At 45.3% G+C, this 288,358-nt stretch overlaps 1 protein-coding gene across 1 annotated transcript; it reads right to left on the bottom strand.

The window, feature by feature from the left end:
- Positions 1 to 69,961: 69,961 nt before the first annotated feature.
- Positions 69,962 to 164,125, bottom strand: LOC146817232 (uncharacterized). Its single transcript, XM_085609601.1, has 3 exons — positions 163,808 to 164,125; positions 156,699 to 156,761; positions 69,962 to 70,071 (listed from the first exon to the last, which is right to left on the bottom strand). The coding sequence occupies exons 1-3, from the start codon at positions 164,031 to 164,033 to the stop codon at positions 69,962 to 69,964; spliced, it is 399 nt and encodes a 132-aa protein (XP_085465727.1). The 5' UTR covers positions 164,034 to 164,125.
- Positions 164,126 to 288,358: the final 124,233 nt, after the last annotated feature.

Raw genomic sequence — 288,358 nt, 5'->3', positions numbered from 1 at the left:
CTTCTATTTCATTAAAACATTCTGACATGCAGACTGAAAAATGCACTTTCAATACCAGCAGCAGACTTCCCTGGTGAGCAGTAGCTTTACTACAGTGATCTAATGAGCAACTAGAGTGCTAACTTTCAGAATTTATGGCAAATGTGTGACACATCTGTATCCCTTCTTGATGGAAACAAAGTAAACAAGCATTGAAAATGCAATAGTTCTCGCCCTCGTTTAAGTTAAAGCAATTCTGTTTGCAATTAGGTGGCTTTTTAGCTTTGCTTTTATTAGTGTTTTTCAAACTTTCATCTACATAACATGCATTTGCATGCATATATGTATATGTATATGTATGCATGCATTTATATTTGTATTTATATAGATATGCAGATTATATATATGTTTATATATGTATGTATATATATATATATACACATACATATATAAAAATACATATGCATATATATGCATATATATATGTGCATATGTGTGCGTGTAGAGAGAGGTAGAGAGGTAGAGGTGTGGAGGTAGAGAGGTAGAGGTAGAGAGGTAGAGAGGTAGAGAGTAGTAGAGAGAGAGGTAGAGAGGTAGAGTGTAGAGGATGAGTAACAGAGAGTAGAGAGTGAGTAGTAGAGAGTTGTAGAGAACGTTCATCCACCAATCCTCAAAGACAATACCATCCTTGCTGCGCTCATTAATGCCCGCTCTATTCCCAAACATAAGTATGAAATACTCTCCTTCCTTGAAAATAACAAACTTGATCTCCTATTTTTAACTGAGACTTGTGGTGACCCCTCCTCAGGGCCTGACTTTACCACAGCAACCCCGGATGATTTTTGTGTCAAGAGATTAGATAGAACCAACAAAAAAGGCGGTGGTCTAGCACTTATCCACCGAAACAACTACACAGTTAGAATAGTAATAATCCCCACCAAAAATTGCAAAGCCTTTATCTTTTCTATATCACTCACCAAATCATACACCTTGAAAGGTATCTTACTATATCACCCTCCTGGCACTCAAACAGAATTTCTTTCTTCATTAGACCTTCTTGCAGAACCATCAGCAGGAGAGGCCAACTTTAGCATCTTGGGCGATTTTAATTTTCACCTTGAAGCCAACAACGATGATAATACCTCAGCTTTACTCTCAGAATTCGATTCCATAGGACTCTCCCAACTGGTAACCAAAGCCACCCACCTAGCTGGCCACGCACTCGACGGATTATTCACCAACAACAAACATATCTCACTAAAAAACGTTCTCCCTTTAACATGGACAGACCATTCCGCGGTCCTCTTCAACATCAATACTGAACGCAAAACACACATCCACGTCAACCCCCCTCCCATTTTAAAGCCTGGAACAGCATCTACCCTGTAGATATAAAATGACAACTAATATCCACCCATCGAAACCTTCCAGATAATCCTGACCGGGCAGCCATGCACTACACACAATGGCTCCACTCAGCATTTGACATCTTGAAACCGATAAAAAACGCCTCAAAAAGACACCATCAACCCCTTGGTTCTCAGAAGAACTAAGACTAGAAAAGCAGAAATGCAGAAACTCAGAACGTCATTGGTGCCGAAATTATGACAACACTATGAAAACACGTTATAAAGAAGCACTATCCAAATATAAAAACCTCATAATCACAGAAAAAAGTAAATTTTACCTGAATCAAATTGAAACATCTCAGGCCTCTATGAAACAACTATTTAAAGTCGTCACTAGACTCTCAGGACCCGATACCAGCCCTTCGATAACCCCTATACAAGCTTTCTGTGATGATCTCGCTAGATTCTTTCAAGATAAAGTCATCCACATTTACTCCAATTTCTCAGCCCTCACCACAACAAATAAACAATTTATTACAACCAACATAGATTCTTCTTCAAGCGACCTTTTAACATCACACGCCACTAACCACAACCCCTTCCCTTCCTTCTCAGAATTTAATAAGATCACAACAGAATACATTATTGACCTCATATCCACTTCCAAATCTGGATCCCCGAATGACCCCTGCCCACCTAGCATAATAAAACTTATATCGGAAATCATAGGTCCCGAATTAGCTAACATCTGCAACTCAATGTTCTCAACAGAAATATATCCTTCCATCTGGAAAGAAACCGTTATCAAACCTTTGCTCAAAAACACAACCTCGAATCCCACAGATACTGAGAACTACAGACCAATTGCTGATCTTCCTCTCCCTGCAAAGATTATCGAATAAGTGATGAACACTCAGCTAGCCAACTATATAGAGAACAACAATTTCCTGGACGACACCCAATTTGGTTTTAGGAAAGGCCATGGGACAAAAGCAGCTCTCATCTCATCATATATATACATAAATTCACTGAAAAAACCATAGGTTTCAGGCATGTTATAGTTAGGAATTAGCATTTACGAAACCTTAGAAATTCACTGAAAAAACCATAGGTTTCAGGGGCGTTATAGTTAGCTGGACTTTTCACTCGTAAAAAACCATTGAAATTCCCCCGTTATAGTTAGTTCAGCTAACTATAACTCGCGTGCCCACAATGCACTGCTGATGACGTCACATATTACATCACTCATGACATGGTCAGTGACATCACTGATGACATCACTGATGACATCTTAAATGACATCACTGATGACATCATCCAGTGAATGTGTGTTTTTCTGAAAATTACATATATTTATATATGTATATCTCAAGGTCGATGGAAGAATAAATGGGTATATAAGTGTCTAAATGGATGATTTGTTTTTTAAAAATTGATTGTATAACTGACTGATTAAGTGTATCTTAGTGAATACATGGCTTAGTGAGTAATGTTTAAATATGTAAATATCTGTATCAGTCTCTCACTTTGTGTATAAGTGGCTGCATGGGTTGGTGAGTAGCTACATGAGTGTCTATATAGGTTATTAGTTGGTTTTTTGAGTATCAGTATGAGTGTCTGAGTGTTTGTATGGTTCAGTGGTGGGTATTACGTAGTGCATAGGTGCATGAATGAGTGACTCACTGCTTGTATGTGTTGAAGACAGCATGTGTCTAGGACTGTATGGGTGGATGAGTGTGTGCATGGGTGTGTTAGTGAGTGAATGACTGTCTCAATAGTGTCTTTATGAGTAACTACATATGTTTTAAACTAGTACATGTGACTATTGGTGTATATAAGTGAGTATATGTGAGAGTGAGAGATTGAAAGAGTTCCTGTATGAATAAGTATGTGTTTCTATAAGTGATTGTTTAAAAGACTAAGTATGTGTAAGTTTCTGTAGAAGTAAGTGTGGTGGTGTGTGCATAACTGTATATGCAAGAAAATGGATGTTTGATTCTTTATTAGCATGAGTGACTATGTGTGTGAGTAACTCTATGGATGAGTGGCGTTGTGTAACAGGATGTATAGGTGTATGAGTACATATGACGAGTGAGCACATGTATGAGTGACTGTATAGGACTGTTGGTGAATGAGTGGATGTGTATGTGGATCTTAGAATTACTGAATAGGTTGTTGTAACTGATATTGGTATGTCCATTGTTTTGAAAATTTTAGTTTCTATTTTTGAATGTGTGTATCAAAGGTTATATTAGGGGGAGAGGAGGTCTGCCACTCTATCACAAGGATGATGTCATCAGTGATGTCATTTGAGGTGTCATCAGTGATGTCATGAGTGATGTCACTGATCATGTCATGAGTGATCTAATATGTGACGTCATCAGTAGTGCGTTGCGGGCGCGCGAGTTATAGTTAGCTGAACTAACTATAACGGGGGAATTTCAATGGTTTTTTACGAGTGAAAAGTCCAGCTAACTATAACGCCCCTGAAACCTATGGTTTTTCAGTGAATTTCTAAGGTTTTTTAAATGCTAATTCCTAACTATAACATGCCTGAAACCTATGGTTTGTCAGTGAATTCAAAGGTTTTTTTAAATGCTAATTTCTAACTATACTATGTCCCCCACTATGTCCACCCATAGCATCTGCAATGATTCAGAGACAAGGTTTACATACATTGATGCCTTCATCAGACGCCACACTCCACTACAGATGACTGTCAAGAAGGGTGACTATCATGTCATGGGAGTGATGCTACATGCTATATGCTCCATGGTGAGAAGACATGTATGCATGGTACCACAACATGCACAGAAGAAGTACCCACACATTCCAAACCCATACTACCACAAAAATTCCTTGCTGCAAACCTTACCAAGACTCACCTTTCCACATGTCCGTGCATGGAACGCTGATTCAGCACACGTTGCAATCCTCATGAGGAATAGCAGGAGGACAACGATGACACGAGCAGACAACAGGCTCAAAATACCTGGGAATGACAGACACACAAGAAGTCACCTAAAACAATTATCACCGCACACATGGACATTTACCAAACATGAACTATGTTTGACACATGTAAATTGCAAATAAAATCTCTCCGCAAAACTGTGTGGCATGACATCATCACTTGAGTGACACATCAGAACACACATCCAAGTCACTTTGCATTCAGTCAGCTGGACACACGCATTGCAACACATGCCGCTCAATGCTACAAGCTTGCATACTCATACCCAGTGACTCACCATTATGAGAAGAAGTTGCGTATGAGCTGACTCCGGATATCATCCTCCTCCTCCTCCTCCTCCTCCTCATCACTAGCCTCGTGGTCAAGCCCTTGATCCTCCATGGGTGGATGTTCCTGCTCATCTGGATCCAGGATGAGTGGCACTGCCTTCTCAACTGCCATGTTGTGCAGCATGCAGCACACGAGGAAGATTCGGCAGACCTTATCCGGGGCATAAGGGAGGGGCCCGCCTGTCTTGTCCAGGCACCGGAATCGGCTCTTCAGGAGGCCAAACGTCCTCTCAATCACTCGCCTGGTCTTCCCGTGTGCATTGTTGTACCTGTGATCTGCAGCTGTTCTTGGGTTGCAGAGAGGTGTCATTAACCATGGCATGTTGGGATATCCAGAGTCCCCAACATGGAAACATCATGTAAAAAAGTGGGTCAGGAGATGCCGTAAGAGCCATAGATACACACAGGACAAACAGAGTATACCCACCAACAAGACATGCTCGTTCGTTGTGCAGCCGCAGCATAATTTGTGGCACCCTGCTACGCCTCATGATGTAGGCATCGTGTTCTGATCCTGGAAAACGTGCACAGACATGGGAAATCAGCATGTTAGCAAGACACACCACAAGGGCATTTATTGAGTGCTAATGTTTTCTATTGCGATAGACTTGTTCCTGTGCCTGTGGTGGTACCAAAGCCATATGTGTACCATCAATGGACCCAATGACATGGGGCATCCCTCCCAGGGCATAGAAATCAACCTTGACATCTGTCAACTCCTCAGGAGTAGGAAATGTGATGAATTCATCAAGGTGCTCTAACATGGCTGCTAAAACATCACGCAGGACACGGCTGAACATTGTCTGTGACATGCCACCAACATCAGCTATGGTGAATTGAAACATACCTGTGGCAAAAAAATGTAGGGCTGCCATCACCTTCATCTTTGGGGCCAGCGCAGTAGGATACCTGTGTCGTGGTTGGAGGTGTGGTGCCAGCCTGTCGGTCAAGTCCTCAATCAACTGTTGAGTGAATCTGTAATGTCGGATGCAGGCATGTTCCCTCATGGCACCCAAGACTGGCATTGGTCTTGGGACAGGCGGTGCCCTGCAAGACATTGTTTGTAAGAATGAAGATTGAGAGTCTGCCAATATCAATGTCAATGAACATAGCACATGCTACACTGCTAATACACATCAGGTAACTATGGAGTCGGTGTGTGCAATACATAAAGGACACATATGCCAGCTTGCTGGCACTCCTACAAAAAGCCATATACACCTGTTGATTGTCAAGTCAACATGACATGCCCTGAAATGATTTGGGGGCCAGTCTGAGTGAAGAGCCACAGATATCACCAGAGTGACACACAACCACATAGCTGCATTGGAAGGATGTCATCTCATCCAGACAGCTGACTGAAAGGCACACGCACAGGTCACATGGAATGTCAAATGTACATATCAAACACAGTGCGATGAAGGGGTACACGTGACAACACAAAGACACAGCCATTGAGACAACGCAGACATGTATGACTGGGAAAATATGATGTCCGATGCACACAGACCCTACAGCCATGTGAATCCACATGTGGCATGGTGTGCGTCGATGTGTTCCATGCCCATCTCCACACAGACCCCTGTTGGATGCACCAACAGCAGATGCAGTTAACGGGACACTGACATCAAGCTCATGGGAACATATGACACACACCTGACATAGCCCCAAAGGGGCACGCTGACCGTGACAGGTCAGTTGATAGAGTGTCCCTGTCCCTGGCATCAGGAGACAGGTGCGGGTGTTGATGACTGTGCCATCCCACTGCTGCTGTGCATGTCACAGTTGGACTACAGACACACATGTGGCAAGTGTCAAGGTGATGTGTGCCACATAGTGCCCCATCACACATGACATGTGTCCACAGGTCATCACACATCAATTGTGCTACTAGATGAGATGACCTGGGCAATATCACTGGCTAACACACCTAGGGCCTGCATATGAAAGTATGCAATGACAAGTACTTGATGGACATCCTTGTGTGACTGGTAGCTCTCCATTCCTGGGATGTGTACGCCTGTATTACCATTGTAAGCGTGTGAAATGCATACCCGATCCCCTTCTGGGTACGCACTAGTAGTACACGTACGTGTACTACTACTGCTTACCCATAAGGGGATCGCAATAGTAGTACACGTACAGGTACGTGTACTACTATTGCGATCCCCTTACAGGTATGCACTAGTAGTACACGTACGTGTGCTACTAGTGCGTACCCGTAAGGGGATCGGAATAGTAGTACACGTACCTGTACGCACTAGTAGTACACGTACGTGTACTACTATTGCGTTCCCGTAAGGGGATCGCAATAGTAGTACACGTACCTGTATGCACTAGTAGTACACGTACGTGTACTACTAGTGCGTCCCTGTAAGGGGATGCAATAGTAGTACACGTACCTGTACGCACTAGTAGTAGTGTGTACCCGTAAGGGGATTGCAATAGTAGTACACATACCTGTACGCACTAGTAGTACACATACGTGTACTACTATTGTGATCCCCTTACGGGTACGCACTAGTAGTACACGTACGTGTACTACTACTGCGTACCCGTAACTATTATATAATTCAGCACCAACCGGAAAATCAATAACATCAAAACAATAAACATTGTTACACTTACTTACAGTTGGGAATTAAATCATGATAACTGAACAGTGGTGGAAGGCAGCACCACCATCCCCTAGGAATTTAGTTTATATAAATTTATAAATGAAGATCTCTGAGTGAAGGGACCCCTCACCTTAGACGAACCTAGTACTGGTAGTTGTTGCATCATTCATAAGCTCTGCAAAGCTCTGGTTCTTCGAAGGGAATCTTCCGTCTGTAATGCGAAAAATGAAATGGTGCGTGTTAGCATATTGCAACTTGCAAGCATTTCTCATCTGGGCCAAAAAATGTAGCATTTATGGATAAGCAATATGGACTAACAGTACTTCATAAAAAAAGAGGCTTGTTAATGTTTTTGTTGACCGCATGTACGCAGCGTGTAGACAGTAGCAATGTGAGGCAGGTCATGTGGGCTCAAAGGTGTCTTATACAAAAAGCTGCAAGGTAACGTCACATGTGCAAAAATAAAAGACACAAAGGTAAAATGGTTGCATGGCTCGGGCTAACTAAGCAAAGGCTAGAATGACCCTCGGGGGGACCATATATAACTATTATTGTCTACTCTACTACTACCTGATTTGTACTAGTGATGTATGTTAGTTTAACTCATTTTTCAACCTTGCTACTGATCAATAGGGGGAGGTGTATATGACGCCGAATAAATGTGTAATGTTTTCTAGGCGTACTACCGATCACCGTTGCCGGGCCAGTGAAGGCGATGCGGAGGGAGAGGATGCGGCAGTTGCTGCAGATACCGATGATGGAGCAGTAGGGGGAGTGGCAGCACCAGTGGCGGGCGGTGGTAAGTTAGATTCATAATCCTTAACTATTGTTGAACTTGACAGTACACTCACTGCAAGGGTGTACTGTATGTATACTGTACTGTTGAGACTTAGGGCCCCATTAGGATGGCGGGCGTATTGCCCCCGCCAGGCCGGTGGTATTCACCGCCGACACCGCAGGGGCAAACCTCCCGCCATCCCTGTAGAAAAGAGTCAGACCACCCACATGTCGACCAGGCGGAAAAGGGTTCAATATGGTGGTGGTGTCTCTCTGAACTAGGCCTGGGCGGTAAATTCCGTTTCGCTCGCGGAATTTGCGGAATTTGCGTAATTTCGCGTTCCGCGGAGAACACGAAATTGCTCGAAAGTCTGCTTTCCGCGATTTCGCGAAATTTTTTGCTTGTTCGCGTTCTCAAAATGCGTGTTCGCGAGATATTTCTCCCCGAGCACGCAAACAGCAATTGTGAACAGGAAAAAACCATCGCGAACAAGCAATTCCGCGTGTTCGCGGAATTTCTGCGTGTTCGCGGAGATTTTTACCGTTTCGCGGAGATTTGCGTAACGCAATTCCGCAAATTCCGCCCACCCCTACTCTGAACACACCGCCAGCCATATAATCTGCATTTTGGAATGCCTTTGCGTGGCGGCATTGCCGGCCGCCACGGAAAGGCATGCAGACATTGCAAAGTATGCTTGGGGGCCCCCATGGAGGGTACCTATGCTATTGTACCCCCTCCTGCCTTTCAAAGCAAAACGTGACAGGCTCCACACGGGGCCTGTCATGTTGTGCTTGGAAAAGCAGCACAACATGTATTTTAGCATTGCTTTCGGCACCGCCAACCAGAATGTAAAAAAAACAGGATGTGCCCGCCACTGTGCCGGGCGCATCCTCCTAATTGTCCCAACGGGACCCCCACCCTTTTTTGCGTGAGGATGGCGGGCGGACAAAGTGCGCCCGCCATCCGATGTCCTAAGTAAGTATGAGTTGTTGTGAACGTTTGAAGAGTGAACTACAAGACTAGAATCCCTTTAATTGGCTTAGGAGCGGGAGTATTGAGTAACCAATGGCCTCATCTATCTGATTTCAACTCCGCTTTGAAAGTTTTATGGAGATGAGCACCTGGTGCACTGTTCAACTAAAAAGGGAAAGACGGGTGGAAGGAAGAAGGACAGGCGAGATTTAAAATGTTATGTACTACTGTGCTTTATAGTGCTACTCTACCATGCCACTATGTGTATAAATAATTAACTTGTCTTACTGTTTTTCTAAGAGTATATTTTACAATTGTCTTGTTTTTTTCTTTTTGATACACAGCTACTCCTAAACTCAATCGTGAGGAGTTGGCCACCAAGGCACGGCGCCGGCAGCTGGAGGCAATCCAGCGTGAATACCGGCGGCTGGTGGTCTTGGCAGAGGAGGAGGAGGAGACTGCAGCAGCACTTGAACATGCCATGATTGGGGTGGTGGTGGTAGTATAGTAGTAGTAGTAGACACAGGCAGGGCAGCAGCATTTGCAAAAAAAGGAAAGGAGACAGTCAATCGCCTTTGAGAGACTGTTAGAGGAGTAGTAGAATAAAGTACAGTACAGAACTTACCGAGCAACAATAATATGCTAAAATATTTTACAACAAAACATATTGGTGGTTGGGATAGCCTACTAGACAGAGATACAAACTATAGTTCTGTCGAGTCACTTGACTAGGCCTACAGCCTAACAGTTAGTGCTGTGTATAAGGAATTATTTTCTGAATCCTCAGCACACGTTAATAATAAATCTTTGGGTCTGTGGTGTGTGAAAGAACATGAGTACACGGAGAACAACACCATGAATCAAATACACAATCTTCTTCTTGTCTTCTTTATTTTAAGAAGTGTTCAAGCGAAACATCAGAGTCACAGCCAACACGTGTTTCGTCGTATCGGGAATGTAGTCCCACGACTTCCTCAAGGCTATCTTCTTAATGGAGAATGTTTTCAAATGTGGTTATAATTCCGGCCCACATGGGGGTCTGAAGTCAGGACGGGGAACGAGGAGTATCACATTTCTGTCAAAGCGGTGCACGTGTGTGACACAGCTCTAAGATATCACTCAGTGTTCCGTGCCCTCGTCCTCGTGTAAAAAGAAAGGTGTGGGTTCGCCGAGTGCAGCAGCCCGTAGTTCGAGTGTTGTTTTTTTCTTTTTGATACACAGCTACTCCTAAACTCAATCGTGAGGAGTTGGCCACCAAGGCATGGTGCCGGAAACTGGAGGCAATCCAGCGTGAATACCAGTGGCTGGTGGTCTTGGCAGAGGAGGAGGAGGAGACTGCAGCAGCACTTGAACATGCCATGATTGGGGTGGTGGTGGTAGTATAGTAGTAGTAGTAGACACTGGCAGGGCAGCAGAATTTGCAAAAAAAGGAAAGGAGACAGTCAATCGCCTTTGAGAGACTGTTAGAGGAGTAGTAGAATAAAGTACAGTACAGAACTTACCGAGCAACAATAATATGCTAAAATATTTTACAACAAAACATATTGGTGGTTGGGATAGCCTACTAGACAGAGTTACAAACTATAGTTCTGTCGAGTCACTTGACTAGGCCTACAGCCTAACAGTTAGTGCTGTGTATGAGGAATGACAACAAACAAATCCAATCAATGCCGGCAATTAATGCTGAGGTATATGTTCCTTTGTTAAATAAAATAACCTCTAAAATATCCTACTCATGGGTGGGCAAGCAGAAGAAGATCATCGCTCTGCCTTGAAATTGAAGTACTGTTGCTTTCGCCACATCCGCCCCAGCAAGCGTGTGATTAAGTATTGGTGTACATTTAATTTAGTCACACCTCGACAATAAGTCACACAGCCCGGGGGAAGAGGGTTAGGATTTGTTAAATGGATGGGAAGGGTGTTTTGGGAAAGGTTTGACATTGAAAAACAGTATGCATGAACAAACAAACGACAATCTTTGAAGACTACAATATCCATATGTTAAGGGAGAAAAAGGAAATGCATGCATGATGATGAGAGACCTGGATTACATACACTTCTTGTTCTGTTGTTCCGGCCTTAATTCTTTTACAGATAGCAAATAGAATTTTGGTAGGGAAGAATCGTAAATAGAGAGTAAACCTAATGATGATAATAACAACAACAAGAACACACTGTTGTAAAGATTGTATACAAAAAAATGATTCAAATTATTTAAAAGAAGATAAAAGTTGATACTGTTACTGTGTTATCCTGGTAAAAAAATGTGGACTGGATTTGCATCTCAGCATTCCTCTTGGTCCTCTCGTCCATCAATCTTGGGTGTGTCGCCACTCGCCACTGCCCGGCTGGAAAAAAAAGTCGATTTATTGGTAAGGTAAGTGTGCATTGTAATGTTTTCCCAAGTATAGGGCAAGGCCCGGCCTGTAATTGTAGATGGAAATACAAAGGGGATATTGAGAAACAAAGTTGAAACAAATGCACAAGTTATGGTGTAGTGCAAAAAGGACACTTTCCGAGGTGGCATGTATGCATCACCTATACTCTAGTCTGTTTCCAGCATTGACCTTCAAAAATAGCAGGAGAGAGCAGGCCCACAGTCACAGGCCTGACGGCACGTTGCTTAACAGTAGCACATCCTACGTTTAGACTTTAGAGTACTTTTTTTTTTTTTAAAGAGTTGGACAAAGGCAAAGCACATTATCCATTCCAAACATAGCATTTTACAGTTTAAGTTAGTAAATCAATGCACCGCAGTCATCTCACCGCTACACTCTATTCCACTTCTACACAGACATTTGGGTCTCCTGTGGTTGTTGTTGACGTGTTTACCTTTAGGCTTTTAAGTTTTATGCCACTCATGAAACGTCCTCCTGACTTGTTATTATTCCATTAATCATCATCTCCGATACTTGAACTGACTGACTGTGAAGACCGGCGTGCAGTAGAAGTAAAATTGTTATTACACAACAAGAGTAGAAATATTATTGACTTGAGTCAGTCTTTAGTCTGTACAGAAAGATAGATTACTAGTACACTTTGACTTCACTTTGTGCACAACAAACAAACAACGAAAACACAAACACCAATTGCTCAGAGTCAGGTGTCCAATGCATGCCATTAATTGTCATTACCTGTTCCTTCTCATCTTAAGTTAACGGGCCGTCTATTTCGCCATCATCATCATGGACGGTGCTGTTGTGTCAATCATACTCATTGCGCAGATTGAGTGAGTCCCCTTCCTGTAATGAATTAAAAGCAATGTATCACCAAGCTACAGGAGAAGTACAAATTGCTTATTTGCAAGAAGGGGAAAATTCACCTTCAGTTAAGTTTAGTGTGTACTGTAGAAAGATGATTAGTGCACAATTACATAACTTCATGCACAACAAACACAACAAAATCATTCAGTCTGCGACTCTGCGTCCAATGCATGGCATCAATCATTACCTGTTCCATCTTATTTTCAGTTAATGGGCAGTCTCTCTCGGCTCTGAAAGGAGGATAGCTATAGTAGTAATCTGATTCATGCTCCACTTCTTTTGGCGGGACAGTTTGAATTTGTTCTTCTATTTCATCCAATCATCATTCATGAGGGCAATGGATTTGGGCGGGAGATTCAGTATGATGGAGAGGAGGAGCTGGATTCGGAGGACTTTACTGTCAAATTGCAGACACCTGAAAGCCTGCTGAGCGGCGGCCATTCAGACCTTTTCCTATACCAATACTGCAATGGGTTTTGATCAATGTACACCTCTGTTGGGTCGTCCAGATAGGCCTGGACCATCTGCTCAATGTTCAGGGGTGCTGCTGGTAAGCTTTCGAGCTCTTTTCTCTGTGCATCAGCACTGTGCTTATTAATGCCTAACTGTACATACCAATCATCTAACGATTGTACTGGGCCTAATGATCCAGTTATTGTTGCTGTTGTCGATAGTGATGGTGAGTGTTGTGATCCAAACGCACTGCCCTCAGCCGACGAAGTTGCACTTGATCCTGCATGCCCTGCTGCAGTACTTCTTGTGGATTGATCTTGCGGGCTTTTAATTAGCAGCCGTTCGATTTCCAACTTACTGGCTGCTTCAGCTATACAAGTTTTGTAGCGGGCAACATCAATCTCTGAAAAAGCAAAGAATGTCTTCAGTCCAAATTTTGCACGTGGATCCAGAATTGTGGCACAAATGTAATGTTCTTGTGACAAAATGTTATTTTGAATCCTTGCATTTTCAGCTAAGTGACGGGCTAAGCTCTCCACCAAGTCATAGGCTTCCCTTTTGTCCTCTACACATTTGTATGATTCAGACACCTTCTTCAGCTGATGCTCTAGCATTTGCAATAATGGGATAGCTTAGCCCATTGTACAGTCCTCCTTGCTGACTTCACGTGTGAAGACCTCAAAAGGACAAAGCATCTAAGTCAGGCATTTAATTAGGCTCCATTGCTCCATCTCAAGGTTCACGCCTTTAACAGTAGCATCCCCTCTTCTTTTCCAGACATATTCATGGAGTGACCTGTATTGCTCATACAGACGATCAAGCATGTAATACGTTGAGTTCCAACGTGTTGCCACCTCCTGGATGAGTGCCTTGACTGGCACCTATTTTCACGTTGGATGATCCACAGCTGCTTCCGAGCTTTAAAAGAATGGCTGAAATGAGTGCATATTCTTCGGCAGATGGCCAGTAAGTTGCTGACTGTGAGTTCTTTTTTCAGAAAGTCTTGAACTATTATGTTAATGCAGTGCACCAAACACGGAATCCTGAAATAGGAACCAACTTCCATTGCCTTAAGTACATTACTGCCATTGTCTGTGGCAACAAAACCAATACTAAGCCCTCTTGGCTGCAGCCATTCCAAAACCTTGCTGCGAAACTCATCAAAAATGTTTTTAGCCGTATGAGATCTCTCCATGGCGAACATGGCTACAGTTGCATGTTTCCGAGTACTGTTAAAAATCGCAGCTGTGTCAACAGCACCTTGAGCAGATAGCTTATCTCTAACCCCCACAAAAGAGACCCAGTGTGCAGTGATGCACATGTAATCTGTGGCTTGGCAACTGGTCCACATGTCTGTTGTCAGGTGGATATTATGAACAGCACTCTGCTGCAAAGCTTGTCCAACCAATTCCAGAACATCATGATGTAGTGCCGGAACAGCAATTCTTGCGAAATAGGACCGGCTGGGAACCTTCCATTTAGGGCAGATGGCTGACACAAATTCAAGGAAACCTACCCCTTCCACAAATGAAAAAGGAAGAAGGTCCAGCACTAACATTTTAGCCAGCTTCGCATTGTACAAGCGTGCCGTTGGGTGGTTACGTTGTAACTGCCCGTCCAACCTAAGCATGCTCTCAATGGTAGGCTGAATTACTTTTCTTTGTGGTGCTGTTTTCATTAACCCACTTAGGCTCAACGACACAGTTTGTCTCATTGCGGTACTCGGTCGCCTTGGTGTCTCAGCCTGAGTATGGCTCTTACTGCGGTGCAACTCAGATGTTACTGAGGAGGATGTGGGCGGTACCACTGCACGACTGGGGACAGGGCTAGAAATGCCTCCCTCTTCTTCACCTTCCACCGCAATAATATCACTCTCAGACTGAGCTGGTGGGTGCCAAGTGGCATCACGATCAACAGAAGCGGGGCTTGAAGAAGAAGATGATGGACTAAGCCTCCTTTTCCTCGCTGGTGGTCTGGAAGACAATAGATCTTCTGAAACAGTGGTTTGATTTTGCTCCACTTTGTCTGCAGGAAGCCCGATTTCCTGAAATGCCCCAACGTCAGGATCAACAACTACTATGGTGGGCTGTTGCGGCTGCTGCTGTTCTTGTTGCGGCTGCTGCTGTTCTTGTTGCGGCCGCTGCTGTTCTTGTTGCGGCCGCTGCTGTCCTTGTTGCGGCTGCTGCTGTTCTTGTTGCGGCTGCACACTTATCTGCTGAGTTTGCGCCTGCGTTGATTGTGTACTACTTTGCGATAATTACATTTCTTCAACATCGCTGCTCGTTAGTAGACTGGCTACCTCTGCGACACTAAAGCCCTTGGGCCTAGGTTGGTGGGGTTGGACCGCTGGTGCTGAGGTGCTGCTACCAGCTTGGTTCCCGGACAACGCTGCTGCAGGCGTAACTTTTTTGGTGCCAAAAAAAACATTGGTCGTCACACCACCAGTCGTGGTTAATGGCACTTCCTTTTTCTGTTCCTTCTTCTCACCGGCAACTTTCTTGGTACAGGACCTGGTACCTTTCTTTGGGGCCATCTTCTTCAGATGTCAGGCAGGATGCAGATGCACAACAAGTTCTGGTCACACGTGGACGTGATGCGCAGCAGGACTTCGGTCTGGCTGCCAGTACAACGGGTAGCCGGGTGATGCTGATGACACCTCCTCCTCTGGCTTTTTGTGCACCTAAAAGCAAAAAAGCCAGGAGAAGAACATCAGTGAAATGTTGCATTTGTTGTTGTGGTTCAGTTACTTACTACTGTACTAGTGCAAACAAAAGATATAGTCTAGCCATTTATGACTTTTTTGAACAAGGGCTATGTTATACTACTGTGTACAGTCACACACTACACTCTCAGGAAGGATAGGAAAGTTAATAAGAACCACCAAAATACAAATGTAATGGAAGTGGGGTGGACCCTATTTGCCATTAAATTATTTGAGCATCTCAGCATCCATGGAGCTACTGCTGGCAAAGGGGGTGGATGGATGGAAGCAGCAAGCCAATAGGAAAACCATGCAGGCCTATATGGCAAAAGCAGGACACTAATAACTCCCAACACAAAAAAAGGCCACCAGCCACATGGACACTCACAAATCACAAACAAGCAGGGGGCCTGGGAAACACAAGGAGCTGACAAAAGGCCTATAAAAGCCAGGTAAAGGATGCATGCTAAAGCACACTGCTCCGCCTTTTTAATGCAACAAAATGCAAATACGAACATTCACAGGCCTCGAAAAGGTCTGCAGGGTGAATGCACTGCACATCAACACATATCAGACACACACAACAAAAGCATGTCTTTAAGACAACAAACATCAGAAAGCCCACCCCAACTCAATCCAATGTCATCCATGCCCTTAATGATGTCTAAATTCAACAGACCACACAGAAAACACTTGATTAATAAAGCTGTGGCTACCTGCTCTGATCCTACTGGATGAAAGCAGGCCTGTTGGCAGACAAGGCCAGGCAAGCTTGCAGGCCTAGGCTTCAAAAGGGCCACCAGCCACTAGGGGTGGGCTGAATTTGCGAAAGTGACTTTCGCAAATTATCGCGAAAATGTTGAAAATCTCCGCAAACACACGGAAATATCGCGAAGATGCGGAAGTTTTTTTCCCGCCCGTTCGCGGTATTTTCTGCGTGGTCGCGGCTCGCCAACGTACCCATGCGGTTCCTCGCAGGCACGGCCATCTTGTTTTCACTCGCGGTGCATGATCGCGAGAAGAAAGACGTGATCGTGCGACCAATCACATTACTGCGGGCGCGAACTGTCGCGAGACAGCGCAAATGGCTACCAACAATCCAACATCTTGTGAAGAACGCGACCGGATCGGGAAAACTTGTCGGCGAATGCGGGGATTCAGGTAAAGTGATTGCGCGCACGCGAGAATGTATTACTTTACAGCGCGAGCAAGAAACAAATTATCGCTAAGCTGCGGAATGCAGAACTTTTGACATTTTCACGCTCTCCGCGGGACGCGAAAATGTCAAATTATCGCAATTTCCGCAAGCGGAACAGAAATTTAGCCCAGGCCTACCAGCCACATGGCCAGGCCCAACAACATCAGAAAGCCCACCCCAAAAAAATCACACTTCCCTTACTCAATCCAATGCCATCCATGCCCTAAATGATGTCTAAATTCAACATTCCACACAGAAAACACTTGATTAATAAAGCTGTGGCTACATGCTCTGATCCTACTGGATAAAAGCAGGCCTGTTAGCAGACAAGGCCAGGCAAGCTTGCAGGCCTAGGCTTCAAAATGGCCACCAGCCACATGGCCAAGCCCAACAACATCAGAAAGCCCACCCCAAAAAAAACACCCTTCCCCAACTCAATCCAATGCCATCCATGCCCTAAATGATGTCTAAATTCAACAGACCACACAAAAAACACTTGAATAATAAATCTGTGGCTACCTGCTCTGATCCTACTGGATGAAAGCAGGCCTGTTGGCAGACAAGGCCAGGCAAGCTTGCAGGCCTAGGTTTCAAAATGGCCCCCAGCCATATGGCCAGGCCCAACAACATCAAAAATCCCACCCCAAAAAGACACACTTCCCTAACTCAATCCAATGCCATCCATGCCCTAAATGATGTCTAAATTCAACAGACCACACATAAAACACTTGATTAATAAACCTGTGGCTACCTGGTCTGATCATACTGGATGAAAGCAGGCCTGTTGGCAGACAAGGCCAGGCAAGCTTGCAGGCCTAGGCTTCAAAATGGCCACCAGACACATGGCCAGGCCCAACAACATCAGAAAGCCCACCCCAAAAAACACACTTCCCCAACTCAATCCAATGCCATCCATGCCCTAAATGATATCTAAATTCAACAGACCACACAGAAAACACTTGATTAATAAAGCTGTGGCTACCTGCTCTGATCCTACTGGATGAAAGCAGGCCTGTTGGCAGACAAGGCCAGGCAAGCTTGCAGGCCTAGGCTTCAAAATGGCCACCAGACACATGGCCAGGCCCAACAACATCAGAAAGCCCACCCCAAAAAAACACACTTCCCCAACTCAATCCAATGCCATCCATGCCCTAAATGATGTCTAAATTCAACAGACCACACAGAAAACACTTGATTAATAAAGCTGTGGCTACCTGGTCTGATCCTACTGGATGAAAGCAGGCCTGTTGGCAGACAAGGCCAGGCAAACTTGCAGGCATAGGCTTCAAAATGGCCACCAGCCACATGGCCAGGCCCAACAACATCAGAAAGTCCACCCCAAAAAAACACACTTCTCCAACTTAATCCAATGCCATCCATGCCCTAAATGATGTCTAAATTCAACAGACCACACAGAAACCACTTGATTAATAAAGCTGTGGCTACCTGCTCTGATCCTACTGGATGAAAGTAGGCCTGTTGGCTGACAAGGCCAGGCAAGCTTGCAGGCCTAGGCTTCAAAATGGCCACCAGCCATATGGCCAGGCCCAACAATATCAGAAAGCCCACCCCAAAAAGACACACTTCCCCAACTCAATCCAATGCCATCCATGCCCTAAATGATGTCTAAATTCAACAGACCACACAGAAAACACTTGATTAATAAACCTGTGGCTACCTGCTCTGATCCTACTGGATGAAAGCAGGCCTGTTGGCAGACAAGGTCAGGCAAGCTTGGAGGCCTAGGATTCAAAATGGCCACCAGCCACATGGCCAGGCCTAACAACATCAGAAAGCCCACCCCAAAAAATCACTCTCCCCCAACTCAATCCAATGCCATCCATGCCCTAAATGATATCTAAATTCAACAGACCACACAGAAAACACTTGATTAATAACGCTGTGGCTACATGCTCTGATCCTACTGGATAAAAGCAGGCCTGTTGGCTGACAAGGCCAGGCAAGCTTTCAGGCCTAGGCTTCAAATTGGCCACCAGCCACATGGCCAGGCCCAACAACATCAGAAAGCCCACCCCAAAAAAACACACTTCCCCAACTCAATCCAATGCCATCCATGCCCTAAATGATGTCTAAATTAAACAGACCACACAGAAAACACTTGATTAATACAGCTGTGGTTACCTGCTCTGATCCTACTGGATGAAAGCAGGCCTGTTGGCAGACAAGGCCAGGCAAGCTTTCAGGCCTAGGCTTCAAATTGGCCACCAGCCACATGGCCAGGCCCAACAACATCAGAAAGCCCACCCCAAAAAAACACACTTCCCCAACTCAATCCAATGCCATCCATGCCCTAAATGATGTCTAAATTCAACAGACCACACAGAAAACACTTGATTAATAAAGCTGTGGCTACCTGGTCTGATCCTACTGGATGAAAGCAGGCCTGTTGGCAGACAAGGCCAGGCAAGCTTGCAGGCCTAGGTTTCAAAAGGGCCACTAGCCACTAGGGGTGGGCGGAATTTGCGAAAGTGACTTTCGCAAATTATCGCAAAAATGTTGAAAATCTCCGCAAACACACGGAAATATCGCGAAGATGCGGAAGTTTTTTTTCCGCCCGTTCGCGGTATTTTCTGGGTGGTTGCGGCTCGCCAACTTACCCATGTGGTTGCTCACAGGCACGGCCATCTTGTTTTCACTCTACTCGCGGTGCATGATCGCGAGAAGAAAGACGTGATCGTGCGACCAATTACATTACTGCGGGCGCGAACTGTCACGAGACAGCGCAAATGGCTACCAACAATCCAACATCTTGTGGAGAACGCGACCGGATCGGGAAAACTTGTCGGCGAATGCGGGGATTCAGGCAAGGTGATCACACGCGCGCGAGAATGTATTAATTTACAGCGCGAGCAAGAAACAAATTATCGCTAAGCTGCGGAATGCAGAACTTTTGACATTTTCGCGCTCTCCGCGGAACGCGAAAATGTAAAACTATCGCAATTTCTGCGAGCGGAACGGAAATTTAGCCCAGGCCTACCAGACACATGGCCAGGCCCAACAACATCAGAAAGACCACCCCAAAAAATCACACTTCCCTTACTCAATCCAATGCCATTCATGCCCTAAATGATGTCTAAATTCAACAGACCACACAGAAAACACTTGATTAATAAAGCTGTGGCTACATGCTCTGATCCTACTGGATAAAAGCAGGCCTGTTAGCAGACAAGGCCAGGCAAGCTTGCAGGCCTAGGCATCAAAATGGCCACCAGCCAAATGGCCAGGCCCAACAACATCAGAAAGCCCACCCCAAAAAAAACACCCTTCCCCAACTCAATCCAATGCCATCCATGCCCTAAATGATGTCTAAATTCAACAGACCACACAAAAAACACTTGAATAATAAATCTGTGGCTACCTGCTCTGATCCTACTGGATGAAAGCAGGCCTGTTGGCAGACAAGGCCAGGCAAGCTTGCAGGCCTAGGTTTCAAAATGGCCCCCAGCCATATGGCCAGGCCCAACAACATCAGAAAGCCCACCCCAAAAAAACACACTTCCCCAACTCAATCCAATGTCATCCATACACTAAATGATGTCTAAATTCAACAGACCACACAGAAACCACTTGATTAATAAAGCTGTGGCTACCTGGTCTGATCCTACTGGATAAAAGCAGGCCTGTTGGCAGACAAGGCCAGGCAAACTTGCAGGCATAGGCTTCAAAATGGCCACCAGCCACATGGCCAGGCCCAACAACATCAGAAAGCCCACCCCAAAAAATCACACTTCTCCAACTTAATCCAATGCCATCCATGCCCTAAATGATGTCTAAATTCAACAGACCACACAGAAAACACTAGATTAATAAAGCTGTGGCTACCTGCTCTGATCCTACTGGATAAAAGCAGGCCTGTTGGCAGACAAGGCCAGGCAAGCTTGCAGGCCTAGGCTTCAAAATGGCCACCAGCCACATGGCCAGGCCCAACAACATCAGAAAGCCCACCCCAAAAAACACACTTCCCCAACTCAATCCAATGCCATCCATGCCCTAAATGATGTCTAAATTCAACAGACCACACAGAAAACACTTGATTAATAAAGCTGTGGCTACCTGCTCTGATCCTACTGGATGAAAGCAGGCCTGTTGGCAGACAAGGCCAGGCAAGATTGCAGGCCTAGGCTTCAAAATGGCCACCAGCCATATGGCCAGGCCCAACAACATCAGAAAGCCCACCCCAAAAAGACACACTTCCCCAACTCAATCCAATGCCATCCATGCCCTAAATGATGTCTAAATTCAACAGACCACACAGAAAACACTTGATTAATAAACCTGTGGCTACCTGCTCTGATCCTACTGGATGAAAGCAGGCCTGTTGGCAGACAAGGTCAGGCAAGCTTGGAGGCCTAGGCTTCAAAATGGCCACCAGCCACATGGCCAGGCCTAACAACATCAGAAAGCCCACCCCAAAAAATCACTCTTCCCCAACTCAATCCAATGCCATCCATGCCCTAAATGATATCTAAATTCAACAGACCACACAGAAAACACTTGATTAATAACGCTGTGGCTACATGCTCTGATCCTACTGGATAAAAGCAGGCCTGTTGGCTGACAAGGCCAGGCAAGCTTTCAGGCCTAGGCTTCAAATTGGCCACCAGCCACATGGCCAGGCCCAAGAACATCAGAAAGCCCACCCCCAAAAAACACACTTCCCCAACTCAATCCAATGCCACCCATGCCCTAAATGATGTCTAAATTAAACAGACCACACAGAAAACACTTGATTAATACAGCTGTGGCTACCTGCTCTGATCCTACTGGATGAAAGCAGGCCTGTTGGCAGACAAGGCCAGGCAAGCTTGCAGGCCTAGGCTTCAAAATGGCCACCAGCCACATGGCCAGGCCCAACAACATCAGAAAGCCCACCCCAAAAAAACACACTTCCCCAACTGAATCCAATGTCATCCATGCCCTTAGTGATGTCTAAATTCAACAGACCACACAGAAAACACTTGATTAATAAAGCTGTGGCTACCTGCTCTGATCCTACTGGATGAAAGCAGGCCTGTTGGCAGACAAGGCCAGGCAAGCTTGCAGGCCTAGGCTTCAAAAGGGCCACCAGCCACTAGGGGTGGGCTGAATTTGCGAAAGTGACTTTCGCAAATTATCGCGAAAATGTTGAAAATCTCCGCAAACACACGGAAATATCGCGAAGATGCGGAACTTTTTTTCCCGCTCGTTCGCGGTATTTTCTGCGTGGTCGCGGCTCGCCAACGTACCCATGCGGTTGCTCGCAGGCACGGCCATCTTGTTTTCACTCTTCTCACGGTGCATGATCGCGAGAAGAAAGACGTGATCGTGCGACCAATGACATTACTGCGGGCGCGAACTGTCGCGAGACAGCGCAAATGGCTACCAACAATCCAACATCTTGTGGAGAACGCGACCGGATCGGGAAAACTTGTCGGCGAATGCGGGGATTCAGGTAAAGTGATTGCGCGCACGAGAGAATGTATTACTTTACAGCGCGAGCAAGAAACAAATTATCGCTAAGCTGCGGAATGCAGAACTTTTGACATTTTCACGCTCTCCGCGGGACGCGAAAATGTCAAATTATCGCAATTTCCGCGAGCGGAACGGAAATTTAGCCCAGGCCTACCAGCCACATGGCCAGGCCCAACAACATCAGAAAGACCACCCCAAAAAATCACACTTCCCTTACTCAATCCAATGCCATCCATGCCCTAAATGATATCTAAATTCAACAGACCACACAGAAAACACTTGATTAATAAAGCTGTGGCTACATGCTCTGATCCTACTGGATAAAAGCAGGCCTGTTGGCAGACAAGGCCAGGCAAGCTTGCAGGCCTAGGCATCAAAATGGCCACCAGCCACATGGCCAGGTCCAACAACATCAGAAAGCCCACCCCAAAAAAACACACTTCCCCAACTCAATCCAATGCCATCCATGCCCTAAATGATATCTAAATTCAACAGACCACACAGAACACACTTGATTAATAAAGCCGTGGCTACCTGCTCTGATCCTACTGGATGAAAGCAGGCCTGTTGGCAGACAAGGCCAGGCAAGCTTGCAGGCCTAGGTTTCAAAATAGCCACCAGCCATATGGCCAGGCCCAACAACATCAAAAAGCTCACCCCAAAAAGACACACTTCCCTAACTCAATCCAATGCCATCCATGCCCTAAATGATGTCTAAATTCAACAGACCACTCAGAAAACACTTGATTAATAAAGCTGTGGCTACCTGCTCTGATCCTACTGGATGAAAGCAGGCCTGTTGGCAGACAAGGCCAGGCAAGCTTGCAGGCTTAGGCTTCAAAATGGCCACCAGCCATATGGCCAGGCCCAACAACATCAGAAAGCCCACCCCAAAAAGACACACTTCCCCAACTCAATCCAATGCCATCCATGCCCTAAATGATGTCTAAATTCAACAGACCACACAGAAAACACTTGATTAATAAACCTGTGGCTACCTGCTCTGATCCTACTGGATGAAAGCAGGCCTGTTGGCAGACAAGGTCAGGCAAGCTTGGAGGCCTAGGCTTCAAAATGGCCACCAGCCACATGGCCAGGCCTAACAACATCAGAAAGCCCACCCCAAAAAATCACTCTTCCCCAACTCAATCCAATGCCATCCATGCCCTAAATGATATCTAAATTCAACAGACCACACAGAAAACAATTGATTAATAACGCTGTGGCTACATGCTCTGATCCTACTGGATAAAAGCAGGCCTGTTGGCTGACAAGGCCAGGCAAGCTTTCAGGCCTAGGCTTCAAATTGGCCACCAGCCACATGGCCAGGCCCAACAACATCAGAAAGCCCACCCCAAAAAAACACACTTCCCCAACTCAATCCAATGCCATCCATGCCCTAAATGATGTCTAAATTAAACAGACCACACAGAAAACACTTGATTAATAAAGCTGTGGCTACCTGGTCTGATCCTACTGGATGAAAGCAGGCCTGTTGGCAGACAAGGCCAGGCAAGCTTGCAGGCCTAGGTTTCAAAAGGGCCACTAGCCACTAGGGGTGGGCGGAATTTGCGAAAGTGACTTTCGCAAATTATCGCGAAAATGTTGAAAATCTCCGCAAACACACGGAAATATCGCGAAGATGCGGAAGTTTTTTTCCCGCCCGTTCGCGGTATTTTCTGGGTGGTTGCGGCTCGCCAACTTACCCATGTGGTTGCTCACAGGCACGGCCATCTTGTTTTCACTCTTCTCGCGGTGCATGATCGCGAGAAGAAAGACGTGATCGCGCGACCAATTACATTACTGCGGGCGCGAACTGTCGCGAGACAGCTCAAATGGCTTCCAACAATCCAACATCTTGTGGAGAACGCGACCGGATCGGGAAAACTTGTCGGCGAATGCGGGGATTCAGGCAAGGTGATCGCACGCGCGCGAGAATGTATTAATTTACAGCGCGAGCAAGAAACAAATTATCGCTAAGCTGCGGAATGCAGAACTTTTGACATTTTCGCGCTCTCCGCGGAACGCGAAAATGTAAAATTATCGCAATTTCCGCGAGCGGAATGGAAATTTAGCCCAGGCCTACCAGCCACATGGCCAGGCCCAACAACATCAGAAAGACCACCCCAAAAAATCACACTTCCCTTACTCAATCCAATGCCATCCATGCCCTAAATGATGTCTAAATTCAACAGACCACACAGAAAACACTTGATTAATAAAGCTGTGGCTACATGCTCTGATCCTACTGGATAAAAGCAGGCCTGTTAGCAGACAAGGCCAGGCAAGCTTGCAGGCCTAGGCATCAAAATGGCCACCAGCCACATGGCCAGGCCCAACAACATCAGAAAGCCCACCCCAAAAAAACACACTTCCCCAACTCAATCCAATGCCATCCATGCCGTAAATGATATCTAAATTCAACAGACCACACAGAAAACACTTGATTAATAAAGCTGTGGCTACCTGCTCTGATCCTACTGGATGAAAGCAGGCCTGTTGGTAGACAAGGCCAGGCAAACTTGCAGGCCTAGGCTTCAAAATGGCCACCAGCCACATGGCCAAGCCCAACAACATCAAAAATCCCACCCCAAAAAGACACACTTCCCTAACTCAATCCAATGCCATCCATGCCCTAAATGATGTCTAAATTTAACAGACCACACATAAAACACTTGATTAATAAACCTGTGGCTACCTGCTCTGATCCTACTGGATGAAAGCAGGTCTGTTGGCAGACAAGGCCAGGCAAGCTTGGAGGCCTAGGCTTCAAAATGGCCACCAGCCACATGTCCAGGCCCAACAACATCAGAAAGCCCACCCCCAAAAATCACACTTACCCAACTCAATCCAATGCCATCCATGCCCTAAATGATGTCTAAATTTAACAGACCACACAGAAAACACTTGATTAATAAAGCTGTGGCTACCTGCTCTGATCCTACTGGGTGAAAGCAGGCCTGTTGGCAGACAAGGCCAGGCAAGCTTGCAGGCCTAGGCTTCAAAATGGCCACCAGCCACATGGCCAGGCCCAACAACATCAGAAAGCCCACCCCAAAAAAACACACTTCCCCAACTAAATCCAATGTCATCCATACCCTAAATGATGTCTAAATTCAACAGACCACACAGAAAACACTTGATTAATAAAGCTGTGGCTACCTGGTCTGATCCTACTGGATGAAAGCAGGCCTGTTGGCAGACAAGGCCAGGCAAACTTGCAGGCATAGGCTTCAAAATGGCCACCAGCCACATGGCCAGGCCCAACAACATCAGAAAGCCCACCCCAAAAAAACACACTTCTCCAACTTAATCCAATGCCATCCATGCCCTAAATGATGTCTAAATTCAACAGACCACACAGAAAACACTAGATTAATAAAGCTGTGGCTACCTGCTCTGATCCTACTGGATAAAAGCAGGCCTGTTGGCAGACAAGGCCAGGCAAGCTTGCAGGCCTAGGTTTCAAAATGGCCACCAGCCATATGGCCAGGCCTAACAACATCAAAAAGCTCACCCCAAAAAGACACACTTCCCTAACTCAATCCAATGCCATCCATGCCCTAAATGATGTCTAAATTCAACAGACCACTCAGAAAACACTTGATTAATAAAGCTGTGGCTACCTGCTCTGATCCTACTGGATGAAAGCAGGCCTGTTGGCAGACAAGGCCAGGCAAGCTTGCAGGCTTAGGCTTCAAAATGGCCACCAGCCATATGGCCAGGCCCAACAACATCAGAAAGCCCACCCCAAAAAGACACACTTCCCCAACTCAATCCAATGCCATCCATGCCCTAAATGATGTCTAAATTCAACAGACCACACAGAAAACACTTGATTAATAAACCTGTGGCTACCTGCTCTGATCCTACTGGATGAAAGCAGGCCTGTTGGCAGACAAGGTCAGGCAAGCTTGGAGGCCTAGGATTCAAAATGGCCACCAGCCACATGGCCAGGCCTAACAACATCAGAAAGCCCACCCCAAAAAATCACTCTTCCCCAACTCAATCCCATGCCATCCATGCCCTAAATGATGTCTAAATTCAACAGACCACTCAGAAAACACGTGATTAATAAAGCTGTGGCTACATGCTCTGATCCTACTGGATGAAAGCAGGCCTGTTGGCAGACAAGGCCAGGCAAGCTTGCAGGCTTAGGCTTCAAAATGGCCACCAGCCATATGGCCAGGCCCAACAACATCAGAAAGCCCACCCCAAAAAAACACACTTCCCCAACTCAATCCAATGCCATCCATGCCCTAAATGATGTCTAAATTAAACAGACCACACAGAAAACACTTGATTAATACAGCTGTGGCTACCTGCTCTGATCCTACTGGATGAAAGCAGGCCTGTTGGCAGACAAGGCCAGGCAAGCTTGCAGGCCTAGGCTTCAAAATGGCCACCAGCCACATGGCCAGGCCCAACAACATCAGAAAGCCCACCCCAAAAAAACACACTTCCCCAACTCAATCCAATGCCATCCATGCCCTAAATGATATCTAAATTCAACAGACCACACAGAAAACACTTGATTAATAAAGCTGTGGCTACCTGCTCTGATCCTACTGGATGAAAGCAGGCCTGTTGGTAGACAAGGCCAGGCAAACTTGCAGGCCTAGGCTTCAAAATGGCCACCAGCCACATGGCCAAGCCCAACAACATCAGAAAGCCCACCCCAAAAAAAACACCCTTCCCCAACTCAATCCAATGCCATCCATGCCCTAAATGATGTCTAAATTCAACAGACCACACAAAAAACACTTGAATAATAAATCTGTGGCTACCTGCTCTGATCCTACTGGATGAAAGCAGGCCTGTTGGCAGACAAGGCCAGGCAAGCTTACAGGCCTAAGTTTCAAAATGGCCCCCAGCCATATGGCCAGGTCCAACAACATCAAAAATCCCACCCCAAAAAGACACACTTCCCTAACTCAATCCAATGCCATCCATGCCCTAAATGATGTCTAAATTCAACAGACCACACATAAAACACTTGATTAATAAACCTGTGGCTACCTGCTCTGATCCTACTGGATGAAAGGAGGCCTGTTGGCAGACAAGGCCAGGCAAGCTTGGAGGCCCAGGCTTCAAAATGGCCACCAGCCACATGGCCAGGCCCAACAACATCAGAAAGCCCACCCCCAAAAATCACACTTCCCCAACTCAATCCAATGCCATCCATGCCCTAAATGATGTCTAAATTTAACAGACCACACAGAAAACACTTGATTAATAAAGCTTTGGCTACCTGCTCTGATCCTACTGGGTGAAAGCAGGCCTGTTGGCAGACAAGGCCAGGCAAGCTTGCAGGCCTAGGCTTCAAAATGGCCACCAGCCACATGGCCAGGCCCAACAACATCAGAAAGCCCACCCCAAAAAAACACACTTCCCCAACTAAATCCAATGTCATCCATACCCTAATGATGTCTAAATTCAACAGACCACACAGAAAACACTTGATTAATAAAGCTGTGGCTACCTGGTCTGATCCTACTGGATGAAAGCAGGCCTGTTGGCAGACAAGGCCAGGCAAGCTTGCAGGCCTAGGTTTCAAAAGGGCCACTAGCCACTAGGGGTGGGCGTAATTTGCGAAAGTGACTTTCGCAAATTATCGCGAAAATGTTGAAAATCTCCGCAAACACACGGAAATATCGCGAAGATGCGGAAGTTTTTTTCCCGCCCGTTCGTGGTATTTTCTGGGTGGTTGCGGCTCTCCAACTTACCCATGCGGTTGCTCACAGGCACGGCCATCTTGTTATCACTCTTCTCGCGGTGCATGATCGCGAGAAGAAAGACGTGATCGCGCGACCAATTACTTTACTGCGGGCGCGAACTGTCGCGAGACAGCGCAAATGGCTACCAACAATCCAACATCTTGTGGAGAACGCGACCGGATCGGGAAAACTTGTCGGTGAATGCGGGGATTCAGGCAAGGTGATCGCGCGCGCGCGCGCGAGAATGTATTAATTTACAGCGCGAGCAAGAAACAAATTATCGCTAAGCTGCGGAATGCAGAACTTTTGACATTTTCGCGCTCTCCCCGGAACGCGAAAATGTCAAATTATCGCAATTTCCGCGAGCGGAACGGAAATTTAGCCCAGGCCTACCAGCCACATGGCCAGGCCCAACAACATCAGAAAGACCACCCCAAAAAATCACACTTCCCTTACTCAATCCAATGCCATCCATGCCCTAAATGATGTCTAAATTCAACAGACCACACAGAAAACACTTGATTAATAAAGCTGTGGCTACATGCTCTGATCCTGCTGGATAAAAGCAGTCCTGTTAGCAGACAAGGCCAGGCAAGCTTGCAGGCCTAGGCATCAAAATGGCCACCAGCCACATGGCCAGGCCCAACAACATCAGAAAGCCCACCCCAAAAAAACACTCTTCCCCAACTCAATCCAATGCCATCCATGCCCTAAATGATATCTAAATTCAACAGACCACACAGAAAACACTTGATTAATAACGCTGTGGCTACATGCTCTGATCCTACTGGATAAAAGCAGGCCTGTTGGCTGACAAGGCCAGGCAAGCTTTCAGGCCTAGGCTTTAAATTGGCCACCAGCCACATGGCCAGGCCCAACAACATCAGAAAGCCCACCCCAAAAAAACACACTTCCCCAACTCAATCCAATGCCATCCATGCCCTAAATGATGTCTAAATTAAACAGACCACACAGAAAACACTTGATTAATACAGCTGTGGCTACCTGCTCTGATCCTACTGGATGAAAGCAGGCCTGTTGGCAGACAAGGCCAGGCAAGCTTGCAGGCCTAGGCTTCAAAATGGCCACCAGCCACATGGCTAGGCCCAACAACATCAGAAAGCCCACCCCAAAAAAACACACTTCCCCAACTAAATCCAATGTCATCCATACCCTAAATGATGTCTAAATTCAACAGACCACACAGAAAACACTTGATTAATAAAGCTGTGGCTACCTGGTCTGATCCTACTGGATGAAAGCAGGCCTGTTGGCAGACAAGGCCAGGCAAGCTTGCAGGCCTAGGTTTCAAAAGGGCCACTAGCCACTAGGGGTGGGCGGAATTTGCGAAAGTGACTTTCGCAAATTATCGCGAAAATGTTGAAAATCTCCGCAAACACACGGAAATATCACGAAGATGCGGAAGTTTTTTTCCCGCCCGTTTGCGGTATTTTCTGGGTGGTTGCGGCTCGCCAACTTACCCATGTGGTTGCTCACAGGCACGGCCATCTTGTTTTCACTCTTCTCGCGGTGCATGATCGCGAGAAGAAAGACGTGATCGCGCGACCAATTACATTACTGCGGGCGCGAACTGTCGCGAGACAGCGCAAATGGCTTCCAACAATCCAACATCTTGTGGAGAACGCGACCGGATCGGGAAAACTTGTCGGCGAATGCGGGGATTCAGGCAAGGTGATCGCACGCGCACGAGAATGTATTAATTTACAGCACGAGCAAGAAACAAATTATCGCTAAGCTGCGGAATGCAGAACTTTTGACATTTTCGCGCTCTCCGCGGAACGCGAAAATGTAAAATTATCGCAATTTCCGCGAGCGGAACGGAAATTTAGCCCAGGCCTACCAGCCACATGGCCAGGCCCAACAACATCAGAAAGACCACCCCAAAAAAATCACACTTCCCTTACTCAATCCAATGCCATCCATGCCCTAAATGATGTCTAAATTCAACAGACCACACAGAAAACACTTGATTAATAAAGCTGTGGCTACATGCTCTGATCCTACTGGATAAAAGCAGGCCTGTTAGCAGACAAGGCCAGGCAAGCTTGCAGGCCTAGGCATCAAAATGGCCACCAGCCACATGGCCAGGCCCAACAACATCAGAAAGCCCACCCCAAAAAAACACACTTCCCCAACTCAATCCAATGCCATCCATGCCCTAAATGATATCTAAATTCAACAGACCACACAGAAAACACTTGATTAATAAAGCTGTGGCTACCTGCTCTGATCCTACTGGATGAAAGCAGGCCTGTTGGTAGACAAGGCCAGGCAAACTTGCAGGCCTAGATTTCAAAATGGCCACCAGCCACATGGCCAAGCCCAACAACATCAGAAAGCCCACCCCAAAAAAAACACCCTTCCCCAACTCAATCTAATGCCATCCATGCCCTAAATGATGTCTAAATTCAACAGACCACACAAAAAACACTTGAATAATAAATCTGTGGCTACCTGCTCTGATCCTACTGGATGAAAGCAGGCCTGTTGGCAGACAAGGCCAGGCAAGCTTGCAGGCCTAGGTTTCAAAATGGCCCCCAGCCATATGGCCAGGCCCAACAACATCAAAAATCCCACCCCAAAAAGACACACTTCCCTAACTCAATCCAATGCCATCCATGCCCTAAATGATGTCTAAATTCAACAGACCACACATAAAACACTTGATTAATAAACCTGTGGCTACCTGCTCTGATCCTACTGGATGAAAGCAGGCCTGTTGGCAGACAAGGCCAGGCAAGCGTGGAGGCCTAGGCTTCAAAATGGCCACCAGCCACATGGCCAGGCCCAACAACATCAGAAAGCCCACCCCAAAAAAACACAGTTCCCAACTAATTCCAAAGCCATCCAGGCCCTAAATGATGCTTGAAAATGAAATACATAAAAAAAACACCAAAGGAACAGTTGCTTCATCGTGCACACACCCATGAGGCCATGACTAGCTCGGGCCTACTACTGACTACTACTACCCACAATATTCTTAAAAAAAGGAATGATGATAGTTACCAAAAATAAATTGTAGTTACAACAACCGCAATGCACCACTCAAACAGACACAACGACCACTTACTTGTAAAATATCCAAATAAAAAATCCTTAAAACCAATTGCAATGATGCAGCAGACAAAAAGAGTGATCTTTCCAGCTCCAAATCCAAAGGCATAGTGAGCAGGAGATGGACAAAGCACTGGGAAGAGCCTGCTGGACAGGAACAGGAAGTTGGAGATTCTGTTGCACTTCCTCCCTCTCCCCACCTTTTTAAAAAAGGACTCCTTGAACAAAAAAGGACAGCCAAATGTCTGAGGAGTTGTTTTCATCCAAAATCATCATTTGCAGAAGGTTTCATGCTGCTAGAGCTGATATTCTTCTCCAAATTGCAAATTTTACATCTTCGAGTTCTCGAGCTTCACATTACTTCCGCCGGATGTCGATGGCATGTCCAAAATGACTTGATCGCGTTCTCTCGCTCCCTGTCGCGTTGGATATGACGTGTTCGGGGTCTCTTTCTCCTTTTCGCATTCGATTAGACGTGCCCGCGTCCTCACGCTCTCGCTCGCGCTGGAGAATGATGTGTTTGAGATCTCAATCTTCTCATACTCTCGCGGTGCATGATCGCGAGAAGAAAGACGTGATCATGCAACAAATGACGTGATTGCGAGACAAATGACGTTAATGCGGGCGCGAACTGTCGCAAGACAGCGCAAAATGGCTACCAACAATCCAACATCTCGTGGAGAACGCGACCGGTTCAGGACAACTCGTCGGCGAACGCGAGAATTCAGGTAAGGGGATCGCGTGCACGCGAGAATGTATTTTTTTACAGCGCGAGCAAGAAACAAATTACCGCTAAGATGCGGATTGCGGAAATTTTGACATTTTCGCGCTTTCCGCAGAACGCGAAAATGCCAATTTATCGCAATTTCTGCGAGCGGAACTGAATTTTGGCCCAGGCCTAATATGCACCCACCCCTCATATCTCTGTCCACTGCTGGTAGTGATATGCACCCACCCCCATATGTCTGGACACTGCTGGTAGTGATATGCACCCACCCCTCATATCTCTGTCCACTGCTGGGAGTCATATGCACCCACCCCCATATGTCTGGACACTGCTGGTAGTGATATGCACCCACCCCCATATGTCTGGACACTGCTGGTAGTGATATGCACCCACCCCCATATGTCTGGACACTGCTGGTAGTGATATGCACCCACCCCCATATGTCTGGACACTGCTGTTAGTGATATGCACCCACCCCCATATGTCTGGACACTGCTGGGAGTCATATTCACCCACCCACGCACCCCCTTGGAGCTGTACACTGCTGGCCTGGACCTACACACACACCAATATGATGTTAACATGCTGGGCCAGTCCTCTAAGCCCACATTCATGGCATGTGTACGCCTTGTATCCAAAATTTACTGATGCCGTAGGGGTTTGTGTGGTATGCACCGTACCCATGCATGAATGCATAGGTACGGTCCGTACCACTGTTGTCATGGTGCCGTAGGGGTACGTGTGATACGCACCGTACCCACACATTCATGCGTGGTTCCGGTCCGTACCACTGTTGTAATGGTGCCATAGGGGTACGTGTGGTATGCACCGTACCCACACATTCATGCGTGGGTACCGTCCATACCACTGTTGTAATGGTGCTGTAGGGGTATGTGTGGTACGCACCATACCCACGCATTCATGCGTGGGTACGGTCCATATCTGAGTTGTAATGGTGCCGTAGGGGTACGTGTGGTATGCACCTTACCCACGCATTCATGCGTGGGTACGGTCCATACCACTGTTGTGATGGTGCCGCAGGGGTACGTATGGTACGCACCACACCCATGCATTCATGCGTGGGTACGGTCCTTACCACTGTTGTGATGGTGTCGTAGGGGTATGTGTGGTACGCACCGTACCCTCGCATTCATGCGTGGGTACGGTCCGTACCACTGTTGTAATGGTGCCATAGGGGTACATGTGGTACGCACCGTACATGTCCACTTCCGTTGTTGCGGTACGTAGGGGTTGCTGGACAAGCCCTCCAAGTGACCAGAGCCTGGTGGTAATGTATGGCCTACATATTATAAGTTTTGGTTTGTGTATGGGGTATGTTTCCTGCCCCTCACCCCCCCTGGCCCCTGGGTGTTGTTCTCACCTTCTGTGGCGTGTGCGTCGGGTGCGGTGCACCAGGTTGTAGGCCAAGAGGACCGGGATGACACGTACGATGGGGTTCATGGCGTGTAAATCGCGTACCGGGCTCCGTTGCGTAGCGGTTCGCGTCGAATTCTGCTTTTCCGACTGTGTTTGACTCCCGTAAAAAAAAGGGCCGTACGGAGTGACGTAGGGACGATTCGTACTTGCTGGGCTGGAAACCACTGCCTGAATACGTCCAGACGTCGCGTACAAGCTGTTCCGGATCAGAATCGTAGGTATTTTTTCTACGTATGGTCTTTTGTACGATTCGTACGAAAATAGGCTTTCTGTACGAATCATACTTCCTAGGTTGTAGGGACAGTTTACCGGGTGCGAGTCGTATGGAGAAAACGCTCCGTATGACGATTCGTAGGGCCTTTTTACAGGATCGGAATGGACCCCCATATGTATGTTTTCAAAGTAGGAATGGAAGGCCAGACCAAACTATCTTCAAGCGGATGTGGAGGAGGACAAAAAAGATTGGTGGAACATGTTACACGTTGTGAAAAAGTTGCTCTGTACGAGACGCCAGCTTGTAAGTTACAGCATTTGCGGTTATTTGGAATAAGAGAATTATTTTTGAAAAGCACACTGAGCGTGGGATTAACAGCAGATACTGAAATTTGCTTAAAAAAACAGTTTAAATTAGGGGTGGAAAGTTAGAATTTCCATTCAATTTAACTTGCGTACAAACTAATGAATTTTGAATGGAACAAAGTGTGGCTCTCTGTTACAAAAACGTACTTATCTTCATTATGACAGCAAAAGGCAAAACCAAGGAATCAAATTCATGAATAAAAGTAGTTTCAAGGTAGTTAAATGTATAAACGGGGTAATGTTTTATGCAATCAATCAATCAATCAATGCATTTGTAGAGTGCGCTACTCACCCACGAGGGTCTCAAGGTGCTAAGCATGGGGGGAAGGACGGGGGGAGAGGGACAGCAGCTACTGGTCAAACAGCCATGTCTTGAGGCATCTCCTGAAGGTCAGCAGGTCCTGGGTCTTGCGTAGCTGGTCAGGGAGGGTATTCCACGTCTTTGCGGCGAGGTAGGAGAAGGATCTGCCGCCGGTGGTCGTTCGACGGATGCGTGGGACGCTGGCAAAGGTGAGGCCGGCGGAGCGCAGTTGGTGGTTCGGAGTGTAGAAGGACAGTCGTTTGTTGAGGTATGCTGGTCTGGCATTGTGGAGAGCTTTGCGCGCATGGGTGTGGAGCCTAAAGGTGATCCTCTTGTTGACCGGGAGCCAATGCAGGTCTCAAAGGTGGGTGGTGATGTGGCTGTGGCGGGGGAGTCTGAGGACGAGGTGTGCGGAGGCGTTCTGTAAGCGCTGGAGTCTCTTCTGGAGTGTAGCTGTGGTTCCTGCATAGAGTGCATTTCTGTAGTCTAGCCTGCTGCTGACGAGCGCTTGGGTGACCGTTCTCCTGGTTTCGGTGGGGATCCATCTGTAGATTTTCCGGAGCATTCTGAGGGTCTTGAAGCAGGATGAGGAGATGGCGTTGACTTACTGGGTCATGGTGAGCGTCGAGTCCAGGATGAACCCCAGATTACGTGCGTGGTTTGTGGGTGTCGGGGGAGCCCCCAGCACGGTAGGTCACCAGGAGTCATCCCATGCGGAGGGAGTTGATCTGAGAATGAGGACCTCCATCTTATCCAAGTTCAGTTTCAGGTGACTGGTCTTCATCCATTCTGCGATGGCCTTCATTTTCACTTGGAGGTTGGATTTGGTGATGGCCGGGTCTTTGGTGAGGAAGAGGATCAGCTACGAGTCGTCTGCATATGAGACGATGTTGAGGTGGTGTTGTCTGACGATGTTGGCGAGCGGAGCCATGTAGATGTTATAGAAGGTTGGGCTTAGGGATGATCCTTGGGGTACACCACGAGGCGGACTCTCTGGGTTCTGCCCTTGAGGAAGGAGATGATCCAGTCCAGGGTTTTTCCCCAGATCCCTGCGTCATGAAGGCATGTACGAAGGGTGTGGTGGAAGACGGTGTCGAAGGTGGCCGCAGTCTCACCCTTGTCTAGTATGGTTCTGATGTCGTCAGTAGCGACGATGAGGGCGGTCTCGGTGCTGTGGTCGCTGCGGAAGCCGGATTGGGGGGAATCCAGTTTGTTGTTCTTCTCCAGGAAGAGGGTCAGTTGTCTGTTGGCAATCTTTTCAATGACTTCAGCCTCGAACGGGAACAGGGAGATTGGTCGGAAGTTTTTGAGGTCCTTAGGGTCCGCCTTGGGTTTCTTGAGGAGGGCGTTGATTTTGGTGTTTTTCCAGCTCTCTGGGAAGGTGGAGGTCTCAAAGGAGCTGTTGATGATCTTTCGAAGGTGGGGTGCGATGATGGTGCTTGCCTTGTTGAAGATGTGGTGGGTGCAGGGGTCGGAAGGTGAGCTGAAGTGGATGGTGTTCATGATTTTGGCGGCTTCTTCGTCATTGACATTGTTCCAGGAGAGCAGAAGGTCGGTGCGTTTGGTGGGTGTAGATTCTGGGGTGTAGGTGTTTGCTGTTTGCGTCTGGGTGTCGAAGCTGTTGTAGATGTCTGCGATATTGAGGGAGAAGAAGGTATCCAGGGAGTCGCAGAGTTTTTGTGATGGTGGGATGTCGTTGGAGCTGGGGGTGTTGAGTTCTTTCACGATGTTGAAGAGCTCTTTACTGTTGTGTGCATTGTTGTGTATGCGTTCCTTGAAGGAGGTATTTTTGGCGGATCTGATGAGCTGGTGGTGTCTGCGTCTGGCATTCATGAGGGCTGCGTGGTTGTATGGTGTCTGGTCCTTGTGCCATTGCTTCTCGAGTTTTTTGCAGGTATGTTTGGAGTTCTGGAGGTCATCGTTGAACCAGATGGCTCTGGTGTTGGTGTGTCTGTTGGAGGGTTTCCTGATTGGGGCGAGGGTGTTGGCGCAGTCGTCTATCCATATTCTGAATTTGTTGGCTGCTGCGTTGATGTCAGAGGACTCGGGGGAGGGTCTCGGGCAAGAGCTGTGGTGAGCTGGTCTTGCAATCATGGAGGCTGTGCTATACAGAGATCAATCAATCAGACATTATCAACAGAATTATACAACCCCCCCGTTTGTATTTTTGCACTTATTTAATGAGTGAGGCAGTACGAAATCACTCATTGATTCCCTCAGGTACTTCCTATGCACTCCCACAATGGCCCAGAAATTATTCTTGAAGTCATCTTTTTACTCAGGTAGTTTCCATGCAGTGTTGTAAACAGGTAGGTATTATCTTTTTACTGATATAGTTACTTAGGCAGTAGCGATGCAGTCATAGAATCAAGTAGGCACTACTACCACACAAATTAAATCAATCATGGATTACTTATGCAGTTATGCAATGAGCGAGGGAGTACTATTGTACTGAAGCATTCACTTTGGCACTATGGGGCATATTAACAAGCCCCTATCACCACCACAACATCAGTTTTAGTGACATTGTGGTGGCGATAGGGAGCTCTCCAAATTAAGAAGGCAGCGTTGAGCCACTTAATGTGGCTTAACACGGCATTGTTAATAAGGCCCCCTTTCACGCTGTGTTTAGTGTGAAAGGGGCGTGTAGTGGGTGTTCCACCACAACACCCATTGATTGCCATGCTGCCCCCTATTAACAAGGGCAGTGTTAATAGGAAGCAGCGCCAAAATTAAGACCAGGATAACCCTGGTCTTAATTTGGCGTAACAAGGAGAATGCTTTTTCTCCTCGTTTTTGCTTTTTCCATGTGTACTGCACACATGTAAAAAGCAAAATGCCATGGTTTGTTTATGTACAGGAAGGATTCCCTTCCTGTACATAAACAAACCTTTTTCAAAATTCTGTTTTGTTACTTAAATGTGTGCTGCATGAAGCAGCACACTCATAAGTTACAAACTTGCATTTTAGGTTTGTTTATGTGCAGGAAGGGACACCTTCCTGTACATAAGAAAACCTACCTGGTAGCAGACACCCTTGCACTCTGGTGCAAGGGTGCCAGCGTTGGTGCTAAGTTGTGAAACTTAGCACCATTGCAGGGGGAAATGCAAGGCTGCACCATATCGTTGTTACTAAGGTGCAGCCTCGCGTTTCCAAAGTGGTGGAGAGAGGCTTTAAGCCAAGAAGGCTAACGCCTCTCTCCGCCATTTCCTTGATAATATGCCCCTATGTATGCAGAGATTAATTTTTTTAAGTACTATCTATGAACTTTTCCATTCAGTGATGTCCAATGGAAGCATTTCTCCAATTATTCTGCAATACACTGTGACTCATAGAAACTGTGAGGCAGTATGTTATGATGGCCACTAACCTGTATTCCAGATCGTTCAGTCCTGGCGCCGACAGGCCACCAAACCCTCCGAGGTGAAACAGAATGACAGCAGTAGAATGTACACTGCCACACTATATCATGTAAGGGTAGAAGGAGAATAGGGACCAGAAGAGAGAAAAAGAGAAATTATGAAATGTCATCAAGCGTCTTACTGCGTCAATGTTTATCTTCTCGGGCACTTGGGAATGTAGGCTTTTTCAAGGCATTCACTGAGGTACTATGTATGCAGAGATGAATTTTTTAAAGTACTATCTATGAACGTATCCATTTAGTGATTTACAATGAAAGCATTTCTCCAATTATTCTGGCAATACACTGTGAGTCGTAGAAACTGTGAGGCAGAATGTTATGATGGCCACTAACATGTATTCCAAATTGTTCAGTCCTGGTGCCGACAGGCCCTCAACCCCTCTGAGGTGAAACAGGGCTACAGTAGTACAATATACACAGCCACACTATATCACCACAGGGGAGAAGGAGAATAAGGACGAGAAGAGAGAAAAAGAGAAATGACAAAATGTCATCAAGCCTCTTACTGCGTCAATGTTTCTCTTCTCAGGGACTCGGGAATGTAAAGCTTCTCAAGGCATTCACTGAGACACTATGTATGCACAGATTAATTTTTTTAAGTACTATCTATGAACTTATTCTTTCAGTGATTTACAATGGAAGTATTTTTCCAATTATTCTGGCAATACACTGTGACTCATAAAAACTGTGAGGCAGTATGTTATGACGGCCAATGACCTGTATTCCAGATTGTTGAGTCCTGGACCCCAACCCATCTGAAGAGCAATACAATGAAAGTAGTGGAATATACACATTCAGACTATATCTCCCCAGGTGGGAAGGGAATGGGGACGAGAAGAGAGAAAAAAAGAAATGAGGAAATGTTATCAAGCGTCTTATTGCATCAACGTTTCTTTTCTCAGGGACTGTAGGGTTTCGCAAGGGAACTGTCTCTTCTGAATTCTGTCTCATATTGAACAGAAGTTGGTGACGTTAGATGTAAATGCAAATAAACAAATGTAACAACTGAATATGAAACACACATTGAACTTTTTAGCATCTTTTATTCAAATACCTAAAGTTTTAATATCTTGATAAGTCTCGATATCTAGATATAATAAAACTATTTTCTACATATTATTCTTTTAAGAAATACTTTTAGTTACTTGTTTCCTGGAGCACAAGAAGCAATTACAATGGATAATTCCACCATTCGGATAAATAGACACGTATTATACATATCTACTATTCCTTAATCCAACAATTTACAAGTGCGTAATCTCTTGTGTTGTCATAAAAAAAGTATCAGACGCTTGAGAAGGGAAGCTGGATCGCAGACTGGAGACAGGTAAATGACTCTCAAAAACGAAACTAAGTGATTCTCAAAGTGTTGGGTGTGGTTTATATAGTCTTTGGTTACCAAATAGTCTATTGAAGCAACTTGCTGCCCCACGCATCTAGATATCACGTTTTTAGGGTTAACATGAGCTCACGTTTTGACTGTTTGACAGGTGCACATGTTGGGAAAGGTTGAAAACTGTTAACCGCTAAAGCTTATTATTTGCATCCTCACACATGTTAACTGTTTGACATGTGCATACGTTGGCAGAGGTTGAAAACTGTTAACCGCCAAAGCGTCTCATTTGCATGCTCGTTACTGAAAACTCCTAACACTGGCTATGATTCTGAATAAAAGTCATATGAATAAACTATGGCTCAGAATACAAGAAATAGAAGTAAACATAGGAAACATTTACACCACCATGCTTCAATATCTTGATCAGTGCGAACTAAGTTTTAATCATGGCTAAATTAAGAGTCATGACACATTACTGTTACAGTCATTTTTTCAGTATAGATGTATGCATGTATTTATGTAATTCACTGAAAAAAATATAGGTTTCAGGGACATTATAGTTAGAAATTAGCTTTTAAAAAACCTTAGAAATTCACTGTAAAAACCATAGGATTAAGGGACGTTATAGTTAGTTCGACATTTCAGAAGTACAAAACCAGAGAAATATGTCCGTTATAGTTAGTTGAGCTAACTATAACTCGCGCCCCCACAATGCACTGCTGATGATGTCACATATTATATCATTCATGACATGGTCAGTGACATCACTGATGACATCACTGATGACATCTCAAATTACATCACTGATAACATCATCCACGGTATTCTGATGTACCTCCTCACACCCTAATATAAACTTTGATACACCCACTCTAAAATACAGACTATCATTTTCGAAACCATAGACACACCAATACCAGTTACTACATACCCACTCACTGATTCCTAGGTCTATACTGTGAGAATATGCATTTCTCAAATTAATTTTCCCCCCTATTGTCAGTTTCTGGCATCCTGATTTATCGTCCCCCAGGAGCTGAAGGTTTCTTTTGTAAAGTTTTAGTGGAGACAGCGATTAAGTTAGTCAGCATGTCTGCCAATTTTATTCTCCTAGGCGATGTCAACCTACATTTCAATGACCCAAAAGCGGTAACGGCTGTTGAGTTGGTTGCAGACCTTGCCACCCTGCAGCTTCCGCAAATGATCCCATCCCTGTCCCTTGGTCCGACCACTTCCTTATTCCTCTTTCTTGGTGTCCCAGGAACCTTATTTCGCAAGTCCAACCTTTAATGATTTTGAATAGACCCTGGTCTAAGCTCAATCCAGATAATTGGATTCAGGTACTGGAGAAGACCAGACCTATACCTGATCCCTGTCCTATTGCAGCGGATAAAGATTTCTGCAGCTGGATTGAAGACTCGCTGGATCGGGTTTTATCCAAAACCTTGATGAAGAAAAAAAATAGTTCCCATAAATCCCCTTGGTAGTTTGCGGAATTACAAGCTCTTAAACAATGCTGTAAAGTACTTTAAAGGAGGTGGATGAAGGATTTCTCCGATAGTAAGAAGATTGAATATAGAAGTGTCATCTGCAAATATAGAGCAGGAATAAAGAAGGCACCAGCATCGTTCTATGAGGATAGAATTCTTCAGGCCTCTAACTCCTCGAGAGAAACCTTCATGATCATTAAAAAAACTTATCAAAATTCCAGGCCCCCATATCGCCCCCGATTTGTCAGGGAAACAATGTAATAAATTGGCAGAATTCTTTAGCTCTAAAATTTATAACATAGTGCAATCAATGCCCTATGCTGAGGTCACATGTGATGATCAAGATGTCCATCTAACTGGTCAGACGCTGGACTCCTTCCCCCTCTGCCTCCATAAATGCTTCTGACACTTTTCTCTCAGGTGAAAAGTGGCTTTCCCAGGGACCCGACCCCCAGTGAACATCTTGGTTAAGGCGGTATCCACAGTCACCCCTGTTGTTGCAGAGGTGATTAGTTCTTCACTTCACACGGGTATAGTGCCCCCGAAATGGAAAAGAGCTATGGTGAAGTCGTTGCTGAAAAAACCCCAAAGATCCGAAAGAGTTGGGTAACTACCGCCCTATTTCCCTTCTCCCTGGGATCGCCAAAATTTCAGAGAAATACGTGAACTCTATGCTTTCCAATTTTCTGGAATTACATGGGGTTCTGCATCCCTCTCAGACTGGATGCCGCCCACGACAGAGCACGGAGACTGCCCTGGTGGCTGTAGTGGAGGAAGGTAGAAAGATTGTGGATGCTGGAGGGTCGGCAGCTATCATTCTTCTCGACCTAAGCGCTGCATTTGATACGGTAAACCATCCTACTCTGACCCACCGCCTCAAAAAAATAGGAATAGGTGGCATGGCCCTGAAATGGCTCTGTTCTTTTTTAGAGGATTCATGTGTTCCAGGTCTTTGAGGGAGATGTGAGCTCGTTAACTCAACCTCTGCTATGTGGTGTCCCCCAAGGAACTTCATTAAGCCCGACTCTATTCAATATATATATGGCCCCCTTGGCAGCAATTATAGCACCATCTGGAATTCAAATGGTAACTTACGCTGACTACACCCAATTAGTTGTGGCCCTTAACCAAACTACACACCAGACCAAGGCCCTTTTCTTTTGTTTGACTGAGGTTTTTAAGTGGATGACTGCCTCTCAGTTGAAGCTGAATGGCGATAAGACAGAGATTATGATTTTGGGCAATCCCCCCAGCTATACTGGAGTCCTCCTGGCCAGCGTGCAAGGGCCCCCTTCCTGTCTTTAAAACTGAAATAAAGAGCTTGGGCATCTGGCTTGACCAGGATTTGTCGTTTAAAGTGCAGGCAAGGAAAACAGTGGCCACCTGTTTCGGCCTGCTTAGAATGGCTAGGAAAGCGTTGCCTCACCTTCCTCCTTTGGCTAAAAAAATCCTGGTCCAGTCCTTGATACTTTCTAGGATTGATTATGGCAATGCCCTTCTTCTGGGTGCCCCAACGTTAGTTATGACTAAACTTCAAAAGATCCAAAACTGTGCAGCCAGACTGCTTTCAGGTGTATCCAATCGTACCTCGGGTAAACCATCGATTCGCTCACTGCACTGGCTGCCGGTGAAGGAGAGGGTAAACTTTAAAGCCTTTTGTATTGTGCACAAATCCCTTCAAGGGTATGGTCCCCCTCTTTTAGCACCCTTGAGTCGTCCTCATAAAGCTAATAGGAATCTCCGCTCCAATGATCTTCATTTGGTATCGATCCCGAAAGTTAAGAGGGCCAGAAGCTGAGGCTGCCTCTTTTCTTTTAATACAGCCAAACTTTGGAATGCCTGTCCCCTCCAGCTATGGAGTGAACCTAACCACCTGGTTTTCCGAAGACAATTGAAAACTCTCCTGTTCCTATAATCTTCCTCAGCTCGTTTCCGTGCAGTCACACTCAGCGCTGGGAGGCCTCCGGGTAGCCATGCGCTTTATAAATGTTCTTTTCATTTAATTTCATTATACACACATCCACTCATTCACCCATGAAATCCCTGATATATGCAGTCACAAATCAACACAGTACTATTATATGCACTCAGACATCTATGCAAACACATACACACTGCCACTCATCTATAGAGTTACTAACACACCTAGTCAGTCATGCAAAGAATCAATCACACTCCCATTTACTCACCTATACAGTTATACACACACCACCTCACTTATTCATACAGACACTAACACAAATGTATGCTCTTCTACAATCACTAACACAGGCACACACTCATCTATATAGCCACTCTCACAATCACTCACTCTCACATATAGTCATGTATATACTCCAACACTCACATATACTGCTTTTCACATATGTAGTTACTCACACATGTTTTTTTCACTGAGACATCCACCAGCACACTCATACACATACTCACCTACCCATACAGCCCTTCACAGATGCACTCTTGAAACCATGCACCCAGTGAATCACCCACTCACACATCTATGCACAGTCACACACTCCCCACCCAACCACACAGATACTCAGGCACCCATACAGATACTCAGAAAACCAATCAATAACCCATATAGACAATCATGTAGCTACTCACCAACCCATGCAGCCACTTACACACCAACAGACAGACTGATACAGACATTTACACAGTTTAGTCACTAACGCATGCATTCAGGACTGCCACCTCCATTCCTGGGATTCCAGCTGCAATAGGAGGTATCCAAACCTCCTAGTCCCTTTCTTCCAAAAAGGAGGCAAGCCAATTTAAAACTGAGCCTCCGATACCGAGAGTCTGGATCATGTTAGCGTGTAAGCAGCTCCCTTTGCCCAAAAGCAATGCTGGCTCCCGCAGGAGGTGGGGAGCCAGCTGGGATCGTGGGGGCATTGGGGCTCCCCCCACAGTTCCCAACATATGGCAAGGCCCTGGCAATGGGGTCCCCAGGCCATAATTGGCATCAGGAGGGGGGCCATGCAGCCCCCCTTCAAATAAAAAGATAAATAAAGTCTGGCCAAGTCCCAGGGATGGGGTCCCCGGGGCCAATAGTGGTCCCACTCGCTTATATATATATATATATATATATGTTTTCAAAGAGAGTTATACCCATGGCTGGCACACCCAGGAGAAATCCAGCTCCGAAATCAGCGAAAAGCAGAGGCACATTCCCCCCACTGCATCTCAGGTCCGACGCGTTTCGAGTGTGACTCTTCCTCATGGACCCATAAAAACTGGCAACAGCTGTGTGGAACAAATCCTGCCTTCTTTTATTTCGACATCTCGTAAGTACTTGCTCCAGCGAGCAGAGATGCTTGGTGGGATTTGTAGTTCATCCAAACCCCAGTGGGTCACACGCTGCTGGCAGTCTGTAAAAAGAATAAAGCAGGAAATTAGGATTGTCCTTGTGCAGTCCCTCGAACAATCAACAGAGCATCCCCTGTTCCGCCTCATGACTAATCGAAAGCAGAGGCAGACCCGCTGTTTCCGCGGTGGTGCCGCGCCGTGGCCGGGTGAGCCACTATTATGTTTTCAAAGAGAGTTATACCCATGGCTGGCACACCCAGGAGAAATCCAGCTCCGAAATCAGCGAAAAGCTCAGGCACATTCCCCCCACTGCATCTCAGGTCCGACGTGTTTCGAGTGTGACTCTTCCTCATGGACCCATAAAAACTGGCAACAGCTGTGTGGAACAAATCCTGCCCTCTTTTATTTCGACATCTCGTAAGTACTTGCTCCAGCGAGAAGAGATGCTTGGTGGGATTTGTAGTTCAATCAAACCCCAGTGGGTCACACGCTGCTGGCAGTCTGTAAAAAGAAAAAAGCAGGAAATTAGGATTGTCCTTGTGCAGTCGCTCGAACAATCAACAGAGCATCCCCTGTTCCGCCTCATGACTAATCGAAAGCAGAGGCAGACCCGCTGTTTCCGCGGTGGTGCCGCGCCATGGCCGGGTGAGCCACTATTATGTTTTCAAAGAGAGTTATACCCATGGCTGGCACACCCAGGAGAAATCCAGCTCCGAAATCAGTGAAAAGCAGAGGCACATTCCCACCACTGCATCTCAGGTCCGTCGCGTTTCGAGTGTGACTCTTCCTCATGGACCCATAAAAACTGTCAACAGCTGTCTGGAACAAATCCTGCCCTCTTTTATTTCGACATCTCGTAAGTACTTGCTCCAGCGAGCAGAGATGCCTGGTGGGATTTGTAGTTCATTCAAACCCCAGTGGGTCACACGCTGCTGGCAATCTGTAAATAGAAAAAAGCAGGAAATTAGGATTGTCCTTGTGCAGTCGCTCGAACAATCAACAGAGCATCCCCTGTTCCACCTCATGACTAATCGAAAGCAGAGGCAGACCCGCTGTTTCCGCGGTGGTGCCGCGCCATGGCCGGGTGAGCCGCTATTATGTTTTCAAAGAGAGTTATACCCATGGCTGGCACACCCATCAGAAATCCAGCTCCGAAATCAGCGAAAAGCAGAGGCACATTCCCCCCACTGCATCTCAGGTCCGACGCGTTTCGAGTGTGACTCTTCCTCATGGACCCATAAAAACTGGCAACAGCTGTGTGGAACAAATCCTGCCCTCTTTTATTTCGACATCTCGTAAGTACTTGATCCAGTGAGCAGAGATGCTTGGTGGGATTTGTAGTTCAATCAAACCCCGGTGGGTCACACGCTGCTGGCAGTCTGTAAAAAGAATAAAGCAGGAAATTAGGGTTGTCCTTGTGCAGTCGCTCGAACAATCAACAGAGCATCCCCTGTTCCGCCTCATGACTAATCGAAAGCAGAGGCAGACCCGCTGTTTCCGCGGTGGTGCCGAGCCGTGGCCAGGTGAGACACTATTATGTTTTCAAAGAGAGTTATACCCATGGCTGGCACACCCAGGAGAAATCCAGCTCCGAAATCAGCGAAAAGCAGAGGCACATTCCCCCCACTGCATCTCAGGTCCGACGCGTTTTAAGTATATATATTTCTTTTTTTTAAATAAGGCTGACCAGACCACATGGGATGGGGTCCCTGGGGCCAATAGTGGCCCAGGGAAGGGGGACACGCAGCTCCCTCACCAAATTCTTTTTTAATTTAAAAGACAGGCTGGTCAGGCCCCAGGGGATGGGGTCCCTGAAGCCATAATTGGCCTCAGGAGGGGGGCCATGTTGCCCCTCCCCATAATTAAAAAAAAAAAAACTTGCAGGCCCGTGGGATGGTGTCCTCGGGGCGAATACCGAATAATGGGAGTGAGGTGTTATTTTTTCTTTGTATTTTGGATTCATGACCCCAACGTGGCTCTCAGGGCAGCCCTCCCGTGTAACGTGTCATTGGATTTGTGAATTCACCTCAAATAATTAATTTAGTAGTATATAATTTAGAGGGTAGTGTTGTATTTGTGAAGTTGTTTTAAAGCTGTATTTTGATTAAAGTTAATGACAAGATTACAATTGATAGAGTTGTTAAAATATATATAAATTAAAAATGAATAGTTAAACCTGAAAAGTGTATTGTTGTTGTAGTACATTGAATTCATGCTTTTGCAGATTCGCAATAGATTTGCGAATCCTTAAAAAATGTTTTTAAAAAGTATGTATGTTTAAACAAGAATAAGATTTACTGTTGTGCTAATTGGTGGCTCTAAAAAGAGCCCTTGTTTTCATCATGAGTTTGTTGTAGCTAAATTTAGGTGCGGATGCACAGCTTTAGTTTGCTGAGAAAGACTCTGTTTCCACGATCGGTGAAGTGTATTCCATCACGTAAATGAAAAGAATGTGCAGTTCCTAAGGAGAGGGAAAGGGAGTGAATAGGTGTCTTATGGATTGCCCTCACACACCCTGAAGGAACTTCGCAAACAATGCTGGTGACAAATATGGTACTCAGCACCAACCTTGCGATAGTTTTAGAGTTTAGGAGAACCTACTCCTTAAGACACTGGTCCTTAAGAATTGCCGATTGACCTGTTAGGGGCAGAAGGCAAGAAACATGTCGACCACATACACATACTAGACCCTGTACAATCATTAAATCCAGACAGGGCTCACGCATTTTTAGTTAGGTCAGTACACCCCATGAATAAAATTTGTTCCTTATAGGGCAGTACTAAACCTATTTTAAACCACAACTCACACTCACTTCACCACCTTGACCACTTATCCTCACTCACCAAACGGCTTCCTCTTAAATGATCTCCGGCAAAGAGCCCCTTCGCGAGAGCCCGTCGGGCATTGCAGCGCCGGTCCGACGAGGAGCACACCCCAATAATGAAGCTTGACATCCTTCGGGTGTGTGAAGGCAATCCATAAAAGACCTGTTCTCTCCCTTTCCCTCTCCTTAGGAACTGCACATTCCTTTGATTTACGTATCTATTAAGAGCATTGGGCAGGACCTTATTAAAAGCTCCCGGTTCCTCCATTTTGATTAAAGTGTATTCCATCACTTCTGTAGAAGTCATCCATAGCAAAATGTATATTGTTGTTATATATGGAGCTCATCCTATGGTCTCGGAGGTAAGCAGAAACAGCTTCATTGACATCCATCCTAGCTTTCTCAATCTGTGGACAGAATTGATTTGACCACTTCCATTTCTGTCTTTGGCATATATTAGAGTATACAAAGACAGTTTGGGGGAAAAGCAACATCATTTGTGCAAAGGTATCCTTCATGATTATTTCTAGTCCTACCCCAATCAATGTGCGTAGGTCATTGCTACCACAGTGCACAATCATGAGGTCAGGGGGTTGGAGATGCAAAAAGGTTTTAACCAAAGACATCAATTGGTGCCACTTTAATCCTCTCTGTGCAATCCATTTAATATTCATATTTTTCAAAGCCAGGACTTTGTCAATACCTCTGCATTCAGCATACCTTTTGCATCAGAAAACATAGCAGTGTCCAACAATCCATACTGAAAGCAGGTTGAAGGGATGTCTGGAAGTAATGAAAAGATGTCTGTAGCTGAGTTAGTCAGTTGGTAGACTAAGAGGTATCTAAAATGGTAAATAAGATGCTGTTTTTTAAAAAGTAGAGAAATTATTGGCTGTTTAAGAACCTTGTACACTCAAACATAGGGTGCATGTTACTTTCTTCAAAAAGCATGTTTGTTGTTGGTTAGTAAAAAATGTTTGAAAGGTACAGTAGATAGGAGAAGGTCATATTTTGCAAAAGTCAACCACACCTGCTGTTTGCATTTGTAACCGTGTGTGCTGAACTTGAAAATATGGTGAACTTGTGACCTGTTAGTTCATTTGAATGTTCCATGAACTGTTACTATGGAAACTGGCATTAAGCAGAATGGGGGAAGGGTTGAAACCCAAATGTGGACTTAAAATGTGAAATTGTAATTTATATATAAGCGATATGGTATTAAAGTATCATTTCCCAAGTCAGTACTATATTTAGAAGTGGCTTTTTATTAAAAAATGGTGGTATTTTTATTTGTAATATATATTTGAACTCCCGTATGGATTCGCGGATCCATCGCGTTGGTGCACGGTGGAGTTGTGACTCCAAAGATTTCAAGAACCAGTATGTTCAATTTTAGAAGTCAGTTGGTAAGGGTTGATATGTCTAACCAATAGAAATGTGTTTTACAATTTGAAATAATATAGGAAGCAATGTGATTTGTTACTTACATTTATTTGTGTGGAGAAAGAAAGGGACAGATTACCATTACTGGTTTTACCTTGTTGAGAGAAGTGCATAACATTGATTGTGTGCATAAGAACATCTTTTATGAGTTTGTGATATTTCCTATTCTAAAAATCAATTTGGAAGGTGAGTTATACATTTGTGAGGTGTATTATGTATTAGGTTTATTTTTAATCTTTAAAAATTATTCAAGAACTGTGATGTTTGATATATATTATTAAATGTAGAGATGAGGATTATAGTTTGTTTTGTTGTAGTTAAATGTTGTTTGAAATAGATTCTGTATAGTAATATGTGTATATTGGAAGATGAATTAGTGATTATAGTAGTTTGTTTTAGTGTGTGGATATGTACATGTGTAGCATACCGCATCATTTTAGGTGTTGATTTCAAATTGGAAGTGGAGTCTGTCAAGTTTTAAAGTTGTGTATGGACTTCTGTCTGAAGGATGTCTTGACTTGTATATGTATTTTCATATGTCTTATACATTTGAAGGTGCATGATATATAACAAAGAGGCGTTGTTCCTTTTTATGTTGTAGGCTCAAGACTGTGAGTAGTAGTAGAATGGTGAAGATGCAGCATAATAGTGTGGTTTACAAGATGTTGACATAAGGTATTTATGATTAGGCTTCTTTTTTAAGTCTCTAGAGAGGTACAGTTGAAATATGCCACATAATTGTTGGTGTTTACTTGAAAATTGAAGTTTTTTCTGTGAATTTTAAAGGGGTGGATAGTGTTGTGGTACAGACATATGCATGCATGCTTTTAGGAATATGGTGAGACTTTTCGCAAATACATGTGAAAAGTTCCTGCTTTGTATTTGGGTAGGCTTAACATTATAAGTAAATGTAGAATGGTAAAGAAGCAGCACAAAAGTAGGGTTTGAGATATGTTTGTAGAGATATTATTTATTAGGGTAATTTGTATGATGTGTGGAAAGGTATATTTCATATATACCGCATCACTTTCAGTGTCTGTTTTGAATTTGGAGTGTAGTCTGTGAAGTTTTTAGCTGTGGATGGTGTTGTGACTGAGGTATGTCTCTACTTGCACATGTATTATGGTATCTGTTATGCATCCGAAGATGATAGATGTATAAAATATATACATTTATCTGTATATTACTTTTATATATGATGCTGCTACCAAAAGGTACAGACATATGCATGCATGCTTTTAGGAATATGGTCAGACTTACAGAAGAGAATTGTAAAAGGTTGCTAGTTTATATGTGTGTGGGTCTAATAGCATAAGTAGTTGCAGAATGGTGAACTTACAGCTCAAAACTGTGGTTTAAAAGATATTGGCAGATAAATTAGTGATTAGGGTATTTTGTATGAGTCTGTTGAAAGGTGTGGTTGAAATATATATCACAATATGTTAGGTGTATATTTGAAATGAGAAGTGCATCTTCTTAAGTTTTAAAATCTGCATGGTTTTGTGACTGTGGTAGGTCTATACTTACAGATGTATTTTCATATATGTTATGTATCTGAAGATGTTAGATTTATAAAATACAGTTATAGATCTATTTGTTTGTTTGTTTTATATATTATACTAGGAAAAGGTAGAGATATATGCATACATGCTTTTAGAAATATGGGGAGATTTTCATCAAAAATAAGTGAAGGGTTGCTTTGCTGTTAACTATTCTGAATATCTGATGAGTACTAGAATAGTGAAGTAGTAGCAATAGAAAAGTGATGTTTAAGATATGTTGGGAGAGGAATTATTATTTGTGGTACTTTTCAAAAGTCTGTGTAAAAGTTCACTTGAAATTTGCTGCATACATCTAGGTGTATTTGAAATGTTAAGTGAACTCTGCCAGGTTTTATGGCCTTTATGGTCTTGTGAGTGTGGTTACGTTTCTACTTGTATTCTAATATGTGTTATGCTTTTGACAATAGGTATACATAGAAGCATGCATGCTTATAGGAATATGATTAGAGTTATGGTAGAGACATGTGATAGGTTGGTGCTTTATGTTTGGCTAGGCCCGATATTCATAGAATGGTGAAGCTGTAAAACAAAAGTGAGTTTTAAGACGTGTTGGCAGAAGGGATTACTGATTACTGATTAGGCTACTTTCTATGAGTCCGGGGAAAGGTACACTTGAAATACACTGCAGAAATGTGGGTGTGTCTTTCAAATGTAAAGTTCAGTCTATTTGTTTATTTCTTTTATATATGATGATGAATTCAAAAGGTAGACATATATGCATGTATAGTTTTAGGAATATGGTCAGATTTATAACAGACACATGTGTAGGTTTGATGCTTTATATTGGGTACGCCAAACATCCAGAGTAGTTACAGAATTGTGAAGCTGCAGTACAAAAGTGTACACCATGTCAAAGACCTCACTTTTGTGCTGCAATTTCAGTATTCTGCTACTACTCAGGATGTTGCAGTCCTCCAATCACTCAGGCACTACCACAATACTACTTCAATCACCCAGGCAGTTAACATGCACTTATAAAATCACCCAGGTACTTCCTATGTACTCCTGTCATCTCCCAGATATCACCCCTGCAATCATGGAATTACCAGGCATTACATGTGCACTCCTCTAATCCCCCAGACATTACTCTTGCAATCATGGAATCACCAATGTGTTAGCTATACACGGCTTTAATCACCCAGGCACTGCCCTTGCAGTCCTCCAATCACCCTGTCATGATCTATGCACTCCTCCAATCACTCAGCCACTACCTATGCACTTATGCAATCACCCAGGCACTACCCTAGTACTGCTAATGTCACCCAGGTAGAACATTTGTTGTCATGCAATCACCTAGGCACTACCCCTGTACTCCTTCAATCACCCAGCCACTATCCCTGCAGTCCTTCAATCACCCAGCCACTATCCATGCACTCATATAATTATCCAGGCACTACCTTTGCACGGTAAACATCCATTAGTGCACGGCTGTTTGTACGCATGCCATTACTTCGCAAGCGTTACTACGCATGCGATGTAGCAACGCACTGCCTTTAGTACGCGTGCTGTTACATTGCATGAGTACTATCGCCGCATGCGTAGGGGGCAGGCGCCGCTCTTGGAGCTCGTCACGGCGGCCATTTGCTCAAACAGGTTTATATCCTGAGTGGCAACGCCGAAGGAAGCCGGAAGGGAGAGAAGAAGGGAACCGCCCATGGTAAGAGGTAAGTTGGGCTGTGTAGGGTCGTACTTGTGTTAGTGTTGTGTAGAGTTGTGTACTTCTGTTAGTGTAGGGATAGAGGCAGGGTCGTACTGGGGTAGTGTTTTAGGGTTAAGGGTAGCGTTGTGGGGGTAGTATATGGTTTTAGGGTTCAGGGAAGTAGGGGGTTGTGTGGGGTAGTGTTTGGGAGTAGTGAGAGGACTGGGGCTAGGGGCAGGGTCATGCTGGGGATAGAGTATTGGGTTTTAGGGTAGTGTTTTAGTGTTAGTGTAGTGTAGTTTACTGTTTAAGTGTTTTGAGTAGTGTCGGGGGTTGTGATGGGTAGTGAAGGAGTGTATGTAGCAGAGTAAGGGAAAGTGTATGTTAGTAAAGGGTGTAGTGATTTAGGGTAGTGTAGTGGTGTTTCATTAGTGTTTTAGTTTACTTCGCCACCCAAAACCCCTTATTTGCTTGCATCCTGCTCCAGGGGAATGTTACATTGTTGATAAAAAATTAATAATCAATAAAAATATTTATTGTTTTGGAGTAATGGGAACATACTCATTTATAAAAAAAATTCTTCTTAGTGAGAAGTAGAAGCAGATGCGAAGTAAAAGCATGCGAAGTATAAAAATGAGTAGTAACGACATATGCGAACTAAAAATTGCGTACTAACAGTATGCGCACTAATGGTTTGCGAAGTAAGAACACATATTCCCTTTGCACTCTTCTAATCACGCTGGCACTATCCCTGTGATTATGTAACCACTCAGCCAGTGCCCATGCATTTATAAAATCAACCAGGCACTACCGTTACACTCCTACAATCACTCACGCAGTACCACAATACTAGTGAAGTCACCCAGGCAGTACGGATGAAGTTATAACGTCACCCAGGCCCTTCCTATGTGATGATGTAATCCCCCAGACATTACCTTTGCACTCATGCAATCACTCAGGCATTACCTAGGTATTCCTCTAATCCCCCAGAAATTAACCTTGCACTCATGCAATCACTAATGCATTAGCTATAACCTGATTAAATCACCCAGGCACTACCATTGCACTCCTCCAATCACCCTGTCAGGATCAATGCACTCCTCCAATCAATCAGCCAGTACCCATGCACTTATACAATCACTCAGGCACACTGAACTTATGCAATCACCCAGGTACTACCCTAGTACTCTTCCAATCAGCAAGACACTACTCTTGTTTTCATACAATCACACAGGCACTACCCCTGCAGTCATGCATTCACTCAGATACTATCCCTGTACTTATGCAATTACCCAGGAATTATCCCTGCACTCATACAATAACCTAGGCCTTATCCCTGCACTCATGCAATCAGACAGGCATTACCAAAGCACTCCTTCAATTATCTAACCACTACATATGCACTTATTTAATGACCCAGGCAGAAACTTTGCACTCATACAATCACCCAGATACTATTTATGCATTTTTCCAATGAGTCAGGCACTATCCATGCATTCTTCAATGTACAAAGGCAGCATCTACGCATTGCTCTAATCACCCTGGCATTATCTTTGCACTCATGTAATCACCCAGGTATTACTAATGCAGTTCTTCAATCACTCAGACAGTACCAATGTGCTCCTCCAATCACCCAGGCACTACCCATGCAGTCATGCAATCACCCAACATTACCTTTGCACTTCTTTAATCCCTCAGGTAGTACTCATGCAGTCCTCTAATTTCATAGACACTACCCCTGCACTCATGTAATCACCCAGGCACTATTCATGCAGTTATTCATGCTCTCAGTCATGACTTGTGCACTCATTTCATTTACTGATGCACTCATTAAATCACTCAGGTAGTACTTATGCACTTATATAATCAGCCAGTTACTATTCATCCTTTTCTGCAATTACTTAACTAGTATTGGTGCACTCATACAAACACCTAGATACTACTGTTGTACTTATTCATTCGTGTGGGCACTACTTACACACTCATCTATGCATTCATACTCTATTCAAGCCCTCATCTATGCACCCAATCTCTACATCTGCACTCATACATTCAGTTAATTAGCATCCAATGTTTCCTGCTATTATACAGACATCACCTTTGCACTCATACAATCATCTAGGCACTACCCATGGAGTCATGTAATCACTGATATACATTCATCATACATCTTAGCTGTAAGTCTTAACGTATTTCAGAAACCATGTATACATATGTCTGTACCTTTTGATAGCAACATCATATATTAAAGTAAAACATAAATAAATGTATACTTGTGTTTTATGTCTAGCATCTTCAGATACATAATATGTATCAGAATACATGTGCAAGTAGAGATATACCTTAGTTACAACACCTTGCAGACCTTAAATCTTGACAGATTGCTGTTCAGATTTGTAGCAGATAATGAAATGTATGTGGTACACTTGAAGTGTAGCTTTCCACAGACTGATATAAAGTAGCGTTCTAATTGATTCTTCTCTTAATATGCCTTAAACCTCACTTTTGTGCTGCTGCTTTATTGTTCCATGACTACATAGGGTGTTGGGGTTAGTGAAAGATATAGCAGCAATCTTTCATATGTCTCTGCTGTAAGTCTCACAGTCTTCTTAAAAACATGAGTGCATATGTCTGTACCTTTTGTTAGTAGTATCATATATCAAAGAAACAAACAAATAGATGTATACTTCTGTTTTATATGTATAGTATGTTCAGATATATAAGACATATCACAAAACATGTGCAAGCTCATACATATCTTAAACAAAAGACCATGAAGAAGTTAAAAGTTGGGAGAGTGCACTTCATATTTCAAAGAGAAACTTAGATTTATTAAGGGCACTTTAAGTGAAATTTTCCAGAGTCTTACAAAGTAAATTAATCACTAATTTGTCACTCATTATATGTTAAATATTAGTTTTCTGCTGCTGAAGCTTTACCATTCTACTAGTAGTTAGGTATTGAACATAGTCAAAATAAATAACTCAGAAGCAAGAGAAGTGTAGACAGAAGCAACAGAGGTACAGAAGGAGGCAAGAGAAGTGCACAAACAGGTAAAAGACGTGCAGAACAATCCAAGAGCAGTACAGAAAGAAGCAACAGAGGTGCAGAAGAAGCAATGAGAGGTATAGAAATTTGCAGTAGAGGTTTAGAATGAAGCAACAGAAGTGCAGAAGGAAATGAGACACCTGCAGAAAGAGGCAAGCCTGTTACTGAAATATACAAGAGAGGTGCAGAAAAAAGAAACAGGGGTGCAGAAAATTCAAGAGAAGTGCAGAAAGAGGGAAGAAAGATGTATAAAGAGGTAAGAGGGGTGCAGAAAGAGTAACAGAAGTACAGAAAGAAGCAAGAGAAGTGTAGAAAGAAGCAAGAGAGGTGCATAAAGACACACCAGAGGTACATAAAGAGGGAAGAAGGGTGCAGCAAGAGGCAAGAGAGGTGTACAAAGAGGGAAGAAGGGTGTATAAAGAGGCAACATGGGTACAGAATGAAGCAAGAAAAGTACAGAAAGAAGCAAGAGAAGTACATAAACAAGTAACAGAGGTGAAGAAAGAGACAAGAGGGTTTCAGAAAGAGGCAAGAGAGGTTCACAAAGAGGGGAAAGGGATGTATAAAGAGGCAAGAGTGGTACAGAAGGAGTATCAGAAGTTTACACAGAAGTAAGAGAAGTTTAGAAGGAAGGAAGAGAGATGGAGAAAGAGGTAAGTCGGGTAGAGAAAGAGGCAAGCAAAGTAAAGAAAGAAGGCACAGAGGTGCAGAAAGAGCCAAGAGTGGTGAAGAAAGAGGGATGAGGGGTTCATAAAGAAGCAACGAGGGGTTTATAAAGAAGGAAGAGTAGTATAGAAAGAAGCAACAGAGGTGGAGAAGGAGAAACAGGTATGCTGAAAGAAGCAAGAGGAGTGTCAATATTTGTAAGAAAGGTACAAAAGTAGCAAGACTAGTGCAGAAAGAATCACCAGAAGTGCACAAACAGACAAGAGGGGTGCAAACAATAGGAACAGGGGGGTAGAAAGAGACAAGAGAGGTGGAGAAACAGGCAAGAGAACTGCAGAAAGAGAGAACAGGGGTGCAGAAAGAGGCAAGAGAGGTGCAGAAAGAGGGAACAGAGGGGCAGAAAGGGGCAACATGGGTGTCAAAAGAAGGTACAGGGGTGCAGAAAATGGCAACAGGGGTACACAAAGAGGGAAGAAGCATGCAGAAAGGGGCAACAGGGGTACAGAAAGAAGCAAGAGAGTTGCAGAAAGAAGCAAGAGAAGTTGAGAAGGAAGCAACAGAGGTGCAGAAAGTGGCAAGAGGGGTGCAGACAGAGGCAACAGAGATACGCAAAGACAGAAGAAGGGTGCAGAAAGAGGCAACAGGGGTACAGAAAGATGCAAGAGAGGTGTAGAAAGAAGCAAGAAGAGTGCAGAAATAAGCAACAGATGTGCAAAAGAGGCAAGAGGGGTGCAAAAAGAGGCAAGAGAGGTTCTGAAAGAAGCAACAAAGCTGTAGAAAGAGACAAGAGAAGTACAGAAAGAGGCAAGAGAGTTGTAGAAACAGACAAAAGAAGTGCAGAAACATTTCAAGAGGGGTGTAGAAAGAGTGAAAAAAAGTACAGAAAGAAAGAATAGGGGTGGAGAAAGAGGGAAAATAGGTGTAGAAAGAAGGAAGAAGGATATAGAAAGGGGTAATAGTTAGGTATTGAGTATAGGCAAAAACAAAGCAGCAACCCTTCACATGTTTCTGCTGTAAGTTTCACAATCTTTCTGAAACCATGCATGCATGAGTCTTTACTCGTTGATAGTGTACTATATATAAAAGAAGCATACAAGTATATGAATACCTCTGTTTTATATGTAAAGCATCTTCAAATGTATGACACATATGAGAATACATATGCAAGTAGAGACATACCTCAATCACAACAGTATGCAGGCCTTAAATGTTCACAGACTGCACTTTAGATTTGATTTGGGTAGAGGTAGAGAAATCCTTTAGTTGTGATCTGTGATTCTGTTGTATAGGTTGTGATGTCTTCTGATTGTAGGAATTGCGCAATGTCTAAGATTTAAAATGCATTATAAATATTTCCTTATTTATACAAGAGAATATGTGTAAATAAATATTTTAATAACATTAAATTATTTACCAAAACTATTTATACTTTTCTTTTTTTTCAGATATACTTCATAATTATTAAGAAAGATTCAATATGACAAGAAAAGAGCAAAAGAAAAGACAACAAAAAACACTACTATTTAAAGGAGATAGAAAAGCAGAAATTAGATGAAGTACAACATGTGACATTGAAGAAAAGGTCTTCTGGTAAGAGAACTAAAGAATTTGTTAAAAGACTTTTAAAGAATGTCATGAATCTTCAAAATGGGGAAAAGAGCAAGAAAAGTACTATAACTAATCTGAATGAAACGAAAAAAGGATAAATTAACAGAAAATCAGGTTATGGGAAAACAATCTATGTTGAAAGAAGGATGAAAGAATATAAAGACATTAGAAAGAAAATATATAAAAATAGAGAACTACAAAATGTATTGAAAGATTGCAAACATATAAAAGAAGATCAGAATTTTTAAATAAAAATCAACAGATTGAAAGTGTAGTCGAAAAAGCTTTTGAATTGAAAAGAACATTTTTATATTAATATTGAAGAGAATGAACACATTGAATAAAACAATGCACTTTATAAAGGAGAAAAGAAAAGGACTGGTTACTAGAACTAACTTTTGCACAAATGTTTTTCGGGTGAATGGAAACACACTTCTAGTACTGAAAGCTATTTTCAACAAAATACATTAGTTCATTCAGTTAATACCAGTGGTCATTGTTATGAGGTTAAAAACGGCCATCCAATTGAAAAAGAAAAGATGGTTCCTAGAAATGTGGAAGACGTAATAGCTGAATTAGTTCAAGGGGAACGTACACAAGCTCCAGTGTGTAAGTGGGATTGTAGTAGTATTTGTAGTATATGACAGGAATCTATTGAAATATTAAGAAATGTCCCAAGAGATTATGGTAAAAAAAGGTGTTAAACAGAAAATATAGATGTTGCAAGGACTAGATCCTTGTAAAGTGAAAAATATACTAACTTTCAGAATCATTCTCTGGCTTGTATTTCTAGAAAAGTGTGTCGAAGTACTTTTCATTATTTAAGAATGTTAGCAGTACATCACTCAGAAATGCGGAAGTTAGCAAGAAGATTGTACTATGTAAAAAGTCTTGCATTATCTTTAAGTGAAATAAACACAGCTCTTTTGCATGGTTCAGTATTGGATGTAAAAAAAGTTTCTGATGATATACAGTTTTGTTTCTTGGGTCCTCAAGAGGAGTGTAGAGAAAGTGAGAGTTTGATAAGTGTAGGTGTTGAAGAAGAGGTGGAAGATAATATTACTAAGAAGTTTGCAGAAGAACTTGCACAGTTTAAGGTAGTTTCTTGTGAAAAACCAAACTATGGGCATCATTAGGAGGGCGGGTGGACTTTGTCCGCCGCCATTCTGATGTAAAAAGGGACCGGCCGCCATAAGTGCGGTAGTCCCGTGGGGGTGATTAGGATGCACCCGCAACACTGGCAGGCGCATCCTGCATTTTTAACATTGCGGCAGGCGGTGCTTTCAGCATCACCCGCCGCCATGCTAAAAATGCATGTTGTGCAGGTACTGCGCGGTGCCTGCCATGTTGTGCAGGCAAATGCAGAGTGCCCCCCAACATCCTGGGGGCCTGCAATGGGCCCCCAACTTCAAAATCCGCATGCCTTTCCACCTGCATCTTGATATGGATGGCGGTGTCTAGCAGACATCGCAACAATACTAAACCCTTTTCCTCCCGGTCGACTCGTCGACCGGGTGGAAAAGTGGCGGACGGTCTTCCCTTCCGCTGCGGTACCCTCATCATACTGATATGGTGGGGGAAAAGGGAGGCAGGCGGGGGATTATGTCGGGCGGATCGCCACTGCCATGCGGGCAGTGGCCATCCGCCCGACATACTAATGGACCCCTTTGTTTGTATCTGTTGTCGACATACTCACTATAGAAGTCAAACTAGGAATGTTGATGTGTATTTAAAAAGTGAAAAGGAAAGCAATGATAAGTGGGAACAATTTGGTGCTTATTTGTTGATGGAAGGTCATTTTGAGTTGGGTAGTGATCAACTTATTTGTAAATATTGTCACAACAAATTAGAAGAGAAATAATAAGCTAGAGTTGGTAGCTATTCCTCTGGAACTGGTAGATAGAAATATGTATGAGTCCATTCTTATTCAATCTGCGCACCCATTTCAGAATATAGTTCATATGGAGGCTAAAGCAGGTATGCTGCCTCTAACAGAATTACAAAGAGGTTTAAAAGGAAGAGTTGTGTATTTACCTTAAGATTTAGAGAAAAATATTGAAACTGTTGGTGTAGAGAGAGAGGAAAGTGAACCTGTAGTTATTCTAGTTAATGGTGTACCAACAAAGAGTCGAAAAATATGGCAAGAGTTAGTAGATGTGACCAAACTTCAAAAGGCTACATTATATCTTGTACAGAACAATATTTATCATAAAAATGTATATGTGGAAGAACAAAAAATATCTTTAGAAGATTATAGTATACATCTTCTACATTCAAAAGAAGTGATAGGAAACACTATTGAATTATTCCAAATGAAGAAAGCAAAGGTTACTCTCATGAGTGTATGGGAAAAAAGTTTAGAGGCTTGTTGTTTTCCACAACTCTTCACCCCTGCAAAAGGTGGACGATATGATGAACGACCAGCACAGATTCCAGCTTCAGAATAGTGTACAACAAGATTGTGCTCAGAAGATCCAAGATTTCAACAGTGTATTCCATATTTATTTCATCTTCTGTTTGAAAGTGACTTGTCTTGACTTTCATATGTAGTGAACCACATATTAAAAACAGTAGTTCATCTTAAACATCTTTCTGCAAAGGAATGTTTAGACAAAGTTCAACAAGTTCAACAAAGAGATGATCATTTAGAATCTCAGTTAATTAATTTGATGGTGTGTCAACGTGGTACTAATGAGTATTGGAGAACTTAAATGTATGTTAAGGAACTTAGGAACCCCTACGTGGTCTGTTACGCTTAGCTGTGCTGAATACGCATAGGACGATTTACTTGAATTTCTATGAAAATCACATTCAAATGTAAAAAACATTGAATTGAATACAGCTGGAGAACTGTCTTAGTTGGATCCTGCAAATCTGTGCAGATATTTTTATCATAGGTTTAAAGCTATGATGACTTTTATTTTCAATACAAATAACCCACCTCTTGGAGAAGTTATTGATTTCTTCTGGAGAAAGGAGTACCAAGTCGGAGGTGCTCCTCGTATACACATGCTATTATGGATCAAGAATGCACCTAAATTTGAAACTGATTCAGATGAAACTGTTTTGACTTTCATTGAAGACTATGTTACCTGTGCCATTCCAAAAAAGGAAGAGAAAACAGCTAAAGACATCAAGTTTTACGTTTCAAAGTCATCAATGTGGAAAATATTGTTGACGGAAATACACATCAAAGGGAAACTTTGATACAAAATGTCATTTTGGATTCCCACGTCCAGTAATTTGCAAAAGAAAGAGTCAACAGTTTCATGTCAGCAGTAAGACATACTATAACTCGAAAATCTCCAAAGAATACTTACAACATAAAAAGAACGGAAGATTCAAAGTATGTTAATAACTACAATCCTGTGATTTTAACAATGTGGAATGCAAACTAGGATATCCAGTATGTTGCAGATAATTTGATTGCTGCTGCTCGCTAAGTTACGTCATATATAACCAATATCTGAAAAGAAGGAGTTGAAAGAAATGTGGGAGGAAATTTCACAAGAGAAGACTCTTGATAATAAATGGTACAGGTTTAGTTTGAACATGCTTTACCATCGAGAGATTGGATCCTACGAATGTTCGGATCGGTTGACCTCTGCAAGTTTATATTCAACATCAAGAGGACTCATTTGCGTAAGTCTAGGTCTTGCTGCAACATGAAATCGAGTATTGAAATCTGTACAAGAAATTGAATGCTTAGCATTGAATAAACCAGAAAGTACAGATATTGTTAAAACTAATATGTTGGATACGTACTTTCCCAAAAGGAGTCCACATCTGAAAAACATATGTCTCTATGCAGTACTGCAACATTACAGGTTTAAGAGAAATTTTACAGAAAATGTAAATGAAGAAACATATGCAGTAATTGGATGTGATGGATGTTTGGTAAAACATGCCAAAAGAAATCTTATTAACCACAGGAAACTTAGTTGTGAAACTTCAGATAAAAGGGAATTTTTCTATTTAGCACTTCTGCAACTCTTCAAGCCTTGGTGTATTGAAATGGAATTACTTGGAGATTTTGAGTGCTATAAAGATTCTTTTAATGCATGTACAGATAGAATTCAATGCAAACATTTTCCAACTTATCTACAAATGTTAAATGAAGAAATGACACAAGAAACTACTATTGCACCTGAAAGAGCTAGAGACAGTTCTCAAGATAGTCAAAGTTCTGCTCCACTAAGTCAAGATCTACTAGAACAACCAATTCTCGAAAATGAAGCAGCAGTAGCCATGAATGAAGTAGAAACGGCAATGCAACAAGCATAACATGATATCATTAAGTTGGGAAACTTAGAAGAAAAACTAAATATTGAACAAAAAGAAATATATCAGCAAGTGACACAAGAGGTACAGCATGGTTTACTGTATGAAAAAAGTGAATGCCAATGCACATCATTGAAACCTATTCAAATGTACATCAGTGGGCAAGCTGGAACAGGAAAACGTTTCTTAATTAAAGTTTTGACCAGTTATCTACATAAAACCACTGAATCACATGTATCTTGTGTTGTAACTGCTCCAACTGGGTTAACAGCACACAACATTATGTGATTAAATTACATCGATTACTCATGCTACCAGATGAACATGAGAATAAGTTGGAATATCACAAGCTATCTGTAGAAGCTTGTTATGAAGTTTCAAGAGTACACAAGAAAATGAAACTTCTAATCATTGATTGGGTACACATGGTCTCAAACTTAATGCTTGCCTTTGTACATTTAAGAATGCAACAGATTTTAAAAACCGATTATGATGTTCTATTTAGAGGAAAACATGTAATTGTATTCGCCGACCTACTACATCTTACACCTGTAAAAGGGCAACCTGTTTTTAAAACACTTGTCCATGAAGACACTAGGAAATCTTTGGGAAGTATTGTAAATGTCAACATTTGGTCTCATTTTGAATATAAAGAACTTATTAAGAATATGCGACAAGCAAGTGATGAACATTCTTGAAACATTCTTCAAGATATAAGAATTGGTGTTTTGACAAAACATAGTAAAGACGCTTTACAAAGTCCGCTTTTAACGAACTTGTTTGCAAATGAAAACATAGTACCTGAAATAATGTACAAATAAATTGGAGAAAAGAAGTCCATGGTTTGCCTAATGCCTACACTGCAGGAGTGTTCTACATTCAATAAAGAACTTTTGAAATTGGAAAAACAACCAGTAGTAAAAATGGAAACTATTGATAAAATGGAACACGAAGGAGTTACTATTCTTCTTTCAGAGAAATTACAGTCAAAATTGGATTCTTTGGAAAAGTTGGTGTCTAAGACTGCAGGTTTAGAAAAGGCTTTATATGTATGTGTAAATTGTCAGGTAATTTTATGGCATAATTTGAATGTAGCAGAAGGTTTAGTAAATGGAGCAATGGCAAAATATGTAATTTTTTTAGTAAGAGATGAAATTGAATTTTGAAGATTAAATTTGATCAGATTGAAGAGGTAAAACAGATTGGACATTGTGGTGCCGATTCCGATCCTGTAAAACCCCGGTACAAATGGTCGTACGGAGCGTTTTCTCCGTACGACTCGTACCCGGGAATCCCACTGTACAAACCAGCAAGTACGATTCGTACAGAAATACCATTTCCGTACGAATCGTAAAAAACACCGTACGGCTAAAAAATACATACAATTCTGATCATGGACAGCGCGTATGCGACGTCCGCACGGAGTCAGGTAGCGTTATACAGACCAGCAAGTACGATTCGTACCTACAGCACTCCACATGGCTATATTTTTACTGGAGCCAAAAGAAAAGCGAAGTACGCTGCGATGCACGAGGAAAAGGGGGCCCGCTACGTGACATACACGCCATCACCCACATCGTAAGTGTCATCATGTACGGTGCGTACCCCAACATGGCATATGTATTGCCCATACCCCCCACCCCCGTATCTATGGTGCATACCCCCCACCCCCGTATGTACTGCGTGTACCCCCCACCCGCGTATGTCCGCACAGTACCCCAGGCGTACCCCCCACCCGCGTATGTCCGCACCGTACCCCAGGCATACCCCAATCCTCGCATATGTACGGTCCGTACATATGTGAGGATTGGGGTACGCCTGGGGTACGGTGCGGACATACGCAGGTGGGGGGTACGCCTGGGGTACGGTGCAGACATACGCAGGTGGGTGGTATGCCTGGGGTAAGGTGCGGACATACGCGGGTGTGGGGTACACGCCATACATACGGGGGTGGGGGGTACACGCCATACATGCGGGAGTTGGGGGGTATGGTGCGGATGTACGTGGGAGGGGTGGGAGGCTGGGGGGGCCGTACGACTCATACCACGGGCACAAGTGTACTCGGGGTAGGGCTCGTACAAAGTTCGCTCCGTACTGAGCCTATTCCATGCGCTTGTGTTTTCGGACGGGCGGTACAGATCGTACTTGCGCGCTCGGACTTCAGTTTTACGATTTGTAAGTAAAACTGTCCGGGGACATCTCGTAGACTTTTCCCAAGGGGATTCGTATTTATTTTCTCGTACGAATCGTACTTCACCGTTTGTACGGGACTTGTACGATTCGTACGTAAAAAAATACGGATACGAGTCGTACGGGAAAAAAAAAACCAGGATCGGAATCGACACCCGAGTGTTCGTTTTTTTCTTGTAAAAGACTTGCATGTTCGTAGGAAACAGTTTACTCTTTCTTTAGCATATGCAGCAATCATTCATAAATCTGAAGGTTTAAGTGTAGACAGTGCTTTGGTAAATATTGTAAGTACAGTGTTTAAAGAGGGCATGTCATATGTTGCATTGTCTCTCTCAAGTGAGAATATTATCAGGTTTGTATTTGTTTGGTTTTGATGAGAAAAAGATTAGTGCTGATGCAAATTGTGTAAGAGATTATAATCGGTTTAGAAGACATTATGCTCCTAACTTAGGTGAATATCCTGTATATGAGAAATGTGTAATGTGTCTAAAATGTAAATGTGACAAACATTCTAGTGAGATTTAAAAAAAAGAGAAAAATTCAAGAGAATGATGAAGCTGCAAAGAAAATGAAAATGGACACTGTTGATGATATTGTAGGATACCAGTTAGAAAAGAGTTCAGGTATCAACTGCTATGCTAATGTAATTATAAATGTTGTCTTTTACCTAGAGGATCTTCATCATGAAATTATGGAAAATTGTGAAAAAATATTCTGTTCTTTACTGTATTATATTTTTCAAAAGATGGTAACTGGCAGAACAAAAATCTATAATGCTTCTGGAATTTGGAATCTTTTGGATATATGCACAGGTTCTTTGAAATCTACATTGAATATACAACAAGATGCACAAGAATTTCTTATGTTTAGGCTTGGAGTATTGGAAGATGAAGGAATAGAAATTGAAAATGTAATGGACTAAGTTACAGCTGGAATGATAAATGTTCATTTTCTACTACCACTGAAATAGACACTGAATGATTCATATACCTAATGATACCAGATTGCAAATCAGTGGCTTTTAACAATTTAGTAAAAACAGCAACCCAAGATATGAAATGCTCTCATTGTATATCAGAAATGTTGTCAACATTATACATAGAGAGATTTGGGAAGTATGTCATTTTAATGCTACAACGTTGTGGAGCAAAAGGAAGAAAATGGGAAACCAAAATAAAAAATGTTGTGGCAAGTCAAGTATCAATTTCAGGAAGAACTTTTAAAGCAGGGGCTGTTATTTTCCATGATGGATCTACTGCAACATCTGGACACTATACTGTGTATTTAAAGTGCAATAAAGGATGGATACATTGTAATGATGCCCATTTGGAATTCACATGTAGATTGCCTTTCGAATTACCAAATTCATATGTTATATATTTGATGCCAAAGTATTGCAAACATCATTCGGCCTATTGAGAAGATGTGAACATGAATTAATGAGGTTATTTTGGATATTTTCAATGTAAATGGATTTGGAAACAATATTTGGCCTATTGGGAAGATGTGAACAATTACTGTTTGGATTATTGTTTGTCCTAATTCTTATTGCATTTGCAAAAGTGTGTATGAAAGAAGTAGTTTATATATTTGATCTTTATATTATATGCGATGTAAATGAGAGTGTGTATTTTAGAAAATGTACTTCAGAGAAATAAATGATTTCATGTATTTGAAGACTGTAATTTAGAAACTGTAGATAGGTAAACAGATAGTTAAACTTGTTGTAAAGATTTTCAACGCAGATTTGTTTTTGTTCACAATCTCATTGATGGTAACTTTTGACTGCTGTTGTATGATGATCTACATTGAAATCACTGTGTATGGTGAAATTCAGTAGAATCTGAGAACAGCAAATAAGGGGAACTGAATATGTTATGTAATTGTAAAATTATGTTGTGTTATTAAAGCTATAATAATATATGTAATAACAGTTTTTCTTCTTGTTTTTTATAGAAAGTAATACTAAAGTTTGAAAAGGGTTGAAATTCAGTTTACAACAAAACTACTGTAAAATAGTTACACTGAGTTTTGTATCTTCTTTAATAAAGAATGTAAGATGAAATAATGTAATAAGCATGATAATATGAACTAATGTTTAGAGTTGCTTTTACTGCACTTTTCCATTTTTTCAAACACTACTCTAAACTCATTGATACAGTTAGGCAGTATTCCCACATTCCTGCCATCACCCATGCACTATCTATGAACATCACCAATCATCTAGCCTCTACCCATACATATATTACCCAGCCACTGCCTATATACTCCTCCAATCACCCAGGTGCTATCTGTACACTCATGCAATCAGCTAGACATTACCCGTACACTCTTCCAATCACCCAGGTAGTACCTATACACTTCTAAAATCCCCTAACCATTACCCCTGTACTCATGCAATCACCCAGACACTACCCTTGCACTCTTTCAATCATCCAGGCAGTATCTATACAATGCACTATTCATCCAGACAGTACACCTGCACTTATTAAATCACCCAGGCACTATTTATGCAGTCCTCCAATCACCCAGGTACTACTCCTGTACTCCTCCAATTACCCAGCCAGAACCCTTCAAGTTATAAAATCACTCCGGCACTACCTATGCACTCCTGCACTCACACAGGCACTACACGCACGCAATTAGCTAGATATTACCCCTACACTCATGGAATTGCTGAGTCATTACCTATGCACTCCTCTAATCCCGTAGACATTACCCCTGCACTTATTCAATCACTTACAAATTAGCCATGCACTCCTCTAATTATCTACACATTACCCCTGCGCTCATACAATCACTTAGGCATTACCTATGCATTCCTCCAATGACCAGATATTTACCCTGCAATCACCTAGCTATTAACCATGCAGTGATTCAGACACACAGGGCCCGATTCACAGAACAAACTTAAGACTGAATCCTAAACTTAGTACCATTCTGGTATTCACAGAATGCACCTAGTACTTCTGGTATTCACAGAATGAACTTACTACTTTTGCTATTCACAGAATGAACTTAGTACTTTTGCTATTCACAGAATGGATTTACGACTCCTAAACTTACGTCCGCACTCGGGCCGGAAATTCCGGCCCGGAGGCGGGGCTTCCGGGCCGGAGGCGGAGCTTCCGGGCCGGAGGCGGAGCTTCCGGCCCGGAGGTGGAGATTTCGGCCATAGCTAAATCGGCCGGAATCCCCACCTCCGGGCCGGAAGCTCCGCCTCCGGCCCGGAAGCTCCGCCTCCGGTCCGGAAGCCCCGCCTCCGGCCCGGAAGCCCCGCCTCCGGGCCGGAAGCTCCGCCTCCGGGCCGGAATTTCCGGCCCGAGTGCGGACGTAAGTTTAGGAGTCGTAAATCCATTCTGTGAATAGCAAAATTACTAAGTTCATTCTGTGAATAGCAAAAGTAGTAAGTTCATTCTGTGAATAGCAGAAGTACTAGGTGCATTCTGTGAATACCAGAATGGTACTAAGTTTAGGATTTAGGGCCTCATGTAGGTAGCCATATACCGGTCGGTAACGGCCGATTTTCGGTAATTATACCGTTACCGACCGGTATATTGGCTATTGGTATGTAGGGGGTCAATTTCTGAAATCGGAATTTACCGAATCGGAAAAACTACTGAATCGGTAAAATTACCGAATCGGTAACGTTACCGATGTGGTAATTTTACCGATTCGGTAATTTTACCGAATCGGTAAATTCCGATTTCAGAAATGATATGTAGGGGGAGTGTGTGTGTGTGTTTATGAGTCGGTATTTACCACCAACTTTTAGTTGGTGGTAAATAATTAATGTATGTTTGTATGCATTTGGAAGCGCGTAGCAGTGTGCAATGTGGCATACATACATGCCCTTAGGGCATGTATGTGTGCCACATGTGCACACATGGCCGAATCAGGGGTGCAACAGGGTGTCAATGTGACACCCTGCCACCCTTGCATTTTCTCCACCATTACCGAATCGGTATTTACCGATTCGGTAATGAGGCATACCTTCCCCTCAATGGGAAGGTATGCCTCATTACCGAATCGGTAAATACCGATTCGGTAATTACCGAATTGTAACGAATCGGTAAAAAATACCGACTCATTACCTACATACGAGTTACCACTTCTAAAATACCGATTCGGTATCGTTCGGTATTTTAGAAGTGGTAACTCGTATGCTACCTACATGAGGCCCTTAGTCTTAAGTTTGTTCTGTGAATCGGGCCCTCAGGCAGTACCCATGCACTTATAAAATCATCCAGGTACTTCCTATGCGCTCATGCATGAACCCAGGCACTACTGATACACTTCTGCAATCACTCAGGAACTATCACAACACTCATGCAACCACCCAGAAATTACTCTTGCACTCATGCAATCACCCAGGCATTAGCTATGCCCTCGTACAATAACCCAGGCACTACTCTTGCACTGCTTCAATCACCCAGGCAGCATCCATGCACTCCTCCAATCATTCAGCCAGTACCCATGCACTAAAGAATTACTCAGGCACTACTTATACACTTTTCCAATCACCCAGGCACTACTACTACAGTCATTCAGCCAACCAGACATTAATCTTGCACTCATGCAATGAACCAGGCACTAGATATACACCTAAAGAATAACCCAGGCAGTAGTTTTACACTGCTGCAATCACCCAAGCAGTATCCATGCACTCCTCCAATCATCCAACCAGTACCCATGTTCTTAAAATATCACACAGACACTACTTGTACACTTTTTCTTTCACTCACACACTACCACTACAGTCATACAATGACCCAGATATTACTCTTGCACTGATGCAATTATTATTATTATTATCTTTTATAAAGCGCATAGCTACTCGAAGGCCTCCCAGCGCTCACGTCCAGAAAGGAGTTTTCAACAGGCTATGCAACTGATTGTAGACAAATGACCTACCTTCGCTTCGTGGCACATTTATTTTCGGAGTGACTGCTAAGTGGAGATGGGTAGAGCGGAGGCATTTTCAAGGGAGATAGGGGGTGATCAAAGGTCTAATAATATAGGGGGCATTACCCCAAAATGTCCTTTGAGCTATACATGGGGCCTTAAATTTAGCTCTGTTGGAGACAGGTAGCTAGTGTAGAGTTCTCAGGGCAGGCTTGGCTGAGTTATTTTTCGTTACCCCCAGCAGGAATCTGGCCGCACAGTTCTGGGCCTCTTGGAGTTTCCCTAACATTGCTACAGGAGCTCCAAGGTATAAGGTGTTCCCATACTCTAGGTGTGATAGGACTAGGGACTGAATCAGGATCCTACTAACACTTAATGGCAGAAGGGGAAGAATCTTGTGCAGAAGTCTCATAATGCCAAAACATGCTCCTGTTACTCTTACCGCTTGGTCTTCGAATTTAAAGGAACTGTCCAGCCAAACACCCAGGTTTTTTATCTGGGACTTTGGGAGGGGGCAGTTTCTAGGCAGTTTGGCAAGACCTGCTTAAGGTCCAGGCCAGAAGTATTGCCCAGAAGCATTAGTTCGGTCTTGCCAGCATTTAATTTGAGTGAGGAGTGTTCCATCTATGAAGCCACTTCTTCCAGGTAGGTTTCCAGGTACGAGGAGTGATTACGTGGGCCATTAAGAGAGATTACCAGTTGGGTATCATCTGCATTGGTGACTATTTCTATCCCGTATGGCAAGATGATATCCGCTAGTGGCTGCATATACACAATGAATAGTGTGGGACTCAGGGAAGATCCCTGAGGAACTCCACAGCTGAGTTCCAAAACTTCAGAGGTGGCTTCCCCTCGGAAAATCCGGAAAGTCCTATTCTCTAGGAATGACTGGATCCATTTGAGTGCCTCCTTTGAGACACCTCTTCTCATAAACCTCTCCCATACTATGTCAAGGTTCACCATGTCAAACGCTGAACTTCCGTCTAGGAGGATGATAGCAACTGCCCCCCTTGATCAATGATCAATTTGGAATCCTCCACAAAAGCCAGTAGTGCGGTTTCCATGCCATGTAAAGGCCGCAAACCTGTTTGTGTGGCATGCAGAAGACAATTAGTTTCCAGGAATTCCAAGATGGCTAAGTTAACGTGCTTTTCTAAAGCTTTAATGATCACTGGAAGCAGAGATATCAGGCGTTAGTTACCCAAATCATCCAAATCCAGTTGGGCTTTTTTAATAGACCCTTCATCATGGCATTCCTCCAAGGTGTCTGGACAAAGCCACTAACAATGGATAGGTTCATAATTTCAAGCATGTGGGGAAGAATCACTTTTCCAGCTTTGGGAATTACATGTGGTGGAGTTGGGTCTAAGGGAGGGATGGATTTTATCTGGTGGATGATTTGTGAGAGCCTGGTCAAAGTTAGCGGGGGGAGTAAGTTGAGCACATGGTTGATGCCGGGCCCAAGTGTGTCCCTTGCAAGTATGTCACTAGGGCATGGTGAGCTAGGAAAGGTCGAGTAGATTTTTAAAAAAACTTCTAAGAAAAAAATGGGCTAAATCTTCACATTGCTCAGATGAGGCCACAGGATAGGTTTCTGATCTAGGGAGTTCTAGCAGGTCTTTCACAATGTGAAAGATTTCTCTGTGAGTATTGGCTGCTAGTGTAATACATTCATGATAGTGTGCTGCTTGGGTGTTTTTTATTTTGCGTTGATAGCGTTTTACGGCTTCTCTGTATTTCTGTTTACTGGAGACATTGTAGTCCTTCCTTCAAATTCTCTCCAGTCTTTTACAATCCTGTTTATATGTTCTAAGTGTGAGGGAGTACCAGGGCGAAGATTTCTCCATGTTTTTATTGCATTATTTGAGTGGAATAAGCATGTCTAGTGTTGACTTGATCCAAGTTGAAAAATTATCAGCCTCTACAGTGAGGTCGGAGTTGACTTCCGGCTCTCGATTTTCTAGTGCTGTGGTCCAAGTATCTTCTGCTAGTTTAGCCCAAGGTCTGACTCTTTTGGTGGTGTGTTTGACATCTAGGGGGAATGTGAAAGGTTGACATAGTAGGGCAGCAGATGGTGATCAGTCCAAGGCAAAGAAATGGGCTCCCCTACTGATAGGTTACAAAAATCCAAATAGAGCTTGAGGCAATGGACTTTAGCAAAAAGCATCTCACAACTGTTCTACAATCCTATTAAGTGAATGGTTTGTGCAAACTTCTCAGCACCTGTTGCCTTTTGGTGCCCCTGATCACAGATTCCAAAATATTTAACATATAGAGCAGTGCACTTGAACAAAAAGAGCTTATTCAGTCCTTTTAAATTTCTTTCAATCCTTTATTTTCAAGTTTACACAAGGTTTTCTCACAAACAATCAGCCAGCGCGTTTCGTTCAATTCGGCAAGTAGCCTAGAGAACATCTTCAGGGCTGCAAACAAAGTAACATAAAACATATATAAGACAAATATATCATATAACATGACTGATGGGCAATGCTAAAAAGTATTGAAATATCAATAATATACTCAAATACAACAATTTATATAACTCGGACTAACAAAACCATAACATCATTACATATTACATGTATATATATATATATATCTATTCACTTAAAAAACCATAGGTTTCACACATGTTATAGTTAGCTGGACATTTCACTCGTGAAAAACCATTGAAATTCCCCCGTTATAGTTAGTGCAGGCAACTATAACTCACGCGACCGCAATCCTCTGCTGATGATGTCAGATATTACATCACTGTATTTAGACACCTATTTACCCATGTCTTCTTCCATTAATTTTTAGCTATACATATATTACAAATATTTTTTTTTCAGAAAGACACATATGTCATCAGTGATGTAATATCTGACGTCATCAGCAGAGGATTGCGGTCGCGTGAGTTATAGTTGCCTGCACTAACTATAACGGGGGAATTTCAATGGTTTTTCATGAGTGAAATGTCCAGCTAACTATAACATGTGTGAAACCTATGGTTTTTTAAGTGAATTTGCAAGGTTTTTTAAATGCTAATTCCTAACTATAACGTGCCTGAAACCTATGGTTTTTTCTGTGAATTTCAAAGGTTTTTTAAATGCTAATTTCTAACTATGCCTACAGAGATAGGACATGTGAAGAAAGAAGAAAAAATGCACAGAAAGAAAAAAACAGAAGTGCAGAAAGAAGCAACAGAAGTCCTCAAAGACGAAGAAAAGTGCAGGAAGAAGGATAACGTGCAAAAAGAACAAAAAGAAGAGCAGAAAGTATCCTTGTTGCAAAATCATCCTGTACCCTCAACTTTTTCAGACGGATACTGGTGGTAACTGAGTCTGACTAACCAGTCCTAGAGCCAGTGCTATGTTAAAAGACACTTAGAATACAGTGAAAACACCTACATACACTAGGGAACATTATGCGTTGGGGTCCCCCTGTGATTAGCATGACCTCCTCTGTAAGCCCTTAGTATATAATAGGGCAGGGGGATTAAAACTACCTCTTAAAACAGGCCACAGGGCGTTTTTGCACACGTTAACTAAGGCCCCGTCCCCTCCCTTCACCACTGTGTAAACACGCCCTGTGTCCGTTTTTAGTTGGGAGATTAAGTTCATTTGAATCCTGAGGGTCCCTAGGGTCCAACTAGCCCACTAGGTACCTCCAGTAAGTGCCACAGAGCTGCATTGCAGAGAGGTGTAAAAAGTGGCACGGCCTGGACCACCTCTCTGCAGTGCAGCTCAGTGGCGCTTACTGGAAGCACTTGGTGGGCTAGTTAGACCCCAGGGGCCCTCAGTATGGAAGGGAAATTATATCCCCAATTTAAAACGTGCCATGGTGCGTGTTTGCACACGTCACCTCAGGCCCCGTCCCCTCCCTTAACCACTGTGTAAACGCGCACTGTGGCTGTTCTAAGTTGAGAGATTAAGTCCCCTTGAATCCTAAGGGTCCCTAGGGTCAAACTAGACCACTAGGTACCTCCAGTAATCGCCACAGAGCTGCGTTGCAGAGAGGTGTAAAAAGGGGCTTGGCCTCAGAACACCTGTCTGCAGCGCAGCTCCCTGGCGCATACTGGAGATGCCTGTTGGGCTAGTTGGCCCTCAGGGACCCTCAGTATTGAAGAGGAATTAATTCCCCAACTTTACAACTCGCCAGGGGGCGCGTTAGCAGAGTGCTGCAAGGAGGGGGCGTGGCCTCCGGCACGATGCCAGTCTTTTATTCATTTTAAGTTTTTTAAGAAGGGGGGCTGTGTGGTTCCCCTTCTTATTCTAATTTATTGGCCCTGATGAGCCCATCCCCCAGGGCCTGTCTCCTAATTATATTTTTTGACCCCAATCCCCAGGGCCGGCCACTATTTTTTATTATCTTTAAAAAATATATATTTATAGACACACCAAGGACATGCTGGACAAACCGTACGTACCTATCACCATGACAATTTGCGTGATATTCATTAAAAGGCGACTATGCATACAATGAATCCATGTGGAATGTATTTACACCACTATTGAAGCTCTGACATGTCTGATGCCCTACCGTGCCTAATCCCGGTAGACACCCTTGTCGTTTATTTATACAAACATGGGTAGCTATTGACAGGCACATTTAATACACATGCACACCAAGCCATTCAAAGGGGATTCGACAAAAATTCGACCAAAACTATGCAAGAAACCCCCCTCACGGTTAATAAAACACACATCCACTGCCGGATGTGTAATACTTTTTATTTTACTCTCTGGAAAGGGAAGAACATCACTTGAGAGTCACAGCGCGCTCCTGGCAGAGCCCAATGCTGTGTTACACCCACCATTGCCTGCCGAGTGCCACACACCTCTGTGTTGTATTCCACCAGCTAGTGCATATGCTATGACACTCTCTAGCCCATGTGCACTGTAACACCACCCCGTGAATATGTCATGCCACACTTGCCTTCGCACGGGTTATATTGCGCCATCTAACGTGCCTTCCTCGATGCCTATGTTATAACGCACAGTGCTATGCCATACATATTACAATCTGGGATCCATATCTTTGTCACAGTGCATATGCAACGTTACACTCCCCAGCACATATTTTATATTACAACTTTAGAGACTAGTTAGGTTACACAACACTGCCCTGTGCATATTACACTCCAAGGCGCATATCGCATAGCATGCGCTAGTGCCTGTGCTATCTCGCGCTCTCCAATTAATCTGTCCTTGCGCGCAATGTATTGCATATGATATTTCACTCCCGGTTCATATTATATCACACTTTTTGGTGCATAGTTTATACCATACACTATATCTAGTTTTCATTTTCAATCGTGCTCTCAGGACTATGTTCTATATAACACTGTGTTCACCTACCCTTTTCACGGGCATTACATTTTGCGATAGGGGGTGGAGGGTCAGGGGGTGTTTCTGCCAAGTGAGTCCGGAGTCACAGTCACAAACGTCCTCTTCTTCCTAAATAAAAGTGAGATTATGCTGCATACTTGTTCATATTTTAAGTAGTTCGCACAGACACACGTTTTAAAAACAATAAAGTTCCTAATACCCGCCTTCTCTGAACAGTTAGCTTGCTGCCCCATCCCCCTCCTTCCTATCCTCTGTTGTGTGAATCCATGGACTAGCCTCCTCCCTCCTGCCATGCATGGTCTGATGTGCTGCCACTGCCCTCAATTTAGTATAATGTACCAGTCCACTCCTTCTGCCCTCCATTGCCCAATTCTATGCCACATCATTGACCTCCTGCTTAAACTCTGTGCTTAGCTTGCTGCCCCTATTCTCCTTCCCCCTGCCCTCCGATGTCTTTGTGCATGCCCCTGCTCTATCCTTTTTGCCCACCATGTTCCATGGACCTGCCACTCCTATCTACTCTGAGTGTTCTGTTCAGCTGCCACTCCCCTCCCACCTGCCTAGCATTGTCAGATGACTGTAACCTGTCCCTGCCACCTCCCCTGCCTGTCCACATGCCATGCCCCTATCCTCTTCCTCCTGTCCTACATGGTCCATTGTACTGCCACACCCTTCTGCCCTCCCTGGTCTGTTGTACTGCAACTGCTCCTCCTGCCTGCCCCGTGTGGTCTGTTGTGAGGCCCCTTCCCCTGAACTTTCTTGTCTGTGCACAGGTCCTGACCCTCCCTTCTATCCTCCATCGTCCTTTGTGCATGCCCCTGCACCCTCCTTCTTGCCCATCAGAGCCATTGTGCTGCCACTAACCCTCCCACTTGCCATGCATGGTCTTCTGTGCTGCCTTGGCCCCTCCCACCTTCCCTGTGTGGTCAGTTAGCTGCCCCTGACCCCCTCCCACCTTCCCTCCATGGTCTGTGTGTATGCCATCACAGTCTCACTGTTGCTCTTCACGGTGTGTCTTGCTTCTAGTGCCCATCCTGCCTGACCTCCATGGCTATCTTGCTGCTCCTGCCCTGCCCCCTTGCCCCCAGCCCTCTGTTTACATGTGCAGACCCCTACTCCCTCCCTCCTGGCTTGTCTGTTCCATTGTAATGCCCCTGATCCATCCCTCCTGCCCTTTATGGTCTGTTATGCTGCAGCTTTCTCTCCTGTCTGTCCATTATGGTCAGCTAGCTACCATTGCCTCTTGCCCCTCTGTTCTCTGTTGTCCATGTGCATGGTCCTGTCCCCTCCCTCTTGCTTTCTATGGATTGTTGTGCTGTACTCCCGTCCCGCATGCCCTGTGTGGTGTATTGTGCTGCTGCAAACCCTGATGCCTGCCCTGCAGGGTCAGTTTGGTGCACCTCTCCATGTCCCTCCTGTCCTCTGCTATCCAAGTCCATGCCCCTACCCCATTTCCTTCCATGATCCAATGTACCATACTTGCGAACATTTTGAACTTGGTAAGAGGGAGATTTTGAAAAAAAACTGGGGATTGATTTTCCCCTTTGAGTTACATTGAAAAAGAGGAGATTGTAGACAGGAGACAGATCAAATAAAGCCCATTTGAGCTTAAAAACATTGGACGTTTCCTGGCTGAATCGGGTCTGTTGGCATGTATGGTTGTACTACTATTGCCTCTTCCTTCTGCCCACAATGGTCTATTACATTGCCACAGCCTCTCTTGCAAGTCCTGTATTGTTGGTTTGTTGCCCCTGCCCCCCTTTCCACTGCCCTCCATAGTCTGTTGTGCTGCCACGGCCCTTCCTGCATGCTCAGTGTGGTTAAATTGTTGCCTTTGCACCCTCCTACCTGCCTTCAATTTTCAGAGTCCGTGCCCCTGGCCTCTGCCTCTCAACAGTATCCTAATGAACAACTAGATTGCTAACATTCTATTTTTATTACAAAAGTGTGGAACGCCTGACGTCATCTTGATGTAATCAAAACTGTAATACCTAGAGCATTTCCTTTAGAAATTACATATATGAGAGGGTCTTATTGGCATCAAAATTATGGTTAGTGCTCTAAAAGACTAAAATAAGGACATATTTTCTGAGTTTTCAAATAGCGACAAAGCACTTTTAAATTATTTGTTATCTTTACGTTTTTTTATCCAGTTGACCACTTGATTAAATGTTGCACTTAGGGGAGAGGATGTGGTGTTACTTCCAGAACTGCAGACTTTGCAACTGGGGAACCAGGTTGGAGTTTCTGCTTCAGCTCGACATTCTGTGATTCTGGTCAAATCACTTAGTCTCCCCATGTCTACAACCAAAATGAATTTGTTCTTGTGTGATGTAACCAATGCTCATGTAAAGCACTCCAATACCTGACAAGTCTGCACTTTATAACACTGCAAAAACACAAAATAATAAGTGTTTTGCACACTTCTGTCATTGGGCTATATTTGGGCTACATCTGGGTGATTTTGGGCTACATTTGGGCTCTTTTGTCTCCGGTGGCCATCTTGGGAGATTTATTTGTTATGAAGTTTCCTAATTTCCTTATGTACTGCAGTCTCCTCAGTAGGAAATGCTTTCAGTTTTTTACTTTGATTCCATCATGATGGTATTCAGATATGTCACACATTTGACATAAATTCTGAAAGTTAGCACTCTAGTTGCTCATTAGATCACTGTAGTAAAACTACTGTTCACCATGGAAGTCTGCTCCTGGTATTAAAAGTGCATGTTTCAGTCTGCATGTCAGAATTTTTTAATGAAATAGAAGAGGATTTGAGAAGTCACTCAAAATGTGCCCTCATTTTCTTTCTTCAGCATTAATCATAATTTCTATGGCAAAATGAACCCCCTCATAGTGTTCCTTTTTAAATTAAATGTTTTAAGTGTTACCAGTTTATTCCAATCAAGATGGCTTCAGGTGTGCCATACTTTTGTCATAATGAAGACAGTAAGCGCTCTAGTTGTTTTTAAGAACACTCTGGGACATTCTGTCATTGGGCTATACTTGGGCTACATCTGGGTGATATTTGGGCTACATTTGGGCTCTTTTGTCTCTGGTGGCCATCTTGGGAGACTTATTTGTTATGAAGTTTCCTAATTTCCTCATTTACTGCAGTCTCCTCAGTAGGAAATACTTTCAGTTTTTTACTTTGAATCCATCAAGAAGGCATTCAGATGTGTCACACATTTGCCATACATTCAGAATGTTAGCACTCTTTTTGCTCATTAAATCACTGTAGTAAAGCTACTGCTCACCAGGGAAAACTGCTGCTGGTATTGAAAGTGCATGTTTCAGTCTGCATGTCAGAATTTTTTAATGAAATAGAAGAGGATTTAGAAGTCACTCAAAATGTGCCCTAATTTTTCTTTCTGCAGCACTAATCATACTTTTTATGGAAAAATGAACCCCCTCATTTTGTTCCTTTTTAAATTAAATGTTTTAAGAGTTACCACTTTAATCCAAGCAAGATGGCTTCAGGTGTGCCATACGTTTATCATAAGTAGGACTGTTAGCGCTCTAGTTGTTCTTTGGAACACTCTGGGAAGCTGCAGTAGAACACAAAGGAATCAACTGACAGTCTCTGCCCTTGTTGGATGTACATGTTTTACTGAGAATGTCAGACTTCATTCTCACATGACTGAGAAAGATAATGTGAATTTACAGAAAATAAGCTCTCAGTTTAGCTTATAGATCACCTTCCAAACCTCTGTGGGAAAAGCATGAGAAAATAGTTTTCTCTCAAACATGATTCATGATATCCCAGCAGAAGGCTTTTTCACATGGTGAAATCACCTTAGAACATACCACAATTCCTAAAATGAGTATAGTACCATCAACAAATGATTTATAATGTAACTAAAGTCTTAAAACCTTCTATTAACTGCAATGCTTTTTAATGAGGTGCTATCATGTATAGTGGTCCCAAGATGGCTGCCAACACTTCTTGGATGAAGTGCTGACAGCCAATCAGATCTCAGGATGAGATGTGGGTTAGGCTCCGCCCACATATATATATGAATTTACTTTTGATTTTCTCAGGAACTGCTGAACAGATTGACACCAGACCTGCAAAAGGCACTTCCCTGACCTGAGGACTACCTCTCTGCCAAATTTCAAGTAATTCTGTTCAGTCGTTTGGGCTTTTCCTTGGACTAAAGGTCCCTATGGAAAACTGCATGGGGAAAACGCGTTTTGGGACTCCCCTTTTTTCTCAGCCCCCGCTTGACGAATCCCCCCGAGACTTTCAGGGTAGGAGCGGAGCGGAGCGGAGCGCCCCACCTATTTTGAAAATTTTGTGAGGATTCGTCAACCGGCACCAAAGTTATTCCAAATAGAATGTTGCGGATTTCCTATGGAAACACGGTCCTAACTATAACTATCTACTGGCGACCGCCAGTAGATAATATATATATATATATATATATATATATATATATATATATATATATATATATATATATATATATATATATATATATATATATATATATATATATATATATATATATATATATATATATATATATATTACCTACTGGCGATAGCCAGTAGGTAGTTATAGTTAGGACCACGTTTCCATAGGAAAACCTCAACATTCTATTTTGAATAACTTTGGCGCCGGTCGACGAATCCTCGCGAATTTCTCAAAATAGGTGGGGCGCTACGCTCTGCTCCTACCCTGAAAGTCTCGGGGGGATTCGTCAAGCGGGGGCTGAGATAAAAGGGGGGTCCCAAAACGCGTTTTTCCCATGCATTTTTCCATAGGACCTTTAGAACGAGCTACAGCCCGAATGGCTGAACAGAATTACTCAAAATTTGGCAGAGAGGTAGTCCCTAGGTCAAGGAAGTGCCTTTTGTAGGTTTGGTGTAAATCTGTTCAGTAGATTCTGAGAAAATAGCCTTTAAATCAATATATATATCTGAGCCAGCTTACGGTACGCTTACCGTACGCTTACGGTAAGCGTACGGTGGCGTGCGCGAGCGCGATTCTGATTGGCTCTTAGATCTTAGTAAACATTCGAATCGGCCGAAACCAGGAAGCGGCGGCCGCCATTTTGTCTCTCGCACTGAGAGAGATTTTTAAAATCGGAAGCCCAAAAACATGTAAAGGGGCTGTTTTGACAACTCCCTCCCACATAGTCATGTTGAGGGAGTCCCCAAACATCCCCCAAGTGCAAAAACGGTTTTATTTTTTTTTCGGCAATTTCGCGGGGTACGCTTACCGTACGCTTACGGTAAGCGTACGGTAAAAAAATAAAAATAAAAAAAACACTATCCACACTTACCCCACCCCCTGTGCTTTTGGTGGCCGAAGGCCACCAAATGTGCTGGGCTTATTACAATGGAAAAAAACACTATCCACACTTACCCCACCCCCTGTGCTTTTGGTGGCCATAGGCCACCAAATGTACAGGGCTTATTATAAGGGAAAAAAACGTAGCATTTAAAAAACCGTACTAATTCACTGAAAAAACCATAGGTTTCACACACGTTATAGTTAGGAATTAGCATTTAAAAAACCTTGCAAATTCACTGAAAAAACCATAGGTTTCACACATGTTATAGTTAGTGGAAATTTTACTGATAAAAAACCAATGAAATTGCCCCGTTATAGTTAGCGCAGGCAACTATAACTCACGCGACCGCAATCCTCTGCTGATGACATATGTGTCTTTATGAAAAAAAAATATTTGTAATATATGTATAGCTAAAAATGTATGGAAGAAGACATGGGCAAATAAGTGTCTAAATACAGTATTAGCATCAGCAGAGGATTGCGGTCGCGTGAGTTATAGTTGCCTGCGCTAACTATAACGGGGCAATTTCATTGGTTTTTTATCAGTAAAATTTCCACTAACTATAACATGTGTGAAACCTATGGTTTTTTCAGTGAATATATATATAACTTTAAACAACATTGAATAACATACTATCTTAAAAAATCACATACACATTTAAAATTTATCAAAAATGGATTGCCAATAGTTTATATCAATTCTTATGAAACATATGCCGTGAATACTTCTTGTATCGTTGGAATTCTATCCCACAAAATCAAGAAGCAAGTGATTTCTGGGAGAGCTACACATAAGTAGAGAAAGAAGATGAAACAAGACACAGGAAGGAGATGCTCGTTAAGATGGAGAATCAAACATAACAGCCAAAAAGCTGAAAATCAACCTCACTTCTTTAATTCAAAACAAACAAAAGCATTAGTCTTCAGCAATGGTCAGTTCAGGAGAGATTAACAATAGTATATGTCATTTCTTTTCGGTATATATGACATGAGTATTTCTTATATTATTTGGATTATCTCCCCTCAAACCAAAAAACAAGTGATTACTAAGAGAGCCAAACATAAGTGAAAAAAGGTAGGTGAAACAAAACACAAAACGCAGATATTAATTACAAAGGAAAAAAAGCATAACGGCCAAGAGCTGGAAATTAACCTCACCTCTTTAGTTCATAATAAACAGACGCAAAAGTGTTCAACAGTAGTCAGTTCACCGATTAGGTCAAGAAAAAATATTTCCCCAGAGTCTAGCTTCAAAACAGCATCTATAATAAATAGTTAAACCTTGCCGTTAGAAGTGTCAACATGTACTTAATAGTTGTATCTCACAGTTATAAAAATCTTCACGTCTTAATATATTAGAAGTCAAGTTAGTATTTTGAAATTGATCCCAAGAGTCGAAGAATCTGAACTTACCCGGTCACCTCAATAAATGACCGTAGAGTAATAAAATTCAGAGGGAAATATGCCCTCAACCCCAGTGGGATGAACACCGCCTACCAAAAAATAAAGAAACATATAATAATCGCATTAAACAAAAAAAGAATTGTATTCACAATAAATATCTCGTATTCCATTAATACCCCTATACTCCCAACTTATGCAAACGGCTCAGAAATTTAAACAGGAGATAATAAAGAAAAGAAAAACTTTTGCTAACATCATTAATACTCGATCGCCATGATGCAAATAATTTAAAAGCAAAGTAAAAAGGTACTTATCTAGAATCTGAAAGCAATATACCAGCGTTCTGTTTTTGGAAAATGGCTCATAGTATTGTTTAGTCTGCAACCATATATAATTAGAAAAACTGGCAATAGTAAATGCCAAAGTTTGAACACGCTAGCCTACCGAAAAGGTTTCAGCACTTTAACAAAACAGAACGCCTCACCTTGAGAAGCGATTGTCTAAGCCTCCCAACCAGCACCATCTGCAGATAGAAAAGACTCAGCTCCATGATAACTCGGGCTTTAAATACCTTAAAAAGTTACAGAGAACAGCTACTCCTGTGTCATCTAGCAACTAGAGTGCTCCTCACATCATATTCGGGAAACCGAAAATCACCATGTTGGAAAGGCTAAGTGTCTCAGACGACAAAAATGAACTATATCGTATACAACGCCATTTACAAGTAGTAACTAAAAAGTGGAAAAGAAATACATATAACCCAATTCCGTCCAAGGAGAATAAATTAATACCCTTCATCAATTTGTTTATATGTTTAATAAATAATAAAAAACATTTGTCTAGCGTTACCGGAAAGATAGGAACCCATGACCCGTAATCAGCCCCGCCATATTTGAAGTAGGCTACAAGTATGACAAAGCACACGAAGGGCCCCACTTGGAAATTAATAACACAATATCAGCTGCTTAATTCAAGCCCCAATAAAGTATAACCAACACCGCTGTATGTAAAATGGGCTGTGGTTATGAAACAACCAAAAAAGTAGCCGCGTTATCGTAACGATTGCATGTTCGAATGGCTTGCTGCATCTAATTAAAAAATGGTAAATAATAACACTTAGAGGTCCATTAGGATGTAGGGCAGAAAAACACCCTGACCGCCATGGAAGCGGAAAATAACCGCCCGCTGGCCCCGTAGTAAAACTGGCGGCCAAATGAGCATCACCGCCAAGAAAATTCGACCGCGGCGGTATGAGGCCCAGAATAACCGACCATAGCGGGCGGAGATGGCCAAAATCCGTCCGTGGCGGTCGGATTCGTGGCGGAAAAACAACAACTCGCCGCAAGTATAGCGGAGACACCGCCCCGGAAATTAATATATCTCCGACGGTCCCGCAGTATGTACCGCCGTCTCTGACATATTTTTGACGAACCGTCAAAAATATGGCGGACGGAGCCAAAACCCCACAAGAAGGCCAAAAAGTGCACACATAAAATTAGACATGCCTCCCAAATACACAAAACAGACCCCAATGACACAACCACATGGCAAAACGAAAAATACAAATCCCAAGACTACACACCAGTCATCAACACCCCAATTGGACACACCCACATAGCTGTGTATAAAACCAGCCCCTTCACTGACCACAATCCCTTGCAAAACTCCAGGAGAGAAGGGACACATACCCCAGCTGACAGAAGAGGCAAAGGACACAACATCACCAGCCACACCACACACAGCACCACCACCACTTCCAAACCAGCACAACTAACCCCCCTGCACAACACACACCATACACAGCACAACCACAACCACCACCCACACCTCTGCACCCACAATTACTTTGCACACCACACACCATGGCCACACAGAAAATGCCCAAATTCACTGAGAGTGAGTTGAAGGTCATGGTAGATGAGATAGTCAGAGTGGAACCACAGCTTTTTGGTAGCCTGGTCCAACAGACACCATTAGCCACAAGGACACAAATGCAGGCTAGGATAGTCCAAAGGGTCAATGCAGTAGGGACCACCCCAAGATCAAAAAAGGAGATCATGAAGCGGTGGCATGACCTGAAGAGGGTGGTCAAGGAGAGGAGGAGCAAGAACCGTGAGCTGGCTCAGAGGACTGGCGGTGGCCCTCCCATACCACTAAAAACATTCACACAATGAAGAGAAGGTGCTTGCCATACTGCATCCAGAGAGTCTCACATGAGTAGCCGGGGAAGTGGAGGCTGGTAAGTACAAACAAATGACTACCACCACTCTACTATGTACTGCCTTGCACAACTACAAAGCTACACAACCGAGGACACACACCATACATCTGCACCACACACTTACAAAAACATGCCTCACACATCCAACATTCACCCACTCCCATTCACCACAAACATAGCTAACAACATAACCATGGGGGCATGTGTACAGGCAGACAGCACTACAACAACCACCAGGCCCCCTGGCCCACACCTGAGCAGGATGGATCCCTCCCCCACCCCACCCATGAGCAGTTGGAAGCCATTGCAGTACACTAAACAAACTTACAGGTAGGTAGCCATTTTCACAATGAGGGTGTTTGTGTCAGGGAGGGCTGTACTACCACTCCTACCATGCCTCCTGTTCCACACCTGAGCAGGATGGATCCCTCCCCCACCCCACCCAGGAGCAGTTGGAAGCCATTGCAGTACAACAAACAAACTTACAGGTAGGTAGCCAGTACGTGCACCCGCACATTTTTCCCAAATTAAATGGTGCCATATGACAACACCAGCACTCACATTGCACAAAGAGCCATACCTAGCCCATTGCCAAGCACAGTGTGCACACAGGTAAGCCAAGAAAACTGTCACAACCACCAAAGTGTGACACACCAATGCACAAGTAGAAGAAAGCCTGGGCACATTCATGCACAGCAACTAGTTACATGTGCATCACCATGGGGTAAGTGCAACAAGGACCATTCTCAAAATATGAAAGCATGCGTGGTGGCACAAATCAAGATATGCACATGACAGGACAAAGGGATGCAGGAGATGACAATGGCCAGTCCATGGCCAGATGTGACGTCTGCTAGGTCAGACAACTAAACCATGAGTCCACAATTAAACACTAAATTAACGTTGTGCCAGGCCCTATATGGCAACAAGTCCCAGTAAACCTCAATTGGACACGGTTCGCATGCTATGCCCTGACACATCTCATCATGGACAAGTAATGCTTGTACCACTGTATCATGTCAGGGAGCACAGTACTGCACACAGTCAACAATGTGATGATATGTCAATTGCGCAGTGTACTAAACGTGAATGACACACAGCTAACCCAAAGCTTGACGGGTGCACTGCAATGATCATTTCCCATCTGACCCACAGGTGACCAATAACTCACTGCAGAGGACAACACCAGCAACCTGCAGAGCCAGTCTCCACCCCCGGTACAAGGACTCTCGGATGTTGACTCCCAGGATTCCGTGGATGATGATCTTGAGGCCGGCCAATCCGGTGTGCCAGGGAGCAACAGGTCCCAGGACCCCAGCGTCCCCCCACCACATCTGCAGCAACAACAAATCCACAGCAGACCCCTGCTGTCATGGCCTGTGCAGCCACAGCCACCACCACCACCAGTGCTGCTGGCAACACCCTCCCTGTCCCAGAGGATGCCCCGCACACACCACCCATGGAGGAGGGCAGGGAGAGGATGCGGGTGCCCACAGTGGTGAGGCAACAGGTCCATAGCAGCAGGACAGGTGGGAGGGGCGGGGTCACCCATGGACACCAGGAGGCTGGGACCCACTCCCTGGAACACATCATCAGAGTCCTGGGCGCATACGAACAGGCCCAGGGACGAACGGGCCTTTCGGACGATCTGGTACACGAGCTCATCCAGCTGATGAGGTCCATCGACAGACGCATGGGACAAATCGTGGACCTCTTGAGCCAGCAAGTGGCGGTACTGAGAGACAGGCATGCGCCCCAGACAACACCTCCGCCTCCCTCTGGTGGGCTGCACAATGACAGTTCACCATCCTCCCCTGCGCCCACAGCGAGGGGTGAGTCCTCAGACCCCACTGGCCCTGCAGCAGGGCCCCCATCTGCCAAACGACAAAGGGGCCGTCCCAAGAAGACCCTGGGAGTATCTGGGGGCAAAGGCCCTGCCAGACGCAAGTCACGGAGTCAACCATGATGGCAACCCTCTCCACCACTGCATTGACTCTTTGGACTGTCCTACCCCACACTGCCTTGTGAATGGCATCTGCCTGTTGGACTGGGTCACCACAGCAATGTGGTGACTACTCGACCATCTCATCTACCACGACTGTCAACTCACTCCCCCCAATGGAAATGTACACCCCCCTTGCATCTCACCATAGTAAATAAAATATCCTCACACACATGTTGTTGTGTCTGCTCCGTCTTTATTTCAGTGTACAGTCTTCAACATGATCATCACAATGTACCCCGACCATGGGCTGTATGTAGGCAAGTCGAAGGCACCTAGGGAAACACAACAGAACAACTGTCACTGGTCTGGGTGTGGCATCACAGACATCACACAAGCCCTAACACCGGGATAACCCAACATGCACATGTCACAATGGCCCCCAAGTGTCAACATACACGTCCCGTTGATGTTCCCAAATGACATGTCCTAGAAACATTTTCAACCACCACTGAGTCTACAACTGGCTGATACTACAATTCTCACATGCCCTTCATGACAACAGCAATCACATCAGACAATTGGTCTGTTGCATATTGCCACCCACTGTCAAGTGAAATAGCGGGTGATGAGCTGTTCATGCAGGTCAACACGTTCCTCCTCTCCACTGTCCTCATCACTAGACATGGCTTGGTTTGCAGGCTGCAGGCAGGGGCCTTGGGTCCTCACCATCATCCAGGAGCAGGGGAATCTCCCTGCGAATGGCTAGGTTGTGGAGCATGCAACAACAATCTGACACACCTTCCCAGGCGAGTGTGCTAGTGCACCTCCGGGCTTGTCCAGGCACAGGAAACGTGACTTGAGCAGGCCAAAAGTGCGCTCCACCACACGACGTGTCCTCCCATGGGCCTCATTGTAGCTGACTTCAGCTGGGGACCTGGGATTCTGCAGTGGGCTCAGCGCCTAGGGACGGTTGGGATATGCAGAGTCACCTAGGTATGACAAACACAAATAGACATTGCAATCTCGTAGAGTCTCAGGGGAGCAGGTCACACACACAGCATGCCACATGACTAGGCATACTCACCCACAATCCATGCACGCTCTGGAAGAAGATTAGCCGTCAGCTGGGGAACTATGCTGTTCCTCAGGATGTAGGAGTCATGGGCCGAGCCTGGGATTTTTGGCACACACCTGCAAGATGGTCATATCTGCCAGGCACACTACCTGCACATTGATGGAGTGGTAATGCTTGCAATTGCGGTAAATGTACTCACTTGCCTGTGGTGGCACAAGAGCGACATGGGTGCAATCAATGGCCCCAACAACATTGGCTGTGACATCCCACCAGCGCTGGCCACAGTCTCCTGGAACGATCCTGTGGCAAATAAATGCAGGGACGCCATCACCTTATAAGTAGGGGTGAAAGCTGTTGGATATGTCCTGTGTGGCTGCAGGTGGGGCTCCAACAGATTACAAAGGGTCTTCAGGGTGGCTCTGTCAAGGCGGCATTTCTGTATGATCGCAACATCCTCCATGTCCTCCAGCACCGTCAAGTGACAAATCAAATTTGGTCTCCTCCTATTGGAGTTGATAGTGGACACATGTTAATACAATACACCAAGAGATGTGCACAGCATATCACGTTCTGGATGACACAACAACAACAATGACTGACATCTAGAGTGACTAACAGACCAGCTTACATGGAGGGACACCTTCAGCTACACAAAGGGCACATGTGTCAACTTACACAGGACAAGTACCTCAAACACCACCTTTGGCTATGTGAATGCACATAGGGACATGGCCACAGTACACATGTGCACGCCTGGGAGTTTAGCATCCAGCATATGTGTAACTGATCAAAAAAACTGTCTCCTACCTAGCTGCTCTACTGGTCACACCTTGATGCATCATTCCAACCTGGCACACATCCACCACACAATGACCACAGTCGGCGCTGGAATAATGAATGTGATCATGAGCAGACATGAGAGGCAATGCTAATTAGATCAACATTCACCGAAACGAGCATTGCTGTGATTGTCACTGGACCTCAACACATTGACATGTGTACACATTGTACAGTCCAGGACTACACTGTCCTGCCTACACCTACATCAAATCCTCAAGTGACATGTGAGTGGGTACAGACAAATGTACGTTACACACACACAAACATGGCATGTGTAGCCATCAGTGGAGTAAATTGAACATTGGCATCATGTGCACAATGATGTGCCATTGAACATGTTGGCACTATGCACTGTTGATGTGTGACAGATGGCCATCGCCATTGCATGGCACCCATATCGCGGTAGCTACCACCTGGCACTGGCGGTGTGTCACCAGCACCCCCATTCACATCAGTGCAGTAGTCATACGCATGGAGACATGTGGAAATGGTGGTTAGCATGCTCTGCCACCAGAATGGCGGTGCCTTGTGTCAATGCATGGCACCCATATCGTGGTAGCTACCGCCTGGCACCGGTAGTGTGTCACCAGCACCCCCATTCACACCAGTGCAGTGGTCATAGGCATGGAGTTATGTGGAAATGGTGGTTGGCATGCTCCGCCACTAAAATCGCTGTAGCTCACCCCGGGCCCCAGCGGTGTTACACTGCCATGAAGCTCGCCCTAGAGCCAATGGGAAGCTCGATAGCGGTGGCATGATGCAATTTTGAGGGTCACGGTAGGCGTGCTTTGCCACTGCGAAGGCGGTCGTTGGCTGCATTTGAAAGATGCACCATTGCGGTAGCACACCCCGGGCCACAGCGGTGTTACAACGCCATGGAGCTCGCCCTAGAGCCAATGGGAAGCTCAATAGCAGTGGTATGATGCAATTTTGAAAGTCACGGTAGGCATGTCCGCCACCACGGAGGCGGTCATTGGATGCATTTGAAAGAGGCAGACCTGGACCACCAATTACTGCAGCTTGGCACCTTTGAAACTACCCCAGGGGGCTATATATGTGGGAGTGAGCCTCACATTGCCACTGCTCACAGAGCCTGCTGCCTGAGACCCATCACCTGCTGCTGCCTCCAGTGACTGCTGCCTGACACCCCTCACCTGCTGCTGCCTCCAGGAACTGCTACCTGACACCCCTCACCTGCTGCTGCCTCCAGGGACTGCTGCCTGACACCCCTCACCTGCTGCTGTCTCACATCCACAGTGATGGCAAGGACAACTTTACACAAAGCTACAACCCGAACTGCTGAACGGAATTACACCAAATTTGGCAAAAGGGTAGCTCTTGGTTCAGAAAGAGAGCTTATTCTAAAATGGTGTAAATTGATTCAGTAGTTCCTGAGAAATTCAGAAATAAAAGATATCGTTCTCTCATGGCTGATGAGGATTTGCGAACCCTTTCGAGCACGAGCTTCATTTTGATTGGCTGTCAACACTCCAAACCAAGAAGTGTTGGCAGCCAAAAAGGATCAAATAAACAATAAAAGGAGGCAGGGTAGAAACACCCTGATTCCCTGGGCATGCTCAGTGGGTTCCACAGGGACTGCCAGCTCCCAGGGGCTTTATTTATTATGCACGGGGGAAGCAGCCCCACTCAGCCCCGGGGACTGCCACCTCCCCGGGGCTTTATGAAAAAAACTGCATTAGGGTAGCTCCTGCACCCCCCCACTCTCCCCTGGGGACCACCATCTCCCCAGGGCTTTCTTTATAAATGGGTGGCGGGACTCGCAGGCTCCCCCAAGCCCCAGGGACAGCGGTTTTCCCGGGCTTTTACTTAATTATAGAGGGGGCCTCGTGGGAACCCCAAGCCCTGGAGACCACCACCTCCCCTGGGCTATTTACATGTTGGGAGGGGAGCCGCATGACCTGGAGCCCTCAATAGCCCTGGTGACCGCCACCGCAAGAGCCGGCTCCGCCAATGTCTCGGGGTACCCACCCTCGGGACATTGCAGTTTGCAATGGAAGGGCGGGAGCACGGCTCCTGCCCTGTCATTGCAAACTATGCTTTGCTTCATGGAAGCGGGAGCAGGAAACCTGCTTTCGCTTCAATGAAGCAAAGCAGATTGCGTTTGGACAAGAGGAGCTCCCCTTGTCTAAAAGCAATGCCGTCTCCCGCAGGAGGCAGGGAGCCGGCTGGGTCCAGGTTGGCATTGGGGCTCCCCTTGGGTCCCTAACGCAAAGGCTGGCCCGGGGGATTGGGTCCCTGGGGCTAGAAGTGGCCCAGGGCAGAGGTGCCACATGGCCCCCTCACCTAATTATAAAAAAAGAGGCTAGGCCCCAGGGGATGTGGTCCCCGGGGCCAATAGTGGCCCAGGGAAGGGGGGCCACGTGGCCCGCCTCCTATAAATATTTTTTTTAAATGAGGCCTGGCCCCAGAGATGGGGTCCTCAGGGCCAGAAGTGGCCCAGGGAAGAGGGGACACACTGCCCCCTCCCAAAATTCAATAAATAAAAAAATAAATAAAGAGGCAAAGCCCCAGTGGATGGGGTCCTCGGGGCCAAAAATGGCCTTCGGAGGGGGGCCGTGTAGCCCCATCCAATAACAGTAAAACATTTTAAAATAAGTGGGCATGCCCGGGGGATTGGGTCCCTGGGGCCAAAACCGGCCTCGGGAGGGGGGCAAAGCAGCCATTCCCGTTTAAAAAAAAAGTACAAAAAATGGCTCAGGCCCTGGGGGATGGGGTCCCCAAGGCCCTAAAATAGTAAGAGAAGGCGAGCCACACGGCCCCCTCCTAAAAATATCAAAAGAATTGAAAAAATGCCATCTTGCTGGAGGCCTGTGTCCACCTCTCAGCAATCCCACTGTGTGGGGCTTACTGGAGGTGTCATGTAGGCTAGTTGGCCCCTAAGGACACCCAGCATTGAAGGGGACTTCAATACCCATCCAAAAGCGCTCCAGGGAGCGCGTTTGCAGAGTGGTGGGCAAAGGGGGCATGCTCTGCTATGAGAACTTACCAATGCTGTTGTGCGGAACCTACTGGAGGTAACATGAGGGGTAGTTGGCCCCCAAGAATGCCCTTGGGGGCCAACTACACCTCCTGTTACCTCCAGTAAGTCCCACACAGTGGTATTGCTAAGAGGTCTTTGGAGGTAATGCCCCCTTTCTCCACCACTCTGCAAAGGCGCCTCCTGGCACACTACACATTGGGGAATTAAGTCCACTTTACACCTGAGGGACTTTGGGGACCAAGAAGCCCTCTTGGTACCTCCTGTAAGTCCTATGTAGTGGAATTCCTGAACGCTTGTCAGAGGCCCAGCCCCCTTTCCCCACAAATCCACAAACGCGACTACTGGTTGAAGAAGCATTTGGGATGTAATGGGTCTTGCATTTGCGAAAGTTACAGCTATTGGCATTGTAAATGTAAAAGTTTTTTACTAAGGTTTTTTGGAGTGGAGTGGATGTATGTTGTGTGTCGTAGAATTATGTGGTATGTTGTGCAGTGAAATTATGTGGATAGAAAATAGGATTATGTGTTATGGAGAGTAATTATATGGTATGGTGGTCTGTGTTGTAGAGTGGTAACCTCAGGTTTAGTCTTCCTCATTTCCATAGAAGCAAAACTATGAACTCAATGGAAAAAAAGATGGAATCTCTGAGGAGCACTTCTGAACCTAGTTGGAGGTATGTGCAGGATTACTGGAATTATGCGACTGTTTGGCTGCACCGACTTTCGCACAGTTATACTTTTTGTGCTTTGGCCACATAATCCATCATCTGTTGCCTAATCTTTGAACATAAAAATACTTATTTCTAGCTCAAACAGCTCAAACATTACCAAAAATGCAGCGACAAGTGATGGAAGGTCCTTTGCAAACCTAGAATGGTCACAAGTTACTTATTGCTAAATGTGGGAGTTAAATTGGTACTAATGGTGTGCAAGCCACTTGTGCTTCTGTTTGCACCTCTCTTACCTCTTTCTGAATTTCTGTTGCTTCTTTCTGCACCTTTCTTTCTTTTTCTGCACTTCTCCTGCCTCTTTCTGTAACTCTTTTGCCTCTTTCTGCACCTCTGATGCCTCTTTGTACACCTCACATACTTCTTTGTGCATCCCTCTTGCCTCTTTTTGTACCTCTCTTTCCTCTCTATGCACCCCTCTTACAGGCAAGCAAACAGTGACCAACATTAATATAATACCCTTTGGTCACTTCTTATTAAAAACAAAACACTACTGCACCCAACACAAAAATACTATAAAGTTTTGTGTAATGGGTCAGAGTGTATGTCGATGACATTTCGATCCGATATAAATATGGGATCCATGAGCAAGGCAACAAGCAGACCCAGGTGGTTGCCTTCTTGGAAGGCATTCACACTGCTATGTCTGGCCTACAGATATATTTTCAGGTTCTGGCCTCCTCTCTCGCGGCAGCCCTCCACCCATCCCAACCTTCTACCCCTCCTCCTGCCCCATCTACATGTCCTCTTCCCAATCCTATTCCAATCCCATGCACACCTAAGCATGCACACACTTCAACAGATACAAGCACCACAAAGAAACACAAGAAATCCAAGAAACTCAATCATACATGCACACAGCAGACACTCACCTCCGTCACCACCTCCACCAGCCCAGCATTTGCCTAGAGGAACACATGCAGAGTCTTCCACAGACACACCCATACCCACAGACATCACAACAACACACACTGACCCTCCACAGACACAACCATGCCCACAGATATTACATTAACATATGCTGACCCCTCTACAATACTCAGCTCCTCCACAATACCCCCACCTAAAAATGCATATGATCACAGTCACCCAAACAACAGCCACCAACACAACACACAGTGCATACAGCAGACCCATCTCACACTTCCAACTCCCTCTTCCTCTCAGACCGAACTCCATACCGAACACCCTACCCATTTTCTCTGTGATTCTGACATGTTTACCCTTACCCCTGTGAAAACCAACCACCCCTTCCCAAGTCCCATAACCCCCTTCCACGCCCACACCCAAACCCATTCCTGCCACTTCCCGCTCCACCCCTGAAAAACAGCATCCCTACCCCTTGAACCCAGCTCAAAATAGAAAAAGACAAAAAACTAAATCTAAATGCAGCCGCAAACCACCCAAACCCAAACAACCCCCTCCCAAAGATAAACCAAATCCTCCCTAAGCCTCTGCCCCCCTTTACAAGTATGGTCTTCGAGGTGCCTACTGTACCCAATGGATGCCCCTTTATGAGGAGGTTCCCTGGCACCGTCAGTTACAGCAAGTATGGGGGCACAGCCTTGTGCTGTGGCACATGTAATGAGAATGGACTGGCCATTGATGTTTTTTCTACTATCATTAAAACGTTCCTTGTTTCGAAGACATTGGTCCTGCCATTACTTTTCTAACTATTTGATCTTATTGTATAGTTAGTGATTTATGAGTACAGTTGTGTTTGTTTGATCCTTGATTGCCGTTTCAGTCGTTGTGGTTAATATGATGTGCCCTTGGAGCCAGTGCTGGAAGTAGACAGGACAAAGGTAAATGTTGGATGGATGTTTATGTTGGATTACATCCAAATTGTGCAGATATTGCATTGGGTGACATGTTATGTGGTAAGTATTTCATCTTGGCCTGGCCACTATCATTTAGGTTGAAATTTTCCCTATGGTGTAGCTTGTATATGTGTTTGATATTTTGGAGTTATATATTTGTGTATTCACACATGGAGGGTGTCAACTTGTCATACATTTGTGTAGTTCTTCATGGCATTATGGTGATTTTGCAGTGTATTCATAACAACTACTTCATCTAGTTGTACGGCACATGCTATTTCAGCTGTGTTTGCTTTCATATGTTGCACTGACCCCTTGCCTACATATGCATGACACTTGGTTATGCTATTGGTTGTCCCTGATATATTTCAGTTCCCAGGTCCAGTGCACATGGTGTTTGTCAGCCATGTGCAAAATATACTGTGCCTCAGGGTCCCAGCCTTTCAGGGCTTCCCCTGGTAGAAGCATAGCTATTCTACAGAGAGTGTTTCCATTGTGCCCTTAGAATGGTTCTAAGACTGATTCTATGTAATCCTACTGACTGACATTGCCTTTTCACGTGGGAGATATGTGAGTGTCCAATACAGAGTAGTAGCAGTGAATGTGTGTTTGACTTTACTGACACATCATACAGATATTTTTTGACATCAAAACAGGACCTGGGATGTGTGCAATGTGAGTGTGTAATGTTCACTATAGCATGTTGGTTAGTGTTGGAGTGACAAGAAGTGGTAAGCTGCATGACAAATGAACGTCAGTAGTGACATGGGAGAGAGGTGAGAAGAGGCAGAAGGAGTGTAGCATCTTGATTGGATTGATAACGCCTAATGATAGTTGTAGTCACTTCAATGTCACTTTAGCAACACTTGAGAAATGATAAGCTGCATGATTTGCTAGTATCAGTAGTAACATGGGAGACAAGTGAGAAAGGGCTTAAGATGTTTGACAGAGATTAATAGGTGTGACATTGTTGAGGAAGTGTTATTGTTGAACACAAAATAATTAACACTTCAGTATCACTGTATATCATTTGTAAAAGTATGTCCTTCTGTGTGCAGTGTGCCTGTGCATTATCAATGTTTTGGCCTAGGAGGGCATCCTACAGATGTATTTTGAATAATTGATAAGTAACAATCGCAGACAGATGTCTGTATATTTGTAATGTATTTAGGAAACCCATCTCCCTTGCCTGGGCCATGCCACGGAGAGGCGTCTATGGCAACAGGTAGCTGTATGACATATTGCTTATTTTGTCTGCAATTGATTGGGTTTAAACATTGTCGAGGAGTAAGAGCAGTGGCTGGATATTTGTGATGGGCTCCATGGTGCTTGAAGACGAGTAGAGGTTAGTACAAGTGAGTTTCAGTTTTATAGTCCTCCCTTTATGCCGTCTCAGATGTGATGATTGGACCGCCAACGTCACGCTAGCTGTAAAGCAACCCGTAATTGTGTGGGCAGTTTCACTGATGGTCCAAGCCTCCCAAACCCTCACAGGCTCGCTCTGCGGCCCCTGCACTCAGAGTTGGCTGGGGGTGTCAGCGGTTCGGCAGTGGTCTTCAGAAAACCAATCCACCCCGCTCGTAATAATTTATGTGTATATGTATGTTTGTTAATACTTTTCTGTGCTTAAGAAAGGGATAACTCCATTCCCCAAATTGGTAAAATCGCAATGTAAATGAATTCTGGAATTTAGACAAAATATAGAGTTAAAAATATCGGAACACACAGATATTGAGTTTTTAATATCGTAATACACAATTTTCATGTGCATAAATATCTTTGACAAAAATATTGATTTTTCTAAGGTAAGAAATGTTCTTTTTAAATTTCTTTATGTATTTTAAATATTATTTTAGTTGCATATGTTCTATATAGGAAACAAAAATACCAAAGCTCTCCAAATAACAGTCAGATAAAAACATTTGCACGTTTTCATATTATTTCACATGATGATTCATTCTAAATTTGAAGAAAAGAGTCAGATGGTTGTTGAGCACAGCATGTATTAAAACCAGGAAAAACAGCTAACATGTGTTTTGTTACACAGTGACTTCTTCAAGGCTATAATTAGATGTTTATCCAAATACATTCATTTATAACATGTTCTAAAGACAAATACGTTTTGTCTTCAAAATTAGCGAATACTTGCGCATTTAACCCCTTCAGCACGGCGCGGATTACCGCGCCGTGCTGAACGTTCGTTGCGTGGGCAGGGCCGTGACGGAGCGGTTCCGTCATCCGCACAGCGCGACCGATGCGCATGACGGAACCGCTCTGTCATGCGCATCAAAAGGATTAAGTGTCAAATCCATAGGAAAGAAGAGAAACAATGATTTTACAAATGTGAAAAAAGTTGGTCCAGGTCATTCAACACATGTATTACATGCCATGGACATTATTTTGATTGGTATTGATTGTGTGCATCCCTGTAGAAATGATGAAAGAAGAAAGAAGATTGTCACCAAGCCCATAGTAAAAACCGATAAGAGATGAATGCTGATCTTACACCAAATAAAGGAGAATGAAAAGCTTAAGAGAACGGGAAGTGAAAACATCCTTTTACTAACCTAGATTGACAGTCGATTAATCTTGGGATGTGGATATTTGAGAGTCTAGACACTTTGGTGCCGATTCCGATCCTGGAAAAACCGGGTATGAACCGTCGGTCAGAGGGTTTTCTCCGTCCGACTCGTACCCGGTAAAAAAACATTACAAACATAAAAGTACGATTCGCACGGAAACACCATTTCCGTACGAATCGTAAAAAACACCGACCGACGAAAATATACATACAAATGTGATCCGGGAAAGCGCCGACGTGACGTCGGGATGCAGTCAGGCTCCGTTTCATGAACAAGGAAGTACGATTCGAACCGACACCAGTCCGGACGGCAATATTTTTACGGCACCCAAAAAGTGCCGGAAAAGCGAAGTACGGCGCGATGCGAGCGGAATTGGGGGCCCGGTACCCTCGTACCCCCACCCATGTATGTACGGTACGTACCCCCAGTGCTACGTGCTGGGGGTACGCACCGTACATACACGGGTGGGGGTATGACTCGTACATACACGGGTGTACATACATGGGTGGGGGTTCGACTCGTACATACACGGGTGTACATACACGGGTGGGGGTTCGACTCGTACATACACGGGTGTACATACACGGGTGGGGGTTCGACTCGTACATACACGGGTGTACATACACAGGTGGGGGTACGACTCGTACATACACGGGTGTACATACACGGGTGGGGGTACGACACATACATCCGCGGGGTCTGGGGGAAAGTTCGGCGCATATGTGGGCACATATCTCCATGGTTGCTATTGCAGTTCGGTCCCTACGGTGTATTTTCCATACGTTGTAAAATTGGAAGGACGGGACGGATCGTACTTGCGCGGTCGGACTTCATTTTTCCGATTCGTAGGGTAAATTGTCCGAGGATGTGTCGGACACATTTTCCGACCCGAGGACGTGTCGGGGACTTTTCCCAATGCGATTCGTATGTATTTTTTCCCATCCGAATCGTACTTGCCAGTTTGTACGGTACTTAGACGATTCGTACGGAAAAAAATCCGGATACGATTCGTACGGGGAAAATTTCTCCGGGATCGGAATCGGCACCTTTGTTGTAGCTACCGGATACCAGTAAGAAGAAATTGTCGTGGTTAGCAGTCTGATAGCTGCAGTTTGTATTTTTCAGAAAAAGGCTCCTTAATACATATTGAAGTGTGAATTAGCTTAAAGTCATAAAGGTCCAGCCATCTTGTTGTTCTAGGTATTGCAAATGCTGACATTTAGTGATATAATGTTGTATGTGGTGTTTAAACTTGGTATTGTATTGGAAACAAGTGATCTTATCAATAGCATATTTGCACACATTGCATCTAGTGCATCTAAAGAAACCCTTCGGTTTTTCGAGTAACCAAATGTTCATGTTTTCTTGAGAATACAGCAGAGTATAACTGTATACTGTATGTTACCAACGGTCTCCTGGATATGTGTTTTTTCATGGTTGGATCGAACTCAAGTATATGCCAGGGCTTGTTTAGTATCTTTTAAATGTTTTGGCCTTGACCAAACATTGTTTTGTTTTGCACTTTTGAGGATTCTGTTTCAGAAGAGAGTCCTGTGTGGTTTTAAGAAATTTAGTACTTGCCTTGGTTAAGGTGTTCTCAGAATAGCCCCTACATTTGAACTGGGATTCCAATTGGTTCAGTTCCTTAATACAGATGTAATCATCACTACAATTTCTCCACAGACGTGTCATCTCCCCCAGTGGAATACCACTGATCTGAGCAGCTGGATGTTCACTGTTAGCATGTAAAACAGAGTTGCAGGCAGTCGGTTTTCTAAATAGTTTTGAGGCAATATTGGTACCCTCCTTTATATTGTTTGTACAATTGTTTTTAAATATAGTTTGTAATTTTAAATAATGATTTTTTATGAATATTAATTATTTATTTGAAAATTAATTATGTATATTGTGTAAATACTATTTTTTTAGTTAAATTTGAAGTGTGGGTTGTTGGGTTTGTAGGAGTATAGAGTGGGAAGTGAATTAAAGAATACATGATGTATTATTAATTATTGATTTATTATTAAGCAATTGTTTTGTTAATTAATTATTTAAATGCTCAATTATTATAACTTTTTGAGTTACATGTGTGGGTTGTTGGGTTTGCAGGGGCATATAATGGGAAGCTAATTAGGTATTTTTTTGCAATTAAATTTTGATTTATTATTAACTATTTATTTGATAATTAACTATGCAAGTTGTGAAGTTATATTTTTAAAGTTATGCTTGTTGGGTTTGGAGGGGTATAGGATGGGAAGTTAACTGAGAAAGAATGTATTATTATATTTTCTTTAACTTAATTTATTATATCAATTGTGTACTTAATATGTTTATTAAGTTATAGTTTAGAAGTGGGTTGTCTTAGGGGGTAGGATGGGAATTTATTTAACTAATAATTAATTAACAAGGCACTATTAATGGATTAATAATTAATTTATTTTATCACTTCATGTATTAATTGTTTTATAATTTTTTAATTCAGATTTATACTAAATGAGGGCCGCTAGGTATGTGGGAATTTAATGAAAAATGTAATACATTTTATTTTATTTGTATTAAATTAAAAATATATATTTATTTTAATTGCTTAATTTTATTAAATATATACTTCTAGTAAAATATGGTATATGTTTCAAGTGAAGTACTTTCCTACTGTTGCATAGACTGTAGTAGGAAGAGTAAATGTTGCCCCTCTTGAGTCCAACTCTTTCCCTATTATTGCACCGACTGGAGTGGAAATAGTAAATATTACCCCTCCTGAGTCCAACTCTTTTATCATTGTGGCACTGACTGAAGTGGGAATAGTAAATGTTACCCCTCCTGAGTCAAATGATTTCACTACTGTTGTACCAACTGAAGTGGGAACAGTACATTTTACCCCTTCCGAGTCCAAAACGTTTCCTACTGCTGCAGAGGCTGGAGTGGGAATAGTACATTTTACCCCTCCAGAGTCCATCACTTTTCCTGCTGTTGCACCTACTGGAGTGGGAATAGGAAATGTTACCCCTCCTGAGTCCAATGATTTCATCATTGTTGCACTGACTGAAGTAGGAATAGTACATTTTACCCCTCCTGAGTCCAACGCTTTCCCTACTGTTGAACCAACTGGAGTGCTAACAGTAAGTTTTGCCGCTCCCGAGTCCAACGCTTTCCCTGATGTTCCACCAAATGGACTGGGAATAGGAAATTTGACCCCTCCTAAGTCCAATTATTTTCCTACTTTTGCAACGACTGGAGTGGGAATAGTAAATCTTTTACCCTTTCAAAGTCCAACATTTTCCCTACTGTTTCTCAGACTGGAGTGGGATTAGAAACTTTTACCACTCCTGAATCCAATGTTTTTCCTACTATTTCACAGACTGGAGTGTGAGTAGTAAATGTATTATTGATGGAATTTTAACCCCTTCTGTGCCCATGATGAGCTGGACTCGTCATGGGCCGCGGTTGCGCTGTGCCCATGACGAGTCCAGCTCGTCATGAACCCCGCCCGCTAATGCAACGGCCGGCACAGGGCGGGGAAAGGGCGTGGCACACAAGGGGTTAAATTATTTTTTAATATTGTTTAAATTTATATTATTATTATTATGTTTTTGTGTATTTAAAAGTGTATTTTCTTTATATAGTACTTTTTGTGCTATATTGTTTAATTTTTTAAGTGCAAACAAATTGGGATTATTTGACATTTTTGCATATGTGTTATGTTTTTTAGTGAATTTTGTGCATGTATATGTATATATATGTACGCAGGACCAGATGTTAAAGGAAAAATTGGGATTTCATCCTTCCATAACATACAGAAAGGACCCCTATCTCAAGGATATGCTAGTCCATTGTCATATGGACCATCGCAAATCCACCTGGCTTGAAAAAATAGGTGGTTTCCACAAGTGTGGAAAATGTAAAGCCATAATGTTAGTGAAGTCAAACTCCAGAAAACCAACAGACAGTGGAACATTAGGAAGAACATAAGTTGGGGAACGGATTTTGTAATTTATGTAATCACTTGCCCTTGTGGCAAGTGGTACATTGGATCCACCAATTTTCCAGTAAAAAAGAGAATTTTAGAGCACTGGCGAGCCATCACAAACAAAGATTTCAGTTATAGCACTGCTAGACATTTTGACCAGGCACACAATGGAGATTGGACTACCGCCAAATATTTTGCCCTAGAGACCATCCCCAAAAACCCAATAGGAGGCAATTGAGTCCAATCCTGAAGGAGATCCGAATCGAGGTTCATACTTCAAGCAGGGAGTGTTTGTCCATTTGGAATGAATAACAATGAGGAGATGCATGTGCATCTGTAATTCTGCTTGCCCTTTAAAGTAACTAATTCAGGAACTAGAGTTTACATTTCATGTATAGTTTTAAAACATATTGTAAATATTCACTGTTAAACCCACCCCTCATTTTTTCTTTTGTATCCCCCTTTATGTCTCTTGCAAATTGATTATCCTTGATATACGTAATAGTACAAAGATGTGACAATGTTACATAAAAAAGGATGACGCGCTATGGCTGAAATTTGTTCTTTTAGGACTACTAGTTTAAAATTAGCAATCATCTCAGAAAAATCATGACCACAATTAATCATAATGTTGCATAAAATGTCTTTAAATATTCATTAACTGAATTATCAATTGTTTTTTACAGATCCACTATGGACTCGCCTGATCACCTCCTTCACAGCTAATTATAGAAACTATGAGCACGGGGAACCGGATGTTTCTACAAAGAGCCGCCCTCCCTTATAGGTATCATTGGGATAACCTTCCAGTGGAACTTTTTCTAGTTTTTAATCAGGAGATTTAGTTAATGGTACTATACCAGAGATGTATGTTTAGTATGTAATGGGTCTGAGAATGTCTTTATTCAAATATTCAATATTATTTATGTTAACAAAAATGCAAAGTAGTATTCTATTGACGGGTACTATACCCACGATAAATTGGTCTGACGATACATGAATTATGGGTATCTAACTAAATCAGTGGTCTTTGTAGTTTCTTTGAAGAGATTTTTACCTTTGGAAAGGAGTTAATTACATTTTGCATGAACTCATGTATTTAAATATATTATTTTCGTTTTTTTTAATGTATGTGTGTAATATATTATTTGAACACGATTATGATTTGGTGAAGTGAGTTTTAACGCAGTCTTTCTTTCATGCTGTTCATTGTGTGTGACGCGTACTGTGGTTATAAAAATAAATGAACTCAAGGTCATGAACTGGATCGTGTAAGCTTGGTGGTGGATATATATATATCCCTCTCGTGCATCAAAATAACACGCGCTCTCAGTAAGGCAAATCCAGCAGCAATCAGGAAACTGTTTGTTTATTCACAACGCGTTTCACCTAACAAAGGCTTGATCACATGAAAGGAAGCGGCCATTACCGGCAAACGTAAATAGTGCAGCAGTAGTAATCAGTGAAAACGGACTAACATGAATACTGATGGCAAACATATTAGATGTACTTCAAAACAGAAGTGAGACATAGAAACATAGATATAGTTCAAATCTATCACTCTGTGTCACATATTACTTTACAAATTGTATAGTTACCACATGATATATTATGAGCTTATGCTACATAGAATGAAAAAAATATATATTTTTACTTCCCATATTATTAATGCGCATCATGCGCCTAAACATGTGACATAAAGGATCAATGTCTGACAATCAGTATCTAAAAATAAAGTGCAAGTGCACTACTATTGGAGAAATGCTTCTCCCCAAAATGGCGTGCAACAGGATATTTGGGGTCATGGTTGACAATGGCCCTGCTATGTTCAGAAATACGTTTCTTGGCCATGCAGGTTGTGCCGCCTATATACCACATCTTGCAATTGCATTCTATGGCATAAATCACGAAGGTGGAACTGCATGTCAAGAATTGAGTAATGACTTTGTTCACTCCATTGTATCTCACTTGTTTGCAGAATCTACTATTGTTACATGCTTTGCAATGTCCGCAGGGATAGAAACCTTCAAGACCTTGTACATTGCTGGGAGGATATATCGTAATATCACTATGGATAAGCATATCTCTGATGTTTCTACCCCTACGATATGTTATACTGGGTCTATCTGGAATCATTCCACCAATGACATTGTCATTTTTAAGGATATCCCAATTTTTGGTGACAATCTGTTTGATTGCTTTAGCGTCTGAACTATATGTCAGTATCATTTTTGTCTCATTCCCTTCCATGTCCTCATTGGGTTTTTTTCATTTATGGTTTCTGCCCTCTCTATCTTGCCCACTCTCATGAGCGCCTTTTTACGTACCCATGTCGGGTAACCCCTCTCTTTGAATCTATCCGTGATATTCATACTCTCCAATGCATACGCTTCTTCTGTGTTGCAATTTCTCTTGGCCCTCAGCAGTTCTCCGAATGGGATACTCCATTACTGAGTATTGGGATGACTGCTGAGGCCATGTAGCACACTATTGCCAGCTATAATCTTGCGGTATAAGGAAGTATAGATCTTATTCTGTTTTATCATGAGTTTAACATCGAGGTAATCAACCTCTGTTCTACTCATGGTACCGCTAAGGACAATATTGCGATCATTAACATTGAGTTTCTTGATGAATTCAGTGGCCTCTACATCGGATCCCCTCCATATAATGAACAGGTCATGGATGTAGCGCAGCCACACCGACACATGTTGGAAATCCTGTTGACATAACGGGTCAGACCGGATGTCCTCCTCCCAGTTCCCCATAAAAAGATTGGCGAAACTGGGAGCAAAGCACGATCCCATTGCTGTACCGTTTGTCTGTCAAAACAAAGTACCGTTTAATAAGAAAATGTTGTTCATCAAACAGTACTCTGTCATGTCTATCAATATTTGTGTACACTCACGAAATCTAATGGGTCTTGTTTCTAGATAGTGTTTGCATGCCTCTAGACCCTGTTGGTGGTTGATGATGGTATACAGGTTCTGCACACCTAGAGTGATGAAGAGCGAATCAGCATCCCATGCGAGGTTATCAATCTTTTTCAAAAAATCTTTAGTGTCTCTGATGTAGCTGTCTAATCCAGTGACATATTCTCTCAGGAAACGGTCAATATATTTTGACACATGTTCAGCTACGCTGCCCCTAGATGATACAATGGGTCTGCCGGGAGGTCTAATTAGATCTTTATGTATCTTAGGAAGGAGATAGAGAACCGGGAGGACCGGATAATCTCATTTGAGATATCCGTACTCCTCCCAGGTCAGTATCCCCTTATCCTTCCACTTCAAAAGAAGTTCCCAGATGGTGGCAATGCTGGTATTGTATATCTCGAAACTCACAGGTTCATAGAACAGCACTTCTCTAAGTTGTCTATCTGCTTCTGAGATGTATTGTTCCCGATCCAAAATGACAACATTGCCACCCTTGTCCGAAACGTATTTTGGAGCATAGCAGGGCCATTGTTAACCATGACCCCAAATATCCTGTTGCACGCCATTTTGGAGAGAAGCATTTCTCCAATACCAAAGAGATGAGTTATATCATTTTGGAACAAGTAGAGAAAAATCTCAGAGGCGGCAACAGAGTTTTGAAATTAAGACAAAGGGAGTCCAAACTGATTATTGATTTTCAGACTAAGACCCCAGGGGGTTTGAATCCAGATGAGGAACTGTCTGTACATTTGAAAGAATAACTGTGTCATTTCATTTTAGCTGCCAGATACTGTATGGTCGTGTGCGGCATTCACGACGCATGGGTTCCAATTGTCATGCCTCTATTCATTGTGTAGAATAGTGTTTTTGGTACTACATTTATATGTATGTTTGTTCAGGGCCAGCTGATCCTGTTTTAATCGTTTTTTTTTCTTTTTGATTTATTTACAGGAGGAAAGGAAGGGGCCCATATCACCAACACTCACCTGCACGGGTTCCCTATCCTTTCTCTCTTCTTCTTTGTGAGCACAAGAACACTTTGAGCCATTCCGGCTATCTACAGTGTGGCAATGGTAGCTCTCTTTTGAGGCATTAGACTGCATGACATTATGTCAAGATACTGCTTGATGACTATAACTGTTTCATGCAATCGTGTATTCCAAAAGAACAATTATTTGAGTATGAGTAGTTGCACATCAGGCACTTGCCAATACAGTCAAGTAGACTACAATATACTATAACTGTATCGTTTACATAATGGACATACTAGATTGTTTGTATAATTTTAATTTACATACCATTTGTGACCTTTAGCGTTTGTACACACATCTGATTATGTGGTTAAGGTCTAATAGCCCAGTATGACATGAAATGGAGTGCAATCGCACCATCATTTTGTACAGTGAAAGTCGGATATTGGTCTATTATGGTATACACTTAGGCGTATGTCACGCATTACTAACATTACAAGTGATGTTATTTTTTACTTGAATATAGCATATGCTTCTAATACAGCATGTTGTGATTATGGTCTTGTCGAGTAGTAGTGCACTTGCACTTTATTTTTAGATACTGATTGTCAGACATTGATCCTTTATGTCACATGTTTAGGCGCATGATGCGCATTATTAATATGGAAAGTGAAAATATATATTTTTTTCATGCTATGTAGCATGTTAAGAGAACGGGAAGTGAAAACATCCTTTTACTAACCTAGATTGACAGTCGATTAATCATGGGATGTGGATATTTGAAAGTCTAGACACTTTGTTGTAGCTACCGGATACCAGTAAGAAGAAATTGTCGTGGTTAGCAGTCTGATAGCTGCAGTGTGTATTTTTCAGAAAAAGGCTCCTTAATACATATTGAAGTGCGAATTAGCTTAAAGTCAGAAAGGTCCAGCCATCTTGTTGTTCTAGGTATTGCAAATGCTGACATTTAGTGATATAATGTTGTATGTGGTGTTTAAACTTGGTATTGTATTGGAAACAAGTGATCTTATCAATAGCATATTTGCACACATTGCATCTAGTGCATCTAAAGAAACCCTTCGGTTTTTCGAGTAACCAAATGTTCATGTTTTCTTGAGAATACAGCAGAGTATAACTGTATACTGTATGTTACCAACGAACTCCTGGATATTTGTTTTTTCATGGTTGGATCGAACTCAAGTATATGCCAGGGCTTGTTTAGTATCTTTTAAATGTTTTGGCCTTGTGTACAATATCTTTTGACCAAGACCAAACATTGTTTTGTTTTGCACTTTTGAGGATTCTGTTTCAGAAGAGAGTCCTGTGTGGTTTTAAGAAATTTAGTACTTGCCTTGGTTAAGGTGTTCTCAGAATAGCCCCTACATTTGAACTGGGATTCCAATTGGTTCAGTTCCTTAATACAGATGTAATCATCACTACAATTTCTCCATAGACGTGTCATTTCCCCCAGTGGAATACCACTGATCTGAGCAGCTGGATGTTCACTGTTAGCATGTAAAACAGAGTTGCAGGCAGTCGGTTTTCTAAATAGTTTTGAGGCAATATTGGTACCCTCCTTTATATTGTTTGTACAATTGTTTTTAAATATAGTTTTAATTTTAAATAATGATTTTTTATGAATGTTAATTATTTATTTGAAAACTAATTATGTAAATTGTGTAAATACTATTTGTTTAGTTAAATTTGAAGTGTGGGTTGTTGGGTTTGTAGGAGTATAGCGTGGGAAGTGAATTAAAGAATACATGATTTATTATTAATTATTGATTTATTATTAAGCAATTGTTTTGTTAATTAATTATTTAAATGCTCAATTATTATAACTTTTTGAGTTACATGTGTGGGTTGTTGGGTTTGCAGGGGCATATAATGGGAAGCTAATTAGGTATTTTTTTGTAATTAAATTTTGATTTATTATTAACTATTTAATTGATAATTAACTATGCAAGTTGTGAAGTTATATTTTTAAAGTTATGCTTGTTGGGTTTGGAGGGGTATAGGATGGGAAGTTAACTGAGAAAGAATGTATTATTATATTTTCTTTAACTGAATTAATTATGTCAATTGTGTACTTAATATGTTTATTAAGTTATAGTTTAGAAGTGGGTTGTCTTAGGGGGTAGGATGGGAATTTATTTAACTAATAATTAATTAACAAGGCACTATGAATGTATTAATAATTAATTTATTTTATCACTTCATGTATTAATTGTTTTATATTTTTTTAATTCAGATTTATAATAAATGAGGGCAGCTAAGTATGTGGGAATTTAATGAAAAATGTAATACATTTTATATTATTTGTATTAAATTAAAAATGTATATTTATTTTAATTGCTTAATTTTATTAAATGTATACTTCTAGTAAAATATGGTATATGTTTCAAGTGAAGTACTTTCCTACTGTTGCATAGACTGTAGTACAAAGAGTAAATGTTGCCCCTCCACAGTCCAACTCTTTCCCTATTATTGCACCGACTGGAGTGGAAATACTAAATATTACCCCTCCTGAGTCCAACGCTTTTATCATTGTGGCACTGACTGAAGTGGGAATAGTAAATGTTACCCCTCCTGAGTCAAATGATTTCACTACTGTTAAACCAACTGAAGTGGGAACAGTACATTTTACCCTTCCAGAGTCCATCGCTTTTCCTGCTGTTGCACCTAGTGGAGTGGGAATAGGAAATTTTACCCCTCCTGAGTCCAATGATTTCATCATTGTTGCACTTATTGAAGTAGGAATAGTACATTTTACCCCTCCTGAGTCCAATGCTTTCCCTACTGTTGAACCAACTGGAGTGCTAACAGTAAGTTTTGCCGCTCCCGAGTCCAACGCTTTCCCTGATGTTCCACCAAATGGACTGGGAATAGGAAATTTGACCCCTCCTAAGTCCAATTATTTTCCTACTTTTGCAACGACTGGAGTGGGAATAGTAAATCTTTTACCCTTTCAAAGTCCAACATTTTCCCTACTGTTTCTCAGACTGCAGTGGGATTAGAAACTTTTACCACTCCTGAATCCAATGTTTTTCCTACTGTTTCACAGACTGGAGTGTGAGTAGTAAATGTATTATTGATGGAATTTTAACCCCTTCTGTGCCCATGACGAGCTGGACTCGTCATGGGCCGCGGTTGCGCTGTGCCCATGACGAGTCCAACTCGTCATGAACCCCGCCCGCTAATGCAACGGCCGGCACAGGGCGGGGAAAGGGCGTGGCACACAAGGGGTTAAATTATTTTTTAATATTGTTTAAATTTATATTATTATTATGTTTTTGTGTATTTTCTTTATATAGTACTTTTTGTGCTATATTGTTTAATTTTTTAAGTGCAAACAAATTGGGATTATTTGACATTTTTGCATATGTGTTATGTTTTTTAGTGAATTTTGTGCATGTATATGTATATATATGTACGCAGGACCAGATGTTAAAGAAAAAATTGGGATTTCATCCTTCCATAACATACAGAAAGGACCCCTATCTCAAGGATATGCTAGTCCGTTGTCATATGGACCATCGCAAATCCACCTGGCTTGAAAAAATAGGTGGTTTCCACAAGTGTGGAAAATGTAAAGCCATAATGTTAGTGAAGTCAAACTCCAGAAAACCAACAAACAGTGGAACATTAGGAAGAACATAAGTTGGGGAACGGATTTTGTAATTTATGTAATCACTTGCCCTTGTGGCAAGTGGTACATTGGATCCACCAATTTTCTAGTAAAAAAGAGAATTTTAGAGCACTGGCGAGCCATCACAAACAAAGATTTCAGTTATAGCACTGCTAGACATTTTGACCAGGCACACAATGGAGATTGGACTACCGCCAAATATTTTGCCCTAGAGACCATCCCCAAAAACCCAATAGGAGGCAATTGAGTCCAATCCTGAAGGAGATCCGAATCGAGGTTCATACTTCAAGCAAGGAGTGTTTGTCCATTTGGAATGAATAACAATGAGGAGATGCATGTGCATCTGTAATTCTGCTTGCCCTTTAAAGTAACTAATTCAGGAACTAGAGTTTACATTTCATGTATAGTTTTAAAACATATTGTAAATATTCACTGTTAAACCCACCCCTCATTTTTTCTTTTGTATCCCCCTTTATGTGTCTTGCAAATTGATTATCCTTGATATACGTAATAGTACAAAGATGTGACAATGTTACATAAAAAAGGATGACGCGCTATGGCTGAAATTTGTTCTTTTAGGACTACTAGTTTAAAATTAGCAATCATCTCAGAAAAATCATGACCACAATTAATCATAATGTTGCATAAAATGTCTTTAAATATTCATTAACTGAATTATCGATTGTTTTTTACAGATCCACTATGGACTCGCCTGATCACCTCCTTCACAGCTAATTATAGAAACTATGAGCACGGGGAACCGGATGTTTCTACAAAGAGCCGCCCTCTCTTATAGGTATCATTGGGATAACCATCCAGTGGAACTTTTTCTAGTTTTGAATCAGGAGATTTAGTTAATGGTACTATACCAGAGATGTATGTTTAGTATGTAATGGGTCTGAGAATGTCTTTATTCAAATATTCAATATTATTTATGTTAACAAAAATGCAAAGTAGTATTCTATTGACGGGTACTATACCCATGATAAATTGGTCTGACGATACATGAATTATGGATATCGAACTAAATCAGTGGTCTTTGTAGTTTCCTTGAAGAGATTTTTACCTTTGGAAAGGAGTTAATTACATTTTGCATGAACTCATGTATTTAAATATATTATTTTCGTTTTTTTCAATGTATGTGTGTAATGTATTCTTTGAACACGATTATGATTTGGTGAAGTGAGTTTTAACGCAGTCTTTCTTTCATGCTGTTCATTGTGTGTGACGCGTACTGTGGTTATAAAAATAAGTGAACTCAAGGTCATGTGACCAAGAGCTGTTTAGCTTGATGCCCGTCTGTTTGTGCCCGAAATAGACTTTCGAAATTAAAAACCTTGGATCGGCGTGGCTCGTGCTTACTGGATCGTGTAAGCTTGGTGGTGGATATATATATATATACCTCTCGTGCATCAAAATAACACGCGCTCTCAGTAAGGCAAATCCAGCACCAATCAGGAAACTGTTTGTTTATTCACAACGCGTTTCACCTAACAAAGGCTTGATCACATGAAAAGAAGCGGCCATTACCGGCAAACGTAAATAGTGCAGCAGTAGTAATCAGCGAAAACAGACTAACATGAATACTGATGGCAAACATATTAGATGTACTTCAGAACAGAAGTCAGACATAGAAACATAGATATAGTTCAAATCTATCACTCTGTGTCACATATTACGTTACAAATTGTATAGTCACCACATGATATATTATGAGCTTATGCTACATAGAATGAAAAAAATATATATTTTCACTTCCCATATTATTAATGCGCATCATGCGCCTAAACATGTGACATAAAGGATCAATGTCTGACAATCAGTATCTAAAAATAAAGTGCAAGTGCACTACTATTGGAGAAATGCTTCTCCCCAAAATGGCGTGCAACAGGATATTTGGGGTCATGGTTGACAATGGCCCTGCTATGTTCAGAAATACGTTTCTTGGCCATGCAGGTTGTGCCGCCTATATACCACATCTTGCAATTGCATTCTATGGCATAAATCACGAAGGTGGAACTGCATGTCAAGAATTGAGTAATGACTTTGTTCACTCCATTGTATCTCACTTGTTTGCAGAATCTACTATTGTTACATGCTTTGCAATGTCCGCAGGGATAGAAACCTTCAAGACCTTGTACATTGCTGGGAGGATATATCGTAATATCACTATGGATAAGCATATCTCTGATGTTTCTACCCCTACGATATGTTATACTGGGTCTATCTGGAATCATTCCACCAATGACATTGTCATTTTTAAGGATATCCCAATTTTTGGTGACAATCTGTTTGATTGCTTTAGCGTCTGAACTATATGTCAGTATCATTTTTGTCTCATTCCCTTCCATGTCCTCATTGGGTTTTTTTCATTTATGGTTTCTGCCCTCTCTATCTTGCCCACTCTCATGAGCGCCTTTTTACGTACCCATGTCGGGTAACCCCTCTCTTTGAATCTATCCGTGATATTCATACTCTCCAATGCATACGCTTCTTCTGTGTTGCAATTTCTCTTGGCCCTCAGCAGTTCTCCGAATGGGATACTCCATTACTGAGTATTGGGATGACTGCTGAGGCCATGTAGCACACTATTGCCAGCTATAATCTTGCGGTATAAGGAAGTATAGATCTTATTCTGTTTTATCATGAGTTTAACATCGAGGTAATCAACCTCTGTTCTACTCATGGTACCGCTAAGGACAATATTGCGATCATTAACATTGAGTTTCTTGATGAATTCAGTGGCCTCTACATCGGATCCCCTCCATATAATGAACAGGTCATGGATGTAGCGCAGCCACACCGACACATGTTGGAAATCCTGTTGAAATACCGGGTCAGACCGGATGTCCTCCTCCCAGTTCCCCATAAAAAGATTGGCGAAACTGGGAGCAAAGCACGATCCCATTGCTATACCGTTTGTCTGTCAAAACAAAGTACCGTTTAATAAGAAAATGTTGTTCATCAAACAGTACTCTGTCATGTCTATCAACATTTGTGTACACTCACGAAATCTAATGGGTCTTGTTTCTAGATAGTGTTTGCATGCCTCTAGACCCTGTTGGTAGTTGATGATGGTATACAGGTTCTGCACACCTAGAGTGATGAAGAGCGAATCAGCATCCCATGTGAGGTTATCAATCTTTTTCAAAAAATCTTTAGTGTCTCTGATGTAGCTGTCTAATCTAGTGACATATTCTCTCAGGAAACGGTCAATATATTTTGACACATGTTCAGCCACGCTGCCCCTAGATGATACTATGGGTCTGCCGGGAGGTCTAATTAGATCTTTATGTATCTTAGGAAGGAGATAGAGAACCGGGAGGACCGGATAATCTCATTTGAGATATCCGTACTCCTCCCAGGTCAGTATCCCCTTATCCTTCCACTTCAAAAGAAGTTCCAAGATGGTGGCAATGCTGGTATTGTATATCTCGAAACTCACAGGTTCATAGAACAGCACATCTCTAAGTTGTCTATCTGCTTCTGAGATGTATTGTTCCCGATCCAAAATGACAACATTGCCACCCTTGTCCGAAACCTATTTTGGAGCATAGCAGGGCCATTGTTAACCATGACCCCAAATATCCTGTTGCACGCCATTTTGGGGAGAAGCATTTCTCCAATACCAAAGAGATGAGTTATATCATTTTGGAACAAGTAGAGAAAAATCTCAGAGGCGGCAACAGAGTTTTGAAATTAAGACAAAGGGAGTCAAAACTGATTATTGATTTTCAGACTAAGACCCCAGGGGGTTTAAATCCAGATGAGGAACTGTCTGTACATTTGAAAGAATAACTGTGTCATTTCATTTTAGCTGCCAGATACTGTATGGTCGTGTGCGGCATTCACGACGCATGGGTTCCAATTGTCATGCCTCTATTCATTGTGTAGAATAGTGTTTTTGGTACTACATTTATATGTATGTTTGTTCAGGGCCAGCTGATCCTGTTTTAATCGTTTTTTTTTCTTTTTGATTTATTTACAGGAGGAAAGGAAGGGGCCCATATCACCAACACTCACCTGCACGGGTTCCCTATCCTTTCTCTCTTCTTCTTTGTGAGCACAAGAACACTTTGAGCCATTCCGGCTATCTACAGTGTGGTAATGGTAGCTCTCTTTTGAGGCATTAGACTGCATGACATTATGTCAAGATACTGCTTGATGACTATAACTGTTTCATGCAATCGTGTATTCCAAAAGAACAATTATTTGAGTATGAGTAGTTGCACATCAGGCACTTGCCAATACAGTCAAGTAGACTACAATATACTATAACTGTATCGTTTACATAATGGACATACTAGATTGTTTGTATAATTTTAATTTACATACCATTTGTGACCTTTAGCGTTTGTACACACATCTGATTATCTGGTTAAGGTCTAATAGCCCAGTATGACATGAAATGGAGTGCACTCGCACCATAATTTTGTACAGTGAAAGTCGGATATTGGTCTATTATGGTATACACTTAGGCGTATGTCACGCATTACTAACATTACAAGTGATGTTATTTTTTACTTGAATATAGCATATGCTTCTAATACAGCATGTTGTGATTATGGTCTCGTCGAGTAGTAGTGCACTTGCACTTTATTTTTAGATACTGATTGTCAGACATTGATCCTTTATCACACATGTTTAGGCGCATGATGCGCATTATTAATATGGAAAGTGAAAATATATATTTTTTTCATGCTATGTAGCATGTTAAGAGAACGGGAAGTGAAAACATCCTTTTACTAAACTAGAATGACAGTCGATTAATCATGGGATGTGGATATTTGAAAGTCTAGACACTTTGTTGTAGCTACCGGATACCAGTAAGAAGAAATTGTCGTGGTTAGCAGTCTGATAGCTGCAGTGTGTATTTTTCAGAAAAAGGCTCCTTAATACATATTGAAGTGTGAATTAGCTTAAAGTCAGAAAGGTCCAGCCATCTTGTTGTTCTAGGTATTGCAAATGCTGACATTTAGTGATATAATGTTGTATGTGGTGTTTAAACTTGGTATTGTATTGGAAACAAGTGATCTTATCAATAGCATATTTGCACACATTGCATCTAGTGCATCTAAAGAAACCCTTCGGTTTTTCGAGTAACCAAATGTTCATGTTTTCTTGAGAATACAGCAGAGTATAACTGTATACTGTATGTTACCAACGATCTCCTGGATATTTGTTTTTTCATGGTTGGATCGAACTCAAGTATATGCCAGGGCTTGTTTAGTATCTTTTAAATGTTTTGGCCTTGTGTACAATATCTTTTGACCAAGACCAAACATTGTTTTGTTTTGCACTTTTGAGGATTCTGTTTCAGAAGAGAGTCCTGTGTGGTTTTAAGAAATTTAGTACTTGCCTTGGTTAAGGTGTTCTCAGAATAGCCCCTACATTTGAACTGGGATTCCAATTGGTTCAGTTCCTTAATACAGATGTAATCATCACTACAATTTCTCCACAGACGTGTCATTTCCCCCAGTGGAATACCACTGATCTGAGCAGCTGGATGTTCACTGTTAGCATGTAAAACAGAGTTGCAGGCAGTCAGTTTTCTAAATAGTTTTGTGGCAATATTGGTACCCTCCTTTATATTGTTTGTACAATTGTTTTTAAATATAGTTTGTAATTTTAAATAATGATTTTTTATGAATATTAATTATTTATTTGAAAATGAATTATGTAAATTGTGTAAATACTATTTTTTAGTTAAATTTGAAGTGTGGGTTGTTGGGTTTGTAGGAGTATAGCGTGGGAAGTGAATTAAAGAATACATGATTTATTCTTAATTATTGATTTATTATTAAGCAATTGTTTTGTTAATTAATTATTTAAATGCTCAATTATTATAACTTTTTGAGTTACATGTGTGGGTTGTTGGGTTTGCAGGGGCATATAATGGGAAGCTAATTAGGTATTTTTTTGTAATTAAATTTTGATTTATTATTAACTATTTAATTGATAATTAACTATGCAAGTTGTGAAGTTATATTTTTAAAGTTATGCTTGTTGGGTTTGGAGGGGTATAGGATGGGAAGTTAACTGAGAAAGAATGTATTATTATATTTTCTTTACCTGAATTAATTATGTCAATTGTGTACTTAATATGTTTATTAAGTTATAGTTTAGAAGTGGGTTGTCTTAGGGGGTAGGATGGGAATTTATTTAACTAATAATTAATTAACAAGGCACTATGAATGTATTAATAATTAATTTATTTTATCACTTCATGTATTAATTGTTTTATAATTTTTTAATTCAGATTTATAATAAATGAGGGCAGCTAAGTATGTGGGAATTTAATGAAAAATGTAATACATTTTATATTATTTGTATTAAATTAAAAATGTATATTTATTTTAATTGCTTAATTTTATTAAATGTATACTTCTAGTAAAATATGGTATATGTTTCAAGTGAAGTACTTTCCTACTGTTGCATAGACTGTAGTACGAAGAGTAAATGTTGCCCCTCCTGAGTCCAACTCTTTCCCTATTATTGCACCGACTGGAGTGGAAATACTAAATATTACCCCTCGTGAGTCCAACGCTTTTATCATTGTGGCACTGACTGAAGTGGGAATAGTAAATGTTACCCCTCCTGAGTCAAATGATTTCACTACTGTTGTACCAACTGAAGTGGGAACAGTACATTTTACCCCTCCAGAAGCCATCGCTTTTCCTGCTGTTGCACCTAGTGGAGTGGGAATAGGACATTTTACCCCTCCTGAGTCCAATGATTTCATCATTGTTGCACTGACTGAAGTAGGAATAGTACATTTTACCCCTCCTGAGTCCAATGCTTTCCCTACTGTTGAACCAACTGGAGTGCTAACAGTAAGTTTTGCCGCTCCCGAGTCCAACGCTTTCCCTGATGTTCCACCAAATGGACTGGGAATAGGAAATTTGACCCCTCCTAAGTCCAATTATTTTCCTACTTTTGCAACGACTGGAGTGGGGATAGTAAATCTTTTACCCTTTCAAAGTCCAACATTTTCCCTACTGTTTCTCAGACTTGAGTGGGATTAGAAACTTTTACCACTCCTGAATCCAATGTTTTTCGTACTGTTTCACAGACTGGAGTGTGAGTAGTATATGTATTATTGATGGAATTTTAAAGTATTTTTTAATATTGTTTAAATTTATATTATTATTATGTTTTTGTGTATTTAGAAGTGTATTTTCTTTATATAGTACTTTTTGTGCTATATTGTTTAATTTTTTAAGTGCAAACAAATTGGGATTATTTGACATTTTTGCATATGTGTTATGTTTTTTAGTGAATTTTGTGCATGTATATGTATATATATGTACGCAGGACCAGATGTTAAAGGAAAAATTGGGATTTCATCCTTCCATAACATACAGAAAGGGCCCCTATCTCAAGGATATGCTAGTCCGGAGTCATATGGACCATCGCAAATCCACCTGGCTTGAAAAGATAGGTGGTTTCCACAAGTGTGGAAAATGTAAAGCCATAATGTTAGTGAAGTCAAACTCCAGAAAACCAACAGACAGTGGAACATTAGGAAGAACATAAGTTGGGGAACGGATTTTGCAATTTATGTAATCACTTGCCCTTGTGGCAAGTGGTACATTGGATCCACCAATTTTCCAGTACAAAAGAGAATTTTAGAGCACTGGCGAGCCATCACAAACAAAGATTTCAATTATAGCACTGCTAGACATTTTGACCAGGCACACAATAGAGATTGGACTACCGCCAAATATTTTGCCCTAGAGACCATCCCCAAAAACCCAATAGGAGGCAATTGAGTCCAGTCATGAAGGAGATCCGAATCGAGGTTCATCCTTCAAGCAGGGAGTGTTTGTCCATTTGGAATGAATAACGATGAGGAGATGCATGTGCATCTGTAATTCTGCTTGCCCTTTAAAGTAACTAATTCAGGAACTAGAGTTTACATTTCATGTATAGTTTTAAAACATATTGTAAATATTCACTGTTAAACCCACCCCTCATTTTTTCTTTTGTATCCCCCTTTATGTGTCTTGCAAATTGATTATCCTTGATATACGCAATAGTACAAAGATGTGACAATGTAACATAAAAAAGGATGACGCGCTATGGCTGAAATTTGTTCTTTTAGGACTACTAGTTTAAAATTAGCAATCATCTCAGAAAAATCATGACCACAATTAATCATAATGTTGCATAAAATGTCTTTAAATATTCATTAACCGAATTATCGGTTGTTTTTTACAGATCCACTATGGACTCGCCTGATCACCTCCTTCACAGCTAATTATAGATACTATGAGCACGGGGAACCGGATGTTTCTACAAAGAGCCGCCCTCTCTTATAGGTATCATTGGGATAACCATCCAGTGGAACTTTTTCTAGTTTTGAATCAGGAGATTTAGTTAATGGTACTATACCAGAGATGTATGTTTAGTATGTAATGGGTCTGAGAATGTCTTTATTCAAATATTCAATATTATTTATGTTAACAAAAATGCAAAGTAGTATTCTATTGACGGGTACTGTACCCACGATAAATTGGTCTGACGTTACATGAATTATGGGTATCTAACTAAATCAGTGGTCTTTGTAGTTTCCTTGAAGAGATTTTTACCTTTGGAAAGGAGTTAATTACATTTTGCATGAACTCATGTATTTAAATATATTATTTTCGTTTTTTTTAATGTATGTGTGTAATATATTATTTGAACACGATTATGATTTGGTGAAGTGAGTTTTAACGCAGTCTTTCTTTCATGCTGTTCATTGTGTGTGACGCGTACTGTGGTTATAAAAATAAATGAACTCAAGGTCATGTGACCAAGAGCTGTTTAGCTCGAAGCCCATCTGTTTGTGCCCGAAATAGACTTTCGAATTTAAAAACCTTGGATCGGCGTGGCTCGTGCTTACTGGATCGTGTAAGCTTGGTGGTGGATATATATATATCCCTCTCGTGCATCAAAATAACACGCGCTCTCAGTAAGGCAAATCCAGCAGCAATCAGGAAACTGTTTGTTTATTCACAACGCGTTTCACCTAACAAAGGCTTGATCACATGAAAGGAAGCGGCCATTACCGGCAAACGTAAATAGTGCAGCAGTAGTAATCAGTGAAAACGGACTAACATGAATACTGATGGCAAACATATTAGATGTACTTCAAAACAGAAGTGAGACATAGAAACATAGATATAGTTCAAATCTATCACTCTGTGTCACATATTACTTTACAAATTGTATAGTTACCACATGATATATTATGAGCTTATGCTACATAGAATGAAAAAAATATATATTTTTACTTCCCATATTATTAATGCGCATCATGCGCCTAAACATGTGACATAAAGGATCAATGTCTGACAATCAGTATCTAAAAATAAAGTGCAAGTGCACTACTATTGGAGAAATGCTTCTCCCCAAAATGGTGTGCAACAGGATATTTGGGGTCATGGTTGACAATGGCCCTGCTATGTTCCAAAATACTTTTCTTGGCCATGCAGGTTGTGCCGCCTATATACCACATCTTGCAATTGCATTCTATGGCATACATCACAAAGGTGGAACTGCATGTCAAGAATTGAGTAATGACTTTGTTCACTCCATTGTATCTCACTTGTTTGCAGAATCTACTATTGTTACATGCTTTGCAATGTCCGCAGGGATAGAAACCTTCAAGACCTTGTACATTGTTAGGAGGATATATCGTAATATCACTATGGATAAGCATATCTCTGATGTTTCTACCCCTACGATATGTTATACTGGGTCTATCTGGAATCATTCCACCAATGACATTGTCATTTTTAAGGATATCCCAATTTTTGGTGACAATCTGTTTGATTGCTTTAGCATCTGAACTATATGTCAGTATCATTTTTGTCTCATTCCCTTCCATGTCCTCATTGGGTTTTTTTCATTTATGGTTTCTGCCCTCTCTATCTTGCCCACTCTCATGAGCGCCTTTTTAAGTACCCATGTCGGGTAACCCCTCTCTTTGAATATATCCGTGATATTCATACTCTCCAATGCATACGTTTCTTCTGTGTTGCAATTTCTCTTGGCCCTCAGCAGTTCTATGAATGGGATACTCCATTACTGAGTATTGGGATGACTGCTGAGGCCATGTAACACACTATTGCCAGCTGTAATCTTGCGGTATAAGGAAGTATAGATCTTATTCTGTTTTATCATGAGTTTAACATCGAGGTAATCAACCTCTGTTCTACTCATGGTACCGCTAAGGACAATATTGCGATCATTAACATTGAGTTTCTAGATGAATTCAGTGGCCTCTACATCGGATCCCCTCCATATAATGAACAGGTCATGGATGTAGCGCAGCCACACTGACACATGTTTGAAATCCTGTTGAAATAACGGGTCAGACCGGATGTCCTCCTCCCAGTTCCCCATAAAAAGATTGGCGAAACTGGGAGCAAAGCACGATCCCATTCCTGTACCGTTTGTCTGTCGAAACAAAGTACCGTTGAATAAGAAAATGTTGTTCATCAAACAGTACTCTGTCATGTCTAGCAACATTTGTGTACACTCACGAAATCTAATGGGTCTTGTTTCTAGATAGTGTTTGCCTGCCTCTAGACCCTGTTGGTGGTTGATGATGGTATACAGGCTCTGCACACCTAGAGTGATGAAAAGCGAATCAGCATCCCATGTGAGGTTATCAATCTTTTTCAAAAAATCTTTAGTGTCTCTGATGTAGCTGTCTAATCCAGTGACATATTCTCTCAGGAAATGGTCAATATATTTTGACACATGTTCAGCTACGCTGCCCCTAGATGATACTATGGGTCTGCCGGGAGGTCTAATTAGATCTTTATGTATCTTAGGAAGGAGATAGAGAACCGGGAGGACCGGATAATCTCGTTTGAGATATCCGTACTCCTCCCAGGTCAGTATCCCCTTATCCTTCCACTTCAAAAGAAGTTCCCAGATGGTGGCAATGCTGGTATTGTATATCTCGAAACTCACAGGTTCATAGAACAGCACATCTCTAAGTTGTCTATCTGCTTCTGAGATGTATTGTTCCCGATCCAAAATGACAACATTGCCACCCTTGTCCGAAACGTATTTTGGAGCATAGCAGGGCCATTGTTAACCATGACCCCAAATATCCTGTTGCACGCCATTTTGGGGTAGAAGCATTTCTCCAATACCAAAGAGATGAGTTATATCATTTTGGAACAAGTAGAGAAAAATCTCAGAGGCGGCAACAGAGTTTTGAAATTAAGACAAAGGGAGTCCAAACTGATTATTGATTTTCAGACTAGACCCCAGGGGGTTTGAATCAAGATGAGGAACTGTCTGTACATTTGAAAGAATAACTGTGTCATTTCATTTTAGCTGCCAGATACTGTATGGTCGAGTGCGGCATTCACGACGCATGGGTTCCAATTGTCATGCCTCTATTCATTGTGTAGAATAGTGTTTTTGGTACTACATTTATATGTATGTTTGTTCAGGGCCAGCTGATCCTGTTTTAATCGTTTTTTTTTCTTTTTGATTTATTTACAGGAGGAAAGGAAGGGGCCCATATCACCAACACTCACCTGCATGGGTTCCCTATCCTTTCTCTCTTCTTCTTTGTGAGCACAAGAACACTTTGAGCCATTCCGGCTATCTACAGTATGGTAATGGTAGCTCTCTTTTGAGGCATTAGACTGCATGACATTTTGTCAAGCTACTGCTTGATGACTATAACTGTTTCATGCAATCGTGTATTCCAAAAGAACAATTATTTGAGTATGAGTAGTTGCACATCAGGCACTTGCCAATACAGTCAAGTAGACTACAATATACCATAACTGTATCGCTTACATAATGGACATACTAGATTGTTTGTATAATTTTAATTTACATACCATTTGTGACCTTTAGCGTTTGTACACACATCTGATTATGTGGTTAAGGTCTAATAGCCCAGTATGACATGAAATGGAGTGCACTCGCACCATAATTTTGTACAGTGAAAGTCGGATATTGATCTATTATGGTATACACTTAGGCGTATGTCACGCATTACTAACATTACAAGTGATATTATTTTTTACTGGAATATAGCATATGCTTCTAATACAGCATGTTGTGATTATGGTCTCGTCGAGTAGTAGTGCACTTGCACTTTATTTTTAGATACTGATTGTCAGACATTGATCCTTTATGTCACATGTTTAGGCGCATGATGCGCATTATTAATATGGGAAGTGAAAATATATATTTTTTTCATTCCATGTAGCATAAGCTCATAATATATCATGTGGTGACTATACAATTCGTAAAGTAATATGTGACACAGAGTGATAGATTTGAACTATATCTATGTTTCTATGTCTCACTTCTGTTTTGAAGTACATCTAATATGTTTGCCATCAGTATTCATGTTAGTCCGTTTTCGCTGATTACTACTGCTGCACTATTTACGTTTGCCGGTAATTGCCGCTTCCTTTCATGTGATCAAGCCTTTGTTAGGTGAAACGCGTTGTGAATAAACAAACAGTTTCCTGATTGCTGCTGGATTTGCCTTACTGAGAGCGCGTGTTATTTTGATGCACGAGAGGTATATATATATATCCACCACCAAGCTTACACGATCCAGTAAGCACGAGCCACGCCGATCCAAGGTTTTTAAATTTGAAAGTCTATTTCGGGCACAAACAGACGGGCTTCGAGCTAAACAGCTCTTGGTCACATGACCTTGAGTTCACTTATTTTTATAACCCCAGTACGCGTCACACACAATGATCAGCAAGAAAGAAAGACTGCGTTAAAACTCACTTCACCAAATCATAATCGTGTTCAAATAATACATTACACACATACATTGAAAAAATCGAAAATAATATATTTAAATACATGAGTTCATGCAAAATGTAATTAACTCCTTTCCAAAGGTAAAAATCTCTTCAAGGAAACTACAAAGACCACTGATTTAGTTAGATACCCATAATTCATGTATCGTCAGACCAATATATCGTGGGTATAGTACCCGTCAATAGAATACTACTTTGCATTTTTGTTAACATAAATAATATTGAATATTTGAATAAAGACATTCTCAGACCCATTACATACTAAACATACATCTCTGGTATAGTACCATTAACTAAATCTCCTGATTCAAAACTAGAAAAAGTTCCACTGGATGGTTATCCCAATGATACCTATAAGAGAGGGCCGCTCTTTGTAGAAACATCGTAGAAACATCGTAGAAACAACGCGTTTCGGCAAAAGCCTTGTTCACGTGAACAAGGCTTTTTGCCGAAACGCGTGGTGTGAATTAAAACACTTGGAATTTGTTACCTGGCTGGCTGCCTGTTTCTTACTGAGAGCGCACAATACATTTGTTGCTCTTTGATTTGGATATATATATATATATATATATATATATATATATATATATATATATTAAAATCCTATATTTTTGTACATATCTTTCGATATTAGTGTATAATGATTTTTTTTCCCGATACTTACTATTATAAGTATAGGAGTACAATATTTTTGTGGTCGATATTTTTTACATGATATTTCTGTATCACGATATTTAGGTCATCGATATTTTGTCAGTGAACCGCCAAATTATGCTTTATTACATTACACATTGGGAATATATGTCACAGCTTGGCTGCAGACAACATGCACATTTGGAAGAGTTTATTAATTTGTATGGTGCAAGAAGCAAAATAGTTAATATTGCATATTTTTCTTCAGGGTTTGAATTTCTTTAATTATCTGACCATTCGCCATTACCACAGACCTGGCACTTATGCAGGGTATGCTCATCCACTAGGCAACATGCGCTGCACAGGCACTGAAAACTTACACAGCTCCATAGCTATCATGATTGGGAGTGTGGAGGAAGCCAATATCTACACCAACTATCTCCCACTCAGCTTTTATAGCCCACACATTGGGAGGTATGTTCCACAGCAAAGTATTGTTCCTTCTTGCTCTGCAGAAATTTGGACTTGCTAGGATCTAATTATTGCACCCGAGCCGAAATGAAATGGGCCATTCTTAAGCTGATAAGAGGCATGTGTCTAAATGTTCTGTTTTGATCCTGTTTTTCATATTTGGCATTCTGGAGATAACGATAAGCAAAACCATCACACTAACTCCTAAATAAATGTTTCTTTAGAATTGTGTGTCCCTGTTATATTCTGTCTGCATACTTAAAGCTTTCTCATTGCTAGTTTTCTGCAAATGCAAGCAAGCATATTCGTAATGCAATTCTCTCGGGCATGACCTGTCTAATATGATATGTTATGTTTCTACTCTATGTTATTTTGAAAATAAACATAAACTCTTGAACTCAAATATTCTCACATTAATGGCATTTACGATATAAATATATCTATCCTGCTGGTTATAGAGTTGCATTCTCACTCAACGGTAGCATCCTTAATTATTGAATATCCGCATTTCTGCCAGTATAAGATGAGAGTGATTGAGAACTATATTTCCTATTTTTCTGTTCAAAGCAGTCGTTTAAAGCGTAGGAAGATACGCAAATGCCACAGAGACTCATGCAATGTGTTTACAAGGTGATGATGTACAGATCATTGGGAAAAAAAGAAATACAACCAACATCCATCAATGTAGCATTGACAGAAAAAAGTGTCCATCTTCTTTTGAGGATATTCTTTTAAATATTCCCAGAGTATATCAATAATTAATTGCTAACACCTGGCAGTACCCATCTGGCTGCATTTCTTCTTTCTTTTGTTAACTGAATCCCATTTTGGTACAGCAATTTAATGCAGGATCATGTGCTGATGACTTCTGCTGAATATGTAAAGCCATGGGTATCTATAAATCAACATCAAAAGCCAGGTGTTGCTGTTATTAAATTTTATTTCTAGCCAACATGGTAAAAAATGAGCTTATGGTTAAGCTGAGTTGAATATGCTCTTGCATCTCCTGTACAACATTGATTAGAAAGAACTCTGTTGAGGAAAATATTTTTAATGAAATGTTCATGGTGGCATTATAGATATATCATGCAGAATATTATTTTATGTTTGGCGGCTCACATTCTATTACTCCACTCTTACGCTTAGGAAAGCACGATCTACCTGACGTTTTCCTAAGTAAAATAAAGTGGAGAAAAAAGCTAATCAGAGCAGTATAGGTATCTTAATATTAGATTGTATCACAAACACCAGAAGCTAAAGTTATGCATAACCTTCTTAGTTGTGTATGGCTCTCTTTGATCTCAGTTTCTAAATGTCATAACTTACTGTTATAAGGTACTAACAGTTGATAACAAAACTCTTTCCCCACTGTTGCCATGTCATAAAGGCCTCTGAGAGCCTGTCAGCACAGTGCTGCTTGTCTGTCTTAACTGAAAGCTGCAGTAAGGGGATGGAAGGCAAGGAAGGTGGTCGAGTTGGTTAGGAATTGGAGGTAATTGTTTTTTAATTTGACGCAGGGAGCAGATGCTGTATTATGTATGCTTCTCCTATTACCTCTCTGCCCCTGCATCTCATTTGAAAGCAGGAGATTTAGGGCCCTATATAACATAAAATTATAGATGGGTAAAAAGTGAATTACGGGGATGTTTTTCACTTTGAGCTTCACTCTAGTTATCTGTTTGATGTCATTCAGAACCACTCTGTGAAAAACATCCCGTAATTCCCTGTTGCTCACCTATAACTCTATATATTGTTCTACTCGCAGCAACAACAGAAAGACATTTTAAACATTCCAGAAGGTTCTATAACTCAGGAGCACACCACTCTCATCCCTCTTTTGATGCTGCTGCTCATTAGATAAGTACTGATTTCAGTTGAAATTATGCTAGAATTGCCCTGAGTCACTGTGTGTGAAAGACTGATTGTTTTTGTAGAATAAGCAGCTCTCTCTTCTAGAGATGCTTTATTAAATAGTATAAGGTTATTTTCCCATAGCAACATCAATTATAATTTTATATGACTCAGCATATTTTTCCCTAATGCTTTTAAGAGTGATTCTGGTGTTTGGTTTGATACAGTGCGCTTCGTGCCACATGTTTGCTGCAGGATTCGGGCCCATAGGGAGGATGTTTTGAATGGGTGTTGACAGCTTTATGGCCATGCATCTGTTAGTTGGCTTACTGAGCTTGCGGTGTCATAGTTCAAAACCCGTAAGCAGTGAGTTTCTTCTCGTACGCAAGTTTGAGTGTGCCATTCGGACTACTTCTACTCGCGGCTAAAAGACTCATGTTGTGCATTAGAAGAAAGACACTTGGGGGCATACATGATGCGGGAGTAACTTTTTATGTGCTCAGCTCGGCAGCCATCTTTAGTGTATGGGAAGTTTTAACTACAGGCCATTAGGAAGACAATTTGAGTATTCATAGGAAACAGTACAATCGGTTAGTCGGTTTCTTGATCATTTTGTCTTGAATGTGACAGAGATATGTCGGCATAGCAGCTTGAAGGGGAAATGGAGGTGAAGTTAGAAAGCATGGTTAATAAGGCTTTTGGGAAAATAATGTGTTACATTTTAGAGGCAATTTATACAATATTTGAGTATTTTTGGCCTAATTATAAAGAAGACTAGTAGATCCAAAGTCTTCTCAGTGAAATAGGAATTATACTGAAGCAGGTTGTAGTGGCTAGGCAAGTAGGTTCCAGGGCAAAACAGCCTCAGAAAATGTAACTCCAATAAAATCTAAAAGATGTAAAAAGAAATGACAATAACGCTTATAGCAGTGTTTGTGATGATGATAGTATAGAAGGCAATGAGGATGGGCAGAGAAAAGGCCCAATGTATGTTCCCAATACTGCTGGTTCTGCTGGTGTGTGAGCAGATGCGGAAATAGATTTTTTAATTTTACTGATTTTAAGTCTGATCAGGAAGTGATTGAGAAGAAGAAGGGGACATTGAAAGAAGCAGGTAGGGCCTCGTGATCAAACTCATCAATACTTGACCCCTTTGGAGATTAAATGCTTCATCCTTTGTGAATTAAGCATCTGTTATCCCTAGAGTGGACTCACTCTCTTCATGTAGCTAAATATATCTCTTTTTGGTTACTAAGACAAATTCTGAAAGAGATCAGATCGTAATTGAGACCAGAATGTCCTCATCCCTCTTTGCCAGGTAAAATAGCTATGACTTGTGATTTGGACGCTAACATTTTGACTTTTATCGGTAAAAGTGGGAAGGACCTTAGGAATGGTCTGGATAAGGGATTGCAGTCCTTCCAGCACCAACTGTCAGACATTATAGGCCCACTAAATAAGATATTTGAGATGAATGAGGAGTCTTACTTAAATGAGAAGCTTGTGGATCCAGAGAAGCTTTGTCAATAGATGCAAATATCAATTTGTTTACTGGGTAAAGGGAGTGCTGCGATGTCTAATGAAAGAAGGCAAAGTATCTTACTGAAGATTGATCCTAAATTGATTTGTTTAGCTAGTAAGAAAGGAGCACCATCTTCTCAGGGTTGTCTTTTCGGGGACAACTTCGTCAAGGAGAAGGCTAAGTATGAAGGAAACTTTAGTTCTATGCAGAAATCCCAAAAGGATATCAAAAACGTTTTTGGATAGTGTGTTTATTAGGGCCAGGAGAACAAGGGGTAGGTTTACCAGTTGAGGAGAAGGCAACTCTAGAGCCTTCACGGGTCATGGATATAGAATCCATTATAGATTCAGTCAATTTGGATATAGATACCTGCAAGGTTTTCTCCTGCAAAGGCAAGAAGGAGGTCTTTGAAAGGGGATAGGCTTCAGAGGGGAAGATCAGCAGATAAGTGTATCACAAGACCATTAAATATCCCAATAGATTTGGGTGACTTACTGCCCCACTTTAATGGAAATTGGGTGATGGTAACTCAGGATCCCAGAGTTTTGCAGATGGTCAAGTGACTTAGGATTGAGTTTGTGTGCAGTCCTCTCCAGGAGAAATTGTTGCAGAAGAAGAAAATACACTAGTGTCAAAAAAGGTGGATGAGTTGTCTGCAAAAGGGGTAAGAAAAGAGGTGTTGGAGGGTTCACTGGGTTTTGTCAGCAACATCTTCTTGGTGCAAAAGAAACACAAAGGAATGTGCACAGTAATAAACTTGAAAGAGATGAACGAATAGGTTATGTATCATCACTTCAAGATGGAAGAGATTCATCTGTTGAGGGATGAGTTGAGAAAGGTAATTGGTTAATGATGTTGGATCTGTAAGATGCATATATGAAGGTTCTGATTTAGGGTCCACATTGGAAATTTCTGCAGTTCAGCTGGATGGAGAAGTTGTTGAGATTCAAAAGTCTTCCTTTTGGGTTCTTCGGCTCCATGGTATTTTATGAAGGTTATGCCGCCTGGTTAGGGGCAAGAGAACTCTTTTATATAGAAGAACTTTTTTTGATGGAACAGAGCAAAGAGGATATTTTGGAACAAACAACATTGTCTGATATTCTTGGCCTTTCTCTTTACAAAGCTAATAACTGTGCTTTTTTTTATAACATTTAAAATAGGCCTTCGGATGTGAATAGGGAATCTTCCACCCTTGTGACCTTGGATAACCATCTTAGTTATCTATCTCCTGAAGCCCTTATGATAGTTTCAGGTGAGATCAATTTGACGTATGAACCCTTGGACAACTGCGACTTGTCCCGAACTGAAGAGGAAGATGCTTTATGGCAGGTTCCCATATTAGGTATTTCTTCAGTAGAGAGAATTTCAAGATTGCCACATCAGCTCCTGGACATTACTTTAAGATCCAGGTTGAGAGCCTGCAATGGGACAACCCAGTCTGACCAGGATGGTGCCATGACCTTTAAACGTTTATATACCACAGCCAGAATTGATCATATATTATTATCACTGTACACTTGAGTATTTATGCTCGACATGACTGCAATTGGGAGAGGAGACAGTGACCCCTGACATTGAAACTGACAGGACTTCTTGGTCCTGGAAAGGAGAGAATAAAGCCTTCCTTATTGGGAGACGTAGTTCTAACTAACAACAAAAAGCTCTTAAATGGGAATATGTTGAAGCGCATCTTGACCTTTTAAAACAGGTCTACTTAAGAGTGGGAGACACTATGGAAAAAATGAGCCAAACAATGAAAATAGACACGGACCCAAACTATAATAAAAATACATGAAGATTTGTTTGTTAGTTTGAGGAACCTGCTCTCTAGCAAGCCAAGGAACCCTAGACGGGATTGCTTTAAACTCCACTCTTGGTTCAATACCCAGTGAAGGATAGTAAAATCCTCACCACTGAGCCTCATAAAAAGTAAAGACCAGAAAAATATTCCAGAGACTTGTAGAAAATAGAAGGAAGTTACATCATGAGCTAAAGCAGATTGGGAAGTAGAGGTTTGGTCTGATTTGACACATGCAGCCAAAGCAGGTGACTCCAAGTCATTCTGGAGTATTATAGCTCATGGCAGTTGTTCCTCAACCAATTCAGTAGGTTTTAATGTCCAAACGCAAATGTGGGTTGACCAATTTGGGAAGCTTTATTCTGCATCTAACAATGGGGGAAGTGATCAGGGCCACGGCGACACAACTTGCATCTATACCCAAGACCAAACAGATCCACTTGCAATAGAATAGTCTAGATTCTCAAGGGGTGGACAGGTGCATAGCAGTACTGGCAGCACCAGCGCTCCCAGACAAATAGATAATTTAGTGGTAATGTGCTTAGACTCCCAAAGAGCTTTGGAATTAATTCTTCCTAAAAAAACATCGGGTACGGACTGTATTCCTTCCGACCTTTATGCCACAGAATCTGAAATTTGGGCACCCACTCTAAACCTCCTAGAGAGGACAATTCTAAATGGGGGTGCTATACTCAAACCTTGGTATAACGTCAAATAATGTCAAGATTGTTCCCATTTACAAGAAAGGGCGATGAGATGAGGCTGGGAACTACAGGCCCATTAGCCTATTAAATGACCTCCAGAAGATTTTCTGTCGACAAGTTTTAGGGAAACTAACTGATTGGGCCCAAATAAATACCACTTTTTCAGATCTTCAAGCAGGTTTCAGAGTGAAAATTAGTACCCTAGATTACGCCTGGGCGGTAAAATCCACTCCGCTCATGGAGTTTACGGATTTTTGGCAACTTCGCGTCCCGCGTAGAATGCGGAGTTACCTAAAACGACACAATCCGTGGCGTAGTGGAGTTTTTCCCTTGTTCGCGCTTTAAAAATGCGTTTTCACGCACATGGTATTCGCGACTTACCTGGATCCCTGCTTTCGCCGATGAGTTTTCCTATCCGTTTGCGTGCGCCACAAAATTTTGGTAGCCAGCCGCGCGATCCCACGAGAGTGTGCAATCGCAAACATGTCATTTGGACACGCCATCGGACATCCGGCGGAAGTTTGGTGAAGCTCGCGATGCCAAACACACAAAATTTGAAATCTGGAGAAGAATATCTCTTGAGCAGTATAAAACCTTCTCGAAAATGATGATTTGGATGGAAAAAACTCCTCAGATTGCCATTTGGCTGTACTTTTTTGTGCAAGGAATCCTTTTTCTTTTTTATCTTTTTTTTGGGAGAGGAAGAAAGTGCCCCAGAGTCTCCAACTTCCTGTTCCTGTCCAGCAGGCTCCTCCCAGTGCTTTATCCATGTCCTGTTCACTTTTCATTTGGATTTGGAGCTGGAAGTATCACATTTTGTGCCTGCTGCATCATATCATTGGATTTGAGGACTTTTTGATTTGGGATTTTAAAAGTAAGTTCGTGTTGTTTGATTGGGGCATTGCAGTTGCTGCAACTGCAATTTTTGTACTTTTCTTCATTTATCAAAAATGTATTGTGGGTAGCCAGTAGGCCCAGCGGTAGTCATGGATGCATGAAACAACTGTTTCTGTGGTGTCTGTTGAATTTAAACATTATTTAGGGCATGGATGGCATTGGATTGAATTGCAAAATGTGTATTTTTTGGGGTATTTAACTTTTTTGGTGAGTGTTAAATAAATGCCTTTGTTGTGTGTGTGGTGTGGTTGTTGTGTTACTTGCACACCTTCTTTAGCCCTGTGGATTTTCGTTTTTGCATGTTATTGCATTAAAGCTGTTTTGTTTAGCATGCCTCCTTTGCCTGGCCATTATAGACCTGTTTCAGTTCATTGTTTTCCAGGCCTCCTGCTTGTTGTGACTGTGAGTGACCATGTGGCTGGTGGCCATTTTGTGGTGGTAGTTTAAAAGTGTGCTGCTTTTGCCATATAGGCCTGGATGTGTTTCCTTTGTTCCTTTTGGCCTAGGCTTCTTTTTGTTGTAGGCCTGGCCATGTGGCTGGCGGCCATTTTGAAGTCAGGCAGTGTGCTTTTTTGCCATAGGCGTGCATTGTCTGTCTTCCCTTTCTTGTTGCTGCTGTGGGTGGCCTGACCATGTGGCTGGCGGCCATTTTGTGGTGGTAGTTTAGTAGTGTACTGCTTTTGCCATGTCTTTCCTTTATTCCTCTTGGCTTACTGCTTCCATCCCCTTTGTCAGCTGCAGCTCCCTGAATGACGTGATGAGCAAAATATTGCCAAACAGGTTCCAATTCCATTACATTTGTATTTTTTTCTTTTGCTTTCCTATCCTTCCTGAGTGTACACAGTATACCATGAAAGCCCTTGTTGTCAAAGTCTCACAAATGGCTACACTGTTATGTTTTTTTATAACTTAAACTGAGTTAATAACATGTAATAATATAACACTAACAAGTGTGAACACCACGCACTAAGTTATATATTATATTTGTTTGTACTAGTAGTAATTGAACCACAACAACAAATGCAACATTTCACTGATGTTCTTCTCCTGGCTTCTTTGCTTTTAGGTGCACAAAAAGACAGAGGAGGAGGTGTCATCATCACCTGTTGTACTGCCAGACAGAAGTCCTGCTGCACTCCACGTCACATCCACGTGTGACCACAGATATCTCTGCAACTTGTGCACCTGCGTCCTGCTGACATCGGAAGGAAGAAGATGGCCCCAAAGAAAGGTCCCAGGTCTCCAGTACCAAGAAAGTTGGCAGTGAGAAGAAGGAACAGAAGAAGGAAGTGGCACTTACCAAGACTGGTGTGCCAGCCAAGATGTTTTTTGGGAAACAAAAAATTACGCCTGCATCAGCGGTGTCCGGTAACCAAGCTGGGAGCAGCACCTCTGCATCAGTGGGCCCACCCCACCAAACTAGGCCTAAGCCCAAAAGTGTTGCAGAGGTAGACAGTTTACTTGCGTAAACGCCAATGAGCAGTGATGTTGAAATGTCATTATCGCAAAGTAGTACCCAATCAACCCAGGCAGAAACTCAGCAGATAAGTGGGCAACAACAGCCGGAACAACAGCCACAACAACCGCCGCAAGAACAGCTGCAACAACAGCCCACAATAGTAGTTGTTCCTCCCAAAGTAGGAGCAGTCCAGGAAATCGAGCTTACTGCAGACGAAGAAGAGCAAGCCACTCCGTTAGATGATGACATCAAAATGTCGCCTCAATACGTTTTTGGCCCCTGCCTGTCGCGGGTACTTGGGCCTTCCACATGAGTGAGGCACCGTTTTTATCGGGAGACCCACGGGAACACTGGATGTTAGGAAAATTGTGTCAGCTCGGTAATGCCACAACTTTCCCAAACAAAAATGTGTGAAAAAAGTGATTTTTTCAGCTAAATGTGAAGTTTGCAGTGGATTCTGGGTAAGGAAACGTTGGGGGATCCACGCAAGCCATACCTCCCTGGAATCCCCTGGTTGTCTAGTTTTCAGAAATATATGGGTTTGGTAGGTTTACCTAGATGGCCGTCGAGCACGGGGCCAAAAACCCGGGTACCCCCTTGCAAAACCAGGTCGGTTTGAGATAATTTGTTTATTTCTGCAGCTTGAAAATTTTGGTACAATATTGCAAGGAAACTGTGACAGACATTTTGAGGTTTGCAGGACATTGTGGATAAGATAACCACAAGAGAGACATCACCATGTACTCCCATGGGTGTTTAGTTTATGATAATATCTACAGTTGGTAGGTTATTCTTAGATGGAATGTACACCTTGACAGAAAGACTAAAAAGACAAAGATTACTGCACAGTCATCTATTCCTCAAGCACACACACATATTGGTTGGATTTGGCACGAGGGCGAGTGATAGTTCAGTATATACAATTTTATTAACAAGAGATTTCGCAAAAATGAAATTTGCACTGTCAATAATTGAAAGGACAAAAAAACTGAACCAGTGACTCGCAGCTCGTGAGCTGTAATGCCACGTCAAGGCCCCAACCGCTTTACAGGCCATTCACTCACCTTTCATACGTGATACACTCAAGACCATTCACACCACCAGGCTCGAAACCAACACATTACAACATTCACAAAAAGGGACAAGGAACGCCCTGCTTGAGAAAGACAAAAAAGACAAATATTACTGCACAGCCATCTAATCCTCAAGCACACACACATACTGGTTGGATTTGGCACGAGGGTGAGTGATGGTTCAGTATATACAATTATATTAACAAGTGATTTCACAAAAATGAAATGCACTGTTGATAAATGAAAGGACGAGAAACTGAACCATTGACTGACAGCTCGTGAGCTGTAAAGCCACGACAAGGCACCAACCTCTTTACAGGCCATTCATACACCTTTCATACGTGTGACACATACAAAACCATTCACACCTCCAGGCGCGGGCCCATCACATTACAACACTCACACCAGCAGACAGCGCTATTCAAGGGCCCATCACTTTCACACGCCCACATTCCTGACACAGCAACCACACAAGCTGATGGATTGCGTGGAGTGGCGCTCGGCTAGTAGTGTGTGTAGTGACCAGCAGGAAGTCACTACTCACACGCCGCCAGTCGAGCGCTATTCCATGCACACCACCAGCCAAGCGCAAGTCCACGCACACCGCCAGCCAAGCGTCATTCCATGCACACCGCCAGCAAAGAGCTAGTCCACGCACACTGCCAGCCAAGCGTCAGTCCACGCACACCGCCAGTCCACGCACCATGTCAGCCAAGCGCCAATCCATGCACACCACCAGCCAAGCGCCAATCCACGCACACCGCCAGCCAAGCGCCAGTCCACGCATACTGCCAGCCAAGCGCCAGTCCAAGCACACCGCCAGACAAATGCCAGTCCACACACATCACCAGCCAAGCACCAGCCTATACACACTGCCATCACATTTAGGATTTATTTATACCAAAAAGAAAACACAAACAAATTGCAAATAGATAGAAATCTACTAACACAAAATCTGAAACTAAATACATTGCACTAATGCCAACCTTGAAACAAAACACCATTTTTTAAACAATACAGACCAGGCAATTCACTTTACCACTCATGGATGTTCCCAATAATTCTTTTGCGTGTGGTACATTCTAAAACAAGCAGGCACACACAGCCCAGGGTTAGAAGGACACTCGGGGCAGTACATATGAGTCTCCTTCCGCGTACCTCTTCGCCAACAGACTCTACATCTCCTAGTGGGTAAGTCTTTTGAGGGTGTGGGAGGAATGTGATCAGGAAAGTGGCGATCTTTCAATTGAGCCACATCCTCCACCACTCCAACTCTAGGAACACTTGCCTGTTCCACAACAACAAGGCTGCCTATCACAGACTGCTGAAACTGAACAAAAGTCAACTTTGAGGCAGGAGAACACTCCTTGAACACAACAAAATCATTAAAAGTTGCTAAATTGAAGAGATGGATGGCCAACTTCTTATACCAAACGTAAGCCTTAGGAATAGCAGTGTAAGGTTCCAACCTCTGATCTACTCTATCAACACCACCCATGTGCTTATTGTAGTCTAAAATGCACACAGGTTTGCGCACTTCAGCAATCTGACCCCAAAGAGGCCCAGGTGAAGTACTCTCATCATGGATGGTAGTCAGCATGTACACATCCCTACTGTCCACAAATTCCACAGCTAGTAGTTCATCACTAGGCAAGGAACTGTACTGTCCCCTCTGAAGTTTTTTGCAAACAAGCTCTTTTGGATATACTTTACGGTTAGAGCGGATTGTGCCACAAGCAAACGTGTCCACTTTGAACAATTCCTTAAACAATTGCACAGCAGTGTAGAAGGTATCAAGGTACAAATGGTGCCCTCTGTTAAACAGTCCTCTTGCAAGATCCCACACAATTTTCTCTGAAACTCCAAAAGTGGGCGGACAACCAGGGGGGTCAATAGTGGAATACCTACCAGTGTACACACGGAAATTAAAAACATATCCTGTCCTAGTCTCAGACAAAATATACAGCTTAATTCCATAGCGTAACCTCTTGCTAGGAATTTACTGCCTAAAAACCAAATGGCCCTTGGACAGGACCAAAGACTCATCAATAGATATTTCTTTCCCTGGAGTATAGATCTCTGAAAATCAATTTACAAAGTGATCAAGAACAGGCCGAATCTTAAAAAGACAGTCACAGTCAGGGTGATCTTGTGGCAACGCCAAAGCATTATCAACAAAATTCAGCAACCGAAGCAAAAGTAAATACCGATCACGAGTCATAACTGCAGGAAATATGGTGGTTGCCATCAAGGGACTGGTAGACCAATATGAAGCCATAGACGGCTTCCTTATCAAACCCATCAATAAAGTCAAACCCAAAAACATCTTCCTCTCTTATAGATTTGTGGGAGTCCACCGGGTAGCTCTAGAGTGGGGCCTAAGTTTGTCACTTTTGTCCCTCAAAAACTGTTCAGCATACAAATTTGTCTGCTCAACAATCTCACCAAAAAATACATCATCCATAAACAACTGAAAAAACTGTATAGGCAAACAATTTTCACAATCCACTCTACACCCTGCATCACCACTAAAGGCAGGCAACAACGGCTGCACCATGTTTGGATCAGCCCAGAGACCAACCACCTGCTGAGCAGTCATTCTATGGCTAGCCATAATGCTTACTAATAAAGGTTACTTGTCAAACAAGTCAACAACAACAAACCCTTTGTAAAAAAGAAATAAACAAAATTTAGTATTATCACAAAGACCTATATACTCCAACACTATACCACTCACTTGACAGAAGCAGCTAGACTCACCACCACCTACTCTACACAGACACAGTAAGGATCAGCACCATCCCACTAAAAAAGAAAAAGAAAAAACAATTACACATAAGACAATGCAAAACACATCGCAAAGAATGTCATGCTTTGAACACTAACAAATATGCTGCCATTATGACACCACTTACCATAAAAGTCATTCAAGCATGACAATAATACTCATTTGGAGTAAACACAACAAAAACGTTTTTCTTACTAAATAAATGCAATTACTCAAAACTGCAGAACAACCACTGCCAAAACCGCAAACAGGAATCAAAAGCTTTACACTAGAATAAAAAGGGGAAAATAAACCATTACAATCACTTATTCAAATAATGCACCAGTTCACACACAATCCACCAGCTAAGCTAAGGGGCAGGTGGGCCTAAGAGTATAAATACAATATTCACCCCTGTAAAAGGGGAGCAACCCTTGCCCTTGAGGCCATTCTCCAATGCAAAAATGTAAAAACCCCTGTTGTCTAGTGGTTTCTGCCCCCCTTGGGACAGATGGGCATAAAAAACATACTGCTGATATGCCACCCAAAGAGGACAGAAATGGCCACAGTCATCCTCCCATAGAGGGAACGACCCTTGCCCAAGGGGTCACTCTCCCCCCAAAAAATCCCTGGTGGCCTAGTGGGCCCTAGATAAAAAAATGGCGAGATTTGCCCATCCAATGGGGGCAGACAGCCAAAAATATAGCCCCCGAAGGGGAGTGACCCTTGCCCAAGGGGTCACACCCCACAAAGTATTCACTGGTGGTCCAGTGGGCAACATTAAAAGAAAATAGCGAAATCTGCCCCACAGAGGGGCAGACAAAGCCAAAAAACATTGCTCCCATAAGGGGAGTGACCCTTGCCCAAGGGGCCACTTCCCACAAACAAATCCCTGGTGGTCTAGTGGGCCAAATATGGGGAGAGACAGCCCCCAAGGGAGAGTGACCCTTGCCCAAGGGGTCACGCTCCCAAAAAAAACCCTGGTGGCCTATTGGGCCCTAGATAGAATACAAAGGCAAGATCTGCCCCCCCATGGGGGCAGACAGCCATAAACATGCGCCCAAAGGGAGTGACCCTTGCCCAAGGGGCCACTCCCCACACAAAACGGACACTTGGCCCAATGGCAGACAAAGTTATTTAATTATGCCCCCAATAAGGGGAGCGACCCTTGCCTAAGGGGCCGCTCCGTGCACGCAGTATTGCCCTCTAAATTACAAAAAAACCTCCCTGGCGCTAGTGGGCATTCCTGCTGCATGATCGCACGATCACACGATTGTGCAGCAGGAATGCACAAAAGAGGCATCGGGGGAAAGGAAAACCCTTTCCTTTCCCCCGATGCCTCTTTTGGAGAAATCCGCCCCTCCCCAGCGACAAAACATACCTGTTTGTTCCCCGACGCGCTGGAAGCAAATGGCTTCCTGCGCGTCGGGGAACAAAGGGAAACCTCCAATGACATCAGCGCGCATTGATGACGTGAAGGGGGGGCAGGGGGAGGTAGGGAAAGGGCTTCCCCTGCCTTTCCTGGTAGAAACCCGACGATCGGCGTCCCACGGGGGAGCGCCAGCACTTCCCCTGTGGGTGGGAGCCATGATGGCCTGGAGCCGTCATGAGCGCATGCCCACTGTGCATCATGATGGCTCCAGGCCGTCATGAGCACCGAACGCGTTAAAATGACTTCCGTTGTCACTCCAGATAACTCAGGGTGAGCCGAAACGAGGGAAGAACTTCTGAAGCAGTACCTTCGCAGTTGTAATGTCTGTATTATCTTTAGTGGGGTAAACCTCAACCCATTTACTGAATGCACATACGACCACCAAAACGTACCTGAGATTATTGAATCTTTCTAACTCAATATAGGTCATTTGGAGGACTTCAAAAGGAAAAGTAGGTGGTGCAAAATTACCAGGTGGTGTAGAGGTACACTTCTCTGGATTATGCATCATGCAGACTATGCAGTATTTCACCAAATGCGCAGCCGTCTTAGAAATGTTATCATTATGCCATACAGGGGCTAACAATTTACAAACAATTGCCTTTAGCACTGATATGAGCTGGACCATATGCTATCGTAACCACTGGAAGCACATATGCATCCGGTAACATCCATTACTGCTCACCAAATTTATCAATCCAACACCCTTCCTCAATCAACTGTGCTGAACTCTCCTGCCAGTTAGCCAATTCCTCTATCATGGCCTCACTTTGTATCTTCTTTACACTCTCAAGGGTATTCTCAATAATGACAAACTCAGGAATCCACCTAGCTGTGCCAGCAACAAAAATGCATTTCATCTCACTTCGGGCCGTGTCCTTAGCTGTCTGATCTGCAAAGACATTTCCTCTACCCACATCATCAGTAACCATTTTATGGGCGCTACACTTGATTTTTGCCAATTTCTTGGGAAGCATTAAGGCAGACAGAAGACGCAATTTAAGGTGCCCATGCGGAATCTTGGTACCATGGGAGGTAAGAAACCCTCTCTCAGCCCAGAGTCGCCCAAAATTGTGCGCGACCCCAAATGCGTACTGGCTGTCAGTGTAAATATTGGCAACCAGTCCTTCACTCAATCTGCAATCTCGAATAAAGGCAGCAAGCTTAGCAGCTTGAGCTGACTGATAAGGGACCCGTGATGTCTCTATTACCGTACGGTATGTAGTGATGGCATAAGCTGCAGTGGTGGTGCCATCTGGTAATTTAAAGCACAAACCATCGACATATAGTTCTCCTTAAGGGTCAGATAAGAGAACATCAGTCACATCTAGGCGTCCCTTTGTATCTTCTTCTGTCCAGAAGATAAAATCATGTTTGTCAACTGTATCATTCTTAGAAGAGAAGGGTTGTAACGTGGCTGGATTCAGAGTGGTACATCTCTTGATCGTAATGTGTTTGGCAAACAGCATTGGGTTCCATAACTGTGAGGTCAGGATCAAGTACAAGTCAAGCCAACTGTCTTATTGAAGTGGCCACAGCCGCAGGCGCTCGCAGACAGCTCAGGAAGGCTCTTGCAACAGGATCAAGCACAGCAGAAAAATAAGCACAAGGCTTCTGTTTATCCCCAAATTTCTGTGTTAGGAAAGAAAGTTAGGACAGAAGGTGCGCAACAATCCATTTCATGAACATAGAGCACAAACAGTTTGTTAAAGTTCGGCGCACCAAGCACCGGAGCCGAACAAAGTGCAGTTCTTAATTGCTCAAAAGACTGCTGACATTCAAGTGTCCAAGGTAAAGGCTCACCCACTGCTTTCATTGCTAATGCAAGCAAAGGTTTGGTTAGTAGCGAGTAGTTGGGAAACTACTGTCGACAGTATCAAGTAATACCTATAAAGGCACGTACATCTTTCTGAGTTTGTGGAATGGGCATTTTAATAATAATACTAATACGCTCAGGGGTCAATCTCCTACCCTCCTTCAACAGTGGGTGACCTAAATAGGTGACCTGTCGACAATACTTAAATTTAGAAAGAGAAACTATGACCATGATGTGCCAATGCAATAACAATTTCACTGTACTATCTCTGCAACCCTGTTCCATATCAGAAGCAATCGATATATTGCACCAATACATGACTAGGACTCTCTGTATAGCCTTGAGGAGCGAGACAGAATAAAACTCTTCTTCCAGCCATAGTACATCCAAACAAATATCTACAGTCGGGAGGGATAGGAATACTAAAGATTGCATTTTTCAGATCAAGGACAGAAATGAACTTAGCAGTAGATGGAATCATTGTCAAAAGCGTAGTGATATCAGGAACCACCGGAAACTGCAGATCTACTATTTTATTAATCTCGCGCAAATCTGTTACAAAGTGGTAGACATCATCAAGAGTCTCAGAGGAACCCGAGGGTGTCCTCTTAAGGACCAGAAGAATTGGACTATTACAAATGTTGGCAGACATTTCTTCAACTATTCCCTTTCCTATCTAATCCTGAATAATCTGAAGAAGAGCCCATTTCCTGCCTCTAGTATTTTATACTGAGGAACGCGAGGTGGAACAGAATTATCTTTAACTTAGATAGAAACTGGTGATATATGCAACAAACTGACATCTGTATCATCTGTGGCCCACAAAGTGTGTGGGACCTCAGCAAATTCAGCCATGAGGGGTGCATCGTGGGACAAACACTGTTTAGTACTTACATCTGGACCCATTGTAAGATAAACGCCTGCAGGTGAGGTTCTGTAGCGATCCGAACCCGTGTATTCGGTATCATAGTACTGACACGATTTTGGTACCAATGAACCGTAAATGATCCATTATATGCATGACAGTGTTTTCGCTGCGCAACTAGCATAAATTCACTGAGAAATAGGGCATTCTGTTGTTAAGTCATGGCATCCATTTTAGTTACGGCATCCATTTTGTTTCTTGCCCTCACATAGTCAATGAACGGGCGATGACCCCGGCAGAATCACCTTGTGAAGGATACGTAAGCTCGAGCCCCGAGAAAGGCTGACGCTGCATGACTAGGCAGAATCAAGCTGCCTCCCTTGCCTGAGGCTAGTCCTGCTGTACTGGTTCTCGTGTCCATTGTCCTGACTGAAAGGCCGAAGACGGTAGCCATGCCCGTTTATGATCCATAAACACCTCTTATCCTACCTTTCAATCCTTTGCACCTGACTCTGCTCCTCTCCTTCTGGGCTTTTACAATGGGGAGGTTACGATTTTTATGATGGGGAGGATCGGGCAAAGAATGGAAAACTGACAAGGGGACCTGATCGAATACCGAAAACCTACGACTAGTTATTGTTTGATGTCTCTTTACTGTTTGTTTGGGATACCGGGTTGGGCATGAGAAATATTCGTGTAATGTTGCCTAAAGACATTTTTCGTGTATTTAAGGAACAACCCACTTAATGCAATTTGAACAGTCTCGTAGATTCTGCCTCTGTGTGGTTCCTATGACTTCTGTGTTCCTGCAGTAAATAAACCTTGGTCTTTGACGCCACCATCGAGAAGCCCGTGTCTCTGTTTATTTGTGCACCGAGACAGGAAGGAACTCAGGGGTCTTCGAGTGTTGTTTCCCTGACACCTCTGGACTCTTAAAAGTCCAGAACCTCAAATTGGCGCCCAACATGGGGCGACGTCATCCGGTACCGGTCCAAAGCCTGAAAAGTTCGAGGAGCTTCGTGTGAAGATTCCGGAGGGAGGTACCCCGCTTCATCGATCCCTGCATGTCGTAAAAGTGGCCCGACGATCTCTTCCACGAGGGTTCCCGTTCCCAGACGGCTACAGAGGACCGCTGCCCTGACTGTCGCCCTGTCTTGGACCCGAGGTGCAGACCTTAGTACGGCGAGACGTAGACGGGTTCTCCTTGGTGACGTCTTCCACATTTCAGTTAAGTATTAAGTGGGTTACGCTCAGTTTGGTTGTTCTTTGTTGCTCTGGTTTAATTCGTAGATTATCATTGGTTGCTCTTGTTTAGATAATCTTTGTTTTGGTATTGGTTCATTTTGGTAGGCCTAAGTTCCCTGCGCATTTTGGTTGGAATTTGTCTTTGTTTGTCATGACTAACAGTAGTAATTGTTTCCTGTCCTGGTTACGTTGCAACGGGGATTCCCGGTTGGAGGATTCGTGTTCGGTTCCTCCGATTGGAACTCCTACATATGAGCTCTATTGTAAACATGGTGTAGGTCCTATTGCTTATAATGAAGTATGGGTCCGTTATACCAGAAAAGATGGTGTCCTTAGTTGGCCACCGCATGGTAGCTTTGAAGTTGAAATTCTAGACAATCTAGAAATGAAGTTGTTTGAAAAGAAAGCCCGGCCGGCAATGTTTGATTCTTTTCGCGTGTGGCGTAAAGAAGCCAAACAGAGAGAAATTAGGAAGACGAAGAAAGAACAGAAAGAGAAAGGGTTGACTTTAATGGAGTCTGCTAGGCAGCTGCATGTCAACGAGACTGAGAAAGCAATGGAGATGGCGAATAGAAAATATAATTTGGCAATTGATAAATGTTACCCTGTATTGCCATCTTGTTCTACTAAGCCGATAGAGGACCATGAAAAGGATCCTCTGTTGTCTTACCTGTTGAATTCACCTCCACCGTATGCACAGGGTATTACAGCACCACAGTTACTACCTGTTGTACAGCCAGCTGCTGGTCAGCCTGGAATAGGTGCTCCACTTCCTTTGATTCCAGCTCCTGTCCTTCCTGTGGTTAATGTTCCCTCGGCACCCCCTCTTCCTGGGTCGCCTGTTCCGCCTTTGCCTGTCATTTCGCAAACTGCTTTACCTACTACTCCCACCCTTACTATTTCATCTGCTCCAGCTGCCCTGTTCCCGAACCCTGTAAATATTCTGACTCCGCTTTCCGTTCGTCGGAAAATAACCGACTCTGTAACTAATATCTTAACTCCTCTCTACAGGTCTTTAATTGGGACCCCCGTTTCTGACTCTATACAGAGACGTAGCCAGCTTCCTGGTCCCCAGGAACGAGAAATGTTAGATTCGACAGCTCTTAGGTGGATTTTGAAAGCTGCGAAGTATGATGCACGAAGAGTGTTAGATACCTTTATGCAATGGAATGAATCAACTCAACGTTATGTTTTTGACGTGATGTGTTCTCTTGTGCGTGAGGAATGGGAAGATGATGACTTAGATTCCCTCCCCTCTGATCTGATAAATGTTCAGCAGAAATTTGCCGCAGGAATGGTGATAGGTTCAGAAGTAAGGGAAGCGATAGAACTGATTTTAGCTTATAGGGATGATTCCCCTCTTCGAGCGCCAAGGGACCCTGATGGTTCACCGATTACTAGGAAAAGACGAGGTCAATATCCGATGAGGGAAGTTCCACCGATATGGCGTGATGCAGTTCAAGCTGATGGGGCTAATGGTATTGCAGCTGCTCCGGCACAATTCCAGACAGTGTGGATACACATCCCTTGGAAGCGGGCCGAAGTATTAGCAGTAAAACAAGCGCTGCCGGACCCGCGTAAAAACCCTGCTGGTTATTATAAAGAGTTAACACAGACAGTTCAAGCGTGTGTCATGAATTTGGCAGACATTGAAATGCTATTTGGCAATGTAGTGCCACAGCCTATATGGGCCAAGATTCGGCAAGAGAACCACCCAGTCGCCCTAGGAGGTGATTGGCCAGCTATTGTAGCAGCAGATGCGCAACAAGTTGGTGGTGCTAAACCTGAGCCTTTGATTGCTGCTTTACCTGGTTGAATAATTAATTTGATGAAAACGCTGATGCCAGCATTACGGGTCAATTGGGATAAACTATCGGCATGCAAGCAAAAGAAGGACGAAAGCGTCTCTGACTTTTTCACTAGATTTGAAGAGACCTTCGTAGACCACAGTGGGCAAGATATGAGTACTGAGGGAGGCCAGAGGTTGTTTGTCGACAAGTTCGTGTTTAACTTACTACCTGAGCTTAGTAACAAGTTAAAGGATTCTGAAAGTGCATGGGCAGTGTCGACGACAGCACAGATACTTGCAACTGCTCAGTATTACGAGAATAGAGAGAAAGAAGAGAAGGAAAAGTCAGAAAAGAAGACAAAAGATTTAAAGACTAAAGTACTATTGCAACAGGCGTATCCGCCTCGCTCGAATCAGTCAGAATCACAGCAGCGACCCCAGTTTCAGCAACAGCCACAATTCCAGCAAGGGACGTCCCAAAGATTTAATTATGGTTTTTCTCGACAACAGTTAGCATGGAATCAGTGTGCCTATTGTAAAAAGGAGGGTCATTATAAGAATGAGTGTCCGGTACTGCACGCACAGACTAGTGGTGTCCCAGCTCAGAGAGGTAATGTTGGGTTTATGCAAGCTCCTAGAGGTAGAGGACGTGGTACAATGACTCCACAGGCCGATCGCCCATCAAATTATTTCGATCAGCGAAATGTGCAACCTGCGCAACTAGGTAGATCTCCACAGTATCATGTTGAAGATTAATATGATCGTAATGAAGAGATTCAGAGAAGCGAGTACTAGGACAGCCACAGGCAAAGAGAGGGAGTAGTATCAGTTCCAGTTGATCAGAGTGGACCTTATGTCGCAGTAGTTACATCAGGCGTGGTCGAACCGTTTCTGTTGGATACTGGTGCGGCAAAAAGTTCAATTATGCATGCGAAACTCCCTGGCGCACCTTTGTCTGGCTTAACGAACACTTCAGTAGGTTTCTCAGGCGCCCCTGTTCACAATCCTGTTTCTAGTCCTTTATCAATTTCTGTTGGGCCATGCGAACTAGAAGCACCCCTTATCCTAACAACCGGTTGTAATGAGAATCTGCTTGGTTTAGATCTGTTGAAACGCCTGCATGCGACACTGTACTGTTCTCCTTCGGGAGTACAGCTCACATTAGGCAAGAGAGTCATTTCTCCAATGTACATGTCGATGGATAGGCTCCCACCGGAGCTGCGTTCTCTCCCTGATACTCTCTGGGCGACTGGTCCTAACGATGTAGGCCTCTTGGAAATTCCCCCTTATGTGGTAAGTCTGAAAGCGAATGTTAGATTCCCACGAATCCCACAGTATCGGATTTCGAATGAAGGTGAACGTGCACTCTTGCTGATTGTGAAAGACTTAATACAGAAAGATGTGATAGAGGAAACGAGAGGAAATGTCTGCAATAGCCCTGTTCTGCCGATTTTAAAACGCACTGACCCGTCTAAACCTCCAATCTACAGATTTGTGATTGACCTCAGAGAGGTTAACAAAATAGTGATTCCGCAGTTTCCTGTGGTACCAGATATCACTGCATTATTGACGTTGATTCCTGCCTCAGCCTCATGGTTTACAGTGATCGACTTGAAGAATGCCTTCTTCAGCATTCCGATAGCCGAGGAAAGTAGAGACATTTTTGGTTTCTCCTTAGGAGGTCGCAGTTTCAGATTCAAACGCGCTCCACAAGGTTATTGTGAGAGCCCTTCAATTTACAGCCAAGCATTGAAGAATCAATTAGATGCTCTTGTACTTCCTCCTGGTGTTGCTCTGATTCAATATGTAGATGATCTTTTACTGGCTGCTGATGACAAGGAAACTTGCAAAATAGCTACAATTTCTTTATTACGTCATTTGTCAGACTTACATCACAAGGTTTCCCCTTCTAAACTGCAATATTGTTGCCAAGAAGTGACCTACTTAGGTCATCTTTTGTCAAAGGAGGGAAGAAGGTTGACCCCAGAGAGAATCAAAGCAATTTCGTAGATGACTGTACCAAGCACACAGAGAGAAGTGCGTGCGTTTTTGGGTATTACGTCATACTGCAGGCAATGGATCCCAAATTTTTCTCTCATGGCGAAACCATTGGTGGCCCTGACTGGAAAAGGTGGTCCGAGCCCTTTGCCATGGTCTGATGAATGTCAACAGAGCTTCTCCGACTTACGTGATGCGCTGTGTTCAGCTCCTGTGTTGGGTACTCCTGACTACAGTAAGCCGTTTACTTTATATGTCCATGAAAGAGAAGGTTGTGCGTTGAGTGTATTAACGCAACAATTTGGTGACAAACAGCGGCCTTGTGCATATTTCTCATCCACATTAGACCCGGTAGCCAGAGCCTTGCCAAGTTGTTTGAGAGCTACAGCAGCAGCTGCAGTGTCTATTCGACAGTCTGCTGGACTAGTCATGAACAACATGTTAGTAGTCATGGTTCCACATGCTGTGGACACACTCATGAATCGAACGAAAACTCAGCACCTCACCAGTACTAGACTATCAGGCTATGAGCTGACGCTTTTGGCAAGTCACATTCAGATCAAGCGATGCAACATATTGAATCCAGCAACGCTGTTGCCGACTACCCAGGAGTCGAGTGATTCAGAGCCCCATGATTGTTGTTTCAGAACTGAGGAAGAGACAAAAGGTAGGATTGATTTAAAAAACACTCCGTTACTAGATCCAGATGGCACTTTGTACGTCGATGGGTCATGCTTTAAACTGCAGAATGGTGATGTGACGGCCGCGTATGCAGTTACGACTTTGAGTACGATTGTGGAGACCGCAAGAGTGAGTCAGAATTCTGCTCAGGCTGCAGAATTAATTGCACTAACAAGAGCGTGTGTTTTAGCTGAGGGAAAGAGAGTGAATGTGTTTACTGATAGCCAATACGCCTTCGGCGTAGCACATAGTTTTGGACGTCTGTGGAAAGAAAGAGGTTTTCTCACATCCCATGGGACTAAGATCCAACATGGACAGTTAGTCAGCGATCTATTGGAATCTCTGACCCTATCGAATGAAGTTGCGATTGTGAAGTGCAGTGCACATCGAAAGATTACGGATGATGTTGGCCGTGGGAATGCGTTCGCTGATGAGGTCGCCAAAGAAACGGCCAAGAACATGACGAGCCGAATGTACGTTGCAACGTCTGCAAGATGGATTGCTGAATCAGGAATGTGTGGGAATACGATTGAAAGTGTGAAGGCAATCCAGAATGAAGCAACTGAAAATGAGAAAAATGAATGGAAGGAGAAAACGGGTAAAATGGATTCAAGTGGATGTTGGGTTGATTTGTCTGAACAGCAGCGTTGGATGTTACCTGATGCATATGTGCTCGCAGTAGTCACGATGGCGCATGGAGCGGCGCACATCAGTTCGAAAGGGATCTGTAAAATGTTAGCTCCAGTATGGAAGAATGATGGAATTACTAAGTGTGCGGAAAGAGTGGTGAAAAATTGCATGATATGCCTGATGCATAATCCTGGCAAGGGAACCCCAACCCCAACTGGTCATTTTGCTCCCCCTTCTTGTCCCTTTGAAGTGATTCAGTTGGATTTTATCCACATGGACAGGTGTAACAATCTTAAATATGTCCTAGTGGTAGTCTGTGCCTTTTCAAGATGGATTGAGGCATATCCATTAAAAGATAACACTGCTATGTCCACTGCCAAAATCCTCCTAAAAGAATACTTCCCCAGGTATGGTATGCCACGGATTGTTTGGTCGGACAATGGAAGTGAGTTTGTAGGGAAAGTTATGAAGAGTGTGTGTGCAGGTCTGGGTATCGTCCAGAAATTCCACAGTGCGAATCACCCACAATCAGCAGGTTTGGTTGAAGGGTACAATGGTACCTTGAAGCTGAAACTTGCTAAAATTCAAGCTTCCACTGGTCTATCTTGGCCAGATGCACTGCCTTTAGCTCTACTGTCCACCAGAGCGACTGTACACTCTCGAGTAGGGCTTAGCCCATATGAGATTGTGTTCGGTCGTCCTGCTAATGTTTGGGGAGTCCCTAGGCCAAAGGAATTCAAACAGATCGAATATCCAATGTTGATTGATTACCTTTTTGATCTGACTGCTAAATTAAGCCTTATTCATCAACAGGTATTCGAATCCTTGCCTAAACTGCCAGAGAGTCCAGGCCACACGTTGAAACCAGGTGACCAAGTGGTGGTGCGGAATTTTGAGCGAACCCGGAACCTCCAGCCAAGATTCGTGGGCCCGTTCCAAGTGTTCCTAACAACGAGAACTGCTGTACGCCTAGCTGGAAGGAAGAATTGGGTGCACGCTAGCCATACGAAGCGTGTCCCTCTCCCACTCCCCTATGACAACTGATGACAGGGATTTGGTGTATCCGAGACAGAACCTGTTCCTAGGCTCATCCCTTTCAGTGATGCAGAGTACATAACGGACCCACGAACTGAAACGCAGAACTCTGACACCTCAGCAGGAACCGCTCCTTTGAACTTTGGACAGAGTGTTGTACAAAGTGAACATTTGTCACCTGTGGAGTCGAACATTTCTGCACCTGTAGACCAGCTATTCCAAGATCAGACAAGACCCGGGAAGTACAGATATAATCTACGTTCTCATGCCATGAACTAATGACATTGCATAATTACCTTTCTGTTTAAAAACTGTTTTGATCTTATCACATTCCATTCAGTCAGGAAGTTTGCTCTAAATTTTTATCTTTTTGTTTTTTCACCTTGCCATCTGGGTTACCGTAGGGTCGTAACGTGTGCCTTGTTTTTAACTTGCAGGGAACCAGACACAAGGTCGGTTTCTTCTGTTTACTTTGGGAACTCCCAGGGTAGACAGAGGCAATTTTTTTAACAGGTACAAACCATCCGTTGCGAACGGTTGTAGAAGATGGAGCTTCCTGAACTGCGACGGGTTAACGTCATAAATGTGCACAAGACAAAACTATATGACATATTGTATAGCAAATGTTTTCTAATGCAATGTGCTCTGACACTTCTGATTGTTTTAATAACTTTGGTAGGCGGAATTATTTTTGGTATTCAGTTGATCTTTACACCTGTTACATCTACAGTATCTCCCCATGTTCCCGTCTCTCCGACTGTTGTTTCTCTTCATTCTTTCCATACTTTTCCTGCCCACGAGCAAGCTCGACGCTCCGAGTTTATAAATAACACTTTCATTCAGCTCTTGCACCAACATCAACTAGTGGTTAACACAACAAACTGCTGGGTGTGTGGCTTGATACCACATACCATGGACAAGGGTATCCCTTATCTGGTTCTGCCCTTTAGTTATAATGGATCATTCTGGGCATTTCAGACCATGTTCGCTTATGCCCTAGAGACCTATCCTCCACGACCTCCGCGTTCCACTAGGTATAACTCCGTTAATAGAGCCTTGGTAAAAGGAATCACTGACATGGTTAGAGACGTCAATAACACTCCGTTTATTCCCAAGGATGAATTGCGAGTTTACATGGGTTGGAATGTTACGGAATATAGCATTACTTTGGGTGAGAACAAACGTAAAAGCTCGACTCCGATCTGGGTCGTACCCCACCAAGGTCAGGTCTGTTTGCAAGGAAATGGGAGGAATCCGAAAGCTCGACTAGGAAAGAGCGACTGTACCGAAACATACGTTTTCCCGTCACAGTCTTCCCCTGCATTTTTAGCTGCTAAGGGCACCTATTTTGTTTGCCAAGACAGAGCATATACATGGCTGCCTGCTGACTTTTCAGGCTCATGTTATATCGCTCAACTGCTGCCTCCGACATACACTGCTGCACCGGATTATCACAAAACTAGAGTTGTGAGAGGTGTTTTCAATAAGGAAGATACTGCTGGCCAAGAGGCAGGAGACTTCTTCAAAGGTTTCCTTCCATTCTGGGGGCCTATGGCCAACAGTAGAAACTTACGTCAACTAACAAGGGTAGTTGAATCCACTATCACCGAAACTGCGGGTGCCCTTAGTAACCTGACAGCTGAGCTTCAAGCGGATCTCCTCATGACGTTACAGAACCGTATGGTCCTCGATGTGTTACTTGCAGATCGAGGTGGGGTATGTAAGATGATCCAGTCGAGTTGCTGTGTTTTTATACCAGATAATGCGCCAACGGTATATAAGGCCATTTCTAAGTTACACAAAATCTCTGACTCTATTCATGTAGAGGAAGGTGATTGGTCATTAATGGGATGGTTCTGGAGTCTGTTATCTGCGTGGGGATGGAAGGTTCTGGTGTTGCATTGGTATTTTTATTTTCGTGCTGTCTCATTGTTCAGTGTGGTCCTGCCTTATGTAGCCTTTGTGTTTCGACATGCGTAAGAGGACCACCTGTTTTTAGAGATACGCCACGGGATAGAGTAATGCTTCAGCAACATATCAGTGACCTGATGAACATAGAAATGGACTCTGACATAGAGTAAGTTATTGCCTATGTAAGGGCAAAAGGACGGTCTGAGGTTCTGTAGCGATCCGAACTCGTGTATTCGGTATCGTAGTACTGACACGATTTTGGTACCAATGAACCGTAAATGATCCATTATATGCATGACAGTGTTTTCGCTGCGCAACTAGCATAAATTCACTGAGAAATAGGGCAATCTGTTGTTAAGTCATGGCATCCATTTTAGTTACGGCATCCATTTTGTTTCTTGCCCTCACATAGTCAATGAACGGGCGATGACCCCGGCAGAATCACCTTGTTAAGGATACGTAAGCTCGAGCCCCGAGAAAGGCTGACGCTGCATGACTAGGCAGAATCAAGCTGCCTCCCTTGCCTGAGGCCAGTCCTGCTATACTGGTTCTCGTGTCCATTGTCCTGACTGAAAGGCCGAAGACGGTAGCCATGCCCGTTTATGATCCATAAACACCTCTTATCCTACCTTTCAATCCTTTGCACCTGACTCTGCTCCTCTCCTTCTGAGCTTTTACAATGGGGAGGTTACGATTTTTATGATGGGGAGGATCGGGCAAAGAATGGAAAACTGACAAGGGGACCTGATCGAATACCGAAAACCTACGACTAGTTATTGTTTGATGTCTATTTACTGTTTGTTTGGGATACCGGGTTGGGCATGAGAAATATTCGTGTAATGTTGCCTAAAGACATTTTTTGTGTATTTAAGGAACAACCCACTTAATGCAATTTGAACAGTCTCGTAGATTCTGCCTCTGTGTGGTTCCTATGACTTCTGTGTCCCTGCAGTAAATAAACCTTGGTCTTTGACGCCACCATCGAGAAGCCCGTGTCTCTGTTTATTTGTGCACCGAGACAGGAAGGAACTCAGGGGTCTTCGGGTGTTGTTTCCCTGACACCTCTGGACTCTTAAAAGTCCAGAACCTCACAGGGAACAAAAGATAGTAGCATGAAATTTTTCAACAAATCAAATTTTCACCACAATTAGACATTAACAAGAACGGGGATTCTACAGTATTCTACTGTAAAAGGACCAACAGTCAGTGCAAGGGGTCGGGAAATGGGGCTTACAACCAGTACACCTGAAAAACCTACCGAAACATTATTATGGCCAGACAGACGTCCCAGGGACTATATGTTGAGAAACAGAACTCTTTGTCGCAACTGTATCCAGCAAAAAGTCCTTAGTCGAACCTTGCAAATCTGCTTTTCCATAAGGACCAGGCTGATCTACAAGTATCTGAACTGGTCCCTCACCCTGTCCCTGGCTATCCTAGCTGTAAGACATACTTGTAATATCATCTGTATCATAATCATCATGATAATACTGTGGGTCTCGTGGCTCATCAAAATAAGTAATGTCAGAACGGCCTGAAGAGCCGCAGCATTCTGATTTCTGTCGGTGCCATGGCCTCTGCCACTAGAACCTCACCCTCTAAGGGGCCTCATCCTTCTGTAAAAGCACAGGGCACTGGTTGCACCAATGTCCTTCATCCTCACATCCTCACAATAAGCACACTGATTCTGACCCAAGGGTGTAGTTGAAGGCTGGCTAGTACGTGGAAGATGTCTGGAAGGACCTCCCCACCCCCTATTATTTCCCCTAAATGCTTGCTGCAACATACCTTTGTCTTTAGAATAAGATCTTTATGTTTCTTAATTGTTTTATCCTTTTCCTCCTGATCCCATCCTCATGCACTCTAAAATGCACCAAGGTACCCATTTGTTCTCAAAATATCACCCAATCCCTGTCCTCAAACCCTCATACTGGTGTTTCAGCATTCATAAATACCAGAGAATGAATAACCATAGGAGGAGAAACAACAGAAGTTGTAGGTACGACCATAGTCAACGCTTGCACTAGAGGAAAAGAAACAGAGGACACAGGAGTTGAAATAGTGGATGTACTTGAGGTCATAGTCATTAAAGAAGGCTAGGACAAAGAAGGAGCAGGGAGTGCCGTAGCCAAAGCTGTGGAAACAACAGTCGTAGACACGGGAACAACCGAAGCAGATGAAACAGTCTGCTGTGACTGTAACAGAACAGTGGGGTATATCCTCTGCGGGGCATTGGAAGGCGGGAGTCGAGTATCTAACAACTCCTCTACAGAAGTGTCATTTTCCTCTTTGTCAAAATAAGACTTATCAATGTGCAACCGAAACCTTCTGTCTTTACATTCTATTCCTGTCCCCTTTTTTTCTTTATCATATGCAACAGCTTTCTGTGTCACTGTTTGCATTCTCCCTTTACGCGCATCTCTCTCCATCTTGAGCAAGCCTCCTTCTGCCAAGTTTTGAGAGAATCAAACATCGACTGTCTACTTTGTCTCTTGAACAACTGTTCCTATAAAAACCCAATCTTCTGCTTATCAAAGGTGCTCGTCAAAGGCCACTGCAACTCGGCACTGTCCCTCATATTTTTGTGCCATAATGTACTAAACATAATAGGGCCAAGGCCATGTTTCACATATCAAAATGAGGTCTGCCCTCAACAGGCGCTGCCTGAGCTTCCTCTAACCGGGCACCGGCAATACAGATTCCAAGTTTGCTTAGGTCAGGCATTTTCAAAAGAAGAACAAAATCGTTAACTTTACCTGGCAAAAATATTTGCACATACTTTTTCAACAAAACAGTCCTTAGACCATACGAAACTCAAACCACAATGGTACTATATCCAAAAAGAACCAAAACAAACTGAAATCAGTGGTACAAACGAACCAGGTCTCCACTGCTGACTCTTCAGACCAAACAGTCAGATCCAAGGCTTTCGCCTTTCAGGACTCCAGTTGGGATGACCACTGGGCAAGGTGCCATCCTGCGGGACAGAAGGGGTAGCTGTGAGTAATAAAAACTCTTTGTGCAGGGATCTCTGAGCCGTCAGTCAACCCGACGATGGCCTCATCTGCGGAAAATGGATGGATCAATCACCAGAAGGAGTCCTTGTTCGGGTGCCAACTGAAGGAAGTTACCTGTTTAGGGTCACCCGTGTCACTAATGACCACCTCTCAGCCTTTCATATCAAATGAAGAGTTGGTCAGACAGTAGAGAATACAAGACAATAACTGTTTATTCATACAACACTCAGATCGGAGCCCCATCTGCCCAGTCACTAGAAGTGCTGCAGAGGGAACTGAAATCAACAAGCATAGAGATACATTATGTATGTTTCGTAACCGGGCGAAAACACACCCACAGTGGAATTTTCCAAGCAGGTGCAGGTAAACAGCGAAATACAGAAAAAATTGTTTCAGCACTCATATCTTTACACAAAGTAACAAAACCCAAGGTTGTTCCATCCTGAGCCTGCCACCAGACAAGGGGGAGAGGGCCTCTATCGAGTGAGAAAGGTATTCACTATTAAGAACAGTGCACTCATTACGGGAACAAGCCTAACATGGCAGAAACTAAACTTATTGAGGAGCTTTTCTCAGAATTGAACTAGATCAGTTTCGAATAGCTTAAAAGAATCCCACATAGAAAATGGCGCAGCAAATGCTAACTTAATTAGAAACAGCATATGGTAAATTATTTCTATTCTAATACCTTTTTGATGATATCTGCCTGTTCCAGTTTAAGTAATTCCTCTTCCACCTTTGGTCTTAAGTTGAGTGCTACGTGCTGATGCTTTAGGGCCACAGATTGAATTGAGTCATCAATGTGCAACCGTATCTGACTGTTTTTAAGGCAGCCTATGCCTTTGAAGAGAGATGTGAACTGAGCCAGCAAATCATCCACGCATTCTTGGTGTATGCTTAGGGCAAAGACGACTAGCTGAAGGCCCTCCACCGTTCGACAGCTTAAAAGCATCCAGCTTCCTCCTTTGGTAAAGTAGATCTGGGTGCGAATCAAATGAGACTCATGGGTGGTTTTGGTTGTGAATTCCCCAGCCAATATAAGCGGAGAGGTCGATCTATATGCAAATACTTTGGTAGTGGTGGGTCTCAGAGTAGGCGGTGCAAGTAGGGTGAGTAGCATACACTGGACCATGATGTTTATGGATGCTCCAGTGTCAATCAGCACCTGCACCTGTGTTTGAATAAAAATTATGTTCTTGCATTGTTTTACATAAGTAAGCATTTGAGGCACCATTTTGTGTACAAGCGCCATTTTGTATCATGATCAAAACTAATTATTCGCCATTTCTGAGAAGCAGCCTTCTCTAGGTTATGTTTCTTCTGAACTGAGTTTCGCCACACTAATAAATGCACTGTTTTTATTAGTACATACCTTTCTTCTGAGATGTAAGCCTTCTCCCACTTGTCTAGTGGCGGGCACATGCAGAGTAACCTTGAAAGATAGATAATGTGTGCCCGTCCTCAGAATCAAAACTATGATACTTATGTTTACCTTGGTTTTGAAAATATACATAATGTATCGTTCTGCTTGCTGATGTCAGTCCCTCTGCAGCACTTAGCGGTTAGGTCGATTGGGCTCCGCTCTGAGTGTACTCTGAATAAATGATTATTGGTTTGTATTGTCTACTGTCTGCCCGACTCTTCATTTTTGTAGAAAGCTGAGGGGTGGTCATAGTGACCTAAATGACCCGATTCGGACCCTTTCCTTCAGTTAGCACCCAAACAGAGACTCCTCGGTGAGTGACCCATGTCCTTCCGCAGACCGGGGGTGCGAGTCTATCGTCGGGTCAGACTGACGGCTCTGGGATCCCTGCACAAAGAGTTTTTATTACTCACAGCTGCCCCTTCTGTCCTGCAGGACAGTGTCTCCCACAGTGGTCATCCCGAATGGAGTCTTGAAAGGCGAAACCCTTGGATCGGACCATTTGGTCCTAAGAGTCGGCAGTGGAGAATAGATTTGTTTGACCTGTATATATCAGGTGAGTTTGTTTTGGTTCTTTGTGGATATGGTACCATTTTGGTTTGTATTTGGTACGGTCTAAAGACCGTCTTTGAGACAAAAGCAATTGCATTTGTTTTGCTAGGCATAAAATAGTGAACTTGTTTTCTTTTAAAAATGCCTAGTTTTAATAAATTGTTTGTCTTGTGCTGTCGTTGTTGTTCTACTGATGCTCGATTGGAAGAAGGGCAGTCGGCGCCTCCAGAAGGCACTCCAAATTTTGATATGTATGTGAAGCATGGTCTTGGCCCTATTATGTTTAGTACATTATGGCACAAATATATGCGGGACAATGCCAATTTGCAGTGGCCGTTGACAGGCACTTTCTATGAACAAAAGATTGAGTATTTACAGGAACAGTTGTCTGAGAAAAGAAGTAGGCAGCCTATGTTTGATTCCCTCAGAATGTGGCAAAAGGCAGCTGAGCAGAGACAATTAAAGGCAGAGAAGGAGGCCCAGAAAGGGAGGATGCAGACGTTGACTCAGTAGGCTGTAGCATATGATAGGGAAAAGCAGGAAAAGGGTGTTGAATGTGAAGATAGAAGGCTTTGATTGCACATTGATAAATCATATGTAGTTCAGGAAGCAGATGACGCTTTTGTTGAAGAATTATTAGATACCAAACCCCCTCCTCCATATACCCCGCAAAGAATATATCTATCTGTTCCAGTGCTTTCACAATCGTCCATTACAGTTGCTTCCACTGTCTCTGTTCTTGCTTCTACTGTTGTTATTTCAATGGCTATGGCTTCAACTCCCCCTCCTCCTCTTCCTTCTATGTCTTTGCCATCTGTGGCAACTGCGGCTGTTAGTACCCCTGCCGCACCTATTGTCTCGACATCGCTCTCACCAGCTCTTTCTCCTGCGACGCAACCATCAGCATTGCTTGTACCTGCCATTTCCGTTGCTTCTCCTTGTTTTGTCTCTCATCATCCAATTTCTTTGAGTGCAGGGATGCCAGTGCAAGGGTTTGGGGATGGAGATTGGACAAAGTTTAAAGAGCGCATGGGTCCATATGTGCAGTCTGATGTGGGAGATGAAGAGGAGAAGGTAGTAGCTAATCAGGCTGCGCAGTGGGGTAGTAATCCTATTTACAGTGTAGAAGATGTTTGTAGTGTGATGAAAGATTAAGAGCCCTTTGTACAACAGCATGCCCTTAAGAATATATCTGCAACGCTGATTAATCCTTGGGAGCAGTGTTTCAAGGATCCTGTGCCACAGGTTTTCTATGATATTAAAGCACATGTATTTGCTAGTAATATGGAGCCTGGCCAAGTTTTTGGCAGTGTTACAACATTGATTGCTTACAGGGGTAGGCTGCTTGAGAAAAGTCCCACCACAGTGTCCCAGTTTCCGACCTGAGAGGTTCATCCCATCTATCATCCCGAGATACCGAAATTAACAGATGGCCATGGTAATATTACTCGGGCGGTGGTGGCAGCCAGGTTTCAGGAGCAATGGGTTTATACTCCATGGAAAATAAGTGAGGTTTTATCTCTTAAGACTCATTTACCAGATCCTAGGAAGAATTCCATTTCTTATTATAAAGAACTGACTGAAGCTGCTTCTTCCACGGTGATGACTCTTGCGGATATTGAAATGTATTTTCGTCTTCTTGTACCGGTCAATATTTGGAGGCAGGTTCATACTCAAGATCCTGTTCCAGGGTTGGGTGGTACTTGGGATCAAATTAAGGCATGGAATCAGGAAAGGAAGTCCAGTGATAATCCTCGAGCGGAGATTTTAGCATAGCCAGGTCGCATAATTACGTACATGCATTCTCTTATTCCACCAAGAAAGATGGATTGGGAAAAATTGTCAGCCTGTCAGCAGAAGAAAAATCAGAGTGTGTCTGATTTTTTCACTCGATTTGAAGGCACATTTTTAGATTATAGTTGACAGGATTTGTCCATCGAAGGAGGTATTCAGTTGTTTGTCAATAGGTTTGTTTCTAACTTGCTTCCTGAAATTGCGACTCGATTGCAAGCTTCTGAGAGTAATTGGTCCACCTCCTCTCCCTTTTTGAATATGGCACAGTTTTACGAGCATAGTGATAATGATGAAAAGGAGAGGACAGAGAAGAGACATAAGGATTTAAAGTCAAAGGTGTTGTTACAACAGGCTTTTAGGGGGAATGCGAGAGGACAAGGTGGCCCTGCCTGACAGCTTCCATGTACTAGTAGGCTGCCAACAACTATGCCTTTGGGTTCTAATCAGTGTGAGTACAGTAAAGAGGAGGGACATTGGTGTAGTGAGTATCCTGTGCTTTTGCAGAAGGTGACGGTCCCTAGAGGACGAGATTCTCGTGGAAGGGGTCATGGAGCTGGTGGGGCAGACAGAGTTCAAAATGCTGCAGCCTCACAGGGTCGTTCTGATAATAATTATTTTGATGATCTTCTGGATGGACAGTACTATCATGATGATTATGACATGGACGAAGTGACAGGGATGTCTTACAGCTAGGACAGACAGGAGCAGAGTGAGGGTCCAGCTCCAATACCTGTTGACCAGTGTGGTTCTTATGTAACAGCAGAACTGCAAGGATCGACACAGGAATTTTGGGTGGACACAGGTGTGAAAAAAAGTAATTTTTCTCGAAATATGGTCCCTGGGGTGGCTCTGTCTTGCCATAACAATGTGTCAGTTGGTTTTTCTGGTGTACCGGTTGTAAGCCCAATTTTAAAACCTCTTGCATTGACTATTGGTCCTTTCACTGTGGATTCGCCATTCTTGTTGACATCTATTTGTGGCGAGAATTTTATGGGTTTGGATTTTTTGAAGAAGCTGCATGCCACAATTTATTGTTCTCCGGCAGGTGTCTATATGACCATGGGTCCAGATGTGGCATGCACTAAGCAGTGTTTATCCAAAGATGTACCCCTCCCTTTTGAGTTTAAAGATGTGCCACCCACTCTGTGGGTGACAGGTGACACAGATGTGGGTTTGTTACAGATATCTACAGTTTCGATTCAGATTCAGGATGGTGCTATTTTGCCCCATATCCCTCAGAATAAAATACCACAGGCAGGAGAGCGAGCTCTATTGCAAATCATACAGGATTTGATTAAAGAAAGGAGTTGTTGAAGAGACAACAGCTAATATTTGTAATAGCCCTATTCTTCCAATTCTGAAAAAGAAGCCCTCAGGTTCCCCTGATGATCATGAAGATGTTTATCGTTATGTGATTGATTTGCGCTAGGTTAATAAAATAAAAGTTCTTCAGTTTCCAGTGGTTTATGATATTACAACTCTTTCGTCAATGATTCCCTCTACTGCTAAATATTTCTCTGTCATTGACCTGAAGATGCTTTCTTTAGTATACCTAATAATCCGGATAGTAGATATTTGTTTGGCTTTACACTAGCTGGTAGGAGTTCTAGGTTCTGTCGAGCTCCTCAAGGCGATCCTGAAAGCCCGAGTACTTATAGTCAAGCATTCAAAAGACAATTGGGTTCCCTTTCACTTCCCTCAGGTAATGTATTAGTGCAGTATGTTGATGACGTGCCCATCACTTCTGACACGGAATAAGGTTGGAAAAACAGTACAGTTAAATTATTGTTGCATTTGGTCTAACATGCACATAAGGTGTCCCTTTCTAAATGTTGATATTGTATAGGAGGTCACTTATCTAGGTCGCCTACTGTCTGAGGAGGGTAGGAGATTGACCCCGGGGCGCATCAGTACCATTGTCAAAATGCTGCTTCCACAAACTCAGAAAGATGTGCGCGCTTTTATAGGTATCACTTCCTACTATCTGCACTGGATTCCTAACTACTCGTTACTAATTAAACCTCTGCTTTCACTAACACTGAAGGATGTACATGAGGCTGAATGTCAGCAGTCTTTTGAGCAATTGAAAACTGCACTTTCTTTGGCTCCAGTACTTTGCACTCCAGACTACACTCAACCATTTGTGTTGTAAGTCCATGAGATGGCCAGTATTGCGCTTTCTGTTTTAACACAAAAATTTGGAGATAAGCAATGGCCGTGTGCTTATTTCTCCGCTGTTCTTGACCCTGTTGCAAGAGCCCTCCCAAGCTGTCTAAGAGCGGTTGCGGCTGTGGCTGTATCTATTAGGCAATTGGCTGGACACATACTTGATACTGACCTCACAGTTATGGTATCCCATGCTGTGGATTCACTTTTGTATAAGACTAGGGCACAGCACTTCACCCGTGCACGTCTGACTGGTTATGAGTTAACTTTGTTTGCCAAACACATCACGATTAAATGATGTGCCTCTCTGAATCCAGCCACATTACTACCCTCCCTTCTGAGAACTATACAGTTGATACACATGATTGCATCTTTCGGACGGAAGAAGAGATGAAAGGATGGGTATACTTGACTGATGTTACCTTATCTGACCCACTAGGGGAATTATATGTCAATGGCTATTTTTTTAAATTACCAGATGGCACTACAACTGCTGCATATGCTGTCACTACGCTGCATACAGTAGTTGAGACATCACGAGTTCCCTATCAGTCAGCCCAAGCTGCCAAACGTATTGCCCTAAACCGACCTTGTAAATTAAGTGAGGGACTGGTTGTCAATATTTATACTGGCAGCCAGTACGGTTTCAGAGTTGTGCATATTTTTGGGCGACTCTGTGATGAGAGAGGGTTTCTTACTTCCCATGGCATCAAAATCCAGCACAGGCACCTCATATGGAGGCTTTTGTCTACTTTGACCATCCACAAGAAATTGGCTGTAGTAAAGTGTAGTGCCCATCAAAAAGTCACTTACGATGTAGGTAGGGGAAATGCTTTTGCAGATCAGACAGCTGAGGAAACAGCTCGGACTAAAATGAAAAGAATGTTTGTAGCAGGTCCTTCTAGGCGGGTGCCTGAAATCACCATGTTTCAAGATACACTTGAGAACATGAAAGAGATACATGGTAAAGCTACAGGAGAGGAGTTAGCAGTGTGGCAAGAAAGTACAGCAGAATTGAATGATGAGGGATGTTGGATTGACAAGTCAGGGAAACAAAGATTGATGTTGCCAGATGCATATGTACTCCATGTAGTTACAATGGCTCATGGCCCAGCCCATATCAGTGCAAAGGGTATTGGCAAGCTGTTAGACCCTGTATGGCAGAATGATAATATTGCAAAAACAGCTGCACATTTAGTGAAGTACTGTATAGTGTGCATGATGCATAATCCTTGGGAAGGTACTTCTATACCTCCTTGTAATTTTGCACCAACCACTTTCCCTTTCAAAGTCCTTCAAATGGAATATATCGAATTGGAAAGGTGCAACAATTCGAAGTATGTTCTGGTGGTGGTCTGTGTATTCAGTAAATGGGTTGAGGCTTATCCCACTAAAGACAATACAGCTGTTACAACTGAAAGGGTGCTCCTGAAGGAGTCCTTTCCTCATTTCGGATTGCCCCGTTTGATTTGGAATGATAACGGAAGTCATTTCAATGCCAAGGTTATTCAGTTAATTTGTGATGGTCTGCACATCAAGCAAAATCCACCAGCAGTCGGCGGGCTTGTTTGAGAGGTACAATGGTACTCTCAATCTGAAAATAGCAAAGATTCAGGAGACAACAGGGTTACAGTGACCAGATGCTCTGCCATTAGCACTCTTGTCAACAAGAACTACAGCACATTCTAGGACAGGATTGTCACTGTATGAGGTTGTGTTCGGATGCCTGGCAAATGTCTGGGCGTTCTGCATCCTCAACGGTTTTCTGATATTGAGTACACCATGTTGATTGATTACCTATGCCAGTTAACTGAAGGTCTGTGTTCTATTCACCAACAGGTCTGTGAGTCCCTATCAGCTATCCCAGAGGGGCGCGGACACGATATTCAGCCAGGTGACTATATATTGGTTTGGAATTTTCTGAGGAAGAAGAGTTTGGAACAGAGCTGGAAGGGGCCGCTCCAGGTCTTGCTGGCAACCCGCACAACCATTAAAGTTACTGGTTGAAGGAACTGGATTCACGCTTCCCACTGTAGGAGGGTGCTCCTGCCGCTACCCTATGATCAGTGGGTTAAGGAGGGGATAACTGACCAGGAGTGTGAACAGATTCCTCGTTTTGTTCCATGTAGCTATGCTGTCCTTACATGGACGCAAAGTGACAAGGAGAATGACAACATCCTGAATGAGGCTGTTCCACCAGAGATAAGAGCTATACAGGAACCCTTTTTTGCTGTTCCTGCTGTGCCTGGAGTCACCAGGTACAATCTGCATCCTCAGCTGAGGAATAGTGCACCGAAAGAGAAGTCAGATTAGTCAGGGAAAGACTGTGTAAGTTAGAGTGTACTTTGCCATAGTATCAACTGTCATGATTGCCCATCTCAACTGTACCCATCTAGATTGTACGGCAGTGCCAGGGATAAATAAATCAAGGGCTTCATATTAATTCCAATATTCTGTTATCCCAATAAAAAGTCCACCCCTGTCCCATGCAACCAGCACGACGGGTTATATAACAACAGCGATATGTTAATGTGTGTCATTATGTCTTGTAATTGGTAACCAAGGAATTTGGTTATGTCTTGTACTTGGTAATCAAGGAAGTTGGTCTGACCGATATTCTTGGCTGAAGGAGTTTAAGTAATACATCTATGCGCAGTTATCACATATTTTTAATGTTGTACTCAAAGATGGGACGCAGTTGTGGAACAAAACAAAACACTTACAGAGCGTGATACCGATCAGGTTTAGCATGTCTGTTCCAGAGCGCTGCAGGGAAGAAATTACCTCTGACCATGCCGCAGTACTCTGTACGCACATTGACGTGGTGGCCATCTTGGGTGTGGTAAGGTTATTTGAAGCCACACCCAGTTCTGGAAGGTGCTTAGCCTTCCGGTTGTTGGCAGAGATAGTATCCAGGGACGCTGAACTCTGACTTCAAGTACGCTTACCTGCAAATTGATTCAGAGGTTTTCTTCGACGTTTCTGCATTCCGGTTTCATCAGAGCTTGAATCTTGGGAAAAGACAACAACAACAGAGAAAAGCTAAGTGTATGCTTAAGCTTAGTGGTGCACGTCACAAGAAAGAATTAGCAATTTGCAACAGTGTTGTTTAATACAACACAAAATATTTTTTAGAAAAACTCTTTCTCTAATAATTACAGAATTACAGAAAAAACATTTGTCTTCAAAATTTATGGACATTGAGCAAGTTATTAACATTAGCCTTTGTATTGAGACTCAGTAGCATATGTGTTTTTTATACTTGCTATAGAATTTCAACGTTAGTGGTGGATACGAGAGCTTGGATACAGTCTGGCCTTAGGTATAATTGTAAAAGCAAATCAATAACAATTGATAGTGTTCTTAAGTGTCAAGTCCTTTCATGTGCTAAGTCCTAATTGTGTGATATTTATTGTTATAGCACAAACAACATAGAAGAGCCTAGTGAATTAAACTACGCCCTACACAACTATCTTCAGATTTTCATCCACTACAACAAGAATATCTGGACGCAGTACAATCATCTTCAGATCGCAGGTAGGAACATCTTTAATTTTACAACCAAGAACGTAGTTGGTTAGGAAAGGAACTAATGTCAATAAGGGTAGAAATAAAATATTGAATGCTAGTTCTTGTTGCCTTGCTGGTCAACAACAAAGAGTCATCAAGCATCCAGTACCTGGCCCTCCTACCTGAACCCTACTACGTATCCCTAGTGAATCATCAATACACAGGTTATAAGGTAGGGAACTGGGAAGTTGGTCCATAACGTCTCTGCGAAACTCAACCCTGCGGATTCAAGGTAAGAATGCATAGTTGGACTGACACCAACGGAGTTAGTTGAGGTGATGTGAGATTTGTGCACTGTTTGAACATTGAACAGGATAGATTGAACGTATCCCCTTGGGGGTACATTATCCTGATCAGCGTGGGATACATCAAGAGCTTAGGACTGAGCAAGTTCCACCGCCTGTGCTCAAGAGCGCCAACGTTTGATGGACAAAAGGAGCCTGTACCAGTGAGGCTCTGATGGACAATGGGAACTTATATACTTCTCTTTCTGGCAATTTCGCTCCCTAGTTTTATTAGTTGCTATGCATCCCTTTAGCAGAATTGTTGTTGATGAAGAGCAGCCAGTAATTCCCCTTGTTCACGTACAGAAATTTTGGTCTACCAAGCAAAAAATACTCTGTGTTGTTCTTGTGTTACTGTTGTTGTTGATCTTGGGCGGGGTGTCTTGGGTTTTGGAATGTAATCCGAATGCACCATCATGTACTAGACGCAAGATTGTTTCTCAAGTTCATACAAAAAAGGCAGTCCAGAGGAATGTATTCCTAGACACACAGAAAAGGTTATTTGGGGGAGGTACAGCTTGTTATCTTACCAAATCTGTTACAAGTTTATGGACTGCTTACCCATTGTCTTCGTCAATTATACGTATACCCGCCCAGCACACTTTGTAGAGGTACGGACTGAGTTTGGACTGGGGTATCCCGGTCTATGCCTATATTATAGGAAGCCATGTGGAAAGGGATATCCAGGTTGTGACAATAATACATATTGGGATAATTTGTGTATGAGAGAGCAGAACATTACTTTGGTAGGATGGCATTACCAAGACTTGACAGTCACTCGAAAAGCCGGATATTATTCTGTCTGTATGTCAATTTTTCCGGGATAATATTGTTTAAAAATACAATGTCGCTGGAAAAAAGGAAGGATCCAAGCACCGCAGGATTTAATACTAGATATGCCTCTGTAGATTATCAAGGCCCACTTTATGCACACCTGGGTTTCTATTTTTTGTCTAATGGTACCTATTTGAATGTTCATAATGGCACAGATGATGTTGCTTAAAGAATGGTGCTCCCTTTAGGTGTGCCTTGTAAATATGGTAAGCCAAACGTACAGTGGGTAAAAAGAACGTTGACAGCTGAATTCTGTGACGGAGTGACAGATTTGGAAGTTAGTAACTATAGAAATGGTATCACTTTCAGGTATATTCTCTCCTCCATCATTACCTTTGGTGGTACCCCCATGGCTAGAGGTGAAAGGGCTAGAGAATATTTTGGATGTAAGCTACAGATACTGGCAAATTCCACAGTGGCAGCCCTGCGTGACATCACCACCCAATTGGAAAGCATTTGAATATATTCTGAGCAAACCAGATATGCAGTTGACGTCATCTTAGCTAAGAGTGGTGGTGTGTGTGCAGTAGTAGGAGACCAGTGTGTAGTCGGGATAACTAATGTGGAAAAAAATATTACCCAACACATTCTAGACATTCTAGAAAATGTAAAAGGAATGGAGAGTGGCAATTGGAGTTGGTCATTGTTCGGTGGGTGGGGTTGGATCCTTGAAAAGGTGATCTTTTCATTGTGATTTTGATTTCTTGCTGTGTTTTGGTCCAGTGTCTTCCCTTATGCTGTTCCTACTGTGCCACTTTTCTCTCTCCTAAAAGAATATCAGTTAATGATACTAACGCAACCATAATGCTTCAGAAAGAGCTTGATGACCTTATGCAGATAGACAATGGTATTTTTGAGACCTCTTCCCTCCTTACCAATTCCCCCCTGGATGCTGAAGATATGGAATGCTCTTAAATATATTCATAACTTGCTAAACTGTATGATTTTATTTTTATTACGCCAAAATGACTAAGCTTCTGCTAAAAGGAGGGTCTGTTGGAATAAAAATTATCCCCCACATACATCAAAATAGCCAATAGTGAATCCTTAATTGCGATTTTTAAGGATTCGCAATTAAAGATTCGCTATTGCTATGCATGTTGGAATTGCAAATAAATTAGTGATTCCTACAAATTCCTTAATTGCGAGTCGCAATTAAGGAATTGCTTCCCATTCATTCCTATGGGCCTAGAGGCCGATAGAAATGATTGGGAATTGCATGCGCAAAATGCGAGTACCCATTAGGTACTCGCAAATTGTGCATGCAATTTCAAGGGTGCTAGGGTGCCAAGATGACACCATGTAGCACCCATGAAATTGCTAAGTGAACCCATGTTGCGCACAAACATGCCCCAAAGGGCATGTGTGTGTGTAACCTTGAACTTTGAAGAGTGCAATTTTCAAAGTTTTCACTAATTACCATCAAGTTTCATTTGACGGTAATTAGTGTCCCGTAATAGTGAAATCGCTATTTTAAATATCATCATGCATTGCATTTGAGGCATGCAAATTTGCGATTCCTTAAATGCAATTGCAATTTAAGTGATAGCAAATTTGTGATTCCTTAAATTGTGATTTTTGCATTTGGGATGATGCATCCCAAATGCAAAAATACCAGTTGCAAAGGGGCAGATTATGTGTGTCTGCCCTTTGCGACCGGTTTTTAGTTTGATGCATGGGGCCCTATGTTCTTACATTGTTTTACATAAGTTAGCATTCGCTGCGCCATTTTGTGTACAGGTACAATTTTGTATCATGATCAAAACTAATTCTTTGCCATTTCTGAGAAGCTGCCTTCTTTAGGTTATGTTTCTTCGGAACTGAGTTTCGCCACACTAATGAATGCACTGTTCTTATTAGTACATACCTTTCTTCTGAGATGTAAGCCTTCTCCCACTTGTCTAGTGGGGGGCACATGCAGAGTAACCTTCAAAGATAGATTATATGTGCCCAGCATCAGAATCAAAACTTACTCCTTTGTAATTTACTGTCCAGCTGCATCTCTCTGGAAAAGTCCATGATTGGCTTGTTTACCTTGGTTTTGAAAATATACATAATGTATCGTTATACCTACTGATGTCAGTCCCTCTGCAGTACTTTGGAGCGGCTGGGCAGATTGGGCTCCGCTTTGAGTGTACTCTGAATAAACAGTTATTGGTTTGCATTCTCTACTGTCTGCCAGGCTCTTCATTTTAATAGAAGGCTGAGAGGATGACATTAGTGACCTGAGTGACCCTATTCGGGCCATTTCCTTCACCTGGTGCCCAACCAAGAGTATGCTACATTTTAGGATGTGCTTTTGGGGGTATCCTTCCGGTTGTAACGCATGCATCACGTAGACCGCACCCTCAACATCATTATCGTCCATGTCTCCATTGTCCACTGACATGTCTGATGCAACCAGAGTATTGACCAGCTTGGGCCTCTGACCTTTCGAAGGTGTTGATGAACGGCAAACTTTTACAAAGTGGTTCAGTTTGTTGTATGCTGAGCATCACTTGCCTTGCTCCTTGCATGTTCCTTGGTGAGATTAAGAACCTCTGCATCCATAGCACATTCTTGGTGCTGATGTAGTCGTGTGTGTCTTCTTTTTGTCTGGGGTTTTCACTTCAATAGCATTGACTGGCTCCTTTTTGATATGTTGCTGCAGTGCAGCCTCCATGTGTGGGGCTCACACTTTGTGTAGTTCTTTTGACCTGTCCATGGTCAACATGTCCGCCATGGACATTCTCGGGTCGTGAAGAATGTTCTCTTGGAGCTGGGAGGAGGAACAACCTTGAATGAACTGAGCTCTGATCTCATTGTTTTTGTCAGGCAGGTTACAGGTGCATGCTAGCTCTCTCAGGTGGGCATGCCATACGTGCACGAGGGACCACCTTCTGCAATTGATTTTCCCAACTTGTGTATGGCTGGCCCTCTCAGGTGCAGAAGCATAGGGTAGCGTCTGTCATTGTCAAGGTCTATAGCTGCAAAATAGGATTCAAGATGCTCCACCCAATCCTTCCATTTTGCTGCCTGCACAGATGGGGGGGCCATCCATCAGAAATGGCACCACTGGGGATATGGCTGATAGGGTGGTCGCACCAGTACAAAGAACAGATGGGACGGTGAAGAAGAGTAGCACAGGTTACTTGCTCCCCTTGTCAGATATATAATGGTTGGAGGTATTGTCTCTTCTCACTCATGGGACACACTACAAATCAGCCCAGAGTGTCATCCATTAAGTCCCATCTGAAAAATCTTGCATTCTTGCTTGTGAAAGTATATGTCCATAGGTAGAAAACAGATGTCACCAACCTGGAGCAGCTTAGGTGCACTGTTGGTACACAGTGGAAGTAAACATAGTGGAAAACAGCCTCTGCGACATGGAGGAGGCTCACACTGCCACCAACCACTGAGGTGTCAGCCACACCTCCCTCTGTGCTTTTTTTTCTTCTCTTCTTTTTCCTATTTTGTCTTTATTGTAGAATTGAGTTGGCATTGTGCGGCCTGCAGATCAAAGACGGCACAGCTTGGGGCCCAGCAGCAGTCGATGAGCAGCAGCGCACTGCACTGAGGACAGTGCATGCTAACCTGCAGCAGGTCCCACAGGCAGGAGATTATGGCAGGGAGATCTCCAGCCCCTCAGCGAGGTGTAGAAAAACCTCAGGCTGACGCCAACAGCCGAGACCGGGTCCAGACACCAGCCAAAGCAGACCCTTAGCATGGCGTCCTACTTTGAAGAACAGCAAAAGTAGGAGGCAGGTTGGGACCGCCCTTGTTGTCAGTTTGTTGTGTGTATGTGTAGTGATCAAGTCCACTCAGTTGAGATAATTTAGAGAGGTTTATTAGAGGATGGTACTAGATCACAGGGAGACCATAAGTAGACCAGATAAAGACCCCACCAGGAGCAGCCAGCAGGCAGCTCAGCCCATGCAACTGTCAATACTCACTGCAGATTCCCAACATTCTGACAGCATCATCACACTAACATTCCACTGGTGGTAGAATGGCATTGTATTAGCATTAGCAGGATATGACATATCCCCCTTTCTTATACGGAAAACATAAAGCTAGAAACATAAGAGAAGAACCTGAGAAAGAGAAAGCAAAATCATTTTACAAAAGCAAGGAGGGCAACAACGAGAGAACAACGATCATAAGAAAAGCAGTGTGAGAAAAACAACCAGAGAGAAATTAAGAAATAGAGAAGAATCAAACATAGAAACCATCCTCCCTTCTTACACAACAGCGAAGAAGAAAAAACAACAACTTAAGAGAAACGGATAAAAGAAAACACAAAAGTTGCCCCAAAGCACACCCACTGGCCAGAACAGGAATGGAAAATGAAGAGAACACAGAGCAACAGATACCGACGAACGCAGAGGAAAAAAAAACACGACAGAAAAACAAAAAAAAACAAAAAAAACAGAATCCACAAGAGTCACGAGAAGAAGACCTCAGAAGGAAAACAGAAAAGAAGAAAGAAACAAGGAAGATGAGGAAAAATATAAGAGTAATTTCCCATCTAAACACCATTATCATAAGACAATGACAAAATTGTAATGCAAAGATAACAGTGCAAAAATAGCAATAAAAATAGAATATAAACAGAACATACCTAGCAATGAAAGCACGAAAGCACCAAATATGGTATAAACCTAAGCTAAATATGTGAACTAGGACGCATGGGTGAGAACCCATGACTAAATTCTTAAGATAGAGATGAGTTGTGCACAAAACTGGGAATGCTCCACATACACATATAAGTGTATGGACAAACTTTGTGTGGAAAAACTACACCGTGCACTGTAGAAATGTAACTGTGTTGAAACACCACATATGAGTAGGTACTCATGACATATTCCTAACAACGAAAGGAATATTCGGGTAAGAACCCATGGTAATGCAAAAGGACTGTAACCTTTGCATGAATTCCCTGTAAAACTGAAAGTGTTTGGGTCGGAACCCGCACTTATGCAATAGGACTGTAACCTTTGCATGAGAATTGACAGTGTAAGGGTGGGAACCCATATACTTAATGCAAAGAGGCTGCACCCTTGCATAGCTCCCAGGAGGGAGGTAGAATAGAGTGATGCACAAAAGAAAAACACATCTTATGTAGGGTAAACAGAAAAACGAGAGGTATCCTTGTACAGACAACAAGTGTGGAGCTACCACACAGTGAACCAAAGCAACATAACTGTTAGCTTTACGGGTAAGTACCCGAATACATGAGTAGGAACACATGACAAACCTCATGAAGTAGAGATACGGAAAAATAAATGAAATAAAACTGTGTGCAGGAGTACAGTGAGCAAATATCACTGGCCTCGTAGTAGGGAAAACAAACACTGATAAAAACAAAATTGAAAATACACTTTGCTCACCGTATAAGTCTCCAGACAAGCAGGAGGCAAAGAGAACCGGCGAAAACACCAAAGAGCCAATAGATGGAATGGGCAGAAACAGGAGCAGGGCTGGCAGGGAATCCATCAGAAGAGGCCAAAAACTTGCACCAAACAGACACGAATGAGCTTTACTCACAACAGAAACTCTGGACTTCACACTGGAGGCAAAAACTGGATAACTTAGTTCAGGAGACACAGTAGACATTTGTAGTTGCCGCGTAGACTTAGTTGTAGCTTCGTAGAGGCGAAACGTAGTTAGCCTTGAAGACCTGTTGCCAGGTGTTGAGATGACTTCACTTGTGCAAGGAATGTCAAGCTGTTTGAGCATACATCAAATTACGAAATTGAACGTGTGAAACTAAATCTCACTCCCTGTAGGCACAACAGGAACAGACTTCTTGAGACGCTGTAGACAAAGAAGAAACAGAGCCTGAGACTGGAACAGGCACTTGTGATGCTGTGGGAACAGCAGGCAGATGCAGGGGCTGTACTTGAAGAGCGTCAGGCTTAGCCTGCCCGCAGGCAAAGCATTTCCCCAGACGTTAGGCTTACCCTCACATGAAGGCGCAGCTAAAGACGCGTAGCAATAGCTCTGGAAAGTAGACACCCAAGACTGAATGGGCAGCTGCAGAAGAAGAACTCCCCAGACGCTTTTCCTCACAGGAACAACTGGCAAACTGCTAGTGGGCGACTGATGGGAGGTCACTGGTGGGGTCAGGATGCCAGTTGAGATAACTTGATTTGAGTTGCAGGAGGGTTTGTATTTTTCAAGTTGCTTGTAGTTCCAAAATTCTGTAGTGATCAAGTCCACTCAGTTGAGATAATTTAGAGAGGTTTATTAGAGGATGGTACAAGATCACAGGGAGACCATAAGTAGACCAGATAAAGACCCCACCAGGAGCAGCCAGCAGGCAGCTCAGCCCATGCAACTGTCATTACTCACTGCAGATTCCCAACATTCTGACAGCATCATCACGCTAACATTCCACTGGTGGTAGAATGGCATTGCATTAGCATTAGCAGGATATAACAGTATGGTGTATTTATAATGATATATTCTGAATGCCGCAATTAATGTACAGGCAACACCGCACCCCAGGACTAGTTTCACTTAGAGGCAATGCCCTCTGAATTCCTTTATTTAAACATTCTGTCCCTACGTCATTAGTCGTGACTATCGGGACTTGAAGAGGAGGGAATCCGCACAGAGCAATCCTGTAGAGGAAGATTGCATAGGCTGAGCTACTTCCTACAACATAACAAAGCCAATCCTGTAGTTAGTGGTCCAAACACTGTAGTTGGGAAGTTGGCAAGTATTATCAATACTACCCCGCTGGTGAAAATACTTTTCTGGAATATGTTATATTATGTTACTTTATTTTTATATAGCGCTAAATCACCGACAGGTCTCTAAGCGCTTTAGAGAGAGAGGCCAAGGGCTAGTAGTTGGTGATACCATAAATAGTGATGGCGGGAGTGGATAGTCAAACAGTGTTCAAGGCCTCCTTAAAAAGGAAGGTTTTGAGTTGTTTCCTGAAGGGGAGGAGTGCTGGTTCCCTGTGAAGGTAGTCCGGCAGCTGATTCCACAGTCGTGGGATTAAGACAGAGAAGGCTCTGCCCCCTATGGATGCAGTGTTGCAACGCGGGGTGGACAGGTGGCAGGCCTGTGAAGACCGCAGTGTACGGCCTGGAACTTTGGGGCATATTAGCAAGACCTGCAATAAAATTATCGCCATTTTAGCGGCAGGAAACTGCAGCTAAAACGGCAATAATGGGCTTGCTAATATGCGTTGTAGAATTCCAATAGAAGCCCAGGTTAGATGTCCTGCACATCTAACCTGGGCTTCTATTGGAATTCTATAATGCACATTAGCAAGCCCATTATCGCCGTTTTAGCGGCAGTTTCCTGCCGCTAAAACGGCGATAATGTTATTGCCGGTCTTGCTAATATGCCCCATAGTTCTTGAGGCGGTCTTTAATATAAGTTGAGGCATTTCCATAAATTGCTTTATGGGCAATGCAGAGGTCCTTAAACTTCGCTCTCTGTTTGATGGGGAGCCAATGTAGTTTACATAGTAGAGGGGTGGCGTGGGCACTTCTGGGGAGCCTAAATATCATCCTGGCTGCGTTGTTCAGCACTACCTTTAGCTTATGGATGAGGATCTGGGGGAGGCTGATGTAAAGGGCATTCCCATAGTCCAGTCAGGAGACAACTGTGGCTGATACTATAATTTGTAGTGATTTCGTTAAGAGGATGGGGGCAAGTTTCCGCAACCGTCTCATGAGTCCTATACAGGTTCCAACCATTGTGGTGACTTGGTGAGCCATAGAGAGGTCAGAGTCTATTTTTATGCCCAGACTTTTCACAAATGGTGCTGGTGTGGGGGAGTCGCCCAGGTCTTGGGTCCAGAAAAGGTCATTCCAAGGGAGTGTGGGTAGAGTTGTCAATCTGGAGGATTAGTTGGGTGTCATCCGCGTAATTGGAGATGCAGCAGTCCATATGGGCTAGGGCCGCCACCAGGGGCTGTAGGTATATATTGAAAAGGAGCAGCGACAGTGTGGCACCCTAGGGGACACCACAGGTGAGGATGCCCCTGTCCGATACCTGCTCCCCCAGCTGAATCCTCTGTGACCGACCTGAATGATTCCAGCCATTGATGTGCCATTCCACATATGCCCAAGTTCGTGGTACGGGTCAGTAGTCGTTTATGGCTGACCGTATCGAATGCCGCTGATAGGCCTATCAGTGCACTCGGTTCTTTAGTGGCAGCCATAATTCTAAGGTCATCAAGGACAGACAGCATCACCAACTGCATGCTGTGGTGAGCTCGAAAACCCACCTGTTGCGCTTGCAGAAGCTGGTGGTCCTCCAAGAAGGTCGAGAGTGTTTTGAAAACTTGTTGTTCAATTACTTTTGCTAAGAAAGGCAGCTGGGAGATGGGCCGGTGGTTCTTTGGATTGGCATCATCTGCTCCTGGTTTCTTCAGCAAAGGGCTGACTCTGGCCTCCTTCAGGTTGGACGGTAGATAGCCCGTCTCTAGGGAGTGGTTTAGTATTGTGAGGATCTGAGTTTCAATCCCTGGAATGGCCATTCGAAAAATCCTCAGGGGATAGGGGTCTGCAGGTGAGCCCGATTTGGTGCGGTTCATCAGTGATGACAGGGATACTGAGTCTAAGTTAAGGAAGTTTGTGAGCTGCTTACAAGTGAGGGGAGAGGCCTGCTGCTGCACTAGGGACCCCTGAAAGATCGGGGTGTTATCAATCTCGGAGATGATGTCCACGACTTTTTGGCAAAAGAAAGCCTGAAATGCATTGCAGTCTATGGGCGCGGTTGTCGATTTAGGTTCAGATTTGTGGCTGAGGTCATTCAATATTCTGAAAGTTTCTTTTTATTTGTTCGCCGCTTCTATAATTCTTGCCTAATTATATTCAGCTTTCCTAGTGATGATGGCTTTTTTATCAGAAGTGAGTAGTGTTTTATATATTGCGCCACCGTCTCTCGGAGTGGCGGAGGCTTTGCTTCTTTTCTCTCAGAGTTTCGTTAAACCAGGGGGCCCCTTTTCCCTTTTCTCTAATTCTGTCCCTCCGTTCTGGTGCTACTTGATCCAAGGCTCTGCACAGAGTCTGTGTGAGGGCTTCGCCCTCTTGGTCAAGGTTCCCTTGCTTATATTTGGGGGGAGGGATCCTGAGTAGAGTGTCCACCAGTTTCACTGGCTTGATTTTATTACAACCTCGCAGTTTTCTCCACTCTGGGGGAGGATGTGGCAGTGGGTTATCCATCTGGATCCAGCAGCTGACTAGCGAGTGATCGGACCAGGCACAGGAGCTAATGTCTAGTAGCCTTGTCCAAGGTTGCGAGGTCCAAATGAGGTCTAAAGTGTGACCTTTAAGGTGGGTGGGGCCTTCGACCAGTTGATGGAGGCCCATCGAGCTCATCACTTACTCGAATTGGCTGGACGACGGTTCGCTCGGTATTTTATCCCAGTGATAGTTGAAGTCGCCCACCACTAGGAGTCATTTTTACCTTGAGCTGAGGTCAGTGATGACCTCTAAAAAGAGATCATTGAAACTAGGAGTTGATCTTGGAGGACGATAGGCTACCATGAGTAGGAGGCAAGAGGAGTTCAGTGTGAGTTTGACCGCCAGTAAGTCTGCATTTCCTATACTCTCTGCGATTATCTTTACGACTGTTAAACGTTTATTAAAGAAAATAGCTACCCCCTCCTCCTGTTGTTTCTTCTTGTCTATTGTGCCAAAAGGCATCAAAGTCACCTGGGAGGGCGGCAATAATATCTGGAACTGAGATGTCGCTTAGCCATGTTTCTGTGAGCGCACAGAATATCTAAATCTCCCTTGTGGAGAAGTGAGAAAACCTCTAGATGGTGCTTCTGTAGGGAGCGCGTATTAAGAACAGTCATCTTCAGACCTGATGGGCTACTGCCTACATTGTTTTTTGGGATATCTGGGCACAGAGTCATGGGTTTACCTGCCCCATTGGTTCTCAGTATTTTATTCACTTTCAGCTTGTTTTAAACATTGTTGCTTAGAATATGACTATCTTAGGCTAGGGTCAGAAGATTGGCCGCTGTGTAAGTCGAATTTGACCAGGATTTTTGGCCCCTGGCCCTGGTCGGATGCGGACGGGCGCAGACGGGCTTGCCTTAGGTGTGCCTTCGGCGCTCCAGCATAGCAATTTCTGTCTCCCTTCCGCCCACCAACCAATCGGCTCTGCTGATCAGCAGCTGTTCTCCCCCTGAGCACTAGACCGCGTTCGTGAAGCAGAAGTGCTGAGAAACTGGGAGGCGCTGGCAGGGAGGAATAGATTCTAATCAAGTTTACACTAGTGCAGTTTCAAGTAAGGCCATGTGCAATACAATGATTTTAAAAGCAATTTTAAAAAGTTAGTTTTCACTTCAATACCGGTTTCTAGCAGCAAGGTGAGGCTAAAACCAATTAAATGTGCAACATGAAAAACGTGCTTAAACAGTATTTAAAAACCCAACTGTCTGCATACCATGAGGACCGCCTTGTGAGCTTTGGAATGTCTCTCTCTTGCGCTGCGCGTCCGCTCCAGTGTGTCAAATTCTGTATTCCCTTCCACCCACCAACCAATCAGTTCTGCTGAGCAGCAGCTGTTCTCCCCCTGAGCACTAGACCACATTCGTGAAGATGAAGTGCTGAGAAACTGGGAGGCGCTGGCGGCGAGGAACAGATTCTAACCAAGTTTACACGAGTGCAGTTTCAAGTAAGGCCAAGTGCAATACAATGATTTTAAAAGCAATTTTGAAAAGGTAGTTTACACTTCAATACCGGTTTCTAGCAGCAAGGTGAGGCTAAAACCAATTAAAAGTGCAACATGAAAAAGGTGATAAAGCAGTATTTAAAAACCCAACTGTCTGCATACCATGAGGACCGCCTTGTGAGCTTTGGAATGTCTCTCTCTTGCGCTGCGCGTCCGCTCCAGTGTGTCAAATTCTGTATTCCCTTCCACCCACCAACCAATCAGTTCTGCTGAGCAGGAGCTGTTCTCCCCCTGAGCACTAGACCACATTCGTGAAGATGAAGTGCTGAGAAACTGGGAGGCGCTGGCGGCGAGGAACAGATTCTAACCAAGTTTACACGAGTGCAGTTTCAAGTAAGGCCAAGTGCAATACAATGATTTTAAAAGCAATTTTGAAAAGGTAGTTTACACTTCAATACCGGTTTCTAGCAGCAAGGTGAGGCTAAAACCAATTAAAAGTGCAACATGAAAAAGGTGCTTAAGCAGTATTTAAAAACCCAACTGTCCGCATACCATGAGGACCGCCTTGTGAGCTTTGGCGTGTCTCTCTCTTGAATATTGCTGGCCTTGCTAGTAAAGTCAATAATGAGAACTGGGATCTCCTTTATTCAAAATTATGGAATTCTCTTCTTTGAACAGATCTGTTTGGATGGCTTTGTCGCCTATATGGTTCCAGCGACTCTCTTTCCCTCTGGCAAGGCAAGTTTGGGACTAATGGCAGTCTTCAGAGTAACTCTAGAATACAAAAATAGCCCTGTTTACACTGATACCACGTTAGTCCAAGCCTTTTTATCCACCTGGCCCATTAGTATGAACACTGTTTTTATACATTTGCATAATGGGTGCGCTGGGTCTGTCTCTAGTTTTAATTTTAATATACTTTCAAATTTTATTCTATCCCTTGATACTAAATTTGACGATATGAACGCAAGGTTTCAAATGATTGTTGGTGGTGATTCAACAGTAAACTGGGGTCTACACACAAGGTCAATGTTTTTAATATGTTTGATAGCGTAAAATTCGGTTGTGTTCATTCACGTGTTCTGTTGCATTTTATTAATTCCTTTGATCTCATTAATGCCTGTGAATAGTTGGATCCTGTTTGCTCTTTAAGTGACAATTTTAGAAGGGGGTCTATGGCTCCATTATTATTATTGACTACATCTTTGTATCTAGAGATTTGATGGACTGGGTTTCCAAGGGTGCAACAGAGGAAAGCATATTTAGTGAACACAAGGCCCAATGGCTTGAATTATGTATTAGTAAGAGGGAAAGAGGCGCCAAAGGTGTATCTACGGTTTCTTTAGTTGTCAAGTGACAAGGGCTTTGTCTGGGCTGTAGGACTGCTGACCTAACAGCCCTTATGTCAGAGCTGTATGTCAATCATCTTATCTTGATACCTAACTGTCTTACTCTCCCTGATGACCAGCGGGTTGTAGCAAATCAATTTGTCTAACTGGGTATGACAGTTAGCAAGTTCCTTATGAAGCCTATTAGCACTGCTAATCATGATGCAAAATGGTTTGACCCATACTGTAGAAAGGCCTTGGATTACTTACACAAGGCATTGAAGGAGATGCCAAGGGACATTTGTAAAGCCCAACAGTTTAGAGCAATGTATAAAACTGGCCAATGCCATTGGCATAAGGACATTCAAATGTCCTACTGGGGAAAGTTATTGTTGGCATGTAGGTAGGAAGACCCCAAGGCTGTTTTGGCAGTGCTGGACAGTATTAGTTCCATGGGGGGCATTAACAACTCTGTTATCACCTCTATTAGCCCTGAGGCTTGGGTTTAACATTTTAGTGAATCGTATGGCTCTGGTAGCCATATAGAGAGTACTGAGACCAAGGTGGTTTTAACCATATCTATAGAGTTTATCCTGAAAGAAGTTTGGGAGGCCATCTTTAAGTCCCCATCAAATATGGCCCATGGGCCAGACAGCTCCCCTATGAACCTATAAAATTTTCTCCCGGTGTTTCGGGCACCTCTGCTGTGCACTTGTTTTAATCCCTTTGCCAAATTGGGTCTTCCAGACTCATTGCATACCGCTGCCATTGTTTCCTTCTTCAAACAGAGTGATCCCCAATTCCCAGGCTGTTATCGGCCAATATCCCTGCTGGACTCTGCTGTGAAGATCGCAGGGAGGGATGTTTGGAGCCCCTTTTGTCTTGGGTCAGGGAGTCAGATATGCTGTTGGAGGTGAAGTATGGTTTTCTGGAGAGGCTGGGCACTGTGGAGCAATGTCTGAACCTGCATTTGTTGATTAGGAAGTAAACCATCAATAAGCGAGGCTCCATCTGCCTGGCCTTCATGGACCTGTCCTGCACCTTCAACAGTGTGTTAAGATCCAAACTGTAGGAAACTCTGATCAACCTGGCATGGATGGCAGACTAGTTGATTTTTTGAATGCCTTACAATATGAATTTTCAGGGACAGTAAGGTTTGGTCTCTCGAGTGAGCTCCTTGATAGTTTTAAATTGGGAAAGAGGGTTCACCAGGGCTGTGTCCCGGCCCCCATCTTATTTCTTCTTTTAATAAATGGCTTAGGCTCAGCTCTTACCAAAAAACTTTGGACGCCCCTTTTATTGGTAAGCAAAAAAAATACCAACATTACATTTTGTGAATAACGCCGTTTTACTTGCAAGAACCTTAAACAGCCTAAACATCATGTTCCAGGAGTTTGTCAGCTTCATGGGGTCACTTGGACTTGCTGCCAATTGCTCTAAAACATTCACCATGAAATGTGGCCCCAAAAAACGTAAGACACAAAGCATTTACCTACAGGGACACCCCATTGCTTCTACCCTGGATGTCTCATACATGAGTGTTAACCTTGAAGTTAGAGGTAACTGGGGACCTTGCAAACTTAAAGCCTCTCACAGATTTGTGATTGCAGCTGGGTACATCTACAGCTGACCCTCTCACATTGGAAGAAAACCAGTGGCCCCCCTGTTGGAGGTGTATAGGAGAAAATGTCTTTGCATTCTTATGCACATGGATGGCCTATGAGCCTATTTGAATACCATCTCCCCCCAGGATGAAATGAATAGGGTGCTGAGGCACCTGTTGGGAGTTCCTATTAGTTGCTCTACCTATATAGCACATCAAGGGCTTGGGGTTAAGTAAACAGAGAATATTATTGAACTGTCCACCCTTTGCCTTGTGGTATGCTGTTTAGGTGAAGCTGCGTGCTGGTCTTAATTAGGAGGTCTTCCTTGACTGCTTATCATATGAAACAGGTTTGAAAGTCACCTGGTTTCATTACATCAAGACAGAATTGTCGAACTTGTGGAAGCCGGACCTTTTTTCCAGTCCTTCCGCTATGTTCAATTCAGTTCCAGTCTGGGTCAAGAAGATCTTTAAAATTTTGAAACACTGACAAAGGTTGGAAACCAAAATGACAAAAATCACTGTCAGGGACAATACAAAGCTCCAAACCACATTAGCCTCCTCACTGGAGCTGTACCTAGAACAAATTAATAGCACCTGGGAAAGGCTGCATTTAATCAGATTTAGACTTGGTTTTGTGAAGTAGCATATCAGTTCCCCCTTTTTTCTGTTTGACTTATGTAAAGTCTTAGTGATGAGTCTACCCCCCAGAGCTTACCCCATTTTATTTCCCTGTTGCCATTTTTATACTGTTTTCACTAAAAGGTTTTTAACTCCTATAATAAGAAAGAGTGGAACCAGAAGATGTGGTGATGCCCTGGCATACTTATGACAGTGAACTCCCCCTCTCTTTGTGTCATTGTTTGCTCTTTTTAAAAATGGGCTATTGCCAAAAAGAAATTCATGTTATTTTAGCTATGAGCCTTTTTAGCCATGTAGGGTCAATTTATTAGTCGTTCACCATGGGTCCGAATTTTTAGGCGGGCTTGATGAATTTGTACGTTTCTAATTATTTTTGCCCCATTTGCCTTGTTATGTATTTGTTCACCATTGATCCTGTGTAATTGCATCCCTTTTTCCTGAGGGATGAGTTTGAGGACCACACATTGTCTTGAATCAGTCCCACCAGAGTTGCCTGATTTATGAGATTATATTTTAATTTACTATTCACTCTGCTCATGATATTTTATAGATCTGATGCTTTTATTCATTCTTTTTTATATTGCACTCCAAAGAATTGAATGCTTTGAGCACATTAGTGATATTTAAATGCTGTACTTTTATGACTACTTTTGTAGCCAAAATTAAGCTTTTTAAATTATTTGCAGTGAAGTAAATTTGATTGTATTAAAAATAAACATTTAACACCATAGTGCATTCTGTGAGATTTAGTCCTTTTCCCCCACCTGTGTCTCAAAAGATGTAGGCTGTAGGGAAAAGCCACAGAGGATCACCAATACCAGGGTGGTACATTGACAATTTACAAATATTTAGCCACCCTAACTCCTGTATTTAGTAAATTGGGAGGCTCAACATCCTTCTCAAACAACAACCTCAGTCCATGTCACGGTGAACGACAAAAGTCACTAAACGAATCTGGTCTTAACCCTCTGGTCACTTGGCACAAATGCAGTTAAGCTTAATTTAGTGTTAAGTATTTCTGCAGCACATAAACAGTAATAAAGTGAAAACACAAAACCAGAAAAATCCCAAACCAATTTAGAAACATAGAGAAAACTGTAATCTGTAATTTGACACCAAAATTAATGAAATTAGCAGAACCAGAATTATACATTTTTAAAATTTTGAGTGAAAATAGCACCTAAAAGATAAACATGCCAACCATGGGTACCTGGGTGCGTGAGACCATACCAAAGGGAAAAGTTTTTTTTTGTTTTAAAAAAAAATGTATTTATTGTGTTTTCTTGCTAACAATTACAAAACCAGCAACAAAAGAAAAGCAAACTGAAAGGAAACAATAAGGAAAAAATTATAGCATGCATTGACATTAATCACAGTATACATCATTGGTGGTAAAGCAAAGCGACTGGATACATAGATAAGAATCAATCGTGGCATTCAGATAATGACATCATATATACAGCTCCTGTTGAATAAAACATTATTCACATAGCTAGTGGCAGTGGGTAGAACAGCACATCCTGAGTGACCATAATTAGTGGTGATGATAGTAAAAGTTCTGCACATATTTGACCCATATCCCAAGGGACATTCAGCATAGCACACATACCCTCAAGCCAGCATATCAATACAAGAAAGATCAACATTGGGACCTCATTTTACTCAGATATATTTGGCTCCCTTCCTGCTAATCAGCTTTGGTATAGACCCCAGAAGCTTTTAGTGCGGTTCTGAGGGTAGAGAAGTTCACTATATAATTCAGTTTGGGTATTACAATATATCATGTCTTTTGCCCATTCTTTTATGGTGGGAAAGCGAGCCCCGGGACCATTGCATCGCTATCCTATGCTTCGTAATCAGCATCCCCATATCAATTAGATGGTGGGAATACTTTTCTATTTGTTTTGAATATCCTATTAGCGCCAACATGGGGTCAGGAGCTAATGTAAGTTTTGCGATTTCACTTGGCTTTTGAAATACCTGTCTCCAAAACCCTGCTACATCTGGGCAGAGCCAGGCAACATGCATAAAATCCCCTGGATTTGCACCACAGCAATCACAATCCACTCTGTCCCTAAGACCATATCTATGCAGCCTAGCTGGCGTGTAGTCAACTCTATTGAGGAACTTAAAATGTATTACTCTATGTCACCCATTTAAAGAGATACTTTGTGTCGACTCACAGCAGTAGCCCCATGTTTTTGTCATCTAGAGTCCTTCCCAGGTCACTCTGCCATTTTAGCCTGGCTTTTGTAAAAAAAGTTCTTGCGGTACCCTTACACCATATTATAAATGCTTGAGACTATCTTGTTAGGGGAATCCAAACTAATTATAAAACTGGTTGGGGGGCGGAGCTTGCGAGCTGCAAGATGGCTGCTTGAGCGCTTGGATCCGAGCAGCTGCCGGACTATCCTGTCATTATCCTGGTTCTGTTGGACATTTCAGCCCGGAAACACCGCAGCGCGGTGATCCGAAAACACAGGCAACATATAGAACTGCTCCAGACACCTCTGCAATGCTGCTGCAGCGAGTGGTGGGAGATGCGCAGTTGAATGAAGCATCGGTCTGGAGTGCGGAGAGGTGGGGGGCATAGGATCACGCTCCTCGTGCTCAGAACGCTACATGTCCCCGGACACTCGAGTCGCTTGAGATCAGCAGGTGACCCATGAAGACCGATGGTGTCGAGCCCTACGGAGCGCTGCCTGGGACACAGCGTCCTACCCGACACTAGAAGTGTTGGATGCCTTGCTGCCTGAACCCTGCCTTTCGGCTTTGCTGGAGCCATTTGGGGACACGATCTGCGGACGTATGCTTCTGCACCTGCGACTGTCCTAGGGGAGCACCCATCAAAAGAGGCTGCCTGCTGCCAACTCGACCTGATCTAGAGAGCGGCCTGCTGCAGGTGTTTCGGTTTCGCGCACTGGGGTTGGCCCAGGACTCTCACATGCTGGGAGAAGGCCCATTTGGGTGATCGACTGAGTGGGACTGATAGGTTGCCTTGCTGGAACCCGCGAATGCTGTGTGTGGTTGGATTGGGGCAGAAAGACTATACACAGAGACTACTGCCTTCTGAGTGGTGCGAGGAAGGCGACTGCTGGTGCTGCAAGGAGGACTATAGGCGCCTTCTGAGAAAGTGCGCTGTGCCCGCGGAGCTCGCTGGAGTGACTGTGTAACCTGCGGTCCCCAACGATCGGACGCGACCGCCATCATAAATCCAGACGTCGGAGACCTGGGACTACATCCCGAGGGTGGTCGCGCGTGGCTGGTGGTGCGGGGCAGGAGGCACTGAGACGGCCTCACTCCCAGTTGCTTGGAACACGCTGCTGATGCCCCAGGCGCACACGTACACCAACTACGCTATAAAAGACCTCACCAGTGGTCTGGGTCACATCCCCTGGTGCCATAGAACAACGAACACTGAGGCTAGCACAAACTACTGGGTGATACCCATTTGTACTGGCGCATCAACAAGCAAAGCTAATTAACATGGAGTTGTGAGTACCTATGCTGCCGCGCCCTGCCCAAGATTGTCCCATCACAGCGTGGGAGACAACTTTTCCTCAAGTGGGAACTGGCATTTAGCGTGGATCCCTACCGGCTGAACACATGGGGTTATAGAGGGAGTCTCTGGTATCTGGCAGTTAGTGATTGACAAAACTATACCAATCTGGAAGAGCAGTGTGGGGGTGACCGAGGGGACGGGCCCGACCTAGCTGCAATGAGGGGCTCTTTAATTTCGTGTAGTGTGCCTGAGGCCCTGGCACCCCTCTAAGCCTGTGTCTTGGACGCTGATCTTGATTGAGACGAGGCTCACACTACAAGCAGGCTTTCACTCAACGAAACTAGTGGGGTCCGGACATAGTGGGGAGCTGTGAAGACCTGGATCATAGAGACAGCAACAGTACGACAACAGTGAGCAGAACCGGCTTCCTGTATACTGACCTGCCCCTTGCCGCACAACACGTAACAACATGGGCAGAGTAGATCGAACCCAGCCTAAGCTCACGTTTGATTCCAGGAAGACGAAGGGTCGGGACAATACTACTAATGAGGGAGATATCATACAAGATACAGCACCCGAGGAAACCGAAGGTGACATACGCTCGATGCTGGTTTTGATGGAGAAAAACCCACAGGGTAGCATGGCGGGTTTGGGCACCAAAATAGATGCGCTCTCATATCAGATGGACAGGATGCCCGAAAGACTCGACATGCACTCAGAACGCCTTGATATGGCGGAGCGCAGGGTCACCGAAGTGGAGGAAGCACAGACGTCGATGGACACTGACCACAAGCCAATGGGTAAAGTCCTACAGGTTCTTCAAGACAAGGCGGAGGATTTGGAGGCGGGCTCAACCCGCAATAACTTACGTATCACGGGAGTCCCTGCATCGACGCCCACTGGTAATATGGAGCAGTTCGTTGAGAAAATGCTGACCACATTGCAGGGAGATGAAGTGTTCTCTACAAAATTTGTGGTGGAGAGAGCGCATCGGTTGTTGGGTCCCTGCCCTCCACCTGGGGCACCCCCTCGACCTATTATAGCGTGGCTGTTGAACTATAGGGACAGAGACTCGGTGTTGGCAGCAGCTCGGAACAAGCAATCTCTGCAGTATGAGGGGTCTTCTGTCTCCCTGGATCCGGACTTCACGGCACGTGTCCAAGAGGCGCGCAGACAGTTTGCCCCTTTGAAACGGCAGATGAGAGACCTGAATATCGAGTATGCCATGTTATACCCTGCCAGGCTACAAGTTAACCGGAATGGCCACTGCCGAATCTTCACGGAACCAAAGACTCTCCACAAGACTTTGAAAGAGTGCTCCAAAGAGAAGGGGATGCTGGGAGCTGTTGGTGGCAACCTAGATGAGCAGGGCTGAACTTGTCGCTGTTGAGCTCCCAGTAAGCAAAATCATGGTGTAGCATGATGCCTTACATTGAGGATGTGGGGTGAGCCGGGGGGGGGGGTTTCGGGGTGCTGCATTGATGGATGGTGATGTATATGTTCCCACAGATTCTAGCAGGGATCCCACAACTATTCAAACTACTGGGTGTTTACTGGGGGAATACTGATGATGCCTCATCATAGTTTAGATGTTTAGTAGTAGTGGTGATTATTGCGGCAGAACTAAGATAGATGGGCAGCATATCGGAGTTTGCGCTAAATTTCCCTACAGTTCATGTCCTGCCATAGTTCGCAACATCTGCCCTTAGGTGTATCACACTGTTTAAGTTTATTATTGGGGTTTTTGGGGAGAGATGGGAGGGGTCTTGTCTGCCAGGCACAGTTGGGGATTGCCTGGCGTGGGTGGGAGAGTATTTAGACTCAAGATGTTAATTCTTGGTAAAGGTACACTTAGAATAGGCATGTATAGCATGTACATTTACACGGTGGTGGAACAAGGCAGGTGGAAACATGTAGCTGTACAAAACAAAAAGTATGGATAGCACCCCTAGAGACACGGGCCATGACACGGTAAATGCACTCACATGGAACGTGTGCGGACTGAATGACCATCGGAAAATAGGTAAGGTCTTGAGTTATCTGACCAGACACAACATTGACATTGCAATGTTATAGGAGACGCATTTGCCACTGGACAGCCCTATGCTGCGCCTTAGAGGGTTGCAAGGTAATACTCATGCTGCCGGATTCACTACACACGCGAGAGGCGTCTTGAAGTGGGTGAACCCTAAGAAGGCATTGAAACTTGAACCTGTAGAGACAAACAAGGAGGGACGATATGTAATCACAAGATGCAAGGGGAAGGGGATTGACTTGCTGTTGGTTAATGTATACGGACCAAATTATGACGACCCAGATTTTTACCTGAAACTGACTGACACTGTAAGACCTCACTTGGGTGACATACTCCTCTGGGGTGGCGTCTTTAATTTAATTAGGGACCTGGCACTGGACAGATCAGGTGGTTTGGAGAGATGTGTATTGTCCGCTGCTAAAGCCATGGATAGTACTCTGGTTCGCTTGGACATGTGTGACGTATGGTGCCACCGGCACCCGACACAAGGGGGATACACACACTATTCTGCATACTACAACCTCCACACCAGAATAGATTATTGGTTTGTAACTAGGCAACTGCTTACAACTATTCGCACATGTAAGATTCTCCCACGCTCCTACTCTGATCACTCCTCACTACTGCTGGTGATCGACACACCAAAAGCGTGTATACCCCCTTCACTTGGAGATTCCCCCCTACTCGCTGTTAGACGCAGTCTTCAAGGAAGAAATTGCAGAAGCTATTGAAATATTTTTTGAGAAAAGCATAGGGTCTGTAGATAGCTTCCAGACAGTGTGGGAAGCGTTTAAGGTATACATAAGGTGAGTGGCTATGTCTAAGCACGCGGGGGTTCTCCGGTCGAGTCGTCAACGTCTTGCGGATCTGGAGCAGAAGCTGGTTTGTCAGAGCTCTAGTGTATGGAGAAGGGGAGCGCCCCGGGTGGTACTCGCACAGCTGCTCAGGCAGCGCAGAGAACAACCGGTGGTAGCGGATGGCGACACACTCCTTACAGATTTGGATATAGCAGAGCAATTTGCATATATGACTCGGAACTATATACCTCCCGGGGAGCAGCTACCTGACTCATTTCAAACTACCATGGCTCACAAATACCCATCAGGAATTTTTAATGCAGCCTATTGAGTGGGAGGAGCTATTGCCGGTGATATCAAATATGAGAGCGGGGAGCGCTCCAGGAGGGGATGGCCTGACGGTAGCCTTCTATAAGGCATTCTTAGAACTACTACTGCCACACCTGACTACGCTGTTTGAGGATATGTGGGTTACTGGGATGATTATAGTCGCAATTCTCTAGCCGGGTAAGCCCCCCGATGATTGTGCTTCATATAGGCCACTGTCCCTAATGAACGTGGATACAACATTTTTTGCAAAAATAATAGCAAACCGCCTGATCCCACTAGTGCCTACTCTGGTAGCGCCAGAACAAGAAATCTGACCTATAATCTACGTACAGTGTTTGCCGCTCTACAGCATACTAGACCAGAAATCCCCACTATTGCGGTATTTTTAGATATGGAGAAGGCATTCGACTCTGTCGAGTGGCCATTCCTATGACATGTCCTCAGTCGGATGGGGTGGGGACGATCTTTATTCAATTTCTTGAGGTGCTGTATTACTCTCCCACAGCCCGCATAAAAATAGGCAACCTAGTTACAGACCCTATTCGAATTTCCAGAGGTGCTAGGCAGGGCTGCCCCTGTCCCCTATACTATATGCCCTAGTGGCCGAACCCCTAGCCTGTGCACTACGGGAATATCATAGTGTTAGAGGTATAAGCTTTCCGGGATATGCATTGATTGTCTCTACCTACGCGAATGACACGTTGTTGTGTGTCTGTAAGCCTGAAGATAACCTCTCCCCAATACTGCGGGAAGTGGTGCATTTTGGGGCCCTGTCGGGTTTGCGTGTTAACTGGAACAAGTCTATTATATTTCCTCTAACTCCATCCACTATGGTCTTTGAGCCAGAACACCCGCTACGGTGGTATACAGAAGTGGTGAGATACCTGGCTATTAAATTGCATACAGACTCGGAAGTGGTGTTCCGAGAGAACTATGGGGTGGCGGTTAATAAGCGCGAAGAAGATATAGAGAGGTGGATACGGTTGCCACTGTCCTTGATGGGTAGGGTGTCCATTATGAAAATGGTTATCCTGCCTCGCTTCCTATTCCTTTTCACAAATATTCCTATGGTGTTGCCAAGGGCTTTTTTCCAACCACTCAAATCACTGATGATCCATCTAGCTTGGGTGGGTAAGCAGGCTCGCATCAGTTGGCGGATCCTTACTCTCCCGTATGCTATGGGAGGACTTGGAGCCCCTGACTTAGATCTATATTACAGAGCTGCTCAAGACACGCAGGCATACCCTGGGGTTCATGGGCCACTTGAAAAACCGTACATCCACATAGAATCTGTCATGGCACACCCCACCCCGCTCCCGGCTTTGCTGTTTAAGCCCCCAGATAGACGTACGGGGATTATGGACTCACTCAACACCGTTGTACACGCTTGGCATTATTCATTAGAGCTTCAGGCTGGTGTCATCCTCTATTCCCCAGTTGTTAGACCAGACTGGTGCCGATGGTTATCGCCATGTGCGGATAAAGGGTTCGTTACTGCAATGAGTACACTCGGGATACCTACAATAGGAGACCTGTTTTCAAGTGGCGTGGCAAAAAGCTGGGGGAATTTGAGCATGGAAGAAAAGACCCCGACCTTGCTTACGCGATTCCAATTTCACAGAGTTCGTCACGCACTCAGTGAGCTTCTAGGTGAGGATATGTCAGAACCCCCTGAACTGAAGGCCCTGACCAACCTCATCACCACACAGGTCTCTACCAGAATAGTATCCAGGGTCTACCATATCTCGATGTCTACTAGGAGTGGTGACTACACTAAGGCGAGGTTGGCCTGGCAGCGTGATCTTCAGAGGGACATCACAGATGATATGTGGACATACTGTTGTCTCAGCACAAAACGCATATCCTTGAATGGGAGGCATAGATTAATACATTTCAAATACCTCAACAGGATTTACTACACCCCGGAACGCCTACATAGGTACGGGCTCCGAGAAGAGTCGACCTGTGAAAGGTGCAATGCACAAGCTGCTGATTTTCTCCATCCGGCCTGGGCCTGCCCGGGTATAGTACATTTTTGGGTGCTGATCTTGGCTGAACTAAACCAAGTGATGCAATTGTCGCTAAGGCCAGAGCTGGCACTTGCCTAACTGGGATAGTCTAAGGCAATACCAAAGGGGGTACGTAGATTAATAGATATGGGTCTGTTGCTAGCTAAACGATGTGTAGCGACATGCTGGATGCGAGGACCTCCCCCCACATTTACACAATGGGCGAGGGATATGTTATATTGTAGTGCACAAACTGAAGTTTGCGCTGTTCTGCTCCCACCATGAAACAGACCAAAAATGTTCTGGGCATTGTATAAAACCTATGTGAAGGGAAAGACTGATGACGGAGATGAGATTGCCAATGAGGAGACAGTAGATGCAACATCTGGGCCCTAAGGTACACAACTGAAAAGGGGGAAACAGTGTCTCTGTTCTAGGCCACAGGAATCAGGTTCGTGGTAACATTGTTTGAGGTAAACAATAAGAATGTGTGGCCGGTAAAGGCATAAGTGTAATGTATAAAATCTCTTTGATTTGTACTGTACCAAAGTATCCAACTGCAAAGCACTACTAATATGTATATGATGATATGTGAGTCTCATGTTGATGGGGTTTTAAAAGTTAATAAAAAAATAAATTTTAAAAAAAGTATAAAACCAGTCTCCGAGCCTTCTCCAGCACTGCCCCAAGGATTTGGAACTCTCTTCCACCGGAAGTAAGCAGTATCTACTCAATGACTGCTTTCAAACTTGGAAGCCAAAAGATTCTTAATGAACAACTTTTTAACTTAACTTGGGCCAGGATCACTTGCTCGAAATCATTGATCCTACAACCATCATACCGTCATGTGATGCTGCTCTTCTTTACCACATGTGTGTCCCCCTTCGTAGCCCGTTATATTCATGCTTATCGTATTACTCTCCTTGATTCTCTAGTGTGGGAAACAAACAAATATTCCTGTTGTGTATTCCTACTTAATGTCGATATTGGATCTATGCCCTTCTTTTCCGCATTATGTACCCCCTTTGTAGTCTGCTACATACCCGTTTATCCGTTTATGGTACTACTCTCCTTGATTCATTTGTTTGGGAATTTTTGCGATTATTTGTCTGGGACTTATGCAAGTATTCCTGTTGTGTAATCCTTTCCTGTCGGCGATATTGGATTTATGTCCTTCCTTCCTTCCTTTGTAAAGCGTTCTGATATCCTTTGGGATCTTGTTTGCGCTATACAAAACTTTATAAGTAAAATAAATAAATGAAAGAGAAGGAGGTGACTTCAGGGGATTCCATTATATCATCGCCCAGCTGCTCGCAGAGGGCATGTCTCACCCTGTGAAAGTGAAATCTCACCAAAGGGGAAACTATTCGCCTCTCAGCTTCAATCTCATCCCAATCCCGCGTGCAACCCTCCAGAAACAAATGTCCAATTTTGGAAATATTGAGAGTCTCTATTACAGAGACCACCTCCCTTTCCCTGCTTACCGGCAGACACTGGCACCAATCTAGTGGTATTAGTGGTGAATACAAGATGGAGCTTACCTATCTGTTTAGCAGGTCATGCCATGCATGTACCATATGCAAAAGAAAGAATTGATGGACGGAATGCTGGACAATGCAAACATTCACCCACACTCACAAAGATCTGCGTTTAATCCATCATTCTTTTGCTCATCACACCACCCCAGTTTGGACCCAGCCATATGCAAATCAGCCTTGACCCTGTTCCTTGTGGGAACAGTCCAGCCCGAGCTGCCAAGTCAGGTCCTCCCTGGACCGGAAACAGGCATCCTGAGACCGGTTTCAGGGCATCACCCTTCATCAGCAAGGCTAGCTTGAATCCAGTGGCGTAGTGAGCATGGGTCCCACGTCTGGGCATACCCATCCCACTTTGGGCAACATATGTAAAAGAAACAATAGATGGACGGAAAGCTGGACAATGCACACATTCACCCCCACTCTCAAATATCTAGGTTTAACCCATCATTCTTTTGCTCACCACACCACACCAGTTTGGACCCAGCAATATGCAAATCAGTCTTGACCCTATTCCTTGTGGGAACAGTCCAGCCCGAACTGCCAAGCCAGGTCCTCCCTGGACTGGATACAAGCACCCTGGGACCGATTTCAGGGCATCACCCTTCATCAGCCAGGCTAGCTTGAATCCAGTGGTATAGTGAGCACAGGACCCACGTCTGGACATACCCTTCCCACTTATGGCGACATATGCAAAGGAAACAATTGATGGATGGAATGCTGCACAATACAAACATTCACCCCCACTCGCAAAGATCTGGGTTTAACCCATCATTATTTGCACACCACACCACCCCAGTTTGGTCCCAGCCATATGCAAATCAGTCTTGACCCTGTTCCTTGAGGGAAGAGTCCAGCCCGAACTGCCAAGCCAGGTCCTCCCTGGGCTGGAAACAACCATCCTGGGACCGGTTTCAGGGCATCACCCTTCATCAGCCAGGCTTGCTTGAATCCAGTGGTGTAGTGAGCAAGGGACCCACGTCTGGGCATACCGTTCCCACTTGGGGCGAAATATGCAAAAGAAGCAATTGATGGACGGAATGCTGGACATTGAAAACATTCACCATCACTCACAAATATCTGGGTTTAATCCATCATTCTTTTCTTCACCACGCCACCCCAGTTTGGACCCAGCCATATGCAAATCAGTCTTGACCCTGTTCCTTGTGGGAACAGTCCAGCCCGAACTGCCAAGCCAGGTCCTCCCTGGACCGGAAAAAAGCATCCTGGGACCAGTTTCAGGGCATCACCCTTCATCAGCCAGGCTTGATTGAATCCAGTGGTGTACTGAGCACGGGACCCACATCTGGGCATACCCTTCCCACTTAGGGCGACATATGCAAAAGAAACAATTGAAGGACGGAATGCTGGACAATGCAAACATTCACCCCTACTCACAAAGATCTGGGTTTAATCCATCATTCTTTTGCTCAAAACACCACCCCAGTTTGGACCCAGCCATATGTAAATCAGTCTTGACCCTGTTCCTTGTGGGAACAGTCCAGCCCGAACTGCCAAGCCAGGTCCTCCCTGGACCGGAAAAATGCATCCTGGGACCGGTTTCAGGGCATCAGCCTTCATCAGCCAGGCTTGCTTGAATCCAGTGGTGTAGTGAGCACGAGATCCACGTCTGGGCATACCCTTCCCACTTAGGGCGACATATGCAAAAGAAACAATTGATGGACAGAATGCTGGACAATGCAAACATTCATCCCCACTCGCAAAGATCTGGGTCTAAACCATCATTCTTTTGCTCACCACACCACTGCAGTTTGAACTGAGCCATATGCAAATCAGTCTTGACCCTGTTCCTTGTGGGAACAGTAGAGCCCGAACTGCCAAGCCAGGTCCTCCCTGGAGCGGAAACAAGCATCCTTGGACCAGTTTAGGTGCATCACCCTTCATCAGCGAGGCTAGCTTGAATCCAGTGGTGTAGTGAGCACGGGACACATGTCTGGGCATACCCTTCATACTTAGGGCGACATATGTAAAAGAAACAATTGATGGACAGAATGCTGGATAATGCAAACATTCACCCCCACTCACAAAGATCTGGGTTTAAACCTTCATTCTTTTGCTCACCACACCTCCCCAGTTTGGAACCAGCCATATGCAAATCAGTCTTGACCCGGTTCCTTGTGGGAACAGTCCATCCTGAACTACCAAGCCATGTCCTCTCTGGACCGTAAACAAGCATCCTGGGACCAGTTTCAGGGCATCACCCTTCAACAGCCAGGTTATCTTGAATCCAGTCGTGTAGTGAGCACGGGACCCACATCTGGGCGTACCGTTCCCACTTAGGGCGACATTTCCAAATGAAACAATTGATGGACGGAATGCTGGAAAATGCAAACATTCACCCCACTCACAAAGATCTGGGTTTAAGCCATCATTTTTTTGCTCACCACACCACCCCAGTTTTGACCCAGCCATATTCAAATCAGTGTTGACCCTTTTCCTTGTGGGAACAGTCCAGCCCGACCTGCCAAGATAGGTCCTCCCTTGACCAGAAAAAAGCATCCTGGGACCGATTTCAGGGCATCACCCTACATAGCCAGGCTAGCTTGAATCCAGTGGTGTAGTGAGCACGGAACTCATGTCTGGGCATACCCTTCATACTTATGGCGACATACGCAAAAGAAACAATTGCTGGACGGAATACTGGACAATGCAAACATTCACCCCCACTCACAAAGATCTGCGTTTAATCCTTCATCCTTTTGCTCACCACACCTCCCCAGTTTGGACCCAGCCATATGCAAATCAGTCTTGACCCTGTTCCTTGTGGGAACGGTCCTGCCCAAACTGCCTTGCCAGGTCCTTCCTGGACCGGAAACAAGCATCCTGGGACGGGTTTCAGGGCATCACCTTTCATCAGCCAGGATAGCTTGAATCCAGTGGTGCAGTGAGCACGGAACCCCCGTCTGGGCATACCCTTCCCACTTAGAGTGACATATGCAAAAGAAACAATTGAAGGACGGAATGCTGGACAATGCAAACATTCACCCTCACTCACAAAGATCTGGGTTTAATCCATCATCCTTTACTCAACACATCACCCCAGTGTGGACCCAGCCATATGCAAATCAGTCTTGTCCCTGTTTCTTGTGGGAACAGTCCAGCCCAAACTGCCTAGCCAGGTCATCCCTGTACCGGGAAAAAAGCATTCTGGGACCAGTTTCAGGGCATCACCCATCATCAGCCAGGATAGCTTGAATCCAGTGGTGCAGTGAGCACGGGACCCTCGTCTGGGCATGCCCTTCCCACTCAGAGTGACATATGCAAAAGAAACAATTGAAGGACGGAATGCTGGACAATGCAAACATTCACCCTCACTCACAAAGATCTGGGTTTAATCCATCATCCTTTACTCACCATATCACCCCAGTTTGGACCCAGCCATATGCAAATCAGTCTTGTCCCTGTTTCTTGTGGGAACAGTCCAGCCCAAACTGCCTAGCCAGGTCCTCCCTGTACCGGGAAAAAAGCATCCTGGGACCAGTTTCAGGGCATCACCCATCATCAGCCAGGATAGCTTGAATCCAGTGGTGTAGTGAGCATGGGACCCACGTCTGGGCATACCCTTCCCACTTAGGGTGACATATGCAAAAGAAACAATTGATGGACGGAATGCTGGACAACGTAAACATTCACCCCACTCACAAAGATCTGGTTTTAATCCATCATTCTTTTGCTCACCACACCACCCCAGTTTGGACCCAGCCATATGCAAATCAGTGTTGACCCTGTTCTTTGTGGGAACAGACTAGCCGGAAATGCCAAGCCAGTTCCTCCCTGGACTGGAAACAAGCATCCTGGGACTGGTTTCAGGGCATCACTCTTCATCAGCCAGGCTAGCTTGAATCCAGTGTTGTAATGAGCACGGAACCAATGTCTGGGCATACCCTTCCCACTTAGGGCGACATATGCAAAAGAAACAATTGATGGACGGAATGCTGGAAAATGCAAACATTCACCCCCACTCACAAAGATCTGGGTTTAATCCATCATTATTTTGCTCACCACACCACCCCAGTTTGGACCCAGCATATGCAAATGAGTCTTGACCCTGTTCCTTGTGGAAACAGTCCAGCCCGAATTGCCAAGCCAGGTCCTTCCTGGACCAGAAACAATCATCGTGGGACCGGTTTCAGGGCATCACCCTTCATCAGCCAGGCTATCTTGAATCCAGTAGTGTAGTGAGCACGTGACCCACGTCTGGGCATACCCTTCCCACTTAGGGCGACATATGCAAAAGAAACAATTGATGGACGGAATGCTGGACAATGCAAACATTCACCCCCACTCACAAAGATCTCGGTTTAATCCATCATTCTTTTGCTCACCACACCACTGCAGTTTGAACTGAGCCATATGCAAATCAGTCTTGACCCTGTTCCTTGTGGGAACAGTAGAGCCCGAACTGCCAAGCCAGGTCCTCCCTGGAGCGGAAACAAGCATCCTTGGACCAGTTTAGGTGCATCACCCTTCATCAGCGAGGCAAGCTTGAATCCAGTGGTGTAGTGAGCACGGGACACATGTCTGGGCATACCCTTCATACTTAGGGCGACATATGTAAAAGAAACAATTGATGGACAGAATGCTGGATAATGCAAACATTCACCCCCACTCACAAAGATCTGGGTTTAAACCTTCATTCTTTTGCTCACCACACCTCCCCAGTTTGGAACCAGCCATATGCAAATCAGTCTTGACCCGGTTCCTTGTGGGAACAGTCCATCCTGAACTACCAAGCCATGTCCTCTCTGGACCGTAAACAAGCATCCTGGGACCAGTTTCAGGGCATCACCCTTCATCAGCCAGGTTATCTTGAATCCAGTCGTGTAGTGAGCACGGGACCCACATCTGGGCGTACCGTTCCCACTTAGGGCGACATTTCCAAATGAAACAATTGATGGACGGAATGCTGGAAAATGCAAACATTCACCCCACTCACAAAGATCTGGGTTTAAGCCATCATTTTTTTGCTCACCACACCCCCCCAGTTTTGACCCAGCCATATGCAAATCAGTGTTGACCCTTTTCCTTGTGGGAACAGTCCATGCCGACCTGCCAAGATAGGTCCTCCCTTGACCAGAAAAAAGCATCCTGGGACCGATTTCAGGGCATCACCCTACATAGCCAGGCTAGCTTGAATCCAGTGGTGTAGTGAGCACAGAACCCATGTCTGGGCATACCCTTCATACTTATGGCGACATACGCAAAAGAAACAATTGCTGGACGGAATACTGGACAATGCAAACATTCACCCCCAATCACAAAGATCTGCGTTTAATCCTTCATCCTTTTGCTCACCACACCTCCCCAGTTTGGACCCAGCCATATGCAAATTAGTCTTGACCCTGTTCCTTGTGGGAACGGTCCTGCCCAAACTGCCTTGCCAGGTCCTTCCTGGACCGGAAACAAGCATCCTGGGACCAGTTTCAGGGCATCACCTTTCATCAGCCAGGATAGCTTGAATCCAGTGGTGCAGTGAGCACGGGACCCCCGTCTGGGCATACCCTTCCCACTTAGAGTGACATATGCAAAAGAAACAATTGAAGGACGGAATGCTGGACAATGCAAACATTCACCCTCACTCACAAAGATCTGGGTTTAATCCATCATCCTTTACTCACCACATCACCCCAGTTTGGACCCAGCCATATGCAAATCAGTCTTGTCCCTGTTTCTTGTGGGAACAGTCCAGCCCTAACTGCCTAACCAGGTCCTCCCTGTACCGGGAAAAAAGCATCCTGGGACCAGTTTCAGGGCATCACCCATCATCAGCCAGGATAGCTTGAATCCAGTGGTGCAGTGAGCACGGGACCCTCGTCTGGGCATGCCCTTCCCACTTAGAGTGACATATGCAAAAGAAACAATTGAAGGACGGAATGCTGGACAATGCAAACATTCATCCCCACTCGCAAAGATCTGGGTTTAATCCATCATTCTTTTGCTCACCACACCACCCCAGTTTGGACCCAGCCATATGCAAATCAGTCTTGACCCTGTTGCTTGTGGGAACAGTCCAGCCCGAACTGCCAAGCCAGGTCCTCCCTGGACCGGAAACAAGCATCCTGGGACCGGTTTCAGGGCACCACTCTTCATCAGTCAGGATATGTTAAATCCAGTGGTGTAGTGAGCACAGGACCCATGTCTGGGCATACCCTTCCCACTTAGGGCGACATATGCAAAAGAAACAATTGATGGACGGAATGCTGGACAATGCAAACATTCATCCCCACTCGCAAAGATCTGGGTTTAATCCATCATTCTTTTGCTCACCACACCACCCCAGTTTGGACCCAGCCATATGCAAATCAGTCTTAACCCTGTTCCTTGTGGGAACAGTCCAGCCCGAACTGCCAAGCCAGGTCCTCCCTGGACCGGAAACAAGCATCCTGGGACCGGTTTCAGGGCACCACTCTTCATCAGTCAGGATAGGTTAAATCCAGTGGTGTAGTGAGCACAGGACCCATGTCTGGGCATACCCTTCCCACTTAGGGCGACATATGCAAAAGAAACAATTGATGGACGGAATGCTGGAAAATGCAAACATTCACCCCTACTCACAAAGATCTGGGTTTAATCCATCATTGTTTTGCTCACCACACCACCCCAGTTTGGACCCAGTATATTCAAATGAGTCTTGACCCTGTTCCTTGTGGAAACAGTCCAGCCCGAATTGACAAGCCAGGTCCTCCCTGGACCAGAAACAATCATCGTGGGACCGGTTTCAGGGCATCACCCTTCATCAGCCAGGCTATCTTGAATCCAGTAGTGTAGTGAGCACGTGACCCACATCTGGGCATACCCTTCCCACTTAGGGCGACATATGCAAAAGAAACAATTGATGGACGGAATGCTGGACAATGCAAACATTCACCCCACTCACAAAGATCTCGGTTTAACCCATCATTATTTGCGCACCACACCACCCCAGTTTGCTCCCAGCCATATGCAAATCAGTCTTGACCCTGTTCCTTGAGGGAAGAGTCTAGCCCGAACTGCCAAGCCAGGTCCTCCCTGGGCTGGAAACAACCATCCTGGGACCGGTTTCAGGGCATCACCCTTCATCAGCAAGGCTTTCTTGAATCCAGTGGTGTGGTGAGCAAGGGACCCACGTCTGGGCATACCGTTCCCACTTGGGGCGACATATGCAAAAGAAGCAATTGATGGACGGAATGCTGGACAATGAAAACATTCACCATCACTCACAAATATCTGGGTTTAATCCATCATTCTTTTCTTCACCACGCCACCCCAGTTTGGACCCAGCCATATGCAAATCATTCTTGACCCTGTTCCTTGTGGGAACAATCCAGCCCGAACTGCCAAGCCAGGTCCTCCCTGGACCGGAAAAATGCATCCTGGGAATAGTTTCAGGGCATCACCCTTCATCAGCCAGGCTTGATTGAATCCAGTGGTGTACTGAGCACGGGACCCACATCTGGGCATACCCTTCCCACTTAGGGTGACATATGCAAAAGAAACAATTGATGGACGGAATGCTGGACAATGCAAACATTCACCCCTGCTCACAAAGATCTGGGTTTAATCCACCATTCTTTTGCTCAAAACACTACCCCAGTTTGGACCCAGCCATATGTAAATCAGTCTTGACCCTGTTCCTTGTGGGAACAGTCCAGCCAGAACTGCCAAGCCAGGTCCTCCCTGGACCGGAAAAATGCATCCTGGGACCGGTTTCAGAGCATCAGCCTTCATCAGCCAGGCTTGCTTGAATCCAGTGGTGTAGTGAGCACGGAACCCATGTCTGGGCATACCCTTCATACTTATGGCGACATACGCAAAAGAAACAATTGCTGGACGGAATACTAGACAATGCAAACATTCACCCCCACTCACAAAGATCTGCGTTTAATCCTTCATCCTTTTGCTCACCACACCTCCCCAGTTTGGACCCAGCCATATGCAAATCAGTCTTGACCCTGTTCCTTGTGGGAACGGTCCTGCCCAAACTGCCTTGCCAGGTCCTTCCTGGACCGGAAACAAGCATCCTGGGACGGGTTTCAGGGCATCACCTTTCATCAGCCAGGATAGCTTGAATCCAGTGGTGCAGTGAGCATAGGACCCCCGTCTGGGCATACCCTTCCCACTTAGAGTGACATATGCAAAAGAAACAATTGAAGGACGGAATGCTGGACAATGCAAACATTCACCCTCACTCACAAAGATCTGGGTTTAATCCATCATCCTTTACTCACCACATCACCCCAGTTTGGACCCAGCCATATGCAAATCAGTCTTGTCCCTGTTTCTTGTGGGAACAGTCCAGCCCAAACTGCCTAGCCAGGTCATCCCTGTACCGGGAAAAAAGCATTCTGGGACCAGTTTCAGGGCATCACCCATCATCAGCCAGGATAGCTTGAATCCAGTGGTGCAGTGAGCACGGGACCCTCGTCTGGGCATGCCCTTCCCACTTAGAGTGACATATGCAAAAGAAACAATTGAAGTACGGAATGCTGGCCAATGCAAACATTCACCCTCATTCACAAAGATCTGGTTTTAATCCATCATTCTATTGCTCACCACACCACCCCAGTTTGGACCCAGCCATATGCAAATCAGTGTTGACCCTGTTCCTTGTGGGAACAGACTAGCCGGAAATGCCAAGCCAGTTCCTCCCTGGACTGGAAACAAGCATCCTGGGACTGGTTTCAGGGCTTCACTCTTCATCAGCCAGGCTAGCTTGAATCCAGTGTTGTAATGAGCACGGAACCAATGTCTGGGCATACCCTTCCCACTTAGGGCGACATATGCAAAAGAAACAATTGATGGACGGAATGCTGGACAATGCAAACATTCATCCCCACTCGCAAAGATCTGGGTTTAATCCATCATTCTTTTGCTCACCACACCACCCCAGTTTAGACCCAGCCATATGCAAATCAGTCTTGACCCTGTTCCTTGTGGGAACTGTCCAGCCCGAACTGCCAAGCCAGGTCCTCCCTGGACCGGAAACAAGCATCCTGGGACCGGTTTCAGGGCACCACTCTTCATCAGTCAGGATAGGTTAAATCCAGTGGTGTAGTGAGCACAGGACCCATGTCTGGGCATACCCTTCCCACTTAGGGCGACATATGCAAAAGAAACAATTGATGGACGGAATGCTGGAAAATGCAAACATTCACCCCCACTCACAAAGATCTGGGTTTAATCCATCATTGTTTTGCTCACCACACCACCCCAGTTTGGACCCAGCATATGCAAATGAGTCTTGACCCTGTTCCTTGTGGAAACAGTCCATCCCCAATTGACAAGCCAGGTCCTCCCTGGACCAGAAACAATCATCGTGGGACCGGTTTCAGGGCATCACCCTTCATCAGCCAGGCTATCTTGAATCCAGTAGTGTAGTGAGCACGTGACCCACGTCTGGGCATACCCTTCCCACTTAGGGCGACATATGCAAAAGAAACAATTGATGGACGGAATGCTGGACAATGCAAACATTCACCCCACTCACAAAGATCTGGGTTTAACCCATCATTATTTGCGCATCACACCACCCCAGTTTGGTCCCAGCCATATGCAAATCAGTCTTGACCCTGTTCCTTGAGGGAAGAGTCCAGCCCGAACTGCCAAGCCAGGTCCTCCCTGGGCTGGAAACAACCATCCTGGGACCGGTTTCAGGGCATCACCCTTCATCAGCAAGGCTTGCTTGAATCCAGTGGTGTAGTGAGCAAGGGACCCACGTCTGGGCATACCGTTCCCACTTGTGGCGACATATGCAAAAGAAGCAATTGATGGACGGAATGCTGGACAATGAAAACATTCACCATCACTCACAAATATCTGGGTTTAATCCATCATTCTTTTCTTCACCACGCCACCCCAGTTTGGACCCAGCCATATGCAAATCATTCTTGACCCTGTTCCTTGTGGGAACAGTCCAGCCCGAACTACCAAGCCATGTCCTCTCTGGACCGTAAACAAGCATCCTGGGACCAGTTTCAGGGCATCACCCTTCATCAGCCAGGTTATCTTGAATCCAGTCGTGTAGTGAGCACGGGACCCACATCTGGGCGTACCGTTCCCACTTAGGGCGACATTTCCAAATGAAACAATTGATGGACGGAATGCTGGAAAATGCAAACATTCACCCCACTCACAAAGATCTGGGTTTAAGCCATCATTTTCTTGCTCACCACACCACACCAGTTTTGACCCAGCCATATGCAAATCAGGGTTGACCCTTTTCCTTGTGGGAACAGTCCAGCCCGACCTGCCAAGATAGGTCCTCCCTTGACCAGAAAAAAAGCAACCTGGGACCGATTTCAGGGCATCACCCTACATAGCCAGGCTAGCTTGAATCCAGTGGTGTAGTGAGCACGGAACCCATGTCTGGGCATACCCTTCATACTTATGGTGACATACGCAAAAGAAACAATTGCTGGATGGAATACTGGACAATGCAAACATTCACGCCCACTCACAAAGATCTGCGTTTAATCCTTCATTCTTTAGCTCACCACACCTCCCCAGTTTGGACCCAGCCATATGCAAATCAGTCTTGACCCTGTTCCTTGTGCGAACGGTCCTGCCCGAACTGCCTTGCCAGGTCCTTCCTGGACCGGAAACAAGCCTCCTGGGACCGGTTTCAGGGCATCAGCCTTCATCAGCCAGGCTTGCTTGAATCCAGTGGTGTAGTGAGCATGAGATCCACGTCTGGGCATACCCTTCCCACTTAGGGCGACATATGCAAAAGAAACAATTGATGGACAGAATGCTGGACAATGCAAACATTCACCCCCACTCACAAAGATCTGGGTTTAATCCATCATTCTTTTGCTCACCACACCACTGCAGTTTGAACTGAGCCATATGCAAATCAGTCTTGACCCTGTTCCTTGTGGGAACAGTAGAGCCCGAACTGTCAAGCCAGGTCCTCCCTGGATCGGAAACAAGCATCCTTGGACCAGTTTAGGTGCATCACCCTTCATCAGTGAGGCTAGCTTGAATCCAGTGGTGTAGTGAGCACGGGACACATGTCTGGGCATACCCTTCATACTTAGGGCGACATATGTAAAAGAAACAATTGATGGACAGAATGCTGGATAATGCAAACATTCACCCCCACTCACAAAGATCTGGGTTTAAACCTTCATTCTTTTGCTCACCACACCTTCCCAGTTTGGAACCAGCCATATGCAAATCAGTCTTGACCCGGTTCCTTGTGGGAACAGTCCATCCTGAACTACCAAGCTATGTCCTCTCTGGACCGTAAACAAGCATCCTGGGAGCAGTTTCAGGGCATCACCCTTCATCAGCCAGGTTATCTTGAATCCAGTCGTGTAGTGAGCACGGGACCCACATCTGGGCGTACCGTTCCCACTTAGGGCGACATTTCCAAATGAAACAATTGATGGACGGAATGTTGGAAAATGCAAACATTCACCCCACTCACAAATATCTGGGTTTAAGCCATCATTTTTTTGCTCACCACACCACCCCAGTTTTGACCCAGCCATATGCAAATCAGGGTTGACCCTTTTCCTTGTGGGAACAGTCCAGCCCGACCTGCCAAGATAGGTCCTCCCTTGACCAGAAAAAAAGCATCCTGGGACCGATTTCAGGGCATCACCCTACATAGCCAGGCTAGCTTGAATCCAGTGGTGTAGTGAGCACGGAACCCATGTCTGGGCATACCCTTCATACTTATGGTGACATACGCAAAAGAAACAATTGCTGGACGGAATAATGGACAATGCAAACATTCACCCCCACTCACAAAAATCTGCGTTTAATCCTTCATTCTTTTGCTCACCACACCTCCCCAGTTTGGACCCAGCCATATGCAAATCAGTCTTGACCCTGTTCCTTGTGGGAACGGTCCTGCCCGAACTGCCTTGCCAGGTCCTTCCTGGACCGGAAACAAGCATCCTGGGACGGGTTTCAGGGCATCACCTATAATCTGCCAGGATAGCTTGAATCCAGTGGTGCAGTGAGCACGGGACCCTCGTCTGGGCATGCCCTTCCCACTTAGAGTGACATATGCAAAAGAAACAATTGAAGGACGGAATGCTGGACAATGCAAACATTCATCCCCACTCGCAAAGATCTGGGTTTAATCCATCATTCTTTTGCTCACCACACCACCCCAGTTTGGACCCAGCCATATGCAAATCAGTCTTGACCCTGTTGCTTGTGGGAACAGTCCAGCCCGAACTGCCAAGCCAGGTCCTCCCTGGACCGGAAACAAGCATCCTGGGACCGGTTTCAGGGCACCACTCTTCATCAGTCAGGATATGTTAAATCCAGTGGTGTAGTGAGCACAGGACCCATGTCTGGGCATACCCTTCCCACTTAGGGCGACATATGCAAAAGAAACAATTGATGGACGGAATGCTGGACAATGCAAACATTCATCCCCACTCGCAAAGATCTGGGTTTAATCCATCATTCTTTTGCTCACCACACCACCCCAGTTTGGACCCAGCCATATGCAAATCAGTCTTAACCCTGTTCCTTGTGGGAACAGTCCAGCCCGAACTGCCAAGCCAGGTCCTCCCTGGACCGGAAACAAGCATCCTGGGACCGGTTTCAGGGCACCACTCTTCATCAGTCAGGATAGGTTAAATCCAGTGGTGTAGTGAGCACAGGACCCATGTCTGGGCATACCCTTCCCACTTAGGGCGACATATGCAAAAGAAACAATTGATGGACGGAATGCTGGAAAATGCAAACATTCACCCCTACTCACAAAGATCTGGGTTTAATCCATCATTGTTTTGCTCACCACACCACCCCAGTTTGGACCCAGTATATTCAAATGAGTCTTGACCCTGTTCCTTGTGGAAACAGTCCAGCCCGAATTGACAAGCCAGGTCCTCCCTGGACCAGAAACAATCATCGTGGGACCGGTTTCAGGGCATCACCCTTCATCAGCCAGGCTATCTTGAATCCAGTAGTGTAGTGAGCACGTGACCCACGTCTGGGCATACCCTTCCCACTTAGGGCGACATATGCAAAAGAAACAATTGATGGACGGAATGCTGGACAATGCAAACATTCACCCCACTCACAAAGATCTCGGTTTAACCCATCATTATTTGCGCACCACACCACCCCAGTTTGCTCCCAGCCATATGCAAATCAGTCTTGACCCTGTTCCTTGAGGGAAGAGTCTAGCCCGAACTGCCAAGCCAGGTCCTCCCTGGGCTGGAAACAACCATCCTGGGACCGGTTTCAGGGCATCACCCTTCATCAGCAAGGCTTTCTTGAATCCAGTGGTGTGGTGAGCAAGGGACCCACGTCTGGGCATACCGTTCCCACTTGGGGCGACATATGCAAAAGAAGCAATTGATGGACGGAATGCTGGACAATGAAAACATTCACCATCACTCACAAATATCTGGGTTTAATCCATCATTCTTTTCTTCACCACGCCACCCCAGTTTGGACCCAGCCATATGCAAATCATTCTTGACCCTGTTCCTTGTGGGAACAATCCAGCCCGAACTGCCAAGCCAGGTCCTCCCTGGACCGGAAAAATGCATCCTGGGAATAGTTTCAGGGCATCACCCTTCATCAGCCAGGCTTGATTGAATCCAGTGGTGTACTGAGCACGGGACCCACATCTGGGCATACCCTTCCCACTTAGGGTGACATATGCAAAAGAAACAATTGATGGACGGAATGCTGGACAATGCAAACATTCACCCCTACTCACAAAGATCTGGGTTTAATCCACCATTCTTTTGCTCAAAACACTACCCCAGTTTGGACCCAGCCATATGTAAATCAGTCTTGACCCTGTTCCTTGTGGGAACAGTCCAGCCAGAACTGCCAAGCCAGGTCCTCCCTGGACCGGAAAAATGCATCCTGGGACCGGTTTCAGAGCATCAGCCAGGCTTGCTTGAATCCAGTGGTGTAGTGAGCACGAGATCCACGTCTGGGCATACCCTTCCCACTTAGGGCGACATATGCAAAAGAAACAATTGATGGACAGAATGCTGGACAATGCAAACATTCACCCCCACTCACAAAGATCTGGGTTTATTCCATCATTCTTTTGCTCACCACACCACTGCAGTTTGAACTGAGGCATATGCAAATCAGTCTTGACCCTGTTCCTTGTGGGAACAGTAGAGCCCGAACTGCCAAGCCAGGTCCTCCCTGGAGCGGAAACAAGCATCCTTGGACCAGTTTAGGTGCATCACCCTTCATCAGCGAGGCTAGCTTGAATCCAGTGGTGTAGTGAGCACGGGACACATGTCTGGGCATACCCTTCATACTTAGGGCGACATATGTAAAAGAAACAATTGATGGACAGAATGCTGGATAATGCAAACATTCACCCCCACTCACAAAGATCTGGGTTTAAACCTTCATTCTTTTGCTCACCACACCTCCCCAGTTTGGAACCAGCCATATGCAAATCAGTCTTGACCCGGTTCCTTGTGGGAACAGTCCATCCTGAACTACCAAGCCATGTCCTCTCTGGACCGTAAACAAGCATCCTGGGACCAGTTTCAGGGCATCATCCTTCATCAGCCAGGTTATCTTGAATCCAGTCGTGTAGTGAGCACGGGACCCACATCTGGGCGTACCGTTCCCACTTAGGGCGACATTTCCAAATGAAACAATTGATGGACGGAATGCTGGAAAATGCAAACATTCACCCCACTCACAAAGATCTGGATTTAAGCCATCATTTTTTTGCTCACCACACCACCCCAGTTTTGACCCAGCCATATGCAAATCAGTGTTGACCCTTTTCCTTGTGGGAACAGTCCAGCCCGACCTGCCAAGATAGGTCCTCCCTTGACCAGAAAAAAGCATCCTAGGACCGATTTCAGGGCATCACCCTACATAGCCAGGCTAGCTTGAACCCAGTGGTGTAGTGAGCACGGAACCCATGTCTGGGCATACCCTTCATACTTATGGCGACATACGCAAAAGAAACAATTGCTGGACGGAATACTGGACAATGCAAACATTCACCCCCACTCACAAAGATCTGCGTTTAATCCTTCATTCTTTTGCTCACCACACCTCCCCAGTTTGGACCCAGCCATATGCAAATCAGTCTTGACCCTGTTCCTTGTGGGAACGGTCCTGCCCGAACTGCCTTGCCAGGTCCTTCCTGGACCGGAAACAAGCATCCTGGGACGGGTTTCAGGGCATCACCTTTCATCAGCCAGGATAGCTTGAATCCAGTGGTGCAGTGAGCACGGGACCCTCGTCTGGGCATGCCCTTCCCACTTAGAGTGACATATGCAAAAGAAACAATTGAAGGACGGAATGCTGGACAACGCAAACATTCACCCTCACTCACAAAGATCTGGGTTTAATCCATCATCCTTTACTCATCACATCACCCCAGTTTGGAGCCAGCCATATGCAAATCAGTCTTGTCCCTGTTTCTTGTGGGAACAGTCCAGCCCAAACTGCCTAGCCAGGTCCTCCCTGTACCGGGAAAAAAGCATCCTGGGACCAGTTTCAGGGCATCACCCATCATCAGCCAGGATAGCTTGAATCCAGTGGTGTAGTGAGCACGGGACCCACGTCTGGGCATACCCTTCCCACTTAGGGTGACATATGCAAAAGAAACAATTGATGGACGGAATGCTGGACAACGTAAACATTCACCCCACTCACAAAGATCTGGTTTTAATCCATCATTCTTTTGCTCACCACACCACCCCAGTTTGGACCCAGCCATATGCAAATCAGTGTTGACCCTGTTCCTTGTGGGAACAGACTAGCCGGAAATGCCAAGCCAGTTCCTCCCTGGACTGGAAACAAGCATCCTGGGACTGGTTTCAGGGCATCACTCTTCATCAGCCAGGCTAGCTTGAATCCAGTGTTGTAATGAGCACGGAACCAATGTCTGGGCATACCCTTCCCACTTAGGGCGACATATGCAAAAGAAACAATTGATGGACGGAATGCTGGACAATGAAAACATTCACCATCACTCACAAGTATCTGGGTTTATTCCATCATTCTTTTCTTCACCACGCCACCCCAGTTTGGACCCAGCCATATGCAAATCATTCTTGACCCTGTTCCTTGTGGGAACAGTCCAGCCCGAACTGCCAAGCCAGGTCCTCCCTGGACCGGAAAAAAGCATCCTGGGACCAGTTTCAGGGCATCACCCTTCATCAGCCAGGCTTGATTGAATCCAGTGGTGTACTGAGCACGGGACCCACATCTGGGCATACCCTTCCAACTTAGGGCGACATATGCAAAAGAAACAATTGATGGACGGAATGCTGGACAATGCAAACATTCACCCCCACTCACAAAGATCTGGGTTTAATCCATCATTCTTTTGCTCACCACACCACTGCAGTTTGAACTGAGCCATATGCAAATCAGTCTTGACCCTGTTCCTTGTGGGAACAGTAGAGCCCGAACTGTCAAGCCAGGTCCTCCCTGGAGCGGAAACAAGCATCCTTGGACCGTTTAGGTGCATCACCCTTCATCAGTGAGGCTAGCTTGAATCCAGTGGTGTAGTGAGCACGGGACACATGTCTGGGCATACCCTTCATACTTAGGGCGACATATGTAAAAGAAACAATTGATGGACAGAATGCTGGATAATGCAAACATTCACCCCCACTCACAAAGATCTGGGTTTAAACCTTCATTCTTTTGCTCACCACACCTTCCCAGTTTGGAACCAGCCATATGCAAATCAGTCTTGACCCGGTTCCTTGTGGGAACAGTCCATCCTGAACTACCAAGCTTTGTCCTCTCTGGACCGTAAACAAGCATCCTGGGACCAGTTTCAGGGCATCACCCTTCATCAGCCAGGTTATCTTGAATCCAGTCGTGTAGTGAGCACGGGACCCACATCTGGGCGTACCGTTCCCACTTAGGGCGACATTTCCAAATGAAACAATTGATGGACGGAATGTTGGAAAATGCAAACATTCACCCCACTCACAAATATCTGGGTTTAAGCCATCATTTTTTTGCTCACCACACCACCCCAGTTTTGACCCAGCCATATGCAAATCAGGGTTGACCCTTTTCCTTGTGGGAACAGTCCAGCCCGACCTGCCAAGATAGGTCCTCCCTTGACCAGAAAAAAAGCATCCTGGGACCGATTTCAGGGCATCACCCTACATAGCCAGGCTAGCTTGAATCCAGTGGTGTAGTGAGCACGGAACCCATGTCTGGGCATACCCTTCATACTTATGGTGACATACGCAAAAGAAACAATTGCTGGACGGAATAATGGACAATGCAAACATTCACCCCCACTCACAAAGATCTGCGCTTAATCCTTCATTCTTTTGCTCACCACACCTCCCCAGTTTGGACCCAGCCATATGCAAATCAGTCTTGACCCTGATCCTTGTGGGAACGGTCCTGCCCGAACTGCCTTGCCAGGTCCTTCCTGGACCGGAAACAAGCATCCTGGGACGGGGTTCAGGGCATCACCCATCATCAGCCAGGATAGCTTGAATCCAGTGGTGCAGTGAGCACGGGACCCTCGTCTGGGCATGCCCTTCCCACTTAGAGTGACATATGCAAAAGAAACAATTGAAGGACGGAATGCTGGACAATGCAAACATTCATCCCCACTCGCAAAGATCTGGGTTTAATCCATCATTCTTTTGCTCACCACACCACCCCAGTTTGGACCCAGCCATATGCAAATCAGTCTTGACCCTGTTCCTTGTGGGAACAGTCCAGCCCGAACTGCCAAGCCAGGTCCTCCCTGGACCGGAAACAAGCATCCTGGGACCGGTTTCAGGGCACCACTCTTCATCAGTCAGGATAGGTTAAATCCAGTGGTGTAGTGAGCACAGGACCCATGTCTGGGCATACCCTTCCCACTTAGGGCGACATATGCAAAAGAAACAATTGATGGACGGAATGCTGGACAATGCAAACATTCATCCCCACTCGCAAAGATCTGGGTTTAATCCATCATTCTTTTGCTCACCACACCACCCCAGTTTGGACCGAGCCATATGCAAATCAGTCTTAACCCTGTTTCTTGTGGGAACAGTCCAGCCCGAACTGCCAAGCCAGGTCCTCCCTGGACCGGAAACAAGCATCCTGGGACCGGTTTCAGGGCACCACTCTTCATCAGTCAGGATAGGTTAAATCCAGTGGTGTAGTGAGCACAGGACCCATGTCTGGGCATACCCTTCCCACTTAGGGCGACATATGCAAAAGAAACAATTGATGGACGGAATGCTGGAAAATGCAAACATTCACCCCTACTCACAAAGATCTGGGTTTAATCCATCATTGTTTTGCTCACCACACCACCCCAGTTTGGACCCAGTATATTCAAATGAGTCTTGACCCTGTTCCTTGTGGAAACAGTCCAGCCCGAATTGACAAGCCAGGTCCTCCCTGGACCAGAAACAATCATCGTGGGACCGGTTTCAGGGCATCACCCTTCATCAGCCAGGCTATCTTGAATCCAGTAGTGTAGTGAGCACGTGACCCACGTCTGGGCATACCCTTCCCACTTAGGGCGACATATGCAAAAGAAAAAATTGATGGACGGAATGCTGGACAATGCAAACATTCACCCCACTCACAAAGATCTCGGTTTAACCCATCATTATTTGCGCACCACACCACCCCAGTTTGCTCCCAGCCATATGCAAATCAGTCTTGACCCTGTTCCTTGAGGGAAGAGTCCAGCCCGAACTGCCAAGCCAGGTCCTCCCTGGGCTGGAAACAACCATCCTGGGACCGGTTTCAGGGCATCACCCTTCATCAGCAAGGCTTTCTTGAATCCAGTGGGGTAGTGAGCAAGGGACCCACGTCTGGGCATACCCTTCCCACTTAGGGCGACATATGCAAAAGAAACAATTGATGGACGGAATGCTGGACAATGCAAACATTCACCCCTACTCACAAATATCTGGGTTTAATCCATCATTCTTTTCTTCACCACGCCACCCCAGTTTGGACCCAGCCATATGCAAATCATTCTTGACCCTGCTCCTTGTGGGAACAATCCAGCCCGAACTGCCAAGCCAGGTCCTCCCTGGACCGGAAAAAAGCATCCTGGGACCAGTTTCAGGGCATCACCCTTCATCAGCCAGGCTTGATTGAATCCAGTGGTGTACTGAGCACGGGACCCACATCTGGGCATACCCTTCCCACTTAGGGCGACATATGCAAAAGAAACAATTGATGGACGGAATGCTGGACAATGCAAACATTCACCCCTACTCACAAAGATCTGGGTATAATCCACCATTCTTTTGCTCAAAACACTACCCCACTTTGGACCCAGCCATATGTAAATCAGTCTTGACCCTGTTCCTTGTGGGAACAGTCCAGCCAGAACTGCCAAGCCAGGTCCTCCCTGGACCGGAAACAAGCATCCTGGGACCGGTTTCAGGGCACCACTCTTCATCAGTCAGGATAGGTTAAATCCAGTGGTGTAGTGAGCACAGGACCCATGTCTGGGCATACCCTTCCCACTTAGGGCGACATATGCAAAAGAAACAATTGATGGACGGAATGCTGGACAATGCAAACATTCATCCCCACTCGCAAAGATCTGGGTTTAATCCATCATTCTTTTGCTCACCACACCACCCCAGTTTGGACCGAGCCATATGCAAATCAGTCTTAACCCTGTTTCTTGTGGGAACAGTCCAGCCCGAACTGCCAAGCCAGGTCCTCCCTGGACCGGAAACAAGCATCCTGGGACCGGTTTCAGGGCACCACTCTTCATCAGTCAGGATAGGTTAAATCCAGTGGTGTAGTGAGCACAGGACCCATGTCTGGGCATACCCTTCCCACTTAGGGCGACATATGCAAAAGAAACAATTGATGGACGGAATGCTGGAAAATGCAAACATTCACCCCTACTCACAAAGATCTGGGTTTAATCCATCATTGTTTTGCTCACCACACCACCCCAGTTTGGACCCAGTATATTCAAATGAGTCTTGACCCTGTTCCTTGTGGAAACAGTCCAGCCCGAATTGACAAGCCAGGTCCTCCCTGGACCAGAAACAATCATCGTGGGACCGGTTTCAGGGCACCACTCTTCATCAGCCAGGCTATCTTGAATCCAGTAGTGTAGTGAGCACGTGACCCACGTCTGGGCATACCCTTCCCACTTAGGGCGACATATGCAAAAGAAAAAATTGATGGACGGAATGCTGGACAATGCAAACATTCACCCCACTCACAAAGATCTCGGTTTAACCCATCATTATTTGCGCACCACACCACCCCAGTTTGCTCCCAGCCATATGCAAATCAGTCTTGACCCTGTTCCTTGAGGGAAGAGTCCAGCCCGAACTGCCAAGCCAGGTCCTCCCTGGGCTGGAAACAACCATCCTGGGACCGGTTTCAGGGCATCACCCTTCATCAGCAAGGCTTTCTTGAATCCAGTGGGGTAGTGAGCAAGGGACCCACGTCTGGGCATACCCTTCCCACTTAGGGCGACATATGCAAAAGAAACAATTGATGGACGGAATGCTGGACAATGCAAACATTCACCCCTACTCACAAATTTCTGGGTTTAATCCATCATTCTTTTCTTCACCACGCCACCCCAGTTTGGACCCAGCCATATGCAAATCATTCTTGACCCTGCTCCTTGTGGGAACAATCCAGCCCGAACTGCCAAGCCAGGTCCTCCCTGGACCGGAAAAAAGCATCCTGGGACCAGTTTCAGGGCATCACCCTTCATCAGCCAGGCTTGATTGAATCCAGTGGTGTACTGAGCACGGGACCCACATCTGGGCATACCCTTCCCACTTAGGGCGACATATGCAAAAGAAACAATTGATGGACGGAATGCTGGACAATGCAAACATTCACCCCTACTCACAAAGATCTGGGTATAATCCACCATTCTTTTGCTCAAAACACACCCCACTTTGGACCCAGCCATATGTAAATCAGTCTTGACCCTGTTCCTTGTGGGAACAGTCCAGCCAGAACTGCCAAGCCAGGTCCTCCCTGGACCGGAAAAATGCATCCTGGGACCGGTTTCAGAGCATCAGCCTTCATCAGCCAGGCTTGCTGAATCCAGTGGTGTAGTGAGCACGAGATCCACGTCTGGGCATACCCTTCCCACTTAGGGCGACATATGCAAAAGAAACAATTGATGGACAGAATGCTGGACAATGCAAACATTCACCCCCACTCACAAAGATCTGGTTGTATTCCATCATTCTTTTGCTCACCACACCACTGCAGTTTGATCTGAGCCATATGCAAATCAGTCTTGACCCTGTTCCTTGTGGGAACAGTAGAGCCCGAACTGCCAAGCCAGGTCCTCCCTGGAGCGGAAACAAGCATCCTTGGACCAGTTTAGGTGCATCACCCTTCATCAGCGAGGCTAGCTTGAATCCAGTGGTGTAGTGAGCACGGGACACATGTCTGGGCATACCCTTCATACTTAGGGCGACATATGTAAAAGAAACAATTGATGGACAGAATGCTGGATAATGCAAACATTCACCCCTACTCACAAATATCTGGGTTTAATCCATCATTCTTTTCTTCACCAGGCCACCCCAGTTTGGACCCAGCCATATGCAAATCATTCTTGACCCTGCTCCTTGTGGGAACAATCCAGCCCGAACTGCCAAGCCAGGTCCTCCCTGGACCGGAAAAAAGCATCCTGGGACCAGTTTCAGGGCATCACCCTTCATCAGCCAGGCTTGATTGAATCCAGTGGTGTACTGAGCACGGGACCCACATCTGGGCATACCCTTCCCACTTAGGGCGACATATGCAAAAGAAACAATTGATGGACGGAATGCTGGACAATGCAAACATTCACCCCTACTCACAAAGATCTGGGTATAATCCACCATTCTTTTGCTCAAAACACTACCCCGCTTTGGACCCAGCCATATGTAAATCAGTCTTGACCCTGTTCCTTGTGGGAACAGTCCAGCCAGAACTGCCAAGCCAGGTCCTCCCTGGACCGGAAAAATGCATCCTGGGACCGGTTTCAGAGCATCAGCCTTCATCAGCCAGGCTTGCTTGAATCCAGTGGTGTAGTGAGCACGAGATCCACGTCTGGGCATACCCTTCCCACTTAGGGCGACATATGCAAAAGAAACAATTGATGGACAGAATGCTGGACAATGCAAACATTCACCCCCACTCACAAAGATCTGGTTGTATTCCATCATTCTTTTGCTCACCACACCACTGCAGTTTGATCTGAGCCATATGCAAATCAGTCTTGACCCTGTTCCTTGTGGGAACAGTAGAGCCCGAACTGCCAAGCCAGGTCCTCCCTGGAGCGGAAACAAGCATCCTTGGACCAGTTTAGGTGCATCACCCTTCATCAGCGAGGCTAGCTTGAATCCAGTGGTGTAGTGAGCACGGGACACATGTCTGGGCATACCCTTCATACTTAGGGCGACATATGTAAAAGAAACAATTGATGGACAGAATGCTGGATAATGCAAACATTCACCCCCACTCACAAAGATCTGGGTTTAAACCTTCATTCTTTTGCTCACCACACCTCCCCAGTTTGGAACCAGCCATATGCAAATCAGTCTTGACCCGGTTCCTTGTGGGAACAGTCCATCCTGAACTACCAAGCCATGTCCTCTCTGGACCGTAAACAAGCATCCTGGGACCAGTTTCAGGGCATCATCCTTCATCAGCCAGGCTTGCTTGAATCCAGTGGTGTAGTGAGCATGAGATCCACGTCTGGGCATACCCTTCCCACTTAGGGCGACATATGCAAAAGAAACAATTGATGGACAGAATGCTGGACAATGCAAACATTCACCCCACTCACAAAGATCTGGGTTTAAGCCATCATTTTTTTGCTCACCACACCACCCCAGTTTTGACCCAGCCATATGCAAATCAGTGTTGACCCTTTTCCTTGTGGGAACAGTCCAGCCCGACCTGCCAAGATAGGTCCTCCCTTGACCAGAAAAAAGCATCCTGGGACCGATTTCAGGGCATCACCCTACATAGCCAGGCTAGCTTGAATCCAGTGGTGTAGTGAGCACGGAACCCATGTCTGGGCATACCCTTCATACTTATGGCGACATACGCAAAAGAAACAATTGCTGGACGGAATACTGGACAATGCAAACATTCACCCCCACTCACAAAGATCTGCGTTTAATCCTTCATTCTTTTGCTCACCACACCTCCCCAGTTTGGACCCAGCCATATGCAAATCAGTCTTGACCCTGTTCCTTGTGGGAACGGTCCTGCCTGAACTGCCTTGCCAGGTCCTTCCTGGACCGGAAACAAGCATCCTGGGGCGGGTTTCAGGGCATCACCTTTCATCAGCCAGGATAGCTTGAATCCAGTGGTGCAGTGAGCACGGGACCCTCGTCTGGGCATGCCCTTCCCACTTAGAGTGACATATGCAAAAGAAACAATTGATGGACGGAATGCTGGACAACGTAAACATTCACCCCACTCACAAAGATCTGGTTTTAATCCATCATTCTTTTGCTCACCACACCACCCCAGTTTGGACCCAGCCATATGCAAATCAGTGTTGACCCTGTTCCTTGTGGGAACAGACTAGCCGGAAATGCCAAGCCAGTTCCTCCCTGGACTGGAAACAAGCATCCTGGGACTGGTTTCAGGGCATCACTCTTCATCAGCCAGGCTAGCTTGAATCCAGTGTTGTAATGAGCACGGAACCAATGTCTGGGCATACCCTTCCCACTTAGGGTGACATATGCAAAAGAAACAATTGATGGACGGAATGCTGGACAATGAAAACATTCACCATCACTCACAAGTATCTGGGATTAATCCATCATTCTTTTCTTCACCACGCCACCCCAGTTTGGACCCAGCCATATGCAAATCATTCTTGACCCTGTTCCTTGTGGGAACAGTCCAGCCCGAACTGCCAAGCCAGGTCCTCCCTGGAGCGGAAACAAGCATCCTTGGACCGTTTAGGTGCATCACCCTTCATCAGTGAGGCTAGCTTGAATCCAGTGGTGTAGTGAGCACGGGACACATGTCTGGGCATACCCTTCATACTTAGGGCGACATATGTAAAAGAAACAATTGATGGACAGAATGCTGGATAATGCAAACATTCACCCCCACTCACAAAGATCTGGGTTTAAACCTTCATTCTTTTGCTCACCACACCTTCCCAGTTTGGAACCAGCCATATGCAAATCAGTCTTGACCCGGTTCCTTGTGGGAACAGTCCATCCTGAACTACCAAGCTATGTCCTCTCTGGACCGTAAACAAGCATCCTGGGACCAGTTTCAGGGCATCACCCTTCATCAGCCAGGTTATCTTGAATCCAGTCGTGTAGTGAGCACGGGACCCACATCTGGGCGTACCGTTCCCACTTAGGGCGACATTTCCAAATGAAACAATTGATGGACGGAATGTTGGAAGATGCAAACATTCACCCCACTCACAAATATCTGGGTTTAAGCCATCATTTTTTTGCTCACCACACCACCCCAGTTTTGACCCAGCCATATGCAAATCAGGGTTGACCCTTTTCCTTGTGGGAACAGTCCAGCCCGACCTGCCAAGATAGGTCCTCCCTTGACCAGAAAAAAAGCATCCTGGGACCGATTTCAGGGCATCACCCTACATAGCCAGGCTAGCTTGAATCCAGTGGTGTAGTGAGCACGGAACCCATGTCTGGGCATACCCTTCATACTTATGGTGACATACGCAAAAGAAACAATTGCTGGACGGAATATTGAACAATGCAAACATTCACCCCCACTCACAAAGATCTGCGTTTAATCCTTCATTCTTTTGCTCACCACACCTCCCCAGTTTGGACCCAGCCATATGCAAATCAGTCTTGACCCTGTTCCTTGTGGGAACGGTCCTGCCCGAACTGCCTTGCCAGGTCCTTCCTGGACCGGAAACAAGCATCCTGGGACGGGTTTCAGGGCATCACCTATAATCTGCCAGGATAGCTTGAATCCAGTGGTGCAGTGAGCACGGGACCCTCGTCTGGGCATGCCCTTCCCACTTAGAGTGACATATGCAAAAAAAACAATTGAAGGACGGAATGCTGGACAATGCAAACATTCACCCTCACTCACAAAGATCTGGGTTTAATCCATCATCCTTTACTCACCACATCACCCCAGTTTGGACCCAGCCATATGCAAATCAGTCTTGTCCCTGTTTCTTGTGGGAACAGTCCAGCCCAAACTGCCTAACCAGGTCCTCCCTGTACCGGGAAAAAAGCATCCTGGGACCAGTTTCAGGGCATCACCCATCATCAGCCAGGATAGCTTGAATCCAGTGGTGCAGTGAGCACGGGACCCATGTCTGGGCATACCCTTCCCACTTAGGGCGACATATGCAAAAGAAACAATTGATGGACGGAATGCTGGACAATGCAAACATTCATCCCCACTCGCAAAGATCTGGGTTTAATCCATCATTCTTTTGCTCACCACACCACCCCAGTTTGGACCCAGCCATATGCAAATCAGTCTTAACCCTGTTCCTTGTGGGAACAGTCCAGCCCGAACTGCCAAGCCAGGTCCTCCCTGGACCGGAAACAAGCATCCTGGGACCGGTTTCAGGGCACCACTCTTCATCAGTCAGGATAGGTTAAATCCAGTGGTGTAGTGAGCACAGGACCCATGTCTGGGCATACCCTTCCCACTTAGGGCGACATATGCAAAAGAAACAATTGATGGACGGAATGCTGGAAAATGCAAACATTCACCCCTACTCACAAAGATCTGGGTTTAATCCATCATTGTTTTGCTCACCACACCACCCCAGTTTGGACCCAGTATATTCAAATGAGTCTTGACGCTGTTCCTTGTGGAAACAGTCCAGCCCGAATTGACAAGCCAGGTCCTCCCTGGACCAGAAACAATCATCGTGGGACCGGTTTCAGGGCATCACCCTTCATCAGCCAGGCTATCTTGAATCCAGTAGTGTAGTGAGCACGTGACCCACGTCTGGGCATACCCTTCCCACTTAGGGCGACATATGCAAAAGAAAAAATTGATGGACGTAATGCTGGACAATGCAAACATTCACCCCACTCACAAAGATCTCGGTTTAACCCATCATTATTTGCGCACCACACCACCCCAGTTTGCTTCCAGCCATATGCAAATCAGTCTTGACCCTGTTCCTTGAGGGAAGAATCCAGCCCGAACTGCCAAGCCAGGTCCTCCCTGGGCTGGAAACAACCATCCTGGGACCGGTTTCAGGGCATCACCCTTCATCAGCAAGGCTTTCTTGAATCCAGTGGTGTAGTGAGCAAGGGACCCACGTCTGGGCATACCGTTCCCACTTGGGGCGACATATGCAAAAGAAGCAATTGATGGACGGAATGCTGGACAATGAAAACATTCACCATCACTCACAAATATCTGGGTTTAATCCATCATTCTTTTCTTCACCACGCCACCCCAGTTTGGACCCAGCCATATGCAAATCATTCTTGACCCTGTTCCTTGTGGGAACAATCCAGCCCGAACTGCCAAGCCAGGTCCTCCCTGGACCGGAAAAAAGCATCCTGGGACCAGTTTCAGGGCATCACCCTTCATCAGCCAGGCTTGATTGAATCCAGTGGTGTACTGAGCACGGGACCCACATCTGGGCATACCCTTCCCACTTAGGGCGACATATGCAAAAGAAACAATTGATGGACGGAATGCTGGACAATGCAAACATTCACCCCTACTCACAAAGATCTGGGTTTAATCCACCATTCTTTTGCTCAAAACACTACCCCAGTTTGGACCCAGCCATATGTAAATCAGTCTTGACCCTGTTCCTTGTGGGAACAGTCCAGCCAGAACTGCCAAGCCAGGTCCTCCCTGGACCGGAAAAATGCATCCTGGGACCGGTTTCAGAGCATCAGCCTTCATCAGCCAGGCTTGCTTGAATCCAGTGGTGTAGTGAGCACGAGATCCACGTCTGGGCATACCCTTCCCACTTAGGGCGACATATGCAAAAGAAACAATTGATGGACAGAATGCTGGACAATGCAAACATTCACCCCCACTCACAAAGATCTGGGTTTATTCCATCATTCTTTTGCTCACCACACCACTGCAGTTTGAACTGAGCCATATGCAAATCAGTCTTGACCCTGTTCCTTGTGGGAACAGTAGAGCCCGAACTGCCAAGCCAGGTCCTCCCTGGAGCGGAAACAGCATCCTTGGACCAGTTTAGATGCATCACCCTTCATCAGCGAGGCTAGCTTGAATCCAGTGGTGTAGTGAGCACGGGACACATGTCTGGGCATACCCTTCATACTTAGGGCGACATATGTAAAAGAAACAATTGATGGACAGAATGCTGGATAATGCAAACATTCACCCCCACTCACAAAGATCTGAGTTTAAACCTTCATTCTTTTGCTCACCACACCTCCCCAGTTTGGAACCAGCCATATGCAAATCAGTCTTGACCCGGTTCCTTGTGGGAACAGTCCATCCTGAACTACCAAGCCATGTCCTCTCTGGACCGTGAACAAGCATCCTGGGACCAGTTTCAGGGCATCATCCTTCATCAGCGAGGTTATCTTGAATACAGTCGTGTAGTGAGCACGGGACCCACATCTGGGCGTACCGTTCCCACTTAGGGCGACATTTCCAAATGAAACAATTGATGGACGGAATGCTGGTAAATGCAAACATTCACCCCACTCACAAAGATCTGGGTTTAAGCCATCATTTTTTTGCTCACCACACCACCCCAGTTTTGACCCAGCCATATGCAAATCAGTGTTGACCCTTTTCCTTGTGGGAACAGTCCAGCCCGACCTGCCAAGATAGGTCCTCCCTTGACCAGAAAAAAGCATCCTGGGACCGATTTCAGGGCATCACCCTACATAGCCAGGCTAGCTTGAATCCAGTGGTGTAGTGAGCACGGAACCCATGTCTGGGCATACCCTTCATACTTATGGCGACATACGCAAAAGAAACAATTGCTGGACGGAATACTGGACAATGCAAACATTCACCCCCACTCACAAAGATCTGCGTTTAATCCTTCATTCTTTTGCTCACCACACCTCCCCAGTTTGGACCCAGCCATATGCAAATCAGTCTTGACCCTGTTCCTTGTGGGAACGGTCCTGCCCGAACTGCCTTGCCAGGTCCTTCCTGGACCGGAAACAAGCATCCTGGGACGGGTTTCAGGGCATCACCTTTCATCAGCCAGGATAGCTTGAACCCAGTGGTGCAGTGAGCACGGGACCCACGTCTGGGCATGCCCTTCCCACTTAGAGTGACATATGCAAAAGAAACAATTGAAGGACGGAATGCTGGACAATGCAAACATTCACCCTCACTCACAAAGATCTGGGTTTAATCCATCATCCTTTACTCACCACATCACCCCAGTTTGGAGCCAGCCATATGCAAATCAGTCTTGTCCCTGTTTCTTGTGGGAACAGTCCAGCCCAAACTGCCTAGCCAGGTCCTCCCTGTACCGGGAAAAAAGCATCCTGGGACCAGTTTCAGGGCATCACCCATCATCAGCCAGGATAGCTTGAATCCAGTGGTGTAGTGAGCACGGGACCCACGTCTGGGCATACCCTTCCCACTTAGGGTGACATATGCAAAAGAAACAATTGATGGACGGAATGCTGGACAACGTAAACATTCACCCCACTCACAAAGATCTGATTTTAATCCATCATTCTTTTGCTCACCACACCACCCCAGTTTGGACCCAGCCATATGCAAATCAGTGTTGACCCTGTTCCTTGTGGGAACAGACTAGCCGGAAATGCCAAGCCAGTTCCTCCCTGGACTGGAAACAAGCATCCTGGGACTGGTTTCAGGGCATCACTCTTCATCAGCCAGGCTAGCTTGAATCCAGTGTTGTAATGAGCACGGAACCAATGTCTGGGCATACCCTTCCCACTTAGGGCGACATATGCAAAAGAAACAATTGATGGACGGAATGCTGGACAATGCAAACATTCATCCCCACTCGCAAAGATCTGGGTTTAATCCATCATTCTTTTGCTCACCACCCCAGTTTGGACCTAGCCATATGCAAATCAGTCTTGACCCTGTTCCTTGTGGGAACAGTCCAGCCCGAACTGCCAAGCCAGGTCCTCCCTGGACCGGAAACAAGCATCCTGGGACCGGTTTCAGGGCACCACTCTTCATCAGTCAGGATAGGTTAAATCCAGTGGTGTAGTGAGCACAGGACCCATGTCTGGGCATACCCTTCCCACTTAGGGCGACATATGCAAAAGAAACAATTGATGGACGGAATGCTGGAAAATGCAAACATTCACCCCCACTCACAAAGATCTGGTTTTAATCCATCATTGTTTTGCTCACCACACCACCCCAGTTTGGACCCAGCATATGCAAATGAGTCTTGACCCTGTTCCTTGTGGAAACAGTCCAGCCCGAATTGCCAAGCCAGGTCCTCCCTGGACCAGAAACAATCATCATGGGACCGGTTTCAGGGCATCACCCTTCATCAGCCAGGCTATCTTGAATCCAGTAGTGTAGTGAGCACATGACCCACGTCTGGGCATACCCTTCCCACTTAGGGCGACATATGCAAAAGAAACAATTGATGGACGGAATGCTGGACAATGCAAACATTCACCCCACTCACAAAGATCTGGGTTTAATACATCATTCTTTTGCTCACCACACCAACCCAGTTTGGACCCAGACATATGCAAATCAGTCTTGACCCTGTTCATTATGGGAACAGTCCAGCCCGAACTGCCAAGCCAGGTCCTCCCTGGACTGGAAACAAGCATCCTGGGACCAGTTTCAGGGCATCACCCTTCATCAGCCAGGCTAGCTTGAATCCAGTGGTATAGTGAGTAACCCTGGGTGTAGTTTGCGTAGCAGCGCTACACATAGCTACGCGAAGTACACTTCGCACTATGGAAGATACGCGTAGCGCTACGCGAACTGCGTAGTGCGCTGTTCTGTATGATTGCACAGTGCCGGATGCTTGTCCACACTGTGCAATCATTGAAAACGGCATCTCGCACAGTGCAAGCTGTCGTTTTCTGTCGCTCTAGTACATATTTACCCGAGCGGCAGCTTTCTCAACGAGGACTGGTATTTTCTCATCGTGAGCGGTCGCGATCATATGCGACCACTCGCAATGAGAAACCTGACCTCCCCGTGTTGAGAATCTCGCCTGGAGGTTTATTTTCCACGCTCGCGATCGCCAACTTCATGTTGCTGATCATGAACGAGGAAAAAGACTCGCCGGGATGTCGTTTTGCTCGCTCGCGTTCGCAAACTTGAAGCTGAGGACGCGAGGGAGCAAAAAATGTCAACTACGCTACGCGTTTTTGCACTGTGCTACGTGCAATTCACGTAGCGTGAAGTAGCACAAACTACGCGAGCGTAGCGTCGTTGGGCACCCAGGGTTAATAGTGAGCACAGGACCCATATCTGGGCATACCCTTCCCACTTATGGCGACATATGCAAAAGAAACAATTGATGGATGGAATGCTGGACAATGCAAACATTCACCCGCACTCACAAAGATCTGGGTTTAATCCATCCTTCTTTTGCTCAACAAACCACTCCAGTTTGGACCCAGCCATATGCAAATCAGTCTTGACCCTGTTCCTTGTGGGAACAGTAGAGACCGAACTGCCAAGCCAGGTCCTCCCTGGACCGGAAAAAAGCATCCTGGGACCGGTTTCAGGGCATCACCCTTCATCAGCCAGGCTTGCTTGAATCCAGTGGTGTAGTGAGCACGAGATCCACATCTGGGCAAACCCTTCCCACTTAGGGCGACATATGTAAAAGAAACAATTGATGGACAGAATGCTGGACAATGCAAACATTCACCCCACTCACAAAGATCTGGGTTTAAGCCATCATTTTTTTGCTCACCACACCACCCCAGTTTTGACCCAGCCATATGCAAATCAGTGTTGACCCTTTTCCTTGTGGGAACAGTCCAGCCCGACCTGCCAAGATAGGTCCTCCCTTGACCAGAAAAAAGCATCCTGGGACCGATTTCAGGGCATCACCCTACATAGCCAGGCTAGCTTGAATCCAGTGGTGTAGTGAGCACGGAACCCATGTCTGGGCATACCCTTCATACTTATGGCGACATACGCAAAAGAAACAATTGCTGGACGGAATACTGGACAATGCAAACATTCACCCCCACTCACAAAGATCTGCGTTTAATCCTTCATTCTTTTGCTCACCACACCTCCCCAGTTTGGACCCAGCCATATGCAAATCAGTCTTGACCCTGTTCCTTGTGGGAACGGTCCTGCCCGAACTGCCTTGCCAGGTCCTTCCTGGACCGGAAACAAGCATCCTGGGACGGGTTTCAGGGCATCACCTTTCATCAGCCAGGATAGCTTGAACCCAGTGGTGCAGTGAGCACGGGACCCACGTCTGGGCATGCCCTTCCCACTTAGAGTGACATATGCAAAAGAAACAATTGAAGGACGGAATGCTGGACAATGCAAACATTCACCCTCACTCACAAAGATCTGGGTTTAATCCATCATCCTTTACTCACCACATCACCCCAGTTTGGAGCCAGCCATATGCAAATCAGTCTTGTCCCTGTTTCTTGTGGGAACAGTCCAGCCCAAACTGCCTAGCCAGGTCCTCCCTGTACCGGGAAAAAAGCATCCTGGGACCAGTTTCAGGGCATCACCCATCATCAGCCAGGATAGCTTGAATCCAGTGGTGTAGTGAGCACGGGACCCACGTCTGGGCATACCCTTCCCACTTAGGGTGACATATGCAAAAGAAACAATTGATGGACGGAATGCTGGACAACGTAAACATTCACCCCACTCACAAAGATCTGGTTTTAATCCATCATTCTTTTGCTCACCACACCACCCCAGTTTGGACCCAGCCATATGCAAATCAGTGTTGACCCTGTTCCTTGTGGGAACAGACTAGCCGGAAATGCCAAGCCAGTTCCTCCCTGGACTGGAAACAAGCATCCTGGGACTGGTTTCAGGGCATCACTCTTCATCAGCCAGGCTAGCTTGAATCCAGTGTTGTAATGAGCACGGAACCAATGTCTGGGCATACCCTTCCCACTTAGGGCGACATATGCAAAAGAAACAATTGATGGACGGAATGCTGGACAATGCAAACATTCATCCCCACTCGCAAAGATCTGGGTTTAATCCATCATTCTTTTGCTCACCACCCCAGTTTGGACCTAGCCATATGCAAATCAGTCTTGACCCTGTTCCTTGTGGGAACAGTCCAGCCCGAACTGCCAAGCCAGGTCCTCCCTGGACCGGAAACAAGCATCCTGGGACCGGTTTCAGGGCACCACTCTTCATCAGTCAGGATAGGTTAAATCCAGTGGTGTAGTGAGCACAGGACCCATGTCTGGGCATACCCTTCCCACTTAGGGCGACATATGCAAAAGAAACAATTGATGGACGGAATGCTGGAAAATGCAAACATTCACCCCCACTCACAAAGATCTGGTTTTAATCCATCATTGTTTTGCTCACCACACCACCCCAGTTTGGACCCAGCATATGCAAATGAGTCTTGACCCTGTTCCTTGTGGAAACAGTCCAGCCCGAATTGCCAAGCCAGGTCCTCCCTGGACCAGAAACAATCATCATGGGACCGGTTTCAGGGCATCACCCTTCATCAGCCAGGCTATCTTGAATCCAGTAGTGTAGTGAGCACATGACCCACGTCTGGGCATACCCTTCCCACTTAGGGCGACATATGCAAAAGAAACAATTGATGGACGGAATGCTGGACAATGCAAACATTCACCCCACTCACAAAGATCTGGGTTTAATACATCATTCTTTTGCTCACCACACCAACCCAGTTTGGACCCAGACATATGCAAATCAGTCTTGACCCTGTTCATTATGGGAACAGTCCAGCCCGAACTGCCAAGCCAGGTCCTCCCTGGACTGGAAACAAGCATCCTGGGACCAGTTTCAGGGCATCACCCTTCATCAGCCAGGCTAGCTTGAATCCAGTGGTATAGTGAGTAACCCTGGGTGTAGTTTGCGTAGCAGCGCTACACATAGCTACGTGAAGTACACTTCGCACTATGGAAGATACGCGTAGCGCTACGCGAACTGCGTAGTGCGCTGTTCTGTATGATTGCACAGTGCCGGATGCTTGTCCACACTGTGCAATCATTGAAAACGGCATCTCGCACAGTGCAAGCTGTCGTTTTCTGTCGCTCTAGTACATATTTACCCGAGCGGCAGCTTTCTCAACGAGGACTGGTATTTTCTCATCGTGAGCGGTCGCGATCATATGCGACCACTCGCAATGAGAAACCTGACCTCCCCGTGTTGAGAATCTCGCCTGGAGGTTTATTTTCCACGCTCGCGATCGCCAACTTCATGTTGCTGATCATGAACGAGGAAAAAGACTCGCCGGGATGTCGTTTTGCTCGCTCGCGTTCGCAAACTTGAAGCTGAGGACGCGAGGGAGCAAAAAATGTCAACTACGCTACGCGTTTTTGCACTGTGCTACGTGCAATTCACGTAGCGTGAAGTAGCACAAACTACGCGAGCGTAGCGTCGTTGGGCACCCAGGGTTAATAGTGAGTACAGGACCCATATCTGGGCATACCCTTCCCACTTATGGCGACATATGCAAAAGAAACAATTGATGGATGGAATGCTGGACAATGCAAACATTCACCCGCACTCACAAAGATCTGGGTTTAATCCATCCTTCTTTTGCTCAACAAACCACTCCAGTTTGGACCCAGCCATATGCAAATCAGTCTTGACCCTGTTCCTTGTGGGAACAGTAGAGACCGAACTGCCAAGCCAGGTCCTCCCTGGACCGGAAAAAAGCATCCTGGGACCGGTTTCAGGGCATCACCCTTCATCAGCCAGGCTTGCTTGAATCCAGTGGTGTAGTGAGCACGAGATCCACATCTGGGCAAACCCTTCCCACTTAGGGCGACATATGCAAAAGAAACAATTGATGGATGGAATCCTGGACAATGCAAACATTCACCCCCACTCACAAATTTCTGGGTTTAATCCATCATTCTTTTGCTCAAAACACCACCCCAGTTTGGACCCAGCCATATGTAAATCAGTCTTGACCCTGTTCCTTGTGGGAACAGTCCAGCCAGAACTGCCAAGCCAGGTCCTCCCTGGACCGGAAAAAAGCATCCTGGGACCGGTTTCAGGGCATCACCCTTCATCAGCCAGGCTTGCTTGAATCCAGTGGTGTAGTGAACACGAGATCCACATTTGGGCATACCCTTCCCACTTAGGGCGACATATGCAAAAGAAACAATTGATGGACGGAATGCGGGACAATGCAAACATTCACCCCCTCTCACAAAGATCTGGGTTTAATCCATCATTCTTTTGCTCACCACACCACTGCAGTTTGGAGTGAGCCATATGCAAATCAGTCTTGACCCTGTTCCTTGTGGGAACAGTACAGCCCGAACTGCCAAGCCAGGTCCTCCCTGGAGCGGAAACAAGCATCCTAGGACCAGTTAAGGTGCATCACCCTTCATCAGCCAGGCTAGCTTGAATCCAGTGGTGTAGTGAGCACAGGACCCACGTCTGGGCATACCCTTCATACTTAGGGCGACATATGTAAAAGAAACAATTGATGGACAGAATGCTGGACAATGCAAACATTCACCCCCACTCACAAAGATCTGGGTTTAATACATCATTCTTTTGCTCACCACACCAACCCAGTTTAGACCCAGACATATGCAAATCAGTCTTGACCCTGTTCATTGTGGGAACAGTCCAGCCCGAACTGCCAAGCCAGGTCCTCCCTGGACTGGAAACAAGCATCCTGGGACCAGTTTCAGGGCATCACCCTTCATCAGCCAGGCTAGCTTGAATCCAGTGGTATAGTGAGTAACCCTGCGTGTAGTTTGCGTAGCAGCGCTACACATAGCTACGCGAAGTGCACTTCGCACTATGGAAGATACGCGTAGCGCTACGCGAACTGCGTAGTGCGCTGTTCGGTATGATTGCACAGTGCCGGATGCTTGTCCGCACTGTGCAATCATTGAAAACGGCATCTCGCACAGTGCAAGCTGTCGTTTTCTGTCGCTCTAGTACATATTTACCCGAGCGGCAGCTTTCTCAACGAGGACTGGTATTTTCTCATCGCGAGCGGTCGCGATCATATGCGACCACTCGCAATGAGAAACCTGACCTCCCCGTGTTGAGAATCTCTCCTGGAGGTTTATTTTCCACGCTCGCGATCGCCAACTTCATGTTGCTGATCATGAACGAGGAAAAAGACTCGCCGGGATGTCGTTTTGCTCGCTCGCGTTCGCAAACTTGAAGCTGAGGACGAGAGGGAGCAAAAAATGTCAACTACGCTACGCATTTTTGCACTGTGCTACGTGCAATTCACGTAGCGTGAAGTAGCACAAACTACGCGAGCGTAGCGTAGTTGGGCACCCAGGGTTAATAGTGAGCACAGGACCCATATCTGGGCATACCCTTCCCACTTATGGCGACATATGCAAAAGAAACAATTGATGGATGGAATGCTGGACAATGCAAACATTCACCCGCACTCACAAAGATCTGGGTTTAATCCATCCTTCTTTTGCTCAACAAACCACTCCAGTTTGGACCCAGCCATATGCAAATCAGTCTTGACCCTGTTCCTTGTGGGAACAGTAGAGACCGAACTGCCAAGCCAGGTCCTCCCTGGACCGGAAAAAAGCATTCTGGGACCGGTTTCAGGGCATCACCCTTCATCAGCCAGGCTTGCTTGAATCCAGTGGTGTAGTGAGCACGAGATCCACATCTGGGCAAACCCTTCCCACTTAGGGCGACATATGCAAAAGAAACAATTGATGGACGGAATGCGGGACAATGCAAACATTCACCCCCTCTCACAAAGATCTGGGTTTAATCCATCATTCTTTTGCTCACCACACCACTGCAGTTTGGAGTGAGCCATATGTAAATCAGTCTTGACCCTGTTCCTTGTGGGAACAGTCCAGCCAGAACTGCCAAGCCAGGTCCTCCCTGGACCGGAAAAAAGCATCCTGGGACCGGTTTCAGGGCATCACCCTTCATCAGCCAGGCTTGCTTGAATCCAGTGGTGTAGTGAACACGAGATCCACGTTTGGGCATACCCTTCCCACTTAGGGCGACATATGCAAAAGAAACAATTGATGGACGGAATGCGGGACAATGCAAAAATTCACCCCCTCTCACAAAGATCTGGGTTTAATCCATCATTCTTTTGCTCACCACACCACTGCAGTTTGGAGTGAGCCATATGCAAATCAGTCTTGACCCTGTTCCTTGTGGGAACAGTACAGCCCGAACTGCCAAGCCAGGTCCTCCCTGGAGCGGAAACATGCATCCTAGGACAAGTTTAGGTGCATCACCCTTCATCAGCCAGGCTAGCTTGAATCCAGTGGTGTAGTGAGCACAGGACCCACGTCTGGGCATACCCTTCATACTTAGGGCGACATATGTAAAAGAAACAATTGATGAACAGAATGCTGGACAATGCAAACATTCACCCCCACTCACAAAGATCTGGGTTTAATCCTTCATTCTTTTGCTCACCACACCTCCCCAGTTTGGACCCAGCCATATGCAAATCAGTCTTGACCCGGTTCCTTGTGGGAACAGTCCATCCCGAACTACCAAGCCATGTCCTCTCTGGACCGTAAACAAGCATCCTGGGACCAGTTTCAGGGCATCACCCTTCATCAGCCAGGTTATCTTGAATCCAGTGGTGTTGTGAGCACGGGACCCACATGTGGGCGTACCGTTCCCACTTAGGGCGACATTTCCAAATGAAACAATTGATGGACGGAATGCTGGAAAATGCAAACATTCATCCCCACTCGCAAAGATCTGGGTTTAATCCTTCATTCTTTTGCTCACCACACCTCCCCAGTTTGGACCCAGCCATATGCAAATCAGTCTTGACCCGGTTCCTTGTGGGAACAGTCCATCCCGAACTACCAAGCCATGTCCTCTCTGGACCGTAAACAAGCATCCTGGGACCAGTTTCAGGGCATCACCCTTCATCAGCCAGGTTATCTTGAATCCAGTGGTGTTGTGAGCACGGGACCCATGTCTGGGCATACCCTTCCCACTTAGGGCGACATATGCAAAAGAAACAATTGATGGACGGAATGCTGGACAATGCAAACATTCATCCCCACTCGCAAAGATCTGGGTTTAATCCATCATTCTTTTGCTCACCACACCACCCCAGTTTTGACCCAGCCATATGCAAATCAGTGTTGACCCTTTTCCTTGTGGGAACAGTCCAGCCCGACCTGCCAAGATAGGTCCTCCCTGGACCAGAAACAAGCATCCTGGGATCGATTTCAGGGCATCACCCTACATCAGTCAGGCTAGCTTGAATCCAGTGGTATAGTGAACACGGGACCCATGTCTGGGCATTCCCTTCATACTAATGGCGACATACGCAAAAGAAACAATTGCTGGACGGAATACTAGACAATTCAAACGTTCACCCCCACTCACAAAGATCTGGGTTTAATCCTTCATTCGTTTGCTCACCACACCTCCCCAGTTTGGACCCAGCCATATGCAGATCAGTCTTGACCCTGTTCCTTGTGGGAACAGTCCTGCCCGAACTGCCTTGCCAGGTCCTTCATGGACCGGAAACAAGCATCCTGGGGCGGGTTTCAGGGCATCACCTTTCATCAGCCAGGATAGCTTGAATCCAGTGGTGCAGTGAGCACGGGACCCACGTCTGGGCATACCCTTCCCACTTAGAGTGACATATGCAAAAGAAACAATTGAAGGACGGAATGCTGGACAATGCAAACATTCACCCTCACTCACAAAGATCTGGGTTTAATCCATCATCCTTTACTCACCACACCACCCCAGTTTGGACCCAGCCATATGCAAATCAGTGTTGACCCTGTTCCTTGTGGGAAAAGCCCAGCCTGAACTGCCAAACCAGGTCCTCCCTGGACCGGAAACAAACATCCTGGGACCAGTTTCAGGGCATCACCCTTCATCAGCCAGAATAGCTTGAATCCAGTGGTGTAGTGAGCACGGAACCCATGTCTGGGCTTACCCTTCCCACTTAGGGCGACATATGCAAGAGAAACAATTGATGGACGGAATGCTGGACAATGCAAACATTCACCCCCACTCACAAAGATCTGGGTTTAATCCATCATTCTTTTGCTCACTACACCACCCCAGTTTGGACCCAGCCATATGCAAATCAGTCTTGACCCTGTTCCTTGTGGGAACAGTCCAGCCCGAACTGCCAAGCCAGGTCCTCCCTGGACCGGAAACAAGCATCCTTGGACCGGTTTCAGGGCATCACTCTTCATCAGCCATGCTTGCTTGAATCCAGTGGTGTAGTGAACCCGGGACCCACGTCTGGGCATGCCCTTCTGACGTAGGGGGACATATGAAAAATAAACAGTTGATGGACTGAATGCTGGACAATGCAATCATTTACCCCCACTCACAAAGATCTGGTTTTAATCCATCATTCTTTTGCTCAACACACCACCCCAGTTTGAACCCAGCCATATGCAAATCAGTCTTGACCCTTTTCCTTGTAGGAGCAGTCCAGCCCGAACTGCAAAGCCAGTTCCTCCCTGGCCCGGAAACAAGCATCCTGGGACCGATTTCAGGGCATCACCCTTCATCAGCCAGGCTAGCTTGAATCCAGTGGTGTAGTGAGCACGGGACCCACGTCTGGTCATACCCTTCCCACTTAGGGCGACATATGCAAAATAAACAATTGATGGACTGAATGCTGGACAATGCAAACTTTCACCCCCACTCACAAAGATCTGGGTTTAATCCATCATTCTTTTGCTCACCACACCTCCCCAGTTTGGACCGAGCCATATGCAAATCAGTCTTGACCCTGTTCCTTATGGGAACAGTCCTGCCCGAACTGCCAAGCCAGGTCCTTCCTGGACCGGAAACAAGCATCCTGGGACCGGTTTCAGGGCATCACCTTTCATCAGCCAGGATAGCTTGAATCCAGTGGTGTAGTGAGCACGGGACCCACATCTGGGCATACCCTTCCCACTTAGGGCGACATATGAAAAAGAAACAATTGATGGACGGAATGCTGGGCAATGCAAACATTCACCCCACTCACAAAGATCTGGGTTTAATACATCATTCTTTTGCTCACCACACCAACCCAGTTTGGACCCAGACATATGCAAATCAGTCTTGACCCTGTACATTGTGGGAACAGTCCAGCCCGAACTGCCGAGCCAGGTCCTCCCTGGACTGGAAACAAGCATCCTGGGACCAGTTTCAGGGCATCACCCTTCATCAGCCAGGCTAGCTTGAATCCAGTGGTATAGTGAGTAACCCTGGGTGTAGTTTGCGTAGCAGCGCTACACATAGCTACGCGAAGTGCACTTCGCACTATGGAAGATACGCGTAGCGCTACGCGAACTGCGTAGTGCGCTGTTCGGTATGATTGCACAGTGCCGGATGCTTGTCCGCACTGTGCAATCATTGAAAACGGCATCTCGCACAGTGCAAGCTGTCGTTTTCTGTCGCTCTAGTACATATTTACCCGAGCGGCAGCTTTCTCAACGAGGACTGGTATTTTCTCATCGCGAGCGGTCTCGATCATATGCGACCACTCGCAATGAGAAACCTGACCTCCCCGTGTTGAGAATCTCGCCTGGAGGTTTATTTTCCACGCTCGCGATCGCCAACTTCATGTGGCTGATCATGAACGAGGAAAAAGACTCGCCGGGATGTCGTTTTGCTCGCTCGCGTTCTCAAACTTGAAGCTGAGGAAGCGAGGGAGCAAAAAATGTCAACTACGCTACGCGTTTTTGCACTGTGCTACGTGCAATTCACGTAGCGTGAAGTAGCACAAACTACGCGAGCGTAGCGTAGTTGGGCACCCAGGGTTAATAGTGAGCACAGGACCCATATCTGGGCATACCCTTCCCACTTATGGCGACATATGCAAAAGAAACAATTGATGGATGGAATGCTGCACAATGCAAACATTCACCCGCACTCACAAAGATCTGGGTTTAATCCATCCTTCTTTTGCTCAACAAACCACTCCAGTTTGGACCCAGCCATATGCAAATCAGTCTTGACCCTGTTCCTTGTGGGAACAGTAGAGACCGAACTGCCAAGCCAGGTCCTCCCTGGACCGGAAAAAAGCATCCTGGGACCGGTTTCAGGGCATCACCCTTCATCAGCCAGGCTTGCTTGAATCCAGTGGTGTAGTGAGCACGAGATCCACATCTGGGCAAACCCTTCCCACTTAGGGCGACATATGCAAAAGAAACAATTGATGGATGGAATGCTGGACAATGCAAACATTCACCCGCACTCACAAATTTCTGGGTTTAATCCATCATTCTTTTGCTCAAAACACCACCCCAGTTTGGACCCAGCCATATGTAAATCAGTCTTGACCCTGTTCCTTGTGGGAACAGTCCAGCCAGAACTGCCAAGCCAGGTCCTCCCTGGACCGGAAAAAAGCATCCTGGGACCGGTTTCAGGGCATCACCCTTCATCAGCCAGGCTGGCTTGAATCCAGTGGTGTAGTGAACACGAGATCCACGTTTGGGCATACCCTTCCCACTTAGGGCGACATATGCAAAAGAAACAATTGATGGACGGAATGCGGGACAATGCAAACATTCACCCCCTCTCACAAAGATCTGGGTTTAATCCATCATTCTTTTGCTCACCACACCACTGCAGTTTGGAGTGAGCCATATGCAAATCAGTCTTGACCCTGTTCCTTGTGGGAACAGTCCAGCCAGAACTGCCAAGCCAGGTCCTCCCTGGAGCGGAAACAAGCATCCTAGGACCAGTTTATGTGCATCACCCTTCATCAGCCAGGCTAGCTTGAATCCAGTGGTGTAGTGAGCACAGGACCCACGTCTGGGCATACCCTTCATACTTAGGGCGACATATGTAAAAGAAACAATTGGTGGACAGAATGCTGGACAATGCAAACATACACCCCCACTCACAAAGATCTGGGTTTAATACATCATTCTTTTGCTCACCACACCAACCCAGTTTGGACCCAGACATATGCAAATCAGTCTTGACCCTGTTCATTGTGGGAACAGTCCAGCCCGAACTGCCAAGCCAGGTCCTCCCTGGACTGGAAACAAGCATCCTGGGACCAGTTTCAGGGCATCACCCTTCATCAGCCAGGCTAGCTTGAATCCAGTGGTATAGTGAGTAACCCTGGGTGTAGTTTGCGTAGCAGCGCTACACATAGCTACGCGAAGTGCACTTCGCACTATGGAAGATACGCGTAGTGCTACGCGAACTGCGTAGTGCGCTGTTCGGTATGATTGCACAGTGCCGGATGCTTGTCCGCACTGTGCAATCATTGAAAACGGCATCTCGCACAGTGCAAGCTGTCGTTTTCTGTCGCTCTAGTACATATTTACCCGAGCGGCAGCTTTCTCAACGAGGACTGGTATTTTCTCATCGCGAGCGGTCGCGATCATATGCGACCACTCGCAATGAGAAACCTGACCTCCCCGTGTTGAGAATCTCTCCTGGAGGTTTATTTTCCACGCTCGCGATCGCCAACTTCATGTTGCTGATCATGAACGAGGAAAAAGACTCGCCGGGATGTCGTTTTGCTCGCTCGCGTTCGCAAACTTGAAGCTGAGGACGAGAGGGAGCAAAAAATGTCAACTACGCTACGCATTTTTGCACTGTGCTACGTGCAATTCACGTAGCGTGAAGTAGCACAAACTACGCGAGCGTAGCGTAGTTGGGCACCCAGGGTTAATAGTGAGCACAGGACCCATATCTGGGCATACCCTTCCCACTTATGGCGACATATGCAAAAGAAACAATTGATGGATGGAATGCTGGACAATGCAAACATTCACCCGCACTCACAAAGATCTGGGTTTAATCCATCCTTCTTTTGCTCAACAAACCACTCCAGTTTGGACCCAGCCATATGCAAATCAGTCTTGACCCTGTTCCTTGTGGGAACAGTAGAGACCGAACTGCCAAGCCAGGTCCTCCCTGGACCGGAAAAAAGCATTCTGGGACCGGTTTCAGGGCATCACCCTTCATCAGCCAGGCTTGCTTGAATCCAGTGGTATAGTGAGCACGAGATCCACATCTGGGCAAACCCTTCCCACTTAGGGCGACATATGCAAAAGAAACAATTGATGGACGGAATGCGGGACAATGCAAACATTCACCCCCTCTCACAAAGATCTGGGTTTAATCCATCATTCTTTTGCTCACCACACCACTGCAGTTTGGAGTGAGCCATATGTAAATCAGTCTTGACCCTGTTCCTTGTGGGAACAGTCCAGCCAGAACTGCCAAGCCAGGTCCTCCCTGGACCGGAAAAAAGCATCCTGGGACCGGTTTCAGGGCATCACCCTTCATCAGCCAGGCTTGCTTGAATCCAGTGGTGTAGTGAACACGAGATCCACGTTTGGGCATACCCTTCCCACTTAGGGCGACATATGCAAAAGAAACAATTGATGGACGGAATGCGGGACAATGCAAACATTCACCCCCCTCTCACAAAGATCTGGGTTTAATCCATCATTCTTTTGCTCACCACACCACTGCAGTTTGGAGTGAGCCATATGCAAATCAGTCTTGACCCTGTTCCTTGTGGGAACAGTACAGCCCGAACTGCCAAGCCAGGTCCTCCCTGGAGCGGAAACATGCATCCTAGGACAAGTTTAGGTGCATCACCCTTCATCAGCCAGGCTAGCTTGAATCCAGTGGTGTAGTGAGCACAGGACCCACGTCTGGGCATACCCTTCATACTTAGGGCGACATATGTAAAAGAAACAATTGATGAACAGAATGCTGGACAATGCAAACATTCACCCCCACTCACAAAGATCTGGGTTTAATCCTTCATTCTTTTGCTCACCACACCTCCCCAGTTTGGACCCAGCCATATGCAAATCAGTCTTGACCCGGTTCCTTGTGGGAACAGTCCATCCCGAACTACCAAGCCATGTCCTCTCTGGACCGTAAACAAGCATCCTGGGACCAGTTTCAGGGCATCACCCTTCATCAGCCAGGTTATCTTGAATCCAGTGGTGTTGTGAGCACGGGACCCACATGTGGGCGTACCGTTCCCACTTAGGGCGACATTTCCAAATGAAACAATTGATGGACGGAATGCTGGAAAATGCAAACATTCATCCCCACTCGCAAAGATCTGGGTTTAATCCTTCATTCTTTTGCTCACCACACCTCCCCAGTTTGGACCCAGCCATATGCAAATCAGTCTTGACCCGGTTCCTTGTGGGAACAGTCCATCCCGAACTACCAAGCCATGTCCTCTCTGGACCGTAAACAAGCATCCTGGGACCAGTTTCAGGGCATCACCCTTCATCAGCCAGGTTATCTTGAATCCAGTGGTGTTGTGAGCACGGGACCCATGTCTGGGCATACCCTTCCCACTTAGGGCGACATATGCAAAAGAAACAATTGATGGACGGAATGCTGGACAATGCAAACATTCATCCCCACTCGCAAAGATCTGGGTTTAATCCATCATTCTTTTGCTCACCACACCACCCCAGTTTTGACCCAGCCATATGCAAATCAGTGTTGACCCTTTTCCTTGTGGGAACAGTCCAGCCCGACCTGCCAAGATAGGTCCTCCCTGGACCAGAAATAAGCATCCTGGGATCGATTTCAGGGCATCACCCTACATCAGTCAGGCTAGCTTGAATCCAGTGGTATAGTGAACACCGGACCCATGTCTGGGCATACCCTTCATACTAATGGCGACATACGCAAAAGATACAATTGCTGGACGGAATACTAGACAATTCAAACGTTCACCCCCACTCACAAAGATCTGGGTTTAATCCTTCATTCTTTTGCTCACCACACCTCCCCAGTTTGGACCCAGCCATATGCAGATCAGTCTTGACCCTGTTCCTTGTGGGAACAGTCCTGCCCAAACTGCCTTGCCAGGTCCTTCATGGACCGGAAACAAGCATCCTGGGACGGGTTTCAGGGCATCACCTTTCATCAGCCAGGATAGCTTGAATCCAGTGGTGCAGTGAGCACGGGACCCACGTCTGGGCATACCCTTCCCACTTAGAGTGACATATGCAAAAGAAACAATTGAAGGACGGAATGCTGGACAATGCAAACATTCACCCTCACTCACAAAGATCTGGGTTTAATCCATCATCCTTTACTCACCACACCACCCCAGTTTGGACCCAGCCATATGCAAATCAGTGTTGACCCTGTTCCTTGTGGGAAAAGCCCAGCCTGAACTGCCAAACCAGGTCCTCCCTGGACCGGAAACAAACATCCTGGGACCAGTTTCAGGGCATCACCCTTCATCAGCCAGAATAGCTTGAATCCAGTGGTGTAGTGAGCACGGAACCCATGTCTGGGCTTACCCTTCCCACTTAGGGCGACATATGCTAGAGAAACAATTGATGGACGGAATGCTGGACAATGCAAACATTCACCCCCACTCACAAAGATCTGGGTTTAATCCATCATTCTTTTGCTCACCACACCACCCCAGTTTGGACCCAGCCATATGCAAATCAGTCTTGACCCTGTTCCTTGTGGGAACAGTCCAGCCCGAACTGCCAAGCCAGGTCCTCCCTGGACCGGAAACAAGCATCCTGGGACCGGTTTCAGGGCATCACTCTTCATCAGCCATGCTTGCTTGAATCCAGTGGTGTAGTGAACCCGGGACCCACGTCTGGGCATGCCCTTCTGACGTAGGGGGACATATGAAAAATAAACAGTTGATGGACTGAATGCTGGACAATGCAATCATTTACCCCCACTCACAAAGATCTAGTTTTAATCCATCATTCTTTTGCTCAACACACCACCCCAGTTTGGACCCAGCCATATGCAAATCAGTCTTGACCCTTTTCCTTGTAGGAGCAGTCCAGCCCGAACTGCAAAGCCAGTTCCTCCCTGGCCCGGAAACAAGCATCCTGGGACCGATTTCAGGGCATCACCCTTCATCAGCCAGGCTAGCTTGAATCCAGTGGTGTAGTGAGCACGGGACCCACATCTGGGCATACCCTTCCCACTTAGGGCGACATATGAAAAAGAAACAATTGATGGACGGAATGCTGGGCAATGCAAACATTCACCCCACTCACAAAGATCTGGGTTTAATACATCATTCTTTTGCTCACCACACCAACCCAGTTTGGACCCAGACATATGCAAATCAGTCTTGACCCTGTTCATTGTGGGAACAGTCCAGCCCGAACTGCCGAGCCAGGTCCTCCCTGGACTGGAAACAAGCATCCTGGGACCAGTTTCAGGGCATCACCCTTCATCAGCCAGGCTAGCTTGAATCCAGTGGTATAGTGAGTAACCCTGGGTGTAGTTTGCGTAGCAGCGCTACACATAGCTACGCGAAGTGCACTTCGCACTATGGAAGATACGCGTAGCGCTACGCGAACTGCGTAGTGCGCTGTTCGGTATGATTGCACAGTGCCGGATGCTTGTCCGCACTGTGCAATCATTGAAAACGGCATCTCGCACAGTGCAAGCTGTCGTTTTCTGTCGCTCTAGTACATATTTACCCGAGCGGCAGCTTTCTCAACGAGGACTGGTATTTTCTCATCGCGAGCGGTCTCGATCATATGCGACCACTCGCAATGAGAAACCTGACCTCCCCGTGTTGAGAATCTCGCCTGGAGGTTTATTTTCCACGCTCGCGATCGCCAACTTCATGTTGCTGATCATGAACGAGGAAAAAGACTCGCCGGGATGTCGTTTTGCTCGCTCGCGTTCTCAAACTTGAAGCTGAGGAAGCGAGGGAGCAAAAAATGTCAACTACGCTACGCGTTTTTGCACTGTGCTACGTGCAATTCACGTAGCGTGAAGTAGCACAAACTACGCGAGCGTAGCGTAGTTTGGCACCCAGGGTTAATAGTGAGCACAGGACCCATATCTGGGCATACCCTTCCCACTTATGGCGACATATGCAAAAGAAACAATTGATGGATGGAATGCTGCACAATGCAAACATTCACCCGCACTCACAAAGATCTGGGTTTAATCCATCCTTCTTTTGCTCAACAAACCACTCCAGTTTGGACCCAGCCATATGCAAATCAGTCTTGACCCTGTTCCTTGTGGGAACAGTAGAGACCGAACTGCCAAGCCAGGTCCTCCCTGGACCGGAAAAAAGCATCCTGGGACCGGTTTCAGGGCATCACCCTTCATCAGCCAGGCTTGCTTGAATCCAGTGGTGTAGTGAGCACGAGATCCACATCTGGGCAAACCCTTCCCACTTAGGGCGACATATGCAAAAGAAACAATTGATGGATGGAATGCTGGACAATGCAAACATTCACCCCCACTCACAAATTTCTGGGTTTAATCCATCATTCTTTTGCTCAAAACACCACCCCAGTTTGGACCCAGCCATATGTAAATCAGTCTTGACCCTGTTCCTTGTGGGAACAGTCCAGCAAGAACTGCCAAGCCAGGTCCTCCCTGGACCGGAAAAAAGCATCCTGGGACCGGTTTCAGGGCATCACCCTTCATCAGCCAGGCTGGCTTGAATCCAGTGGTGTAGTGAACACGAGATCCACGTTTGGGCATACCCTTCCCACTTAGGGCGACATATGCAAAAGAAACAATTGATGGACGGAATGCGGGACAATGCAAACATTCACCCCCTCTCACAAAGATCTGGGTTTAATCCATCATTCTTTTGCTCACCACACCACTGCAGTTTGGAGTGAGCCATATGCAAATCAGTCTTGACCCTGTTCCTTGTGGGAACAGTCCAGCCAGAACTGCCAAGCCAGGTCCTCCCTGGAGCGGAAACAAGCATCCTAGGACCAGTTTATGTGCATCACCCTTCATCAGCCAGGCTAGCTTGAATCCAGTGGTGTAGTGAGCACAGGACCCACGTCTGGGCATACCCTTCATACTTAGGGCGACATATGTAAAAGAAACAATTGATGGACAGAATGCTGGACAATGCAAACATACACCCCCACTCACAAAGATCTGGGTTTAATACATCATTCTTTTGCTCACCACACCAACCCAGTTTGGACCCAGACATATGCAAATCAGTCTTAACCCTGTTCATTGTGGGAACAGTCCAGCCCGAACTGCCAAGCCAGGTCCTCCCTGGACTGGAAACAAGCATCCTGGGACCAGTTTCAGGGCATCACCCTTCATCAGCCAGGCTAGCTTGAATCCAGTGGTATAGTGAGTAACCCTGGGTGTAGTTTGCGTAGCAGCGCTACACATAGCTACGCGAAGTGCACTTCGCACTATGGAAGATACGCGTAGTGCTACGCGAACTGCGTAGTGCGCTGTTCGGTATGATTGCACAGTGCCGGATGCTTGTCCGCACTGTGCAATCATTGAAAACGGCATCTCGCACAGTGCAAGCTGTCGTTTTCTGTCGCTCTAGTACATATTTACCCGAGCGGCAGCTTTCTCAACGAGGACTGGTATTTTCTCATCGCGAGCGGTCGCGATCATATGCGACCACTCGCAATGAGAAACCTGACCTCCCCGTGTTGAGAATCTCGCCTGGAGGTTTATTTTCCACGCTCGCGACCGCCAACTTCATGTTGCTGATCATGAACGAGGAAAAAGACTCGCCGGGATGTCGTTTTGCTCGCTCGCGTTCGCAAACTTGAAGCTGAGGACGAGAGGGAGCAAAAAATGTCAACTACGCTACGCGTTTTTGCACTGTGCTACGTGCAATTCACGTAGTGTGAAGTAGCACAAACTACGCGAGCGTAGCGTAGTTGGGCACCCAGGGTTAATAGTGAGCATAGGACCCATATCTGGGCATACCCTTCCCACTTATGGCGACATATGCAAAAGAAACAATTGATGGATGGAATGCTGGACAATGCAATCATTCACCCGCACTCACAAAGATCTGGGTTTAATCCATCCTTCTTTTGCTCAACAAACCACTCCAGTTTGGAGCCAGCCATATGCAAATCAGTCTTGACCCTGTTCCTTGTGGGAACAGTAGAGACCGAACTGCCAAGCCAGGTCCTCCCTGGACCGGAAAAAAGCATCCTGGGACCGGTTTCAGGGCATCACCCTTCATCAGCCAGGCTTGCTTGAATCCAGTGGTGTAGTGAGCACGAGATCCACATCTGGACAAACCCTTCCCACTTAGGGCGACATATGCAAAAGAAACAATTGATGGATGGAATGCTGGACAATGCAAACATTCACCCCACTCACAAATTTCTGGGTTTAATCCATCATTCTTTTGCTCAAAACACCACCCCAGTTTGGACCCAGCCATATGTAAATCAGTCTTGACCCTGTTCCTTGTGGGAACAGTCCAGCCAGAACTGCCAAGCCAGGTCCTCCCTGGACCGGAAAAAAGCATCCTGGGACCGGTTTCAGGGCATCACCCTTCATCAGCCAGGCTTGCTTGAATCCAGTGGTGTAGTGAACACGAGATCCACGTTTGGGCATACCCTTCCCACTTAGGGCGACATATGCAAAAGAAACAATTGATGGACGGAATGCGGGACAATGCAAACATTCACCCCCTCTCACAAAGATCTGGGTTTAATCCATCATTCTTTTGCTCACCACACCACTGCAGTTTGGAGTGAGCCATATGCAAATCAGTCTTGACCCTGTTCCTTGTGGGAACAGTACAGCCCGAACTGCCAAGCCAGGTCCTCCCTGGAGCGGAAACAAGCATCCTAGGACCAGTTTAGGTGCATCACCCTTCATCAGCCAGGCTAGCTTGAATCCAGTGGTGTAGTGAGCACAGGACCCACGTCTGGGCATACCCTTCATACTTAGGGCGACATATGTAAAAGAAACAATTGATGGACAGAATGCTGGACAATGCAAACATTCACCCCCACTCACAAAGATCTGGGTTTAATCCTTCATTCTTTTGCTCACCACACCTCCCCAGTTTGGACCCAGCCATATGCAAATCAGTCTTGACCCGGTTCCTTGTGGGAACAGTCCAGCCCGACCTGCCAAGATAGGTCCTCCCTGGACCAGAAACAAGCATCCTGAGATCGATTTCAGGGCATCACCCTACATCAGTCAGGCTAGCTTGAATCCAGTGGTATAGTGAACACGGGACCCATGTCTGGGCATACCCTTCATACTAATGGCGACATACGCAAAAGAAACAATTGCTGGACGGAATACTAGACAATTCAAACGTTCAACCCCACTCACAAAGATCTGGGTTTAATCCTTCATTCTTTTGCTCACCACACCTCCCCAGTTTGGACCCAGCCATATGCAGATCAGTCTTGACCCTGTTCCTTGTGGGAACAGTCCTGCCCGAACTGCCTTGCCAGGTCCTACATGGACCGGAAACAAGCATCCTGGGACGGGTTTCAGGGCATCACCTTTCATCAGCCAGGATAGCTTGAATCCAGTGGTGCAGTGAGCACGGGACCCACGTCTGGGCATACCCTTCCCACTTAGAGTGACATATGCAAAAGAAACAATTGAAGGACGGAATGCTGGACAATGCAAACATTCACCCTCACTCACAAAGATCTGGGTTTAATCCATCATCCTTTACTCACCACACCACCCCAGTTTGGACCCAGCCATATGCAAATCAGTGTTGACCCTGTTCCTTGTGGGAACAGCCCAGCCTGAACTGCCAAACCAGGTCCTCCCTGGACCGGAAACAAACATCCTGGGACCAGTTTCAGGGCATCACCCTTCATCAGCCAGAATAGCTTGAATCCAGTGGTGTAGTGAGCACGGAACCCATGTCTGGGCATACCCTTCCCACTTAGGGCGACATATGCAAGAGAAACAATTGATGGACGGAATGCTGGACAATGCAAACATTCACCCCCACTCACAAAGATCTGGGTTTAATCCATCATTCTTTTGCTCACCACACCACCCCAGTTTGGACCCAGCCATATGCAAATCAGTCTTGACCCTGTTCCTTGTGGGAACAGTCCAGCCCGAACTGCCAAGCCAGGTCCTCCCTGGACCGGAAACAAGCATCCTGGGACCGGTTTCAGGGCATCACTCTTCATCAGCCATGCTTGCTTGAATCCAGTGGTGTAGTGAACCCGGGACCCACGTCTGGGCATACCCTTCTGACGTAGGGGGACATATGAAAAATAAACAGTTGATGGACTGAATGCTGGACAATGCAATCATTTACCCCCACTCACAAAGATCTGGTTTTAATCCATCATTCTTTTGCTCAACACACCACCCCAGTTTGGACCCAGCCATATGCAAATCAGTCTTGACCCTTTTCCTTGTGGGAGCAGTCCAGCCCGAACTGCCAAGCCAGGTCCTCCCTGGCCCGGAAACAAGCATCCTGGGACCGATTTCAGTGCATCACCCTTCATCAGCCAGGCTAGCTTGAATCCAGTGGTGTAGTGAGCACGGGACCCACGTCTGGGCATACCCTTCCCACTTAGGGCGACATATGCAAAATAAACAATTGATGGACTGAATGCTGGACAATGCTAACTTTCACCCCCACTCACAAAGATCTGGGTTTAATCCATCATTCTTTTGCTCACCACACCTCCCCAGTTTGGACCGAGCCATATGCAAATCAGTCTTGACCCTGTTCCTTGTGGGAACAGTCCTGCCCGAACTGCCAAGCCAGGTCCTTCCTGGACCGGAAACAAGCATCCTGGGACCGGTTTCAGGGCATCACCTTTCATCAGCCAGGATAGCTTGAATCCAGTGGTGTAGTGAGCACGGGACCCACATCTGGGCATACCCTTCCCACTTAGGGCGACATATGCAAAAGAAACAATTGATGGACTGAATGCTGGACAATGCAATCATTCACCCTCACTCCCAAAGATCTGGGTTTTATCCATCATCCTTTACTCACCACACCATCCCAGTTTGGACCCAGCCATATGCAAATCAGTCTTGACCCTGTTCCTTGTGGGAACAGTCCAGCCCGAACTGCCAAGCCAGGTCCTCCCTGGACCGGAAACAAGCATCCAGGGACCCGTTTCAGGGCATCACCCATCATCAGCCAGGATAACTTGAATCCAGTGATGTAGTGAGCATGGGATCCATGTCTGGGCATACCCTTCCCACTTAGGGCGACATATGCAAAAGAAAGAATTGATAGACGAAATGCTGGACAATGTAAACATTCACCCCCACTCACAAAGCTCTTGGGTTTAGTCCATCATTCTTTTGCTCACCACACCACCCCAGTTTGGACTCAGCCATATGCAAATCAGTGTTGACCCTGATCCTTGTGGGAACAGTCCAGCCCGAACTGCCAAGCCAGGCCCTCCCTGGACCATGGCATTGATTGAGTATAGTATTAAGGCTCGCCTGCATGGGACTTGAAACAGCCAATTTGGTAATGGGGATGGCATTGCAGCTAACCTCTCTGTATATAAGTGGGGAGGAGTTGGCTGTTGGTGGACCCAAAAGTAAGTGTGTGAGCACTGGGCCACCCTGTAGTAAGGCTCCAAATCCGGAGTTCCCAGTCTGCCCAGGAAATAATGCAGGGTGAGAATCCTCCATTGGATGCGTGGCTGCTTACCGGCCCTAGCCAGTCTCACCAGCAATGTTCTGATAACTTTGAAGAAATGTGCGGACAGAACCATGGGTATATTAAGGAATAGGAATTAAAACCTAAGCAATACCACCATCTTCATCTGGGAGATGCAACCCAAAAGGGACAAGGGTAGGCAAATCCAACATTCCACATTTCCTCCAATCTAGCGACAGCTTTGCCATAGGTCTCACTACATACCAAACCAGAGTCTATGTAAACTTTGATTCCCAAGTATTGTGCCAAATCATAAGACCAGGTTAGGGGGAAGTTGAACTTGTTAGGCACAGTAGCATGGGTCAATAGAAATATTGTGGATTTGGAGCAATTAATTTTAAGGCCGGATAGTTCTCCAAAGGGCACTACTTCTCTCAATACCGGGGATATATTGGTCTCAGGGTCTCTGTAATATAATAGGGAATCATCTGTATAGGTGGATATTAGTAAGTTGTATCCCGGGAAGCGAATCCCTCTTTGTCCATGATATTCCCTGAGGGCACTTGCCAGAGGCTCCGCCACAAGTGCATATAGAAGGGGCGATAATGGGCACCCTTGGCGTGTGCCCCTTGAGATTCTAATCAGGGACGTCACCGCGTCGCCTACTCTTAACCTGGCAGATGGGGAATTGTAAAGTACTGAAACAAGTTTTAGGAAAATCTCGCCCATGCCTATCCTCCTCATTACAAAGATCATGAAGTCCCATTCCACTGAAGCAAAAGCTTTTTCTGCATCAAGAAAAACTGCGGCAGCCTTGATCTCTGGGCTAGTGTGCTGTATTGCACTAAACACAGTACGCAGATTGCATGTTAAATTGTGCCCTGGAACAAACCCTGCCTGCTCTATGCCAATCAGCTTTGGCACCAACGGGGCCAAGCGTTTAGCGAGTACTTTTGGCAAATATTTTAGTATCTACATTAAATAGTGATAATGGCCTAAACGAGGAGCATTTATCAGGGGGTGTGCCAGGCTTCAAAAGCGTGACTATCATGGCTTCCCTCATGGAAGGGGGCATCTCTCCATTCTCGCTCATTTCCTCGAATAGTGTCATTAAATATGGGACTAAAGAATGTTTAAATTCTTTCTAAAATGTGACTGTGAGACCATCTCGCCCTGGAGCGCTACCCGAACGCATGGATTTTAATGCGTTGAGGATCTCCCAGGATTCTAAGGGTCTCATGAGATATTCCCTGTGTTTAGCCGTTAACCAAGGTAGTTTAATGTGCTTGAGTTAGTCTAGAATTTCTGGCTCCCTCGCTGACATTCTGGATAGATACAGATCTGAGTAATACTGAGTAAATCGATCAGATATACTAGGTGGGTTTCTTAATATCTCCCCAAACTCTGCTTGAATTTCTGAGATATCAGTCCTTTCCCTTTTGTTCCGCAGCAGTGCAGCTAAGGTGGCCCCAGGTCGCTCCTCCTCACCATACGTGTTGGCAATTGCATATTTCCCTATGTGTTTGACTTTGTTATCTGCAATTTCGTGGTATTCTTCCAGTGTCTTTTCAAACTCTCCTGTAGTGAGATTGTCACCCCCTCCCAAGGCCACCTGTTCTAGGTCAGCCAATTGATTCTCCAGCAAATCAAGCCATTCTCTCAAAGATCGAAGGACCCCTGAATGTTTTGAAATGGCAATTCCTTGAATGACAACTTTAAAAGTCTCCCAGACTGTGGCAAACTGGGGTACCAAACCTGTATTAATATTGAAGAAGGATTTTATGGCCTCTGATATGTTGGTTTTAAAAGCACTGACTAATAATGAAGATGGCGGAAATCGCCATGTAAAAGGGGCTGGTCTCTTTTGCGGATTTTCTATATCCAATAGTATAGGCGAATGGTCTGAGCAGAGCAGGGGTTAATCACCCATTCCCTAACTGGGGAGTAGAGAGCTCTAGATATAAACTAGTAGTTGTGTGGGGTAGAGTAGTGAGTAAACCACCCTTTCCAGGCAAGCGAGCGCGCCAAACATCTGTCATTTCTAATTGGGTGATACCATCTATGATAGTTTTGGCAGCGGCAAATTGGCAGATGGCCGTCGGGCCGGTCCCCCAGAGCGATCAAGCGCCGGATAGACCTCTCCCCTTTCATATGGAAATAGTATACCTACCCCCATGTCTGTTTCGACCACCTCTAAGTTGATCCCTGATTTTGGATTGACCCAAGTGAGCACCCCCCTAGCATGTGTGAAATAGCCAGCAGCATGATAGGGGCCATGTAGCCGTCTGCGTGTTAACATTTTGCTGTCCAAGGGAAGAATATTTCCTGTAAAAGGGCTATATCTATACCATATCTCATGAGGAAGGCCAGTACCTTACTCACCTTACGGAAAGCATTGAGGCCTCTAACATTCCATGTCAGGAGCCACGTTACATTTCCCTTACCCTGTGCATCTTTGTACTTCAGAAGTAAACATGCTATTTTTGCCTGCCAGATTTCTCACTGTCTTGACACTATGTAATCTGCCTTCGGCCTCACATATTAAAGTATTAGGTACACCGTGTTCACAATAACTAACAGCTGTAACTCCTCCCCCACCCACGTTTTGGTATCCCCAACTTGGCCATGGACGAGTTTTCCACCCTCCTCCAAATAAACAATGATCAGGCATAGTGCCTTGTGGTGGGTCACACACAGGGGCGTATGTTGCCTCTCGGCCATACTATACTTCTCCAAGGCAGAGCTGTGACCATCCCATCTATAACCATAAAGTACACGCAGCAGCTAGTCAAACAAAATGTTTCTGTGTAATTGAGGCTAGATTCTAGCCCATCCTCTAGCATAAGAACATTTGTTCAAAGTAAAACAACCTTATCCCTCTGTTGAGCTAATGTCCTTATATTCATGCGGACAAACACATATTGTAGGTAGCGGTATTCCAACCACAGTGATGCCTTGAATTTCTAATATCAAGCGACACCCTGAAACATTAGCATTAATTCCAAGGGTGGGTACAATCGGAGCTCAGTTACAAACATAATACAAGTTAAAAAAACTTGCCCTCTGAGCACTGTAACCTAATAGCTATTGCTAAATTCACATATAATAACATTCTCATTCCAATTCATCTAATTCAACCTCATATGTGATAACAAAAACAAGCCTGAAAAAACAATTTTCAAGGTTTTACAATACAAGTGAAACTTTTATTCTGTTGTAGTCACAGAAAATAACTTGATTGTAGTCAGAATCATTGTAATGATCAAAAATCAGTTCATGAAACATTCATTTTGATGACCACCCAATGCATTTCTGGCCCCTATGGCCCTTATTCAGGGGAACATTTCTGCAAACAATACAAACAATATTTGCCTTTTAGTGTACAGGGTAACACATTTTCAAAACCTAAAAAACATGAAATATCCTAGACTTATGAATGTTACCATAACATTAGTACAATAATTATGTTGCTGCCAGTATAATGTCAAACACCTCTAAGCAAGAACCAAATATTGCCCATTCACCCAAAGTGGAAGTGAAAAAAATAATAATAAAAGTGATAAGCCTCATGAGTGGTCCTACATAACCATCTATTAATGTTCGTACCTGGTTTCAATCCGTTTCTCATGAACTTCCTATAAAAAAAACAACCAACTATAATCAAATATAGTTGCACTCTGCTTAGTGGTGCTAATTAATGAACGTCATGAACCCAAACAAAACCTTAAACGATTTCCTCGGTCCGTATAACGTAAAAGTTTCGGGTATGTACTACGAGCCGCTACCATTCAGAGTCTGCGGAAAATTAATGGGAACAAAGATATAATCCCAACTGAAGTAATGAATATCTACACTATTGCCGCCTTTAAAAACACAATGCTCACCTTAACAAGAGCAAAAAGCTTCCGTGCTATCAGAAATGAATGAAAAACCGGTCTCGATAGTTAACGCTCCGCGAGTCCTTACTTGTGTTGTCCGCGTCTGACGTATAAGTCTTACCGATGAGAGTAGAAAGCGGACTACGCTTCATAGCTCACTAGAGAGATTCCCGCCAAATTGGAATGGAGTGTAGCCCTTCAAAAGGGTATATATGAATACAAACAAGAATACTGATCTCTATTACGCATTCCCTGCTCATTATACAAGTAACCACTCGCTAAAAATCTCAAACTCCATACCAACTACCCTCTCGTGTATATAGAGATAAACGTAACAGAAAATTTTAAAAAATCAAGTGATTGTGAATAAATAAACAAGTGATTTCAAATGAAAGAAATGCACAAACATAGATTGAAAATCTGGCAATATACTCATATGGTGGAAAATACATTCTGTTTGTGAAATTGAAAGTTATAGCTAGTTTTTTTCCCTAGACACAAAAATGAAGCAGCGTCTTTATGGCCCCTATTTTTTACAAAATGTATCATATCATAAAAAACATCCTAAATCCACCTTATCATTAATCCCCTTGGGATCCTGGGTATCTAGCTTCCTTATCCCAAAAATCTCTCTTTGTAACAATGTTTTTGTGATATTTCTACCAGGGGCTGGGACCACTATCTCAATTACTTGGAATTTGAGCTGTGCTATTAGTGCTTTTATGTTCTGAAATATGAGTTTTTATTTTCCTCTCGGTTTTACCTATATAAAGTAATCCAAATGGACACTTTATTGCATATATTAGATTTTTAGAATTACAGTCTGCATTGTGTCTAAGTTGAATCGTTTCACCAGTTGATGGATGTTGAACCCCATTTCCACTTATCACATTATTACAATGCTCACAATTCTGGCAACGTTGGGTCCCTTTGAATTCTTTGATGTTTTCCATTGGTGTGTAGGTTAACATTTCTTTCAAATTCCTTGTTCTTTCATAAGCATATAAAGGTTTTTCTTTAAATAAATCTTTAAAGTCTCCCTCATTCTCCAACATCTCCCATCGGGCATTGATGATCTTTTTGATTTGTCTGGAGCACGTAGAGTATTTAGATACAAAGACCTGTCTGGTTATTTTCATTTTGGGTTGAACAGTCAACAGACTCTCCCGTGTTCTCTGTTCAGTTTTAAGAATAGCTTTATTCAGAATGTCCTCCGGATAACCATTAGACAGATATCTATCTTTCAATATGGTGATGTTTTTCTGTAGAGGTATTTCAGTTGAAAAAATCCTTGACCCATATGCAACTACGTGCACATGTTACCAGTATGTTCGATTAATCTTGCTCCTCTAGATCTCCACCAGTCGCCTCCGGCAGCTCCTCCAAGTCTCTGCACTGCTCATCCAGTTTTTGGCATCGTTTAAGTGCTTTCTGTTGAGACTTGGGGTCTAGAAAAATCTTTGATTTGCCTTTCATGGTGACCCTGAGTCTGGCCGGGTAGAGCATAACGTAGTCGAGGTTGTAGTCTCATAGTTTGTGCTCCAAGGGAGCAAACTGTCACCTCGCTTCGTGGACCTTCATGGTGAAGTCCGGCAATAATGAAATGGAAGAGCCCTCTAATTGCAGATCTCCCTTTTCTCTGGCTTGTTTTAGGGCTGCATCCCTACCTCTGTAGTTCAAGAGTTTGGCTATCACCGAATGCAGCTGCGCCCCTGGTGGCAGTCTGGGGCTGAGAGAGTGGTGAGCTCGCTCCACCACGAGCATTGGAGAAAAGGTTTCCCCGCCCAGCAGCGTAACAAGCAGCTTCTTGATGGATATTTCCATTTTGCTTGTGGTCGCGGATTCTGCGAGCCCAATAATTCGAATATTACTTCTCCTGGACCTGGCCTCCAAGTCCTCCGCTTTATCCTGAGGAGTGGTGAGGATTTTACTGAATTGTTTCTGCACAGTCTGTTTCGGTTTGGGCCTCTTCAATCCCAGTCACGCGTCGTTCGGCCATATCTAGTCGTTCCGCATGTTTGTCGAGGATCACTGACAAAATATCGAAAAGAAGAATATCGACCTACAAAAATATCGAGGAAAAAATATAGAATGACAAAATATCGAATCCCTATCTCCAAACAGGTAAGTACAAAAATATAGAATCCAAAATATCGTTGTAAAAAATATAGTTGGTCAAAATATCGAATTTTTTCAATGTCTTAAAAGTAATGTAAAATTAAGGAAATAATACATATAATTAACTAAAACATACTTAAAAAGACTTAAATAACTTTAAAATTAATAAATAATTAATGTAAGTAAAAAAAAATAATACTACTTATATATTAACGTAATATTAATTAAAAATATTCAATATTTTTTGCGTAGGATAGCGGGCGGGTCACATTTACTATTACCACTCCAGTAAGTGCAACAGTAGGGAAAGCGTTGGATAGCGGGAGGGTAAAAGTTACTATTCCCACTCCAAAGAGTGCAACAGTAGGGAAAGCATTGGATAGAGTAAGGGTAAAAATTACTATTCCCACTCCAGAGAGTGCAACAGTAGGGAAAGTGTTGGATAGCGTAGGGGTAAAAATTACTATTCCCACTCCAGAGAGTGCAACAGTAGGGAAATCATTGGATAACGTAGGGGTAAAAATTACTTTTCCCACTCCAGAGAGTGCAACAGTAGGGAAAGCGTTGGATAGTGGGAGGGCAAAATTTACTATTCCCACTCCAGTGAGTGCAACAGTAGGGAAAACGTCAGATGGCGTAGGGGTAAAAATTACAATTCCCACTCCAGTGAGTGCAACAGTAGGGAAAGTGTTGGATAGCGGGAGGGTAAAAATTACTATTCCCACTCCAAAGAGTGCAACAGTAGGGAAAGCGTTGGATAGCGTTGGGGTAAAAATTACTATTAGTAGGGAAAATAATATTTTAATATTTTATTAAAAATAAATTAATTATTCATACCCACAGAAAAGTATTACAATTATTTACCAAGCACACAATATTTAATAAATAATTAATTATAAATACCAATAATTGTTTTTAATTAATTACCTATTAATAATTAATTAACAACCAATTAATTTTCTATACCAAAAATTAATAAATACAAATAATACCAATTAATAATTAATTAATAATAAATTATTATCAATATACAAAAATTATTGCAATAATTAATTATTTACAATTAAATTACTTCCCACCATATTCCCCTATAAACCCACAGCCCGCTACAAATAATAAATTAATACAATTAACATAATTATCAATTAAACAATTAATACAAATTAATTACCAATTAATAAAAATTATTTACCAATTAATAATTAATCAACAACCAATTAATTTTCAATACCAATTAATAATTACCTAATAACAATTAAATTACTTCCCACCCTATTCCCCTACAAACCCACAACCCGCTACAGAAGTAATACGCAAAATGAAAATTAAAATATTTAATAGTTACTAAAAATTATTATTTAGGTGCCGATTCCGATCCGGTAAAAATATTTCCCGTACGAATCGTATCCGTATTTTTTTACGTACGAGTCGTACAAGTCCCGTACAAACGGCGAAGTACGATTCGTACCGTTAAATTACATACGAATTCCCTCGGGAAAAAGTCTACGAGACGTCCCCGGACAGATTTACGTACGAGTCGTAAAACTGAAGTCCGAGCGCACAAGTCCGATCCGTACCGGCGTTCGGAATCCCCAAGCGTATGTAAAACGTCCCGTACGGAGCGAACTTTGTACGACCACTACCCCGGTACACTTGGGCCCGGGGTACGAGTCGTACGGACCCCCACCCCACTCGCGCATGTACGTGCCGTACCCCAGCACCCGCGTATGTACGCGCCGGATCCCCCACCTCAGCACCCGTGCCTGTATGCGCCGTAACACAGCACCCGCGTATGTACGGTTCGTACCCCCCACCCCAGCACCTGCGCATGTACACGCCGTACCCCCACTCCAGCACCCGCATATGTACGTGCCATACCCCCCCCACCCCAGCACCCGCGCATGTACGCACCGTACCCCCCACACCAGCACCCGCGCATGTACGCGCCATACCCCAGCACCTGCGTATTGTCGCGCCGTACCCCCCCACCCCAGCACATGTGTATGTAAGCGCCATACCCCCCACCCCAGCCCCGTACTCGGACGCACCATACCCCAACACCGTACCCCAGCATCCCCCCCAAGTACGCGCCGTACTCCAGCACACGCGTATGTAAGCACCGTACCCCCACCACAGCACCCGCATATGTTTGCCCCATACCCCCCACCCCAGCCCCGTACTTGGACGCACCATACCCCAACACCGTACCCCAGCATCGTGTATGTACGATTCGTACAACACCATTGCACATGTGAACACTGTACAACAACATAGCCACGCGAAAAAGACTTGTACTGAACCAGGACACTGTAAAACAGCACAAGGACCGTCAATTCGACTCGCACAACACCACAAAACACGTCTTCAGGACAAAAAACAACTAAAAGACTGACCTGGCACATCAAAACAGTCAAACAGAGGCCCAAAATCACAACCACCTCTTATAACACACCCACCAAAAGTTCAAACACAGCCACACCCACAAATGGACCAATAAAAAGGGCCCACAAACACAAACCATGAGCCTTTGCAACAGACCCACTGCTGACAGACATCACACACAAACAACTGCACCAATACACCTTAACTCACACCCCTTCTCACAACCTCCTTCACACAGACCCCCTCTACACATACACACACACCTACACCTTCACACCTACACACCCACAACCATCCACACCCACACCCCACACCATGCTCACAGACAAGAATGCAAAGTTCACAACGGAGGAGCTGGACATCCTTGTCAACGAAATCATCAGATTCGAGCCACAGCTGTTTGGAACATTGGTCAGACAGACCAGCATATCCCAAAAAACTAGCCTGTGGCAGAGGATCGTCGATCGGGTGAATGCTGTTGCGCCCATCAGAAGGACCAGGAATGAATGTCAAGCCAGGTGGTACGATCTGCGCAGGCCAGTCAAGCGCAAAATGAACGAGGAATACGCCCAGAGTAACATCACAGGAGGTGGGCTGCCCCGCAGACCGGTACATTACCATCCCTGGCAGGAGAAGGTGATGGCCCTGCTTCCGCCGGTGGGAGTACACGGAGTCGAAGGAGTCCGAGAGCCTGGTGAGTACACAAACAACTCACGTAACATGGGGGGAATGGCATCCACACCCCAACTACAACAAATGCACTCACCTACCCCCAAGCCCTCACCTGACACAACCACACTCTAAACATCGCTCAATCCACTAACATGAGTATGCCCCATTTACAAAGCAAGGCCATGCCATGTCCCAGCCTACACAAACCACAAACCCAAGACAGGATGTCCGGGATGCTGGGAGGGTGGGGATCACTAAACATATTGTCCAACTCTGAAACAGACACCAATGCCCTCAGCCCATATAGCCCAGGTACATACCCATGCACCATGCGCAATGCACAGGGACTGACAAAGTACTGACAAGGTAGCTGACACTTGGCCTTGCTGTAGGCAGCACAAGGCCCTCCTGTGACCACTGTAAACTCAAACACCAACACCACAAGCTCAGATATCTAGGACAGGAACTCACGCTCACTGTCATGGCAGCATGCACCATGAGGGGACAGATACATCACCTGGGAGACCCACTGCCAAATCACACTACACCCACCAGCAGGCCCTGTCACACACACCCCTTACACAAGCACACACCCCCGGGGCAGGCAATGGATTTACCCACTCTCACAATGGACATGTAACACAACAAGATCAATCCATTGCCAAAGAAGCATCCAAGCCAAAAATCTACATGTCAAACACTCAGGAGAACATATCAATCTGTCCCCCGCAACATACCCATCCACAAGTGAACATTGAGGGGAATGCTAGGCACATACAACTACCTGGAGTAACTGTGGCAACCTGAACATGTATGAAACATGGATGTCGCATGAAACAGCATTAACATTGTCTCTCTCTCACACACAGGGCAACGTCATGGATCTCCCCCAACACTGGGGGGGAACAATCACAGGCCCAGGCTCGGCAGGAAGATGATCCCACCGGCAGCGATGACTCTCAGCACTCTGTGGATGACCCCAACCAACCTGGACCCTCTGGTGCCCCAGCCCCTGCAGCACCTGCGTCAGGTACATCTGTGCCAACCACCACCCCCATTCTTGCCACATCCCAGGAGACACCCAGGAGCCCTGCCCGCACAGAACAACTGAGCCAGTCTGGCCTGGAGGGACAAGGTTCTCCGGCCACCCAGGAGGAGGCAGACAACCCTGCAAATGCCATCCCTCAGGGGTCCGGTAGACCCGATGTGCCCACAATGGCAGGCCAGGCTCATGTGGGCAGGGGTGGTGGGAGTGGAGGCAGGCGGAGGAGCGAACCTGACCAGCCAGCTGAGGGAACCGGTATGTCACACATACGCCACATCTTGGAGACATACCGGCGTGACACCAGGGGCATCAGCCAGGTAGTGGGGACCCTCAACGAGATTAAGAACCAGCAGGCCGAGCAACACGCCAGTCAACAACAACACCAAGGACGGATGGAGGCAAGACTGGCTGAGCTCCTGGCGGTGCAAATGGACATAAGCCGTTCACTCCGTCGGATCGCCGACAACATGGGCAACCCTCCCTGTGCCACTAGGCGAAGACCAGCACCAGCCACAGGGAGGGAGGAGGAGGAGGATTCATCCGATGGAGCGTCCCAAGCATCGTCAAGGCATGCATCTGAGGGTCCCGCAAGGAAGGTGGGTCGTCCACGGAAAAGACCGTGAGAGGCAGCGGACCATCCACATCTCCCAGGTCACCTGGCCTGGCACCTGGCCCTCTGGTGCAACAGCAGCACCTCATCCAATGACATTCTCTGCCACATGGACTTGCTGGTCACAGTCTGACCAATGATGACCAAAACTGTGGTCTGGACTCTGATGACTCCAACTGAAAAGGATGCCATCTCCCCCTGTGAACTTTGGATTCCATGCACACTGTATAGCACCTATTTGTCCAGACTAAACAGGCCCCCCACCCAGAATAAATCTCTTTTTCTACAATTACATGTTGCATTCATTTTGCATGAGTACACAACCTACGTGTGGGGAAATGTCAAACTATGCATGAGTGTTGAACTAACTCCAGCCATCCATACCCTGGAATCTGAGTCTTGGACAGGACACACATTGGTCACAATGTATCATACTATGCAGACATGGAGCACAATACTCACCCGTGATGGCCTCAAGTTGCTGAGGGGGTGCATGCATTACTGTGCGGACAGACCAATTGGGAAGAGTATCCTGAAGGCGTAGAGGTCATGGCTCATGGGGATGTTGCCGGGGAGGGAGTAGCAGGTATGTCTTGCCAGGTGGGAGAACTATGTCCAGCATGCTGGAGTACGGTGGATGTGAAGAATGGTGGCCAGGGCAAGGTTGGATGCACGGAGTTGGCACAACGGGGTCTCGGATGACAGACGGCCAAGGTTGGTGTGGGGTCTGGGGTTGTGTCCTGCCTCCTGAGTGTGGGTGAGGAGTCTGAAGGTCATCCTGCAGCACACAGTGATACATTGCAGCTATCTCTGGTGGACGGTGATGTGGCTGGGGCGCAGGATGTTGAAGCTGAGGTGTGCACATGCAGCCTGGATGTGGACTGGTTTCCCAGCTGTTAGGATGTACTTGCTCCGTAGAGGGCGGGGCAGTAGTTGACACGGCTGGTGTCATGCTCCTGGGGCATGGTCTGTCTTTCCCTGGAGTGGATCTATCTGTGGATCATGTGCATCATGCAGAGGGTGTGCACCCTGAGGTACAGATGCTGGTGCTTAGCATGGCAAATGTGAGTGACAATTCCATGATGCACACCATCTTGTGTGTGTGGCCACTGGGTGCATGTGCAGGGCTCTTGTGGGTGGGACACAAGCAGTTGACCCACCTGTAAGGGGACAATCCTCAGATGATTACCTCAGTCCTGTACAAGTTCGGCCTCAGGTGGCTGATGTTCAGCCATCCATCAATGGATCTCATGCCTTCTTGCATGTTGGAACTGCCAATGGCTGTGTCTTTGGTGAGGGTGAGGAGCACCTGGCTGTCAATGGCATACGAGCTGATGAAGAGGTGCTGTGTGCATGTGATGCCGGTGAGGGGGACCTGGACACATTGAGGATTGACACGCTGAGAGATGATACCTGGGCCATGTGCCAGATTATGCCACTATACTACATGCTGAAGGCTTGAGTCCCACTCCCATGGCCTTGCTGGTGTACGGAGCCGGTGGGGAGTAGGAGGGACATTACCTGGTTGGTGTGACAGGGCCTGGAAGGCGGGGCAGCGCTGTGTAGGCAGTTGGAGTTGCACATTCATCATGCAAAGGTGTTGTGTGTGCGCCTAGGGTATGCCTGAGAGTAGGCGGTAGCTCCTTGGATGGACAATGCTTGGAGGGTGGCTGCAACATCAGACTGTAGTGTGATGTGGGTCATGTAAGGACATGAGGTTCATGCTATGTGCACGTTGCATGTGCTGACGGTCCAGCCTTTGGCACCGCGTGGGCGCAACAGTGGCACAGACAAGCTGATGCCAGACAAATGAATGGGTGGAGGGAGGAAGGGAGGAGCATCTTTGAGGTGTGTGTTGCCGAATCTGTAAACTCTCTGAGCCCTCGCGGCAGGGGCTGCAGCAGCAGGCGGCATGACCTGGAAACTATGCCACTAGTTGCACACAAAGACAAGGATGTCAGAAAGGACTACTGCAACAGGCGTATGTAAAGGAGGAGTGTCCGGTTTCCCATGGCACACCCAGAGACAATGGATGCACAATCCCCAAAGATGACTGACACGGATCATTAAACTGAAGGACAAGCTGCGCACAGGATACACACCCTCAGCAGGTGTTGACGGTCTGTTGTGGCAACCAACATGCCCAAATACATACACAACCATGGACATCATGCACAATGGATATTCTAATCCCTGAAGAACTGCATGCATGTTGCTAAACTACACATAGACTCATATGCACAATCTTTGACAACTATGCCAGAGATGCCGCATGCAAAGTGGCAAGAGACCTGCATTGACAGAGATGAGGCACCTTGGAGGGTGAGGTACACCTGTATTACTCAGGTACCCGCCTAGGGAAATGCATCAATATGAACAGACTCACAGGTCATTTTGCAGAACATGTGGGACCTACACTGGACACCCCCTTAACAACACAGATGCTGTAAATCCATTGAACTGGCACACAAGTGAAGTGTGTGAGCCAAACACCCCCTGCTGCACACGGAGGGGCTTCAATTCCCCATTTAACCTCTAATGGGGATGTACCACACTATGTCCACCCGTAGCATCCTGTATGTTTCAGAGGGAAGTTGTACACACATTGATGCCTTCATCAGAATCCACAGTCCCATCACAGATGACTGCTACGAAGGGCGACTATCAATACATGGGAGTCATGCAACATGTCATGTGCCCCATGGTGAGTCGACATGTATGTATAGTAACACAACATGCACAGGAGCAGTGCCCACACATTACAAACACCTACCAACACCAAAATGCCGTGCAGCAATCATTAACCAAATAGACTTTTCCCCATGTCCGAGCATGGGATGCTGATTCAGCACATGTTGCAATACTCATGAGGAATAGCGGGAGCCCAACGATGACACGAGCAGACAGCATGCAAAACTACACTGGGGATGACAGACACACAAGAAGTCAGGGAAGAGATTGTCATCCGCATGCATGGTCATTTACTCTACAGGAAAAAGTCTGTCACCATGCTATATTACAATAGAGTGTCTAAGCTAAAATGTGTGAAAGGACATCATCACTCGAGTGACACATCTGAACACACATCTAAGTCACTTAGCATACAGTCAGCTGGACACACACATTGCAACACATGCCACACAAGGCTCCAGGCGTGTACACTCAGACCCATAGACTCACCATTATGAGAAGAAGTTGTGTATGAGCTGACTCCAGATGTCCTCCTCCTCCTCCTCCTCATCGTCACTTGCCTCGTGACCAAGCCCTTCATCCTCCACGGGTGGATGTTCCTGCTCATCCGGATCCAGGATGAGTGGCACAGCTTTCTCCACTGCCATGTTGTGCAGCATGCAGCACACGAGGAAGATCTTGCAGGCCTTCACCGGTGCATATGGGAGGGACCCGCCTGTCTTGTGAAGGCACCGGAATCTGCTCTTCAGGAGGCCAAACATCCTCTCAATCTCTCGCCTGGCCTGCCCATGTGCGTTGTTGTAACGGTGATCTGCAGCTGTTCTGGGGTTGCGGAGGGGCGTCATCAGCCATGGCATGTTGGGATAGCCAGAGTCCCCTACATGGAAACATCATGTAAAGAAGTGGGTCAGGAGATGCCGTAAGATACAAAAATAGCACAAAACAGAGGACAAACAGAGTATACCCACCAACAAGACATGCTTGTTCGTTGTGCATCCCCAGCATCATTTCTGGCACCCTGCTACACCTCATGATGTAGGCATCGTGTGCTGACCCTGGAAAACATGCACAGACATGGGAAATCAGCATGTTAGCAAGACACACCACAAGGGCATTTATAGAGTGGTAATGTTTACGGTTGCAATAGGCGACCTCCTGTGCCTGTGGTGGTACCAAAGCCACATGTGTCCCATCAATAGACCCAATGACATGGGGCATCCCTCCCAGGGCATAGAACTCACCCTTGACACCTGTCAACTGCTCATGAGTTGGAAAATGGATGAATTCATCCAGGTGCTCCAACATGGCTTCTAAAAAATCATGCAGGACACGGCTGAACATGGTCTGTGACATGCCACCCACATCAGATATGGTGAATTGAAACGTATCTGTGGCAAAAAACTGTAGGGCTGCCATCACCTTCATCTTGGGGGTCAGCGCAGTAGGATACCTGTGTCGCGGTTGGAGGTGTTGTTCAAGCTCTGCGGTCAAGTCCTCAATCAACTGTTGCGAGAAGCGATAACGTCTTATGCAGTCACGTTCCCTCATGGCACCCAAGTCTGGCATTGGTCAGGGGAGAGGCAGTGCCCTGCAGAAAATTGGAAGGAATAACAAAGAGTGAGTACCTAATAACATCAATGTCAATGAACTGAGCACATGCTCAACTGCTACTACACATCTGCTAAATACCGAGTCAGGTCTGTGCTATACATCCAGGACACATATGCCAGCCAGGTGATACTCCTACGACAAGCCAGCTACACCCGTTGATAGTCAAGTTCTACATGACATGGCCCAAAACTAGCTGTGGGCCAGTGTAAGTGAACAGCCAGAGACATCATAGGAGTGACATACATCCACATATCTGCATTTGAAGGATGTCATCTCATACAGACTGCTGGCGGCAAGCTAGACGCACAGGTCACATGTCATTGGAAATGTACAGATCATACACATAGCGATGAAGGGGTACACGTGAAAAACAAAAACACAGACATGTATACGGCGCAGATATGTCCTCATGTCATAAAATCATCTTTGAAGCATTCAGACACACGTAACGTGTGACTCCACATGTGGCATGGTGTGCGTATATGTGTGCCATGCCCATCTACACACAGACACATGTTGGATGCAGCAACAGCAGATGCAGGTGACGGAACAACAACAGCAAGCTCATGGGAACACATGACACACACAGGACATAGTCACATCGGGGCACGCTGGTACTTAGATGTCAGGTGTTAGTGTCCCTGTCCCTGGCAACAGGGGACATTTGCGGGTGTTGGTGACTGTGCCATACCAGTGATGCAGTGCTTGACACGTTTGTACTACATGCACACATGTGCAAAGTGGGAAGGGGAAGTGTGCCACATACTGCCCCATCACACATGACATGTGTACACAGGTCATCACACATCTATTGTGCTAAAACATGAGGAGACATGTGCCACATCACTGCCTGACACACCTAGGCCCTGCACATGTAGGACTGCAATGACTATGACTTGATGTACAGCCATGCACAAGTCTGACACCTCCATTCCATTCGTGTGCGCCTCCTATCACCTGTGTAAGCTCTGAAACGCACCGTTCACACGCTCTGAGGGCGTGTGAACGGTCCGTATCATCACATTGGTGTTCCCACCAGAGTACGGGTGTGTGTACGGACCGTACACACGTATGTGTACTACCAGTGTGTACACGTACATGGACTACCAGTGTGTACACGTACATGTACGAGCAGTGTGTACACGTACGTGGACTACCAGTGTGTACACGTACGTGGACTACCAGTGTGTACATGTTGGTGTACACACTGGTCGTACATGTACGTGTACACACTGGTCGTACACGTACGTGTACACACTGGTAGTCCTCATACCCCATACGTGTACACACTGGTCGTACATGTACGTGTACACACTGGTCGTCCACGTACGTGTACACACTGGTAGTCCACGCACATGTACACACTGGTCGTACATGTACGTCTACACACTGGTAGTCCACGTATGTGTACACACTGGTCGTACACGTATGTCTACACACTGGTAGTCCACGTACATGTACACACTGCTCGTACACGTACGACCAGTGTGTACGTGTACGTGTATGACCAGTGTGTACACGTACGTGGACTACCAGTGTGTAGACGTACGTGTACGACCAGTGTGTACGTGTACGTGTATGACCAGTGTGTACACGTACGTGTACGACCAGTGTGTACACGTACGTGGACTACCAGTGTGTCCACGTACGTGTACACACTGCTCGTACACGTACGTGTACACACTGGTAGTCCACATACGTGTACACACTGGTCGTACACGTACGTGTCAAACGCAATGTGCAACTGGTGCGGTAGGAGTACGTGTGAAACGCACCGTACCTGTGTGTGGATAGCTAAATTACATAGGGACACATGAGGGACAAGTATTAGGGCCTAAATGCATGCTGGTTGTCATGGATACCGATTTTCAAGTTCAAATTTTCAATCATGTGGCCAGGAATAGGCAGTTGGCAACTAAATACAATGTTGCAAAGTGGTTGTTGACTTCACATCATGCTCAAATTTTGAACCATGCAAAGGCCCTCCCTGGGGTATCTTTAAAGGGATTGGAGGAAACGTAGGATGCAAATGAGACTGACCAATCACTCTGTACTCCTGTAAATGAAACAGCCCAGCAAGGCAGATATAAGTAAGCCAGAACCCATGAGAGGGCACTTGCCTGCACTACCTTACACTCAACACCACTGCTGCTGCTTGTGATTCCTCTGGCACCATGTCAGGGTCTGGGGAGAGGACCCAGCCTTTCACCCATGAGGAGAATGAGGCATTGCTTGATGTCATCCTCCCACAGTACCCCAGCCTGTATGGGAGACCAGGGGAGCAGGTGAGTGGTGACTCCACTAGCTTTGACTGTGCACCTTTTTTGTGACTGTCACTTCTGGCATTGTGTCCAGGTGTGACAGACATGCAATGTTGTTTAGCGTGGGTCCCAGGGGGGGGAATGGCTTATGTCTCCCATGCAGAGCATGATGTAGTTCCTGTGTGCACTCCTCACTTGCATTGTGCTTTCTGTGACATTCACTGCATAGTGCATGGCACATTCAGCCTGCCCAATCCTTATGCCAATTTTTTCCTATTGTCCAGAGGTGATTCCCTGGCCCCCCCGGTGTGACAGGTGACTGTACCCACAGATGTGTGTGAGTTGAGTCGAGCTGTGGTGAGAGTGTCCAAATGATGTGTACGCCCCCTGGACATTGATGTGTGTGAATGTTCCTTGTCATGTGGGTGAGTGTCTATGTGGAGTGTTGCACCCCAGCTGCATGGAGGAGGCAACAGCTCCACCCATCTGATGTGAGAAGTAAGCCGTGCAGAGTGTCTGACTTGCTGAGCTTGCACCACACCCTTGAAACCCCACAGGCAAGTGGCACATGTGCAGAGTGAGGTTTGTATCCGCTGTTGCCAATGGCAGGTGATTGATCTGTGCCTGTGTGTGTCTGTGTACTCTGCTGAGGTTGCGTCAGTGGCCTGGGGCATGTGACTGCTTGGAGGTGCTATCCATCAGCCTGGTGTTGCATGTGATGCACAGCGTGTGCCACGATCATGGAGTGTGTTGCACCCCTCATGCCACCTGTGTATTTCAATGCCATGTAGTGCATTGGGGCTTCCACATAGGCTAATGTCCCTATGACAAAGGTGCAATTTGTTGCCAGCATACTATGCCCTGTTCAACATATCAAAGATGTTCAAATGTGTGTCTCTGTGACATGGAGCAGGTGTAGTGATGTTGTCTCACTTTGTCATCCTCACAGGTAACTGCCTACGCCAAGGGGGAGATATGGAAGCAGGCCGTCAGGGCCGCGAGATCTGTGGAGGGTCGCAGTCGGCGCCTCGCCCAGGTGAGGAAACGCTGGCAGGACATCCGGTGCTGGACCCGGAGGATCACCCGGTGGCAGCTGAAAGACTCACCTCCACACAAGCACGGCAGGGGCCGGCGACTGACCCAACAGATGAAGCGTGTTCTGGCGGTGGTCTTCCCTGACTTGGATAGGCGATTACAGGAGTTGCAGCAGCAGGAAGGGGGTAGGTACATGTGTGTTTGTTGTGTGTCACCAGCTTTTGGAAGTGCTCAGTTGCCTGGATACACAGCGAGGGTTAATTTGTGCAGTGCATATCCTGTTCCCCAAAGTCAAACGGTGCTGTTCCTCCTCCCTTCCCCTAAATGACATGTGTTCCCTGGTCTGTGTGTAATCACTATTGCACATGGTCATCTAGGCTGCCAGGTAATCCAAGTGCACATTGCTTTCTGCATATGGGGGGGGGCTGAGACATGTGTTGTTACCTTGCCTGTGCCCTGTCCTGGACAGTCATTTGGGTGTCCATATTAGTTGGCAATGAAAAGAGACCAAACAACAGAGAAGGGGCGGGGAACCAGCAGTTTTGATCATGGGTGACTTTAACTGCCACCTTTGCCCCAAACTGATTCCCGCAAATGCAGACTGGTCATCCTGTCCGGTAGAAAGTGGGCCTCACTTCGAGCATAACAGGGAGGGAAACAGCCTCATGAAAACTCTGGACACCTTTGCCATGACCCACACTATAGATCTGATAACCCCAGGGAGGGATGGCTTCCTCACTCTAACATTTAAGGGCAGAGGTTGTTATTCAATTATAGATTTTATGTTGATATCCTCTGCCATAAAGGACAGGGTGAAGGAAGTGAGAATAGACTGGAACCCCTTTAGCGACCATAACCCGCTGATAATGGTCCTAGAATACAGCGACGGACGCAGTAGAACTCAACAGGCCGCCTCTATACTGATTCCAACAGACCAGGGGAGGTGATTAAGATGGGCTAAGATCAATGCAGAGGAGTTTTATAAATCCCTGGTGATAAAAGGCAAACACCAAATTGAAGACTGTCTTGATCCCCTAGTAGAAGGTGGGTGTTTGGTTTCTGCCTTTGAGGTACTAACCACCATGATAGGGGAACTCCTGAAAGCAAAAGGCCCAGTAAAAATTGTAACACAGCAATGCTGGTTTAATCCCGAATGTGCGAGAGCACTTAGGGAATTGAAACTAAGTCTCAAAACCTACCCTAGGGACAAACAGGCAGTAGCCCTATGTAGAAAGGTATACAAGACAAAGGTCAAGCAGAGGAAGATTACGCTCCAAGCAGAAGTGTGGGCGGACCTGAGGGAAGCGGGGGAACATAGAGACTTCAGCGAATTTTGGAGGATTATCAATAGGCCCTGCTTCCAAGAGAAAAACTCCCCGGGGATCAGTAACAATATTCTTCCTGACCAGTGGGTGGCACATTTTAAGAGTCTGTACAATCATGAAAGTGATACTGTGACTACAGCGGGATGGGAGGAATGCCGATCGGGCAAGGTCGAATTCTCACTCCAAGAAATTACCCAAGCAATCAGAGGGCTAACTCGCAACAAAGCACCCGGGCCTGATGGGACGCCACCTGACCTTTACCTGAGTAACCCTGATCTCTGGGCTCCCATTATGACGAGGGTCCTAAATGCAGCAATTGCCACGGGTCTGCCACGGTCTTGGTCTACGGCACTGATTGTCCCTCTTTTTAAGAAGGGGTGTAGGGACAATCCACAGTGCTACAGACCAATATCGTTGATAGACGTATCGGCCAAACTATTGGGCAGGGCAATTTTGAGTCGCTTGATGTCATGGACAGAAGAACATAACATTATAGCAGACACTCAATACGGCTTTAGGCCAGGCAAGTCTACCAGTGACCAATGCTTGAATTTGTACCTATTAATAACTAAATACACAAAGGCTGGTAAAGGCACACTATTCATGGGATTCATGGACCTGGCGGCAGCCTTCGATGATGTTAACAGGAGCAAACTTTGGGATCTGATGACCAACCTGGGAATTGAGCCTGGACTCATTGACATCTTGAAAGAATTGCACTGGAACACCACTGCCAGGGTACGCTGCACAACGGGGGGGGTGCACGGATCCCTTCCCCTGCACGAGCGGAGTGAGGCAGGGGTGTATCCTTGCCCCATTTTTGTTCTCTCTCTACATTAACGATTTGGAGAGAAGGTTGGTTGCCTTAAATGTGGATTGTCCCAAAGCTGGAAATCGTCACATACCGGTTCTACTGTATGCTGACGATGCCGTCCTGCTTGCCAGGACGGCCGTGAGCCTACAACAATTGGTCAATGGATTTGTGGAGTTTATGGGCGAATTAGATTTGTCCGTAAATTTGAGCAAATCGTATGTCATGATAGCTGGCAAGAAACCAAGCAGGAAATTTGCTTTTAAGATAGGGTCACACAAATTGGAAACAGTGAGCTCTTTTTCTTATCTGGGTCTACTGTTTGACGGGGATACAAATTTTGATCTGTTAATGGAGGATAGATGCAGAAAGCTGGTATCGGCAAATGGGGCTATTCATAACTTTGCTCGTAGACTGGGGAGGTGGTCGCCGGAACAGGTGATGAATCTGTATGCGGCGGTTAGTACTGTAAAAGCCATTTACGGAGCGGAGGTTTGGGGATTTAGAGATGTAAGGCCCCTGCAACTGGAGGAAGATACATTTTTTAGGAGGATATTGAAGCTACCACAGGGTACCCCAGCAGGTATAACACACACAGAACTGGGGTTACCTTATATCACCGACTGGGTAAAGGTGAGACCCATTATGCTATGGCTTAGGTTATGGGTGAATCCCGCAGCGGAACTAAGCAGGCAAATAGCTCGGGACTGCTTGCAAATGGACAACCACCTACGTATCCCATGGCTGAGGTACATAAAAGAGACATTGGATTCAATCGACCACCTATCTCTTTTCAGTGATCCTACCTCCATTACCCCCACATGTAGAAACCAGATTAAGAGAGAGCTACTGGATAAATTTGAAGCACAAAGAGCAAGCACTGACTCCTTAAAGAAATCCATTATAGCACACCACCGAGTGAGCACTGGAGCAGGAATGGAGCCCTATTTATATCTAATGCATAATCACCAGGACAGATTTTTAATGTGCCGTTTTAGGCTCAACCTGTTACACCACATTTTAGCTTATCCTCCAGGTTTCACAGTAACGGTTGAGCAGAAGGGTGCCTGCGGCTGCGACAATAGGTCTCCGCAGGACACCCTTCATTTTGTACTTCTGTGTTCTTTTTATCAAATCCCCCGTCGCAAATTTCTTGTTCATATCCTAAAGGAGGCTAAAATACGTGAAGCCAAGAGTGCCCTGAATTTCTTACAAATGGCCGTGGACACCCGCACTTTGTGCTCGATTGTAAATTTCTTGAGAGTGTCGGTAAGATTGAGGAATACCCGTGACTGAATAATGATAAATTAATAATGTAACGTGCCCTTTGCAAAGTGTCTTTTTAAAGTTTCGTTTTTAACCTGTTTTTAATGTCCGTCGGCTCAGATCTAATGTAAGTATACTGTACACTGTATATTGTATTTGTATTTTGTACTTTTTATGTTGATTTTTAATCAGCGAAATAAAGATTTACTGAAGTTGGCAATGATGCTGAGTCTCAACATAGGAGTGTGAGTTTTCAAATGAACAGACTTGCAGCATGCATTAACAATGTTGTGGCCTCAGACATGATGTGCATGAGTGGGAGATATGCATAGTGCCGGGACGGTAGCTCAGGTTACAGTCAGATAATTCCAGGACCATAAAGCAGTGTTCCCACTACAGTCCCCTAAGACACCCTTGCCTCGGAATAATGTGTGTCATCCAACACTGTGCCCATTCTCTGTGTGTTCAGCATAGTTTGGCCTCTGTGGCATAGTTCCCTGCCCTCATTTGTATTTATCTGAAGTGTGCTACATGTGCCCATTGTACAGGCTGACCCCATTTTGCTTGTGCATCCTCACACTGGGCAGTGCCTGTGTGTCGATGTACAACTATCTGTTGATGGTTGTTGGTCACAAATATGTGTTGGCAGCCTCACGAGGTGATGTGGAGTACATTTAGGAATTCTTGATGCACATTAGAGTAAACCCAGATTAAGAGGTGTCACTTCAGGATCTGTCTCAATCACATTGTCTCAGGTATGGGGGGTTTGTCCGGGCAAGGCCTACATGTCCAAACCTTATGTCTCCTTGCTGGGTCTGACCTGTGTGTGATAATTGTCTGGACAGACACTCAACATGCAGTGACCCAGTCATGTTGTGCTGGGTTTAATGTTTGTGCTTTGCAGCATGTGTCAAAAATGGGAATACATGGCTCATGCTCATCCATTTTTGCTACCAGTGTGTGGGCGAGATGCTACGTAGTTTGGTCTGTGTGTGCTGACATCTGTGTGGACATTCTTTCTTGCCATGAGGGTGTCTCCTCAGTGCAGGTGCTCCTTATCCCGGCAAATTGCAGGGCCATTAGCTAATGCATTGTCCTGTGTTTGGACATGTGTGCCACTCCACATGACAGGCAGTGGGTCAGATGTGTTGCCAACTGTGTCATCATGGTACAGATGTCCATGTGACAGGTGGCATGATTCAAGTTTTTAGTCAATAAGTATTGTACCTTGGCACTCACTACACTTGTCAACATGTCTCAATTTTTCATATGCTTCTTTTTGCTAGTAGGTTGTGAAAGACAATAATGTGCCTGCATGACAGATGTGCAAAAGAAAGTACTTTTACACTTTCCGTGGACACGCAGGCACATTTCACTGGAAGGCACAGTTTGATTACCACTTGTTTTCTGAATATACATATCCATGTTCACACAGTGTGTTTGCATGTGTGTAAGTCCTTGGTTGTTGCTGATACAAACTTACGAGTGTCAAGTCATCCAGACCACCGTGGTGCCATGTATATGTACTTACTGATACCCCATTTATTATTTAAAGTGGCTTTTTAGAATTCGGCTGCCAGCTCATACAATGAGTGTGTAAATGTATTTTTGTGTGCACATCATTGTGTGACTTCTGTCATACAGGCAGATGTGTCTTCTGTTCACGAAGTGGCATATTCACACATTCTAAACATGTACATTGTGTAAAGTGTTGTGAGTCCCAAGGAATAGCAATGTTTTTGGCTATGGTTTCCTAAGTACTCACAGGTCTGAGAGTGTGGGGACACCTTCAGTATTGAGGTGTGTTATTTGGCCTGGGGTGCACCAATACTGTTTCGTTCACAGTGAACAAGAGGTGGCATGGATTCATATTCTTGCTGTGCTCAACTGACCCCAGACACTAGCTTCTCAGTATAATTCGATATCAAGTTATTTGCTGTTGTGTCATGATCTCCATTGTTTCCAAGTGTCATGGTGGGTCAACCAACTGGGGAGTGCAGGGTTACATATGTGCGGACTATTCTAGATGTTACTCATGATGCATTTCCTGATATGCACTGTGACATTTTTATTGGGACTCATGTGTCTGTTGTATACAGGTAACTGATTTTTTCTGTCTCTTCACCTTGCCCACAGCATCATCGGAGGACACTGAGGGAGACACCTGCACGGACGTGGAGGAGGGATCCAGCACCGCTGCCACCACTGCTGCAGAGTCTGCAGGAGCAAGTGGCACGGAGGGCGAGGGGAGTCAGGCAGAGGACCTGTCTAGTGACAACACTGACTACGATGCAGACGGGTCCGATGCTGAACTCCTTCAGGGGGCGGAGGCTGCTACGACACCTGGCAGCAGCACTACATCTGTCACCGCCCCCTCCATTCCCATCACCGCCCTCCCAGTTGCTCCGGTTCCTTCTGTCCGTGCTAGGCAACACAGTGTCTCCTTCGTGCCAGGCACCGCACCCCCTGCCCCTGTCCCCCCTGCTGCCCTCACTGCAGAGTCTGTGGACATTCTGCGGCAGTTGCAGGTTGGCCAGACATCACTGCTGAATGTCCTCCATGGCCACACCCGAATGATGACACAGATGGTGTCGTACATGGAGGGCATGTCATCAGCGATGTCTGACCAACGGATGTTGCTGAGGTCCATGGACTCTTCACTGATGGCAGCAGTGAGTCTCCTGCAGCGCTTCGTCCCCCCCACCCCTGCACCATCCACACTTCCCACTTCCATATCTGTCCCAAGCACACACAGACATTCACAAGCACGCACCCCACCAGACACAGGCAGCACACCACCACGTAAGGGCAAGCGCACTCCTCCTGGCACGCACACTCAGGGGGATGAGGGCACACGCACTGGGTCTGGGGCACACAGACATACACGCAGCCACAGTCCGAGGCCACATGGCGCACTAACCAGTCCCTCCAAAGGCACTCCCCTCGGATCCCCTACCACACATCCAGAAAAAGAGGCCTACTTGGCTGTGCTGGGTCTCAGCCCCTCTGTCTCTCCAGCCCGCAAACGGGAACGGCACTCCACAGGTAGGGGAGTTGAGTCCCCCCCCTGTCCCCCCTCCCCCAGTAGCGCTGCACCCCATCACTCCGACCCCACCCCTCCTTTGAGGCTATGTTTTCTTCGGGTGAAGGGGAGACGCTGGACGACCTGGCAGCAGTGTGCAGCACCGAGCTGACCTCCACCTTTGGTGCTGCCCCACCCCATGTGGTGGAGGCGTCCGTCCCTGCACCCACCACATCTACCCTTACACCTCCTGTCCCTGAGGTGCCTGGTCCTTCCCCACATGATGCCCCCCCCCCCAGTCAAGGAACCTGAGGGTTCTAATGTGCAGGCAAGCTAGGGGAGACGTGTGGCCATGTGTCCCCCCCAAGGACTTCAGATCTGGACTGGCCATGTGCCTTTGTAAATAGTGTCGTTAACTACATTTTCATTTAATGCTGAATAAAGCATTTCCTTTTTAGTTTGAACACATTTGCATTTCAGGTATTGATGTGGGTGCTGATGGTCCCGGAGTTGGGGTGGTGGTAATGTGTTATGTTTCAGGAAAAAGTTGTAGTCTGATGCGAATGGGGTGGACCATGGTATCTGCGTGCCATCACAATGTCTCTGCAAAGTATATTTGGTCGTGTGTGCTATTTGTGTGTGGAGACATTGTCCCAAGGACTGTTCCTTCCTCTGTGGCACCTGACATCTACCCTGCAGGGAGTTGCACTTTTGTTGTGCTGACCTGTGTCTACATTTCCTTTGTTGGTGACGGATCCCTTCAACTATGGCCATGCCTGCTCAGCAATGTCTCCGGCTGCATCGTCTGTGCCATCCTTGCTACTCACTGTACTTGTGTATTGTGTATGTTGTCATGCCTTAATGGCAACATTCAGCATTTTCCGCACTATGCATGTGTGTTATCCCAGCCTAGCACACATTTGGTACTTGTTCTGCAGGGTATTTGAGCACCTGACTAACAATTGTGGGCATTGTATCTGTGGGAAACCCACCCTATTCCTTCCATGAGAGGCAACATCTTGGTGGCTGTCCCAGCACCTGTACATTCATATAAGTCCTGGGATGTGCGTGACAGTGTGTGTTCCCTTTTGCTCTCTTAGTGTAGTGGGCATTGACATGAGTATACAGTCTTGTGGCATGATCTCTGTGTGTGTATTGTGCTGCATCCACCAGGGGTGGGTATGCATGTGTCATTTGTCCTCACACCCACATGTGTTGTGTCATGCAGTGGGGAAAGGACATCCATCCTCATGGTAGTGGGACACTGCTGTCAGTGATGTGTTGTTATCGCAACATCAACATAGTCGAACATTAGGGATGCGTACATACACCCATGGAGTTGTGCTCATCTGATCATGATGTACACACCCCCATGACTCTGTCCACTGCTGGTATTCCTCTGCGCCCACCCCTCACATGTCTCTGTCCACTGCTGGGAGTGATAGGCACCCACCCCTCACATGTCTGTCCACTGCTGGGAGTCCTCTGCACCCACCCCTCACATGTCTCTGTCCACTGCTGGTATTCCTCTGCACCCACCCCTCACATGTCTCTGTCCACTGCTGGGAGTGATAGGCACCCACACCTCACATGTCTGTCCACTGCTGGGAGTGATAGGCACCCACCCCTCATATGTCTGTCCACTGCTGGTATTCTTCTGCACCCACCCCTCACATGTCTCTGCCACTGCTGGGAGTGATAAGCACCCACACCTCACATGTCTGTCCACTGCTGGGAGTGATAGGCACCCACCCCTCATATGTCTGTCCACTGCTGGTATTCCTCTGCACCCACCCCTCACATGTCTCTGTCCACTGCTGGTATTCTTCTGTACCCACCCCCATGTCTCTGTCCACTGCTGGGAGTTCTCTGTACCCACCCCCATGCCTCTGTACACTGCTGGGAGTCCTCTGCACCCACCCCTCACATGTCTCTGTCCACTGCTGGTATTCCTCTGCACCCACCCCTCACATGTCTCTGTCCACTGCTGGGAGTGATAGGCACCAACCCCTCACATGTCTCTGTCTACTGCTGGGAGTCCTCTGCACCCACCCCTCACATGTCTCTGTCCACTGCTGGTATTCCTCTGCACCCACCCCTCACATGTCTCTGTCCACTGCTGGTATTCCTCTGCACCCACCCCTCATATGTCTCTGTCCACTGCTGGGAGTGATAGGCACCCACCCCATGTCTCTGTCCACTGCTGGTATTCCTCTGCACCCACCCCTCACATGTCTCTGTCCACTGCTGGTATTCCTCTGCACCCACCCCCATGTCTCTGTCCACTGCTGGGAGTCCTCTGCACCCACCCCCATGTCTCTGTCCACTGCTGGGAGTCCTCTGCACCCACCCCTCACATGTCTCTGTCCACTGCTGGTATTCCACTGCACCCACCCCTCACATGTCTCTGTCCACTGCTGGGAGTCCTCTGCACCCACCCCTCACATGTCTCTGTCCACTGCTGCTATTCCTCTGCACCAACCCCTCACATGTCTCTGTCCACTGCTGGGAGTGATAGGCACCCACCCCTCACATGTCTCTGTCCACTGCTGGGAGTCCTCTGCACCCACCCCTCACATGTCTCTGTCCACTGCTGGGAGTCCTCTGCACCCACCCCTCACATGTCTCTGTCCACTGCTGAGAGTGATAGGCACCCACCCCTCACATGTCCCTGTCCACTGCTGGGAGTCCTCTGCACCCACCCCTCACATGTCTCTGTCCACTGCTAAGAGTGATAGGCACCCACCCCTCATGTCTCTGTCCACTGCTGGGGGTCCTCTGCAACCACCCCTCACATGTCTCTGTCCACTGCTGGGAGTCCTCTGCACCCACCCCTCACATGTCTCTGTCCACTGCTGGGAGTCCTCAGCACCCACCCCTCACATGTCTCTGCCCACTGCTGGGTGTGATAGGCACCCACCCCTCACATGTCTCTGTCCACTGCCGGGTGTGATAGGCACCCACCCCTCATATGTCTGTCCACTGCTGGGAGTCCTCTGCACCCACCCCTCACATGTCTCTGTCCACTGCTGGAAGTCCTCTGCACCCACCCCTCACATGTCTCTGTCCAATGCTGGGAGTGATAGGCACCCACCCCTCACATGTCTATATCCACTGCTGGGACTCCTTGGCATACACCCACTCACCCACCCGCACCCTTGGTGCTGTACACTGCTGTCCTGGCCATGTACACACCCCAATATACTGGTTATATGCTGCACCAGGCCCTAAGCCAACATTCGTGGCGTGTGTACGCCTGGTATCACTAATGTACTGGTGCCCTAGAGGTACGGGTGATGCGGTCCGTACCCCCGCTCTGAGGGTGTGGGTACGGCCTGTACCACCATTGTAGTGGTGATGTAGGTGTACACGCCGTACCCACGCCCTCAGAGCGTGGGTACGGCCCGTACCACCATTGTAGTGGTGATGTAGGGGTACGCGTGGTACGGGCCGTACCCCCGCTCTGAGGGCGTGGGTACGGCCCATACCACCTTTGTAGTGGTGATGTAGGTGTACGTGCCGTACCCACGCCCTCAGAGCATGGGTACGGCCCATACCACGCTTACCCCTACATCACCACTCCAATGGTGGTACGGGCCATACCCATGCCCTCAGAGCATGGGTACGGCCCATACCACGTGTACCCCTACATCACCACTACAAGGGTGGTACGGGCCATACCCATGCCCTCAGAGCGTGGGTACGGCCCGTACCACCATTGTAGTGGTGATGTAAGGGTACGTGTGGTACGGGCCATACCCACGCTCTGAGGGCGTGGGTACGGCGCGTACACCCACATCACCACTACAATGGTGGTACGGGCCCTACCCACGCTCTGAGGGCGTGGTTACGACCCGTACCACCATTGTAGTGGTGACGGGTACGCGTATGCAGGGATTGGTGGACACGCCCCCCGAAGTGACCAGACCCTGGAGGTAATGTATGGACAGTATATGATATTTTAAAAATTAGGTGGAGGTTATGTTTCCTGCCCCTCGCCCCCCCTTTCCCCCTGGGTGTTGTGCTGACCTTCTGCGGCGTGCGCGGCGGTTTCGGTGCACCAGGTCGTAGGCTAGGAGGGCCGGTATGACACATAGGATGGGGTCCATGGCTGTCCGTCGCGTCCCGCAGCTCCTTCTTCGCGTCGTCCTCAATTTCCCAGGAGTTTTTGGCTGCCGTAAAAAATGATTCGTGCGGAGTGACGTAGGCATGAATCGTACTTGCTGGTCCGTAGAATGCTGCCTGACTCCATTCGGACGTCACGTACGCGATGTCCCGGATCGGAATTGTGGGTATTTTTTCGTCGCACATAGTTTTTTACAATTCGTACGGAAATGGTTTTTCTGTACGAATCGTACTTGCTGGTTTGTACGGTGCATTTCCCGGGACGAGTCGTACGGAGAATACGCTCCATACGACCATTCGTACCCGGGTTTTACAGGATCGGAATCGGCACCTTAATGTGCTATAATTAAATTACTTTCCACCCTAATCCCCTATAAACCCACAACCCGCTATGGAATTAAATTACACAAAAATTAAATAACATAAAATTCATGACTTTAAAAATTTTCAAACATTCCAAAATTAATACATACTTTTAACACATATACTAACACTTAAAACACTATAAAAAAAACTATATTATGACTGTCGATATTACTTACTTCTATATTATTTAAATCGATATTTCTTACCTGATTTTCGATATTCTTCACGACTATATTTTGGCAATTCGATATTCTGTCCATTCTATATTAAAAACTCGATATTCTGTCCAGTCGATATTTTTTATTCGATATTATGTCTGTTTACCGTTTGTCGAGTCACTCTGACATTCGATCCATGCGATAGGCTAGGGAATCAATTTTCCCGTCAATTGTAGACAGGCGTTTTGCATGGCTGATAGAGTAAGTAATTCTTTATTGTATGATTACTTAAAATCCTTTACAAAAGCGGAGCAAATAGATACAAGTTAAAAAGGTAAAGGTAAAATTGATAAAGCTCTAAAAAGGGGGATAAAATGCAGAGATGCTACAATGTACCAGTGCATAAGTAAATTGGTGCAAAAAAAGAAAAAGGTGCATTTAGAATTAAAACACATGAAGGATTTGACATGCAGAGGGTATACAAAGATACGTCACCACGGAGGGGTCAGTCTATTGGATATCCTGTTACAAGTAAAAGTTAGTGTAGACAGTAATAGTATTAAAAGTGCGATGCTGAGCGAATGCGAGTACTGGTAATCCATGAATCGTAATTTATTTAACTGTCAATTCTCGGGCCGATCGTAAAGTCATTCCAGCAACCGCATAAAACTTCGCAATACGTGTCAGCTCCATCGGGACTATAGTGGTGTAAATGTTCCTTAAGACCTCCTTGCATGTTCTTAGGCTGTGCTGAATGAACATGGATCTTAAGTACTAACGCCTTGGGGACAGCAAAGCTGGGCAACAGCAGATGACATGTTCCGCGGATTCTGTGTGGTCTTGGCACAGACAACATCCAGTCCCACTTGACGACCGGTTTTTCCAGTGAGCTCTATAGTCTTGTATTGGCAAAGTTAAGAGCCTCACCATCATGACGTTTTGTAGGGCTTGCCTTCTGAGTCCTGCTTTTAGGTAGGGCTGGCATGCGGTGGTTTCATATGAGCTAATAAGACCTTCTGCACCCTGGACAGGTCTGATCCGTTCAAGGTCTTGTTGCCTCGAGATGTTCTTGCCACACTTTTTTAGCAGGTTCTTTAGACTAAGCTTTGTTAATGGTGTGTTGGTTAAGAGATCAGCTGGTAGTCCCAATGTTTTTCTGGCCATCAGGAAATACCTCGACCAGCGACTGTTATTGTCTGTAAAGACCACCTGTAGCGCTGCCCTAATTGTGCCCAGGCATGCATTAAACACATTGTGATGAAATTTGACTATCTCTTTTTTGCATTCAATGTCCATTGCTGTGATGTTAAACTCTAGTCAGATCAGTGAATGCCTAGTCGAATATGGGAGATTGAAAACTTTTCTGTAAGCCATTGTATATAGGCCTTCCAATTTTTTGGTCAGCAGACCAGGGAAGGCGAGGTGGCCATAGCTGAGTGTAGACATTAGCTTGGCTTGCATTACTTGACGGATCCCTTCCGTCGATTGGCTTACAAGCTTGTGATGTAATTTGTACAAGCCGTATGTTAGCTTGGCTGCTTTTGCCTCCAGTGCTTTAACCTGCAGTACTGGTCTGCAGGTGTCTGCAAATTGAACTCCCAGGTAGGTGTACTTATTGGTTGTGGCTATCCTTAGAGGGCCCAGCTGCCATACCAATGATAGTTTATTTGACTTTTGGCCGAAGATCAACACTTTTGTCTTTGATGCATTAGTGTGAGAAGTTGGCCTGGTATATGCTGGTCACTAGTTAAAGTGGTCACCTTGCACCAGTACAATTCGACTCTTATGGTAGATGAGTTTAAGACAACCTTTTAAAGAAAGCTATTCTAGTGGTAGCTGTGGAGAGAAGCCTTCAGGCTAAGTCTTTAGAGGAATGTAAAGCAGCTTGTTTTACCTTATAATCTCTTGAATCACTAAATGAAAGGACACCACACAGGTATATATATAAAATATATATGTATTTATTACTAGACACGCTCTACTAATCTCTTTATGAGATTAGAAGTCAAGGACATATGCACAAATCAACATTTCACAACAAGTTAAGCACAAATATGGCTGGGGCCCTAGGGGCGTACCAGACCATATACTAAAAAAGAGACTTAGGAATATCGACTTGCGAGGGGACAAGGCCTAGGGCCTTCAGAAGCGCTGGGGCCTCACTAATCCACCCAAGGCAGGTAAGTAAAGGACCCATGGGAGACGCATGCAGTGTGAGAACACAGCCGCGGATCCCAATTGACTTCAATGGAGCAAGTCGCGGTTGGAATTTTAAAGTTTTAGGATACTTCGGGAGAGTCTATAAGCAAGTCACTTACAGGGTAAGTAGTTCTAGAGCCAACACATACAGGAGCACCGTAGTGCTGGAGTTACCTCACCCAGGGAAGCCGGGTGCATAGGTGTCTTTTGGTGTCAGGTCGCGGCGTCGTTTTCAATGGGAGCCAAAGAAGACTTGCTGCTTGTGAAGACAGAAGAAGTGTCCAGTGGAATCCAAGGCTGGATTCAGAAGAAGGAATACCTGAAAGCAGAGAGGACAGTGTTCAAAGTCACTTGGCAGTGACCCGGGGCAAGGAAGATGGATGCCCACAGTAGCCGGGTGATTTCAGTTGATCACGGGTGTCTTGACTCTTCAGCCACGAGGTCCAGGAGGTGTCAACATTAACCAGGCTCTGGATTTGGCGTGCCCCACAAAGTCTGCAGCTTACTGCGGTGTCGGCGACCAGATTGGAGCCAACAAGCCTTGGCAACAGCAAGTCTCGTGGAAAGTGTAAAAAGTCAGCGGTGCAGACCAGCAAGGTCTGAGGGACACACCCAGCAAGGGTAAGTCAGGGCAGGCCTGGAGCAACCAGGGAAGCCCTTTGGTTTTGTAGAAAAGTCTTCTGGGGACCCACAAGCCAACTGGCAAGGGATTGCAAAGACGCCTCAGGAGGATTCACTCAACAGGTGCCCACGGTCACTCGGGACGGGGTAGGCCTCTGATCTTTGGTGGAAATCCTGCTGGAGGCTACGTGGTCCAATGTACAGGTTCGTAGAACATTGTGAAGGGGTTGCACTCGAAAATAGTGCATGGTACCCAGGGATTGCTGTTCCTCGTCACTCGTGGGGTCCACTTGCCTCAGCAACGCTTTGGACTCATGATGGCCTTGGAGAAGGTAGGAAATCCTCTTCCTAGGATGCAGGGACTTTGAACTCCGGCGGGAGAGGGAAAGTTTGCGACCGTTGATTGCAAGATTGGGTGCCTGCCAAGCAGGGGAGTCACTCCTTGACTCCAAGGGAGGTTCTTCAGTCTTCCAGAGGTAGTGGAACGTCAAAGGTCCAGGATTCTTCTTCAGAGTGTCATCCAGGGATATCTAGTTTGCAACGGCAAGCGTTCCCTAACTTATACTGAAAGGAAGGGAGGGACTAGCTCTATGACCCCACCTATGGGAGGGTCAGGGGAGTGGGTGGCCACACCCACTTCCCTTTGTCCAGTTTCACGCCAGAGCAGGGGCTGGTAGCCCCTGAACCGGTTTGAGCTGGCATATGCACAGAGGAGCCTACTGCTCCCCCAGTGCAGGACTTCAAAGCACTCTAGGAGTGCACCCACCCAGCCCCAATACACTAAACCCTGTCTGGGAGGTGACCACACCTCTCTGTGACAGGATGCCTATTGTTGGGCCTCCTTCACTGCGAGTTTCAGTCAGCAGCAGGAGGGCAGCCCAGTTTCTGTGACTGGTGGCATCCATTTTGTGATGCCAGGGCTCTTCAGGATTCTACCGTGTTTCCACAGTGGGTACATGTCTATCCCTCTAGAAGGGTGGGATCATACTCCCACACCAGTTACTGGTGTGGGGGTATGATTCCAAAGGGTTTGACACCAAACATGACGGGCCCGATTCACAGAACTAACTTAAGACTAAATCCTAAACTTACTACCATTTTGGTATTCACAGAAGGCACTTACTCATTTTGGTATTCACAGAAGGCACTTACTCATTTCGGTATTCACAGAAGTTAGGAGTCCTAACTTTAGGACTCCTAAATGCCTTCTGTGAATACCGAAAGTCTTAAAATTAGGATTTTTCTCAGTTTAGTAGTAGTATAGTTAGGACTCCTAACTTTAGGACTCCTAAATGCCTTCTGTGAATACCGAAAGTCTTAAAATTAGGATTTTTCTCAATTTAGTAGTCCTAAGTCTAAACTTAGGACTACTAAATTGAGAAAAATCCTAATTTTAAGACTTTCGGTATTCACAGAAGGCATTTAGGAGTCCTAAAGTTAGGAGTCCTAACTATACTACTACTAAACTGAGAAAAATCCTAATTTTAAGACATTCGGTATTCACAGAAGGCATTTAGGAGTCCTAAAGTTAGGAGTCCTAAACTTAGGACTACTAAATTGAGAAAAATCCTAATTTTAAGACTTTCGGTATTCACAGAAGGCATTTAGGAGTCCTAAAGTTAGGAGTCCTAACTATACTACTACTAAACAAAGAAAAATCCTAATTTTAAGACTTTTGGTATTCACAGAAGGCATTTTGGAGTCCTAAAGTTAGGACTCCTAACTTCTGTGAATACCGAAATGAGTAAGTGCCTTCTGTGAATACCAAAATGAGTAAGTGCCTTCTGTGAATTCCAAAATGGTAGTAAGTTTATGATTTTGTCTTAAGTTAGTTCTGTGAATCGGGCCCGACATGTTTTGATGCAGCCATTCCAAAGTTAGCATTTACCGCTAGGTTATAATGCACTTAAGAGTATATGGTTTAACCGCAACCACAAACAGCCACAGAGAATGGACTCTGGCAGAGGCACCCCCTCACATGGAAATCAAGCACCCTGCCCTCAGGATTGCTAGGGCCTGCCTTAGGGGTGACTGGTTTATATGTGTGTGCAGGTAGACATATAGTGTACCTATATCTCAGTGAGGAGTGCTAACACTACCTCATGCAGGCTGCAGTAGCAGTCCTGTGGTGTCAGATTTAGTCTGCTTCCCATGGGTGGCATAATACATGCTTCAGCCCCTGGTAGGCGTCTGAAGTACCTATGCCCTTGGTACCTAAGGTACCATATACTAGGGGCTCATAAGGTACTACGGTATCCAATCAATAGTGCATCTAATATGCACTCCAAGTTATTTAGAGAGAACAGAGAGGCTGGGGCCCTGATTAGCAGGGTCCCAGCCAGACTATAGCCAGAAACCAGTGTTAACATTAGAAAAAAAGTGGGGGCAACATAAGTGCAGATCCTACTCTCCTACAATTAGCTAGAAGTTTGTTTCCATATTGTAGTTGTGTAGCGTCTCTAATGCCCTTTTCATACCTATTCTTGTTTGATCCAAAAAACAAGATCATCCGCATACTGCATGATTGGCAATCTGAGGTGGCCATATTTTGGAGGAAAGAGGTTAGTTTTTAGAAGTACTTCTCCCAGGTCTGCGGTGTATAAGTTGAACAGGGTGGGGGCGATCATGCAGCCCTGTTTTAGCCCCCTGTTCGTGGAGATCTTGGCAGTTGCACAGGTGCTGGTGAGCTTAACACGCACCCAGGTGCCAGTGCAGAGTAATAAAATGGCTGCGAGGAGTTTCCTCGGTATACCCCACTTAGCCAATTTTGCCCACAGTATGTTTCGATCGACCCCATCGAAGGCGGCACTATAGTCCACAAAACAAGCATATGCCGATAGAATGTGCCACATGTCTTCAGTCAATTCCTCAGGCATGCCCCCCTGTCTCTAGAGGGACCGGGCGTTGCCCATCTCCCTGTTCCTTGACTTATGCTGCTCTAATTGCAGCTTGCCATTACAAAAATGGGGTAACCCAATAGTCGAGGACCAGCGAATCGAGATACAACACGGATGCCGAAATAGAAGGGTCCCAGCTTGGCTTGACATCCAGCTGATAGAGACACTTACACGTCCTTAAGTGGATCCTGTATTCTTCTACCTTAAGTTTTCAGCCACTGATCCAATATGTATCCATAAGTGGATTAGCACGCTTGGCCACAGGAACTATATCCTTATCCCTTATGTCCTATATTGATGAGTCCCACCCCACGAGCGACAGCGGGCACACGAAAAGGTCCAGTACCTATCCAGGTTGCCCCATCTGTCCTGATGAAGATCCGCACGGCCAAGGTTTAAACCACCCTTAAGGCCATAAAGACGGGTTGAAACGTCGACGCCCCCAGTTTATTAGCCTGGGACACGTCACTCCCCCACGTGCTATACTAGAATTGTTTTCTAGTTTAATTTGTAAACGTGTAATTCAGTTTGCATACTTTGAAACGTGACCAGGCCCTGTAGGACGGTGATTGATAACCAGTCCATTATTGAATTATGTCAAATTTCCCTATGTCACTACCCTCTGATTTCTCTCTTCCTTCACTCATTCACCCTTAAGCACTCTTGCTACATGCACGTTCCCTCTGGAGCAACCCTGACGACAATAATTGTCAAAAGTAAAGATTATAAGAAAATAAATGTATTGTGATTTAGATCTTGTTTTGTTGCACTCCTTGTTTATGTTGAATACTGTATTTAATACCGAGAGCTACCAAACCTATTCATTTTAGCTCATAATTAAGTGAATGATATCACTGAGTAAGGGCCTATAGCCCCTTCTGGTAATGAAGGTCTAGGACCATTGTTTTTTGTATCCTAATTGCAGCTTGGGCTGTGTTTTGTCCACTTTTCACATTGCAAAGGACCCTTTGCATCCTATCCCACTGTCTGTAGTAGCCAGAGGGCTCGGGATTATCCTCACAGATGCGCAGTGAGGCTAAGGGGCTCCCTCGAAAGGCCAGAAGCAAGCGGAGCACAGCCACCCCCAGTACTGCCAACTAGGGAGCTTATGTCGCGCTGCGAAGAAGAGGGGCTTCACACAGTCTTAGCGAGGGTTAGGATGGCCGTGCCAGCAGGAAAGTGTATCTGGAAGCACTGTGGTGATCCACTAGTCCCAAGCAGCAGATCCATCAGCTTATTGAGTCAGGGGAGGGCCTTCCGCCAGTGGTCAGCTCTGCAGCAGAAGGGTCCCGTGAAGCAATAAGTATTCACAACTCGCCTCTCCTTTCTGAGCGTTAATGGCTGTTGTATTAGCGATTTAACTGTTGAGTTCTTAATTTCAATGAGGCAACCAGTGGTTTGCCCAGTCAATCAGAACCTCAATAAGTGTGACCTAGACCTCAGTTCTCTCAGTGTGTAGACCACCCGGTCGCGCCTGCCCCTCCGTCTCACTATTACTAGCACTGATGAGTGCTCTCAGGGCTTCTTTTTGTTCACAAGTCTTCCTCTCCCCAGCAGGGACAGGCAGCGACAGCAGTCCCTGTGTGCCACGTACCTTCTGCCACACTTCACGGCTCCTCGCAGGCAATTGCACAAGTCTTCCTCTACCCAAGCAGGGACAGGCAGTGACAGCAGTCCCTGCACACCACGTACCTTCTGCCACACTCCACGGCTCCTCGCAGGCAATCGATCAACTGTGACTGCTCCGTTGCTGCTCTCGGCTCTCTGACTCAAGCTAGCTGGGTGGCGCCCACCAGGCAGACACCTATGAGGCCAAAGTCTACGTCCCCGCAGCAAGGCACAAGGCAGCCCACTTTCAGTTGCCTCAACTGCCACCTGGCACTCACTGCCGTGAGTGTCCGCAGCAGATCTCGATCGCGGCCTCAGGCAATGGCCCACTTTGCCTCTCCACTGTCTTCGGAACAGGCCACGCCAATGTGTATCACCAGGCCCCTATCGACCTCCATGTCCCCGGGCACCGCAGCAGCACCACCAATGGCGAGATTGGTCTTGATCGATTCAGCACAGCAGCCGCCTGAGGGTGCGTTATTTGTAAGGCAGAGTCTCTGCTTGGATGTCAAGATTTATGTCAGATTTTCTTGATGGCCTGCAGAGCTCCCTTAGGATGTGGCCAACTTGTGCATCGGCAAGCTCCGCCCCCTTAGCAAAGTCAAAAGTTCAGGGCTACCAGGACGATAGTCAGATACATGAGGTGGATTGGGCTCGGTCTCAGCTTACCTTCAGACTTAAAAGAATATCCAATAAATGGTCTCTAAGAAGGTAAAGTTCTGCAGTGCAAGGCGGCCGGCAGTGTCAGAGAAGGAGGTGTTATCATCAGGAAGCTGCTGAACTGAAATGTGGTGAATAATTCTATGTTCGTACTATGTCACTTTTTTGGAAGTGAAAAATGTCCAACCGGATGAAGCTGCAGGCTGTAGGTGATGAGCTCTACAAGGCCAGATTCCCTTCCTGAGTGGTCCACCTGAACAGGATTTGCTGCTGCTGGGAAAAAAAGTAGCAGGAGCTATTGAAAAGTCAAGCCAACCGTCAATACACCTCGAGCGGATCGGTAAGCAGATTGGTCCTGGTCTCATGTTGGTTCTCAAGCCACTTTCCCCTTTTTGGTAACAAAGTTTCAAAGTTTGGGCAACTTTAACACCACTTCCAAGGGTACATTACTGATTGGTCATCACTTAGAGAGAAGTATTCATTTCATTTAGGATCTAGGTCCAGGGTTCAAAGTTGCTAGAGCTTGTTGTGTCCCTATAGCTCAGAACAGGAGACCAGCCATTTAGCCATTGGAGTCACCCTGGTAGTCCTGGGAGTAAGAAGCAAGGCAGCCCTCAAGCAGAAGGGCAGATATCTGAGGGTAAAAGGTAGGCTTAAAGCAGCAGAGCAGTCCATTAATAGTAGCAGGGTAGTCCTCTGGAGTACAAAGCAGGCCTCATGCAGCAGGGCAGTCCTCTGAGTACAAGGATGTCCTTGTGGTGGTCCTCCACAGGTGCAGTAGTGTACTGAAGAGTTGCTCTGTGGGTGCAATATTTAAACCTGGTGCCAAAATTTGAAGTGGTAGAAACTTCTAGACTATCCCCCGTTTTGTTCTGGAAATGTTCTTCCTTCCCCCGCCAAGGCTCCTAGTGCTCTTGGGTGTCACTCAGCTGCTGTCAAGTACTTTTGTGAATGTGCTGGATGCTGATCGTTGAAATGTAAGTGGACAAGGGAACAGCTCCGCCCAACCCATCCTGACAGGATGGATCTTCATGCCAACGCTTAGTACCCCTTTTCTTTTTCTCACTATGTGAGAGGACTACACAAAGGCCTTTAAATTGCAATTCTTACACAACAAACATGACCTTTATTCGTGTTACCAATCAATATTTAGCTCTTATTTCATGTAATAAGGTAACCCAATGTCATTCTATGGGAGAGGTAGGTCTCATAACACCAGGACATATAAAACTTAATAATACATATCTAACTTTTTAAAATGCACTGGACAATGTCCTATGTGCTGTTTAGGGCCTATCATATGGGTGACATATGTATTACAAATGGAGGTTTAAACTGGGCAAAAGGTTTATTTTGCCAGGTCAAATTGGCAGTTGCAACTAACACATAGGTTGTGTGGCAGACCTGAGACATGTTTTAAAGGGCTGCTTTAATGGGTGGCACAATAAGTGAAGCATGCCCACTAGTATTATTTAACTTACAGGCCCTGGGTACAGGTAGCAGCACCTTACTATGGACTTATACGTAAAAACAATGTGCCAATCAGATGCAAGACACTTTTGGCATGTTTAAAGTTAGCATGTGGTAAAGTGCACAGATTCCTAAAGCCAGCAAAGTGAATTTCAGCAAACAGCAAAAAGTTTGGGGGAAGATCACACCAAAGGCTGTCAGGTCTAACACTGTATATTTTGCACAGTACATTGACAACATTATATAGATTTAAAATGACAATCAGATTCCATCATAATTATGGCTAGGTCATAGCTCCGCTACTCCCCATTATTTTAAGAAGGTATAGGATCATTTCAAGGATACCAATAGATCTTTATTTGACAGACCCTACAGGAATTAGCGATTTAGCGATTTCTCAGTTTGCCGCAAAATCAGCACTTATGTAAAAATGCTGCAATTTTTACTAAAGTGCCTGCAAAATCGGCACTTTTGTAAAAATGACGTGAGTTTGAAGGAATGCAGGGAAAAAGTTGTTACTTTTTATGGAAATTCTTCTCTTGCCTGCAGGGGTAGCGGCTGCTGGCCCAAGCTGGAGGAGGGGTGATTCGGTCCAATTTGGGGATCTATTGGCCACCTTTGTTGCATTTATACAGGTATATAAACCCTCGGGTATGACCCTCGGGTAGGTCACTTCCCCACCGCTACAGCTCCGCCTGTCTGCCCGCCTTCCTGCCTGCTCTGCTTCCTGGTTAGCGCTCCGACCACTCGCCGCCTGCCTTGAGACCCCTTCTCTCTTCTGTTCCCCGTGTGCCAGGTTCGCCCCATTGTCTCATTTCCACTGTACCCCGTGTGCCTGTATCTCCCTCTCTCTTTTGTACCCCGTGTGCCAGGTTCGCCCCATTGGTTCATTTCCACTGTACCCCGTGTGCCTGTATCTCCCTCTCTCTTTTGTACCCAGTGTGCCAGGTTCATCCCATTGGTTCATCTCCACTCTACCCCGTGTGCCTGTATCTCCCCCTCTCTTTTGTACCCCGTGTGCCAGTTCGCCCCCTTGCTTTCCCTGCTGTGCCCCGTACGCCTAGCGGACTGCCCCGGCCAGTGCTCGCTGCCTTCGTGCCGTTTTCCCGCCGCTGCTTCCCGTGCGGCCCCGCCCCCCCGCCCCGATTGGTTATTCCCTCCCGCCTCCCAGCTGACCCCTCCTCCCCTCCCTCCCTCTTATGGCGACCGCTGCACGGCGGAGTCAGTGACCCTTGACCCTCGGGTAGGTCACTTCCCCACCGCTACAGCTCCGCCTGCCCGCCCACCTTCCTGCCTGCTCTGCTTCCTGGTTAGCGCTCCGACCACTCGCCGCCTGCCTTGAGACCCCTTCTCTCTTCTGTTCCCCGTGTGCCAGGTTCGCCCCATTGTCTCATTTCCACTGTACCCCGTGTGCCTGTATCTCCCTCTCTCTTTTGTACCCCGTGTGCCAGGTTCGCCCCATTGGTTCGTTTCCATTGTACCCCATGTGCCTGTATCTCCCTCTCTCTTTTGTACCCCGTGTGCCAGGTTCGCCCCATTGGTTCATCTCCACTGTACCCCGTGTGCCTGTATCTCCCCCTCTGTTTTGTACCCCGTGTGCCAGTTCGCCCCCTTGCTTCCCCTGCTGTGCCCCGTACGCCTAGCGGACTGCCCCGGCCAGCGCTCGCTGCCTTTGCGCCGCTTTCCTGCCGCTGCTTCCCGTGCGGCCCCGCCCCCCCTGCCCCGATTGGTTATTCCCTCCCGCCTCCCAGCTGACCCCTCCTCCCCTCCCTCCCTCTTATGGCGACTGCTGCGCGGCGGAGTCAGTGACCCTTGACCCTCGGGTAGGTCACTTCCCCACCGCTACAGCTCCGCCTGCCTGCCCGCCTTCCTGCCTGCTCTGCTTCCTGGTTAGCGCTCCGACCACTCGCCGCCTGCCTTGAGACCCCTTCTCTCTTCTGTTCCCCGTGTGCCAGGTTCGCCCTATTGTCTCATTTCCACTGTACCCCGTGTGCCTGTATCTCCCTCTCTCTTTTGTACCCCGTGTGCCAGGTTCACCCCATTGGTTCGTTTCCACTGTACCCCGTGTGCCTGTATCTCCCTCTCTCTTTTGTACCCCGTGTGCCAGGTTCGCCCCATTGGTTCATCTCCACTGTACCCCGTGTGCCTGTATCTCCCCCTCTCTTTTGTACCCTGTGTGCCAGTTCGCCTCCTTGCTTCCCCTGCTGTGCCCCGTACGCCTAGCGGACTGCCCCGGCCAGCGCTCGCTGCCTTCGCGCCGTTTTCCCGCCGCTGCTTCCCGTGCGGCCTCGCCCCCCCGCCCCGATTGGTTATTCCCTCCCGCCTCCCAGCTGACCCCTCCTCCCCTCCCTCCCTCTTATGGCGGCCGCTGTGCGGCCGCTCCCCTGGCGTGCTGAAGGCGCGCCAAAGGCAAGCCCGTCTGCGCCCGTCCGCGCCTGGACTGCGCCCAGCGCCAGTACCCCTGGTCCCCGAGAACACCAGCCAACACGACGGACGTATGACCCCACCACCCTCAATGCACTCAACCCCGGCCGTAACCCCACCTGCTACCGAGCCACCCCGAGACGCACCCACGGACCTTTCACCTGCCAAGACTGCAAATTCACCTGTCTCCGGACCTGCACCGCTCCCGCCAAGCCAGACACCAGCAACAACCACCTCAAATGCATCCTGCTCAACACCCGCTCCGTCCACCGTCTCGCCATCGAACTCTGGAACCTCCTCGACACAACATCGCCGGACGTCGCCTTCCTCACAGAGACCTGGATGAACGCCTCCTCAGCACCCGACATCGGCATAGCCATCCCGGACGGATACGAGATCACCCGGAGGGATCGCGTCAACCAGACGGGAGGAGGCATCGCCATCGTACACAAGAACACCATCCGCATCTCGACCAACTCCGACGAAACCTTCACCGCCGCCGAACACCTCCACTTCCAGATACACACCAACCCCAAGACCACCCTCAGAGGCACCCTCATCTACAGACCCTCAGGACCCCGCACACAATTCAGCGACGCCATCGCAGACTTCATCAGCCCGCACGCCCTTCCCTCCACTGACTACATCCTCCTAGGGGACCTCAACTTCCACCTGGAGGACAACAATGACAGAAACACCACCACCCTGCTGGACAACCTCACCAACCTCGGACTCAAACAACTGGTGAACACCCCCACCCACTACGCCGGCCACACGCTTGACCCATTCTTCTCATCCAGCAAGCACATCTCCTTCAGCCACTCCACCGAACTCCACTGGACTGACCACAGCTGCGTCCACTTCAGCTTCAGAAGAACCACGACCCACCACCACCCGCAACAGGTCCCTCGCCGGAGCTGGAGCAAGATCACCGCCGAGCAGCTCACAACCTCCCTCAGCCAGAACCCTCCCACCAGCACAACGGACCCCAAAGAAGCAGCCAGCAACCTCACCAAATGGCTGACTGCATGCGCCAATGACCTCGCACCACTAAAGAACACTCCCAGCAGATCTGGCAGCAAGAAAACCCCCTGGTTCACCGACGAACTCAAGGGCTCCAAGAAGAATTGCCGCACCCTTGAGAAAGCCTGGCAGCTCGACCAAACTACAGTCAACAGGACCGCCCTCAAGCTCGCCACCCGCAAACACCATCAGCTGATCCGCGCCACCAAGAAGACAGCACTCAAAGATCGACTGGACAACAACGCCCACGACAGCAAGGAACTCTTCAGCATCGTCAAAGAGTTCTCCAACCCCTGCGCCGGAAACAACGACATCACTCCCTCGCAAGACCTCTGCAACTCACTCGCCTCGTTCTTCCACCGCAAGATCGCCGACATACACAACAGCTTCGATGCACAGACCACGCACCCTACCACCGGACCAACGCCCGCCACCAACACCCTCTGCAACTGGACCCCAATCAGCACCGAAGACACCATCCGCACTATGAACACCATCCACCCGGATCCCCTACCGACCCCTGCCCCCACCACGTCTTCAACAAGGCCGAGGCCATCATCGCACCCCATCTCCGGGACATCATCAACACCTCCTTCCCCACCACCACCTTCCCAGAGAGATGGAAGCACGCCGAGCTCAGCGCCCTCCTGAAGAAACCAACGGCGGACCCCACCGACCTCAAGAACTACCGCCCCATCTCGCTCCTTCCTTTTCCTGCCAAAGTCATCGAGAAGACCGTCAACAGACAGCTCGCCGCCTTCCTCGAGACGAACGGCTCCCTCGACCCCTCGCAGTCTGGGTTTCGGGCCAACCACAGCACCGAGACCGCCCTGATCGCAGCCACCGACGACATCAGATCCCTGATCGACAACGGGGAATCAGCGGCCCTCATCCTCCTAGACCTCTCTGCTGCGTTCGACACGGTCTGCCACCGCACCCTAGTACAGCGCCTCAGCAACATCAGAATCCAAGAGAAGGCACTGGAGTGGATCATCTCGTTCCTCGCCGGAAGAACCTGTGGAAATATGGATTTTTCTGGTCAGTTATGTCCCCTATCTTGGACCCCAACGGTTCTATGTGCATGTTACAAGTACATGTATGTTCCCTCCAGTTCCAGTTATGAAGACGCAAATGTATGTGCGTCCACCGTCAGCATGTCCTCTGTCAGATCCGCCATGAATAGGCCGGATATTCCATTCCTAAGTACAAAAGGCCACCGGCTTTATATGGTTCACTTATGCCATTTTACAGTCCAGGCAAGTAGGCCCTGATTCTGTCATCAAAACTCTTCTTGCCTTCTGCCTCTGAAAACTCGAGTCTGAGCCTGCATCTGTGACCATGAACTTTGTCTCATTCTCTGCGCGGCTCACGAAGCCTGACATCAGCCTATTCTCTGCCAAGAACTGTATTTCACCTTCGAATTATCTGCTTCCCCCTCAGCCAATGCATTCCTGCCTAGTAGTTTAAGTAAACATTCTTCCAGCTACCGAGCAAAAGGCCCGGTTTCTCTGTCTTAATACAAGTAATTCATAGCCCTGTTACTATGGAAGATTCCTGCCCTCGCATTTAGTATAGACACTTAGACGCTTGTACACGCACACACAGTCAGTATAGAATAGATTTTGTCCGAGAGTCCTTCCTTTGTGGATAACATAGTTCTTTAAACATAGGATGTTAGATATGATTTGGGATTAGGTTGACTTGACCCCCAGACTTTTCGTCTCCACATGTAAAGCTAAATGTCAAGTCCCCTTCACCCCCTAGTTACACGTCAATCACACGTCATGCTGCTGCGCGCGCATCTATGCCAAGTATTATCTTATAGATCCACCTATATGTGACATCATAACCAATTATGTTCCTTTTTACTCCTTATTACACCCTTTTTCGGTTACGCAGACAAATCGTCATTTTCCTTATCAATTGTTACGCCTACTGTATTCGCTTCATTGTAATGTATGTACTATAAAAGCCATTTCATGTCAATAATGTATGTGCTTCACTTCCTGAACCTTCGTGGTGACGGAACATTGGAGCAACCGATTATAATCGCTCATTGGAATAAAGCCCATTCCGAACCTCTAATACCACGGATTCTGCCTCTCATTTTACTGAGCTATTTTATTATGTTCCTGTATCAAATTAAGTCCAGGTAAAGGAAAATTATTTACCACAAGAATGGCGCCCGAATAGGGACACTTTCTCATCTCACGCGCCGGCGGTGAGTTGCAGGCCCGGTCTCCTGCCACAGCTGGACGGACAATAACGCGTACCAGCAGGATTTCCTGTAGCTCCCTCCGGTCAAGCGGGGGCGACTGAGACTGCGATCAACACCCAGACGAGGCGGTGAGAAGTGCGAAGTATCCCGACCAGAGCCTAGCTGAGAGAGCAAGATCCGAGGTATACAGAGGCCCACCAGTTTCTGAAGTCCCAAGTCGAGTCCAGTGTCCGACGAGTCGAGTCGAGTCCAGTCCGGTTCAAGTTCAAGTTACCGAGGCCTTCCGTTTCCGAAGCTACCCGGTGAGTACCATTACTGGGGAGGCATTTCTGACGTGCACATAGGTTGTGCCGGTCAAGACGGGTTTGGGTACACAAATCCGGTCTGCACTGTTTTAGCAGTGTATCTGTACTGTTTAGCAGTATATCAAGTATTCCGAAGTATCTAGTTATTGTCAAGAATTAAGCTTGGTGATTAGTTATGCAGACGATCATCATTGTTGTTTCAGTTAAAGGTTTAATGTTTAATGTTTAATATGTTTAATACGTTCTGTATATTGTGGTATGAATGACTGTTCATCATCGTGTTTATTGTATTAAGTCTGTTCAAAATCAAGTATCAGGTCAGTTGGTCAAAATTAAGTATAAGGTCAGTTCTCAATATGCCATTCTTTTCGAAACTAAGACAGATCACTACAAGAAAAGGGGTACTCGAAGAAGCCGTTCCTATTCCTCCTAGGGACACCCCAGGGTACTTCATGTATCATAAACATGGCTTAGATGCCATATTATTTCTTGATTTATGGGTAGACTACACCAAGGAATTACCAGAAAGACAGAGGTGGCCCACAGCGGGAACCTGGGATTCAGAGTGCATCATGAAAGTAGAAGAAGAGTTATGGAAAAGGAAAGTCAGACAGTCACAGAAAGATGCCATTGAATTATGGCGTAAGGAATCACATAGACGAACAGAAAAAGCACGTAGACTGGAAGAGAAGAGTAAAGAGAATTCCAATAAAGTTCAAGAAAATCTATTAATTGAGGAAGGTATCCGAGTGAAATCAGAACAAGTAGACAGACAAAGAAATGCCCTTATGAAAGGTATGTATCCCCTTCTGGCCGAAGGATTACCTAAGGCTACTCCAGAAATATCGAAAGACTTGCCATCCCCATTGTTCCCAATAAAGGTACATCCTAAGGGGCGTCCTAGAACCGCAGAAGATGTTTTTCTTTCCTCATATTTAGATGACGCAGCTCCCGAGTATGCTAATTCCGCCCCACACAGACCGCCTGTCAGGGAGGTTCAACGCCAAGATCCGGCACCCGTATCTCTACAGTCACAAGTTCTGGCAAGCACATCTGTTTCTGCATCCGCTCCTACAGCTACTTCTATAGCTGTGTCCACACCTATAGTTGCTGTATCACGTTCAACGAACCCTTTCACACCCGACACCCCAGATGGGGCTACGGGAGGTGCTACCAATATTTTTTCTACGCCACCCAGAATAAATAAACTTACTTTTCAAGAGTCAGGACATTCACGTACACCCAAACTCATTAATGCCCGTGCGCTTAAGGAACTTCTTATAGATTGTAGATATGACCCTGTGCCCGGAAAAGAGGACGAAATGATCCTAGCATCATTACGTATCAGACGAGCCGCAGTGTATTTAGGGAAGTTACCAGGAATGACTGCGCATCTGGATAAAATGTACCATTTTGTCCAAACAGGGCGAGATCCAGAATGTATTAACAGAGCTATGGAATACCAGAAAGTGGAGATACAGGGGGAACTGTTACGTTTCCTCATAAATTGTGTGATCAGAAATGAAGACCGACCGGGGGTAGACCCGGAAGCAATGCAAATTCTTACCCGATGGAGCCAGAATATATCAGAAGGGAGACATGATAAGCAAAATTGTATAATAGCCATGTGCCGAAAGATCCGAAAAGAAATAGAACGCCTACACGAAGAGAGATTAGAGGTAGACCAGTTCGAACAAAGCGAGGAAGAAGGGTCAGGACTGCCCACAGGACAGTCAGAAACTATAGCCTATGTAGGTAAAAGAAGATCTTGTAATAGTACGAGATGTCTTATTGACCCGATACGCCCGATATGTCCAGACAATAACAGGGGTTTCCCAACACCCATAGTCCATATAAGGTCTAACGAGCATTCGTTCCAAACAGCTGACAAGTTACTCCGAGAACGAAGGGGTTATCATTTCCTCGACTCTATGGATGAACAAGATTTGGCCAGGGCAGCTGTCCATTGGGTGGACAGTCCCGGAAAATATAGTGATGATACAGTAGTACGCACATTTTTGAATCTCACCCCAGATGAACAGAGGTTAGCTGGGATTTATATGATTCAACAACTCATTATACTATATCGGAGTCAACATTCAGATCCTGGTCCCTTACCCGACATATTGACTGAATTACTCACGAATAGATGGAGAGGTTCAGGTACTAAATTAATTAAAGAAATTCTAGAATCAAGAAAGCAATATATTCTTTTTGTATGTTCAGAACATGTTTCATTGCCCGTCAAGGAAAGAACCACGTATCACATGGATAGACAGAATCCCTTACGAGAAGTGCACCCAATAAAGGGCGAGGACAATCAGTTTAAACGCGTATTTGTATATACGCCCATAACGAAAATAGAATTGTTACAAATGAAGAAAGTGGTACCCAGTCATGACAAAGATCCAGCGGGTTTTCACCGAGAAATTAAAGACATGTTACTCATGGGAGAGTATACCTATCCCGACATTATGACAATATTAAAAGTATTGATGCCTGCCGGCATTTATGAGAAACTCAAGGAAAAAGAGTGGGAGGTAGGAGACCAAAAGATAGAATGGTCAGTATTAGAAGCAGAAGAAAAGGCCCGAACTGCAGGAGCAGGGCTTGGTGACAAAACTAAGGCATTACCAGGTTTACTAGTACAGGTACTGCCACGTTTATTAACTACGAAAAAGGAAGACTGGGGTACAATTTCAGCCTGTAAACAGAAGCAAGATGAGGACACTAGTGATTACTATGCCCGATTTGAAAAATGTTTTGGTATAAATAGTGGCATAAAAGCAAGTAGCGAATCATACCCACATCTGTTTGTAACAAAATTAGTCGAGAATGCTCTACCCCAAGTAAAGAATAGAGTATTAAAATTCGAGAGTACCTGGCAAGGTAACACTCCATCACAAATGTTACAAATGTTACAATACCATCACAATAGAATTAGAGAGGAACAAGAACATGAACACAGACGCATGAAAGACACGAAAATGAAAATGCTAGTTTCCCAGACAGTTCCAGCTGAAGGACATAAGAAGGGTATGACACATTCCGGTGATTCAGCCGGACCTGTAAAAGGGACATGCAATTATTGCAAAAAGCCAGGTCATTACGTACATGATTGTCCAGTTTTGAAACATAATATCGCCATAGGTAAAACACAAGAAAGATCACGGCCACTCAGACAAGATCAGAATGAACAAGGAGCTCTGCAGCATGCCCAGTCCATGCCAGCCGCACAACAGCCAATACAGTTTGTGCCAGCTGCACCACCGTTGCCTGTTGCTGCCACACCGACAACAACACGACAAATGTATCAGACCGCACAGTATGAATATCCTGAGTACCAGCGTTACGCATGAAAAAGCCTAGAGAGGGAAGTTGACTTACCCCTTATCGAGATCCCTGTAGATCAAGAAGGACCTTACGTACACAGTGAATTATTAGGCCAAGATAGAAAATTTTTACTCGATACAGGGGCAAGTCGAACAACAATAAAACGTAGTGAAGTTCCAGGGGCACCCCTCTCAGGCTCACAGAATATTTCCCTTGGTTTTTCAGGAAAGCCTATTGTTAATGAAGTGTCACAGCCTCTTCCTCTTACGATAGGACCTTTGACCCGAACTACCGATTTATTGCTTACTAAATCATGTCCAGAAAATCTATTAGGAATAAAAACGTTAAAAGCTCTAGGAGCCATAATATGTTGTTCTCCGGAAGGAGTAAGATTGTTTTTACGTGATTTTAAAGGTCATTATGTGTCTAGAGACATGGATCCCCGATTACAGACTTTACCCACACATCTATGGGCACAAGGCCCTACTGATGTTGGTTGCATGAATATTACACCATATCGAGTCACATTAAAGGCAGGAGTGGTGCTACCACGAATGCGACAATACAAGTTACCCCCAGATGCTGTAATGGCTTTACTGCAAATCATTGACGAATTCATTGCCCAAGGAGTGGTTGTAGAAACCGACTCCAATATATGTAATTCACCAATAATTCCGATTCTTAAACGAACAGATCCAAAGGCCCCGCCAGTATATCGATTGGTTATTGATCTGCGCGAATTAAACAAATGCATTGTGCCACAATTTCCTGTGGTCCCCGATATCTCGTCATTACTGACAGCCATTGATTCCGAAGCAACATTCTTTACTGTAATCGATCTCAAGAATGCCTTTTTCAGCGTCCCAATAGATCCGGAAAGCCAATATTTGTTCGGATTTAGTTTAAATGGGCGTAGCTTTAAATTCACACGCGCACCTCAAGGATTTACAGAAAGCCCCAGCATCTATAGCCAAGCACTGAAACGAGAACTTGACAGTATCCACATGCCAGTTAACACTGCTCTGCTTCAATACGTCGATGATCTGCTGATCACCGCCCGAAGCGAACCCGAATGTGAAAAAGCATCACTGACAGTTTTACAATTTCTAGCCGACAAGGGGCACAAGGTGTCCCCTTCTAAGCTGCAATTCTGTGTCCAGCGAGTTATTTATCTTGGACACTCGCTGTCCAAGGAGGGAAGGCAGCTTACACCAGACCGCATTCAGTTAATAGCTAATATGCAAATACCCAAGACACAAAAGGAGGTGCGGGCTTTCATAGGTCTCACTTCATATTGCAGGCAGTGGATCCCTCAGTATGCATTTCTAGCAAAACCACTCATTCAGTTGACAACACAGGAGGCAGCCACATCAACTGTTCTCCCTTGGACCCAGGAACATACGCAAGCTTTTGAAAGCCTAAAGAAAGCTTTATGTCAAGCACCCGTTTTAGCAACACCATGTTACAGAAAACAGTTTACACTCTTTGTTACAGAACGCGAAGGTACTGCTTTGTCAGTACTCACACAGGAACAAGCAGGAGCACACAAACCATGTGCTTATTTTTCTAGTACACTAGATCCCGTAGCTCAGGCTTTGCCTGCATGCCTAAAATCAGTAGCAGCGACAGCTTTAGCAATTAGACAAAGCGATGCCATAGTGTTAGGACATCCATTGACAGTTCAAGTACCACATGCAGTAGAGGTTCTTGTAAATAGAACGCAAACACAACACTTGACTATAGCACGACTTACAGGGTACGAACTTACACTGTTTCAGCCACACATAGAAATCAGACGCTGTAACACATTGAATCCTGCCACACTTTTGCCAGTAATCGGAACAGACCCACTAGCCCATGACTGTATTGAAGTTATTACTATAACGACGAAACCTAGACAAGACTTGACAGATGTTCCATTGTCAGATCCAGACCTGACATTGTATGTAGATGGTTCATGTATGAGAACAAGTACAGGAGAGTTGGTGGCTGCTTACGCAGTCACAACAGATACTGAAGTCATTGAAACTAATCGTATAAATACTTTGTCAGCTCAAGCCGCAGAGCTCATCGCTCTGACACAAGCCTGTATTCAAGCCACAAGTAAAAAAGTCAACATATACACTGATTCACGTTATGCATTCGGAGTTGTACATGACTTCGGCGTGCTGTGGCGAGAGAGAGGTTATTTAACTTCCCACGGTGCCCACATTCAGCACGGACCCCTCATTCATGCCTTATTAGATGCAATACATCTACCTACTGCAATATCAATTATGAAATGTAAAGCTCATACGAAAGTTATTGATATCATTTCTCAAGGCAATGATCTAGCCGACAGAACAGCTAAACAGACTGCTCAAACCCAAACATCGGACATGACAAAGACAATAGTCCCGATGCCGACACATTGTATGACAGTTAAAGATCCTACCCTTGACATAATTGACATACAGACACATGCTACACCAGACGAAATAAAGAAATGGACTGAATTAGGAGGGATCCAAACGGACCAAGGATGGATGATGAAGGAAAAGTCTGTATGGTTCCTTCCTGATTCAATGGTCCAAGTTATAGTTAACACTATACATAGTCCAGCACATCTAGGAGAAAAAGCTATGCTAGACAGCATTCAACACATTTGGTTCAATAAACATTTACGAGCAGCAGCCAAACAAAAAGTCCGTACCTGTATGATCTGTTGCCAGTTCAACCCAGGAAAAAGCGTTCCCGTAGAACAGGGTGGATTTCATCCTCCTGATCACCCTTTTGAAGTCCTCCAGATGGATTATATCCAGATGGAACGATGTCGAGGATTCAAATATGTTCTCGTAGTTGTCTGCGCTCTGTCCCGTTGGACGGAGGCATACCCGGTTTCAGATTACACCGCCCCGACTACTGCCAAACAGTTAGTTCGAGAATTCTTCCCACGCTACGGTTTACCACGTGTTGTCTACTCAGATAACGGCCAGCCGTTCTCATCCGAATTAATGAAACATGTTTCACTTCTGTTAGGATATCAGTGGAAATTCCACTGTGTCCGACACCCCGAGGCAGCAGGTCTCGTAGAAAGACATAACCAGATCCTGAAAATTAGATTGTCCAAAATATGCCGAGAAAAAGGTGTCGACTGGATAGTAGCGTTACCAGTTGCACTCTTTTACATGAGAATGGTAGCACACTCTCGAACAGGGCTATCCCCGTATGAGGTGATCTTCGGCAGACCACCAAATATGTGGGGGACGCCTGTACCACGCAAAATAACTGATATTGACTGTAATATGCTGACAGATTACTTGGCCTCCTTGATGTCTGCACTACAATCTTGTCGTTCACAGGTAGCTGCAGCTTTTCCCGACAACACTGAGGTGAAACCCCATGACATAGTTCCGGGTGATATCGTATTTGTGAGAAATTTCGACCGAAAAACTCAGCTGGAGCCCAGGTGGAAGACACCCAAGTTGGTTCTGCTCACCACAAGGACAGCCGTGAAGATCGAGGGCCGCAAGGGTTGGATTCATTCAAGTCATATCAAGAAATTTCATGGACTATCCTCGGATATAGACATTGTGCCCTGCACTCCCTCACAGACTGATTCAAAACTTCCTTTGGTTGCAAAGACTGAAACCGAACTCTATAAAGTAAAATTGAGGCCTAGAGCGTCAGACAATTTGATTGTTTAAGTCCTCTCCAAGGTGAAGCGGTTGAATTTGTCTCTGACATGTATCCTCTAGACCTGAATCATGGACAGTCGCGGAAAATGTTGAAACGACAGGCGTATTGTAAATCACTGCGTAGCCATTGCATAGTGACATTATTAATTTTGTTTTCCTTAAGTCTTTTAATAATTACTACTAGTACATTGTTGCACATATATTACCCTATCGCCAGAAATGTTCACAATGTTATTGCAGAACATTCTTTTAGTGACTTACCCCCGCATGAATTGTCTTATAGACTTGCGCTGCGCAATAACACTTTCATTAGTATGTTACATCATTCCCATCAGACTAGTAATGCAACTAATTGTTGGGTGTGTGGCCGACTCCCTCCCTATCAGAATTATGAAGGAGTCTTGCCTTTCTTTCCACATCCATTTACACATAATGGCTCCTGTGGAGCATGGTTTAGTTTAATTAATTCCATAGACTCAGACACAGCAGTTTACCAAGATCAGTGGGTATGGGGAAACCTAAACCTAGTTTTACTCAAGGTCTGCTACCCTGACAAGGAGGGTCGCCCCAAAAGAACAGGAACTGATCTAGAAAATGAAGTATATGGATTAGGTAATTTTACACCTAATCTCATGATTCTAAATGTCGTATCCGAAGTTGAACTAGTCTTACCCACCATGTCAGTATTCCCAGCAAAAGGTGAATTGTGTGTAAGAAAGGTTGGTTCCATACATATGGGCCATAGTAAATGCACTACTACAGTAGAATTCAGTGATCAAGGCAAATCTTCATTTAGAGCTTATCGCCACTCCTACTTTATATGTGGTCAGACCGCATATATGCGTCTACCTCTAGATTGGGATGGTACCTGCTACATTGCATTCCTTTTGCCACCTGTTTTCCTAGCTCCTCCTGATTATTATAAGAATATTCATTTAATACACAATAGAGAGCGGAGAGATCTCCCAATTGTCGATTATACTGAGACGGCATGGGACAAGTATGTAGATTTCAATAAAGGCATCTTTCCCTATATAGGTACTGTTACTAATAGCAAGCTGATACGTAGATTAACTAGAACCCTTGAAGCAGTAGTGAATGAAACTATTTCCGCCTTAGGCAATTTAACAGAAGAGCAGTCTGCTATGCGGATTGTTGTGCTTCAAAATCGTCTTGTCCTTGACGTCATCTTGGCTGATAGAGGCGGAGCTTGTAGGGTCATCGGATCAAGCTGCTGCGTATTCATACCAGAAAATTCGCCATCTGTATATAAAGCTATAACTCGCCTTCACAAGATTGTAAGCCAGATACACCAGAATCCAGGCACCTGGACTTGGTCCAGTTGGTTTTGGAGTGTGATATCAGCCTGGGGATGGAGAGTTCTATCCTTCCTAGGTATTGGCCTTCTCATACTATTCAGTTGCTGTCTATGTCTACAATGTGGACCAGCGATTTGTGGTCTGTGTGCCACATCGTGTATTCCACCACCAAGATTTCATTCAAAATCCCGGAAGAAGAAAGAAGAACAAATGATGCTATATGAACAGATCAATGGATTAATGAAGATTGATATCTCTTAACGGGCAAGTAGGGGACAAGGAGGGAATGTGGAAATATGGATTTTTCTGGTCAGTTATGTCCCCTATCTTGGACCCCAACGGTTCTATGTGCATGTTACAAGTACATGTATGTTCCCTCCAGTTCCAGTTATGAAGACGCAAATGTATGTGCGTCCACCGTCAGCATGTCCTCTGTCAGATCCGCCATGAATAGGCCGGATATTCCATTCCTAAGTACAAAAGGCCACCGGCTTTATATGGTTCACTTATGCCATTTTACAGTCCAGGCAAGTAGGCCCTGATTCTGTCATCAAAACTCTTCTTGCCTTCTGCCTCTGAAAACTCGAGTCTGAGCCTGCATCTGTGACCATGAACTTTGTCTCATTCTCTGCGCGGCTCACGAAGCCTGACATCAGCCTATTCTCTGCCAAGAACTGTATTTCACCTTCGAATTATCTGCTTCCCCCTCAGCCAATGCATTCCTGCCTAGTAGTTTAAGTAAACATTCTTCCAGCTACCGAGCAAAAGGCCCGGTTTCTCTGTCTTAATACAAGTAATTCATAGCCCTGTTACTATGGAAGATTCCTGCCCTCGCATTTAGTATAGACACTTAGACGCTTGTACACGCACACACAGTCAGTATAGAATAGATTTTGTCCGAGAGTCCTTCCTTTGTGGATAACATAGTTCTTTAAACATAGGATGTTAGATATGATTTGGGATTAGGTTGACTTGACCCCCAGACTTTTCGTCTCCACATGTAAAGCTAAATGTCAAGTCCCCTTCACCCCCTAGTT

The sequence above is a fragment of the Triturus cristatus genome, chromosome 6 (genome assembly GCF_964204655.1).
Source record: "Triturus cristatus chromosome 6, aTriCri1.1, whole genome shotgun sequence".
In the NCBI taxonomy this organism is placed as follows: domain Eukaryota; kingdom Metazoa; phylum Chordata; class Amphibia; order Caudata; family Salamandridae; genus Triturus; species Triturus cristatus.
Note: the sequence above shows the minus strand (reverse complement) of the source record. Positions and strands in the feature narration are given on the sequence as shown.

Excerpts from the sequence above, each read along its gene's own strand:
- LOC146817232 (XM_085609601.1), bottom strand. The coding sequence starts at position 164,033 with ATGTCTACTGTGTCTCCTGAACTAAGTTATCCAGTTTTTGCCTCCAGT. Across the intron at positions 156,762-163,807 it reads CTTGTCTGGAGACTTATACG|ATTCAAGCTCTGATGAAACC; the intron begins GTGAGCAAAGTG and ends TCTTTTCCCAAG. Across the intron at positions 70,072-156,698 it reads ACCTCTGAATCAATTTGCAG|CCCTGAAGATGTTCTCTAGG; the intron begins GTAAGCGTACTT and ends CTTTGTTTGCAG.